The sequence below is a fragment of the Puma concolor genome, chromosome C1, assembly GCF_028749965.1.
Source record: "Puma concolor isolate L17-30 chromosome C1, mPumCon1.1.hap2, whole genome shotgun sequence".
In the NCBI taxonomy this organism is placed as follows: domain Eukaryota; kingdom Metazoa; phylum Chordata; class Mammalia; order Carnivora; family Felidae; genus Puma; species Puma concolor.
The window spans coordinates 187,924,669-188,168,461 of NC_141674.1; the positions used below are offsets into that span (position 1 = coordinate 187,924,669).

General features: G+C 40.6%; 1 protein-coding gene, 1 long non-coding RNA gene and 1 pseudogene across 8 annotated transcripts; all 3 read left to right on the top strand.

Moving 5' to 3' along the window:
- Positions 1 to 27,913: 27,913 nt before the first annotated feature.
- LOC147578620 (uncharacterized) lies at positions 27,914 to 62,087 on the top strand. 4 transcript variants are annotated; one of them, XR_015255430.1, is made up of 8 exons: positions 27,914 to 29,250; positions 30,965 to 31,089; positions 39,830 to 39,958; positions 49,330 to 49,393; positions 51,034 to 51,138; positions 52,185 to 52,352; positions 53,987 to 54,326; positions 60,085 to 62,087. It is a non-coding gene; the product is annotated as an uncharacterized LOC147578620 (long non-coding RNA). The 4 variants fall into 4 exon arrangements; XR_015255427.1 differs by having other exon boundaries at positions 51,034 to 52,352; XR_015255428.1 differs by lacking the exon at positions 49,330 to 49,393 and having other exon boundaries at positions 50,904 to 52,352.
- Positions 62,088 to 77,258: 15,171 nt separating this feature from the next.
- Positions 77,259 to 159,313, top strand: LOC112866654 (aldehyde oxidase 4-like; annotated as a pseudogene).
- Positions 159,314 to 160,737: 1,424 nt separating this feature from the next.
- On the top strand, positions 160,738 to 242,060 carry AOX1 (aldehyde oxidase 1). Of its 4 annotated transcripts, XM_086719236.1 has the most exons (34): positions 160,739 to 160,851; positions 162,123 to 162,231; positions 163,815 to 163,941; positions 167,179 to 167,240; positions 169,630 to 169,719; positions 172,070 to 172,150; positions 174,285 to 174,429; positions 178,888 to 178,980; positions 182,901 to 183,052; positions 185,038 to 185,131; positions 187,137 to 187,246; positions 188,862 to 189,046; positions 189,717 to 189,891; positions 191,417 to 191,509; positions 192,643 to 192,812; positions 193,417 to 193,531; positions 195,097 to 195,219; positions 197,217 to 197,313; positions 197,786 to 197,910; positions 198,815 to 198,948; positions 201,166 to 201,253; positions 204,131 to 204,217; positions 204,446 to 204,637; positions 207,258 to 207,485; positions 211,603 to 211,698; positions 215,963 to 216,091; positions 217,812 to 217,886; positions 218,639 to 218,691; positions 220,607 to 220,721; positions 224,266 to 224,331; positions 224,444 to 224,632; positions 227,996 to 228,163; positions 239,077 to 239,152; positions 241,711 to 242,060. In XM_086719236.1, the coding sequence occupies exons 1-33, from the start codon at positions 160,814 to 160,816 to the stop codon at positions 239,128 to 239,130; spliced, it is 3,858 nt and encodes a 1,285-aa protein (XP_086575362.1). In that variant the 5' UTR covers positions 160,739 to 160,813; the 3' UTR covers positions 239,131 to 239,152; positions 241,711 to 242,060. The 4 variants fall into 4 exon arrangements, 3 of the variants coding, with proteins under 3 accessions (XP_086575364.1, XP_086575362.1, XP_086575363.1); XM_086719237.1 differs by lacking the exon at positions 224,266 to 224,331; XR_015255433.1 differs by lacking the exons at positions 227,996 to 228,163; positions 239,077 to 239,152; positions 241,711 to 242,060 and having other exon boundaries at positions 160,738 to 160,851; positions 218,643 to 218,691; positions 224,444 to 224,516.
- Positions 242,061 to 243,793: the final 1,733 nt, after the last annotated feature.

The window sequence follows — 243,793 nt, forward strand, 5'->3', positions numbered from 1 at the left end:
CACTCCAGAACTGTATCCTGAATGTCTTCTGAGGACACTAGTTCAATCTAGAAAAACTACCAGGATTTTGTATATGGTTTTTTGGAGGGAGAGGGGCTCCTAGTTATGAACAAGGGAGACACACCAAGGGCAGAGATGTGGCCTTTGGGTTGAAATATTGTGCGTTTCCTTCTACCTAGGCAATTACTGCTGCTGACCTGAACACAGACCCATTGTGGAAAGTGGGGAAGGTTTTAGTCCTGGGAGTGTGAACAACTGATAGCTGCCGGGCTAGTACTTCTATGTTAAATAGCAAAGCATCACACCCATTACATGAAATTGGTCTTCAAGGAAGCACAATATTGTGCATTAGACTCAGAGGTTTACCATTTTGCCCATCGCAGTGAGGGTAACTAGATGTTTTTCTCAGAAATAGAGACAAGTACCACCTTAATGGCTTCTTTGAAAGTGAAGGTTATAAAATAGCATATTCTAACTGAAAACGGATTAGACCATCTTCCTAATATCTAGCTTGGTGATGAGGAGAAGCAGAGAAGAGTCTATTTCTCACACTGCCATTTCAGCAGAACATTTTATGGAATCACAGCCAAAGTAAAACATTTTTGTGAAATAAATACCTGTCTTCTCTGAATCCAGTTCCATCTTTGATTAGTACTAATGGCCTATGAGGAAGAGAGGACAAACCGTTTTCATCTTTCATGTTGTGTGGAATCGGTAGCCACTAAGCATATGTAACATCCATAGAGCATTAGCGTCAGACCCTCCTCTGCCCACTCCCTACACGCACACCCCAAAAAACCTATGGTAAGTAGCTAGTAAAGACTATATGGAATTATTAATTTAAAAAATACATTTTTCCTTCAAAAATATACCTCATAAGCTGCAGAAGTTATATAGCCAGAGATGTTTGGATTCCAAAATTGTTGAAAAAAAAAATAAAAAGGATGTGGAAAAGTGAGAACAAATTCAGATGATGCCCAAGGGTCCATGCAAGGAAATATCTAAAGAAAAGACCAAGGAATGGAGACTAGAGAACTATGTAAACAAAATTGACATGAATAATCCATGTAAAACATTCGCTACAGTACACAACAGCTATAAATATTAGTATTACTATTTACCTGAGCTGGGGAAGCAAGACAGATTGCAGTAATATGTGTTTATTTATTTGTTCATTCATTTTTCAAGTCATTTATTCATTCATTATTTGTTTGAAATTATGTGTCCTAGAATTTAGGTACCTTACATTGTCACCTGCATTTCAGTTTCACTTTCTTCATGAATTTAAAGATTACTTGAATCAACTTACTTAGCTAGAACTCTGTAGTCAGATAAGCAAAGAGGAAAGACCTGTGCCAGATTCCAAGGCAGAAATAGATTCAACAGAAGGAAGAACCCCTCAGGGTAACAAGCCCCTGGGGTCAGTGGCAGCCTGGAGGGCTACTGTTCTAACTCAGGAGGCTCCAGGGCCTTTCAGTCTTCTCTTGGGAACCCTGCTCCCCATGTCTGTCTCTGAAAGGGTTGTTTTGAGCATTACATGCCTTAATGAATGGGAAGCACTGTGCTGTGGTAGACAACCAGGAAATTATAGTTGTTATTAACAATTACAGGTAATGCAAAGTTAGGTTTTATTAGCATGAACTTCATTATCAGAATGCACTGCTTCAAATTCTATTCTTTAGCTATATAATTTGATAAATTATTTGACCTTCCTAAGCCTCTGTTTCCTTATCTGTAAAAGATTATGATCATGAGGATTAAATTATATCATGTCTGTAAAGTGCAATACATGAGACTAGCACATACTGAGTGCTAAATATAACGTCTACTACAATTAATACAGCTACTATTACCACTGCTACTACTATCATCATCATTATTATTATCATTATTAACACCTCTTTTGGGGGGCACCTGGGGGGCTCAGTCAGTTGAGCATCTGACTTTGGTTTCAGTTCAGGTCGTGGCCTCCTGGTCGTGGGATCAAGTCCCATGTTGGGTTCTGCCCTGAATGTAGAGCCTGCTTAGCATTCTCTCTCTCCCTCTCACCCTGCCTCTCCCTGCCTTTCCCTGCCTTCTCAAAATAAATAAATAAACTTTTTTTTAATACTTCTTTTGGTATTTAACAACTCTAGGATTCCTGCTTTGCCATCCTTGTTTTCTTCAATAGAGTTATATTGCTGTCAAATGAATGGGGGAGGGAAATGTTGTTTGGGTCAAGAAGAAAAGAAACCCGAGAACAAAGCTAGTGTGTCTTTCCTTCTGTCTCCTTTAATCTGCAGCTTCCCATATTTGGTATATCGGGATGAACCTGACCAACAGGGCTTGGGATGCTGGTGGGACCTCGTGAAAAGCACATGTTCTTCTCCCAGGGCTTCTACCCCTTCCCTTCCGTTGGCCCTCAACCACCACAAACCCATCTTCCTGGGAGGAAGGAATCCTGGTGTCCCCAACTTTAGGAAGACAGGACCTCACTCAAGTCCCAGCCCTGAAACTTTCCAATTTGGATTTAACTTCCTCCATGGTATAATTGGGATAACACTTTGAGGAAGCTGTTGGGAAGACTAGATGATACACATAAATGAGGTACATAAAGTCCCAAACACAGTGGCAAGCACATAACAGTTGCATAATAAATGCCAGTTTTTTCCTAATAGCTGATGTTCAGAATTGTTCTTAGAACCAATCTTGGAAGAGGTTTATTATATACTAGAGTTTTTGTCACAATGTTATTTATAATAGTAAAAATTAGAAATAACTTAAATGTTCAACAATAGGGGATAATTTCATTTTTTTAATGTTTATTTATTTTTTTAATGCTTATTTATTTTCATGAATTTTAATTTATTTTTTAATTTATATCCAAGTTAGTTAGCATATAGTGCAACAGTGATTTCAGGAGTCGATTCCTTAATGCCCCTTACCCATTTAGCCCATCCCCCCTCCCCCAACCCCTCCTGTAACCCTCTGTTTATTCTCCATATTTATGAGTCTCTTCTGTTTTGTCCCCCTCCCTGTTTCTATATTATTTTTGCTTTCCTTCCCTTATGTTCATCTGTTTTGTATCTTAAATTCCACCTATGGGTGAAGTCATATGATATTTGTCTTTCTGTGACTAATTTCGCTTAGCATAATACCCTCTAGTTCCATCCACATAGTCGCAAATGGCAAGATTTCGTTCTTTTTGATTGCCGAGGGATACTCCATTGTGTGTGTATATATATCTATATATATATACAGATATATATCTAGATATATATATCTATATATATATACAGATATATATATAGATATATATATCTGTATATATATCTGTATATATATACACACACACCACATCTTCTTTATCCATTCATCCACCGATGGACATTTGGGCTTTCCATACTTTGGCTATTGTTGATAGTGCTGCTATAAACATGGGGGTGCATGTGCCCCTTCAGAACAGCACACCTATATCCCTTGGATAAATACCCAGGAGTGCAATTGCTGGGTCGTAGCTGGTAGTTCTATTTTTAATTTCTTGAGGAAACTCCATACTGTTTTCTAGAGTGGCTGCACCAGTTTGCATTCCCACCAGCAGTGTAAAAGAGATCCTCTTTCTCCGCATCCTCGCCAATGTCTGTTGTTGCCTGACTTGTTAATGTTGGCCATTCTGACAGGTGTGAGGTGGTATATTATTGTGGTTTTGATTTGTATTGCCCTGATGATGAGTGATGTTGAGCATTTTTTCGTGTGTCGGTTGGCCATCTGGACGTCTTCTTTGGAGAAGGGTCTGTTCATGTCTTTTGCCCATTTCTTCACTGGATTATTTATTTTTTGGGTGTTGAGTTTGAGTTCTTTATAGATTTTGGATACTCACACTTTATCTGATATGTCATTTGCAAATATCTTCCCCCATTCCATCAGTTGCCTTTTAGTTTTGCCGATTGTTTCCTTCACTGTGCAGAAGCTTTTTATTTTGATGAGGTCCCAATAGTTCATTTATTTATTTATTTTTATTTAAATGTTTTTATTTATTTTTGAGAGAGAGCATGAGTGAAGGAGGGGCAGAGAGAGAGGGTAATACAATCTGAAGCAGGCCCCAGGCTCTGAGCTGTCAACACAAAGCCTGAGGCAGGACTCGAACTCACAAGCCATGAGATCATGACCTGTGCTGAAGTCAGACACTTAACTCACTGAGCCACTGAGGCGCCCCAGCAATAGGGGATCATTTAAATAAAACATCGCATACCCACACGATTGGAACTTAAGCTATCTTAAAAAATCTTTTTTGTGTAATATTGAATTTGAAAATAAGAATGATATAAGTACAAAAAATTTTAACTGAGCACTCTGACACCAAATTTGTAAGGAGAAAATTGTTTATATATACAATATATACACAGTGAGAATAAAAATGGAAGGAAATATGTATAACATTAATAGTTCTCTTTGTATGGTTGCATTTTGAAGTTATTTTCTAGATTTTACAGCAACTGTACATGATTTTTTATATGAATGTGCATTAATTTTATAACCGCACATACAAAAAAAAAATTTTAACGAAACCAAATTCCTATGGACTAGAAACACATTCCCTCTAAAAACCAAGTTCCTTAGTTTCTGGCATAGATTGGAAAAGGGAGAGGAAAAATTTAAAGATTGGCATGACTGCTTACCTGGTGACCACCAAATATCACTGCCGGGCTGTCAGGAAAGAGCAGACCTGCCCCTAGCATTTGCAAGACCTAAAGCAAGAGTTCTAACAGGAGATGCCCAGTTCTCTTCTCTTCCTGCCCAGCTCTGTCCTGCACTAATGCCATCACAGACTGGATACCCAGCTCACATGTCCAAGTCCCATCCACCCCCCAAACAGACACCTCTTGGCCACCACATAGGCTTAGGGGTAAGTTCCTAGTTGCACATCTACCCTGTCTGGGAGGAGGGACCAGACCAGAGGCCAACATGGGCTCTGGAGGTGGGTTTGGGGCCTTTGAGGTAGTGTGTCCCCACAGCTTGTGGCTAGAAGATGAGTACTGGCTGAGAGTAGAATGTCCCTTTGATCCCGAGGACTCCTAGTCCCTTGAGGAAGGGGTGTGGCAAAAGAGGGACAGAGTTGGAACCCAAAGCAGAATTCCAGTGACCTGAGGCCTAAGGACAAAGTTGGGAATGGACTCCTGGAAGCCACATTTGATGTTTCTGACATGATTAGAAATATAAATAAGAATGAACTCCAGATAGCAGTTTGTATGCCTAAAAGATAACGTTACAGAAAATCTAATAAAGTGCTTAATTTAACCATTACTCATTCTTCAGCTGTAATTTTCCCTCCATCACCTTCCCGCATAGTGTCAACTAATCATGTTTAGTTCCTGTTAGAATGTAGACTTCTCAGTAGTGAACTTCCCTGGAGCTCCACCAGCCTGCAGACGGAGCTGCGTTCCGCGATTCCCCAGGCCAGCTCTGTTTTAGAAAGCCATTTCCCTATTCCAACTGAGCTCTGCTTTCCTGTAATTTCCATATACAGGATGATATTGGGCAAATCTGTGTCCTCTGTGTTTCTCCCAGACGCAGCCAGCTCTCTTCCCCACTTCCCTTCTGTACTCATCCTCCTGCCTCTTGTCTCCCTTCCAGCTAAATTCTTCTCATGTACTTTCTTCACTTAATGTCTCATCCATTCCTGAGATTCCAGGGAACATCTCCATAAATGATTCCCAAATCCTTTTCTACCTCTGCTCTCTCCACCATTCCCTCACATCCCTAATCCTGAGCTCATAGTAACCAGTTTCTCCCCTTACTCCTATACCTACATGAATGGTACCACCCTTTTTTGTTTTTTCTCCCCCATAACCAAGGTGTCAGATTTTTGCAGGCACTGGTCCTCAAGCTCACCGTTTGCTTTTCCTCTGTACTTGCACTGCCTTGGTCCAGACTGTCTTCATCTGCACTGAGATTATTACAAATTCTATACTTGGTCACCTTCCTCCCAGCACTTCCCCATACAACCCATCTCATGTCAGGGTTCCCAAACTTCCCAGGATTACTTAGGAAGCTTTTAAAAAATGTGATTGCCTATTATGTTTTACTGGATTGGAACCTTGTGTGGTATGGGCCCATCAGTAGCTCGGAATTTTTATGAGGCTTCCCTGGTGACAAATACAAAGTCTGCAGGTCTCCTGTTGGGAACCACTGCATATCATGGTCAAATTAATCTTCCAGAAATATTGGCTCAGAAATGCTGAGTGGCTCCCACTAGCCCCAAATACTATCGCAAATCTGAATCCTGCCTTTTAAAACTTTCTGTAGCCTGCTCTGACCTGCCTCATACACCATCTCCTTCTAATCCCTTGCCTGTAGTCAAGGCCATCTACTTGATTTCTTCCTAACACCTTGTGAACAGCCTCCCAGCCTCTGGTCTGAATTCCCTCCTAGCCCCTCTTCCAGGAAGCCTCTACTTGTCTTCACTTGCTCCCTGAGTGCCCAGGGAGTGTGCTGTTTGCACCACCCTTCTGACACTTGGCTTCTGCTGCCCCTAATTGCAGTTCAATGTTGTCCAGCTGGGCCCAGAGCTGGGCAGGAGCAGGTATTTAGCAGCTTCCAGTTTCTTCCCTCCCCACCCCCTACCACTGCCCATCTCAGCCAGAGTAAAATTAAGGAGCTAATCTGTCTCACATAACCTTGTGCTCCTATCACCCAGTCCAGGGCCTTTCAAACAGGGCAAGTGCATAAAGTTAACTTTTAACTTTGTTTTTTACCAAGAGACTAAAACATTAATTGTTTTTTCTTAAGGCTTATACCAAATTGTATAAAAAAGGATTTCAGCTCTCGCACCCAATCCAGAAATGTATATTTCCACCTCAGCTAACAGTATGTTCTTTTTCTCCTGATTTATTTCTCTTTTTATGCTTTCAGTGAGGGAATAAACAGTCCCATCGGCTCATCCCCAGTTGATACTTTCCAGCATCTTTTACTCCGATATCTTAACCTGAATGTCAAAAGGAAAATGTGAAACACCTCCCAGGCAAAACACACTCATCCTTATAACCTGTTTCTTTAGTGTTCACCCATTGAAAATAAATCCAGGGCAAAAAAGGATTTAAAATCTGTCATAGCAGATCTTACTTACTTGAAATGTTAATTGACTTAATATTATTTTGTCCCCATGGTCACCTTTGCACTGACACTCTCAGGGACCTGTGAAAGGCATTTTTTTTTCTCCCAGGACCCACCCCTGGGTGAACCCACCTTGTTCCTGACCTCTCAATCTGGTAGAACTTTCCCTCTGTGACCAAAGCAGGAAAGTCACAGAGTCTGTTCTGGTACACCAAACACCTTTATTAAAAATCCAAGGGAAGTTCAGGGTACAAACCATAGGCAGGTGAGGGTAGTTACTACCTCCATATCTCACCTGAGAGCTTGGCAGAGTTTTGAAGCATCTAACTGCCTCCTTTTATTTTATTTTATTTTATTTTATTTTATTTATTTTATTTTATTATTTTTACTTGTTTCTCCAGGCATCCTTGGACCTACTTGTAATTGTTTCACAAACTTCTTTTGAGAGCCTCCCAAATGTCAGCACTAAGCTAGACACTTGGGAACAGAAATGACACACTGCCTGTCCCTCGGGAGCTCACAGTCAAATGGAGGAGTCAGGTGTGCCAGTAACCATTAACAAGGGAGCATGAAGAAGGTTCATATGACCTATGAACCAGGTTCTGGGAGTAGAGCAGAGAGCAAGAGGTGGGATAGGGAGAGAAGAGAGAGACTTCTCCAAAGAGCCAAACTTGAGCTCAAACTTGAATTGTAAATAGAAGTTATCTGGAGGTGAGAAGGGGGAATGAATGGGACACAAACAGGGAATTCTAGGTAAAATAAAAATCACACACATTGTCTTGTGGCTTTGCAGAGCTCAGAAACTTCAGGAAAAACAAGCAATTCCAAATGACTAGGGCATGGCATGTTGGAGAGTCCACTGTAACCCCATCCCTACCCTATAAGGTGAGGCTGGGAAGGGAAGAGGAGGCCAGATCCTGATAGGCTTATAATATTGACCTAAAAATATGATGTGTTTGTACATGTAATGAAGAGCCATTACAGGATATTTACAGTTTTGAAAGATCACCCTGGCTGTTGTATGGAGAAGATTGGATTATAAGTGTGAATGCAGGGTGACAGGTGGGTATTGCTGCAGCTCAGGAGAGGGACAGTGGTATCTTGGATTAGGGTACTGGTGGTGGAGATGGAGAGAGGGGACAAATGGGAGAGATAATTAAGAGGCAAAATCAAAAGGGATATTGGTGGTGGATTGGATGTAAGTGGGTGAGAGAGGAGGGGGGAGGGTCAGGAGTGACTTGTAGGCTTTCAGTCTACGCAACAAGTTGCTAAGTTAGGGCCACCAGAGTAGAAGCACCTTTGGACAGACCAGGAATTTGGATTTTCACATCCTTTTACTAAATCCAAAGAGAAGTAATGAGTAGGTAGTTGGGAGCTCAGAGGAGAGGTCAGGATGGAGTGTTTACATTTGCAAGTCATTTGGGCTCAAAGCCCATATGATGAGCTCAGAGCTGGAAAGAGGCCCTGGATCTAAGTTCTCAGGGGATTCCAACAGCTAATGAATAGATGGAAAGATGAGTGGACTCGAGAGTAAGAACAGGAGGCCAGAGGGGGCATACAAATCAGAAGACAGAAATTCCAGAAGCATTGGAAGTGTCCATTTTGAGAAGGAGAGAGTGGTCAGATGCAACAAGTATTGTTGAGAGATCAAGTAGGATAAGAACAGAAGACGGGCAAAGACAACACTGTTCACCTTCACGAAAGCAGGAAGGAGCATGTCGCAGGAAGGGTGGGAAGGAAAGAACTGGAGCCAGGGAGGCAAGAGTGCTTTACAAAACTGGCTGAGGGAGAGACAATAGCACAGTAGCTGGAAGGGAACTGGGATGGAAGAGTTTGAGTTTTGCCTTTTTTTATTAACGGAAGAAGATGTTGATGGGAAGAGTGTAGGTAAAAGGGAGACACTGAATACTTCAGAGATGGAAGGGGTCAGGCCAAAGCATTGAGTGAGAAGTGTCTTTTCTATTCCTTCCAGAAAACTTTCACTGAAACATTCCTGCCAAGTTTGGGGAAGAGGCCTCCAGTGCCCCCTGGAATTTTGCTTTTTCCCATAGGGTATTTTTTTGCCCAATGCTGATTGCCTATCTACTCAGTAGACTGAGCTCGAGTCAGGTCTGGGAGGGATGTGTGATGTTCACCATGTGTCACCAGCCTGGCACAGTGACTCTCAAGTGTTTGGTCTCAGGGCTGCTTATACCCTTAAAAATTATTGAGGACCAGGGGTGCCTGGGTGGCGCAGTCGGTTAAGCGTCCGACTTCAGCCAGGTCACGATCTCGCGGTCCGTGAGTTTGAGCCCCGCGTCGGGCTCTGGGCTGATGGCTCAGAGCCTGGAGCCTGTTTCCGATTCTGTGTCTCCCTCTCTCTCTGCCCCTCCCCTGTTCATGCTCTGTCTCTCTCTGTCCCAAAAATAAATAAACGTTGAAAAAAAAAAAATTTAAAAAAAAAAAAAATTATTGAGGACCCAAAAGAGCTTTTGTTTATGTGAGTTATATCTATTGACATTTGGAGTATTTGAAATTAAAGCTGGGAAATGTTTTAAACATTTATTTATTTATTTATTTATTTATTTATTTATTTATGACACAATTAAACCCATTGTACATTAGCATAATAACATATTCATGAAAAATAACTATATTTTTCCAAAGAAAAACCATTGAGAAGAATGGCATTATTTCACAACTTTGACATATCTCTCTAATGCTGGCTCAGAAGAAGCCAGCTTGATTTACATATCTGTGTCTATATTCTGCTAGTCATGATACTGTACAAGGTCCAGGCTTTGGAAAGCTCCACTGTACATTTATGAGAGAATGAGAAAGAAGAAGGCAAATAACATTTTTCATTATGAAATGGTTTTGACCTTGAGACCCCTGAAAGGGTTTCAGGGACTCTCAGGGATCCTTGGACTATACTCTGAGAACCACTGATCTGACCTGTTGAGAGGACCATATGAATTATTTCATTAACCAGAGCTTTGAATACATTCCCAGGGATTTCCATCTCTCTGTCATGCTTTCCAACAAAATACATAGCTCAGGGCAACAATTATAGAATCCTTATGATAAAGAACTTCTCATTTAGCCAATCTGCCTTTAATTATTGTTCCCATTTTCATCCCTTTAGTCAGTTAACAGCTTCTACCATGATTTTTGTTCAATATTGAAATTATTTGGTGTGAAATGATTTATAAAAACATAGAAATTTCACCAAAGGTCTGTCCTTTTGATGGTTCCCACAATGAACAAACTAGTTTTATATAAAATATTTTTATGAGGGTATTATCAAATTTAATTTCAAAAAAATTAATTCAACTCCCTTGAGAAATGGTTCCCTTGTTTATTATTAATCAGCAGAAATTGTTTAAACCATACTTCTTCCAGGTGCATGGAACCATTTCAGTTTCAGAGGACTGGGCAGGGAGCCTGATGTTTTTAGGTTCATGGTCCTATTCACATTAACCTTCCCCTTTGGGCCTCATTGTTACTTTCTTCTATAAAACTAGACCAGTGGTTCTAATACTCATGTGAAGGAGCAATTGGAAGTCAAGGGCTTTTCCTCGAATACCATATTCTTTGCTGAACACCATAAAATAGTGGCAAATTTAGACTGAGTGGAATAGGAACAGTTTTAGACTTAAAAAATATGTATTATATGATCCCTTACTGGATCAAATCAGGGGGCACAGAAGTCCATTAAAAAGAAAAGAAGAGAGGGGCACCTGGGTGGCTCAGTCAGTTGAGTGTCTGACTTCGGCTCAGGTCATGATTCTCACAGTTGGTGAGTTTGAGCCCCACATTGGGCTCGCTGCTGTCATGCAGAGTCCACTTCAGATCCTCTGTCCCCCTCTCTCTGTCCCTCCCCTACTTGTGCTCTCTCAAAAATAAATAAAACATTTGTAAAAAAAGAAAAGGGGAAAGAAAAGAAAAAAGTCATGCAATTAATCATGGTCAACTATTTGCAAATTATCCTCATAAATATTTATTTTCTATTTGTTTATTCCAACTTACTGTCAACCTTCATTTGCAATGCTGTGGCTTTTAGAGTAATAGATGGGAAGAAAACTTTAAAGAAATTCTGTCCATCAACTACCTATGCTAATTGAATAAAGTCCAATTTTAAACCATAGCTTTGAAAGCCCTCAATTTTGCATGGGAAACAACAAACCTTCCTCATGAAAGGAAGGTTCCTATTGGCTTTAAAAAGCCTAACATCCTATGCTTTTACTGTAATTCTGGTGTTCAACAAACAGACTATGAGAACCAAAAGAGCTTCTAGTCAAATTCCTACTTATAGGTAAAGCAAAGCCAGACCTAGAGAGATTCTGGGGTTTTCCTAAATTCACCTAGCTAATAGGCAGCCAGGTGGACTTCGATCCCAGGTTTCTTGCTTACTGGTGTACTCAGTATTTTTCCACTTTATAAGCTTGCCTGATAATAAATAGCACATACACTCCAGTGCACATATAGTTCATTGTCTCTTGGTATTCTATCATCATTTGTAACTTAGCCAACAATTATTTCTTCGGTTGAGAAGTTGACATTAGAAATCTCATCTCTGGCACATAAGATTCTTATTTGTTTATAAGTTAAGATTTAATTAAAATTCACTTAGTTCTTTTTAAGCTAGAAGAGATGGAAAAATATGCAAAGCAGTGAATTTAATTATGAAATGAAATGATTAGTCCACTGTTCTATAAGTGTCTGTCTTCTTTTTGTTATCCATTATACGTGCGATTCATTCTTGTTTGGTTTGTGAGCTATAATGAAGTCTATGTGTTTGTCGTTGAGATCAGCAGTAAGTCTGCATTTATCTATTGTAGTGGATGACAGAAGATCTCAAAAAGAAATTTCTAATTGTCCATGGGGAGAAGACTGCTCACATCACTGTTGGAACCCTAAATGACCTTCTGAGAATGAAGTACCCCAAAGCTCCTCGTGTGATGGGGAACACCTCCCTTAGTGGGCAGCAAAGAAGCCTAAGTTCCCACTTCTTATATTGAAAATCAAAGTTAGTTAGAAATCAAAGTTAGAAATCAAAGATTTCTTCCATAGGAACTCATAGAATTATGTTAAGAAGATGTGAGTTGTAGCAATTCTGTAAAGAAGATGTGAGTTGTAGCATCTAGTCACAAACAAAAATACCTACCTGGTGAGTCAAACCTACCATTTTGCCCAAGGGATAGCCAACTTGTTATATACTAATATCTCTGGCTCCTCAAAAGCAATTTGGCCTCTCATTCCTACTCTGGCATGCAGTCGGATTTTTCTGAGGTTAAAATTTCCATTCTTGAAAGCATCAATAAATAGTTAAATAGTTCTCTCAGGATCTAGAGTGAAGAAATCTGCAGATGGGTTTACTGCTTAAGTCAGACTCCACTCAAATATGGAGGAGATTGCTGAGGAGAAAAGGCTTCAATTGTCACAGTTTTATTTCACTTTGCTTATTAGGTCTAGGCACTTCTAGGTCATAGTGTTGTTTGCAACAGAAAATCTAGCTGGCTTCTTTTCCACTCATGATAATTCCACTCATGATGGTTCTTCTACCTTTTTAAGGCCTGATATGAAGTTTAAAGAAGTTTTCCATCCAATTATTATCTCTCTTGCCAGGATTTTGGGATAGTTTGCAGTGACTAATACAAAAGAAGGTATGTTCCGTTTATTAGAACAAAGTCCTTATGTTGCAGATGTTTCTGCTACAGAAAGTTAAGGCTATTTGACATTAACCAAATCACAGGATCGTGCCAATGGAGGAAATCATATTTTGTCCTGTAATGCTGAGCCACATCTGATCTTTTAAAAAGAGTATCTCCTAGATTCAGGAAATCCTGGTAGAGAGTGTACATCCTCTCTTGAGACTCCCATTTTCTGATCATAGCTGGAGCTCCACAAATGTTTGTTGATTCATCCAGAAACTCAGTCAGCTGTCTCTAACCACCTCCATTATTCAGGGAGTCCTTCCCCTGCTGGTTCCCTCCAGCAGCAGATGAGAGCAGCCACCACGTCCTCTGTTGAATTGCCTGCAGCATTTTCACCAGGTGTTTCTTGTTTTCCCTCCTCCCACTCAGCAGAACCAATTTCAGTGACTGTCCCAAAGGTATCCAACAAGGAGAGGCATGTATTTTTTTGATATTCACAATTTAGGGCTCAGTTCTCTAGGTCAGTATTCTTCTGTGAAAAGTACAGGTGGAATAAAATCATGTTGAAACACTCATTTGTTTATTAATGTCACAGTTATTAAGCATTTACCCTGTGCAAGGAACTGGGTTATATGCTGGTAAATCAAGCCTACTGAAAAAGACATGGTTTCTTCCATAGGAACTCATAAAATGATGTTAAGATAGACATTTTAAAACATAATTGTAGAGTGAAATAATAAGTGTGATATTTGACCTTTATATTTTCCTTTATGATTAATGGAATCTTCCCCCACAATCTAAGGGATGCTTTCCAAATTGTACTGTTTGGGATTAACCCGGTTATCGCAATTTTTAATTTTAGTTATGGAGAAGTTGGAGATTTTTAAGGAAGAAAAAGACAAAAATACCCATTTCAAATGCTGCATACATTAATTTTAAAGCTAGATATAAAGTTATAAGCACTAAGTAAAATAAATAACTTGTGTACTTATCCCCTTCTTGACACTTTCTCCTGTATTTTCTATTAACAAGTTGGTTTGACATTATGAGGAAAAATAGGGTTTTTTTAAATGTTGCTTTCTATCTTATAGAAATGTACGGATTAGATATGTACAATAAGAGCATGGGTGATACTAGTGAAACTTCTATATGCCATTTTATGCCATTTTCTAATATGCCATTTTCTGTCACTGTTAGAGCCTTTGGATAACTGGAAAATTGTAGTTCACATACACACACAACCCCATCTGTTAGTGTTACTGATTGACCTATGATTTCAATACTGCAGAGTCACTTCATGGTTCTCTGGCTTTTAATCTAAGAGATTTATTTTCTCAATTTTTATTTACTTTGCCTTTTAAGTTGGATCATGTGTAGTAAACATCCTTCAAAGCCTAAATAAATATCTGTTTTATAATCTCAAAGAGCAGAGAGACTTCTATATGCAAGCATTCAAGTCAAATCATAGTCATGTTAAAACAAGTCACGTTTATGTCCTGAGTTTACAGCACAATATAAAAAGCCATAGAAACCAGGACATGTGGATAGTTAATCATCTTTCTAGATGAATCTTGAGCTAGGATACTTGTTCTCAGTTAGCTGGTTTGGTAAGCAAAACAGAACCATTTTGAAAAACTTCTGCCCCCAAATGAATTCATCAGTCACATCTATTTATGCATATGAAAATTAAATTATCTTTAATCAAATGGTCTTTGCTCCCAGAAATACTAAAAGGAGACCTTATTTAAAATGAGAGCTGCAAAGTTTAGTTCAGCTTCTTTTTACAAGAGCTTTTGCTTTCTGTCCAACTTCCCAAAATTAAAGCATGAGCTCCCTCTGCTGAGTGAATTAACATATGTCAGTGAAACATATGTAACATTTATAACATCTCTAACATTTGTGCATTGCCTATTATGACATTATGATCTTAGAGATGAAAACAATTATGGATTATAAAAAATTTTTCTTCTTTCAAAACTGATGACTCTGGGGACGCCTGGGTGACTCAGTCAGTTAAGCATCAGACTCTTGGTTTCGGCTGGGGTCATGATCTTGTGGTACATGGGTTCAAGCCCTACGTTGGGCTCTGTGCAGGGCCTCCTTGGGATTCTCTCTGTCCCTCTCTCTGTCTGCCCCTCCACTGCTCAGGTGCTCTCTCTCTCTCTCTCTCTCTCAAAATAAATAAATAAACTTAAAAAAAAACCAACAACCTCATGACTCTGATATGGGGTAGAATGGAAAGGTAGAGAAAAGTAATTTATGAAGTAGAGATTCATTAACTTAGATTTTTTCCCAAATGCTGACCCATGCAGGGCATGGCAACGCTTTGTAACCACCATTAATCTAGTTACCAGGAAGTGTATGCAAGACCCTATTCTCACACCTATTAACATGGCTTTGGTTCTTCATAGCACTTGTGATATCTGAAATTACATTACTTATTTATTCATTGATCTGATTATGACTGTCTTCCCCTACTAGAAAATTAACTTCCTGATAGAAGAGACTGTCGCTCTCAGCCCCCAGAACAGTGCCTCACACACAGTTGGTCTACAGAAATACTTGTTTAATGAATGGAAGGAAGAATGAAAGCAAACAGGCAGGTCTGTAATTACTTATTGTCACTTAGGATTATGATTCAAATACAGAACAATGCAGTGTTAATCATATGGAAATGGACACAAATTTAGTAGGAAATGAAAGAAGGGAGAAAATTAAAGAAGGTGTGGTAAAAGAGGTATGGAATTCAAACCCAACTTTAAAGATGGGGAGGGTTCAATCAAGTTAGACAAGGAAACAAGCATTTTGCTAGGTACTGGGGATATAATAGTTTATTAAAAAAAAAGAAAAAAAAAAAAAAAAAAGACCTGGACCTTGCCCTCATGAAGCCTACAGTCTGACAGTGAAGATGGATGTCAAACAAATATTCGCTCAAATAAATGGTGGGGGGGGGGGGGGTCAGTTAGGGAAGACTTTTCCTAGTGGTGATCAAAGGATAAATGGGAGCAACCAGGTAAAGAGGGTGGGTGTAGCGTGTGCCAAGGGCCAGAGACAGAAAAGAGTACTGTTGCTGGAGAGTGCGAGGAGAAGGAGACCGAACTCCCAGCCTGGGGAGGGGGCACTGTCTTCGTCCCAGGAGCAAGAAGTGGTTCTAATGTTTTCCTTAATTTCTCAGGGATTCTAAGTTATTTTTACTCTTTTTACTATTTTCTGTATTTATGAGATGGGCTGTTACAAGTATGTGTTACTTTAATAATTAGAAATAATGCAGTATTTATGAAAAAGAAAGGGAGTACTGTATGCCCACCATAGCCTTCTTTTCCTGCTTGCCTTATGCTTTTCCAGGCTTACAGAATTAATGAAGGTAATCTCACTTTAAGGCTGACCCCAGGTGCTGGCCTGAGCCTGACCAGATGCAGGGCATCCTGGGACATGCCACCCTAATGTTCCCAGTCACAGAGACACAAACATAAATCATCTGAGGATCCTAGCTCAGGAACACAGCAGTATGTTCTCTTCACCTACCACCTGGGTGTGGGCACTTCAGTGAGAATATCTTATCATTTAATATTTGTACTGTTTCCTGCCATATCCATCTGTGTTTTTCACATGGCTGAATCAGATAGATTCCTTAATTTCAGACCTTTATTGTGTAAGCCACATAAATGACCAGGTTTTGGCTGAGGTAGGAGGTACTGCCTCCCTGGTTCCCCTACCCATGACCCACATTTGTCTGCTAAGGATCTCTCCTGTCCGGAAAGGTCTGTATTTAACAGTGCCCAAAGGGGTTCTTCATCTTGTTGTCTTATAAAGACAACTAATGGTTTCATTGACAGCAACTGACCTGGTAACAGAGGCAAAGGAGTACAACACAATTCATTCAGCATTTTAGGGTAATTTTATATTATAACAACTACGATGTATAACAATAACTATGAAATAGCAACTATAACATAACATACTGCACATAACTTTAAGCTATAACACATGGCAGAGTTATCCTTGTTAACTCCAGATCTCTCTGTATGAAAGAACTGTTGTGGCGGGTGGGGGGCAGGGAGTGCCTGGGTGGCTCAGTGGGTTAAGCATCCGACCTTGGCTCAGGTCATGATCTCGAGGTTCGTGAGTTCAAGCCCTGTGTTGGGCTCTGTTCTGACAGCTCAGAGCCTGGAGATTCTGTGTCTCCCTCTCTCTCTGCTCCTCCCCCACTCATGTTCTGTCTCTCAAAAATAAGCAAACATTTTTTTTAAATTAAATGGTTAAAAAAAGAAAGAAAGAATTAAGAATTGTTGGGTTGTGTCTGCAGCCCAGGCTAAATCCTCTTCTGGGAGAACTGTGGCCTCGTATTTCTGCTGGCATCCCCTGAATCAGGTGATGTTCACATTCTGGCTGCCTGAGTTACAGCGCCTGCATCTCTCTGCAAAAGCCTTTAATTGGGGAGGGTAACCTCAGTCCTTATATCTGCAATCCATTGTTCAAAGTGAATTCCTTAGAGATGGAACCCCTCATCAGCAGCCTTCCCGGGGGACAGCCTCCCACCCCAGATGGGAAGGCTATGACTGTGTACCCCACAGGCCATCTCTCCTCCACCCCCACTCACATCTGACTCTGTTACCTGTCAGCTCTGAACTACCTGCATCTGTACTGCAGCCATGGGAGGGATTTTACAGTGCCTGGCTGGGAAGGTAGAAATTCTTCTTGTCCTGCATATGTCATTGCCTCAGGGATGCTGCCTGGTCCCCAGTTTCAGTCATGCACTGATTCAGCTCCTGCATTACCCCACACCTCACCATCTCCCCATGTCTCCATCCCAACCCTATCTTAATAAGTTCAGGCTGTTAGAACACCACAGACTGGAGCTTATAAACAACAGAAATGTATTTCTCACAGTTCTGGAGGCTGGAAGTCCAAGATCATGGTGCTGGCATGTCACAGTCTGGTGAAGGCCCTCTTCCTGGTTCATGGCTGATGCCTTCTCACTGTGTCCTCAGATGATGGAAGGGACTAGAGCTCTCTCTGGATTAGTGTCTCTCTTATAAACTGCTAATCTTATTCATGAGGGTTCCATCCTTGTGGCCTAATCACCTCCCAAAGGCTCCACTTCCTAATACCATCATCTTTGGGGGTTAGTATTTCAACATATTAATGGGAGGGGGGGCAAACGTTTTAGTCTCTAGGAGCTCCCCACCCCACTACCTACACACCCTACTCTCCCTACATACCCGCTGCCAACTACAAACACCTTACTCTGCTTATTTATTGTCTGTTTATGCAAGTTACACATGCATCATTTCAGAATGAATTCTTCATATATAAATCATAATCTGAGTCCCTCCAACTCAGAAATTAGAAGTGGGTGGTGTTGAAGTGATTTTCATTATTTGTCTTCATAGTTTCTGTCGTGTAAATAAGTTTTCATGATTCCTGTAAAACATTTTTAGGATTTGCAAGGAAATCTCTCATGCTGGCATTTTTTATTCTAATTACCCACAGTGAAAAGAAATGTTATTCTCTGTTTAATTCAGCATGCACAGTAAAAGCCCCAAGGTTGTTGATTAATCTTTCTTTTGGTCCTTAGGAAGTCCCTATTATGAGCAGACGTTTAACTTATAATGCCAACCCATTTTGGGTATAGGTAACTGCATCCTCAGTGTGGTTTCAAAAGGCCAGCTGCCAAACCCCCTTATAAGTGCTGATGGCAGTTTTATAAATATATTAAACACTGAACTGTGGGATAATATGAAGCCTCATTTATGTCCCTGGATACAGAACTAGCTTTTCTTTTGCTATGGATAGAACTGAAAGCCCATATATCATGTGGATAGTGAACAGAAATGAGACACTTTAGGTAATCAGGAAGTACCAGTGAAGCATCTCAACTTGTCTTTCTTCTTCTCTATTCATTATCAAGAGAGAAAACATTTACAATTGAAATAAGTTTGTGATTAGTGTTATATAGCAAGACTATGATATAATGGAGCATAGTTTTATTTTAGCGGCAGATTGATTTTAATCTTTTTGACTTTCTGTCCTGCATTTCTATGTTTAGGTTCCTAAGAGCGCATTTACCTTTTTTTAAAGTTTATAGGTTGGAAAATTTTATGGAAAATTTTTAATTATAGTGGAATCCCCAGAAAAAGATTCATGAGGATTACAAGACATCTTTCATGGTATCAAGAGCCAATTGGATATGAAATATCTAATTTTATACTACTGAGCTTGTCAGATAAATTAATTGGAAAGGAAAGTTCCAACAGGACCAGCCTGGGAAAGTGGCCCCTCTGAGGTGAAACTGCAGACAAAACAGAACACTTTTTGGTTTACAGACTACATAGGAAAAATCTGTCTCTTTCTCACTTGACTTTTGACTAAAAAGTATATTAGCCAGTCTGACTCCTGCCTCATCCATTAGGCTGGCTCCTGAATGTCTTTTACCTCTAACCACTCAAACTCACCTTCAAAGGATAAAGATTTGTCACCATAGGGACCACAAGTGCCGCAAGCACATCTCCCAATAGAGTTCCCAAAATGTCCGAGAAGGCCAGCACTATCGAGATAAATGTGTAATCTCTCCTAAGGAGACTGCTCCAAAGGAAATAACATTTATTTGCATGTCTGTGTTCCCAGATTTGGGTTGTAAATACTCACATGACTTTGTGGCCATCTTTCATGTACTAATGTCACTGTTGTCATTTGTGTTTCATTTGTTGATGTCGCTGTTCTCATGAGTAATATACCCGTGTTTCCCAGTGTCCCTCCTGAGATATTTCCTCTCTTTAAGCTTCTACTCTTGCTTTTCACACAACATACCCATCTGTGTTTATTGTAATATTTACCCACTGATTCAGGCTGTTCTAGCTTATACATCACTGTATAGAACTGGAGAAGTTGTGCTCTGTTAGCCCAGGCAGAAGACTGTTTTCCCAAAGCAGGATTCCAGGGATTCTGGATGTAAACATATCATGAGAGAGTCATGATATTATGTGTGGCTATTTTTCAATTTGAAAAATACTTTAAAATTTTAGAAAGCATTTTTATAACAAGAATACCACTAGATCTAATAAATTATAAAGTCATTTCAGTAGTATATGGTATCTTGAAATGAAATGTTTTTTTCTTCCATGAAGAGAAGGTATGCCAGCAAATTCCTTCAAATTATCATTTTCTTGATGGAGAAACAACTGAAGCCTTAAGCCAGACAAGTCCTAGTTTCTGTTTCCATTCCTGTCTCTAAAAAGGTACAAGATTATCAAGTTTATGATGTCCACTTTTATCTATTTTAATTGCTTTATTTTTATCTTGAATTAAATTTAATATAACAAAAATGGAATTTTCAGCAAATATTTTATATGTGCCTCGGTGCAAACAATAATAATAGATTAAATATTAATCTGCTTCATTAGAGAGCTTCAAGACATTACATTTTCTTTTCTTCAAACACTCTGCTAATCTAGGATCACTGAAATCACAAATCATGTCGTTGTAAGAGACTAATTAGCTAATTGTATAGGTGAGGCATTGAGGTGCAAAGAAATTTAATTATTTCAGTGAAATTTCACAGTGAGAGGGAGGCAGAACCAAAACTCTTGTATAATAAAAATACTGCAACTTAATAGCATAATCTTTTTTTCATTATTTTTTTTTAGTGCTTATTCATTTTTAAGAGACACAGGGAGGGGGAGAGAGCATGCAAGCAAGCTTAAATAGGGGAGGGGCAGAGAGAGAGGGAGACAGAGAATCTGAAGCAGGCTCCAGGCTCCAAGCTGTCAGCACAGAGCCCAATGAGGGGTTCGAACTCACGAACTGTGAGATCACGACCTGAGCAGAAGTCGGACACTCAACCGACTGAGCCACCCAGGCACCTCTGAATAGCATATTCTTAAATTTTTTAAATAAAATGTTTAGGGTTAGCAGGAGCACACCAACAGGGAGCAGCAGAGACCTCTTCTGCCTGCTGGTATTTTATTCCCAGTTTAGGAATGTAGCTTTTTCTGACAAGGTTTCAAACGTGACAAAGCCTACCAAGGAGGCAGATTTGTTATGATTTCTTGTTGTCTACTAGTGGTGGATGGCAAAGTGGTATCTCTGGGGCCTTCTCTTCATATTTTATTGTAATTAAATATGTGCATCCTATGTTGCTGGAATCTTGCTGTCCCACCCCTCAGAGCCCAATGGATGACAGGGCCTCTGTTCCTAGGTTATTACTGAGTTGTGCAGCTGTCTTTTCAGGAAGCTGGCATTTAAATCACCAGCACTCAAATCTGGATTTTCCACTGAGAATCCTTTCTAATAGTCAATAAATTAGGCAAAGTAGAGCAATGAAAGTAGGAAACTGCCAGGAATTCTCATTTGCATTTCCAAGCAAACACCAGCAACCATAGTCAGGTTGGCTCCATGGCTTCAAGGTTGGAAATGGGGAGCAGTTGGGAGGGGAAGATGAAAGACAAAATCTGAGTGCAAGTACAAAAGACTAGGCTGAACCAGTTCCCTTCCCTTCCTATAAGGTGCACTGGGGTCAGTGCAGGCTCCCTCTTCAGGCTCTTTTCCATGCTTCTGTCCCTTTCCTCCTATAGTCCTCTCTGCCCTCCCCTGGGTCTCTCATTTGAGACCTTCCTGTACTTCCCAGAAAAAACTTTGTTTCCACAAATAAAGGGCCAGTGCCTATTCAGGCACTTGTCTTCAGCTCCCACTAAAGAAGTCAGTCCTACACCCAGTTCAGCTATGGAAATAGGTTTCATCAACGTTAACCTACACTTATCCAGCAACACAGATTAGTTTTCAGAGACATCTTTTCCTTTATGTCCCCTGGAGTCTGAATTCAACCTGCCAGCTTCAAAGACACTTTTTAAAAGTCTTGGGGAGGTAGGCCCTTCATTGGGTATAGGGGCAGGGAAAGCATGCGCTGAGAAATTAATATAGAATGTGCATGTACACATATACACATACATATTTGCACTTTCTTTTTTTTATTTTTTTTTTTTAAATTTTTTTTTCAACGTTTATTTATTTTTTGGGGGACAGAGAGAGACAGAGCATGAACGGGGGAGGGGCAGAGAGAGAGGGAGACACAGAATTGGAAACAGGCTCCAGGCTCCGAGCCATCAGCCCAGAGCCTGACGCGGGGCTCGAACTCACGGACCGCGAGATCGTGACCTGGCTGAAGTCGGATGCTTAACCAACTGCGCCACCCAGGCGCCCCTGCACTTTCTTAATATAAAAGTAAAATGTGTCCTTTAATAGATTGACATACATAAAAACAATATACAGGAGAAAATTTAAATCTGAAACTTAACCACCCATATACAGCCATTGTCAAACTATCTTTAAAATACTAAAAATTTGATTCTCATACAAATCTAAAGCACGTGTCAAAGACTTCTCTAACTCATTAATGAGGGAAGCAGCAGGGTGATAAACTGAATGGAAGTGAATTTGAGAGGTTGAGGGTACAGACACTGAAGAAACAATGACAGAAAATTGCTGGTTTAGATGAAGAACTGGTTGATATCTTACAGAGAATACAACTGTAAGCTTTGAGAGCAAAACTGATTTGATTTGCTGCTGGAAAAAATCCTATTATCATGTTACCTCACAGAGTCTAGGTTTTGCTATTTCAATAGTAAATAATAACTTAAAGGAATGTCCTAAAAGGGAATCAGATAATCAATGGGTGTGTCTGCTAGACTGTTATACCATATGACGTGGAAAAGATATATAGTCATTTTTTTTTTGCCTTTTTTCCAAGTTTTGGGCAGTTTTTCTTAATACGCAATTGTTATTTTAATAAATTTCCTTCCATTCTTAAGATTTTTCGAGTGCATATAAAAAAATAAAACACATATTTATACAAAGTGAGGGTTAGCTTGTATATATAATCATATATATTTCTTCTTTCACTTAATAATGTATCAAACATTTTTCATGTCACTAAATATTTTTCAAAAACAAAATTTTGAAATGATTTTTTTCTTTGCTCAAATTTATGTGCCATCATTTCTTTAACACCCCATTGTTGAGAACATATAATATTTTAGTTAATATTTTAGTACATAAATCTTTTTTTTTTTTTAATTTTTTTTTTTCAACGTTCATCCATTCTTGGGACAGAGAGAGACAGAGCATGAACAGGGGAGGGGCAGAGAGAGGGAGACATAGAATCGGAAACAGGCTCCAGGCTCTGAGCCATCAGCCCAGAGCCCGACGCGGGGCTCGAACTCACGGACCGCGAGATCGTGACCTGGCTGAAGCCGGATGCTTAACCGACTGCGCCACCCAGGCGCCCCAGTACATAAATCTTTATATACATTTCCAATTGATTCATGGAGTTTCTTTCTACTTTTTAGGCCCTCAATACTTGAGAAATAGCCTTTAGAAAGATTGTTTAATTTACACTCTCAGCAACTGGATATGATTACACTCATTCCATCACATCCTTACCAGCATTGGGTATTATGTACTTCTAAACTTTGACAGTTTAGAGAAAATGATATCTTATTTTGATTAGCATTACTTTATTAGTGCAGTTATACCTTTTTTCAGATGTTTATTGGCCCTCTATAGCTCTGTTATATTTTTATGCCAATGAAATTTCATAAAAATGATCACTAAAGATAGGCTTAAAGAACAAGAATACAACAAAGGGAAGCTGGAAGCCTGAGGGCAATGTAGGGGAAAGGATATTGCAGCTGACCCCTGTGGCTGGAAGCAGGACTTACGGCTGTATGTGTACATATGACATATGGTCATTTGCACGTGACCCTCAGAAGCCCAGGCTAAACCACACTGTATACCCACTATCAGGGAAGGGAAGATAGAGCATTGGTCAGATTTGTTTCCCAGATCAAAGAGCCTGGGTCTCCCACTGGCATCAGCTAATCTGCTGTAGCTGGGCTGGTTGTAGGTCCATGTAGATTTACCAGATGGTGGAAAAGAACCTGTTATTTGGAGAACTGCCTGGTGCTCATCCCCAGGGTCACTGAAAGACATTGGCAAGGAGTATTCACTGTGTAACTCTAGTTACACAGAATCACAAATTTTAAGAACTGACATTTTTGTAAGATCTTCTTTTTTTTTAATGTTTATTATTTCTTTTTTGAGAGAGAGAGAGACAGAGCTACAGCTGCCAAAGAGCAGAGAGGGAGGGAGACACAGAATCTGAAGCAGGCTCCAGGCTCCAACTTGTCAGCACAGAACCTGATGTGGGGCTCGAACCCACAAACTGTGAGATCATGCAGGAATCAAACCCACAAACCATGAGATCATGACCTGAGCCGAAGTTGGACGCTTAACCAACTGAGCCACCCAGGTGCCTTCTTTAAGATCTTCTGTTCCATTATTACAGGTTGTCCCATTTGCCTGAATGGGACTTTATCCTCACTTGCAAATTCAGAGTCCCAGGTCAATAGAAAATTTTTTTTTTTTTTTTAGCTGAAAAGCGTGGATCTAAGCTTACACCTTCGTTCTATAGAATGAGCACAAACAAAAACCCCAGCCCAAAATTACCTATAGCAGAGCTGGGACTAGAATTCATGTCTCCCAGTTTCCCATCTGACCCTCATTTGATCAGCACTGCCTCCCTGCCTGAGGGTAGACATTACCCAGTCTGGCTACACATTTCCCAAAGTTTTAAGATAATAGTAACCAGAGCACATGGACTCCAACCAGCCAATCTTGGAAAATTTTAAAAGTGGTGTCTCACTAACATTGGTTTTATAAAACATACATGTTTTCTCAGAAAACAGCTTCCTGTATGCTAGCTGTCACAGAATCAGTCTTCATTCATGGTCCAGCCCCTTTCCTGCCTCCTTTACACCTACCCTCCTTAGCTTTACATATATTGACAATGAGGAAGAAGAAAAATCCAGTTCAAGCTAAATAGACTCACTTGGAAAGTCCTGCATCACAAAGGGAAAGATCTACATTTTTCTTACCAGATGTTTCTATCTCATAAACCAGTTGGGGTCAAGTTGCTTTATTTTTTAAACATAGTGTGTAGATGCCCAGTGACATCCCGAAGACCCAGTTGGACACTTCATGATGCATCAGTCACGTGTTAAACATGGCATGGGAAAGGCTGTATTTTGTAATGACATGCCTGCCTTGACGAAAGAACTTTTCCTGGCCGTGGTAACCAGCACCAGACCACATGCTGAAATCATGTTAATAAATTAAGGGCAGAGTTGGAAAGCCATTAATACCTAGCAGGTACTTAAAGGCCTAGTTATCTATTAACAATCTTCTCAACTTAATACACTGAAGTATTTCACAAAAAAAGCAACCCCAACATTTAGCTTAGTAAAAGAAAATTAAAAAAAAATTTTTTACATTCATTTTTGAGAGACAGAGACAGAGCACAAGTGGGGGAGGGGCAGAGAGTGAGGGAGACGCAGAATCCAAAGCAGGCTCCAGGCTCTGAGCTGTCCGCACAGAACCCGACTCGGGGCTCAAACCCACAAACTGCGAGATCATGACCTGAGCTGAAGTTGGACACTTAACCGACTGAGCCACCCAGGTGCCCCAGTAAAAGAAAATTTAAAAAGAAGAAAGAAAACTGGGTTTGGGAATGGATAAAAATGCAACCCCTTTCCAGGATAGAAAGCTGGTATCTGAAGCACCAGCTGTTTTTATCTCAGAATGTAAAGGGTGAAAACAACTTCCTCAGCTCATGAGATCCCAAAGAGCTATAATTCTCTCTCCTGTTTTTCTGAATGTCCAGCTTCCAAAGAGCCTGAGTTCCTAAAAGTGCCACTGATTGAATATCGGTTTAGGAAACCTCAGGGATACGCCTCCAGTAGAGGGTGAGAATAACAAATGCTCTCCTGAGGATGCTTTTTTTTGTCTTCCTCTGTATCCATCAAAGCCAATGGTTTCCACTTCCCTTTATGGACTTGCCTGGTGGTGCTTCTGTGAGTTAGGGTGGGTTCTTGGGATTCCACATAGAAGGGGGCCACATCATGCCGTGTAACACTTGGCACCTTTAGAGTTTTGTTTCCTTCTCAGTCCCATGGATGCCCCTGAGGCCCTGGCATTGCCTGGTCCATGTGAAAACTGCTCAGGATGTTCCCAGTAACAGTGGCGGCAAAGAAGAAAGACTATACAGTCCTTCAGCACAGGACGAGGTAGGACGATGATAGTGTCTGAGATTCTCACAGCATTGTAATAATACTGGCAGCTGCTGTTCCCTAGTACTATTTTCCAGGTGCCTTTATACACATGACCACATGTAGTCCTCCTAACAATCTTAGATTATTTATTTGTACTAAGCAGCTAATTTCAGAAAAAATTTAAGGCAGCTAAGAACCCTCTTAAGTTGATACAGATGTCTCCATTTTAAGATGAAGACACTGAGACTTAGAGAGTTCTAGTAAATTGCCAGAGGCCATATAGTTAGTTGTGACAGAGCCAATGTTCAAACCCAGCCCCAGGGTCTCTCCCACAAGTAACCCCACACACATCATCCCAGGGCATGTTGTCCCTGGCCCAGGAGACCTTGCTGATGTACATTTTTGTTACTTTCTGGCATGTTACTTGGCCTGTTTTTTTTTTTTTTTTCTGCAGGTGATTTGTGCGGAGTCAGAATGTCTGTATTGTGGCTGCTGATTCATATGCTTATGCCTGGCAGGTCACAAACAAAGCGAAGATTGTGTACCAAGATGTGGACCCTGTGATTATGGGCATTCAGCCAGAATTCAATCAGTCTTTGGTCATTTAACTGTGATTCTTTCCAGAAAGTTCCAAAGCATATTGTTACCGCGGCACTTGTGAAACCTCTTTATCTTGTGTGGCATTTCCCAGCTGCTGCAGAGATATAACACAGACCAGAAAGCATATTTTCTCCTAAAAATTTCATTCTGCCTTTCTTTCTCTTACTGCTACCTGGAAATGTGTCCTCTCAGCCCACAACAGATCCATAACTGTGCCTGCTGCCCGTAAGTATTCCTGGAATGTTTCTGGTTTTCCTAAAGGGAAACCACTAAGGAATGCCCCAGATTCCAAATTTGACATTCAAACCTTGGAAAGTTCAAATCCTTGTCCTTTAACATTTTTAAATTTGAACTTTATTTCTCTCAGCTCCTGTCCCATATTCCACCTACCCTAGTCTCTGCCTCTGTTAAGTTTTCTCTCACTGCATATAGAGAGCCAGCTTACCACTGAATTGGAGAACTGTCCGCTTTTTTTCTGGGCTCTTCTGTACTTTTCGCCAGGTTCCAAGGTGAAGCTGCACGTTCCTTTTGTGCATTTCTGATAGAGCCTCTAAAGAGGGAAATAGTCATAGGCCAATGTTTGTATTACATTGGCCAGGGTAGGAACCCTGCTAGACATCCTTGGCCCCTTTACCTAAGAACAGAAACTGAAGATTTGTTTACAAATGAATACCACAGAATCACATCTCACTTGGTGTCAGCTTCCAAGTGAAAATCAAAAATGATCAAAATTAACCATAACATCGTAACATACTGCACCACTACGCCAAGATAAACAAAGATAAAAAGGATTAAATTTTAAATATCAGAGACAAAATCCAAAGAGTAAAAGAGGAAATCATGGGAGAATTCCTTGACAGTATTTCTAACTATGATTCATACTCTAAATTCCATAAAAGATTAATAAATTCAATTACATACAATAACACACTTCTGCATAAAGAAAAATATAAGCAAAGTTCAAAGACAAGCACCAATTGGAAAAATATTTTCAAACCACAACACAGACAAGATAATTTCCTAAATATTTAATGTTTTCCCAGAAATCATGAAGAAAAAGCCAATACAGGGCTGCCTGTGTGGCTCAGTCAGTTAAGCGTCAAATTTTGGCTCAGGTCATGATCTCACGAGTTTGAGATCATGAGTCCAAGCCCTGAGTTGGGCTCTGTGCTGACAGCTTCGAGCCTGGAGCCTGCTTCAGATTCTGTGTCTCCCTCTCTCTCTGTCCCTCCCCTGCTCATGCTCCATCTCTCTCTCTCTTTCAAAAATAAATAAACATTAAAAATTTTTTAAAAAGAAAAAGAGCCAATACAAAAGTGGACAAAGGATGCAAGCAGACAGATCACAGGAATAAAATATAAATGGCCCTTTTGTATATGAAGAGATGCTAGGTTTTACTACAAACAGAAGAAATTCAAATTAAAAGCTACAATGAAATGAATACCATTTTAACCTATCAGATTGGCAAAAATAGTTTGACAACATATCCAGTTGCAAGCTACGGGAAAAAAAACAGGTAGTCTCTTACTTTGCTGATGGAAATGTAGACTGGAACAATCTAAGGAAGGAAATTTAGCAATATTTATTAAAATTCCAAATGCTTATGCCCCTTGACCCAGCAGCCCCATTGTGGGAATTTATCCTGCAGCATAGCTTGAACACATTCAAAATAATATATTTTCAAGGTTGTTAATTGCAGCATTGTTTGTAATAGCGTATAATATTAGAAATAATTCATGTCCATCCATCTATAGAGTGAAATTTTGTGTAGTTGTATATATTAAAAAAAAAAGGAATGAAGACATTCTCTATATGCAGATATAGAAAGATCTCCAATTTGTACTGGTAAGTGAAAGGAAAATGCAGAAAAATGTTTGTACAAAGGAGGGTCACAGAAATATTCATATTTGATTATATTTGCATATAAAAACTCTGGAAGAACACACAACCTAACAATGGCAGTCACCTTTGATAGTGGTAGGTAGAAACTAGACGGAGGGACAGGGATAGAAGCAAGATTCTTTATCAAATACATTTTTTTGTTTCCTTATTAAATCATTTGAATGTGTTTTCTACTTTTGAAAAATAAAAATTTTTAAAAACATTGCAAAATACCTTAAATTGTCCATAAAGTACAGAACATGAGGTTTCATACATATGATCCTATTCCATAATGTTTATGCAGACTAAGGTTTGAGAACAACTTGACTAAAATAAGGAACAAAGTTTAAGTTGCTATGGAGGTGTTAAGTATTGAAATCATTCTCCTTTAACATGCCTGCCAAACTCCTGGCTGGGAGTGGGTGAGAATTCTAAAAAGCACCTGCTTGCCTGGAGGGATTAGACTAATCTAATACTAAGCCTCCAGAACAAACCTGTTTGTTGTGAGAATTAAAGGAAATGAAGGAGTTCCCATTTCAATGCAGGTTGAAGTTTATGGGTAAGTTAAATATGCAGATGATGGGACTCCATGATATGGTTGGTGGTGATATTTTCTAAACTGTGCCAGGCCAGGGTACATGATCTGAAAAGTGAAGCTGTACCCATTGAGACACTAGGAGGTCCTGTCTAACATCTGTGCTGTCCTAGGGAATTCTAGGAGTGATGGTTAACATCATGTATGGTTTTCAGAGTGAGGGATGTGGAGGTGACCAAAGTCAGAAATCTTGAATTACACTACATTGGTAATGCCTTTTATTTATCTCCCAAGATGCAGTACAACACAAATAACTCATTGGGCCTACAAAAAAAGGAAAAAAAAAACTGAGAAGAAAGAAACATTGAGAATGCATTCCAATCCACTTATCACATCATTGAAGGTGAATTAAGTACTTTTTCATCATGAGAGTTTTTAATATACTGATACAATTTTAATCAATAATGCTGATTCTGTAGAACTTGGGTGCAATCAACTCATCTTAACTCTTCTCGTGGAAATTAGTAAAGGGATGGACCATCCAGAACCTCAGACTCTGAGAGGAGGGGGAGGTTTTATGAAGGACCTTGATTATTTGGCCAAAAATGGTTCCATAGACTATGGAACACATTTGAGATTTTGAATAGGAGGATGATGGGATCAAAACATCCCTTTCCTGAATCTGACAATGCATTTGGAGCCAAGAGGGAAGAGAGTGTCCATGGTAAACAAGTTGAAGTTCATTATAGTATGCCAAGTGAGAGATAATGGCTGGTGCACTGGAGTGAAGAGAAGAATATAGGGACAAACCACTGATTAGGTGTGAAGAACAAAGGAGGATCAAAGAAAACCTTGAAATCAGAGATTGGTTGACTGGGGCAAAGGTGGTATCATTAATGGTGTGGGAGACATCATGATCTGTTTGGAACTAAGTGGAAGATGAGGGTTCAAAGGGCTGGCAGGGCATTCAAGGGGCATTGTCCACAGGCAGCTAGAAGGGAATTCTGGTGCTTTGAGAGATGCTGAAGCTGGAGTTGTGGGTTTGGGAGAAGCCATGGTAGTGAATTAAGTCACCAAAGAAGAGAATACTATCTGAAAATCCAGTTTTAAAGTACTTTTAAATAAGAAGACAAGTACTTTAAGACCAAAATCTGAAGTAAAGGAAGTAGGGAGAAAAGCAATTGGTACTATGATTGAGTAATGAAAATTATAGCCACCAAACACATGACAGAAGCAGGAGGGAGAACAGAAAGAGTCAGGAGAGATGGCCTGAAGATAGAATCTTTAGCAGCACCTTCAGTTGGAGTTATTATTAATTCCCAAACTTCTGTCACCTAGAGAACTAAAACTTATGAACCTAGTAATTTCAGGATGCCAATCCTGGACATTCAGGGGTGTGAATTCAAGAGCTGCCCATATATATTTTTTGATACCAGGTAGATTTAAATTTTACATTGATGGCGGGGTTGGGGGAGCAGAATCACTAAATGCATCACCAAGTCTTTGCAATTGCCCTGATACTTTTCTGCACCATTTCCAGCTTCTGGAACACAAACTTTATTTTCTAATACCTATGATTAATTATATATTTCTGAAGTTTTTACTTCCTACTTGGGTGAAATTTTTTTATTTTTTTTATAATTTTTATCCTCCACTCCTTCTCCCTTCCCCCCAACTTCCCCTCACATACAACCGTATATTCTTCATAGCTGAGGTCCCTATGGGTTTTAGGGATGCCTCTTTCAGTGGGTGCTGAATTGAGGTGGGGGATTTAATCTTTTTAGTAACTAAGTGAACAGTGTGCAACTGGCTGGGTGTCAGTGCTGAAATACAGGTCTCATTGTGCTGTGTGACGTCATCTCTGCCCCCAGGCAGTTTCACTGTGGGAGACTTTCTAATTACCCGTAACTCCTCAAGTTCTTGTGTATAATAATAGCTGCCTGCGAAAACTTTGCCAAATTGTAATGAGACTTTGAAATCAAGATGGGGGAACCCAATGTTATCCCCATGAACTGGAATATTTATGTTTAGTAAAATGCACTAACATTCTGTTTAGAATATATTTAAATTAAGGATCTCTAAAAACAAGAGCTTCATCTGCTTGCTGTGTTTAACAGGGAAAGTGCACTTTGGAGGACAGGAACATTTTTACATGGAAACTCAAAGTGAAAGTGAAGTGGCAAAGGCAGAGGATTAAAACATGGACCTATATGTGTCATGCCAGGATGCAGCATTTACACAGGTGGGTTTCCTTTCCAGCCATGATTTTGGGGTCATAGTTGATACATTTCTAAATGCGGTGTTGTCATTTTCTTGATTTATAGCTGTAGAACCCAGGTATAAGATATAACGTGTAGTAGACATTGAAAATCAGGATAGAGGCAAAGCCCAGCCCCAAATTGTACCAGTCTCCTCTAGTCCCCCGAATAGTACTCCTCCCCTTCTTATCAGATGATGGCTGCCTCCTTCATCTCCATCATCATCATCACCATCATCATCACCATCATCATCACCATCATCACCATCATCGAGGCCCATTTCCCTTCCTCACCCTCACCACACGCACAGTCTCAGGGAGTAAGGGATCCTCCCGCTTTTGGGGGACCAACACTTACACCAGCACCTTTGGTTCCACTCACTGTCTACAATTACCCCTTCTATATTCTTTAACTTGCATCCCTACTGCCTTGTTCTGGTCAGTCCATAAACTCAAGTCTGTCCTATCCTTACAGGTGACCTTCTCTTGATCCTGCTTCCTCTTTTAGCTATTGCTTCTGTCTCCTTACTTTCTGAGACAAACTTTTATATCAATTGCCTACCTTTTCTACTTCCTGGCTTCCCATTTATGCCTCAACATACTGCTTCTGCCAAGGCCACCAGTGGCTTAATAGTTCTCCAATCAAAGAGACACTTTTCTGTCCTTTCTACCTTCTGCACTAATGCCATCTACATTGTAGGTCATTTGATCCTTGCAAATGGATATCTCTCCGATATCTCCTTATGTCTCTTTGCTCTTTCTTTGATTCTTCTCTGGGCTCCTCCATTTCTACCTGGTCCTATTATTCTTTTGGGATCCCAGATCTCTTTGAGAGTTTAGGAGTATGGACCTTTCTCCCAGAGAAACAGGACATAAGCTGCACTACCAGCTACAACAAACAACCCCCAAATCTTCACGGATTAGCACAATCGTGGTTGATTTCTTGATTGGACAAAGTCTGATGTGGATGTTCTCCTAGGCACGTCTCCTCCAAGTGTGACTCAGGGATCCACTTCCTTTTATGTGACTCCACCATCTTGGCTTCTTCAGCTTCCAGCTGCACAGATGGGAGGTCAGGGCAAATGAAAGATACATATGATCCTTCCCCCATTCCATTGGTCAGAACTTGGTAACACAATGTCACTTAGAAGCAGGAGAAGCTAAGAAATGTGGTTAGCTACATGCTGAGAAAGGAAGAGAATTGGATATTGGTGAACACTGGGGGTCTCCCAGACTCCTTGAACCTTAAATTAAGAATCTGATAAGATGCTGATAGAAATGTATGAAAACTCATACTACAGCAGGAAAAAAAGCTACAGAGGAGTTTGACAAGCAGAGTTATTGGAAGAAGAAAGGAATGGCCATTATCCCTATGAAATACTTAGTTAGATATCCAAAGACATTTTATTATCAGGTAATTTTCAGAAATGCTTCTAAGTCTGAAAACAATTTGTTAAGGCCTTATAATAAAAGATCTTTTGGTACTAATTTTTAGAAAACTATTGATCAACTCCCAAGGTTTTTGTACTGGTTTGGCAGATTTGTTTCTATTTGCTATAGTGGCTACAGTGCTATTGGTTAATGAACAATTACTAACAACAAGGGAGATCTGCAAGGAAAACTGATACTAAAACCACCAAAATTCTAATGTACAGATAATTTTGAAGACTACCTTAAGTCACAGTCCCACTTAATATCTGTTGTCATGGCTCTTTGTAACCCTTAAGTATTACTTCTGGAAGGCTTATATAACCTACAATACCTGCTTTGCACCACCTGCTCTTGGTTTTTACCTGGTTGCAGTCACACAATGGTAAAACTGTTGCTTTCCCTTTAGGGCTCCTCATTACAGGCTATAGGCTAACTCATCTCTCTGCATAGCACAAGGCATAAATGTCTGAATGGATGGATGGATGGATGAACAGATGGATAGATGATGGATGGGTGAATAGATTATTACATAAATGAGAAGGTGAAACAACTTTTGTGGGTATTAGGTCTTCCTTTCTAATGTCTTTGAAATTGCTTTACTAGTTCTAGAAAAATAAGATCCATGTTATGGTCTTTCCTACAAAGGCATAGTGGAATCACTGGAAAATTACAGAGAAGATACCACCATTCCTGCTAGAGATTTGTGCCATTGAAATCAAGCAGGGGTGCCTAGAAAGCACAGTCAAGTTAAGTTAAGTGTCTGGCTCTTGATTTCCTCATGTCATCATCTCACAGTTTGTGAGTTTGAGCCCCAAAAGCTTGCTTGGGATTCTCTCTCTCTCATTCTCTCTCTCTAAAAATAAGTAGATAGATAGATGATAGATAGATAGATAGATAGATAGATAAGAAATCAGTCAAGAAATCAAGCAAACACAGATTCCTGAAAGACAATGTTAATGAGTGGGATTTTAGAACAATTTTTAACTGAGTTTTGTGGGATTGCACTAGTTATTGGGGAAGAAAGTTGAAAATATATAAACACTGCTACATGGAATATACACAGACTCCTTGCCAAAGAGATGAGACTCCACAAGATACCTCTCTTGCTTCTAGCAACCACTTTCCCACAGATGACCCTGGGAAAGGAAACAACTCCAGTATTTTAAATTGCCCTAAACTGGGTCATGTGTCTACTTCAGCAATTTAATTTACTACTAGATGATTTGGAAACATAATTCATACTTTGTAAACAGAGATTTCTTTGAAAAGTTTAATTAACCACACCCAAAATTGTGATTGTAACCATTAAGTTTAGGAAAGACCATGACTAGCTTAGTTTTTTCCCCCATATTTATTTACATGTCCAGTGTTGCCTGTCATCTTCCCTCTAGTTACACCTGTCTCTCAGTACTTTTGTATCTACCCCTCACAAAATTTACCTGACTAGGATCTACTTGCTCAAGACATTCTCCCTTCTGCACTTGAGAGATACTAACCTGAAATTATAAACTAATGAATTGCACCCATCTGGTAAAATCTGTATTTTAATGAGAGATTTCTAGAATGGTGCCTAAATCTCCATGTTTCCCCAGATTAGGAAACTGTGACAACACTCAGAGCCCCCATCTAACACATGCTTAGACAACGGGATGCCAAGCATCCAAGCATCCTTTATATATACTGACTACATAGACTACATAGAAAGAAGTATACCTTCTTTCAAAGAAAAGTTGTTAAAATGTGTATTTTAGTGGCCAATGTTTTTTTCTTTTTTTTTAAGTTTATTTATTTTGAAAGAGAGAAAAAAAAGTGTGAACCAGGGAGGGGCAGAGGGAGAAAAAGAGAGAGAGACAGAGAATCCTAAAGAGGCTCTGTGCTCTCAGCGCAGAGCATGATGTGGGGCTCAATCCCACAAACTCTGAGATCATGACCTGAGCCAAAGTCAAGAGTCAGAAGCTCAGTGCTCAACCAACTGAGCCCCCCAGGAACCCTGGCCAGTGTTTTTTTTCTGAATGAAAATAGCTTCATTACTTTTCTTGTATAAGTAATATGCTTATTGTTATTGTAAAAATGTTCAATGATATATTAATATCCTTTTCTACACTTCTTCATATATATGTATATGTCTGTATAACTTTACATATTAGAGTTCATTTTGCACATGCTTTATGTAGTCATAGGCACATTTTAAAAAGTTTTGTCCTTTTTTGTTTTGCTTTGTTTTGGTAGTATAAGGGAATATTGCCTCTCCCCATACACACACACCTGCAGGTAACCAGTGTTAATAGTCTGACATACATCCTTCCATTTCTCTCTCCGTGTTTGTATAATCACAAGTAAACATTCATCTACATAAATGGAGTCATGGCATACATTATCTTAATGTCTTTATATGAGAATAATCCCTCATCCACTAGTTCCTACCGTTCTTCCTCACCCAGTGATTAAGTAAATTGAAACAAACTTAGTATCAAACTGAGTGGAAAAGTAGTTGGAAGGGAACTGTAATGCGTGGGGGTAGGGCTGCTGTGGTAAGGCCTCTCTGCCTCCCTTGGAATCCATGTAATACATTCCCTCTCAAGTCACCTCTGTTATCTGCTCTTGTTATCTGCTCTCCATCAAGAAAGATGAAACCTAGAGCCAGTCCACTCTGCACACCTTTACCTGACGCCTGCAGTGAGACTGATGATGTGATGGAGGCAATGGGCTGCAGCAGGGGGTTTGCTACGGGAGGTCTGAGTTTGCGCCCTGGTTCTGTGTGTTTAATGGCTGTGTGACCCTGACAAGTCTCCAGTTCTTATCTCAGTTTCCTCATCTGCAAAATGAAAATACTATAGTAAATCTCACAGGATTGTCAGGAGGATTAAATGAGATAAAACATGTGAAAGCATTACTAAGTGTGTTAGATAGTGTGGGAAATATAAAGGAAGTGTAAATATTACCCATGTTGGTGAGATTAACACAAAGGGAATTGTTTCAGTCCTGGAGCAGCTGACTGCTGAAGGGTAGGACCATATATCCTCATGACCAAGGTCAGTAACTCCCCTGGATAAGAAATGTGTGCCCACGCACACACTGCATCAGCTTTGTCCCATTGGTGGGGTGCCACCCTCCCATCCATGAAAAACTGGATCTCATGGGAGCAGTGCAGATTCAAAATGTTACCTGTCAGAAGTGAGGTCCTTTTTATGGTTACCTTTCAGGAAAGCCCTTTCCAGGCCCCTACACTCAAGGGCATTCCTAGGGGCAAACAATGACTACCATGACTTAAAGGCTCAAGCAAAAAAGCAGAGAGTAGTTCTGGTGAGGATATGGCTGAATGTGTACCATTCTAGTTACAAAAAGAACTATAAACATTCTACTACATGTATCCTTGGTCCTATTGCTTTCACTGCTAAGAGTTAATAGCTTCATTGAGATATAATTCACATACCATAAAATTCACCCTTTTATTTTTTTTTAATGTTTATTTATTTATTTATTTTGAGAGAGGGGGAGAACATGTGTGTGAGCCAGGGAGGGGCAGATGGAGAGGGAGAGAGAGAACCCCAAACAGGCTCTGCACTGTCAGTGCAGAGCCCAACACAGGGATCCATCCCACAAACCATGGGATGATGACCTGAGCTGAAATCAAGCATCAGACACTTAACTGACTGAGCCACCCATGTGCCCCAAAATTCATCCATTTAATAAAGCCTACAATTCAGTAGTTTATAGTATATTCATAGAGTCTGCAACCATCACCACAGTCTAATTTTAAAACACTTTTATCACCCCAAAAAGAAACCCTGAGTCGCCTGTCACTGTTAGAAATATAGGACATATTCACATATTTGCAAAAAATTTTTGCCAAGATTTATGTGCAAAGATGTTCATTGCAGGGAGATATTCATACAAGAGTTCAAGAAAAAAAACCAACAACAAAGTAAGCCTTATTTGGGACTTCTTAAATAAATTATGGTGCATCTATATATAATGAACTACTAGTCAGATAATAAAACAAATGACATAGACCTATATATGTTTGATGAGGGAGCTTAAGGCAGGCTGACACCCCTCCAACCACTGCCCCCCCTCAGGTGGGATATGTGTGACATTCCTCAGGCACTCCTGGCTGCCTAAGAACAAAGAAAAGGGAAAAACAAATGGTTAACTGATAGAAATCACAGTCCTGAAGGACAGGAGTCTCCATCAGTTTATAAATGTCTTAGTAAATTACAAGAAAAAGGCAATCTTATCAACAGCCTTATCTCAGTTTCCTGGAGCCCCAACATTACCCTTCCCACCATAGTGAGGTGGGGAACAAAGGCAAGAAGGAAATGGTAGGTAAAATTAAATTTCCTTATAACCTGCAGCCCATTGACAAATACTTGCTATAGGCAGAGTAAAACCTTCCTCCAGGAACTCCTTATTGTCTAAATGTTAATGCCTTACTAGAAGGAAAAACAACCTTAGCTTGACAATAGCTAGGCCTCCAGTATCTGGTGAGTCTTCTTTAGCATATGAAAGTCCTTTTGGAAACCTCCCTTTAGCCTTTACCTCCCCCAACTCCCAGGTGTATAATCAGTCACTCTTCACAACCCTAGTGAAGTTCTTTCTGCCCATGGGTCTTGTCCCCTTGCTTTGGTAAAATCACCTTTTCGCACCAAAGATTCCTCAAGAATTCTTTCTTGTCCATTGGCTCTGGACCCCAACCACCACTCAAAAACCACATCATGTTGATATGGAAAATTATCCAAGACTTGTATTTATAATGTTGTACCTTTTAAAACATTATTTCCAAATATTTATAACATATTCATGAAAGTAAATTCTAGAAGAAATTACAAGGAACTGATGTCAGTGGTTACCTTTAGGAGGAGGAGCAGGACTGATGAGTAGGCAGGAAAGCTTTCACTCTTCATATTATGCCTTGTTTGATTCTTCTATGTACATGTACATGTTCATAATCCCTTCTATGGAAACTTGAGGCCAGATGTAGTTTGGAATTCTACATTTTTCTGATTTAAAAAAATAATTTAAGTTTTACTTATTAGAGAGAGAGAGAGAGAGCACACACAAGCAGGGCGGGGCAGAGAGGAGAGACAGAATCCTAAGCAGGCTCCACACCATTCGCATAGAGCCCCATGTGGGGGGCTTGAACTCACGTGAGATCATGACCTGCGCCAAGAGCAAGAGTTGGACACTTAATTGTGCCACCCAGGCGCCCCTTCTGATCTTAAAATATCATATCTGTATTACACATACTACATAAAATGTTCAGTGGAGTCTAAGGCAACATACCCAATTTAAGCATGTTAACATTTCCTCAGTGAAATGTATGATTATTCACACTAAGTGGAATTTTTAAAAGACTATGACTCTCATCATTGCATGATATTGAGGCAGATTTGTCACCAAATTGGTTTTCAGGGTTTTTTGGCATTCAGACTTGCAGTTAAGGGACTGTGGACTTATATTAACAGATTTGATGTTTCTTATAATCACAGGGTGTGTGTGAGTGATGAGATGATGGACCATTTTTGTCTTTACATGTTGCTGTATTTTATTCCTTACTTCTCTTCATGATTTTTACTCCCCAGAAGCAGTTGAGAGTAGTGTGCTCAGAGGAATATGGAGAACGAACTCACTAGGACTGAATGTCAATCCCTAAATGACAACTAAAGGCAGAGAGTCTGTAATCCAACAAAGGACAATAAGGTCTAAATTCTACTGGTTGTTAACAGTTTGGGTCAATTTGTTATTGCTTCACAAGTAAGTGAAGCAAGGTGAAGAGCTCTCCTTGTTGAAATCAGTGGCATACTAGAAGAGACTCAGAAAGGACAACAATGCCCAGCAGGCATTCAAACTAGTCAGCTGCTATGGAAAATGGCAAGAGGACTGTGAGATATCTCATGACTGAATTCTAACTATAAGGTATACATTTAGGCTTTTACTTTCAGTTTTCATAGAATGGCACCTTTGCTGTTCACAGGCGGCACACATCTTTGAATGAAACCGTTGGTCCTGTACCTAATAGCATGAAATTGTAGCTGTATTTCAGGGTCTTTGAGTAACTGTATTTGTTAGTGCCTCACTGTCCAAGAATCCTGTACAGATGGCAGGAAGAACAGATTTCTCATTTTTATTTCTAGGTTGCTGTGTGGTTCACATCTACACAGATGGGTCTGTATTGGTTGCTTGTGGTAGAGTTGAATTGGGACAAGGTGTTAACACCAAAATGATAGAGGTGAGAAAGGGAGTTTCACTTTTTGCCATTGGCCAAAATTAGACTTTATAAAATATTACTAGATGCTGTAATACCAGTTCCAGTATTTTACTGCATTTGGGCTTTGTGATCCAGTGACCAGAATTGCCCACAAGTGTCACTAGGAGCTCATTCTGAATTACCGGGAAATGAGCCAGCTGGGACTTGGGAAGGGGGCTTCACCTGCCTTCTCTCTCACCAAAACTCCACTTCCCCAGGAACCAGTGGCTTCTTTCCCTCTGGCAGAAGGTCTGTAACTTCTCATGGACTCCTAAGTCCAAATGCTGGGCTGCCAATATGCTCAGACCACTCCTGTACCTAAATAGCACCCCAAATTCAGACCTCCTGGTGCTAGCCAACCTGTTCATTTCTCCAACTACAAGTCTACTTCTTTATGATCACCCTCCAAAAGGAGACACATGGTAGAGTGAGGGTCCTTCCTCTAGATTGTGGACTCATGTTGCATATCCAGCAGGCCTCTCCATGGGTCATGAAGGGATGGGAAATCTGTGTTTTCTCTCTGTAAGATTCCCCTTTCCACAACAAAGCCTATTTTAAACCCACGCCATGTGGCATTGTGCAATTTGTCCTGACCCATGGCACTTGAGAGGTTTGGGATATAGAGAAACATTTCTCATTTTAAAACTTTAAAACTCTTGGGGTGCCTGGGTGGCTCAGTCAGTTAAGTGTCTGACTTCGGCTCAAGTCATGATCTCCTAGTTTGTGGGTTTGAGCCCCACGTCAGGCTCTGTGCTGACAGTTCAGAGCCTGGAGCCTGCCTCAGATTCTGTGTCTCCCTCACTCTCTGCCCCTCCCTCACTTGCACTCTGTGTCTCTCTGTCTCTCAGAAATGAATAAACGCTAAAAAAATTTTTTTTAACTTTAAAACTTTATAAAAAATGTTGGTTTCAAAATGTCTATTTGAACCATAGATTATAAATCTCCTTATTACTTTTTAAAAGAGGGGAAAACGCTTTTCTAATAGGTTTAAATTATTGTCCCAGTTTTACTTTGGACTAGCACATTCTGTCTTGTTTTCCTGTGCAGGTGGCCAGCCATGAATTAAAGATACCAGTATCTTCCATATACCTTGGAACGATGAATACCATGACAGTGCCCAGCACAATTCCCATGGCAGCCTCTACTAGTGCAGATGCCAATGGAAAAGCTGTGCAGGTGAGGATTTTACTGATTCCCAGCCTTAAGTGTCAAACCCTTTTCCAGAGGAGCCTTATGCTCCATTCTAGAAAATTTCTCCTGATGCTTTTCCCCATGAGCACTAGGGTCACAGATGACAACCCTGAGGCATGGAGAGTATAAGTCATTTGGATGCTGAGAAGAAGCAGAGCTGTTCAGTCCCAGAGGTATCTGACTCCAGAACCCACATCTCTTCACACCACACTGCCTTGCTCTGTACCTGACTTGGGGTAGTTCTTGTGCTTGCTGCTCTGGTTTTCATGACCTTGTTAAGTATTCAGCAAATTTTAAAAGAAACCTTAACATAAGGCAAATAAAAGCATAACTGTTGAACAGGACAAATAGGGCTCACATTCTGTCTGGCTTACCTCAGCCCTCTCCCTCACCCCCTGGGTGGCCCCTTAAGCCCCACCTCGGTCCCTCTTCTACAGGGAATCCCAGTCTAGTCTTACATTCTTCCTTGCTTCCTTCCCTCAACTCTCAGTTATTCTGCATCATCACTTCTTGTTTCTTCTTCACCTCCTCCCTTGTTGCAGAACCCCTTCTTCCTTCTAACACAGACCCTTCAACAGTCTTACAACACTGCCCCCTTTTGTCCCCCTCTGAGAGTTTTTTTCATCAATCATCCCTATCTTTGAATCTTTCTTCTTGTTCATTACTTCTTCATACAAATGAAGAATATGAAGAACTTGCCCTGATCTATTAAAAACAAACAACTGGCTTCTGCCCTCAAAGCCCCAGTCATTGATGAACAAATAAGCTCATTTTCCCTTGGGAGCTTCAGCTGCAAGCCCTGATGTATATAATGTTGGGAGTTACATGGGAATACATTCAGAAATTCCTTTGCATAAAGTGGAGGTAAGAAGGAGAGTTTTTCCATAAAATAGAGCTTAGTACCTACCAAGGGGATTCCAGAGTTTGGACAGCTCCTCTGTGGACAGTGCCCCAAGCTTTTTCTCATTAACCTGAAGAAGGAAGAGTCAGAGGTCAAGAGGAAGGAGAGAGAATGCGTACTTAGCAGCCTCCTCCCTGGAGAGGAGACCCAGTGCTACCTCTCACCTCTCCAGCCTCCCTTCGAGAACAGCACCAACCTTCTCACTCCTCTACCCCATGGACAGAAAAGCACCCCACATGGGGGCAAGAGAGCATCTTAGGTTGAACTTGCCCCTAGGAAAGGCCTTCTCATTGAAATGTCCTTACAATGAAAGCAGTAAACCAATAAAATATCTTTAGCCCTTGGCCTATTTTTGGTAGCAACACTCCTGTCTTTTAGAGGGAAATGGGGACAGGGAGAATTCTGGTTTTCCCTTAGCCTATAGAACATGCATCCCCTCTTTGAACCTTTAGCCATCTTTACTGCAGTTTTCTTGGGCCGGCTTCCCCCCCAAGTAATTACATAATGCCTCCATGAGGATCTTGGAGCCTGAAAGATCCCACCCACTCTTGGACCACATGATGTGGTAGCCAACCTGCACTGCTAAAAAATCTCAAAACAAGACTCCAAGAACTTGTTTCATAGTCAGCTTGTCTGAATTATATCCTGAGCTGTTTTTAGGATTGTGGAATGTCTTCATAGCAAAATAACAGTGGAGGCCGTTCACCTTCTCTGAAAGGACAGATGAACTAGCAGATGACGGTCAATGGATTCCTTTAACCTTGTTAAGCACCTAGACCAGCAGCAAGTAGAAGGAATGTCTTCCACCCCCTCCAATATGAGAGAGACTGTATCTTATAATACCTACACACACAGGGAAGAATTTTCTACATCATCATCTCTACAATCTCTCAACCAAGAAGCAAGCTAAGTTCACAGTAATAAAACTTTTACTGAGGACCTTCCTTCCTGAAGCTACCCTCACCAGTGAGAGGGCAACCCCAACCTTCCAAAAGTGAAATCTATACCTGAAGGAAGCAAAGCCAGGGCACCCCTGCTAGCCAGGTTCAGGATGCTAAAGCAGAAAGCCGGTATTGTATTCTTATCACCCCTGCTTCTAATTTTTCCCCAACCCCATATGATGCACAGAGGGATCCCCTGCACTTCCTCAGCCCATCCAGTGTGCAGCCACAGATCCCCTACCTTGAGCCAAACTCAGAGACATCATTGTATGTGGAGCTTGGCCCATTCTACAGTAGTAATATAACCCTTTCTGTGGGTGGATAATTTGATGTGTCACCTCATCCAATTTTCTAGGGCCCCCACTCCACTCCTTCCTGTCAGGCCAGGTATACTCCCAATTTCTCAGGAAATTTTATTCATTTTTTTCCTACTAAAGGCAGCTAAAAATTGTATGCAGTCATCTAAATGTCACATATGGGGATTGAGACCTGGGATCCCATTTTAATATAAGGGGCTTCCAGTCCCTGGAGAATCTGATCTTCCATTTGATTTTTCCATAGTTTTAAAGACTGACATTCCATTTGATAGGTTGATTTATTTTGTGTCTCTGATCAAATCAAATCTATGACTGACCCCCAGATCCACATCATCACCCCATTTTTACTGACAAAAAGTGTAGAGTTCACTACACTCTACTTCCTAGACAAAGATAGAGATTGTTTCTTTCCTTTGCCCTCTCCTTTCCCTTGGGTAAAATTTCTCAGGTAAGCTTCTGAGTAGAGTGCCTATTAGAGGATTATAAAGTTAATAGACTAGTAACAACCACCATTTTTTTTTGAGAGAGAGAGAGAGAGGGAGAGAATTCCAAGCAGGCTCTACACTCAGCTCAGAGCCTGATGTGGGGCTCCATCTCACAAACTGTGAGATCATGACCTGAACAGAAATCAAGAGTCAGACACTCAACAAACTGAGTCACCCAGGTATAAAAAAAAATATCAAAATGCTATACAAATAGTAAAGGAAGTGATGTGTTTCTTATATATCTGTGTGTGCACATATTGCATAAGTGAGTGTACTGGTAAAAAATAAAATGTGTATCTTACATTGAATTAGGGCCAAAAAAGTGTGAGGAAACACTGCCATGCAGTGTCCACATCCTGTATCCAGGTCAAGTGCAATCCCAGTACGTTTATCTCACATAGAACATAGTGTGATACATATCCTTCTTCTTCAGCCCTAACAAACATCATGAACTTAAATCCATTCCAGAACAAGTTTCAGAAGGAGTAATCATTTCATGTGCATGGTTTCATAAAAGGACAGGCTACTCAGAAATTTGGGTTTGTGTTGCCACTTAAGTTTTTTCTTCTTTTAAACAGACTTCCTTAAAATAAAAATTTTAATGTCTTGATGTATTTTGCCAAAACATATTTTCATATCATCAAAATAATCTGTTTCAGAAAATGCATAGTTCTATGTGGACTGGATCACAGGGGTTCTAGATAAAATTCTATGAACTTCTGTAAACATGTGACAAGGCAGGACTGCCACTGGAACTATTCAGGCCTGTGAAGGTGACCCATGGTTCTTGCACTCTACTTCCTCCAGGGAACTTACAAGAGGAACAACTAGGTACCTATTCCAGATCCTAGAAATAGAGTGTTTTTAAGTTTTAAAGACTGCCATTCCATTTGATAGGAACCTCCTTTCCAATCATTGTGACCTTTTGAAATATTCACGGGGAAAATGTCATAATGATGGATCACAATTTCTTTCAGTTGTTTCCTTTTTTTGTTTGTTTGTTTTTTGTTTTCTGAGGTGTGCATTTTTCAACCAAAACATGTATAGGTTACAAGAAACCTCCTAATCCAGTACAGTATACACCACTGTCTCCTACTTTCCTCTCTCCCTATGCACCCAACCCCATACCCATCCAGGCCATAGGACAGAGGAGAATGAGGAGGACCTCACTGGACAGCTGAGATTATCAACCTGTCATCTATCCTTTCCTTCCCTTTTGCCCTGGGAGGTATCTGTATCTTTTTCCTGAGCATTCTTCACCCCCTGGGACTCTTCATTCTTATGTGTAGATGGACTGGGCTTCACAACCTGTCTTAGATGTTGGACTTCTCACCTGGTGCAGCACTAAATTATATAGTTGCTACATGCCAACCAGGAGAAAGGGGGAAGCCCTTGAAATGAATAAAGAAGCTCTGTGTAATAGAGACAGGTGGATACCTGTAATATCACTCAGAGCAGAGTGGCCAAAAAATGAGACTAGAGAAATCCCCATGTAGCCTAGAGAAATCCCCATGTAGGAAAAGCCAGGCACATCAGCAAATATGACCACTCTTCAGAGGAAATAGTATTTACATATGTAAAGAAAAGTAGGTCTATGGAAGGAGTGAGTCATGACCAACTATACCAAATGGGTCTCAGAGAGGAAAGACTAGGTAGTGTAAATGCAGCTTTGTTCAAGGAGAGCAGTGCTAAATCACATAGTACATGTGGCTTAAGGTTCGGGAATGCAACTGTTTTGGGTCCAGTCGCAGCTCCATTGCTTTCTAGCCTTGGGTAGTCAGTTACCTAACTGCTCTGAGTCCCAGTTTCCTTATCTGAAATGAGGATAATGGCAGTTTCTGCCCCACAGAATCACAAGGACCGAAGGATGAAACCCATGTAAAAGGCTTGGTGGTGCCTGCACATGGTCAACCGATAGTAGTGTTAGCTGCTAATGCTACTTATGTTCTTGTTATCACTAATAAGCAAGCTCTTCCTAGACAGGTGCTTACTCATTCATTTATTCATTCAATAAATATTTACATCAAGCACCTGTTGTATGGTATTTGGGCCATAAACCTGATCCACACGGCCCGTCAGGTTTCTCTATGGCTAGAGTGAAATATCACTGCTATACTTCTGACTAATTCTAAGCCCACCAAGGACACTTTTGATCACAGTTTGACTTCTCCTGTAAATTTGCCTGCAGGAAGAATTCACTGGCCCAACAGTCTGGTTTCCCCTTGTAAATTAATGTAGTAGCATTATAAAGCAGTTTCTGAGGGAGTGTAAGCAGTCTTCTGGGGGCCCAATCAACTCTAGAGGTCTGATCCAGTTAGGCGTCTGGTGGGTTAAAGAACAAATCTCAGGCTACAATGAATGCCCCCTCCAGGGCCCTGTTCTACCCTATGTCTCTTCACCTTGTGAAGCCTCCCAGCCCTGGAAACTGCCCAGTGGGCTAGTATCTGCTTGCTCTCATATGCAGATAGTTGAGGCATGGGGCTGCAAGGCTTGAGCCTGAACCCTGAGGACTTCCACCACATGTACCCATCTGACTATATGCAGGACACTTGGGAATGCAGGGACCTCATTTACCAGGGTTGTGGACAGAATTCAACAGAATATATATGGAGAGGCACTGGTGGCATCATGCAGAAGGCAGGTGTTAAGAATTACAATAGGATCCCTCCCACCTACCTGCAACACTCTGGCTTGCCCTGTGTGTGCATGGGTTGCAGGAGGTGGTGGTGAGCCTGTGTACCTGCAGCTGCAAAGAAGACTTGACTGCTGTTGAGGACAGGCCTGCCCCATGGTCATTGGGGACCTGATTGAGCCAGTGTAGGTAGAGTAATAAGCCACCTGTTAATGTCATTTGAAAGCCCTTGGAGGCTTTCCTGAGCCAAAATAAATTCCCCACCTGCCTGCCAATTCCCAAAATTAGTCACTAACTGCTCGAAGGATGTCTTAGGTGTATTATGTGAGTTAAGGCATGATTGATCTCTTAGGCAATAGATTAGCTACAGAGTACCTGAGTGAGGAGAAGGTTATGTAATTCACAGTAAAAATCCTTTGATGAGTTCCCTTGCACTGATAATAAAACACATAATTCTTAACATGGTTTGCATGTTCTGTCCTGCCAATCTTTCCCAAGGCTTCTTGTGCCATGATTACCACACTCAGGCCACACAGCCTTCTTCAGACCCATCGTCTCCTTCCCTCAAGAGCTTTGCACCTGCCACCTGCATAAGTCAGGATTCTCCAGAAAACCAGAATCAGCAGGGTACATATATGGATGTATGTGTATGTATGTGAAAATATATAATATATATTATGTAATATATATTTCATATATATTATATAATCATTTATAATATATGTTCACACATATATAATTCACACATAATATACATACATCCATGTACAAACATACATATATACACACACATGCACATATACATACATATACTTATATACACACACATAAAGATATTTATTTTAAAGAATTGGCTCACATAATTGTGGGGGCTGACAAGTCCAAAATCGGTAGGGCAGGCCAGCAGCCTAGAAAGTCAGGTAGGATTTCTGTGGTACAGTTTTGCAGCAGAATAGTTCCTTCTTCTCTGGGAAACCTCAGTTTTTGCTCTTAAGGCTCTCAACTGATTTTGAGGCTCATCCACATTATCAGAGGTAATCTCCTTTACTTAAAGTCGACTGATTGTAGATGTTAATCACGTCTGCAAAATACCTTCACAGACTATGTTTGACCAAACTACTGGGTAACATAACCTAGGCAAGCTGATGCACAAATATAACCATTATACTGCCTCTGTGCTGGGATTTCCCCTCCCACCCCCTCCCCTCTTCCCTGACTGATGCCTTCTCACATCTTAGATGCCAGTGTAAATATCGCTTCCTCAGGAAGCCAGCTCTGTCCCCTCACCTTATGTAGGTATCATGGTTGTTCTTTCCTTTTTCCTTGTTGCCCTGCCCCAGTTCTAAGCACACTTTGTGTCTGCTTATTTCCTCACTGTATCTCTCTATCCTAGATCTAAGCTCTGTCAGGGCAGGACCATGGAGGGTCTGGCCACCACAGCAGGGCTGCTGTAGCCCATAGATCATCTTTGGGTACATTAGTAAAAGGCTCCCTTCCTCTAGGTGGATATGTTCCTCACAGGTCAGTCTGGGGAGCTGGATTTCACCCCACTGCCTGGAAGCCCTTGTTCAGGAGTCAACCTGTACAGCCAGGCAGAATGGGAGACAGTGCTCTCAATAGAGAACAGGACAAATGAGTGTCCCTGATACAGGGACAGGGTCCTGGTTATGGGATACTTAGATAGATTTCATCTTGAGAAGAAGATTGTAAAGAGGTGAGGAATTTGGGGATGAGGAAGCAGGATGGGGGGTAGGGACCCGGGCAGTGGGAATGCCTTAGTCACCATGATAGGGGGTGGACAGAGAGGAAAAGCCTACAGGGTGAGAGATAGATGTCAAAGAAAAACACCCCTTACCAGGAAAAGGACAGGGTGGGGGCATCAGCAGCAATTGGCAATCGGAAAGGACCTAGAAACATATACTATCAAAATTAGAATAGGCCCCAGGGGACATCTAATGCAGAGACTTTCAATGGCAGGCTCCACATACCAATGGGATACATCAAATCTCCAGGAAGGAGCTTGTATATTTTGAAAAAGCATTGACTCATTATTATAGTACTCTAAGTTTATACTTTGGGAAAAGCTTTTTAAAGTCTTTTATTTTCTAAATTTGAAGTACAGAAGATAAATCTCTGGCATGGGCCAGACTAGAAGTATAATCAAAAAGCAAGATGTTCCTAAACCCTCCTTATCTTTTAACAGTTCAGATCCTGCTGTGGATAATCCCTAAAACTTTGGCCAGCTTCGCCAACCCCACCCACACTGTCTCCTGGGGCATTTGCACTCCAGGCCTGACAGTCTCTTGCCATTTGATGAGCTGGGCCAGCTTCTGAATTACTGCCTGGGCCTACACTCCTCCAGAACAGAGCTCCTTCAGGGCCCAGAGAATTCTTACAAGTAGAAACCAATCTCTGCAGCAGAACTCAAAGCTGCCTTGGAACTGGTCATGAGGGACAGTTGAAAACACCATCATCTTAAAAAAAAAGAATGAGCCCAGGCAGGCAGTGATTTAGAAGAGGCCAGAGACTGTCAGCCAGGACTTATACGTGTTGAATTAATGGTGTATTTATTCAACAAACAGTCGCTAAGCTCCTGCATGGATTAGTCACGGGGCCAGGCAGGAGCAGTGAACAAGAGCTCCCACTCAGTGCCTTCGCAGTGGTCTGCCAAGGGAGAGGGACCCCTTCAGATGCTTTTCTAAATCAGGTCAGTGCCCACCCCCCATGGGCTGGGTGTGTTTATTAAAAATTCTCTCCTTAAATTTTGTCTTCCCTGCACTCAGGGCCTAGGGGAGTCAGAAGTGTTTCTGGGGTTTTCTGTGTTCTTCATGAAAACAGACGCTATGACTGCAAGCTCACAGGGAGAGGGGCTTGGCCCCAACTTTGACAATAGTCTAGCCACACCAGTGCCAATTCAAATGGCCTGTGTGGATCCGTTTGCAGAGCTGGTATAGGGTCCCTCCTTGTCTTGTTAATTCTCTGCAATTCCTTCAGAGCTGCCTAATGTACATAGGGGCAGGAAACATCTATGTCAGTTTAAAAGTAAATTCACAAGTTCAATAGAACACCTTCATTCAGAAAACGAAAGTTATCCATGTGAATGTTCAAATAGGAAGAAAAAAAGCTTTCTGTATTTATCAAAAGGAAGTATGGATTTTATTTATTTTTTTAATGTTTATTTTTAGAAAGAGAGTACACAAGCGTGAGCTGGGGAGGGACAGAGAGAGGGGGAGACAGAGGATTCAAAGCAGGGTCCCTGCTGAGAGCTGTAAGGGGATGGTGCTCAACCCATGAACAGGAACAAGACCTGAGCTGAAGTCTAAGTAGGAGGCTTAACTGAGCCACCCAGGCGCCCCAGGAAATGTGCATTTTAAAGGTCTGAGAAATGGTGCCTCCCATCCAGGCCTTGATCTTTTGAGCTGTTCACAACCTTCAGCCACAGTCCTCCACTTACCCCAATATTGTGCTGCACAATATTATTACTTCCTAAGAGTGGCAAGACCTGAGAAAGGTTGGGAAGCCCCACCTATGGCTCAGGACGAGCACTGTTCAATACCATAGATAGATATGAGCTACAGGTCACTACTGAGCCCTTGAAATGAGGCTAGTCATTAATATAAAAAGGGAGGCGGACAAAACATAACAGACTCTTAAATACAGAGAACAAACAGAGGGTTACTAGAGGGATTGTGGAAGTGGGGATGGGCTAAACAGTAAGGGGCATTAAGGAATCTACTCCTGAAATCATTGTTGCACTATATGCTAACTAACTTGGATGTAAATTTTAAAAAATAATAAATTAAAAATACAAAAATAAATACATAAAAGAGGCTAGTCCAAACTTAAATGTGCTATTAAGTGCAGAATACACATTGCATTTTGAAGATATGTTACCAAAAAAAAATGTGAAATACTTCATTTATAATTTTATATTGATCAGATGTTGAAATGATAATATTGACTATATTGAGTTAAGTAAAATATTATTAAAATTAATTTCACCTGTTTCAGTTTTCTTAGTGTTGCTACTAGAACATTTTTAATTATATATGTGCCCTCCATCTGTGGCTTACATTACAGTTCTATTGGACAGCCCTGCTCTGGACAATCCTACTGCATCTTGACCTGAGAAGAAAAGATAAGAGTCAGGCTTGCTGGCAGTTAGTTAGTGGCTGTAGGAGGCCAGGAAAGGAGATCCACACTTTGGTTGCTTAAAAAAAGAGAAGAGAAGAGGGGAGAAGGGAGGGGAAGGGAGAAAAAATAGCAAAGGAAGCAATGTCTCCATTGGTTTGGGCTGCTATAACCAAGTACCAGAGGAGACTGGGTAAGCTTAAACAACAGACATTTATTTCGCACAGTTCTAGAGGGCTGAAAACCCCAAGATCAAGGTGCCAGCAGATCTTCTGTCAGGTGAAGGCTGCCTCCTGGTTCATGGAGAGCTGTCTTCATGCTGTCTTCACATGGTGGAAGGGGTGAGGGAGCACTCTGGGTTCTCTTTTTTTTTTTTTTTTTTTAATTTTTTTTTCAACATTTTTTATTTACTTTTGGGACAGAGAGAGACAGAGCATGAATGGGGGAGGGGCAGAGAGAGAGGGAGACACAGAATCGGAAACAGGCTCCAGGCTCTGAGCCATCAGCCCAGAGCCCGACGCGGGGCTCGAACTCACAGACCGCGAGATCGTGACCTAGCTAAAGTCGGACGCCCAACCGACTGCGCCACCCAGGCGCCCCTGGGTTCTCTTTTATAAAAAAGCACAAATCCCATTTGTGTGGGCTCCACCCTCATGGACTATTGAGGGCCCCACCTTCCAATACTATTACCTTAAGATTTAGGATCTCAACATATAAATTTGGGGGAGACACATTCAGTCTCTATAACAGTCTCTAAACCTCATTCATCCCTCAATCCCTCAAGTTGCCCCCCCTCCCTGAATCCTCCTAATGACTCAGCCAGACTGACTGGCCCACATCTGCCTCCCTGTTATATTTGTGTTCTGAACAACACCATTTAATAGTTTGGTTCAGCTCCACAAACATAGTCTATGTGCCCAATCCATGTGAAGTGCTGTGCTGGGGCAAGAGAGAACCATCCAAAGGACGTAAGTCCTGGCCCCAAGGAGGCCACTATCTGGTGGAAAAACAGAAACAGGCAATGGCCATACAATCTTCCCAGTGCCAGGGACTACATACTGAGGGAGCACCAAGGACTGAGAGATGTTTGCTCACTCAGAGTGTTTCTAATTCTCTCTTGTCCCCAGCTAGGTTACAAGCTTTAGAACCAGCAGCATGTCTTATTTCTTCTTCCTCCATCACCGAGCTTCAATACTCAGAAATGCTGACTGAATGGAAAAGGTTTGAGTGACATGGTAGCTTTAAAATCAGATGACTGGATTCAAATCCCAGCTCTGCCAGTTAAGCCAGCTGTTAAGTTGGGCAAGTTTTTGACCTATCTATGCCTTAGATTCCGCATTTATCAGACAGAGAAAGTAGGGTACCTACCTAATAGAGCCCCTATATTAAGTGAGCTTAACTGTAAAAGTGTTTAACACAGGGCAGGGGCACATGTTGACAACAAAATGAATGTTAACAATGGTTATTATCATGACCATGATGATTACTGGCCAGCCAGTCCTTATGTCTTCTGATTCTTCTAGTCTACACCACCATCATGGAGAAGTGAGCAGGGGAAGATGTTTGAATGAGTCACGGTGGCAGAAAAAGCTGCCCGAAGTTTGGCAGGATGTTATAAACACTAACCAACCCATTATTCCAATTTAGTGTCAGCAGAAACCCTTTAGCTACTAGGCGTGCTCAAACCTGACCTGGTTCAACAATGATCCATCTTAAGATGCAGGTGAAAAAACTTCATACAGTTCTTGATGCATAAAGGTATGTGGCAATCAATCAGTAATTGTATTGCAGTAGTTTTTGTGATTTAAACTGCTAAACTCATACTTCAAGATCTAAGGCAAAAGAGGGGAGCAGAAAGCAGGCTGAGATGTATAAAGCATTCATGTAATTATTGAACAAAGTTTTAGGGAGCAACTAAAAGTTGTGGCCAGGCATTTAAGAAATGGTGAAATTAAGTCACAGATCCCACCTTGTGAAGCTTATAATTGAATTGAATTATATATGGTCTTATGAAAGCAACACAAGTTAAAAAGATGCAGCCCAGATGTAGTCCTGTAGAAGATGAGGAGAAGATGACATCCCAGTTAATGGTAAGATCTAAACAAAGGGGCACAAAAGAAAAGCAATTCCAGGTGGATGAAAATGCAGAAGCTAAGGATGGAGGTCAGAAGAGATCCAGATATTTATCAGAACATATATAATTTTGTTTGGCTGGAGGTAGACAAGGGGAGAAATCTGGATAGAAAACTGGAAAACTAGTCTGGATCAGATCATAGATACTCTTAAATATAAGTTAACAAGTTCAAGTTTTATTCTGTCCACAGTGAAGACTTCTGATGGTTTTTGTCAAAGAAATTACATAATCAGGGAGATTTACTCTGGTGGAAGGTATAGCATGAATTAACATGAGAGATAACAGTTGGAAAGCTACTGATGGGGTCCAGAGCAGGCTGCCCCAAAATGTGCCACTCTGACCCTTCTCTGTACACCTCAAAGCAGGAAATAAATTTTTCTTATGAAGGGTGCACTTTCTACACCTGGAGAGTAGAAGGCATCTTTATCACCAGAGAGAGAGAATTCAGGACTGAGAAAACTGTATAAACAAACCTTGTTACTTCTTCATTAATTTGCTACCCCAAGTCCAAACTTTTGTCTTGTTAACTCTTCATAAATTTCTTCTAAAAGGTATAAAAAGCTGCTGACTTTGGTCACTTCTTTGAATCCAATATTTCTATGAGCTCCCATACATGCAAAATTAAAATCTTTTTCTCCTGTTAATCTGTCTTGTTTAATTATTTGACCAGCCAAAGAACCTAGCAGGAAAAAAAGGGAAGTTTTCCTCCCCTACACTGCTGTAATAGTCCAGAGGTGACAAAGGCTTGAGCACCCACAGTGCTGGCAGGAATAGAAAGAGATTCAAGCAACAGCCCCTGCCCTCTGACAGGACGGGGTGGACACGGCAGAAGTCAAAGGTAAGTCTAAGTTTGTACTCAGGTGACTGGGGGAAAGTGGTAACCTTACCAGAAACAGCAACACAGGAGGAGGAGCCTGCTTTCAAAGGAAAGGTGAATTTGATTTTAGATTTATAGCCTGGTTGTCAGCCAAGGGATTTACCCAACAGACAGTTAATTCAGGATTGGCAAGAGGTCTGGGCTGCAGACAGATTTAGGAGTCATGCGTGTAATTAGTAATCAGAGCCATGAGACTGGATAAAACTCACCAGAGTGTGAAACTGCAGAGAGGGAATTAAAAGGAAAATGTAGAAGGGGAGGAGAGAGATGGAAAGAGAAGAAAATAAGAAGGAAGGAGAAAGGAAGGAATGAGTCAAGGACAGCTCAGGGAAGGAGTAGGGGCTGAGGGTAGGAGTAGGGGCAGGAAGCACTAACCACCTTGAAACTAAGGGTGGAGTGATGCGGCTCTGTGCACACAGTCATAGCAGGAGCACCCCCTCAGACACAGCCCAGCTTGCCAGAAGGAAGCGGTTACCATTAGCAAGATTCTAAAGGCCCTGAGAAGTCCCTTACTTTATGCCCCCCCACCCCACTCCCATACACACCTACTTTAAAACCCTTTCCTCTATTGGCCTGAAACCACACAATCATATTAACCCTGGCTTGGATGAAGACGCTCCAAAGCCTCTTGTTAATGTGCCCCCAAATCTAGGGGTGCTCAGTGGCCGGATGGAGCCTGGAGCCCTCTTGGCTCTCGCTGTCCCTTGCTCTTACCACACCCGTAAGGCTACCACAATGGCAACTGGCCATTCTGACCCAGGTTCTCCTGGTGCCCAAACACCCCACCTCACCCATCAGTCGGAGCCCGCCAAGGCGGGGTGCCTAGTGCCCAGGCGGGATCAATGCGTGCCCAGAAACATTTCTGCTCAGTTCAACTGACACTTGTCGCTGCCACGAGGATCCACGAACAGTCTGCTCTTTCGGAGAAAGTCCAAGGGAATGCAGTCCGTCCCTCCCACCACACCAGCTTGGGGAGGAGGATCCTTGAGGCTAGGACACCGACCCCATGTGGGGAGGGGAGGCAATCAAGCATGTGGAGGCCCATGTGCACCCACATGCACAGGTGCCCTACGCAGAAACCATGGCTGTTGGGCACACACGGCCAGCGCCATTGACCTGACCGGGTGGCGCCGCCTCCCCTACTTGCTATGCCAGCTCTGGGCCAAGCAGTGGCCCGCTCTCAGGGACCAGACTGGGTGGTGGTGAGGCCCAGTGGCGGCCACTCCTCGGAGCTGCCCCCAGGACATCCTTGTGAAGAGCACCCCTGACCTGTCTTTGAGGTCTGTCACCGCAAGGAGAAAAGGGTGGCATTTATCCTTGTGCAAAGAGAGTTTAAGTTAAATATGTTCAGGCCATTCGGACTGTTTTCTGCAGTACATTCAGTATCTCTTGGGAAGCATCTTGGTAGGAAACAGAAACTGAAAATTGTACATGACAGGAGCCAAGGAATACATTGCATAAAGAAAAGTGCCTCAAATAGCTTCAGATGTTTCTTGAACCCCTTTGTTGAACTTTCAGAAACTCAGAGTAAATATTATGCAATTCATTTGTGTTTTAATGATGCAAATGCCAACGAATGTATATTCTGCTTTCAGGAAATGGATTTTTCTTCATCTAGTGCCTGCTCAATACAGGTAAAAGGAGTTTAATTGAAACAGATACCCGGTTTCCCAAGTGTAGGAAAGGTGTATCTCCTTCCTTGAGACTGAGCAAGGAGAAAACCTTGGCAGTGTTCATTTGAGGATCTTCTCACCAGCAGCCTGGCCTCCCTGAGAATACTGGACAAAGTATTTCACTATTGCAGAAGGGCTGTCCTAATTTCCGGTGTATTCGTTTGGTATGCTCTGTACAGAACAAGGTGGTGGGCTGGACCTAGGAAATCAATAAAGAAGAACCTGGAAGGAATAGCCTGAAGAGCTGGAGCTGCCCAGGAAGGTGAGTACAGCTGGTGTGTGCTGGTTGAGCTAATTTGTCACTTAAATGGTGAGTTTTGTTGTTGCTCAGGACTTTGAATGAACCACGTGACAGATCTGTATGCTTTACCACCTTCAAGGGCCAGTTTCCAGATTACATTCACCCTCTTCCCATACCAACAGGTATTGAACTTAGATAACAAAATTCTGATCTTTGTATAGAAAGATCACCAGAAAAGAAACCTCAAATGATTGCCACCTACAAAATGTGAAATGCAGAGAGTATCATCAGCTGGAAGTTTGCAAATTTGTTACGCCTGTTTTGTTTACATGTAATGACCCCACTGAACTAAGCTAAGGTGAATAACAGTGAAAAAGGCCGTCTCTGATTGACTTTTCTTATCATGCCCCTTTGTATGTATAAAGGTATAAAGGGAAGATTTAAAACCCAGAAAATGTCTATTAAAACTGTACTATGGAGACATCATCTTATGCTTTTGGTTTCTAATGAGCAGACAAGTACTGAAAATTTTCAGAAAATTCTATTCTGTGCAATAAATACAAATTTACTTTTTAGATAAATTTTGACCCTACCAAATATTAGTGAATTCCAATTGTCCATCTTGTAAATCTTCCCTTATTTAGATAAAAGATTGGTAAAGGAAGAATTTGATAGTCCAAATATAAATTGTTTTACTTGTGTGTTTAGCTTTTTGCTCCTATTTTCATACTGAATCCTTCAGTTTCCATATCCCTCCAGTGACTACTTGCTTTTTAAGACTACGTACGTTTTTGGTTCTTTGGAAACTAAAAAGATGAGCTTTTTTTTAAACTTAAAATAACATTATGCTAATTTGACTTTGCTTTTACTCTATTTTACTTCTTATGGGAAAAAAACTAACTGAAATTTTAAATTTGCAAACAAGCTCACATGAGAAAAGGAAAAATCACAAGATTTTATGAGGCTTTTCCTTTGTTTTATATACTATTTTTGAAACAGGCTCTACACATTTTTTAATAATCATCATGGGTAAATAGGATGTGCCTACAGAGTATTCTCTGCCCTTGGTGATTTTTTCCTTTGTTTCAATTTTGATAAAAGTCTACTCTTACTTAAACTCAATAATTTTTGTTTCTGAAGTGGTTGCAGTTTGCTCATGCTAATAAGAACCTCATATAACTTGATACTAATGTCAAAAGATATAAAATAAAAGATCAGGGTTGCCTGGGTGGCTCAGCTGGTTGAGCATCTGATGTGGTTCCAGCTCAGATTATGATCCCAGAGTTTGGGGTTGGCCTCCAAGCTGAGCATGGAGCCTGCTTAAATTACTCTCTCTCTCTCTCTGTCCCTCTGCCCCTCTCCCTCCTGCTCATGCTCTATCTAAAATAAAAAACTAAAGGGCACCTGAGTGGCTCAGTCAGTTAAGCATCTGCTTTTGACTCAGGTCATGATCTCATAGTTCATGGGTTTGAGCCCCCCATCGGGCTCTGTGCTGACAGCTCAGAGCCTGGAGCCTGCTTCAGATTCTCTCTCTCTGCCCCTTCCCCACTTGTGCTCTGTCTCTCTCTGTCTCTCAAAAATAAATAAATATTGAAAAAAATTTTTTTAATAAAAAATTAAATAGAAGATAAAACAGAAGAGAATTTTTAAATAAGTACATTTGTCATTATTTGAACATATTGATTCCCTAAGTTTACTGCTATATAATTTCTTTTTAGCTAGAGTAGGTATTGTGTACATTTAATCTCTGCTTTATAGTATGTCAAAGAATTAGGAATCCTTTTAATTTTTCCACAAAAATGATGAATCTGTTTTTAAAGAAAGAAAATAAGCTTATAGAAGTTAAATAATTTTTTAGAAATAGATGAAATGTTTAAAAGAAGAAATTCTACTGCTAATTAATTACAGTGAGTTGTTTTAAAAGTTTTTACTGCTTTTAAATCATATTCCTTGTCTTCTGAATGTTTTGCATAAATTTGGGGCTCAAGAACAAAAGTTGATTTTCTGAATGACTTAAACACTAGGCAGGTCATTAGTATAAACATCTCTACCTCAAATGTATAAAAAATTGGGGCAACTCTTAAATATTCGTATTTCATATTTGCAAAATTTTTCATATTTACACATTTTTAAAATATCGTGCAATCTCTAGTTAAATGTATTAGCAGTTATGTTCCCGGGGTTTCAACAAAAAACATGGTATTTAATTCAATAAAATCAATATAGAATTTTTTCAATTGTAGGTGGTACTTCCATGATGATTTTATAAAGAAAATGAAAGCCTACATCATAACATTTCTTTTCTTAGGAAAAATGGGAGAAGGGAAAGAGTTTGTTATTTGCTTGCTATTTGTAGAGTTTCTTACTTAAGATGCTATGGCTAAAATAATTCTATTGAGCGTTTAACAATTAGTCTGTCTTAAATACTGGAGTAATCAATGATAATCCATTGTGACTAAAAAGCAAATACTTGTTTATTTTAATATACAAGTTGACAGTTTGATGGACTTTCTAAGGCTATAAGTTATCAAAGAATCATGAATTCAGTCAGTAAAATGTTAGATAAAGCAGTCACCTCCTAAGATGATTTTTGGAGATGAATGTGAAGAAACTATGGAAATAATTACATAAAACCTGTGGAAATGTTTGCCATCATTAGTTTCAACACACTAATGTTTAGCCTCATTCTGTTCATTGAATTTTTTTCCCTACGTGTGTGCCAATGAAGATTGGTTTGTATTTACTACTAAAATAGATACACTATGTTAAGGTGAGAATGGCCAAATAATTGGAGCCCGTATACTTATAGGTTAAGTTCAAAAGGCATTAATACATAATATTTTTAGTATCCAAAGCATATTCAAAAACTGTCTAGTATGGAGTATTCTAACATAAATGTTCAAATACCAAACTATAAAATATAAAACTTCTTTTTATCCAATTTTTATATATACAAATAAGCTGATTTTACAATGGTGTTGCCATGTACCCATTCAACTCAATAAGTCCTTTTTAAATTCCCCCTCGTTCCCTTTCACCTTTGTCTTTTGGGGTGCTCTTTCTTCTACATCCATCATTTTCAACAATGGGGTAGGTCTTATGGGTTATAGGAAGGGTGAAAAGGGTGACAGGCTAAGCAAGAGTTTGAAATTAGGGAGACAGTTTACATACTATACAGGTTGTCAGGAGTTTTTGTTGCAACTATAACAAGGAAAACAACAACAAATATAATAATTACCAATATTTGCATGTCACTTCCTGTTTACAGAGCATTTTCATATGCTCTACTTACCTGAAGCCTCAGAGCAACCTTACAAGTTTGCTTTGAGGTACTTAATAAGATCTTGCTTTGTTGTTTTTACTGAATCATTATATGCAACTGTCAGTTTCTTGAGGGCACGAACTGTGTCTTGTATGTTTTGAACATACACACACATTTAAACCCCTCAGAAATAAACATTCTTAAACTGACTACTGAAATTGTTAACAAATTTCAAGTGGAAGATTTGCTGGATTTGATGATAAAAGGGCTATTAAGACTGTAAGGAGACCAAGGACACCATCAAAGAGGACCGTAAGGAAAGCAGTGGCCAAGGGTCCAAAGTAAGCAGGTTGAACAGGGAAAGAAGACTCTAGGAATTCCCCTTGTCAGGGTTAATCCTGGGCCAGAGCAGCACTTCACATCCTGTATATAGAAATCCTTTTTTTTTTTTTTTTTTTTTTTAATTTGAGAGAAAGAGAGAGAATGCAGGGGAGGGGCAGAGAGGGAGAGAGACAGAGATTGAATCTTAAGCAGCCTCTACACTCAGCCCAAAGCCTGACATGGGGCTTGATCCCACAACCCTGAGATCATTATCTGAGCTGAAATCAGGAGTCCAGCACTCAACCACTGAGCCAACCAGGTGTCCCAAATTCTTCATTATTTTTAATGGCTAAATTGTTCTCCGTGGTATCTAGATATCATAGACAGCTATTTTTTCCATTGAAGTGCCTTTGTCCTAAATTTTTAATAGTACAAGCAATGCAAATTTATAAGCATAAAGTTGAACATAATGGTTATATCCAGTTTTTTTTTTTAACTTTTTATTTTTAAGAGAGAGCATGAGAAGGGGAGGAGGGCAGAAGGAGAGAGAATCTCAAGTAGGCTCCATGGTCAGCACAGAGCCGAGCATGGGGCTCAATCCCATGACCCTGGGATCATGACCTGAGCTGAAATCAAGAGTTGGACACTCAACTGACTGAGCGACCCAGGCACCCCATATAATAGCTATGTCCTCGTTCTTATTCCTAATTTTGTTTATTTGAATTTTCTCTTTTTTTTAAACAGACTTATTAGCTAGTGAAATTGTTAGATTTTCAAAAAAAAGTTTTAGTTTTATCTACTCTCTCTTTTTCTAAATTTTTTTCTGCTTTTGTTATTTTTATATACCTATGTTTACTTTCTCTTGACTTATTTTTCTTTTTCTATTTTCTTGAGTTGAAAATTTAGTTCTTTTATTTTTATTCACTCTAGGTTAAAAATAAAAACATTTGATGTTATGAAATTTCCCCCTTAATGTAGTCTTAGTTGCATCTCATAGATCTACAACCTTTTCATTGCCATTTGTTATTATAAGTCTATATTTTCTGTTTTTATTCCTTCTTTGAACCTAAATGTTTAGAATTTAAAATTTATCTGTGGCTAGATGTCTTTTATCTTTTATCATTAATTTCCATTTTGATAGCATTGTAATTAAAAAATGGTGGTTTAAAGGGAAAATAAGTAGAAAAGAAATTAGGAACAAACTTGGGGTGGGGGGAAGATAAGCGTGAGACATAGCATTAATGAGCAGAGGAGAATAAAACAAAGCATAAATAAGAAGAGGAAGTATAAAAGGGCCCAAGACAAAGCAGAGGACTGAGTGTGAGAGTTACTGGCATGGCAGTAGGTTTGGATTGTTGAATAGGGTACATGATGCAAGATAGTGTTAGGAGACCAGGAAGATATCGGGAGGGAGTATATGGGAAGAGATGCCCAGGAAAGACAGTCCGCCAAGAAAATCCAACTGCTCCTTGGTTGTGATGGTGCATGGAAGCCCAGCGAGAAATGTCTTACCTGTTGCATTCTGATGGTTTAAGTGTTAGGATAATAACCATTTTCCAGCATCATCCCTTGATCTCTGAGCTTCTTGCGTGAATTTAATTATTTCTGTATTTTCTGTTAAAATGGAGGAATGGACTTCAACACAGAAAATGAGCCAGGAACCCAAACTGAGGATCCCATCCTGCTTGTGTTATTTTCTTCATTTGAGTCATTTTTGAGTTCCTATTATGACCACTACTGTGCCATATGATAAACACAAAAGTTCATCAGCTTCTAAACATCTGCCTTGTTTTTAGCCCATGTGTGTATACCACTTCTTTTTGCTGAACAGAAAGCAGCTGTTCCCGTTTGAGAGTGACTGACCGAGGTAGCAATTACTTCCAAGCCAGAAGAAAATTCCATATTCTCACTATCTACCTACAGTACCACAGTCACCAGGGAAGCAGGAGAGGAAATGGGTTCCCTGAGCCACTCCCTAATTATTTCTTTTGTTGAGGGGTTTCATTAATGAAGCTACCCAGAAATGTCATAGCCTTCACAAGTCCCTAGGGAGGCCCGATATTTAGTAGTGATCTGTAAATGAGGATTATAATAGTTCTTGCCTCATTAATTTGGTCTGAGGATTAAATGTGCTAATACTTCAACAGTGCCTAACACATATTCAGCACTCAATAAAAACTCTTATTGTTATTCCAGAATGCAGGTGCCCTCACCACTGCAGTCATGGAGTGCGGTCCTGCAGAGAGAATGAAGCTACCAAAGAGAACACAGATACAGGATGCTCAAATTAAACAAAACCACAGCATCAAGAAATCTTTTTCATTAGAAAGTTAAAGAGACATCCAGAAAGCTGCAAAGCAAATTGGAGAGATGCCAAGACTTCAGTAGAAATCACTGATAGAGATTTCATACATAATGACTTTTCTTTGAGCAAGTGCAAAAGCAAAAAGCAAAAGAACTGTGGTGAACACTGTGAGCCGTTAAGTATAGTAGGATGTATGGTAGGACTCATAGCAGGACAAAAACAACATAGGTCATACAGAAGAGGGTCTGGAAAAAATACAGATTATTCTCAGCCACACTGCATAGGCTTATCATTAGAAGGAAGAACAAGAAATCAATAGCAGACCCACTCTAAAATCTTAACTATAAAGATCTCATTATAGTATGGATTTAGTCATTCATTAAAAAAAAAATCTTTATAATGTCATAACTGAACAAGGCGTGGTGCTAGACATTGGAGACATATAGTTAACAAGACAAATATAGACCCTGCCCACATAGAGTTTATGATCCAATGGAAGAGTTGACATTAAGTAAACACACAAATGTCATCTCAATCTTTGATAAGTGCTCCAAAGGAATACAAAGTGGTCAGTGAAGATATTGAGGGCTTTTAGATTTGAGGGTCAGACAGCTTTCTGAGAGAGCAACAGTAATGACATTCCTTAAAGGATAAGGAGGCATTACTGGGGAAAGAACAGCAGCTGATGGTGCTGGGGAATAGCACACTTGAAGGCTCTGGGGTGGAAAATGAGGGGTGTGGTCCAAGAGCTGGGATGTCTTTGCAAGGAGCATCGTCAGTGGGATGGAGAGTCTACATGGGGCAAGGCCAGACCCCCAGACTGTGTGGGCCATATTAGCATCTTGGTTTTTTCCCCCCAAATACAGGGCAAGTCACTGAAGGGCTTTAGGCACACACAATTGACATTGATGTATTTATGTTTATGTTTTAATGGGTCAATCCAGTTGCATTGTGGAACACAAGTTTGAGGGACTTGAATGGAAAAGGGAAGTCCATTTGGGAAGTGTTTGACCTGGTCATTAGAGTAAAGGCTGTGGTGGGCACAACCAAATATAAAGAGTCCTGTATCAGGCCCTAGAAGTCTCATATCTCTCTAGGTGCTCTGTATGCTACAAAGTGGCCCCCAAATCATAGGAGTCCATATGAAGTAGAAATCCTCAAGCAGTAAAACTTTTATTTGGATTAAATTTAGCCAAATGAAAAGATGTCAAGAATAACAGAAGTTTGTGAAAAGAATGGGTTTGTGAAAAGAATGAGTTTGACCCACTGAAATAAGCAGCTGGGAATGTGAGCTGTGAAATGATTGTGCTGATGTGCTGGCATTTGAAGAGTTTGCCTGGATGCAAGACAATTGAGCAATAGAGGAGTTAGATGAAGATCAAATTACTGTACAGATTTTATTAAAAGCAAAGTTGGAGATTTGGCTTAGGTCTATTGGCAAGCAGAGTTGCAAATGTTTCAGCCCTGAATTTAGCCATTCCCAATAGATTGTAGTAGGCTGTGTGATCGCAGGAGGCAATACAGGATGGAGCCTGTTTTGAGGGTTTTTGTTTTTATTGGTTCCTTCCTCTGTAAATATTGAAAATTGTATTTTACAATGGTACTGGAACAAACATACAACCCAACCTCATTTATATTCATTTTTTTCTTCTGATTTTAAAAGAAAAACATTTTCATGGACCCCTAAACTGGGAGGGATATGCCAGCAGCCCACCAGATGTCAGAATTCAGGAATTGCAGGTAGATGGGTCCTGAGATAGAGGAGGGGGACTTAACCTGGGAAGTGCCAATAACAGATAGTGTCACTCTCACAGGGTCCACCCAATGGAACCTGACTCTTTGTCCCTCCAACAAAGTATACTAGGATCCAAATAAATGTTCTGGTTCTGGGTGACTGGATTTGCATACTGACAGATTTCCTGATCCCATGGATCTGAGTACCAAGCAGCACTAAGAAATGCAGTCTGGTAACCAAAAGTAACGTTAATATGTCTCCCAAACTTTGTGTCTCTTGAAGAATGTTAATTGAAATCTGTGACTTGGGGAGTGGCTTCTGGGAAGATGGCGGCATAGGAGGATGCTGAGCTCACCGCGTCCTGCGGATCACTTAGATTCCACCCATACCTGCCTAAATAACCCAGAAAACCGCCAGAAGCCTAGCAGAACGGATTCTCCAGAGCCAAGTGGAGACAAGAGGCCCACAGAAGAGGGTAGGAAGGGCAGAGAGGCGGTGCGCACTACAGGGACTGGCGGGAGGGAGCGGGGGCGGAGGGGCAGCCCACAGGCAAAGCAGAGCCTCTGAGTCTGGCTTGCAAAAGCGGAGGGGCCGGATGGAGTGTGTTTGGACAGCAAGCGGGACTTAACACCTGGAAGGTTATAAGTTAACAGCTCTGCTCGAGAGCGGGAGGGCTGGAGGACAATGGGAGGGAGAGTTGTTGAGCCCCGGATGACAGAGCGCAGCTTGGCGGCGAACAAAGGTGCTCGCCAGCGCCATCTCCCTCGCCCATCCCCCAGCCAAAATCCCAAAGGGAACCGGTTCCTGCCAGGGAACTGGCTTGCACCGCACAAACACCGAACGCTGTACTTCTGCTGGGTCTGACTCCCTCCCGGTGCCACAGGGCCCCTCCTGAAGCGGATTACCGAAGGATAAGCGAGCTGAGCCTGCCCCTCCCGCCCCTGTGCACCTTGCCGATCCACCCAGCTAATACGCCAGATCCCCAGCACCACAAGCCTGGCAATGTGCAAGTAGCCCAGACAGGCCACACCACCCCACAGTGAATCCCACCTCTCGGAGAGGGAAAGAGAAAGTACATACCAGTCTGACTGTGGTCCCAGCGGTGCGCTGGGGGCAGACATCAGGTCTGACTGTGGCCCCGCCCACCAACGCAAGTTATTAAAGACCGCACAGGGGAAGTGCCCCGCAGTCCCGCACCACTCCAGGGACTATCCAAAATGACGAAACTGAAGAATTCCCCTCAAAAAAACCTCCAGGAAATAATGACAGCTAATGAACTGATCAAAAATGATTTAAACAATATAAGAGAAAGCAAACTTAGAATAATAGTCATAAAATTAATTGCTGGGCTTGAAAACAGTATAGAGAACAGCAGAGAATCTATTGCTACAGAGATCAAGGGACTAAGAAACAGCCAGGAGGAGCTAAAAAATGCTATTAACGAGCTGCAAAATAAAATGGAGACGACCACAGCTCAGATTGAAGAGGCAGAGGAGAGAATAGGTGAACTAGAAAATAAAGTTACGGAAAAAGAAGAAGCTGAGAAAAAGAGAGATTAAAAAATCCAGGAGTATGAGGGGAAAATTAGAGAACTAAGTGATGCACTAAAGAGAAATAATCTACGCATAATTGGTATTCCAGAGGAGGAAGAGAGAGGGAAAGATGCTGAAGGTGTACTTGAAGAAATAATAGCTGAGAACTTCCCTGATCTGGGGAAGGAAAAAGGCATTGAAAGCCAAGAGGCACAGAGAACTCCCTTCAGACATAACTTGAACTGATCTTCTGCACGACATATCATAGTGAAACTGGCAAAATACAAGGATAAAGAGAAAATTCTGAAAGCAGCTAGGGATAAACGTGCTCTAACATATAAAGGGAGACTGATAAGACTCGTGACGGATCTCTACTGAAACTTGGCAGGCCAGAAAGGAATGGCAGGAAATCTTCAATGTGATGACCAGAAAAAAATATGCAGCCGAGAATCCTTTATCCAGCAAGTCTTTCATTTAGAATAGAAGGAGAGATAAAGGTCTTCCCAAACAAACAAAAACTGAAGGAATTCGTCACCACTAAACCAGCCCTACAAGAGATCCTAAGGGGGATCCTGTGAGACAAAGTACCAGAGACATCGCTACAAGCATGAAACCTACAGATATCACAATGACTCTAAACCCATATCTTTCTATAATAACACTGACCATAAATGGACTAAATGCGCCAACCAGAAGACATAGGGTATCAGAATGGATAAAAAAACAAGACCCATGTATTTTATGTCTACAAGAGACTCATTTTAGACCTGAGGACACCTTCAGATTGAGAGTGAGGGGATGGAGAACTATTTATCATGCTACTGGAAGTCAAAAGAAAGCTGGAGTAGCCATACTTATGTCAGACAAACTAGACTTTAAATTGAAGGCTGTAACAAGAGATGAAGAAGGGCATTATATAATAATTACAAGGTCTATCCATCAAGAAGAGCTAACAATTATAAATGTCTATGTGCCGAATACGGGAGCCCCCAAATATATGAAATCTGTGACTTATCACAACACTTCTAGAAAGCCTATTTCCTCCTAATTCTCGCAAGCCCTGCAACTGGTCTCACTCCAAAACCCACCAAATTCTTGCCCTAGTTGGGCTTGTCTATTTTCCCCCAACTCTGCCTTCCTTTTGTTTCCTTTCCACCACTACCCAGCTTGTCCTTAACAAAGGAAAGCACAGAGATCAGTGGGGAGGATGAATGCCCCTCCCTAGGAGAGGTAGAGAGAGAGAAGGAAGGAGTGCTGAAGACAACACCTACTTCATCAGTCTTTGCCCTGTCACAACTGCAAAAGCTAAAAGCCTTAAAAAAGACCCATTCTGTTACAACAACAGTATGGAATGTACCAATGGAAATGCCCTTTGAGGAGACCAGCTGTCTGCAGACATGCAGGAGAGGTGGTAAGGATCGAGGTAGGTGAGGTACCAGGAGAGAGAGGCCTGCTCTGTTTTTCAGGTCTGACACCCCACGGAGAATTGCTGCAAGAACCTTTTTTTTTTTTTTTTTTTTTTTTACTGGAAGAAGAGAAGAGCAATGTTATCCAGCCCTCCATATGAAAGTTTGTTTCATCCCCTGGAGTAGGTAACTACATGGCAGAAGAATGCTATGGAATTCTGGGCTAGCCACTTGGTGGCAGAACTGAGGGCTCCATTTTATAGATGAACTAGAATTCAAAAACAAAATCAAGAACATAATGTAAATTCTAGACAAAAGTTCTAGGAATGTTGAAAGAAAGCAGTACCTTTTAGACAATTCTGTCCCAAGGAGCCTTTTTTTCTGTCTGGGTGTTTGATTTGTTACTGGTGCTTTTTGACTAGAAAGGGTGATTTTATGATGAGCTCTTCACACCTTCCAGGCAGCTGAGCTCTGAACATGGCCTTCATTTCTGGGAGGATGAGACTTCCCACCCAGACAATGAGACGTCCATAGTTTTACGTCTTTGAGCAAATAAGTCCAAGCCTACTGATAATGCAAGAGCTCAAGAACTATTACTCCCAGGTATAATTGTCCGTTTTCAGTTGGTAGGAGTGACTGCATCACTGGATTGTTACCAGCTTATGTTCCTGTGGCTCTGGAACAATCTGTGTGCTGTTAAATCTCTAACATCTGGTGTTCTATATATACATATTTCTACTCAACAGAGAGAGATTGCAGCTCCATCTGCTTGAAAAAGTCAAAATAGCCTTGACCTGGAATTGCCAGCACACCTCAGGAGAGTCATACTAGATCTTCCTACCAAGCATGTCCCATGAGTGATAAAACTAAGCCAAACCAGCTGATGGATGGCTAAGAGGCACCCAGAGTCAGGCCTTACAGTTTTTGAAAACTTGATGGATAAAAGCTAGGGGAAATTGCACTGACATGTAAAAGCTGCAGTTGACTCTATTTCATGTTCAGTGGAAACTTTATTACTCTGTTAGGGTAAAATATTCTAGCATTCCAGGGAAACAGGATTATTCTCTATCTCACCGGAGGTTGAGGAAACAAGGTAGGAACTTGATAGGGCACAGACTCAGATGTACAAAACATGTGACTGTATCTTTCTCCAGGTGTTTCAGATCCCTCATTTGTAAAATGGAAATTTTATTCCCACCTTAAAGATTATCATGAAGATTAAAAGTGCTAATACAAGGAAGCATTTTCCTTGACATATTCATGAGTACCCAGTAAGGTTGGCTATTCTACAAATGTAAAATATATATATAGATATATAGAAGAAATCTTTTGCATTTATATACACAAATAATGAAGCAGCAGAAAGAAAAACAAGGAATCAATCCCATTTACAATTGCACCAAAAACCATAAGATACCTAGGAATAAACCTAACCAAAGAGGTGAAAAATTTGTACTCTGAAAACTATAGAACACTTACGAAAGAAATCAAAGAAGACCCAAAGAAATGGGAAAAACATTCCATGCTCATGGACTGGAAAAGCAAATGTTGTTAACATGTCTATACTAAAAGCAATTACACATTTAATGCAATCCCCATCAAAATACCACTAGCATTTTTCACAGAGCTAGAACAATTCTAAAATTTGTATGGAACCACAAAAGACCCGAATAGCCAAAGTAATGTTGAAAAAGAAAAGCAAAGCAGGAGGCATCACAATTCCAGACTGCAAGATGTGTTATAAAGCTATAATCATCAAGACAGTATGGTACTGGCACAAAAACAGACACATAGACTAATGGAACAGAATGAAAAACCCAGAAATAGACCCACAATATGGTTAACTAATCTTTGATGAAGCAGGAAACAATATCCAGTGGGGGAAAAAAACCAGTCTCTTCAACAAATGGTGTTGGGAAAACTGTACTTTCTTACACCATACACAAAAATAAATTCAAACTAGATGAGAGACCTAAGTGTGAGACATGAAACCATCAAAATCCTAGAAGTAAAACAGGCAGCAAGCTCTTTTTCTTTGGCTGTAGCAACTTCTAACTAGACATGTTGGCAGAGGCAAGGGAAACAAAAGCAAAAATGAACTATTGGGACATCAAGATATAACCCTGCACAACAAAGGTAACAAACTAAAAGGCAACCTATGGAATGGGAGAGGATATTTTCAAATGACATATCTGATAAAGGGTTAGTATCCAAAATCTATAAAGAACTTATCAAACTCAACACCCAAAAAAACAATCCAGTGAAGAAATGGGCAGAAGACATGACCAGATATGTCTCCAAAGAAGACATACAAATGGCTAACAGACACATGAAAAAATGTTCAACATCACTCATCATCAGGGAAATACAATCAAAACCAGTGAGATACCACCTCACACCTGTCAGAATGGCCAAAATTAACAACTTAGGAAACAACAGATATTGGTGAGGATGTAGAGAAAGGGGAACAATTTTGCACTGCTGGTGGGAATGCAAACTGGTGCAGCCACTCTGGAAAACAGTGTGGAGGTTTCTCAAAAAATTAAAAATAGAACTACTCTATGACTAGCAGTTGCACTACTAGATATTTATCCAAAGGATATATGAATGCTGATTCGAAGGGGCACATATACCCCAATGTTTATAGCAGCACTATCAATAGTAGTCAATTTATGGAAAGAGACCAAATGTCCATTGAATGGGTAAAGAATATGTGGTGTGTGTGTGTGTGTGTGTGTGTGTGTGTGTGTGTGTGATGGAATATCACTCAGCCATCAAAGAGAATGAAATCTTGCCATTTGCAATGACATGGATGGAACTAGAGCATATTATGCTAAGTGAAATCAGAGAAAGACAAATGCTGTATGATTTCACTCATATGTGGAATTTAAGAAACAAAACAGATGAACATAGGAGAAAGGAAGGAAAAATAAAACAAGATAAAAACAGAGAGGGAGGCAAACCATAAGAGACTCTTAAATACAGAGAACAAACTGAGGGTTGCTGGAGGAGAAGTGGGGGGTGGGCTAAATGGGTGATGGGTATTAAGGAGGGCACTTGTTGTGATGAGCCCTGGGTGTTATATGTAAGTGATGAACTACTAAATTCTACTCCTGAAGCCAATACTACACTGTATATTAACTAACTTGAATTTAATTAAAAACTTGGAAGAAAAAAGAAGTAGAGATACAGATACAGACTTAAATTCTATCTCAAGCTCCATTCCACCTGGCAGCAGAAACTCAGCCCCACTCAATTATAAGAACCCGATAGTACAAACTTCCTGTAGTAGATTCTGGACATGAGGAGAGGACACTTGCCTTTGGCATCCCTGTCCATAGCATCACCTGTCTTTGTTCCTGATGTCTCTGCCAAGAGTTTCAAGTGCCTGTTTTGAGCCCAGACTGGATTCTTTTTGCATTCTTGCCATAAGGACCCACTCTGAAGGCCAGGAGTGTGGAACACCCTAACTTACACCTGAAGAATAGGGAGAGGAATGGCCAGGGGGAAGCACATTAGCCAATATTTCCAAATATTATCTTGCCACAAGAGGTGACTTTTTTTCTGATACTTTACAGTTCCGCAGAGATTGTGCTTGCATCATCTATGAGCTGATGACTTTTAAATTGGCTTGTTCATTCTGGACTTCTCTATCCTCTGGATTCCTGTATCCAACTAACATGTGTACTTGGAAGTTAAATTTAAGCAACCCAAGAGAGAACTCTTGACTGCTTTGCCCCTATCCCCCATTTTACATTCCCAGTCTTCCTGTATCAGCAGGAACCCAGGACTTCTACTGAGTCCTCTCTTCCCCTGCTTCCTATCACCCCCATCTAACCTATCAACTGATCCAGTTGGTTCTACCTCCAAAATTCATACCAATCTGTCCCCTTCTCTCCATCTCTGATGCTACCACCCTACACCCTATTTGAAGTTCCCATCAACATCTAATGGGGAGCAGAGAAATGGCTTCAGAATTGGTCTCCATGCTACCATATTACCAGCAATAACTCATTCTCTATACAGTGAAATAATACAAATCACATCATATTACATCTTCACTTAAAACTGTCTTGTGGCATCCCTTCCCACCTAGAAACCTACAAACCCCTTGGCCTGGCCCTTGCCATCTCTCTGACCTTCATGTATTCCATCTTCCTCCTGCAGTCCACACTCAGCTACACTGGCCTTCTTTTAACATTCCAACCTCAGTTCTTTCGGGGGCCACTGGAGACTCTTCTCCCCTGCTGTCTCTTAGTGGGCTTGCATTTAGGACTCAGGTCAAATGCACTCCGGCACTGACTACCCAAAACTAAACTATTCTCTTAAGTCACTTTGTGTTGCCTTGCCCTGTTTATAACATTGCTCACCATTTCCTGAGATTACTTTGTTTCTCTAGTTTATTATACAACACATTAGAAATACATGTCATTTTATCTAATACTTCAAGATCCCCAGAGAACTCTATCTGTCTCTCTCTGTCTCTGTCTCTCTCTCGTGTGTGTATGTACACATACACACGCGCGCACACACACACACACACACACACACACACACACACTCCCCTAAACTCCATGAGAAGAGTGATCTTGTCAGGCACACAAATATTTTTGGATGAATGATCTTATTTGATAGTCATATTCCTGTCACTCATTCCCATGCAATAAGAAGAAAACTACTTGTAAATCTCTGAAACATAATATGCAATTTCAAACTTCCTTGACTTTACACAAATGATGGTTCCCTCTGCTAAACATGTCCTTTCTTTGTTATTCTAGTAAACTCCTGTTGGTCCTTCAAACTGCTATTTGGATAAGGAGCACTCAGAGAAGATGAGAATATCCACTGTGGAGGCAGCAAGGCAGGGGAATGCATAGCCATACTGCTCAGTTGGTAAGGTCAGACTTGGAGCTTAAAGGAAGGCTGGATTGGAGTCCCTGAGGTGAAATTCTGCCCCAGAAATGGAGTCCTCCTTCTCCTCAAGATAAAAAGCATAGAAGGCAATTTTGAATATCCAACAACCTGCTCAACATCTCCATTTTCATGTTCTTTAGGCTTTCCAAACTTAACCTGTCCAAATAGAACTTAAGATGGAAAAAATAGTCCCATCCACCTGCTGAACCCAAGAGCTGCAGAGACATCCTTGACTCAGCCCCTCCCAACATGTCACATCCAATCCTTCAGTAAATCTGACCCCTTTTTACCCATCTTCCCACTGTCACCCTCCTCCAGGCCTCATCATCTCTTTAGTGCCACTAACTTCCAGTTATCTCTCTTCTCCCACACTTGCTCCCACCTTTCATTCTCTGCAAAGCAGACAAAGCAATCTTTTAAAAATTTAAATAAGGGGGCGCCTGGGTGGCACAGTCGGTTGAGCGTCCGACTTCAGCCAGGTCACGATCTCGCGGTCCGTGAGTTCGAGCCCCGCGTCAGGCTCTGGGCTGATGGCTCAGAGCCTGGAGCCTGTTTCCGATTCTGTGTCTCCCTGTCTCTCTGCCCCTCCCCCGTTCATGCTCTGTCTCTCTCTGTCCCAAAAATAAATAAACGTTGAAAAAAAAAAATTAAAAAAAATAAAAATAAAAATTTAAATAAGATCCTGTCACCCCCTTCTCAAAACCCTCCAATGGCTTCCCATCATATTTAGAAGACCCAGCATAACTCTAACTATACCTATAATGCCTCCCTACATTCTCTGGAGTGCCTACTCCTCCAGCCTCTTTTCCTACCACGTTTCCATCTGGACCACAGGAAGGACGTTGGAGACACAGTCTCTGGAGCAACTCTGCCACCTATTTGCTTGCATGATACTGGGAAAGTTGCTTAATATCTCTGTTGCTTCAGTTCCTTTGTCTCTAAAGCAAAGATGATAATATTTACCAAGCTTTTGAAGTATTAAAGGAGCCTGAGAACAGATTCTGGTGCATGGCAAGCCTGTGTACATGTTTGTAGTTTTAGGTAGTTTGATGTCATGAATGCTTAAATTTGAAGAAACAAGTTGATTACAAAAAAATATTAACGAAAGAGAATATATTTGCATATTGTTATAAATGAGTTTTAAAGACAGGGTTTTTTAATGTTTATTTTTGAGAGAGAGACAGAGACAGACCGCGAGCAAGGGAAGGTCAGAGAGAGAGGGAGACACAGAATTGGAAGCAGGCTCCAGGCTCTGAGCTGTCAGCACAGAGCCCGACATAGGGCTTGAACTCACAAGCCTTCGAGCTGTGAGATCATGACCTGAGCCGAAGTCAGCCGCTTAACTGACTGAGCCACCCAGGGGCCCCAAGACACATTTCTATGAAGTTACATGCATGGGAAAATCTTCCCTTTGCTCTTTAACATAGGAAAAACCTAAGAAAAATTAAAGTCTTAGGAGGGTTTTTTAATGTTTACTTATTTTGAGAGACACCTGGGTGGCTCAGTCAGTTGGGCATCTGACTTTGGCTTGGGTCATGATCTCATGGTTGGTGAGTTTGAGCCCCACATCGGCCTCTGTGCTGACTGCTCACAGCCTGGGACCTGCTTCAGATTCTGTGTCTCCCTCTCTTCCTGCCCCTACCCCCGTTCATGCTCTCTCTCTCTCTGTCTCTCTCAAAAATAAATAAACGTTTAAAACAATTTTTTTTTAATGTTTACTTGTTTTGAGAAAGAGCATGTTCACAAGCAGGGGAGGGGCAGATAGAGAGGGAGAGAGAGAATCCCAAGCAGTCTCTGTGCTATCAGTGCAGAGTCCAGCATGGGGCTCATTCCCATGAACTGTGAGATCATGACCTGAGCCAAAATCAAGACTTGGATGCTTAACCAACTGAGCCACCCAGGCACCCCAAGTCTTATGAGTTTTAATAGCCTTGTATTGATCAATGGTTAGGTACTATTGGTTAGATAACAGCCTGTTTAAAACTCACCTTTTATCTGTCAGTCCCTGGCTTTAAACAAATTCCCCTGGAGAAAGCAGTGAGACTCCAAAAGGGACAGGCAAAGACACTGACTTGACTCTTAAGAAAGGAGGAGACAGGGTGCTGCCAAGAGCCATTCACAGTCCCTGTGGGCAGGCTGGCAGAGAGCCCTGGTTGGTGCTCCTGGTCTGGCAGTGTGGCTATAAATCATTCCATGTCAGTCTATGCTGCAGGGTGGGCTTTCCCAAGACTGATAGACACTCAGATTTTTGCTCTAACATATCTGCTCTTTGTAGGGGTGGGGGAGACCTCTATTCTGGTGGAGGCACTTTCCCCCCCCGGTACTATGGCTTCTGTTCCCAATTCTGATGAGCTGATTTTGTGTATGTGTGTGTGAATGGAAGAAAGGTAAGTTTATGAGATGATTAATATGAATTTTTGTATACCAGGGACAAAAGCGAAACTAATCTTTTTCACTACAATGCCATTTGTTATGTCTTTATCCTCTCTCTTCTATCTTTGTCAAGTCATGTTTGGTAGTATGAGCTTGAACACTGATCATTAGTTCAAGGTTTGGTGCAAAGTATTAAAGCATGAGGGCCTTTGCTTTCTTCTGCAATCAGTAAGGAACTCTCATTTTATTTGTTGTAATAAAACAGAAGTCAAATCTGACACAGATATGAAAAATTAAGGTCATTCCCCCTTTATTCAGATATTAGCTTTACTTGAGTTCACCAATGCTATTTTAGTAGAAGGCATATATGACATGGGGGTTGATAATAGCAAAGAATGATTTTGTTTTGTCTTAATCTCCTCAGACTAATCAGTTAACGTAGAGGCTCAAGTATCTCTGCCCAAAAAATGGAGTAAATAGACTACCTTCTCCACTTCGGAAGAGATGTGGCAACTCTGATACTTAGCTTGTGCTAGTTGTTCGAATGAGCAAAATGAATAAATGAAAGGTTCGAGGTGCTTTGGGACAATTAGAGGGAAAAAAACTAGTAAAATATTAAAATAGAAAATTATTTTGGACAGTAACTTGGTGTTAATGTTTTTGCTTCTCAAGCCTCAGTTGTGTTAGATTACTGATGTTCTTCCCTAAAGAAAGAAATACAACTTTAATCAAGACAAAAGTTCTTGGGATTTTTGCCTGTCAAATAGCAGAGAAACATCATTTTTATGAAACCTATGAACTAAACAAAAAGTGAAACAGAAAGAAAAGAAAAAACCTGGGTTTAGCAATAATGCTTACAAGTAGATCAGGATCTTGAATGGCCTGAAGCCAACTGGAACATCAGAAAAACAATTTCTGAGTGACAGTTTGTAGTAAATCAAAAGCTAAAAACTTTTCTGAGTGTGAGGAAAATGGGCTTTTCTGCTTTTCCTTTGTTGGCAAATAAAACCATTTCTTCCTTAATATCACATTAGAATGATTATTCCCTCTCCAGGTCTCCAATCTTTTGAAATCACAGCCAATATTTTGCTGTTTTTACCCTTTTCTGTCTTACAAACTTCTAAGACAAGTTACAGATGGCCAAGGAGGAGGAAATCATAAACTTATTTGAAGAAACTGGTTATTTTTTGTGGTTATCTTTCCTTCCTTTAGACCCAGGGGCATAGAGTTGAGCAAAGTACACTCGTCTGTCCGTGGCACACCATCATCACGGTCTGGACAAGGCTTCTCTTTTGTTTTATATTATTTCATTTTTTTTTCTTCTTATGTCCTACCTTCTCTTTATTTCCTTCCCCCATAAGCATCCACTTTTGTGCATTTTAAATATATATCCTTCCCATCTACTTTCCACATGAATATTTAGAAATACAGATGTATGTTTGAAATATATAGTGTTTGACCTGTGCATTGAAGGGGCGGACCTACGCCGGCCAACCACGCCTCCTCCCCTTGAGTAACAGGACTCTGACCCTTCCGCAGCCAATCAGCCAAGGCCACGACCCTTCCCCAGCCAATCGGCTGAGGCCACAGCCATTCCCTTCCAACTGCCCCTAGACCCCAATAAAACCTTTGTGCTTTTGAAACTCGCTCTCTCTCCCGGGTATCTCACCGCTGTGTCGGTGCAGGTAGGGGATTGAGCTCTAGCTAGCTCGAATAAAGGCTCTTTTGCTTTTGCATCAGACTCGGCTCCCTGGTGGTCTTTGGGGATCACGAATTCTGGGCATAACATGCATGAGTGTGTGTGTGTGTGTATTCTTAACTTACACCAATGGTATTGTGACCTATAAATACCTTTTTATGACTCACCACTGTTCTTAAGATTTATCCATGTTGCTCTTTGAAGACCTGGCTTGTTACTTCTGCATGCTAGTTCTCCCGGGTGTGCACCTCCTTCATTCTGCTTATCCAGTGCCCTAGTGATAGACACGTAGGATGTTTCCAGTTCCCCACTACCCCCAAGAAATGCTTCAGTGAACATCCTACAATGTGTCTCCTCACCAATACTGGCAAAAGAATCTCTAAGTGAGATTGTACCATGGTGATTTCATAGGCCCTGCCAGGTGGCTTTCCAGAATCCTGCACAAGTTACGTTTCCCCACAGTTCATTGCATGACAGGTGCTGTCTCCTTGCCAATAGATGATTTGCCAATCTTTAATGTGCCAAAACTTATTATAATCAGACCTTCTAGGATTTGCTAATCTAATGGGCATGGTGTCTTGGGGGAACTTTCTTGTATCTTTCCAGTTACTGGTTAGGTTTCTCCCCTTTTCATATACTTACTAAAAAGGAATTTATTTCCTGAGTGTCTATAAATTACTGGAGGAAACAGGATGTACCCATACAATTTTGTGAGTGCAGCTATTGGTATGACCAATATTTCTCATATGATTACTGAAATATTTATTTTAAATGTCTGGAGGTAATGTATATTTCAAATATGTCAAAATTGCAGTTGGCAGGCTTTAATTAATTTCCCAGAGTCTAATCTTGCCTTCCTTTTTCTTCATTTGGAACCTGAAGCCATGTCATGATTGAAGGAGACAGCATTAAATCAAGTGTTGTACTCATCAGGCGACTAAAGTACTTGGGGAAAGTTGTCTCAGGTATATGGATGTCTATTTACCTGGAATGTTGTCTCAGGTATATGGATGTCTTTATAGCACAGAATAGTGCCATCTGGCTGTGTCCTCTCCTTATAGTGGAGACAGGAGGAATTTATAGTAGTTCTGGCTTGCACACCATCACTCCCTCCTCCTTTCTTGTTCCCACCTTTGGAAATAATGCTTTGTTTCTGAAATGCCACCATACTTAGCCCCCTCCTCATGCTAAGATTCCGAGTGAAGGGGTGATGAGCTCATCTCTGACTGGGTAAATCTTCTGAGGACTCAGAAAGGGTTTTGGAAATAGCAGGCAGCGTATGAAGAATAATGTGATTTGTTGCCTTTTTCTGGGGTGAGAAAAGTAAAAAACACTTTTAGTGGAATGCTGTCTTCTGTTTCTGGGTTTCTACACTTCCTGGTTAAGTTTCTCTCCCCTTCTTTCTAATCTTGCCTGACTGTACCCAGCAGAATAACTGCCTTGGCCAGGGAGAGCAGACAGTTTTCCTCTCATGTGCCAGCTTTGATCTATTGGCAGTAGCAGCCAGGAGTGTGACATGAGAGGCAGAACCAGATTCATGCTCCCTTCTGCTCTTCCTTCAGATAGTGGCACCTCCACTCCACTAGGAAGCTGGAAGCAAAGTGTGGAGCAGGAGGGGCTCCCTTTATAACACACTCCTCCATGACTCTGTTAAGAAATCTCTGGCTAACTTTTTCTAGGACTTCCTATGACCACGAGTTACCTGAGTCAATTTTGGAACCTTACAGTTGTAAGAAAAAACAATCCAAAATTTATAATTGTCATATATATTGGAAAATTCAGAGACATTGAAATAATGCTCCATAATTTCTTTAAAATTGGATCCAACTGTTAGAAAAGTTTCCTTTGTTATTTTCTTCCCTTGTGAAACCACCATCTGTCAAAAAAAAACATGTCCCCAAAACAATGGATAGAATTGCCATAACATTTCTTTTTTCATTTCATAATGTAGGTCACAGAGAAGACTGCTGGTCCTGAAGTAAATCTGTTCTACCCGAGGAAAGTCCATATCCTTATATTTGACTGTAATCAATCTGGATTGGGTCACAAAAAGTGAACATGCTAATACTTCTGAAGAAAGTCACCCTGTATTTGCTCAAGGTAAATACCCTTCTGTTCGATTTGTAGAATCTAGTTGGAGTTGACAGAATGCATCCAAAAAGAGAGATTTATGCTTTATTTGTTGTTGTTGTTGTTGTTTTTCACCTGAGCAAAACCAAAAGAATCATCCAGTGAAACATGAGTATGCTAACTTTAGAAATAACTTTATGACTTTTTGAGTCCCCTGGTTAGCTGATGACGGTTTTACATTCAGGAGCATTAAAATAAAAACATCCAGTCAGTTCCTAGGGGTGCATGTCACTGACAGGAGTTTCCCATGAGGACTTCATTGATTTGTCACCTACACCTTTTCATAATTCTTATTGGAGAAAACAAGGTTCTATAAACATATTTCAAAAGTCCAACATAGAGCTAATGCACTCTCAGCTCTCTACCTCTGATCTGGACCTGTTTTCACTCCCTACTCCACTAAGACCTTCAATAGACCCGCAATAAATATTCAGAAAGAATTTCTTGGTTTTGGGGACAACCATACAGAGGAAGAACAAGGGAATGATTGTGACAGTGGTTACACAGATCTAGCTATGAGATAAAATTTCATAGAACTGTACATATATGGTGTGCACGCATGTTTAAGTGGTAAAATCTGAATAAGCTCTCTAGTCTCGTTATCAGTGTAGTACCCATGTCAACTTCCTGGATTTGATGTTGTACTATAGCTATGTGGATATCATCTTTGGGTGAAGCTAGGTGACCGGTATTGTCACTGTACCATTTTTGCAACTTCCTAGGAAACTATAAGTATCTCAAAGTAATAAGTTAAAATACATATACTTATTGAACACCTACTAAGAGCCAGGCACTGTGTTAGGCTCTGGGCCTTCAATGGTATATAAGATGATGTTGTTGTCTCCCTCCAGGATCATCACTTCTTTCCCCACTTCTGTCTTTTTGCCTCCCAACATACACATCTAAAAACATTACTATTTCTCCCTGTTAATTCCTTGCCAAACTTATCTAAGAAATTATGTGTACCTGATGCCACATTTTTCCCTCCAGACTCGGTCTCTCACTATTTAACCCCTTGCAGTCTGGTTTCCTAACCTATCATTTTACTACTCTAGCCAGTAATGTCCCCTAATGTCCTATTCCACTCGCTATTCCAGCACCTGGACTTATCACTAAAAAACAAAACAAAACAAAATCAAAACAGGCTAAGTCCTCCCTCACTGGGTCTGCCATCTCCCATCTACCAGCTTCAAAATCTCAGTGTTAGTCAGCACTCCCTGTCACTTCCCTTTTATATCACTTCTAAATCCATCATGCTTTCTCTGGACATCCTAAAATGAAGAAATTCATCTATATTAGGAGCAAGCTGAAAATTCATGCACTCCCAAGTAAGCCTGGCCAGAACCAGCCCTATGCATAATCACCCCCAGCCTCCCATTGGCCCGTCTCCCCAGTGACCCCTCTGTCCATTCCTTTCTGGTGCTTAATATCATAAATAAGTCATTCTAAGTAAATAAGACTCACCTGATATTTCCAGGCTCCAACCTCTGATTATAGAGGCAGCATTTCTGGGATGCAGTCAGGGATTTTATTTTTAACTTTTTCCTCGAGTAGGTAATTTTCATAAATATTTGTGAATGAACAGATTTTCCACCAGAACCAGCACCCCACATGTACACATCAGCACCAGCCTATTTCACTTTTCACAGGATTTCCATGGCCCTTTCCAAAGCCTTGTGCCTAGTTTATATTCATAATTGCATGCTTTTCCTTAAGATGGGTCTCCAATAATATAAAAACTTTATATTCCCACAAGATCCCAGTTTGCTGCTGACTTGGAGCCTGGCTTAGGTATCATTCCCAAGATGGAACACAGTGACACAAAGAACAAAATTTGTTTGTAGGCATCCCTATCTCCCTTCCACATTCTACCCCTAGTGTGCCTGTCCATCAGACACCTGCTCTTGCAAGAATGTTGATTAAAGCCTCACTTCACTGTGCTCCAAGTCTCCACCTCTGTCCTTGTATTGGGTCAGTGGGCTTATTTCTCACAGGGAGGGAAGGAAGAAATGAGGGTTGAGTAGGAGTTTGCTGAGCAAACAGAAGGCTGGAGGTGGGAGGGGAGGGGGGTGAAGCTATTCCAGTCAGCAGTATGAGGTAAGATCAGATGGGTCAGAATGTAGTGCTTTTGAGGAACTAAAAGAAATTTATTCTGGTGGAAATAAAGAGTTGTGAGGGAGTGGGAGAGTGTGGCAAGAGACAGAGGAGAAGTGAGGTCCTTGAGGCAAAGAACCAAGTTTGACCCTAATGTCACATTCCTTTCCTGGCATAGGATGATGGAGTTTGGGGGTGGTAGGGTGGTGGGGCTCAGAGACTACAGCCAGGAAAGAATTCTTGAAGATGTCTTTGGTGCAAAAACATGATTTTATTAAAGCACAGGGACAGGACCTGTGGGCATAAAGAGCTGCACTGGGGTTGTGAAGAGTGACTGCTTATATATTGTGGAGTTTGGGGGAAGGTAAAGTCAAGAGGAAGTTTCTTAAAGGGATTTCCATATGCTAAAGAAGACTTACAGATTACTGGAGGCCTAGCTATTATCAAGCTAAGGTTGTTTTTCCCTCTAGCAAAGCATTATCATTAAAATAGTAGGGAGTTCCTGGAGATTAGGCCACTGACAAGATTGCCCTTTTCTTGTAATATTACTAAAACGTTTGTAAACAGATGGAGACTGTCAGTGTAACCATTTGTTTTCTGTCCTTTTCTTTGCTCTTGGGCAGCCAGGAGTGCCTGAGGAATGTCACACTTATCCCAGGGGCATGTTGTGAGGTATCAGCTTGCCTTATGCTCCCTCACCATGGGAAACAATTACTCACTAATGAAAGACTGGCTCCCCTTGGAAATTCCAGAGTCAACTGTACACTTTGGCTGCTAGTATCTAGTGTCAAGGTAGCTTCTTCTCGATATACTGCAGGGCTGTTTATCTTGAGGACACTTTGGGCTCTTCTGCTTAAAAGGCCCTCAAAATAAACTTCTGATATATTATTGTTTGTATTTGACCTAAGTTGGGTTGCTAGCTTTAGCATATAGAAATATAGTATACCCAGTTAAATTTGAATACATGAAGCATACTTATACTAAAATATCACTTGTTACTTATCTGAGGTTCAGATTTAACTGGGCATCCTACATTATATCTGGCAATCCCACCTAATGATGAGATTCAGAATGAGTCAGCAGAATTGTAAGTAACTGAGTCTGGCACATCTGGTGGGGGTGGAGGAAGGAGGATTCAAACTAGCTATTTGGTGACCAAAGGAGAAAACAGCTGGTTGAATCCATCTTTCACTTTTCACTCAAGGCAATGTTAAAATGTACATCACAGAGCTATCTTAAGGTCTGACAAAGTGAAAACTCAAAAGTAGCCTCTGTCTTTGAGCCAGACAACAACTAGATTCCTTTACTTGGAAACTTCAGGACACCAGAGTCACAGAGAAAGGGTTTCTTGCCTTTTCTGCCCTGTTCGATGCCCTGTTCAATGGCACTTGACTTTGAGTCCCTGCCTAAAGGTGGAAAGCTTGACCTGCTTGTGCAGAAACGACTGGCTCAGACTGGGGACAAAAGAACAGAGGAGGGGGGGGCTCCTCCAGATCTCTGCAGACAATCTCTGAGCTCTTTACTCCAGGGGTGTCCTGACCAGCTATTATCTCTTCATGGGCAGCAATTTCCAAGATGAAATTAGCTTAACTTCTGCCCAAGCCAATTATGACCTCCACCCACAAAATCCTTTTTAAACCTCACTTGAAAAAGGCCCAAAGCAAATTCTAATAGATTCTTATAGAACCTAAAGCAGGAGGTTTACATATACTATTTGTCCCTCTTTATGAAAAAATGCAAACATCTTGTAGGGAAGATGTACACAGTGGTTGCTGATGTTACCAGTTCAGGAACCATGGTTATTAAATTAATATTCCCTATCCAATAAGGAGGTAAAAGCATACATTGCTGAGCAGGGAAAGTTAAGCCTCACAGAAGGATTTTCTAAGTTTTTCTTATGCACCATTTCCCACCAACTCCACAGTGACCCATTGTCCACAACTCTGAATTCAAAAGCTTTTTTTATCCCTCATTTGAACATAAACCCTGATGTCTCATGAGGCTGTTGGTAGTCTTCATGTATCCCACTTAGTGTGAATATCCCTATGGTTCATTGCAGAAATATTAATGTGTTTGATTACAAGGTGCTGCCTTGTAGACCCACTGGGAACGCTACCTTATTACCTTTGTAAAATATGGAAAATTTTGCATCAGAAACGAATCTGGCCTGGAGGGTTGCAGATAAGGCAGTATGAGTCAGTGAGGATTTATTCTCATCTGTAATCAGTGAACTCATTTATATGCCAAAAAAAAAAGGAACAGCTCTCTAAACAAGAAAGACTCAAGAAAACATATTACTTGTTATCAGTATCTGAGGAAGAAGAGCATGAAAAGCAGTGGCCTGGGCCTCTCTATTCCTTGACTCCTCCCTTTCCAGTCTGCCTCATAGGCACCAAGTACAGCTGTTGGGGAGAAGGCTGTGGCACCTGCACTGTCATGGTGTCAAGATACAAGTCCAAGTCCAGGAAGGTCCAGTATCCTTTGTGTTGGGCCAAGCCCTGCCCTGGGCATATCTAGGAAGGACACAGAGCCTCCTACTTTTCCTGTCCACAGGCATTCCCCCTCTCTTCTACCTCCAGGCCTGCTCACCCTGCAACTTCCTAAGCTCCAAATCTTTCCCATTACCTTGTTCCCATCAGAGTATATCTGTCCTGTGTGTCAGTCTCTCAGGGCCATGCTATCTATTTCTATACAAATACTTCTTTGCTTTTAAGCAAGAGATTTCAGAGTGGGGGTCAGGTAAGAATGGCTTAAACACAAAGAAGTGATACATTGTCCTGGTAGAAGATTTAGGTCTTTGACATATACTAAGAGGAGTTATTTGTCTGGAAGGGCTGAATGAGGCCTCAGATTACCTTGGCCTAAAATGTAAATTTGCTCACTATAATTGTTTTTTTTTTTTTTTTTAATTTTTTTTTCAACGTTTTTATTTATTTTTGGGACAGAGAGAGACAGAGCATGAACGGGGGAGGGGCAGAGAGAGAGGGAGACACAGAATCGGAAACAGGCTCCAGGCTCCGAGCCATCAACCCAGAGCCTGACGCGGGGCTCGAACTCACGGACCGCGAGATCGTGACCTGGCTGAAGTCGGACACTTAACCGACTGCGCCACCCAGGCGCCCCTGCTCACTATAATTGAAAGTGGTTCTGAAGCAGGAGTTGTCTGGTGTGATTCCAGGTTTTTGTCTTAAGTCACTGGGTGGTACTGTTCACAAATTAGGGAACATGGGAGAGGAGGAGCAGAGGAAGGGAAAGTAGTAAGTTTAGCTTTGAACACATCATATTGGGGTAATTACAGGATACCCAAGAGGGATTGTCCACAGGCATCTAGATAAAGAGTTCTGTCATTCAGAGAAGAGGTCTCATCTGGAGCTATAACTTACTGGAAGCTGTCAATATAAATATTAAAAATGATAATAAAAATAGCTATCATTTTTCTAATGCTTACTGTATGCCAGGCACCGTTCAAAGTAGGTTACATATATTACCATATTTAGTCTGAAGAACATCTTTGAGATAGGCATTACTATCACTCACATTGAAAAAAAAAGAAATCAAGGCAAAGAAAGTTGAGTAACTGGCTCAAGATCATATGGGCCAGCTGGTGGTGAAGGCAGGTTTTCAGACCCAGGCCATCTGGAACATAGCATACTATGAGAGCTTATAGTATGCTTATAGGTACAGGACACTGTAGAACCACAGACTGGGATATGCACAAAGAAAGACACCCCCACAAAGAAGACCAAGAGGGAGTAATCAGAGTTGAAGGAGGAACATCAAGAGGAGAAAGTTCCAAGAAGACAGAAGCGATCAATAGTATGAGATACCAGGGAGTGGCCCAATGCCATTAGATTGCTTCCGGACCAAGGGCAGCAGAGAGATGGGACTGGAAGATGAGATACAGATGGCACAGGAATGGCTGGAAAGCCAGGAAGTTGTGGACAATTCCTGAAGAAACTTGACTAAGAAGGGAAAGAAAGATGGACCAGTAGCTGGAGAGAGACATTGGGTTTTGTTTTGTTTGTTTTGTTTTGTGTAGCAGAGTAAACACTTGAATTTACTTTTAAATCCAAGGGAATTTAGGGAAATGAGACTCTAGAAAGGAAGAGGTTAGGAGAACTGTTGGTGATGAACCAGGTCCATGGAGAGAGAAGAATAGATGGGAGCCAGAGCACAGGGGAAGAGGAGGAAGGACTCTTGCCCTCCTGGCCAAGAACCCAGGGCAATGACTGAAACTCTGGGTAAGAAGCAGTGGGCTGGGAGTGGAGGGGGCTCATGCCTCTATTTTCCAGATGAGGCATGAGGATAAGGCTGAGGAGAGCAATGAACACTGGAAGAGCAGTTGAGAGAGAAGGGAGAGGGGGATAAGATTAAGAGGAAGTAAACTTAATGGGGGAGGGGGACTTGGAGGACATAAAAAAAAAACAAAAATTTATCTGCTGCACACTCTTGCCCTGTACATCATGCACTCTCCCAGGGTCCCCAACCAGCCAGCTGGCTGGTTTCCAAACACCTTTGATCATTCAAAGGGCTGGTGGAGCCAAGAACAGCACTCTGTCTTTTCTTCCAGAAGAACTGCATGCTTACTGTCTTCCTGGGTGGGAGAATAGAGGAAGCATTCCATGGGAGAGAGACAATTTCCCATGACTTAAAGACAATTTCCCATTCCCACTTAGCCTGAGTGGGAATAAAAAGCTATATTGGACTGAGGTCTGGACCCTATTTCCAACCAGTGAGATGAGAATCTTGTGCTAACCACATCCACTTTGTCATTAATACAGACTCTACTGTAGGAGAGGTGGTCAAGATAAGGGCATAAACTTGTGGCTTCCACATATGGCCGTATATTGAAATCAGCTGACGAGCCTTAAAAAGCGATGAAGTGATCCCACCCACAGATTCTGATTTAATTGGGCTAACATGCAACCAGAGTATCTGTATATTTAAAAGCTTTGCATAGTTGAAAACCAAATGGATTAAACTACCCCATTGTGGTTTATTTATAGTCCACAACATATAATCCACAATATATAATCTTAAAAGTAAAAGATTTCTTCTCCCTAGAATGGGGTGGGGGGAGAGATCTCTTGGAGGTCTTATACAAAACTCTTCATTTTTCTTTCTCCATTTTTCTCTACCATTTTGATGCCAGCCATATGTAAGTTCTTTCCTGGACACTTATAGGAACTTACACTTTGTTTTGTTTTGTTTTGTTATCTAGTGTTCTCTGTATTCTCAGAGAAATATAGTCCCATGACTTTCCTAGACTCCCTGAATTATGTTAGTCACTCCCTATGATTCCAATGTGTTTTCTTTACAAAATGCTATCACAGCCATTATCCAGTTACAGCGTGCCTGGTGCCCATCTGCTCTCTGTATGGGGCTGCTGTCACCACAGTAGAAGGCGTAGGAAACACCAAAACCAGGTTTCATCCCATACAGGTAAGAGCATAATGTGACTGGGTACAGATGTTAGTATAAGCATTCCATGTAGTCTACTGTACTCCAAGTCAGATTTTTTTTTAATTAATTAATTAATTTTATTATTATTTTTTAAGTTTACATCCTAGTTAGTATATAGTGCAACAATGACTTCAGGAGTAGATTCCTTAATGCCCCTTATCCATTTAGCCCATTCCCCCTTCCCACAACCCATCCAACAACCTTCTGTTTGTTCTCTATATTTAAGAGTCTCTTATGTTTTCCCCCTCCCTGTTTTTATATTATTTTTGCTTCCCTTCCCTTATGTTCACCTGTTTCGTATCTTAAAGTCCTCATATGAGTGAAGTCATATGATATTTGACTTTCTCTGACTAATTTCACTTCGCATAATATCCTCTACATCCATCCACATAGCTGCAAATGGCAAGATTTCATTCTTTTTTATTGCTGAGTAATACTCCATTGTATGTATATACCGCATCTTCTTTATCCATTCATCCATTGATGGATATTTGAGCTCCTTCCATATTTTGGCTATTGTCAATAGCACTGCTATAAACATTGGGATGCATGTGGTGCTTCAAAACAGCACACCTGTATCCCTTGGATAGATATCTAGTAGTGCAATTGCTGGGTCATAGCTGGTAGTTCTATTTTTAATTTTTTGAGGAACCTCCATACTATTTTCCAGAGTAGCTGCACCAGTTTGCATTCCCACCAGCAGTGCAAAAGAGATCTTCTTTCTCCGGATCCTTGCCAACATCTCTTTTTGCCTGAGTTGTTAATGTTAGCCATTCTGACTGGTGTGAGGTGGTATCTCATTGTAGTTTTGATTTGTATTTCCCTGATGATGAGTAATGTTGAGCATTTTTTCATGTGTCAGTTGGCCATCTGGATGTCTTCTTTGGAGAAGTGTCTATTCATGTCTTTTGCCCATTTCTTCACTGGATTATTTGTTTTTTGGGTCTTGAGTTTGATAAGTTCTGTATAGATTTTGGATACTAACCCTTTATCTGATATGTCATTTGCAAATATCTTCTCCCATTCTGTCAGTTGCCTTTTAGTTTTGCGGATTGTTTTCTTTGCTGTACAGAAGGTTTTTATTTTGATGAGGTCCCAATAGTTCATTTTTGCTTTTTTCTCCCTTGCCTCTGAAGATGGGTTGAGTAAGAAGTTGCTGCGGCCGAGGTCAAAGAGGTTTTTGCCTGCTTCCTTCTCTAGGATTTTGATGTCTTCCTGTCTTATATTTAGGCCTTTCATCCATTTTGAGTTTATTTTTGTGTGTGATGTAAGAAAGTGGTCCAGGTTCATTTTTCTGCATGTCACTATCCAGTTTTCCCAGCACCATTTGTTGAAGAAACTGTCTTTATTCCATTCCATTGGATATTCTTTCCTGCTTTGGCAAAAATTAGTTGGCCATACATTTGTGGATCCATTTCTCTATTCTGTTACATTGATCTGAGTGTCTCTTCTTGTGCCAGTCCCATTCTGTCTTGATGATTACAGCTTTCTAATACAGCTTAATGTCTGGGATTGTGATGTCCCCAGCTTCAGTTTTCTTTTTCAAGTTTTCTTTGGCTATTTGGGGTCTTTTCTGGTTCCATAGAAATTTTAGGATTGTTTGTTCTAGCCCTGTGAAGAATGCTGGTGTAATTTTGATAGGGATTGCTCTGAATATGTAGATTTCTTTGGGTAGTATCGACATTTTAATAATATTTGTTCTTCCAATCTAGGAGCATGGAATATTTTTCCATTTTTTTGTGTCTTCAATTTCTTTCATAAGCTTTCTATAGTTTTCAGTGTATCAATTTTTCACCTCTTTGGTTAGGATTATTCCTAGGTATTTTATGGTTTTTGGTACAATTATAAATGGGATTGATTCCTTTATTTCTCTTTCTGTTGCTTCATTATTGGTGTGTAGGAATACAACTGATTTCTGTGCATTGATTTTATATCCTGCCACTTTGCTGAATTCATGGATCAGTTCTAGCAGTTTTTTTGGTGAAATCTCTTATGTTTTCAATATAGAGTATCATGTCATCTTCAAAGAGTGAAAGTTGGTCTTCCTCCTGGCCAGTTTGGATGCTTTTTATTCCTTTGTGTTTTCTGATTGCTGAGGCTAAGACTTCCAATACTATGTTAAATAACAGTGGTGAGAGTGGACATCCCTGTCGTGTTCTTGACCTTAGGGAGAAAGCTCTCAGTTTTTCCCCATTGAGGATGATATTAGCATTGGGTCTTTCATATATAGCTTTTATGATCTTGAGGTATGATCCTTCTATCCCCACTTTCTTGAGGGTTTTTATCAAGAAGGGATGCTATATTTTGTCAAATTCTTTCTCTACATCTATTGAGAGGATCATGTGGTTCTCGTCCTGTCTCTTATTGATGTGATGTGTCACATTGATTTTTTTTTTTTTACAGATATTGAACCAGCCCTGCATCCCAGGATTTAAATCCCACTTGGTTGTGGTGAATAATTTCCCTGATGAACATGGATGAAAAAATCTTCAACAAGATACTAGCCAACGGGATCCAACAATACGTAGTCTACTGTACTCCAATTAGGTCACCAACTTTGAAATCTTTTGTGCTTCTAAACTTTCATTTTGTCAGATTCAGTGCTTCATAGCAAAAGGGTCTTTTTAGAGATTGGTATATCAACCAAGATTCCTTCATTGATTTTAATATATCTTAACTTCTCAACCCCATCCTTGCCCTAAATTAAAACAAGAACAGTCCAGTCTGACAAGAAAAGAAAGTGAAATAAGAAAGCAGAAGTTTATAACAGAAATTAGTTGTCCACCACATTTTGAAATTAGTGAACCCTGAGTAAGAGGCAAATTATGTGTATAAATACTTCCCAAATTTTTCTTAAGTAACTGACACCATACTACAATAAAACACAACAAAAATAACAAAGCATTCACTAGAGTTTAGAGGACTTTTTAAAGAAACAAAATGTTATTTTTATATGCTGAATAAGAACTTCTACAGAGATTAAGCTTTGAAAGCAGTGTGTGGAAAGAAAATTATGAATAGCCATAGTTTCCCTTGAAATTCCTTCTGTTAGAAGATTGTGTTTGGAACATGAAGGCTAAGACAATGTGTTACCAGACAATGTGTTACCATTGATGGGCATTGGTGATAGTGTATGTCTTTCAGCCATAAACTTTTTGTTCTTATTCAAATCTTACCCCACACTTGGATCATCACCTTAACAGTTATGGAACTGCAGCTTATCAGATTTCTTTCTCTCAAACCTTGATAGTACAGATGCTAGATTTGTTCAGTAGTGCCCTGGACAGGTCTGTATTGGCTTGTGAGAACCAAATATTCAATTTTGAGGGATTTTGTGAGCTAGTCTTTAAACACAGCCATTATTAAAAATTAAACAGATTTTACATAAATAATATTCTTTTAAAAAGCTAGTAAGTATCAACATTCATAATTTTCTAATGATTTTACTATTATCTATGCTCTTGAGGCTATGTATGTTTATTTATCTACATGGTAGAAATACCACATAGTATGGGGCGCCTGGGTGGCGTAGTCAGTTAAGCGTCCGACTTCAGCCAGGTCACGATCTCGCGGCCCGCGAGTTCGAGCCCCGCGAGTTCGAACCCCGCGTCGGGCTCTGGGCTGATGGCTCGGAGCCTGGAGCCTGTTTCCGATTCTGTGTTTCCCTCTCTCTCTGTCCCTCCCCTGTTCATGCTCTGTCTCTCTCTGTCCCAAAAATAAATAAACGTTGAAAAAATTAAAAAAAAAAAAAAAAAAAGAAATACCACATAGTGGTATGCTCTGTGCATCTCTTCCCAGATCCACATTCAGTGACATCACATTGGAAGCATATCAGCCATGGTGAAAGTATTTTTACTCCTAAAATTAATAGAAGTTATAAGTTAGAGCTTTTTCCCCAGAGATTCAATTGCTAAATTTTACCATCACATTTACAGCCAGGTTATATGCCACAACTGAAACAACTTGCCATCTAGCAATAAATCCAACACACCCATATTTCTCTCTAAAACAGAACAATAGCTGCCCTTTCAGTTGGGCTACTGGTGAAGTATTTGACTTTCATCTAGGGGTTATGCTATTTGAAAAATGTTTATTTAAAAACATTTGAAGCAATTCTGTCTCCCAAAATGAAATAACTATCGAATTTATGAACAAACACAATTTTCTACACGCACACAAAAAGAACATGTTAACAAATGTAGTTTTCTATAACATACCTATCACTTCCAAGATAACTGGTCCCCAGTTCTTAGAAGAAAGCTGTGAAAGCAAACCTCTAAATATTGTAAGAAAGCTGTTTTCCCTTTCAGTAAACAGACCTAGACAGAAATTCAGTTTTATGATGAAAGATGTAGACTAAAACAAAGTAAAAATGCAACTTAAATGCTATGGTAACTGGTATATAAAAATTCTCTAATATTTTCCCTTGTTTCTCAACAACTTCTTCACTCAAAAATTTTTAGTTTCTTATGAAGTACTATTAAAACTCTGGCTTATGGTTGCAGTTATGTTAACCCAACCTGAATGGATGATCTTTGTCCAATGAAATAATCCACACTAGTGAGGAACTGAGAGCTTTTAAAAGCAGAGAGCTTGTGATTTGTCTTTTTTTTTTTTTTTTAATATGCACAGACAGTCTTAGAGAGATGGATTATTTGTTCTCAGATTGTGTCTGTAATTCATATAACAACCATCAGGAGGTGGCATTGTAAAATTTGGCTAAATTGATGAAGTAGATAACCTTATGCTGAGTGTGGATAATTTGGAGATTATATTTTGGTTCACAATCCATTTTTTGAGCTCTTTCTAGAATTGTAAATGCTAGCCACACTGATAACCTGCATGTTTATATTTTAAGGAAAACAATAACATAAAATTCAAAGAAATGCAGTTAGGTATCACATATACCTTCTAAAATGGTCAACTGATATAAATCACCACTTCATTTAATTTTGTCTTTCTCTTCAAGACTAAGGAAAAACATTTTTTTTGTAATTTCCATCCTCTTTCCTCTTAGAATCAGAAGAATTTCTGCAGTGGGTACTATTAGCATTCCTGTGGTGGGCCTTTCCTAGTGCTTGTAGACTTGTCACTGATTATGTGGCCAAGAACAAAAACAAAACAAAAAGTCTCATACTAGTTCTCTCTAGCCTTTAATGTTTGCTTATAGTTTATCAGAGAGAAGTTGTCCTTTGCCTCTTAAATACTTGTATTTCATGCCATGTAGTTATGTTTTAGACATTTCAGCTCCTTTCCTCTAGTCCAAAGAGAGATTCTTAATTTACATACTTCTACATTCTTCTTAGCAAAAGGAAAGATAGATTATGGAGTCTGAATCCATTCTTGATCGTGCAGTTTTTTCCTAAACTATTCTTGTTCTTAAAAAAAAGAAAAAAAAAAAAAAGAGTATACCTGTTAACCAAGTTTCCCCATGACCCACTGGCAGCAAGCTTTTACCCTTCTGGATGTTTAAACTTATCCAATCCACACATTTATATTGCTTCTGAAATTTTTAAACTGTATTTGAACATGATAATTTTCAATTTATTTTTAGTACAAAACTAGCATGTTCTTATTATGAAAAATGCAAAACAAAATTAAAAGACAGGGAAATAAAATTCATTCATATTTCTGTCCCTAAGAAACAACCACAATCAGATACTTCTGTTCCCTTTCAGTCTTTTCTATGCATAGTTTTTGTTTTCTTATTTTAGCCAATACTGTGGCTACTGTATATATGATTTTATATTCTATATACAATTTTAACACTATAACATAATAATTTTTTCATGTTATTAAAACCACTACATAAATATCATTTATACTAGCTGCAAATTTTGAATATACTTCATAATATAATGATTTCCTTACCTTGTCCATCATACTTTGGAAGTGTTGACTGATTAAAACAATCAATACTTATTGAACACTGTGCTGTACTGGAAGGGTTGGTGAACATCTAAAACACTCCTTGCCTTCTTCAGGAACTTAAGATCTAATGAGGGAGGTGAAGCATATACCTAAATGACCCTACTCTAGCATAGTTGGTGATAGGCCTGCAGAAGGATCCAGACAGTGAGTGGTACAGCTCTGGCTGGGGTGTTAGAGCAGACCCCATGGAAAAGGGGGCAGGGGCCCTGACAAATGGACATATTTTCCCTAAGAAAACATGTGAGAGAGAAAATACTATGTAAGAAAAGCTTAACAAAGGGCCACATATGAGATGTTATGGGGTTGCAGTTTACATGAATTTGGGCATGGGTGGGATATAAGGCAGGAAGAGTTGGTTGGAAAAATTATGGAGAGCTTTGTGATATTTCAGGAAGAATATGTAATCATAAGAGTTTTTTGTGATGAATATCTGTGTTCCGAAGAGCCATTTGACTGATTTGGGAAACAAGAATCCAATTACTCATAAAGCTATCTCATTGAAAAAAAAATGAAGCACAAATAAGTAATATTTTTTTTATCATTCCTTAAAATTGATCTCTTCTTTATCAGGTCATTTGTGCCACTGTACCAGATACCACCCAATTGTAGAAAGTAGAAAAACTTTCTGTGTGGTAAGTTAAATTTTAAAAATTTATTTCAGTTGATTTAGTACATGGATGAATGCTTGCATAAAATCATCTACTGCATTCAATTATTTCTAAAATACCCTTATCTTGACCTTTCTAATCAGTGAAAGTTGTTGAATGCCACTGTTGGTATTTTTTAAATAAACCTTTAACATCTATCCTGTTTATAGCCCTAAATTGGCACTTTCCTAAGAAGTAAAGTACATGGTCCATGACTTCAAGAAACGCAAACTCTATTAAAGAAAGAAAATAAAATGTAGACTAAGAAATAATGAAAGAATAATTGAAAGCAAAATATTAAAAGTTCAATATATCCCCTATACCATGTATATCAGTTTTGAAGGAACATGGACTAAAGAAAATTAATGAGTAGGAAGGGGAGACACAAAGGAAACATTGGAGAAGGGGAGTTTTGAGCTAGGTCTTAAAAGAAATGATAGGAATGAATGGGTGAAGAGGGACCAGTAGAAAATTCCATGTAAGAAAATGCATGGAAGTAGGAAAAAGAAAATGTCCAAGATTCAGCTAATAAATTGTTGTGGCTGAAGCATTAGAGACTAAAAATATATCATTCTTGGCTGACGAATTTACAACTAAAGCTGATAACCAATATATAGTCATTGTCTAGGAGTAACATGGGAATAGTATTTCAAAGGGAAAATTCTTGGCACCTGCCAGTAAGAAGGATAAGCGTGGAAAGACATGGTGGGGATGAGGGCATGGACTAGTGCAATCTCCCATATGTGAAGGAATGAGGACCTAGACCAGTTGGGAAGATATGGACCCAGAAAGATGACTTTCAGGAATGGGATTGCCAGAATCATAACCTCCAGACAATAAAGGATATAGTGAGGAAGAAATCCAAGTCACCCTCAAAATTAAGAGATTAAGAAACAAGATTAGATGAAGGGAATTGGAAAAGGTGATTTAGTGTGTGGTATGGGTGGGGGAGGGTATAGTTTTGAGATATATTAAGTTTTCAGAATGTTAAATATCAACAAGGTTTCCATTAAGGTGTTTTCCCATTTTTTATGGCAAAATTAATTTTATATAATTTTGGTTGACCAAAAATAACTCAAAGAACACAAATTAATTCCACATACCAAAAAGTCTTTGGAAAAAAATCTGCTTTTAGGCCAGTAATGAAGATCTGAAAAGCTTTAGAAACTACAGCCATTTGGAATCCTGGGCAAGATACTATTATGTTGAACCATATGCATGACCAGTATTGCACCATTTTGGCCCATAAAAATAGCAACTTCATATCATTTAACCTAATACTACATGATTGTTTTCCTGGAGACAAAGCCTACCTATACAAAAATAGATATTATTATCTCACTCACTTGGATCCCCACATTTAGCCATTTGTCATTCGTTCCTTTATCATGCACAGCATTGTCAGAAAATCCAAATCTCTCCTTAAGTCTGTAGAAAATTACCTTATAGGTAAAAATATCAGCCACCACCTCTGTAGCACTTCCTGTGTGTCAGATACTGTGCATACCTTTTGCATATTTAAATCAAACAAACCTGTTTGATTTAAATGTTTGAGATGGGTTTTATTTTCCTAATTTAACAAATTCAACCTAGTTAGTACCTGTTAAAGCAGGAACTAGAACCAAGGTCTCCTTGACGCCATAGATGAAGTCAAACCATAGGTCTCCAAACCACCCAGACCCTTCGGTTGTGCCTACACATGAATAGGACAAACAGGAATGAAAAGATTAAGTCACAATTGAAGTAAGTGACCGGTGAATTCAGGCCAAAAACACTACTTTTTGTTCTGCATGAAATGTCCTGAAAATTAAGGTAAAATGGTTGGGGACTTGAATCATGCCAATAATTCAGAATATCTTCAACAATACCCAAATAAACTCAGATTTTCAGTTTATTTTTATTTGTGTATAGAAAGTCTTAAATGCAGTTTGCCTTCTCAGGACTTCATTAAAGATACATGCTGTATCACTCTTTATAATAGCCATCTTTTTTTGTTTTTTTTTTTAATTATCACTTTGTTAACTACTCCATTTACCTCACTCCTAGTGGAAGCCTTAGCTGGCTGACTCCACCCGCCTCTGACCTCCTTCATGATCCCCTGGGATTTGGATGACACATTAACAAGACCCTACTTATAGCATGGTTGCACATTCCCTGTAATTTTCTCTAATTGTTCAGTGATGCAATACCTTGTTCTCTGCTCCATCCCATTACAGAGCCCTTGAAGGCAAGGACCTGCTCTGTTACTTCTTCCATAGCTCCTTCCATAGTCCCCCTGCCCTTGGGGACTGTGAGTACTAGGTTGGTGTTTTATGAATTGACCAATGAATTTGTTTTAAATTCTTGCATTACTTCCTAAGGAATTAACTGTTTGTGGAATGAAAGGATCGGGAAAGTGTTGCGTGGATCAAGAAGAGAGATCTTTTTGAAGGGTTAGTATCCAAAATCTATAAAGAACTTATCAAACTCAACACCCAAAAACCACAAATAATACAGTGAAGAAATGGGCAAAAGACATAAACAAGCATTTTTCCAAAGAAGACATCCACATTGCTAACAGACACATGAAAAGATGCTCAACATCACTCAACATCAGGGAAATATAAATCAAAACCACAATGAGATACCATATCACACCTGTCAGGATGGCTAAAATTAACAACTCAGGAAACAGTAGATGTTGGCAAAGATGTGGAACCCTTTTGCACAGCTGGTGGGAATGTAAACTGGTGCGGCCACTCTGGAAAACAGTATAGAGGTTCCTCAAAAAATTAAAAAATAGAACTACCCTATGACCCAGCAATTCCACTACAAGGTATTTATCCAAAGGACACAAAAATGCTGATTTGAAGGGGTACATGCACCCCCGTGTTTATAGCAGCTCTATCAACAGTAGCCAAATTATGGAAAAAGCCCAATGTCCATCAACTGATGAATGAATAAAGAAGATGTGGTGTATATGTGTGTGTGTGTGTGTGTGTGTGTGTGTATGCAATGAAATACTACTCAGCGATCAAAATGAATGAAACCTTGCCATTTGCAACAATATGGATGGAACTAGAGTATATTATGCTAAGTGAAATAAGTCAGAGAAAGATAACATATAATTTCACTTATTGTGGAATTTAAGAAAAAACAGCAGCTGAACATAGGGGAAGGGAAGGAAGAATAAGATAAAAACAGAAAGGGAGGCAAACCATAAGAGACTCTTAAATACAGAGAACACACTGAGGGTTGCTGTAGGGATATTGGATACAGGGCTGGGCTAAATGGGTGATGGGCATTAAGGAGGGCACTCATTGGGAAGAGCACTGGATGTTATATTAAGTGATGAATCACTGGGTTCTACTCTTGAAGCCAATAATATATATATGTTAACTAACTTGAATTTAAATAAATAAATGAAGGGGCGCCTGGGTGGCTCAGTCGGTTAAGCATCAGACTTCGGCTCAGGTCATGATCTCACAGTCCGTGAGTTTGGGCCCTGCATCGGGCTCTGTGCTGACAGCCAGAGCCTGGAGCCTGCTTCAGATTCTGTGTCTCCTTTTCTCTCTCTGCCCCTCCCCTGCTCATGCTCTGTCTCTATCTCAAAAATAAATAAAAATATTAAAAATTTTTTTAATAAATAAATGAAAAGAAGACATCTTTTGTGAATAGACAAGAAAAAGTAAATATCTGGTGTTCCACTTCAGTTGGGATTGACTGAAAAATAGCCACATAAATCCAAATGCATTCATTTTCTGTTCTATAATGTAAAAGAGTGAATTCAAGGAGTAAAGAGTCTTAAAAAGCTTCAAAAGTTAGCAGGCCCACAATTTTCATGAAGCTAATCACCACAGAAGCGTTTTCCTTCAGAAGCATTACAACTCTTTGTGCCTCTATCTGGCTTTACCATCACCACCCCCCCCAACAAGTACTACAAGAGGTGTAAACAGTGGTGCATCTTCATGCTCATGGCAAATAAATATCTGTTAATAATACCTGAGACCCAGCATAGAAGCTTAAAACCTAGTTCCTGATGCCAAAAGAGGGATCCCAGAGGCAGTAAACCTACCCACGAAACCATTACAGCCCTCTGAGGGTGGGAAGAATTCTAGTCAGGGCCACCCTATGGCTCTGGCACCTCCATTTTGTGTCAGAGGTATGGCCCTGACTCTGAAATCTCCTACTTAGAAATTCATGTTCATCTTTCAGTAACTCTGAAGTTCCATTTGTATCTGATTTTGTTTTGTTGAGGTGTACCAACTGTATAATGAAGATGAATTCCATCCCTTGGCTCTATTCCAGGAACCTAGATCCCCTCCTGAACTAATAGTAAGATGCTTTACTTTTGTTGTCCCATAACATGACATGGTATAAGCCTTTTTGCATTACGCTATGGAATGACTGAGTTTCAGACATTAAAAGTTGGAAGTGTGTCCAATGTGATAACCCATTGTTACAAATTTGTTCAGCTCCACCATAAATAGTTTTAAGCGTGGTGCTGCCAGGACCTCCAAGATGCTTTGGTTCACCCCTTAATTTGAAGATCCTGAGCTCAGAGAGTCTAGTAACTTACTCAAGGTCACACAGCTACACCGTGAGATATGTTAAAGATATTTTGTACAATTATACTTATAATGGAATTACATTATTCTTACTATTAGCCTCTGAGATTTCAACTCAGTGGGGAGAAATAGAGAGAAAGAATAATATAAATAGCATGGTTAACTAATCACTCCACTCCATGACTATACTCAGAAGAGAGCATGAAGTAAGGGATATGATTCTACTGGCTTCCTAAAGTGTCACAGTCCCCACTTCCCCCTCAGAGTGTGAGAATTTGGACTCACTATTTAAAGAGTATACACACACACAATGTAAATATGTACGTATATATGAGAGAGTTGTAAAAAAAAAAAAATGTATACTATAGTGAATGACTTAAGAGATTTTTTCAAGGATAATTTTGCCTATAAGCAATTTTTGTCATACCAAAATGCCTAATCCCCAAAGATGAGGCCCCTTTGACTTACTGTTAGGGCAGAACTAGAACAAGAAGCCTGACCCTTTAATCAGACTAAGACATTTTGCCTCCTCTTCAGAAACTCATTTCACAATATAGGTAGAGTTTGTTCCACTCTATAGTTGTTGTTGATAGATACCTATTATGATGTTTTGTTCATTTGCTTTAAAGTTTATTTATTTATTTTAAGAGAGAGAGAGAGCATGTGCAAGCATGTGCACCAGCAGGGGAGAGACAGAGAGAGGGAGAGAGAGAATCCCAGGCAGGCTCTGTGCTGTCAGTGCAGAGCCTGACATGAGGCTTGAACTCATGAACCATGAGATCATGACTTGAGCTGAAATCAAGAGTCAGATGCTGGATGCTTAACCCACTGAGCCACCCAGGTACTCCTAATGATGTTTATTAAATGGTGCCCACATGGATATTAGCAATCTAGGTAGTTTCACACAAGGACACCCTTTCCTGATCACTACAAGTTAGGTCAACCCAGAAAGCTAAAATGACCATCAGGCCCTTTGGGCAACCAGAGCAGTAGATATACTCATGGCATGTAGTTCAGCAGCCTTACTTGAAAACCTGTTGGCTTTGTTTCTCTGCAGAGAATGGCAGAAGATCCAAATAAGACAAGACTGACATTCCAAGGGGAGAGGACTACCTGGATCATTCCTGTGAACCTCAGTGAGCTTCTAGAGCTGAAAGCCAATATCCCTGATGTACTCTTCATCATGGGGAACACTGCAATGGGTGGGTGGTTTTTAAGCAAATTCCTTAGTCTAGATTAGGTAATCCAGACTTCTGTCTCTCTTTTTAAACTCTTCATAAATGCAATGCAGTTCACATTAATTAATACATACCTATGTCCTTTAGAATCTTTTGTTGTTTTCTTTTGCAAATGTGTCATTTGTGTCACAATTTTCACTCTGGATTATCCATAAGCAACATCTGTTAGCCCCCATTGACTTCCTTTTCTAATTGCTTTACATGCTTTTCTCCTTAGGGACCCAGCATTAAATTTAGAGATGAATTCCATCCAGTTTTCATATCTCTACTTAGGCTTCCAGAACTATGTTTTATGCACAGCACAGATGATGGTATGTACCGTCTTTTTCATTGGCTGTTGGTAGGCTATTAATAATTATATGCACTGGGCTAATTTGAGCACTTAAGAGAATATATGACCTCATATATGTGCCCTACTATGTGTCCTCTATGAGCTTTTTCAAACTGAATTATTCAGCTATGTCACTGAATACTGCATTGTCACAGGAGCCATACAGTGGGAAGATGTAGGTTGTTCCACATATAGAGAGAGACTGACTGAATAAGGACACTTAAGAGAGTGGCTGGCCTGTAGGAAAAGTTCTTGCCAGAGTCATAAATTTGCTTAAGGCTCATCCTATACCCACACACATTCACACACACACAAAAATTCTGAGACACAAAATTTGAAAATTTAACTGTAACAACCTTATTTCTCTTCATACTCTTTTCACAGTTTACCAAATGCTTTCACATCTTGTTTCTTTTGATCCTCATGACAGTCCTGGAAGGTGGAAGGCTACCAGGTGGTAGCCTGGGATCTCCGTTCTCAATCAAAGGACTGAAGTAACTTCCCCAACTTTGCACAGCTAACACACAATCAAGTCAGGACTAGATTCCAGGGTTTCTTACTTTTAGTCAAGTTCTCCTTCCCACAATGCACCAAATAAGGCTATCTGAGAAACATATCCAAACTCAGCATTTGAATAGATACAAGTAATGGGAGGTAAAAATTCTACTTTAAAATAAAGTTTTCCTTGGGGCACCTGGGTGGCTCAGTCGGTTAAGCTTCTGACTTCAGCTCAGGTCATGATCTCACTGCTTATGAGTTCAAGCCCCATGTTGGGCTCTGTGCTAACAGCTCTGAGCCTGGAGTCTGCTTCAGATTCTGTCTCCATCTCTCGGCCCCTCCACTGCTCACTCTCTGTCTCTGTCTCTCTCTCTCTCTTTCCCAAATATAAAATAAAACATTAAAAAAATTAAAAAATAAGGTTTTCCTCATTGAGTAAACAGAAAATGAGAAATTGTCTGCTTTCCCCTCTGATCTGCTAATATTAAGTCAGTCTGCCCATTAATTTTCTTTTTTACCTGTTGGAATGTCCATATCAGTTGACTCATAGGGAGAAATGGAGCAAGGGGAGGCTGGGCTGGTACAGAAGAATGTTGGAAGTAAGGTATGGACGCACTTGGTTGGGTGGGGTGGGAGTGAAGGGACTGGGGAGGAGGTAGAGCCCATAACACTATGTCAGTGTTTCTCAATCTTTTCATTATTGCCTCACTAAGGAGCAAGAGGCATTTTCCCTCAATCATCCCTCCATGAATTTTTAACACCGTAGGTAGACCATATATCTGTTTATGTACAGTATATGTATATCAGGGCTTTATCCATCAAAAGAGCAAGATTTTTTTCCACCCTTTTGGGGCTGGTATTACCCTCCTGGAGAATGCATGAACTGGATGACATCCCTGCTCAAAGCATTGCCTGAAAGCACACTTGTAAAAACCTGACCCAAGGTACAGACAGGTGTCTATTCTTATTGCTTTGTTAAGGAAACAGTATGAAAAGATGGCTGTATAAGAAGGGCAAATGGGCAACACAAATGTGTAGGTCACTTTCCACTTAGACTTAATGATCTTTTAAAAGTCTTATAGAATCTGAACTGAAATTTCTATATTTGATCAATTTATTCAGGAAAACACTAATTGCACATTAACAAAGTAATGAATTTCTGATATCTGTCGCTGGTATGTCCTAAAATGTATGGCATATATGACTGTATATATATGACTGATAAAAAGAATTTGGTACTTAATACTTGGGAATAAAGCATATTGCCAAAAATATCTTTATCTTTGGTTTCTCTAAGTTAATATAAAAAGAGAAGATATATTTGAAAGATTGTTTCTGTGCAGCCCATGCATCTTGTTATAGTTCACCTTCAGTTTATATTCCCCTATCTTATTTTCAGGGGTGCAGAATGTGGCCTGGCTCTGTTGAATGATGGCTTACATCTTATTGTTTGGGGGCAGCAAAAGAAGACTAAGACCTACTTTGCTCTCCTGAAGTATCTGAGGACGCTTGCCAGAGCTCAGATTAAGAATATGGCAGAATGCTCTCTAGTGTGATATGAAATAAGCCACAGTTATAGACAGTCATATAGTTCTGTTCTGCTTAGAAAACATTACTCTGAAGGGGAACCCCAAGTCAATGTTGAACAAGTCTGTACAATATGAGTATGAGTGGGTATATGTACTCAAAATGAGAGTCATCACACTGCATTTATGTGTGTGTCCAAAGTGAGAAGCGGCAGGGTGCTGGGTGGCCCAGTCAGTTGAGCATCTGACTCTTGATTTCAACTCAGGTCATGATCCCAGGATTGTGGGATCAAGCCCCCTGTCAGGCTCCACACTCAGATTCTTCCTTTCCAGGGCACCTGGGTAGCTCAGTCGGTTAAGTGTCCAACTCTTTATATTTGGCTCAGGTCATGATCTCATGGTTTGTGAGATGGAGCCCCACATCAGGATCTGCACAGTGCAGAAACTGCTTGGGATTCTCTCTCTCTCTCTCTCTCTCTCTCTCTCTCTCTGCCCCTTCCCCCCTCTCAAATAAATAAAACTTTTTAAAAAATCTCTTTCTCCCTCTGCCCCTCTCTCCTGCTCACATGCTCTCTCTTGGGGGAAAAAGAAGTTAAAGTTCAACCAAGGGGACTGTCCAGCTCTAACAGGCTATGAAATGTTTTAGCCAAGGTATAGTAAACAAGAGCCTACATTTCCAAAATACTCTTTTATGTCTGTTCCTCCTCTTAGACCTTTGCCCCAAGGTCAGTTTCTAAGCATGTGCATCCCATATGTCTATTCTTGGATGTCCCCCAGTTGTCTAGCTTATTGAGGTTTCCTTATTATTTGAGATTTAAGAGTAATTGGTTTGAACCACTGCCCATTCCACACATGATAGGTAGTTCAGTGAGACTTTGGTGCGGGGCATTTCTCCTAATTGTCTCTGGCCCTGTTTCTGTTGATTCTCAAAATTCACTACATATTTTCACCTTCTGCATCTTCTGTCCCTTTTTCTAGACCACACTGTTCCTCTCAACATCACCTTGCCCCCTTAACTCCCTTCAAATGCTCTCATTCAAGGCTATGTCTGAAGGAACTTTATCCACAGTTTGGAGTAACAGAGAAGAATTCTACTACACAGCAGTACAGTAAGCATTTTGAATGGGAATGCTACATAGCCCAGTTCTTTAGTGTTTATTTACTCAGACTCTAGTCCTTACTTTCCCCGATGTTATTGGACACTCATACTAGAGTCAGCTCTCAAAGAAATTTTCTTCTTCACTGCACATGGAAAAGGAACATTTTCTTCAGCAATAAGTTTGAACTGGGGTCAGGGATGGGAATCTTGCACAACATGTTGTCTGACTCTATTTAGCTGCCCTAAAACCATACCAGATCTTTCTTTGAAGCAAAGAAGGGAATTAAAAACTTACACAAGATCCTTGTACACATAATTCCTTGTTTGTCAAATAACTGGCTTTAAAAATGTTATCTTTTTTATTTAGACTTTAGAAGGACATATGGTGAACAGACCTAATTTTTCTGACCTAAATACCATTTTAGCAGAAGGAAATGCTTCCATCCCATCCCAACAATTGATGGGATATCTTGCCTGATATCTAAAGGCAAGAGACAAGTTTTAGGCATTCTATTATATAATTACCACTGTCAGTTAGGTAGCTCCTTTCATAAAGCATGAACCAGGAACCCAAGTGTATCTAACTTAGACTCACCAAATATATAGGCTATAACTGTATTACCTCAAGTGTAAGGATGCAACAGAGATCAATTATCCTGTTTTCAGATGTTCTATATCTTGCAGATCAGATAAGTTACTGCACTAGACAATTTTTCTTAACTATTTGGCCACATTTATGCACAGTCCAAATTGTAGTATCAAAGCATTTTTTTTAAAAAAATGAGATGTCTGTCTGGTTTTAAAGCTTTATGGCACATTTCATTTCAGAGTATTATAAAGTTGGAAATTTTCCTCATAGGGACTTAACTTTCTAAAGAAAATCAAGATTGTGGGGCATGTTACTCATTACTTCTCTCTTTATTCAAAGACAGCTTGAGCTTTGCCAAGAGAGAATTATTTAAACTCAATGAAATAACAATAAATGCATATTATTCATAGAGCTATTGATGTAAGATACCCTCTTTTTTATTACAATCACATTTTTGAAAATACAGTGGCTCGGGGCGCCTGGGTGGCGCAGTCGGTTAAGCGTCCGACTTCAGCCAGGTCACGATCTCGCGGTCCGTGAGTTCGAGCCCCGCGTCAGGCTCTGGGCTGATGGCTCAGAGCCTGGAGCCTGTTTCCGATTCTGTGTCTCCCTCTCTCTCTGCCCCTCCCCCGTTCATGCTCTGTCTCTCTCTGTCCCAAAAATAAATAAACGTTGAAAAAAAAAATTTTTTTTAATAAAAAAAAAAAAGAAAATACAGTGGCTCAAGTAAGACAATATTGTCAACTGTCTAAGAAAAAAAAGCTGTGTAGCAGGCATTCCACTTGTACGCCTGTTCCACCATTGTCCCAGCTGTAGAACTTTGAACAAATCATTTAACCCCTCTGGACCTCTGGACCTGTTTTCCCATTTATGAACCTATGTTGTACTCAGTTGTTTCCAAATAGCTTTAAAGTTCTTCAAAGCCAAAATTGTGAGTAGTTTTGGACCAGATTATCTGGTCCAGTCCTGTCATTCTGCAGATGAGGAACTGGAAGCCCCTACGGTTCTGTGACTTGCCTAAGGTGACCCAGCATGGAAGCTGCAACTAGAAACCAGATCTTCTGGCTTACAGTTTGCACTCTCTCTTTCCCCAGATTTATCACAACTATCCCTTGCTTCATATTCTCCAGTTCGATAAATTCATTCTGATCAAGGTCATTTTCTCTAATAGAAGGAGAACAGCAGATTCCTTTAGACAGCCATTTCCTTGAGAGATCACCTAAAACCAGCCTTAAATCAGAAGAGATTATGTTATCTGTTTCTATTCCCCACTCTACTCAGGTAAAGGCTCCCTGACTCACTGCCCACCCCGAGGGAGCCCAGCTTACCCTGGGAGACTTCTGGGGCTGCTCAGAGGAAGAGGCAAATTCTCAGAGGACCATTTGATTTGCTTTCATATCAGGGCCACATTGTGACTTCTGTAGAAGCTGGCCACACAGATGCCTTCCTACTTTGTGACTCTAATGTTTCACGCTAATAATGAGATTTAACCTAGAATGAGAGATTTAAACCTGGAAAGCACTTGGAAGACCATTTGATCCAGTGGTTTTGAAGCTTTTTTTTTTTTAAGAGTAAAATTCCTTGTTTGCATGAAATTTACATAGAACACCACACTGAAACAGTTAAAAGTGAAGGTATGGTAGTTCATCCTGAGAGGCAGCACACCTCCTGATTTTTCCCTTACCCCTCTCAGCAGCCCCGGAGGCACACAACCTTCTCATTTTAAAGAAAGTTAAGACCCAAACAGTTTAAGTCACATGCCTGAGGCCACATGTAGTGACTCAAATTTTGAAAATAGATAAACATAGACTCTGGAGCCAAACTGCTTAGATTTCAACCCCAATTCTTCCATTCCTGTATGACCTTGTACAAGTTATGTAACCTCTCAGTTTCCTCATTAGTAAATTAGAAATGAGTAGAGTTGTTATGAGGATAATATATTAATACCTATAAAGCACATGGACCAGTACTCACATATACTCAATACTATAGTCAGCAACATCATTCACAGGATCATTTTCATTATAATTAATCATCAGAGTTGTTGCTATACAGCACACAATGGAGATGAACACTATTCTGAGTGTTTTTTTTATTTCCAGTGGCACTTTGTGCCGGGATTCTAGCTGGCCCAACATTAGGAGAATGCCTTTGCCATTGTCAATGCTGTGATGAGTGTGAAGTTTGAAGATGGCATAGGCATGATTAAGGACCTTTAAATGTTCTACGGAAATGTTGGCCCCACCATTGTCTCTGCAAGCCAAATGTGCAAGCAGCTCATTGGGAAGTATGTCACAACACATTTGGAAATGAAATTCAGGCCTTTGTATTTTAATATTTTATGAAAACGGCACTTGGAGAATTTTTTTCTGATTATATATATATTACATAATCATATAAGAAATTTAAGCACTGTGGAAGAATATAAAGAAAATAAAATTCACCCAAAAGCCAACCTTCTTCAAGATACAATTCTTTTATTGCAGTTTCTGTAATAAGATGAACACACAAATTAATCTAAGTAGATAATATATTCAAGTCTTCTTTCTTTCTCCTTCCTTCCTTCCTTCCTTCCTTCCTTCCTTCTTCCCTCTCTCCCCTTCTTTTCTTTTCTTTTTTCTTTTCTTTTCTTTTTTCTTTTCTTTTCTTTTCTTTTCTTTTCTCTTCTCTTCTCTTCTCTTCTCTTCTCTTTTCTTTTCTTTTCTTTTCTTTTCTTTTCTTTTCTTTCAAGTAGCCTCCATGCCCATCGTGGGGCTTAAACTCATAACATTGAGATCAAAAGTCACATGGTCTACTGACTGAGCCAGCCAGGCACCCTTCAAATTTTCATTTTTAATTAACCTGCAGAATAAGTAAATGTTTCCAATACTGTATCCTAAGACATCTTAAAATGTCCCTACACTACATAAAGATGAAATATTCAAAAAGTTTAAAAGGCCTTCTTCATGTCACTCTCATTGTTTCTAGCATTTGGAAAGTAGTTTTTAAAAACTCTTCCAACAAAATTAACTAAAATTTAAAATGAAAAAAGTAGTAAAATTAAAAAAACTTTCTTCTAACTAGTGCTTTTACAGTAATTTTTATCTACCCATTGTATTCATTGTCAACAATGTAATGGAACTTAATGCAATTTTTTCTCAAATACTAAAGTAAATCAATGCTTTAGAAGCATTTATGTAGAAACTTTCATTTGTAAAAAAATTTACACCTGTAATCAATAATTTAGTCATTTACCAGTCATTACCTGTGTAGTGTGTGTGCCAGGCATGGCCTATTTGCTGGAGATACCACAGTAAGACAAGTTTCCAGATCTTGGGAAGCTCTGATTTGAGTACTTTTTTATTCAAGCTATTTGAGGTAAGTCAACATTCCCAGGCCATGAAGTTAAAAATAGTAATAAAGGAGGACTTGGTAAGGAAAATTTCAGAACCACTGCAGCAGATTCTAAAGAAAGCTTGTGAAATATGTGAGGGTATTTTGTTTAGACTTTAAAGATGAATACAGATTTTTCTCCATCTTACCTTGCTCTGTCAGTTTACTCTGTCTTTGCCTCTTCTGTGACATGTTTACATTCTTTCCTACCATGCAATAGGATGACCAAATGCTGAATGATGCTTGCTGACTGGTCCTGGACGAGATTTACATGCCACCAGTAGCTGAGGGTGGCATGATAGAATACAGGTGAACCCTCAGCATCAGCTCACTTTTCAAATTCTACCTCAAAGTGAGGTGAGCACTGAGGAAAATGATAAATGACTTCTCTGGGTCTCTGAGTGCCTTGACATTCTGAGTGTCAGTCTGCATATGAAGGGCTTCCCTGCCCAGTTTCTCTACTGCACCAAGGTTAGCAGATTATCAAGGGTAAAGAGGGTGGAGCTCTCAGTGTGGTGCTTTCCAGCCTCCTTTTCCTTTCCTTCCTTCTCCCTTCTCTCCTGGGCTAAAAAGGGGACAACCTTGCTCTTCCTATAGTTTGTGTGACCATATAGTACACAATATCAAGTTGATCTACAGTAGTGAAAAGCTTTCAGTAATTAAATTATAATCTCTTCCTATTTTAAAGAAAATTTTCTTGGGGCGCCTGGGTGGCGCAGTCGGTTGAGCATCCAACTTCAGCCAGGTCACGATCTCGCGGTCCGTGAGTTCGAGCCCCGCGTCGGGCTCTGGGCTGATGGCTCGGAGCCGGGAGCCTGTTTCCGATTCTGTGTCTCCCTCTCTCTCTGCCCCTCGCCCGTTCATGCTCTGTCTCTCTCTGTCCCAAAAATAAATAAACGTTGAAAAAAAAAAATTTTAAAGAAAATTTTCTTATTAAAACAATACCTTCTTTAATATTTAGAAAATGTGGATTAGCCAAAAAGGAAGAGAAAATCTTTTGTCTATCATTTGTCTATCCATCACCCATAGATAACCATTATTAATATTTTGGTATGCATCTTTCTAAACCCTTCTTTATGAATGTGGGTATGTATATGTCACACATATATATCTGTAGAACTGTTTAGTATAACTTGTTTATTTCACTTAGTAACAAACACCTTTCAGTGTTATTGAATATTCTTCATGACATAATGACATAATGGTTGCATGATGTGTCTATGGATAGGTGTGCCATTATTTGATCTGTACTTTATTTTTGGACATTTAGATTGTTTCTTGTTTTTTAACTTTTTTTTTCTTACCTAGCCTAGTTTAAAATGACCTTCACAGCAGTGTTTCTCAGAATATGGTCCATGACTGTTAGTGTCCCCTTGATAAGTCATGAGCTGACCCAAAAATGGCAGATAAATGATTATGCATTTCTTTTATGGCTAAGTCTGTTAATTCAGCTAGTCTTTTTAAATAATTTTTATTAATTAGCATTTATATTTATAGAATTTACATTTATAATAATTAGCATTGTTATAATATTCTATTATTCTGTGTTACATAATATATTTACAACATACATATGTCATCAATATGTATCTATTATCACTTATAATTTGTTAAATACATGTCTTTTGTTTTACATCTTTATTATCATATGTTCTCTTGCACAGTACACATTATATATTCTATCATTGTAGAAAATTCAAACACAGAGAAGCAAAAATTTTAAAAATCAACTGTAAGCCAGTAGTCCTACCATAAAGACTGTTAACATTTGGAATACATACATATATATTTTTTTCTTCTTTTTACAAGAAAAAGGGGTAATACTATACATAAATATTTATAATCCATATTTTCACTTAATTGTAATGCATGAGCATTTTTTCAATCAAAATATTGTTTTTTAGGCATAGAATTTAGTGATTCATCACTTACATATAACACCCAGTTCATGAGCATTTTTCAGTGTGCATAAATACAAACACACTTCTACAAAACCATTTTTAATGACTATGAACTATTATATCTTACAATGCACATAATTTGTTTAGTCAGTTCCCTCTTATTGGATATTTAGGTTAATTCTAATATCTTTACTATGACAACTAATCTGAAACTGAACGTCCTTGCAAATTAATCTTTTCTCCCTCAATTGCTTCTTTGAGATTCATGCCCAGAACTTTGACCTGGACTTGAAAGCACAGCTCCATTTGGAAAAACAAATTCTTCCTGCCATTTGAGAGGAGAGCTTGTCATAAAGGAAGTCTCCACTTCCTGGAAATAGCATTCACTTTCCTGTGTGTGTAAGTAGATATAGCCATTCTTGAAACAACTGCTGCTAGCCCAGGGAGCTCGAAACACAAGGTTCTTTCCCAGCACATCTGGTGACCAGTATCTGAGAGAATAAATAAGATAACCTATTTCTACATGTGATTTTCTAAGCAAGTGATTCAGATTGTAAAGTTAAATGGGAAATTATCTTCTTTTCAGTATCTCCAGAATTTTCTGATATCCCAGAAACGTTCATGAGTGCTCTAGATTTCCTTGTTATAACACCCCAAGGAATTCGGATGTTCCAGGTCAGCGGGTAGAGTTTTTTGTTTTTTGTTTTTTAAATCTGTCTATGCATTCAATGCATGCATTATACATGTATCTCCCACTTTTCAATAGCTTTTTTTTTTTTTTATTACTTGTAAGGGTAAAGTCTACTAAAGCCAGCCAACATTACCAATTTTAACTCACACACGACTTGCTTGGTTTAGCTTCTATGCTTTTACTCAAGGCTTCACAAGGAATTAGATTCTAAATGTCTCTTCTCCACTATATCAGTTTTGTTGCTTAAAATGTTCTCCTTTTCTTAGTGAATGCCTGTCCTTTCTTCAAAACCCGACTCAACATTCACTGCTTCTAGGACCCTACTTGACACAGCCATCCTAAATCTCCCAGGAACTTGTGTATTTTCTTTGCACCATATTGTGTAAATGTGTATATTTTGTTATGTATAAACTGTTCTTTATTGCTATATGAAGTTAACCATGTTATTTTAATATGTATTTGTCTGTATTCTGATACCCTTGCAAGCTTGTAGAATCTTTAAGGACAAGAACAACATCTTCCTTTTGGGGAGGTGAGGGGGTAGATTGTAACCAGAATATATCTCTTACCACACTGCCCAATGGACATTTATTAACTCTGACTCACAGATATAGGTACCCAATTGCCTATAATTTTTCTTCACTTGTGAGTAAGCCAGATATATCAGACCCAATTTTCAGTGCCTGAGAATGTCTGGAAGTAAAATAACTTGCTTTATTCATTGACAGTGTGTGGATCCCTACCGACCCTCACAAGACCCCATCAACCACCCAGTCATGCACCAGTCAGCCATTACATATGCCAGGGAAGGGGCGCCTGGGTGGCGCAGTCGGTTAAGCGTCCGACTTCAGCCAGGTCACGATCTCGCGGTCCGTGAGTTTGAGCCCCGCGTCAGGCTCTGGGCTGATGGCTCAGAGCCTGGAGCCTGTTTCCGATTCTGTGTCTCCCTCTCTCTCTGCCCCTCCCCCGTTCATGCTCTGTCTCTCTCTGTCCCAAAAATAAATAAACGTTGAAAAAAAAAATTAAAAAAAAAAAAAATGCCAGGGAAGCTGTGTTTAGTGATGACATGTCTCCTGTTGCCCAAGAACTCTTCTTGGCTATAGTCACAAGCAGAAGATCTCACACAAACATCATGTAAGAGAGTGAAAAATATTCCTATGTATTACTGGAATGCATTCACAATTTCACATCACAAATGAGAGGTTATTTAAGTCAACTAAGAATATTTATTTCCTCAGGGCATCTGGGTGGCTCAGTCCATTAAGTGTCCAACTTCGGCTCAGGTCATAATTTCAGTTTGTGAGTTCAAGCCCCACAGTTCGTGAGTTTGAGCCCCACATTGGCTCTGTGCTGACAGCTCAGAGCCTGCAGCCTGCTTCAGATTCTGTCTTCAGATTCTGTGTCTCCCTCTCTCTTTCTCTGCCCTTCCCCCGCTCATGCTCGCTCTCTCTCTCTCTCTCTCTCTTTCACAAAAATAAATAAATGTTTTAAAAAATCTTGAAAAAAAATATTCATTCCCTATTCTGAATGGAAATCAGTCATTTTTTAGCATATTTTTGAAAGAATCTAATGCCAAGAGTCCAAACATCTGCCAAATATTGACACTTTTAAACACAGAATACTGTCCCTTATTTAGTTATGAGATCCATTTTAGTTTTTCCCTGTGTTTGAGGAATCATTTATATTGTACCATGAACTTACCCCTGTAAACTCTATGTGTACTTTCAAATTTTCCCTCCTAGATCAATTGATATTTCAGAAGCCCTGGCACTTCCAGGTATTGTCAATGTGATAACAGCAGAGGATGTTCCAGGAAATAATAAGCATCAGGGAGAAGTTCTCTATGCACCCAATGAGGTGTGAGATTTGTGTGGGGCGTATCATTCAAATGATTCACTGAAAACACCAAAATTATTATTGGTTATGACTCTACATCCATGGATTCATGTTCACATCACAAAAACTGCAGGGAACCAATGATTCCACATCAGTGATTCTCAAATTATCTCTTGAAATGTGAACATAAGATTCTGATCATAAGCTATAAGCCCTCTCAAAGAAGGCTTCTAAAAAAGTTGTGAAAACCATAGAAGCAATATAGAACACAGGACATTAAAAGAACCGACAGAATTTCAGGATGACTGGATTAATATGTGTGATATGGGAATGATGGGGAATACAACTGAAGACAGAAGCCAGATAATCAAGTTCTGCACCCAGTTTTTGAACACCCTAAATCCCACTCATGCCACTGTTTTAAATTTATTCTCATAGGTGGAAAATAGTCTTTCCTTTGGTCATAGGAACCCAGTGGGTAAATGTAAGAATGTGGGAACAGTAATTCCTTTTTAATGATTCTGTGTCTTAGCTAATGGTAACATGTGGCTTTTCTGCAAGTGATTTGCATGAGTCAGATTATCTGCACTGTGGCTGCTGATACCTATGCTCATGCAAGAGAGGCAGCTAAAAAAGTGAAGATGACTTGTGAAGACATAGAACCAAAGATTATCACAAAAGAGGTAGTCGAACCACTTCATGCCTTCTAGAATGACTAGGTCAGTATACTTTTGGCAGAATTCAACTGGTGGAGTCACAAAATAGTATAAATTGGGCTCCATCTATACTTCATTCAGAGTTATTTATGTTTCAAAGCGAAGGCTCAAGAAATCGACACCTCGAAACATAATACTGAAAATTTCCCTGCCTGCATTTCTACTTCCTTCTTGTGACCACTTCTCCCATTCTCTTGACAAGACATGTTCTCATAATATAGATGGGTAACACCAGAGGAATGTCCTTATGACCTCTATGTAAAACTAGTCGGTGGGAAAATCCAGAGCACTGTGAAACTGAGAACAGTCATAACATTTACTGTCCTGTGTCTCCTGCCCACTTCCTACAAGCTCTGGAGATAGAAAACTCAGATTGGTATTCTAACTCCATCTTTTAGTAGCTCTTTCTTTCTTTCTTTCTTTCTTTTTTTTTTTTTTTTTTAGTGGCCTCTTAATAGCAATGAAAGCTTTGGCATGTCACTTAAATTCCTCATACCTCAGCTTTCTCAACTATAAAATGGGAGCCATAAAGCACCTACATAAAAGTCATTAGAAGGTTTAGATGAGAAAATCCAGGTAAAATGCTTAGAACAGCACCTGAGAGATACAGAATGCATGTAGTAAATGTTTGCTATTATTTTTGTTTTAGTTGTTGTTATTAATGAGGGCAGGAACATGTTGCATGGTTCTTTATAGCCCCAGCATTTAGCAAAGCATTAACCCAAGGTCAGTCTTAATAAATGAGTGTGATGGAGAGAGAAGTGAATAGATGGGTACATGAACAATATGAAACCCAGCCATGTAGGATACTTCTTCAGTATCCTCTGATTCTCCTCTGTTCTTCCCAAGAGTTGCCAAATTCAGGTCTTTCCCAGTTATCTTTTCAATGCCTTTAAGTCTGCCCCTTTCTTTCCACTCTGAATTTCACCCCTATCCCACCCTTCAGCCCAGACCTTACCACTGTCAGATTTACTACAATAACCACTTAAGGAGCCTCTTGTACTCCATTTTAAACCTGTCTACCCACCACATTAACTTTTCTACGCCTCAATGTTCATTGGGTCACTTTTCTTATACAATAATGTCCCCTTGGATAAGGGTCTTAGCATAGAACTCAAGGTCTTTCATAGTCCAACCTCAATTCACCTTTGAAGCTCATCCACATGCTCTTGACAGAAAACCTGCTCTCCAGCCAGCCTGGCCTTATTCTCTTTTTGGCCCCTCAGCTTTTTTTCAACCTCAAGCTATTGCTTTCTGAGATGGCCTTGACTTCAAACGATTTCCCCCTCTCTTCTCTAACTGTCCTAATTCCATGCAATTCAGCCTCTAATTTAGGTCACCTACACAAGGCCATTTCTGAGCATTTCCAGTTCCACCAGCCTCCTCCTTGGCCTCTCTCTACTCTTCTTATCTGCACCCCACCATAAAGTTGACACCTTAATACCCACTGCCTCAGGTCATCACTCAGCAGTCTAGAGGGTGGGACCCTCTAGATATGCTTATCTCCCCCTCAGCACTTCCTCCGAGCCCTGAACAAAACTGAGTCACCAATACCTGTAGTCTATTGTAACACAATTTCTGCTGACTCTCTACCTCCTTAGATTGTCTGTCATGGTGTATGAATATCTGAAAGAACAGGAGCATAGCAGTTTGATGGCGTATGAATGGTTTATTAAGATATGAGAAAACAAAACTTTTTATTATTTTGCCCTAGAGCACAATTCATTTTCCCATTGGAAAAAAAAAAATAGAGCAAGGAATTTTAGAGCAAGCCTTTAAATATGTTGATCAAATCATTGATGGTAAGTTGTCTTGGGCCAGAAAAGTGATTCCTCTGAAGTTGAAGACTATTAAGTTAATTATCTGGTTTGAGAAATACTGAAACTCCAAGGCAGAGCTCTCAACCCTAGTGTGATTTTTAAATCAAAATTTTAAATGCACAAATAATAAGTTTACAATTTGATGAAATTTTACGTATAGGTATAAATCTATGTAAACACTACCCACATCAAGATCTAGAACACTTCTGGGGAGCCTGGTTGGCTCAGTTGGAAGAGCATGCAACTCTTGATCTAGAGGTCATCAGTTTGAGCCCCATGTTGGGTGCAGAGATTACTTAAAAATAAAATCTTTAAAAACATATAGAGAGAGCCCAAGGAAAGCAACAGCAGCAGATGGGGAGGAAGCAGCAGGCTTGGAAGACCCCTCTGCCTTCAGTAGGTTTCCACTCTTTGCTAGGGACAACAATTAAGTGAGGTCCCCAAGTGAAACCCAAGTTCAAACCTGGACTGTTTGGAGGAGAAGAGACCAACATGGTGGAGAAGTAGGGAGATCTGAAGTTCCCTCCTCTCTCAAACAAAGCAGTATTGAAGCTAAAGGACTTTCAACTCTAAGAGTCCAGGTGGCAAAGCGACAGAGATACTTGCAAAGACCCACCAGGACAACATGACAGGCCATAGGTGCATGATTGTGAACTGAGAGAAATAAAACAAATGAAGGGGAGGGATCCCCTTCTGTAGAGAGACAAAGGGAAGAGAAAGAAGCTGGGGAAGCATAGGACTATATCTGGATAAAAGAAAAACCACAGACCAGGATGGAGAAAGATTCAATGTCTAACTGCAGGGCTTTCTCCGGACTAGGGCTGGCTGCCCTTTTCACACACCTGGGGAGGAGGGGAGCCAGCCCCAGGCTTGGTAACTAGTTCAGAGGTGCAGTCCGCAGTGGGAGAAAACAATCCCCTCCCTGGAGTGCTATGGGAAGAAAGTATACATCCACTCAAAGGAGTGGCACATCACCAAAACCAAGGTGGACAGTGTGGGAATGTTGAACACATCAGGGTTTAAATCCCAGCGAAGTGCCAGGAAAGCACAGGAGTTGGCAGAGTGGGACAAACCACCTTGTTTGCGGCCATAGCACAGTGAGGATGGCTTGAACAGAGTGATTTGGGACATCTGGTCTGTGGAGGTGAGACTGGGGGGTCGCCATTTTTCTCCCCATCACCAACAAGGTAGGGCTTCAGGGAATGGACTGAGGGCCCACAATGGAGGCAGGACCTACCTACACCAAACCAGGGCCCCTCCACACCTGGTAACTGTGTATATACTGGAGCAGGATTAACACGATGAACCAGACAGCCCCTCCTCCAGACCAGCACTGTTGCTTTGCCTGGTTTAATTCTCGGACAATTCTTATTATATAGATATATTCTTCCTTCCTTTTCTCCTTCTTATCTCTTCCCTCCTCTAGTCTGGTTACTCTGGTTGTTGGTTTGTTTAAGCAGACAGATTTAATCTATTCTCTTGATACATGCTCTACACCTCCTATATATATATTTTTTTTTTCTTTTTTTAATTTACATCCAAGTTAGTTAGCATATAGTGCAACAATGATTTCAGGAGTAGATCCCTTAGTGCCCCTTACACATTTAGCCCATCCCCCCTCCCACACCCACTCCAGTAACCCTCTGTTTGTTCTCCATATTTAAGAGTCTCTTATGTTTTGTCCCCTCTCCCTGTTTTTATATTATTTTTGCTTCCCTTCCCTTGTGTTCATCTGTTCTATGTCTTAAAGTACTCATATGAGTGAAGTCATATGATATTTGTCTTTCTCTGACTACACCTCCTTCTTTATTTTCCTTTCTCTCTCTCTGGCTTAAGCCATATAGTTTCTCTGTCCGGTCAATTTTTTTTTTCTTTTTTCCTGCTCCTGTCATTTCTTCCTTTGCATGGAATAAGGCCTCGTCCATCAGCACCACTTCTACCCTGTTGTTTACTTGTAGTTGGTGTTTCTGATTTTTGTTTTTGGTTTGTGTGTGTGTGTGTGTGTGTTTACTTGTTTTTGTTTTCTGTTTGTTTTTTGTTTGTTTTCCTTTCCAGGGTTACTTCAATGAACAAATCAAAGCACACCTGGTGGAGGGTCCAAAACATGACTAGGAGTAGGGATAAAGTAACAACAGTCACAACAGAGAGCAAGTAACACTCCAAAAAACACCTCATGAAGGGCCAAGGCCTGGGCAGTGTATGACCCCTCTTTAATATAGTAGTGATTGCAGGTACGGGACACATAACAAGCTTTTAAAACATGTAGGGGACAGAAAACTAGCCAAAATGATGAAATGGAAGAATTCTCCTCAAAAGAAATTCCAGGAAGAAATGACAGCTGAAGAATTGATCAAAACAGATATAAACAATATAACTGAATAACAATTTAGAATAATAGTCATAAGATTAATGGCTGGGCTTGAAAAAAAAAAAGCATAGAAGACAGCAGAGAATCTATTGCTACAGAGATCAAGGAACTAAAAAATAGTCATAATGAATTTAAAAATGCTATAAATGAGGTGCAAAATAAACTAGAGGTGGTGACAGCAAGGACTGAAGAGGCAGAAGGGAGATTAAGTGAAATAGAAGATAAAATTATGGGAAAAGATGAAGCTGAGAAAAAGATAAAAAATTCTGAACCACAAGGGGAGAATTAGAGAAATAAGTGAGTCAAAGAAATAGAACAATATCCATATCATAGGAGTTCCAGAAGAAGAAGAGAGAAAGAAAGAGGCTGAAGGTATACTTGAAAAAATCATAGCTGAGAACTTCCCCAATCTGGGGAAGGAAACAAACATTGAAATCCAGGAGGCACAGAGAACTCCCTTCAGATATAACTTGAATCAATCTTCTGCATGACATAGTGAAACTGGCAAAATACAAAGATAAAGAGAGAATTCTGAAAGCAGCTAGGGATAAACGGGCCTTAACCTAAAAGTGTAGACACATAAGGGTAGTAGCAGACATATCTAATGAAACCTGGCAGGCCAGAAAGGAGTGGCAGGAAATTTTCAATGTGATGAATAGAAAAAATATGCAGCCAAGAATTCTTTATCCAGCAAGCCTGTCATTCAGAATAGAAGAAGATAAAGGTTTTCCCAGACAAACAAAAACTGAAGAAATTCATCACCACTAAACCAGCCCTATAAGAGATCCTAAGGGGGACTCTGGGGAATGTTGCAAAGACCACAAAGTATCAGAGACATCACTACAAACATGAAAGCTACAGATAATACAATGACTCTAAATCCATATCTTTCACTAATAACACTGAATGTAAATGGACTGAATGCTCCAATCAAAAGACATAGAGTATCAGAATGGATTAAAACAACAACAACAACAAAAACAAAACAAGACCCATCTATTTGCTGTCTACAAGAGACCCATTTTAGACCTGAGGACACCTTCACATTGAAAGTGAGGGGTTGGAGAACCATCATGCTACTGGAAGTCAAAAGAAAGCTGGAGTATCCATACTTATATCAGACAAACTAGATTTTAATTTTTTTAATGTTTATTTATTATTGAGAGACACAGAGTGTGAGCAGGGGAGGGGTAGAGAGAGGGGGGAAACACAGAATCTGAAGTAGGCTCCAGGCTCTGAGCTATCAGCACAGAGCCTGACAATGGCTCGAACTCACAAACTGCAAGATCATGACCTGAGCCGAAGTCGGTTGCCCAACTGACTGAGCCACCCAGGCACCCCCAGACAAACTAGATTTTAAGCTAAAGGCTATAACAAGAGATGAAGAAGGGCATTATATCATAATTACGGGGTCTATCCATCAAGGAGAGCTAACAATTATAAATGTTTATGCACTGAATTCGGAAGCACCCAAATATATAAATCACAAACATAAGCAATCTTATTGGTAAGAATGTGGTAATTGCAGAAGACTTTAATATTCCACTTAAAGGAATGGACAGATCATCTAGACAGTAAATCAATAAAGAAACAATGGCCCTGAATGATACACTGGACCAGATGGACTTGACAGATATATTTAGAACTTTTCATCCTAAAGCAGCAGGATACACATTCTTCTCAAGTGCACATGGAACATTCTCCAAGATAGATCACATACCGGGTCACAAAACAGCCCACAATAAATATAAAAGAATTGATATCATACCATGCACACTTTAGGATCACAATGCTATGAACCTTGAAATCAACCACAGGAAAAAGTTTGGAAAACCTTCAAACACATGGAGGTTAAAGAACATCCTACTAAAGAATAGACGAGTCAATCAGGCAATTAAAGAAGAAATTTAAAAATATATGGAAACAAATGAAAATGAAAAAACAACAATCCAAACCCTTTGGGATGCAGCAAAGTCAGCCCTAAGAGGTAAATACATTGCAATCCAGGCCTATCTCAAGAAACAAGAAAAATCCCAAATACAAAATCTAAAAGCACACCTAAAGGAACTAGAAGCAGAACAACAAAGAAACCCCAAAGCCAGCAGAAGAAGAGAAATAATAAATATCAGAGCAGAAATAAACAATATAGAATCCAAAAAAACAGTAGAACAGATTAATGAAACTACGAGTTGGTTTTTTGAAAAAAAAAAAACAAAATTGATAAACTCCTAGCCAGACTTCTCAAAAAGAAAAGAGAGAGGACCCAAATATATAAAATCATGAATGAAAATGGATTTATCACAACCAATCCCCCAGAAATACAAGCAATTATCAGAGAATACTATGAAAAATTATATGCCAGCAAACTGGACAACCTGGAAGAAATGGACAAATTCCTAGACACCCACACACTACCAAAACTCAAATGGGAAGAAATAGAAAATTTGAACACACCCATAATTAGTGAAGAATTCAATCAGTTATCAAAAATCTCCCAAAAAATAAGAGTACTGGGCCACATGGCTTCCCTGGGGAATTCTACCAGACATTTAAAGTGGAATTAATACATATCCTTCTCAAGGTATTCAAAAAAATAGAAACAGAAGGAAAACTTCCATACTCATTCTATGAAACCAGCATTACCTTGATTCCCAAACCAGATGTAGACCCCACAAAAAGAATATATAAAAAGAATCATTCACCATGATCAAGTGGGATTCATTCCTGGGCTGCAGGGCTGGTTCAATATTTGCAAATCAATCAATGTGATACACCACATTAATAAAAGAAAGGATAAGAACCATATGCTCCTGTCAATAGATGCAGAAAAAGCATTTGACAAAATTCAGCATCCTTTCTTAATAAAAACATATTTAGAACACTTCCAGCACCCCCAGAAAGCTTCCTCTTGCTCCTTCTCAGTCAGTAACCCTTCCAAAGTTTTACCTCTTCTGAACCTCATATTAATGAAATCTTATAATATAACTTTCTTTGTGCCTACTTCTTTTATTCAACATTGAGTGTGGAAAATTCACCCATGTTGTTGCACAGATCGGTAGTAGTTCTTCTTCATTGTACAGGAGTATTCCATTATATAAATATTCCACAATTTATTTATCCATTCTACTACTGATGCACTACTGAGCTATTTTCAACTTGAGTATGTTATTAATAAAATTTCTATAATTTATACATATCTTTTTGTGAACATAAGCACTCATTTCCAATGAAATATACCCAGGAGTAGAAATGCCAAATAATAGTGTTTTTATATGTTTACCTTTAGTAGTTAATGCCAAATATTGAAAAAAAAATATTCCAGTTATACTCTTATTAGCAATTATGAGAATTGCATTGTTCTGTTGTTATCAGTCTTTTTAGTTTTATCTAATCTGATGAAGTAGTATCTCATTGTGGATTCAATTAAATTTCTTTCATGACTTGATACTGAACCCTTCTCATATGTGTATTGACCATTTTTATATTCTCTTTTATGAGATATTTGTTCAAGCCTTTTGCCTGTTTTTTTAATTAACTAAAAGTGATCATTAAATTAATATTATAATTATATTGCTGTAGTTATATATAATTATTTTTAATGTAATTACTAATATAATAAGTAATTGATTTACTTACAAATTAATAGAAAGTTTCTATGTTTTTGGTGTAAGTTCTTTGTTGATTAGAAGTATCATACATATCTTCTCCCAGCCTGTGGATTGCATGTTCACTGTCTTCACAATTCTTTTTCATCAACAAAAGTTCTTGATTTTAATGAAGTACAATTTATCAGTCTTTTCTTAATGGTTAATGCTGTTGTGCCCATGAAGAAATTCTTGCCTATCCAAAGGTTATGAAGATATTTTTCTGTTTTGTCCTAGAAGCTTGATAAAATGCTTTAGCCTTGATGTTTAGGTCTCTGATCCATCTCAAATTAATTTTTCTATATGGCATGATGCAGGGGTCAAGTTTCAATTTTGTTCAAGTGTATATCCAATTGACCTAACACCATCTATTAAAACTATTTTTTCCTTTATTGAATTGCAGTGCAGCTTTTATTATTTTCCATGTGTCTACATATGTGTTGTTCTATTTCTGAACTGATATTCCATTCATCTGTTTATCTGTATTTGTAATAGACCTCACTGTCTTACTTGCTATAACTCTATAGTAAGTCTTGAAATATGAGAGTATAATGTCATTTTCCTACTTCTTTCTCAATATGACCTTAGCTGTTTTAGGTTCTTTGCATTTCCATATACATTTATCAGTTCATCAATTTTTACTAAAAATAACTTGCTGGGATTTTGACTTGTATTGCATTGAAACAAAATCAACTTGAGAGACTCAAAATCTTAACAGTATTACATTTAAATCCATGAATATGATAGATACCACCTTTTACTCAGATTTACTTTAATTTCTCTCAGTAACTTTGCAGTTTTTATGTAGAGATCTTGCACATCCTTTCTAATATTTATACCTAGTATTTGGTGTTTTACAATGCTGTTTTAAATGATATTTTTATTTAATTTTCTACTTGCTTGTGTCTAATACATAAAAACACAATTAGCTTTTATATACTGACCTTATATCTAAGAACTTTACTAAATGCACTTACTGTTTTAATAGTCTTATAGATTCTCTTCAATTTTCTGTACACACAAACATATCATGACAGTTTTATTTACCTTTTCCAATCTTGATACTATAATTTATTTCTTTGTTTGTCTGCTTTGACTTACTACACTGGCAAAGACCTAGTTAGTATATATATTTTTTAAATACCAATACCAAAATCCCATCTCAGACCAATGAAATCAGAACTGGAGTACAGGATGAGAGCATCAGTATTTATCTAAACATTCCCCAGATGACTCTAATGTGTAACCAGGGTTGAGAAGCACAGTTGGAAGATGGCGGCGTAGGAGGACGCTGGGCTCACCGCGCGTCCTGCTGATCACTTAGATTCCACCTATACCTGCCTAAAAAACCCAGAAAACCGCCAGAGGATTAGCAGAACGGAGTCGCCGGAGCCAAGCGCAGACGAGAGGCCCATGGAAGAGGGTAGGAAGGGCGGCGAGGCGGTGCGCGCTCCACGGACTGGCGGGAGGGAGCCGGGGCGGAGGGGCGGCTCGCCGGCCAAGCAGAGCCCCCGAGTCTGGCTTGCAAAAAGCGGAGGGGCCTGACGGACTGTGTTCCTACAGCAAGCGCGACTTAGCGTCTGGGAGGTCATAAGTGAACAGCTCTGCTCAGAAAGCGGGAAGGCTGGAGGACAAAGGGAAGGAGAGCTGCTGAGCCCCCGGACGACAGAGCTCAGTTTGGTGGGGAACAAAGGCGCTCGCCAGCGCCATCTCCCCCGCCCATCCCCCAGCCAAAATCCCAAAGAGAACCAGTTCCTGCCAGGGAACTTGCTCGCTCCGCGCAAACACCCAACTCTGCGCTTCTGCGGAGCCAAACCTCCGGCAGCGGATCTGACTCCCTCCTGCTGCCACAGGGCCCCTCCTGAAGTGGATCACCTAAGGAGAAGCAAGCTAAGCCTGCCCCTCCTGCCCCTGTGCACCTTGCCTACCCACCCCAGCTAAGACGCCAGATCCCCAGCATCACAAGCCTGGCAGTGTGCAAGTAGCCCAGACAGGCCACCCCACCCCACAGTGAATCCCGCCCCTAGGAGAGGGGAAGAGAAGGCACGTACCAGTCTGACTGTGGCCCCAGCGGTGGGCTGGGGGCAGACATCAGGTCTGACTGCGGCTCCACCCACCAACTCCAGTTATACACCACAGCACAGGGGAAGTGCCCTGCAGGTCCTCACCACGCCAGGGACTATCCAAAATGACCAATCGGAAGAATTCCCCTCAGAAAAATCTCCAGGAAATAACAACAGCTAATGAGCTGATCAAAAAGGATTTAAATAATATAACAGAAAGTGAATTTAGAATAATAGTCATAAAATTAATCGCTGGGCTTGAAAACAGTATAGCTGACAGCAGAGAATCTCTTGCTACAGAGATCAAGGGACTAAGGAACAGTCACGAGGAGCTGAAAAACGCTTTAAACGAAATGCATAACAAAATGGAAACCACCACTGCTCGGATTGAAGAGGCAGAGGAGGGGCGCCTGGGTGGCGCAGTCGGTTAAGCGTCCGACTTCAGCCAGGTCACGATCTCGCGGTCCGGGAGTTCGAGCCCCGCGTCGGGCTCTGGGCTGATGGCTCGGAGCCTGGAGCCTGTTTCCGATTCTGTGTCTCCCTCTCTCTCTGCCCCTCCCCCGTTCATGCTCTGTCTCTCTCTGTCCCAAAAAAAATAAACGTTGGAAAAAAAAAAAAATTTGAAGAGGCAGAGGAGTGAATAGGTGAACTAGAAGATAAAGTTATGGAAAAAGAGGAAGCTGAGAAAAAGAGAGATAAAAAAATCCAGGAGTATGAGCGGAAAATTAGAGAACTAAGTGATACACTAAAAAGAAATAATCTACGCATAATTGGTATCCCAGAGGAGGAAGAGAGAGGGAAAGGTGCTGAAGGGGTACTTGAAGAAATAATAGCTGAGAACTTCCCTGAAGTGGGGAAGGAAAAAGGCATTGAAATCCAAGAGGCACAGAGAACTCCCTTCAGACGTAACTTGAATCGATCTTCTGCACGACATATCATAGTGAAACTGGCAAAATACAAGGATAAAGAGAAAATTCTGAAAGCAGCAAGGGGTAAACGTGCCCTCACATATAAAGGGAGACCTATAAGACTCGTGACTGATCTCTCTTTTGAAACTTGGCAGGCCAGAAAGAATTGGCACGAGATTTTCAGTGTGCTAGACAGAAAAAATATGCAGCCGAGAATCCTTTATCCAGCAAGTCTGTCATTTAGAATAGAAGGAGAGATAAAGGTCTTCCCAAACAAACAAAAACTGAAGGAATTTGTCACCACTAAACCAGCCCTACAAGAGATCCTAAGGGGGACCCTGTGAGACAAAGTACCAGAGACATCACTACAAGCATAAAACATACAGACATCACAATGACTCTAAACCCGTATCTTTCTATAATAACACTGAATGTAAATGGACTAAATGCGCCAACCAAAAGACATAGGGTATCAGAATGGATAAAAAAACAAGACCCATCTATTTGCTGTCTACAAGAGACTCATTTTAGACCTGAGGACACCTTTAGATTGAGAGTGAGGGGATGGAGAACTATTTATCATGCTACTGGAAGCCAAAAGAAAGCTGGAGTAGCCATCCTTATATCAGACAAACTAGACTTTAAATTAAAGGCTGTAACAAGAGATGAAGAAGGACATTATATAATAGTGACAGGGTCTATCCATCAGGAAGAGCTAACAATTATAAATGTCTATGCGCCGAATACCGGAGCGCCCAAATATATAAAACAATTACTCATAAACATAAGCAACCTTATTGAGAAGAATGTGGTAATTGCAGGGGACTTTAACACCCCACTTACAGAAATGGATAGATCATCTAGACACACGGTCAATAAAGAAACAAGGGCCCTGAATGAGACATTGGATCAGATGGACTTGACAGATATATTTAGAACTCTGCATCCCAAAGCAACAGAATATACTTTCTTCTCGAGTGCACATGGAACATTCTCCAAGATAGATCATATACTGGGTCACAAAACAGCCCTTCATAAGTTTACAAGAATTGAAATCATACCATGCATACTTTCAGACCACAATGCTATGAAGCTTGAAATCAACCACAGAAAAACGTCTGGAAAACCTCCAAAAGCATGGAGGTTAAAGAACACCCTACTAACGAATGAGTGGGTCAACCAGGCAATTAGAGAAGAAATTAAAAAATATATGGAAACAAACAAAAATGAAAATACAACAATCCAAACGCTTTGGGACGCAGCAAAGGCAGTCCTGAGAGGAAAATACATTGCAATCCAGGCCTATCTCAAGAAACAAGAAAAATCCCAAATACAAAATCTAACAGCACACCTAAAGGAAATAGAAGCAGAACAGCAAAGGCAGCCTAAACCCAGCAGAAGAAGAGAAATAATAAAGATCAGAGCAGAAATAAACAATATAGAATCTAAAAAAACTGTAGAGCAGATCAACGAAACCAAGAGTTGGTTTTTTGAAAAAATAAACAAAATTGACAAACCTCTAGCCAGGCTTCTCAAAAAGAAAAGGGAGATGACCCAAATAGATAAAATCATGAATGAAAATGGAATTATTACAACCAATCCCTCAGAGATACAAACAATTATCAGGGAATACTATGAAAAATTATATGCCAACAAATTGGACAACCTGGAAGAAATGGACAAATTCCTGAACACCCACACTCTTCCAAAACTCAATCAGGAGGAAATAGAAAGCTTGAACAGACCCATAACCAGCGAAGAAATTGAATCGGTTATCAAAAATCTCCCAACAAATAAGAGTCCAGGACCAGATGGCTTCCCAGGGGAGTTCTACCAGACGTTTAAAGCAGAGATAATACCTATCCTTCTCAAGCTATTCCAAGAAATAGAAAGGGAAGGAAAACTTCCAGACTCATTCTATGAAGCCAGTATTACTTTGATTCCTAAACCAGACAGAGACCCAGTAAAAAAAGAGAACTACAGGCCAATATCCCTGATGAATATGGATGCCAAAATTCTCAATAAGATACTAGCAAATCGAATTCAACGGCATATAAAAGGAATTATTCACCATGATCAAGTGGGATTCATTCCTGGGATGCAGGGCTGGTTCAACATTCGCAAATCAATCAACGTGATACATCACATTAACAAAAAAAAAGAGAAGAACCATATGATCCTGTCAATCGATGCAGAAAAGGCCTTTGACAAAATCCAGCACCCTTTCTTAATAAAAACCCTTGAGAAAGTCGGGATAGAAGGAACATACTTAAACATCATAAAAGCCATTTATGAAAAGCCCACAGCTAACATCATCCTCAACGGGGAAAAACTGAGAGCTTTTTCCCTGAGATCAGGAACACGACAGGGATGCCCACTCTCACCGCTGTTGTTTAACATAGTGCTGGAAGTTCTAGCATCAGCAATCAGACAACAAAAGGAAATCAAAGGCATCAAAATTGGCAAAGATGAAGTCAAGCTTTCGCTTTTTGCAGATGACGTGATATTATACATGGAAAATCCGATAGACTCCACCAAAAGTCTGCTAGAACTGATACATGAATTCAGCAAAGTTGCAGGATACAAAATCAATGTACAGAAATCAGTTGCATTCTTATACACTAACAATGAAGCAACAGAAAGACAAGTAAAGAAACTGATCCCATTCACAATTGCACCAAGAAGCATAAAATACCTAGGAATAAATCTAACCAAAGATGTAAAGGATCTGTATGCTGAAAACTATAGAAAGTTTATGAAGATAATTGAAGAAGATTTAAAGAAATGGAAAGACATTCCCTGCTCATGGATTGGAAGAATAAATATTGTCAAAATGTCAATACTACCCAAAGCTATCTACACATTCAATGCAATCCCAATCAAAATTGCACCAGCATTCTTCTCGAAACTAGAACAAGCAATCCTAAAATTCATATGGAACCATAAAAGGCCCCGAATAGCCAAAGTAATTTTGAAGAAGAAGACCAAAGCAGGAGGCATCACAATCCCAGACTTTAGCCTCTACTACAAAGCTGTCATCATCAAGACAGCATGGTATTGGCAGAAAAACAGACACATAGACCAATGGAATAGAATAGAAACCCCAGAACTCGACCCACAAACGTATGGCCAACTCATCTTTGACAAAGCAGGAAAGAACATCCAATGGAAAAAAGACAGTCTCTTTAACAAATGGTGCTGGGAGAACTGGACAGCAACATGCAGAAGGTTGAAACTAGACCACTTTCTCACACCATTCACAAAAATAAACTCCAAATGGATAAAGGACCTGAATGTGAGACAGGAAACCATCAAAACCTTAGAGGAGAAAGCAGGAAAAGACCTCTCTGACCTCAGCCGTAGCAATCTCTTACTCGACACATCCCCAAAGGCAAGGGAATTAAAAGCAAAAGTGAATTACTGGGACCTTATGAAGATCAAAAGCTTCTGCACAGCAAAGGAAACAACCAACAAAACTAAAAGGCAACCAACGGAATGGGAAAAGATATTTGCAAATGACATATCGGACAAAGGGCTAGTATCCAAAATCTATAAAGAGCTCACCAAACTCCACACCCGAAAAGCAAATAACCCAGTGAAGAAATGGGCAGAAAACATGAATAGACACTTCTCTAAAGAAGACATTGGGATGGCCAACAGGCACATGAAAAGATGTTCAGCGTCGCTCCTTATCAGGGAAATACAAATCAAAACCACACTCAGGTATCACCTCACGCCAGTCAGAGTGGCCAAAATGAACAAATCAGGAGACTATAGATGCTGGAGAGGATGTGGAGAAACGGGAACCCTCTTGCACTGTTGGTGGGAATGCAAATTGGTGCAGCCGCTCTGGAAAGCAGTGTGGAGGTTCCTCAGAAAATTAAAAATAGACCTACCCTATGACCCAGCAATAGCACTGTTAGGAATTTATCCAAGGGACACAGGAGTACTGATGCATAGGGGTACTTGTACCCCAATGTTCATAGCAGCACTCTCAACAATAGCCAAATGATGGAAAGAGCCTAAATGTCCATCAACTGATGAATGGATAAAGAAATTGTGGTTTATATACACTATGGAATACTACGTGGCAATGAGAAAAAATGAAATATGGCCTTTTGTAGCAACGTGGATGGAACTGGAGAGTGTGATGCTAAGTGAAATAAGCCATACAGAGAAAGACAGATACCATATGGTTTCACTCTTATGTGGATCCTGAGAAACTTAACAGGAACCCATGCGGGAGGGGAAGGAAAAAAAAAAAAAAAAAGAGGTTAGAGTGGGAGAGAGCCAAAGCATAAGAGACTGTTGAGAACTGAGAGCAAACTGAGGGTTGATGGGGGGTGGGAGGGAGGAGAGGGTGGGTGATGGGTATTGAGGAGGGCACCTTTTGGGATGAGCACTGGGTGTTGTATGGAAACCAATTTGACAATAAATTTCATATATAAAAAAAAAAAAAAAAAAAAAAAAAAAAGAAGCACAGTTATTTCCTAAGAGAATTACTATTTACCATTGGTCTTAGGTAAAAGAAAATAGTAATTTTCACAGAACCTAGTACCCTCTTCTAAATAACTAGAATGGAGAGTTCTATAAGCTTTTAGTCTTTTGCTAAAATCTGAAAGAGTGCTTTTTTTTTTTTTTTTGACCATTTTGCATGACTCACATTTTGTTGCCCCAAGAAATAATTTCAAGAAATCATTTGACTCCTGGCAAAAATAACTCTTCACTTATTTTAACAGCACAGGAATCTTTTGGCTAATTTTTGTTGTTGTTGCTATTCTTAATTGAATTACAGTTGACATACACTGGCTAGTTTTAAAGTGAAAATACTGAAGTATTTAGTACTTTATTTCATTTTAAAGTAAAAATGCCTTCCAAGTATTTAAACTAGGGCCAAATGCCTCTTCTGGTATAACCTACAAAATGGTAAGGATAAGGATGTACTGGGCAAGTCAAAGTATCAGCTAAACCAGCAAGAGCTGGATGGTTTTAGGGAAAGAAACAACCTCAACTTTGCCTTTTCTTTTTTCAGTTTATTTATTTATTATTTTTTTTCAACGTTTATTTATTTTTTTTGGGACAGAGAGAGACAGAGCATGAATGGGGGAGGGGCAGAGAGAGAGGGAGACACAGAATCGGAAACAGGCTCCAGACTCCGAGCCATCAGCCCAGAGCCCGATGCGGGGCTCGAACTCACGGACCGTGAGATCGTGACCTGGCTGAAGTCGGACGCTTAACCGACCGCGCCACCCAGGCGCCCCTATTTATTTATTTTGAGAGAGACAGTGAGAGGCAGGAGGGGGCAGAGAGAGAGAGAGAAAGAAAGAGAGTCCCAATTGGGCTCTGCACTGTCAGCACTGAGCCTGACTCAGGCCTCAAACCCATGAAGTGCGAGACCATGACCTGAGCCTGAAACCCATGACTCAGGCTTCAAACCCATGACCTGCAAGACTGACTGAGCCACCCAGGCGCCCCCTCAGCTTTGCCATTTTAAATCTTTGTGTCCTTTTACAACTACTCATCTTCTTTGATTCAATAATTCTAATATCACCTAACTGAGGTACTTATTATTATTAACCCACCTCCACCCTGATTTTACAGAGGAGGAAATGACAGTTTAATACCTTGGCCAAAGTCACCGAACAAAGAGATGACAGTGCCTGGATATGTGGCCAGGTTTGTCTGTATGCTCAAGTCCAGCACATCATGGATCTCACCATCCCACTTGACAGATGAGGAAACTGAGGCCAAGAGAGAGGAAGGGAAAGACCCAGGGTCATACAGCTGTTTGTGCACAATGAAGATTAATTAGAAAAAAGTAGTTTAAGGGCACCAGAGTGGTTCAGCTGCTTAAGCATCTGACTCTTGATATCTGCTCAGGTCATAATCTCATGGTCATGAGATTGAGCCCCGGGTCAGGCTTGGCCATGCTGAGCATGGAACCTGCTTGGGATTCTCTCTCTCTTCCTTTCTCTCTCTGCCTCTCCCTCTCTCCAAAAATAAATAAATAAACATTAAAAAAAATAAAGAAAAAAGTGATTTAACCAAATGATACAAAGTTCAGCTCTCCACAAACTAAAGCAACTTGCTCCCCATAAACCAAATATCACTGAGAGCCCCCAGTCTGGGACTTTCAACTGAACATTGTCCTGTGTTTATGCCTTACAGGTGAGGTCCACATAGAAGGGCAGGAAAATTTTTACATGGAAATGCAAACTATCTTGGCTATCCCAAAAGAAGAAGGTAAAGAAATGGCGTTACAGCTTGGAACCCAGTTTTCAAGCCATGTGCAAGTAACCGGATATTTTTGGAAAATGAGACTCCAGATGACGGTAGGCTGTGAGGCCCTGACAACCAGGCACTCTGCTCTAGAGGACTTTTGATTCCTTCCACTTCTATGCCTCCGATGCTCTGTGTATTTGATATTAGCTGCAGTCCAGAATGAAGAAAAATGGGGCAATATTTCCCTGAAAGGGAAAATATTTTGCTACCTTCCAAAATTTAGGGCAAGATTTATCTTACCCTTATAACAATTGATGGTGAAAAACCTAATCTCAGGGAGGTCAAAGCCTTAGTATTATATTTAAATCTCCCTTTGTAGTTCATTTGTGTTGCTTCTTTGTCTGAATATTTTCATGTATTAGTGATGCACCAGTAAAGCGATTGCATTTCTTGTGCAGTAGCAGATGATTTCCAATCCTAGTCCAGTGGTTGAGATATAAGGCATGGCTGCACCTAGGCAAGTAAAGGATTCTCTGAAATTCCCCTCTTCTGAAATGTGGAGTTGTTGGGCCTATAATTGTGCCTGGCACAGGAGGATATTTAAATATTTATACTGGGAGGAGGAGTAATGAAGAGCATCACTGAGGGGGAAAGCTGATGGCTTCCTGGTGGAGCAGAGTGAGTTGGTGCTTTGGGGTCCTAAAGGGATGGATAGACTCAATGCGAGGAGGAAGCTGCTATTCAAGGCAAAATGAAAGGCTGAGAGGACTGATGTTGACCTGGGATGTGACTGGGGCCTCTGTGGTTACAAGTTTTAAACTGGAACAGCATAGGAGTGAGGAGTTATGGCTTTGCCCCTAAAAAGCCATGTGATCTCCCACAAGCTGCCAAGCACCAATATCTTTTTCTATAAATTGAAGGAGATGATAAAGATCACCTCTGAAGTCTCTTTTGACAGAGTATGTAGCTCTGGGCTCCAAATGGATAACATGTATGTCCCAGGTCACCATTGCTGCCTACCAACAATACCTTCTAAGGTATGATTAGTCAACTTCATGAGGCATTTCCCAGGGGTAACTGGGGCACAGGACAGTCACAGCTCACAGCCCAGAACCTGGGTCAGTATCAAAAGCAGTCCCAATAAAGGATTTGTATAAACAGAGAAGGTCTAAGAATGACTAACAAGCACATGAAAAGATGCCCACAGCCTTAGTCACCAGAGAAATGCAAATCAAAACTATAGTGAGATACAACTTCACATGCACTAGAATGAGTATAAATCATAAGACAGTAATAACTATTGATAAAGATGTGGAGAAAATGAAATCTTCATACATTGCTGGTGGGCAAGAAAAATGGCACAGCCATTTTTGGAAAATACCATGGCAGTCTCTAAGGATGTTAAAGATAGTGGCTACATAACCCAACAATTCCATAACTAGGTATCTACCCAAGAGAATTAAAGGCATGTGTCCACACAAAAATTTATACACGAATAGCCAAAAGTAGAAACAACCCAAATGTTCATCAATTGATGAATGGGTAAGCAAAATATGGTATATCTCTACTTTGGAATATTATGCAGCCATAAAAAAGAATGGAGTACTATTCCATGCTACAACATGAATGAATCTTGACAACATTATGCCAAGTTAAAGAAGCCAGACCACAAAAGACCACATATTGTAAGATTACATTTATATGAAATGTTCCAAACAGGCAAATCTATGGAGACAAAAAGTAGATTAGTAGTTGTCTAATACTAGGGGACTGGAGGAAGATAAGGAGTCACTGCTTGGTAGATCCAGGTTTCTTTGAGGATGCTTAAAATGTTCTAAAATTAGATTTTGGTGATGGTTGCACAAATTTGTAAATATAACTGAGTTTCTTTGACTAGGCAGAGGGCTAGATAATGGTACATGGGTGAGGAAATAAACTATTAAATTGTACTTATGTGGCTTTGGGGACTCAACCTCTTGCAGGAATTTGTGGCTGCAGCATTAAACGTTCCAAGGAGTAGAATCACCTGCCACATGGAAAGAACTGGAGGAGTGTTTGGAGTAACCAAGCCTGCTCTGCTAGTGATGAGGGAGCATAAGGCAAGGGTTATGTGTGACATTCCTCAGGCACTCCTGGCTGCCTAAGAACAAAGGAAAGGAGAAAACAAATGGTTAACTGATAGAGATCACAATCATGCAGGACATGAGTCTCCATCAGTTTACAAATGTCTTAGTAGATTACAAGAAAAAGGCTATCTTATCAATAGCCTAATCTCCAGAAACCTATAGACTCAGTTTCCTGGAGCCCCAACATTACCCTCCCCTCCATAGTGATGTGGGAAACAAAGATAAGAAGGAAATGGGGGCACTTAGGTGGCTGAGTCAGTTAAGCATCCAACTTCAGTTCAGGTCATGATCTCGTGATCTGTGGGTTCAAGCCCAGCATCAGGCTTTGTGCTGACAGCTCAAAGCCTGGAGCCTGTTCGGATTCTGTGTCTCCCTTTCTCTTTGCCCCTCCCACACTTGTGCTCTGTCTCTCACTCTCTCAAAAGTAAATAAAAATTAAAAATTAAAAAAATAAATTTTTGATGTTTTATTTACTTTTGAGAGAGACAGAGACAGAATGCGAGTGGGTTAGGGGCAGAAAGAGAGAGAGATACAGAATCTGAAGTAGGCTCCAGGCTCCACGCTGTCAGCACATAGCCCGACGCAGGGCTCAAACTCACGAGCTGTGAGATCATGACCTGAGCTGAAGTTGGTCGCTCAACTGACTGAGCCACCCAGGCCCCCCTAAAAAAACTTTTTTTTAAGTTAAGAAGGAAATGGTAGATAAAATTAAATTTTCTTATAACCTGCAGCCCATTTATAAATACTTTAGGCAAATACAGAGCAGAACATTTCTCCAGAACTCCCTACTGTCTTAATGTTAATGCCTTACCAGAGGGAAAATAACTTTAGCTTGACAATAGCAAGGCCTCCAGTATCTTCTGAGTCCTCTTTAGCATATGAAAGTCCTTCTGGAGGCCTCTCTTTTGCCTTTACCTCCCATAACTCCATAGTATATAGCCAATCACTCTTCACAACCCCAGTCCTGTCCCCATGCTTTAATAAAATCACCTTTTTGCATCAAAGATGTCTAAAAAATCACTTCTTGGCCATCAGCTCCAGACCCCACCACTCCAAAACCCCATCACTAGGAGCTGTCAGTGCCATGGTCCACCAACAAGTAAGAGTCACCATAACAGCTGTGACTGTCAGCAGTCCTGGCTGTGCCAATGCCATCATGTCCTTCTAGTCCTATACCACAGCTTGCTTTTGTCCCACTGGTCATAGACTCTCATCTCCAAAGGGTATGTTTAGCATGTGGTGAAGAACGCTGGACCTGAGCCAGAAGATCTGTGTTCAAGCCCTGCTCTTGAACTGCCACTCACTCACAAGGTCACCTTGACAAGCCCCCTCAGTTTCCTCACCCACAAATTGGTGAAAGTAATCTACCGGTCTTACAAGATTTTTGTGTAAAATAGATGTAATCACTATAAGTTTTGACTCAGATGTAACATATATTACTTTTTCATTGACTTTAATTCTTTAAAATGTTTATTTATTTATTTATTTTAACGTTTTATTTATTTTTGAGACAGAGAGAGACAGAGCATGAACGGGGGAGGGTCAGAGAGAAGGAGACACAGAATCTGAAACAGGCTCCAGGCTCTGAGCTGTCAGCACAGAGCCCGATGCGGGGCTCAAACTCACGGACCATGAGATCATGACCTGAGCCAAAGTCAGCCGCTTAACCGACTGAGCCACCCAGGCGCCCCAAAATGTTTATGTTTTAAATCATTAAATCATTTAAATCATTTAAATCATTTAAATCATTAAAATAAATCAAGCTGAAATTATCTGAGTAGAGGGAGCATCAAAACCCTAACCTTACAGGGAACATGTTTTGTCATGAAATACACTAGGGTCTGCTGCTCCTGGGAATGTTCACTTAGCCTCTGCATCATGCAGATGGAATAAACAGACACAGGAATAGCCATGACTTTTGTGAACCTTGTAACTACCAAACTTCACTAAATATTCAAGACAAACTTAACTTGTCCCAGGCTACCACTACAGAAAGAAAAACTGTGAACACCTTAATTCATTGGCACTTTGCAACAATAGAAAATGTTGCCTTATAATTATAAGTTTGCAGGCACTGGGAGTATCCCCTCAGAAGCCAGAGGTGCCCTCAATGGGCATTCTATGAACAAGGAGCCTGAATGCAAAGGAGGCTGAGTTCAACAAATCATTGGTTCTCAACCTTTCCAGCCTCACATCCTCCTATGGTGTTTTAATGCCCCTTTTAATATCCCAAAGTAAAGTTCATAATAATATAACCTGCTTATACACATAACTGCAAAATAATCACACAATGCCTTAATGTTGTGTAAAAAAATTAAAAGAAAGTAACTTATAATGAAATAATGTATAATTTGGATATATAAATTCTTAGATATGACTAAACCAGAATAATAATAGTAGGCATGGGGTGTTTTAGTTGTTGTTGTGAATTTTAATGTCCCCATAAACTTTTAAATTGTTGTTTAAAGCATGTGACTACCCCCATTGAAAACCACTAAGCCTGATTATCTCAAGCCCCCTTCCCCCATCTCTTTGCTTCTACAATTTATGAAGCATCCCGCATATTAACAGAGTCATTTCCCCTAGGGCTGGCCACCCAATTGGTCTTTTCTAGAGTGTAATGATGACATGCTGATAACTGGTGGCCACCACCCATTTCTCAGAAAATACAAAGTGAGTGAGATCAAAACTTTTAGGAAATGCCTAAAACATTGTTCCGTGATAACCAACCAACAGTAAAGACAATTACCAAATTCCACACCGCTTGCAAGGAGTATTTGGATGCTGTCTAAAACTGATCAAGACTTTCTGCTGGAATCCTAGTCAAATGGGGCATCAGCTTCCATGTCCCTCCAAGTAACTGTCACATCAAATCATGTTCATAAGTTAGGTAGACTGACAACTGTGATCAGATGTGTTTGTTTAGAAGCATGGTTGTATTGAGAAGGTGATTTTACTGATATCACTTTGCAGACTGGATTCATCAACAATGGTGTGATCAAAGCTGCTGATGTGAGTATTAACAGCGGATGCACTCTTTATGAATCTGAGTCAGTAAGAAATATGCCTTTTCCATAGGTTACCAGTTGAGCTGTATGTGCCATACTTTATTCATATGAATATTTATCATATAAAGTAGATAAATTCTGTGAAGAATTCTAGTTAGAGATAAAATCTGGTTAAGTGGTTTTGAATATTTGATAGATGAGAAGTTTTGTTTTGCTTTAATTCAGGTAACAAAGTTCATTGTGATGAAATCTGAAAATTCATATTATATTCATAATTTTCGGTGCCAGGGTAGGCCTTGCAAAACAAATTTGCCATCCAACACTGCCTTCGAGGATTTGGCTTCCCCAAGGCTCAGTGATAGTGGTAGCTTACATAACTGCTGTGGCTTCTCAGCATAACTTACCACCTGAAGGGGTAGTAAGTCAGAACCCCCTAACAAAACTTTGACATCACTGGTTCAAATATATCTTGAGTATTGACATATAGCATTATATTGGCTTCTAAACAGATTCAAAGAAATAAAGTACACTGTGTATCAGCTTTTGATATTAACAAGTCAACCACAAAATGTAATGGACTTAAAACAACAGAAAGCATTTCCTCTGGTTCTGAAGGTCAGCTGGGTAGCTCTTCTGGGCCAGCTCCACTGCAGCTTTATGGTCTAAGACAGCTTTACCTACATGTCTGGTGATCACTGGGCTGATTAGCCTAGGAGAGATCTCAACTGGGAAGGATCATGTCAACTTCAGAGTTTCATCCTCCAGGAGACTAACCCAGAATAGTTCTTATGGTAGTAGTTACAGAGTTCCCAAGAGTGGCAAGAATGTGGCCAGCCCTAATGCACAATCCCTTTTCAAGTGTTTGCCTATGTTAATACGTATTGTCCCTTTGGCCCAAGCAAGTCATATGGCCAATCCCAGAGTCAGGGTGAAACCACCTAAAGGCATGAATACAGAGAATGGAATGATTGCCATTTATGCAAACATTCTACCACAGTTCAAGATTTTGTGGAGCTAATTTGAACTTGAAATGTTGTGTGTGAGTAGAATAATTTTGAGTCAAAATTTTGTCTCACCACTAACAAAACTTGTGACAGGGCTCATAATAGTTGGTACCTGCTATTTCTCAGAATTATGGTGAAGTTAATTGAGATATGGAACATATGAAGTGTTCACCAGTAGTTTCTACTGTTAGTGTAATTATTGTTATAATTGTTATGTTTATACATGTATACTTGCACTTGCATATTTACAGCCATTTTTTAGAAAAACTTTCTTCATATCAGGTGTATAACAAAAATGTATGCTTTGTAATAGACTAAGCATATACCCTTAAAATCCATGTTATTGTCTCTCAGGTTAAAGAAATGAACATGTATAAAAGGATTAGCAAAACAATTTATAAGCAGACATTTAATCCAGAGCCCTCGTGAAGATGTTGGAAAGAATGTCTGGAGAAATCTTCATCCTATGGTAGGGAACGCACTGTGAAGGAATTTAACAAAAAGAACTCCTGGAAGAAGAGGAAGCTTGCCATGGTCCCCAGAAAATTTACCACTGGGTCCCTGTGGCCGACTACAGTCAGGTGAGGTTGGGAGAGGTGTCTTCTTCTCACCAGAAACAGTTTTCCACATGACTGACTGTCTGAAAATGGCAACTGTATGCAACTGGGGATGGTCCCCTGTGGGGAGAAAGAAGAAACTGGGGAGGTTTCCTAAAGCAGGAAACAAAGTGGATTTAGGCAAGCATTGGGGACCACAGGTATCAGGGTAAATCTGGTGCAACACACTACCAGGGACTCGAAAATGATGAGCAGATAAAGTCCAGCTCAAGGGGTCTGACCTAGAGCAGAGCCCTAGACATGAGTATTGGGGTTTGAGGTCTAATTTCAAATCCATGAGAGAATTGGGGGAAATAAGAGGATCTCTTTCTGTCCTTCCTAAATTCTTAGTGGCAGCAGTGGGGTCATTTGAAGAAACACAAGAGAACAGACAGACCTGCCCCATTCACACAGGAATTTGAAGTTACTATATTAAAGCTCAGTGACTGCTGTGCCTTCTCTTTAGTTTCATCTTTAACAGTTTTTCATAGAGTTCTGTTTCTGATTCTTCTATTTTTTTGCTTCCATCCCCATCGATCTCTGAAATGTCCCCTTAACCAACCCATGCCAAGGAAGGAAGATGGGAGGCCTCCTTCATGGTGTGAATGAGGTGTGGCCAAGCTGTCTCTTACCTAGTTATCTTCTGTACACACTCTCCCTTGGGGTCCACTAACAAGGCAAAAAGCAAAATGAGAGGGAGAGAGGAGAAGGCCAGGAGGCGAAGGCTGCACTTCTGGGAGTAGGTGCTGTTTCCCCCAAGTAGCGTTTCTCAAGTCAGAATAATATGCAGACCCCCTTTAAAGGAAAAAAATTTTTGTAGATTCTCAATGACCACTTAAATTATTTATTTTAATATTTTTTATCTGTGTATAAACTCAAAGCAAGGAATAAACTTCTTATAGCTCTTAGGCCCTTATGAAATACAAACAACATTGGAAATTACCTAAAAATAGTATCATAAATGCCAGTAAGAAAATAGTAATGTTAACTTAATGTAGTAGATGATGTTTCTTCTTTAAAACTACATCCTCACTCATAAAATGATGGTAGTTCTGGCTGCTGCTGCACAAGGCATTTTGAAGTCTTTATCCCAAATGCCTCTGTATGGTGTGATGACTCACTGTCCCACCTCTTATCATCTCTAATATACCCCATTATTAAAGTAGTCCTACTTGGTGCTTATACAGTCATCACCATAAAATCTAACATGGGCTCTGAAAGCATGTGGCAATACTCACTGGTATCTGGTTATCCATTACTCTTGTTAAATTACCATAAGGTGAAAATAGAAAGTTTAAAAGTTCTTGGAGAGAATTTGACAGTTCTGAGAATACAGTTGCAGACTCAGGAAATAGCATAGGTAAATTAGTTGATATTTTCTATGCTTCGTAGCAGGGACACAGGCATCAACACAGGGGGTAGAGGTCCCAAGGAAGCCCATGCAGGATGCTGGGCCATGTGCACCAGCATATGAGAGGGATTTCTGTAAAGAAAAATTACAGTGACTTGCAGAACCACCCAATACAGCAACATAGTCCAGCCTCCTCCCTCCTATGGCTAGTCCCTAGACTATGGATTCTTCCACTAGAGCAGCCAGCCCCAGAGAAAGACAACAGCTGTTAGTTTGAAGGAGCCAGCCTGGCATAGGTGTGGAGAACACTGGACTCAAGCTAAGAGTTATGGGTTCCAGTCTTGACTCTATTACAAACTAGGCATGTGAGTCTGGCCATTCTCCTCCTCCCTAGGCTTCTATTGCCCCATGTGCAAAGTGAAGAATTTTGACTAAATCAATGCATCCCAAATCTGACCAAGCACCAAAATCACCTGGGAGCTTAAAAAATGGATACTTAGGCCCTTCCTCCAATCTTCTACTGAGTTGGAATTTCCAGAATGGGACCCATACTTTTTCCCTACCCTGATCCTGAGGGTCAGCAGCATTTGGAAACCATTAAAACATCTCAATATCTTCCAACTCCTCTAGTATCCAAGACAATTTGTGCCTGGAAATTACTTATACAGGTTCTATTTGCTCTAAAATTAATTTTCATGTCCTACAAGGGAAGAATAATAGACTATTGTGCAAGTTGGGTCTTTGCAGAGGCCTAAATCAATTACACAAGGCCTCCAGTATGCAGGAGACTGGTTGGAGGGGAGATGAGCCACCATTCATACATCAACATTTATGGTTTTTAAGTGTGGGAGTTATTGAAAGGGGTTGTCTGTTGCCACCTATAATGGCTTTCTTTTCCAGTATGAACAGTGATACATTGGGTCAATAAAGCAAAACTGTTAATCTGGCAACCTCAGCTAAACTCTCAGCAACATTTGGCCATATCAGTTTCCAAACCGGTGCAGTTATTTCCCCCAGGCTGCCACTCTAATCCACATCTGTTTTGATGACTCTGTCCTGGTGACTCATGGTGGCTGTGAAATGGGACAAGGCCATCATACCAAAATGATTCAGGTAAGATTAGTGCCCATCCTCTCCACTATAGAAAAGTGTAGCACCTTACCGTCAGCCTAGCAACTGTGTTCTTTGTTGAGCAGGAGAAATACCATCATTCTAAATGCACAGATCAATTATAAGACTCATCTTAATTTCAGCAATGCGGAACTGCAAAGCGAAGGACTGGGTGTTAGAATTGAGGAAATATGTGATATATTCTTTCTGCATACAAAAGGTCTTCTGAAAAATGTGATGCCAGTTTTCAAAGAAAGAATACTTTCCAGCTTTATGGCACCTGCTCAAAGGAATGCTATGTTAATTCAGATCTTCAGTTCGAAATATATGTGTTTAATAGGATGAGAGATTATGTTTGTAGAATTTACATTCTACTTAAGAATTCCACATGACTGGCCTCCATGTACTAATTCAAAGAAATATTTCTAATACTGTTTAAAGAGTAAGAGATTATTTGCAGTAGGAAATTTCCCCTTCTTTTTTTCTTTTAAATAAGAATTTGTTGAATATTGAATCAAAAATGTGGGAGCCATTGGTGGGGTGGCAGGGAGTGGAGAGACAAAGCTTGTCTCCCAAATGAGAAATAGGGAGAAAATACTTTCTTTAAAAAAAATGTTATTTAATAGTGTGCTCAGAATTGGGAAATTACAAAAATCCACAGGGCCTTCTTTGAACATATACTGCTTCTTTACAACAAAATCCTTATGCCTGCAAAACGTCCCACAAAAGAAACATAGTCTGCTAAATTGTCTGTAAGTCACAAGAAGATGAAAGTGAAACAGTAAGATCAGGACCTCAACCTTGCCTGCGTGTGTCATACTAAGCAAGATGTCCCAGAGTGACCGTAGTGCCACATGGTTCCTATGAAAGTGGTATAAAAGTACAAAAAGATTCTTTGGTTGGCCACATGTCCCTGAAAAGCAGCATATCTTTTACAGTGCCATTTAAAATCTTCAAACTCATAACCTGCATATAAAACCCAAGATGCTGTCTTAAATGCTTGTCCCAATAGGATACTCAGGTTTTATATTCAGTTCAAAAAGGAATTAAAGGTTTTTAATGGGGAGGGGGGGACTTAAAACCAATGAAATAAACAATACTTTTCTTCTACCTCTGGCAGGTGGCTGGTCAAGAACTAGACATCCCCCAGTCACAGATACATCTGTCTGAAGCAAGCACCAGCATGGTGCCCAATCCTATCTTCACAGTGATGTCGACCTTGTCCCCACCCTTCTTTTATGGAAGATGAAACTGAGTCCAAGAGAAGTCATGTGGCTGGTTCCAGATCACTTAGCTAATTACCTACAGAGCCAAGACTCCAAGTCCAGTTTTCTTAGGCTCCCATTTGGTGCTTTTTCTGATGTCCTGGCTGTTTTTCATAATTAATGTTCGGCTGTACCTTCAGCAACCTCCTTTTGTCTTAGGTGAGAGTGTCCCTCCCTGCTCTCACACCAGCACACCAGAGAAGTACAGAGTAATCCCATCACTAATAGGACATCCTAATTCCAGGTAGGGCTTGGCCTGTCTTTTAACCTCTCTAAGGATCAGTTTCCTCTCTGCAAAACTTCACCCAAATACCACCCATCTCATAGAATCATTGGATGGCTTACAAAGATCATGCAACAAAGCCGCCACCACCACCTCTCTCCTCCCCACCCTCCAATGTCCAGAAAACCACTGATTAACCATTAGTCACCCACAAAGACAAACACCTAGATGAAAAGAGAAAATTTCAGCCTGTTGAATATGCCCATATATCATGTGAACCATGGATTCCCAAAGTATGTTCCTTGGAACAGTGATCCCATGACGTTCTCAGTGGGGGAAAAAAAGGATTCTATAGCCAAGAAGTTTGGAAAATATTACATACTACATCCCACTTGTAGAGGCTTATGATGCATATTGGCATAATAAAGGCTCTGACAAGCCCCACAGTAAAGAAACCTCTTTAACTTTGTTTCACTGTTTTTGCCAAGCTTACTTAACCATGAAAACATTTTAATTAATAAAACCCCTCTTAATATACTATAGAATTAGCACCCAAGAGAAACACTCTGGGAAGTTCTAATTTGGTTAAAACATGTAGGTGACTGAGTCTATATTTCATCTTTTATCCAGATTCTAGTTATCTTGCAGGCCCAGGTGCCAGAGAGACACCCAACACATGATGAGGCATAATCTCAAGCACTGATAAAGCAGGGACACACACACACACACACACACACACACACACACAAAGAGGAAACAACATATTTTTAGAAATATTCTGATATTTTATAATGAAGAATCATCATAAGAAAAGTCGTAAATTTGTGTGACCTCTTTTATTGATCCCACAGTGACTTAAACATTTACTGAGGACCTGTCATATTGCTAGGTCCTGCTACAAACACTTAGGGAATAGCAGTGAGTGAAACACAGAGAGCTTGACCTCATAGCAGACAATGAATAAGTGCTTGAGCCTGGCCCTGAATGCAGCAAGGAAAGAAGCCATGAAGGTATTTGTAGGCAGAAAGATCTTACTGTGCTCGAGAAGCCACAACAGGTCAGGGGAACTGGAGCAGAGAAAGCAGAAGGGAGCAAAGTAGAAGAGGTAAGAAAAATAGCAGAGGGGTGAGGTTGGGGTATAAATGTTTATTGTTGAAGCTGGATAAGGGGAGCTAGTACACTATTCTCTGTACTTTTATGTATTTTGAAATGTTCTATAATGCAAAAAAAAAAAAAAAGCTGGAAAAATTTGTATCTGGCATTTAGAGCTTTAATAGAGGAAGGTGACCCTACCAAGGAATATAAGGTGAGAGAATTCTCCATACAAAGAAAGGAGTTCAGGAGGTCACAAAAGAATGAAACTGTTCTCTGCAATATCTCACTCTCTTAAATAGGGGACACTTATCTTAGGAGACTATCAGACTGCTGACTGTAAAGTTATGCGTAGGAGTATGAGGTCAGGACACAATAAGGAGACAAATACCTGATATTTGAGCAGGCAGAAACCCTGTAACTTTGGTTTGCCTTGGATGTGGCCCTCTTTTAGAAGGCACCCATTTGTAATAAGGTCAGTGATTGAAAGATGAATGAACCAGAAAGATAGATTTATGAAAACAAGGATCTCCTTAACACATGAGAAGTCAGAAACCATTTCCCAAAGAGTGGATAATAGAAAAGAAGGAACAGAAACTAAGAGGGAACATGAGAGGTGTTCTGAGGCTAAGATGAATAAGTAAGGGCAGACATGAACAGATTTGTATTTGAAGTAAGGGTGGAAGCCAACTTGGGGCCCACTGATATCGGGGTCAGCAGGTATAATCTCAAGGGCCCGAGATTTCACCTCAATCCTCCTTATTTTCATTTCACTAGTAATGTTTAAAAATTTTTTAAAGTACATTTTACATCATCAGAATGACCACTTTATAAGTGGGGTATTGCCATGAGATCTCTTTGCCCACATTTGGGACCAAGAACTATCTTTTGTGTCACGGCAACAAGAAAAGGGCAGAGGGGCACCTGGGTGGCTCAGTTAGGCGTCTGACTTTGGCTTGGGTCATGATCTCGCGGTTCATGGGTTCCAGCCCCGCCCCGGGGTCTGTGCTGATGGCTCAGAGCCTGGAGCCTAGTTCAGATTCTGTGTTTCCCTCTCTCTCTGCCTCTTCCCTGCTCACGTTCTGTCTGTCTCTCTCTCTCCCAAAAATAAAAAAACATTAAAAAATTAAAAAAAAAAAAGAGCAGAGATGGGCTTCATAGGTAATTGGTGTTTTTTTCTTGCCCAGTGAAGAGCAGATGATGGCAAGGTATAAAGCATAGATGAAAATTTAGTGGCATTTTAAAGAAGAAGGATGGACAGGAAATTGATCTGTTGACTGGCACACAGTAGGCACACTTAACTTCAACATATGTGGGCTAGAGCAATAAAGGCCTTTTCCACATTCCAAGCAGCATTTAGCTTCAGAGAAACAACATCATCAACCAACTAAATTAATGTTGTTATTTGAATTTTATTGGTATAAAGATTGGTTTGTCTGCTTCATCATTTTATTTTTGCTTTGGAGGTATAAAAGAGCTATAACTCTAAGGAGACGCTACCTAGCTTTATGTTAGCATATATTAAAACAACATTATAATAAAAATAATTGACATCAACACTGTGAGATCCACAGGCATATTTGTTTCCTCAAAGGGGTTCCATACATTACTCAACTTTAAGAAACCCTGCCTAGAGGATTGGGAAGCAGGTTCACAAAACTGAGAGACTACATTAGAATTGATTTAAATATTTAACATTTTGCTGTTTCCTGTGCCTTCTTTTTCTGATGTCATTTCAAATATTTACTTTTAGAATGCCTGCCAAATTCTTATGGCCCGTCTTTAGCCAATCGTCAGGAAAAAACCTGCAGGAAGATGGGAGGAGTGAGTGAATGTTCTCTTTATTATCCTTGCCAGGAAAAGACAGATACATGCAGATGGGTGATGGCCCTCAGTGCATGGGCTGATCAGTGGTGCCCATTCAAGAAACAAAGCATTTATTAACATTTACTTCTGCCTTTCCAAAGAGCAAAACCAATGTCTGTATTCATGGAAACTTGAGTTTATTTCAGAACATGATAACAGCAGGGGCTGTAAAGTAAAACACAACTTAGGGTTGCTGTCCCTGATCTGTCACTACTAGCTTTAGTAGACAAGTTTCCCCTACAATGCCTCAGGACCTTGGTTTTCTCCCCAGAGCAGCAGAGATAATAGCAGTCCTACTATGAAAGGATTACTCTATTTTAGGGGCACCTAGGTGGCTCAGTTAGTTAAGCATCCAGCTTCAGCTCAGGTCATGATCTTATGGTTCATGGGTTTGAGTCCCGTGTTGGGCTGTGTGCTGACAGCTCAGAGCCTGGAGCCTGCTTCAGATTCTGTGTCTCCGTCTTTCTCTGCCCCTCCCCTGCTCATGCTCCCTCTCTCTCTCTCCCTCTCCAAAAATAAATAAAAATATTTTTTAAAGGATTACTCTACTTTTAATAATAATTATTATTATTTTTACAATTAGTATTATTATTTCCAGCCCTACTCAGGTTACTCCAGTAGGAAAGCTGACACAATATACTGAGACACCCAGCCAAATAATTTGGGGGAGAAAAAGCAGAGTAAAAGTACATACATCTATATGCACACACACATACACATATAAACATATGTGTGTATATATACTTATCTGTGTAGATACTTATGTAAAAAGTACATGAATGTGGTCTAGCCCCCTCCTTAATTTAAAAAGCTAAAAAGGGTTTTAAAATAACAAACTTTATACTGTGAAACCTAAAAAAATAGAGGGCCTCAGAGCACAGCTAGCAGCTGCCCTTAAGCATCTCTCTTGAAAAGCATGACCTGTGGGTTATAAAAGGCATAAGTGAATGTGGGTAGGAAGCTTGTTCTAAACAAGAGGAGGCAAGCCCAGCATTCAAGGTATTTTTCATTATTTTCCCTAAGCTTGTATTTCTTCATAACTAATCATGTCTTCCAGATTGCAAAAGCCTTAGAAGAATCCATCAATCTCTTGACTACTGGATATTTCAAGTAAAAGACATTTTTACTTTGGTTTAGATTACACCTGGGCAGAGATGGTGCTCACTCATAAACCTGAACAGATGCCCAGAGAGCACAGGAGCTCTGCTATGCCCACTGTTAACCTTAGTCATGGGTCATGGCAGGGAGGCCCGGGGACTCCTTGGGGCCACAGCTGTTTGCTGACCAGGAGGGACGCCATAGCTATCTACACACACTCTGACCAGTTCCAGTAACCATGTGCTGGAGGGGAGGGGTCATACACTGATGGACCTTCACCCTGTGTCTGCGGTGCTACTCTTAGAACTCTGGTCACACATCCCCCTTGCCAAAGAAGGGAAGGGAGGCCTTCAACCATGGGGTAAGTGCTCTGTCATCTCCAGGCCCCACAGTCCAGGGGGCAATGAGACCACTCATGGGGAAAGGGTCTTTTCTTTTCACTGCTGATTTCTCTTCTCAGAGGCTACCACACAGATATGGACTGGGAGAAGGAGGAAGGTGATGCCTATCCACATTCTGTTTATGGAGCATCCTGTTCTGAAGTTGAAGCCGACTGTCTGACTGGGGTTCATAAGGTAAAGAGCAACATTTGTGTTCACCATCTGGATAGTGTAAACACAAACGTTGACATGTTTTCTATGTGTACATAATAATCAACTTGATCCTCCCAGTGGAAGAACTAGGAACACATATAAAATTTTAGTAAAGATCTATTTTAAATAAATAATACTTTTCCATTATATATTGTCTCTTGGAATAGCTCCTTAGGACTGACATTGACATGGATGCTGCTTTCAGCATAAACCCAGCCCTGGGCATTGGACAGGTGTGTGATACCAAGACCACCCCATGACCATAGGAACTTCTGGTCAGTTCCATTCAGAATATTATTTCCAAGAATCCTCCAAATATTATTTATACCAGGTGCAAGTATTCTACAATGTAGATTATATAACATACACACACAAATAGATAAAATATTGGAAGAAAATTTAAAAAAAAGTTAACAATCATTGTCTTTGTATGGCAGGAGTATGTGTGACTTCTCCTTTATAACTCTCTGTGCCTTCTAATTTTTCTTCATGAATATTAATATGTTCATACTTAGGAAACACTATATAAGTACATAAAGTTACATTAGTATTCATATTAATATTAAATTTATACAGACTGTGCAATTTAGGGAAATATAAAAGAAAAAGAAATGCTTAAGCACAATTTTTTTGCTTCCTGTTGAATTTAACTCCGATTTTGATTGCATAAATAATAAAATTAATGCACCCAAAGTCTTTTTTTTAATGTTTCTTTATTTTTGAGACAAAGAGACAGAGCATGAGCTGGGGAGGGGCAAAGAGAGAGATGGAGACACAGAATCCTAAGCAGGCTCCAGGCTCCAAGCTGTCAACACAGAGCCTGACGTGGGGCTCAAGCTCATGGTCCATGAGATCATGACCCGAGCCAAAGCCAGGTGCTTAACAGACTAAGCCACCCAGGCTCCCCACTGCACCCAAGTCTTTTTAAACTTTGAGTTAAAACCTTTCCAGCTACTAATGGAGCTTTGTTTTTTTCTAGCCTTGCTACTGAAAGTGGGGCCAGTGGACCAGCCACATCAGCCCACCCTAGACCTGCCAACTGCCCCAAGGTGAGGCAAGGCAGCCAGCCCACAATGTTCATCCGAGCAGCATGCTGGAGAGGTTGAGCAGCTTGGTGTCGCGCTTGGCAGACACATGGTGCTTTCATCTGCCAACAGCTTCCCAGCATCCTAAGTCCTGAGAGATTTGTTTACCTGGATTGGCCATTGGGCTTTATAAGGTCTAATAGTTTTACTGATCCCTCTGTGCTTCTCAAAATGTGGTCCTCAGACCCTGCAATAGAAGTACTGATAAGTGTTTATGGGAAACATTGCTGTGCAGGAATTAAGCCCAGGCTTATACTTGTTCCATCCTAACTGGCTGAGACAGAATCTGCACATTTAACCTACACCTGAAATTCATCTGAAGCCTTTAAAGTTTGAGACCCTCGCATGGCTCATCCAGTTGTCGCCTCCCCTTCCCTTTCTTCTACCTCCTCCCAGCTCATTCTTGCCTCTTTATTGTTTAAGCAAAGGCAGAAAGGGAGATGTCATGACAGAAAAACCCTACATTTGTCCCATTGGAAAAGGAAAGAAAACTAGAAGTGTGTTAGACTGCATCTCCTGGACTTTGATATTTTCCTTTAGGGACAAACATTTGGAAAAATCCAAATACAGTTTTTAAATTTGTGTGCCTTATTCCTTAATTTTACATTTCAATAAAATGCAAACAGTAACTCTCCTTCAATTTTTTAACCTCCAGGCAGACACCCCTTAGAGCATAACAGTTTGTAAATAGAACTCAAAATAGCTTTTAATAAAAAATATTTAATTTGATAAAAGTTTTTTTCATCACATCTTGTTTAATATTTATCTACTCTTCATAGTATTTTATAAAGAGAAGAATCCATATATTATAACTTAATAGTGTTCCATTTTTCTAGTTCATGTTCCTTTAATGTTAGCTAATTCTCATCTAATTCAACAGACATTTATTAAGAATCTATGTACCAGGCCACGTTGCTAATAACAGAATACAAGAAGGTCAAGGCCTCGAATGTTTATAAATGTGAGAGAGAGCAAGAGGAGAGAGGTGAACAAGGAAAATGCCCTCTGAGAGCCACCATGATGGGAGAATGTGTTCAAGACTCAGTGAGCCTCAAGGAAGTGCTTCCTAAATCCAACCAGGAAGTGGTAGGAGGATCCACACGCTCCAAATAGGCAGGAACTTGGAGGATGAAAAGCAGTTCTCCAGGAAGACAAGCTGAGGTAAGGAGCAGTGAAGAGAGTCAGGAGAAACTGCATTTACAAAGACTTGGAGCTCTGGAGGCGCCTGGGTGGCCCAGTCAGTTAAGCATCTGACTTCAGCTCAAGTCATAATCTCACGGTTTGTGAACCCAAGGTCCATGTTGGACTCTGTGCTGACAGCTCAGAGCCTGGAGCCTGCTTTGGATTCTGTGTCTCTCTGCCCCTCCCCTGCTCATGCTCTGTCTCTCACTCTGTCTCTCAAAAATAAATAAACATTAAAAACAAAAACAAAAAAACAAAACAAAGACTTGGCGATCTGAGTGAAATCTAGTGGGCTTGATAATTACCTGGAACTTGACAAGTGTTGGGTACCTGGAGTGTGGGGCACCTGGGCAAGAACTAAGGATGAGGCCAGGCAGGATGGCAAACACCAGACCCTGAAGAACCCTTCATAAAATCCACACTAGGCTGTCAAGAATGACTCACTATGGTTTGGAGCTCCATTTTCAGTCACATTGAAATATATATTCAATCAGTATCATATACTTATAAACTGTGAAATTTTTGCCTATAGATTGAAAGAGAATTTATCCAAGCCATGAGATTATATACCATAGAAGAACTGAAATATTTCCCAGAAGGTGTGCTTTATTCTCAGAGTCCAGATGACTACAAAATCCCTACTGTCACTGATATACCAGAAGAGCTCTGTGTCACTTTGGTGCACTTCCGAAATCCCACCGTCATTTAACCAACCAAGGTAAGAAATCAAGACCTCTATGTGAGTTTGTAGAGCTACCATAACAAAGTACCACACACTGGGTGACTTTAACAACAGAGATATATTTTCTCAGTTCTGGAAACTAGAAGTCTGAAATCAAGGTTTGATTTCTTCTCAGGCCTCTCTTAGGCTTGCAGACAGCCAGCTCACTGTGCCCTCCCATGGTCATCCCCTCTGTGTGCATATGTCTGATGTCTCTCTCTGTGTGTCCTAATTTCCTTTCCTTATAAAGACACTAGTGATATTGGATTTGGGCACACCTTAAAGACCCCTATTTAAAGACGTTATCTCCAAATATGGTCACATTCATAGGTACTAGGGGTTAGGACTTGAGGATATGAATTTTGAGAGAGCACAGTTCAGTCTATAACAACCTACTCTTTCAAGAAATAATGAAACAGCTCCCTTAATTTGCTTATTCCTTTGAATTGAAAAGGAGAAGGGAAAAGAAAAGCCAATTCATGGCAGAGTGGTGCTCAGTCTTGAGATCATGAAACGAATGTAATCAAACAAGAAAGGTCAAGGAAGAACCAAGCATCATGGGTCATTAGGCTAAGGGCCACCACAAGATAAAACTGAAATTGTCGGCAAATTTCACCCACCCAGAACTTTCTTTTCTTCACCCTTCTCACATGTCCTCCAGACTCAATTTTTCTTGTTTATCTGCGTCTTTCCACACTCTCCCCGAATCAGAATAGGCTTTCAAACAAGTGTCTCACTATTTGCTCTGAGCTATTAATAGCTGCTAATACAAGAGGTATTGACTCTACATTCCCTGGACCATATGGGCTTCAACTGACCCATAAAGACCTATGGTGAGAGCTCTTGAACGCAAGTGCACAAAAAACACAACTTCCCCAACTTAAGTTCTGTTTTGAGCCCACATCTGGCCAGAAAGATGGCAGATGAACCTTAGGTTTTCTAGGAAATTGCCTCTCTTTTTTGAATGTAGGTCAAGATTGGGAGAAAGGCAAGAGTTCCTGTCTGAAGGGCCTCTATCTATTCTTCTGTACTGGGAGAATCTCTAAAGACCATCCTAACATAGGGTGCAATTCTGCCTTTTAGAGTGTAGCCACCTCCCTGCCAGTTTGCTCCAAATAGGACACAAGACCTTTCTGCTCTCACCCCCTCCTCCTTACTTATACCAGCAATCCCTTTCCCTCCACATTTGCTTCAGAGTAAAAAACCAAAGCCTGAGATAAGCTTTATCTGCTTGGAACCCTTTGTCTCATCTCTCACTAAGGGCCTGGACACAAACCATAGACCACACTACTTTGAAGAAAGAAAGAAAAAAAAATAAGTACAAAGAAGCGTTGGTGAATCATTCAAAATATAATGTTACTACATGGTTAATTCAGAAACATCTAACACACACCAAGGAAGTTAGCACACATGCGGACTTCAACAGTTCACGCTTGAGGCAAGCACTTCAGTCTTTCAGGCTTAGCCATAAAGATTGTGGTTGTTTTACTTGGGTTTTGAGTTAAACATAAATGGTCTGGAGCCCAAGTTGGAATATTCTAGAGGGCACCAAGGGCTTTGGTCAGGACATTACCTGGGCAGAGGAACAGAGGTTTTAGCTGTCCCACTATCCTGATGTCCTGGGATATTTTCATGAGCTACTTTGAGGAGGACCCCATACACAAATCAGCGTGAGGGGAATTCAGTTCTGGCAACTTAGACATACTCTACTCTGAGGATTATAAAGCCAGAAGAGGTGAATTGAGAGATGGAGAAAGAGAGAGAGTGTGTGTGTGTGGGGGGGGGGGGGGGGGGGCGGGGGGTGTACACAAATTAGTCCTAGGAGAATCAGACATTTCTGACAGCCTTTTGCCCTCCTTTCAGGGTTTGGGTGAGGCTGGAATGTTTTGGAACCCTCTGTGTTGTTGACCATGTATGAATGCAGTCACTGCTGCCCATAAAGAAAGGGGGCTGACCAAGACCTTCACCCTGAGTGACCCAGCAACTCCTGAGTTGGTTAGGATAACTTGTGTGGATCAATTTACTGACATGGTAAGGGTGGTGAGGAGAGGTCCCTGTTGTAATCACCACTTTCACGGACTTCCAGGTTCTTAGTATGGATTTGGTAAACATGACAAAAGCACAGGGCAGGTTCATGTTTTCCAACAAAAATTCTCACTCTGTCTTCACTTGCTACTACCTATATGCTCCAAAGCAACTGCAGAGTGAGTGAACCTCTTCAAATGATGGCTTGTTTTAGACCTCAAAGAAAATCAGACTCAATTGAGCCAGTGCTAGTAGCAAATGGACATGGTAGCTTATTTCTTGAAACATTTTATCAAAAAGAAGTTGATACGGTATTTTAATTACCTTAATAACCAAATTAGGTTAAATGGATATCTGATCTGGTCAGTTATTCAGAAAGTATTTGTTAAGCAAACTAATAAAAATAATTTAACTTAAAATATCAAGTCACTTGGCACTCTTTGATATGCCTTGTAATGACACACTAATGACACAGTTTCATTTTCCATCTGTTGAAATATGTCTAGAACTATCCTCAGGGACTATTCCTATATGGAAATGCTTACTGCAACCCTAAATGGGGCTCTAGTATAAAATTAGATTGCAATTACAGGGCTTCTGAATAAGACATATCTTATCCCAAACATAAGAAGTTTATAAGGATAAAAAGATTTATGTCTCAAGGATTGAAAGAAACAAGAAAACTATATAATTTTGATAATAAAATGGACATCAACTTGTTCTTTTTTTAAAAGTTTATTTATTTATCTTGAAAGAGAGAGAGAGAGAAAGCAGGAGAGGGAAAGAGAGAGAAAAAGAAAATGCCCATCAGGCCCCACACCCAGTGCAGAGCCTGGCATGGGGCTTGATCTCACAATCATAAGATCATGACCTGAGCAGAAATCAAGAATCAGATATTCAACTGACTGAGCCACCCAGGTGCCCATGACTTGTTCTTTAAAAAAAAAAAAAAAAAAAAAAAAAAAAAAAAAAAACAATTCTTCTTCTTCTGTGGTGCCTGGATGGCTCAGTCAGTTGAGCATCTGACTTTGGCTCAGGTCGTGATCTCATGGTTCATGAGTTTGAGCCCTGCATTGGGCTCTCTGCTGCCAGTGCAGACCTCTGTCCCCCCTCTTCCTCTGCCCCTCTCCCAACTGTGCATACGCTCTCTCTCTCTCTCTCTCTCTCTGTCTCAAAAATAAATTAAAAAAAGAAACCTTAAATTTTTTTCTTCTGAATTACAAGTTTTTTATATAACAGTATTTTATTAATTATCTTCCTTCTTTTGATCTTTTTTAGATTCCTAAAGATGATCCTTCAACATTTATACCTTAGTCTATCCATGTGTCTTAATCCTATGTTGTTCTTAGAAAATGAAAGAATACATGATTGACCTTAAAATTTTCAAACCAGAGCAAAATGTAGGTTGGCACCCAATTGTCAAGGATAATTTTAGTATCTTTCGGTTATTCTCTGTGGTTTAGGTCACTGCGTTATTATGTTTTAGGATGCAAATTTGTACCAAAAATATAAGGAAGCTTAGAATCAAAAATTCTTCTTTTCATTTGGATTATACTGAAGATCTACAGCATCGTGATTTTAAAACATGGTAGGGTTCTCATTACCATGGAACAACTGAAGAAAATGCTCATGCTTTGTTCTTCAGAAATCTGCTGACTCCTAAAATCATCCACCCCAAAACTCTCAGGATTGGATCCCCAAAGCCAAAGGTTTGGCTGTAACAACTAGCTTGCCTGAAAAATACATGGTTTATAACATTTGCCAATCTCCATGGTGTAAGTATGCCCACCTTGGCCAACTCCAAGCCACCAACGATGAGGTCTCTGAACATGGGATTGGAAGAGATGTCTGTAATTGGCTCTTGTGATCTCCAGCACTGCAAGCCTTACCACAATCTTCAGGTTCCTGCCACTCCCATATGGCCTGTTTAGATGAGGCTTAGGGATATAAACCATCCAAAGCCTCCAGGTGGTCCTCATCTGCCATGAGCCATGCTAGTGGTATAGTGTCTTCTTCTGGAAAATGATACGGAGTAAAACGGTGATCTCAAATCACCTTGATTTGGTTTGGTGTCTAATAGATGAAATCAGCACCACATTCCTTTTGCCATTTCAGAGGAACACGAAAATACTGGGTTTTTTTCAGTTATTTCTTCGCTACTTTACATTGCATTTTCCTAAGGAAATTCAGGGTTATGCCAGAGAAGGTGTTCAGTCCCTATGAGGTTTGAAACACAAATAAACTAAATCACTTGTGATCTGTGTGCTAGATGGTAAACTCTGTGTTTATTAATAGTAATTTTGTGCTGGAAGAATTAGCGTGCATGACTGTTTATGTGTGTTGAGACCAGATTGGAAGAAGAGAAGGCTGGCAGTGGAAAGAAAAAGCCTCTTTCCAAAGAAAAGTCTCTCAGTCAGTGTCTCTTTTTTTTTTTTTTTTTTTTTTTTTTTGTGTGTGTGTGTGTGTGTGTGTTCAGTTTATTTATTTGAAAGGTTTTTTGTACCCTTTAGTCTTTCAAAAACAGGATTTGAGATGGCTTACAGAAATATGTACATTATTACAATAGACACTGATTAGTAACTATTACAAAGTTGAAATGAATGGAATACATGATACAACTAAAAATAGAATTAGAAGTACCAAAATATTCTAATATAATAACCTAATGATAGTCTATAAGTGCAATTCTCAAGATTCTTAAAGAAACAAGAATATCAAAACCAACTTCATATCCATATCCAGTGGCTAATACTATACCAACTATTAACAAGCTGCACAAGTTTTATTTCTGAGACTGAATTTTCTCATGATGTTTGTACACCATCTTAGAATTGCATTCATTCATTAAAAGCAGCAGCCCAGTCTAACAGCTAGTTCTCACAAAGCAGTTTGAAAGGACAGTTCAGTAAATGCTTTTGCACATTAAGAAAGGCCTCATTAAATCAATAAACAAGACATTAAAACTCTAAAAATAATAACAGATAAAGAATATGAATCATTAGTTTTTATGTTAAGGACAATAGATGTTTTTTTTTTGTTTTTTTTAATTTTATTTTATTTTATTTTTTATTTATAAATGAAATTTATTGTCAAATTGGTTTCCATACAACACCCAGTGCTCATCCCAAAAGGTGCCCTCCTCAGTACCCATCACCCACCCTCTCCTCCCTCCCACCCCCCATCAACCCTTAGTTTGTTCTCAGTTCTCAACAGTCTCTTATGCTTTGGCTCTCTCCCACTCTAACCTCTTTTTTTTTTTTGTTCCCCTCCCCCATGGGTTTCTCTTAAGTTTCTCAGGATCCACATAAGAGTGAAACCATATGGTATCTGTCTTTCTCTGTATGGCTTATTTCACTTAGCATCACACTCTCCAGTTCCATCCACGTTGCTACAAAAGGCCATATTTCATTTTTTCTCATTGCCACGTAGTACTCCATTGTGTATATAAACCACAATTTCTTTATCCATTCATCAGTTGATGGACATTTAGGCTCTTTCCATAATTTGGCTATTGTTGAGAGTGCTGCTATGAACATTGGGGTACAAGTGCCCCTATGCATCAGTACTCCTGTGTCCCTTGGATAAATTCCTAACAGTGCTATTGCTGGGTCATAGGGTAGGTCTATTTTTAATTTTCTGAGGAACCTCCACACTGCTTTCCAGAGCGGCTGCACCAATTTGCATTCCCACCAACAGTGCAAGAGGGTTCCCGTTTCTCCACATCCTCTCCAGCATCTATAGTCTCCTGATTTGTTCATTTTGGCCACTCTGACTGGCGTGAGGTGATATCTGAGTGTGGTTTTGATTTGTATTTCCCTGATAAGGAGCGACGCTGAACATCTTTTCATGTGCCTGTTGGCCATCCGGATGTCTTCTTTAGAGAAGTGTCTATTCATGTTTTCTGCCCATTTCTTCACTGGGTTATTTGTTTTTCGGGTGTGGAGTTTGGTGAGCTCTTTATAGATTTTGGATACTAGCCCTTTGTCCGATATGTCATTTGCAAATATCTTTTCCCATTCCGTTGGTTGCCTTTTAGTTTTGTTGGTTGTTTCCTTTGCTGTGCAGAAGCTTTTGATCTTCATAAGGTCCCAGTAATTCACTTTTGCTTTTAATTCCCTTGCCTTTGGGGATGTGTCGAGTAAGAGATTGCTACAGCTGAGGTCAGAGAGGTCTTTTCCTGCTTTCTCCTCTAAGGTTTTGATGGTTTCCTGTCTCACATTCAGGTCCTTTATCCATTTTGAGTTTATTTTTGTGAATGGTGTGAGAAAGTGGTCTAGTTTCAACCTTCTGCATGTTGCTGTCCAGTTCTCCCAGCACCATTTGTTAAAGAGACTGTCTTTTTTCCATTGGATGTTCTTTCCTGCTTTGTCAAAGATGAGTTGGCCATACGTTTGTGGGTCTAGTTCTGGGGTTTCTATTCTATTCCATTGGTCTATGTGTCTGTTTTTGTGCCACAGTGTCTCTTATTCTAAGAGAAGTCTGTGTGTACACATATATTTTTAAATGTCTGAATTTACCCAATAATCTAGTTTGCCTAGAACCCAACCCACACAGACTCATTGTGCCAGACATAAGAGCAAAAATAGGGTTACTGGTATATTTTTCCATCAGTAAAATAGGAGGACACATTTGTCACAGATGCAAATTAATTTTAAAAGTATTACATTTCATAGATTGTGTGGGCAAAGCCTCTGAAAACACTTGGGTAAGCCTCTGACTCTTGATTTCGACTCAGGTCGTGATCTCATGGTCTGTGAGATGGAGTCCCGTGTCAAGCTCTGTGCTGACAGCGTGGAGCCTGCGTGGGATTCTCTCTCTGCTCTTCCCCTTCTTGCGTGCATGTGCATTCTCTCTCTCACACTCAAAATAAAATAAACTTAAAAAAAAAAGAAATTGAATTTTTATAAAATAAGTCTGATCATTTAAGTAGCACTTAATTAACTTGAAGAATTGGGGTTGGGGAGAAAGTATTTACAAAAATAGCACATTTTATAGGATAGCAGTTTCAAACATAGGATTAATATTGTAATGTCCTTAAAATTTGACAGTTTTTAGTATCTATCATAAAACTTAATCCATGTTATTAATTTACATAAATATCTTAAAATTTAATTATTGACTATCTAATTTTAAAGTGTTATCACAGTGAGAGTTACACAGAACTGTAAAGTATGATCTTTTTAACCAGTGGTCCATAAATGGTGAAGTGCCCTTTCAGTGATAAAAGCACATAATAATTATTATCTTTGGGCAAAACTGCAATTTCTTGTTACTTAGAAACCTACCGGGGCTATTGCTTAATTGTGGGTTCAATAAAAGATTGTCAGAAGAGAAATACCGTGTGGCAGGTATACACTCCCTGTGCTCCACCTTGCTCCTTTTGACCCATGGGGCCAAGGATGTCTTACTTCTTCTGGAACAAAAGCTTATGACAGAACAGTCTCGTGCCAGATTACAAAAACACTGGGCAAATGGAGCTGAGTGAATAGTAGTAGGGAGGGACTTGATTTCTGTTCAGTGTCTTGAACCTGAAGACAATCACATATGCTCAAGTGTTAGAAATGGAAGAGGTCAAAAAGAGGGCTGGGACAGGAGGGCTGGGATATCTATGTTGTTTCTTTTTCTTTTTTTAAGTTTTATTTATTTATTTTGAAAGAGAGAGAGGAGAGTGAGAATCCCAAGCAGGCTCTATGCTGACAGAGCAAAATCCTAAGTGGACTCATGAACTGTGAGATAATGACCTGAACCAAAATCAAGAGTTGAATGCTTACCTGACTGAGCCAGCTATATGCCATGTTGTTTCTTTTAAGAAAAAGTCTTTAAATCCTCTGCACAATGGTGTAAAATGGCCAAATTCCTCACACTATCAGAACACGTGGAACCACAGGATGAGTTTTCTGGAAGCAGATGTTGAGACAGAGTATGGGGAGCAGGATGTTTTCAGGGATCGACACCTGGCACAGGAAGGCTGAAGAAGCAGAATTGGGCAGAAGGAGAAGTCGAGCAAGACCCCCAAGGCATCAGGAACCCAGCAGGAGCCTTGGAGCAAGCACTATCTCCACCAACTGGTCCCACTTAGGCTGTAAGAGACAGGCCTGTGTACCCCCACTGTACCCCATGGCACTCAGTCACTGCAGGGCTGCCTCCATCCCCCCAACCCCCTGCAAGACCTTGAGGAAAGAGGCTCTCTGCCCCTGAGGCAGACCCTGAGGGAGTTCCCTTCTTTTGCTAGATAGGATGCTGCCCCATTCATAGAGTGTTGCATAAAGCCAATTAGATCTTTACATTTACTGGGTTGAATTTTTATTTTTTAACAGTATCATGTGTCATATACTTAATATAAAGTATCTTAAACATAAACATAATATAAAGTATACTTAAAGTGTCTTAAACTTCCTTTTCATTATTTTTGCTGGTTTGTTCAGGGACAATCAGCTGGTTCTTTTTTTTAATGTTTATTTATTTATTTTTGAGAAAGAGAGACAGAGAGGCCAGGGGAGGGGCAGAGAGAGAGGGAGACACAGAAACCTAAGCAGGCTTTGAGATGTCAGCACAGAGCCCCAGGCAGGGCTCAAACACACAGACTGTGAGATCATGACCTGAACCAAAGTTGGACGTTCAACCCACTGAACCACCCAAGCACCCCTCCATTTCTTCTCTTAATTTTGAAGTTCTACTTTACCATGAGTTTACTTTTCCATTTACTCACTTTCATAAACAGACACATATTTCTCTACCACTATTTGAAAACAAGATACCAAATATTTCCCCCATGAAAAATTACTCTCCTGGCCTCCTGCTCCAACTGTCCCCATATTACCACCCTTTGCCCTAGTGAAATGACTTCAGTGGCTTCTACTTTCCCCTCTCCCCAGCAACCCCCCAACCCTTAAGCTGTTGAGGCTGTTGTGTATTTTAGTTTACACCATTAATTGAATTTCTTTCACTATATGACTCTTTCTAGCATTTATATTACACTTCCCTAAAAGCCTGCCCTATGCTCTTAGATTTCCTCTCCTCTTTACCCTTCTTATCTGAGCTACTTTACTGTTTGATCCTTTTCCTCAGATAGGGTGGTCTTTATCCAGGCAGGAAGAGGGTATTTTGCTCCACTTACATGGTCCCCATTGCCCTTCTTCCCTCTCAGAAACCTGAAGCTGTGAGTCTCCTGTCTTCTCTGTGGCAGCCAGAAGTTTGATGCCAGGAAGCAGGTGCTCACCAGAAACAGAATTTTCAGGTGCCTTGATCTAGAGATGGGAGCTGGGAGAGGGGGGGAAAGGACCTCGTAGTCAAAACAGTTGAGAATAGAGGGTCTGGAATATAGATGTTTAATGACCAAGCCAGGAGTCCTGAAAGTGCCCCATTATCAGTCTGCTTGACTGTGTTCTACCTTTGGGTTTTAAAGAGCTCACCACAGAAGGCAGTGCCCTAGGGACACTGAAGCCATGGCCAGTACTTTTCCATTTACATCTGTGACCAGGATTTGTTGCATTTTTTTTCCCCCAGAAATAGGTTTGTTTGGATTGTTGGGGAGGGTGGTGTCACTGAGAATATTAATTCTTCCATTGGGTAACAGGGATTTTTTGATGTAACTCTTAAGTGTATTTTTATAACAAACCTCAAGCACATGAGTCAGTATATGTCAGGTTTCTTTCACTTACCAGAATAATCCATTTAAACGTGAAGACATTTAGCCTTCCCTTTTCATTAAAGGAAAACAAGAAGGAAAAAAACTGTGGTGGCTTTTTTCCCTTTGTCTTGAATAAGATCTGAGGCTCAGAAAACCTTGGCAAAGACTTCATGCTACCTTCATACTGTGGGCAACCTTTTGTTCACTCTGCAGTGAGTCATTTTTCTGATGAGCTCCCCAGAGCCCTTGGGCTTTCTGAGAGAAAACCAGAGGACATCAGGCCTCACCCCCAGCCCTCTGGGCTAAGCAGTAACCTTTTTGTTTAATTTGTTTACGCTTTATAAGATTTCATTCAAACAAAAGTTTCCCTGGCTGAAACAAGTTTGAAAAATACCTCTCTGAAGCCATTCAAGGTCAGATTTCAGTTTCCCAGCAATTAATGTATTTGGTTCTATAATCCAAATTACTTTTATATCTTCTGAATCTAATACCATAATCATACTTTAGTACTCTAAAACTGTTCCTCTATGTTAAACACTTGTATTTTATGTTGATTCTGAAGGATTTATTCCTCTAAGTATTTTGAAACCCCATGATCCTTGCTTTTCATTGACAGAGTCCGTGCTCCTGTAAATGGGAATTGCGAATTCTCGGTGTTCACTAATTTCCCTCTTTTAGGGGCAGAGTGAGGTGGTGAATGGACTGTGGATCCTGAAAAACAATCCCTTCCCTTAAACGGAAAGGCCTCAGTCTCTACTTTTTCTCTCCCCAGGCTGCCTCTCCTCCATTCCCAGCTCTCACAGAATCAGCTCCTCCTCATCTGTCAGGACTAGATGTCCCCTCCTCAGGCCTTCCTTTATCCCCCTCCCCAAATCAAAGCTAATTCCCATGTTTCTTGCTTCTCACAATGATAAATATTTAGTGATATGTCAGTACCTACTGAGTGAGTGAATGAATGGATTACTAATGCCTCCCTCCTTCACTAAAAAGTCAAGCATACATTAGCCCCTGCAATAAACAAGTTGTCATTCATGCTGAGCACTGTGGGGGATACAACCAGCTATTCTAAGAGCTTACTACCTAATTGGAAAAGTGAGATATAAACATTGAATAGACAACCAACTATTAGTGGCAGTTAAGAGATTAGTTTCCTGGTTCCTGGTGTATTAAGTGAAAGGCAAATAAGCAGTTGGTTGGATCTGAGTTGCTTTTGGAATTAACAGAAAGAAGAGAAAGGATTTCAAATCTATTTTTTGATGGTAGATAAAGATGGAGAGAGGGAGGGCAATCTCAACAGGATAGGAATAGGGTTGCTATGATTGCAGACATGGAAGAGCCTTCTTCAGCCACTTAACAAATACATACTGGGCATTTACTCTATGGCAATTTACTCATTCTAGGCCTGAGGATACAGTGGTGCATTGAAAGTAATGTTTGTAACCTCATGAAGATGAAGTTCTAGTGGGGAAAGCAAATAGAAAGGTGAACAAGTATCCATATCCGGTAGTAACAAGTGCAATGGAGAGAATGAATCAGCGGGGTAGAAAAGAGAGTGCCAGAGGTGCTCCTGCAGACTGAGTGATCAGGGAAGAGCTCAAACCCAAATAACAAGAAGGCATCAGCTATGCCAATGTCTAAGAGAAGAGAGGTTGAGGCTGAATGAATAACACGCTCCAAGGTCTTAGGACAGGAAAGACTTCCACACACTCAAGAAGCAGGGAAAGGCCAATGCACCAGGGATTACAAACAAGGGAGAAAGGGGATGAAGATGCACTTGGGGAGGTGAGCAGGTCCGGTCCTGTCCCATGGGGCCTCCGTGGAAAGCATATGGGGTTTTGCTAAGTGCTGTGGGAGGCCATAACCACCTTTGGAAGGTTTTGAGTAGAGCAATGCCACGTTTAAGCAGAAGAAGGATGATGAGAGGAGTAGTTTGGCTGGAGCATGAGACTTTTTTGAAGAGTAAAAGAGTCTCAGTTCAGAAACAAAGACAGACTATGAAGGGCTTTGCACCGTGGGCTAAGGAGTTAGGACCTTATGTTCCAGGTCTCAGACAGCTACTGAGGGTATTTTTAGCAGGAGTGACATGATCAAAAAGACTGATCTGAAGGTCATACCTAATTCACAGCATGATCCCCAACATCTCTTCTCATGACCCTGTTGTGGGTTTATTCAACAGCTTTTTAACACATGTGAAACACCTGCATACGCACCCAAACATGTGTGGAGACACTCATCTCCACAGGTGTAGGAAGACAGATATGCCTGGAACCTTGGCATTAGAATTGTAAAGAAGGGCAACTGGGTGGCTCAGTTGGTTAAGCATCCAACTCCAACTCAGGTCATGATCTCATGGTTCATGGGTTTGAGCCCCACATCGGGCTCTGTGCTGACAGCTGAGAGCCTGGAGTCTGCTTTGGATTCTGCGTCTCCCTCTCTCTCTGCCTCTCTCCCACTTGTACTTGCTCTCTCTCTCTCTCTCTCTGACTCTCTCTCAAAAATAAATAAATAAGCTTAAAAAAAAAAGAAGAAGAATTGTAAACAAAATTGGAAACTTCCAACTCCATTTGATTAGGAGTGTTTCTGGACTAACTCTGTGGTGGACAGGATCATGAAGCCACATGTGAACCGAGTGGGAAAGAGGATCTTCCTCAGTTAACCAAGTCAAGAGGATGCTAGGTCTTTGCCATCTCTGGCCTGAGCCCTGTCACAAGGTAAGGTCATCTTAACACAAAGAGTTGACTCTAACAATGGTGTGCCAAGCCTCCATGCACTTGTGAAGGAAGCTTTGGGGAGCAGGGAGGTCTTGCCTCCTCTCTTGAAACCAGTCCACTTGAGCAGCTACCTGCTTTACCCATATGTGAGGCCAAGTCTGGGCATTACATTACCTGAAAGAACAAGAACTGCTTGATTTTATCCCCTAATATCTAACTGGAGATGTTCAGAAAGATCAAAAATGATATTTTTCTTTTTATTAAAGAATCTATCTATACACTTAAGGTTACTTAAGCCAGAAGATCCTGGTTTTGGTTTGTGCTTTGCCACTTGAGTTTCTATGTGATCCTGAGCTACTGATCTCACATATCTGGGTCTCATTTTATTCACCTGCAAAGTGATTGCCTTGACTATGTCACCCTTTTCCAGTGAAGCAATCCTGTGGATGGGGAGGAAGTAAGGAGAGTATAGAGGAGCTGGGTGGTTGTGGCACCTCACACCTCCACTTTAGGACACAGAGTAGACTTATCCATATGATTTCCTATGAGGACACTTCTGAGCTCAAATAAGAAAAAAGTTGGAAAAGTGCAAGCTCTCAGAAAGCCCACTTGTAGCTCTCTTTGAGAAGAAGGAAATCTGTCCAGAATATATTCCCGGGGCTGAGACAGTGTGCAGAGTAGGTTTAAGTTTGGATGGTTGCTTATGGTCTTCACACTACAGCCCTCCAACTTACAAGAAAGCAAGAAGAGGGGTGGGTTGTGCATGGAGTGAGCTTCGAAGCCAGGATTGGTGGGAAGCAGAATAAGAGAGGCTGGGCCACACAGGTGCCCTAGACTTAAAAGGCCACAAAGCAAGGGAGTCTCCACCCCCTGCCCTGCTCTCTGGGGCTCTGAGCTGCCTGCTCTTGCACGGAGAGGGATTTCTGTTGCTTAGTGCTATATTTTCATTTCTCTGGCGCCAAAGAACATCTGCATCTAGAGTTATAAGGTGAAACTTATTTACAGGTGCAATGTCTTGCCCACCGAAATCAGATGACTTGGTTTTCTTTGTGAATGGGAGGAAGGTAAGTGTTGGGTGATACTACTGTGGCTTGCAGAGACTACTAGCTTGAGGGGAATTCTTGTCCAGTCAGGGACAAGAAGCCAGGGGTGAAGAACCCATACTAATTTGGCCTCTTCCCCACTCAGCCAAGACTCGGCTTCTGAGAATATGGGGAGGTGGTAAAGCGTTAGGGTTAATCACATATGCCTTGGCATCAAGCAGTCTTGTTCCAATCCAGCTCTTGCATTTACTGTATGTCTTTATGCAAGTTACTTCACCTCCCTGAGCCTCAGACTACCTAGCTCTAGAATCTACTTCCTAAAAAGATTAAAAGAGAAATGCTCCTTTTATTGACTAGGAACCCCCTTTTCCCTTAAAAAGCACTTAGCACTGGGCCTGATATACTGGAAGCACTGTATCTAGTAACATATCTTGATCCTCAAACTCAGGATGACCAGAAATAGAGCTTCCTTTGTTTTTATCAACTTAATTTTTCTGTTGAGACTCCATTAATCAGAATTAGTCGAAATGTAATTGCAGTCAATTTTCAATCCATCCCCTCTTTCCCAGGTTGTAACTAAGTTCTAGGGGGAACATATGTGACAAGAAGAGGGGCTCTTCCAGTGTCACTTTCTCTTAGCATCCTCTCTTTGGTTCTCACCACTAGTCCACACAGGCCACTGGCTGACCCTCAGTGCCCTCTGCCAGGCCCACCCTGCTCATGAGCCTCAGTCTCTCCCTCAAAGGAACCAGTATGTAGTTCCCAAGGCATATGGCTTCTTTGGCATCTTTCCAACTCCTGTAAGGCCCCTTGGCTACCCGATCCCACAAACCTAACTGGGATTTTTCCATGTCCACCCTCCCACCCCAAGAAAGGAAATAGAACAGAGAGCATCTAAGTTCTCATCATGTCCCTTGTAACTCTGTCTCCTGTCTCCAGTCTCCACAGCCAGCAGCCACCATACATTCTTCCAAACCTGCTTTCCAGAGCTGAGTCCTAACTCATTTGTTCCACTGGCCTAGACTTTGGAGGCTTCTTCCTCTATTTTCTGTTCCAAGCCCCTTCTGAGTCACGAGCCCAGAGTTATTCTTTGGAATCTACAGAAACTCATATTTTTCTTCTGGGGAGAAAGGAAGAACCTAATATGAATAGCTCACTGTTTCTTCCTTTCCTCTGGTGCAACAGAATGGCTAAGGTGTTTGCAGGAAACTCAAAGGTAAAGTCAAAGGAAATATTACAAAATGAGGAAATGGGAAAGAAGCACCAGAGATGATCCCTCCAGGCTTCTGAGTGATAATCCCCCACTTGTCAAGGAAAGGGAGGGAGGAATTCTAGTGCTCCACCAGAGGCACCCTGGGTCCTGAGCTTGGACAACAAGTCTCACCATCAGCCTCTCTGCCTGAAGGGACTAGCACACTCAGAGATCCCTTGAGGATGACAGCAACTCTCCCCACCTCCCCTTTCTGCTTCCAACTCTTGAGATCCCTCATGTTATCAAATGTAGTCCCTGCTGGAGGTGTTTCAGAGGTGCCAGATGAGAAACCCTTCCTATCCAGACTTCTTCCTTCTAGGACCCTTCATTGTAAACACACACACACACACACACACACACACACACACACACACCATCCAAGTCTCTCCCCAATTTAAAATATTCCAAGAGTAAAAAAGACTGAGTTGGGAATTCCACAAAAACAAATGGTGGAGCAAAACATGAAGAATACAGCTCCCAGGGGTGGCTTACCCAGGGGTGGCTCCCCACTCTAATCACATATAAAAACATTGTTGTGCCACTTTCTTGGTGAGTCTCCAGCTCTGTAATGTATGTGAAATTCGTTTGCCTTTACAACAACAAAACAAAAACAAAAACAAAAAGGCAATGAAAGTATTATGCCCTGGTCCCTAAATCATTAGCAGACCATTGCAGACATTCCACTGGGTCACCAGTTTGATCCCCATAATAATCTCTTTTCTATTTCCAATGCAGGTGATAGAGAGGAATGCGGACCCAGAAGTCACTCTGCTGAACTTTCTACGAAAGAACTGGACCCTTTTGATCAAAGTCTGGGCAGTGTCTATGTTTGCCTTAAAACTCTAGGCCTGCTGTGATTGTGAAAACTAATCTACCCTCTCCATCCCCAGTCAGCCCCACTGGCCCTTCTCTCTTTGCTTTTGGCAATGGTTTTAAGGATATTAAGTTAATTGGGCTATTTGGAGAGGATGAAGTTTCCCCAGAGCTTCTTATATCTTGATTTAATAGCAATGAAATGGAAGCTAAGCTCTTTACTTCAGCACTGATTATTCCTTTAAGGGCTTTCCAAATTCCCAGGAGGGTGGTTATATAATAGAGGTTTGTGTTGCATGTACCATGCCCCGGAGGGAAACCACATTCTCCAGATTCAGGAAGAGCATGTGTCATAGGAAAGGATTGCCTTTCCCTATATCCATTTTCTTATGGCAGATGTTCCCTACCATTTTATATTCTGAAATTTAGATCTTCATAATGACAACCATTTTCATTGGTAGGTCTAATATATCTCTCAGAGAAACCAAAAAGTAAATAAAGAAATGGAAGATATTATAAATTGGTGGAGTCAACCCATGGACAAGTTTTGTTTAAAAGCCCACATGGTTTTTAATTAGTTGTCGATGTTTGAAAATGAGGAAATCTCATATTTTAGAAAATCAACATTTCTCAGTTTCTCATGAAAAATGAGCAAATAGTCATTCGTGTGTGGGTAGCAATCTAGCCGACTGGAGTAGGAACTGTCTAGAAAGGGGCACAAGCTCTCCAGTTACACTCCAGCTTATTCCACTCATTGACATGTCCTCTCTGATAAACATCTGAGGTTATGACTTAATTTAGGTGAACAAGCCCTATGGCTTAAAAAAAAAAAAAAAAAAGTCAGTGATTCTGAAATCTTTGTAGCCAGTCTAGTGAATTATATCCAATCTCATAAACTGGATGGAAATGGACCACAATTAGGGAGAAGGATGACTAAATAGAGAGGCACAGAGACTGAGCCTGGATTTGAGCTTGGACTCAGAACAAGGGAAAGCAGAGGGACACTCCAGGTGGGATCTGAAGGTAAGGATGGGAGTTTTCTTCAAAGGCTCACTCATTTGTTTTCAAATGCAATACAAATGGACAAAACTAGCAATTCATTGAACTGCTAAAAATAAGATCTTCTCTTCCAGTTACATGATTGGAACCCAGAATACCTATAATGAAATAGGACTTTTCAAAGGAATTTTACAGCCATCATCCTACAAGATGTATATGATAAGCCTATGAATATAAAGTAACTATTACTTTTCCCTCTTTGCAAGTGAGAAAATGGGCAGGGAAAGGTTAATATGTTCAGTATCACACAGCTAATAAGATCTAGAGTGGCCTGAGAGCTGGAGGCAGGCGAATGACTTCTCAGACCTGTCCTTCACCCCCCAAAGACCTCCCTCACTAGCAACACCTGAGGGAGGTGGCTATAATGGGGGTAACATATCCATGTGGCATCTTTTCCTTGACCACCCCCTTCTAGTACGCCTCACAGGAACCAAGTATGCCTGTGGAAGAGGAGGCTGCGGTGCCTGTACTGTGATGGTGTCCAAGCATGACCCAGTGTCTGCGAAGATAAGGTATCCTACCCAGAAGCTCAGAGGCCAGAAGTGGCCTTTGTTTCTTTGCCAGGCTTGTATTCTCATCCCAGAGCAGAAGATCCCTAAGATCTTGTGATTCTAACCCTTTCTAGATCCTCAACCCCTCTGAAAATCTGATAAAAGCTCTGAGCCCCCTACTCAGAAGGTACATAAACTAATTATATTTTGCACACACTTTCAGGAAGATTACAGACATCCTAAGGCCCATCTATGCATCCCAGGTTAAGAAACCCCAATTTAGGCAAATCATTCATTTTACAGATGAAGAAACTGAAGCTTAAAGAGATGAAATGACTTGTTCAAAGTCATACAAGGTTGTAGATCAAGGACTTGAACCCACATTTTCTGGCTCTGAAGATAATGCCTCTTCTGCTGGGCTGGACCAACCCTGCAGAGCAGAGACCTGGCTCATGGTTGCATCCTTTAATTAAGAGCTGGATTCCAGGATTTGGGCTGCTCCCAGATCCACTAGCCCCAAAAAATCAAGAAATGGTCTCAGAACACACTCCATTCCACTGTTGAATGACCTTATCCAAAGAGTTTTAAATTAACAAGCAAAAGAAAAAAAAAATCTCAAATGTAGACATAAAAGACATAAGTATGCCTTTAATTTGTTATGGGGTCAATAGCCTAATGAATACTAGTTGAGGTCCAATTATACTCCTGGTAACTTAAATCCACTCCCATTGTGTCCAGGGCCAAGTAAATCTGTTCTGGACTTAGAAAGTTTTTCTGAGGAGCACCTGGGTGGCTTAGTCAGTTGAGTGTCTGACTCTTGATTTTGGTTCAGGTTACGATTTCATGGTTATGGGATCGAGCCCCAAGTCAAGCTCCTAGATGAGCATGGAACCTGCTTGGGATTCCCTCTCTCTCTTTCTCTCTCTGCTTTTCCCTATCTCTCTCTCTCTCTCTCTCTCTCTCTTTCTCTCTCCTTCCCTCTCTCCCTCTCTCTCTTTCAAAATAAATAAATGTTAAAAAGTTTTTTTTAATTTTTCTGAAGTTCAGAATGCCCAAGTTCCCTCTAAGAATCCCCAATTCTTACAGATAGTACAGGGTCAGCAGAGAGGATTCTAAACTCATCCTCCCTGTCTCCCCTTCAGTTCCCCATCCCTGAGGCTGAATGATAGGCTTGGTTTTTTGTTTTGTTTTCTTTTGTTTTTTTTTTTTTTTTTTTTTGATGTCCTTCTTGCTTCCCAAAAGGGAAGAACTGTGTTACACTCCTTGATTTTCCTTTTATTCCTCATATGAAGACACTTCTCCATTACTGCATGTCTGGTGCCCATCTGCTCTCTGTATGGGGCTGCTGTCACCACTGTAGAAGGTATTGGAAGTATCAACACCAGGCTTCACCCTGTGCAGGTAAGATCACGTTGTAATTTTCTCATTCTTAACTTTTTCTTTTTAACCAACACGGTGTTGACTGTGCTGCCTGGAGCTTCTAGGTTGTGATCAGGTAAGTAGAAGCTTTGGATGCATATTGATCAAGATAATAACATCTAAGTGATTTAAAGAAAGCTGGAAATCCATCCACATTTTATTAGATGATAATCTTTTTTCTTACTTTTTCCACTTGAATGATAAGCAGGATTATCAAAACATTGATTAATAATTATGTGACTATAGGCTGGAATAAATATTGTACAAAAGATATTATTCATAGGCTAAAATGTCAGAGGCAAACAAGATAAAACTCGGGATTATTCCCTGTGGCATAGGAGGTCTTAGGAGTAAAATTAGAACCAAGGCTGACTATACCAGACCACAAACACAATCATTTTTTTAAGTTTGTTTATTTATTTTGAGAGAGAGTAAGAGCACATAGGGGAGGGACAGAAAGAGAGGGAGAGAGAGAATCCCAAGCAGACTTGTGTCCCAATCCTGACAGGGGCTTGATCCAAATGAACCATGAGATCATGACCTGAGCTGAAATCAAGAGTTGAACACTTAACCAACTGAGACACCCAGGTGCCCCTCTCCAAATTTTACTTGAAGCTGGGACACAGAGGCTGGTTTTAAGAGAACTGTCACATGCATTGGCAGAAAACACACTGACTCCTCTGTCATTGTCACAAAGAATGGAGACAAAGAATTGGAAAATCATAGGTCCAGATCCACCAATACTACAAGTCCTTCCAGGCAGGAGGAGCCCAGAGGGTCTCTGGGTTTCAAAACATGAGAATCAATTCCAGGAAAGGTCAACAAAGGCAAAGGACCCAGCAGAATTTACTAGACTATCTAGGGAGATCAGAGAGGATTACACTCTGAAATCTAGATCAGGGCTTCCCAAATTTTAATGTGTAAAGAATCATCTGGGAACTTGTTAAAAATACAGATTCTGAGTCAGGAAGTTTGGAGCAGAGGCCTGAGGTTTTGCACTTCCTGCAAGCTCCCAGGTGGAACAAACACCACTGGTCCATAGGCTACACTTTAAATAGCAAGCATCTAGGACACAGACCAAAACCTTGGATCTTTGAAAGTAGAACTCCTTTTGAGCCAACACAAAAGAACTTAAAGAAGTAAAGTGAGGTCAACAGTAAATAGTCTCCAAAGTAATCAAAAAGAGGCAGCTCCATGGTCAGAATTAAGCTGGGCAAAATGTAGAGGTGTTCAAGAAAATTGTTTTTGAAACTTAAACATACTTTCCTTGTAATTACTGATTTCTGGAGAATTCTCACTCTAAGAATGGAAGCTGCCCACTGCTAATTCCCAGTTAGAAGTATCTGAGCATCTGAGCTTGAGAGATGATTGTGATGATAGAATATGGCTTCCGAGTCACTTCCACCAGAGCAGCATAGGAAAGGGGACGCTGGCCATCTCTGGGCAAGAGGAAGAGTGCACTGCTTAGGGACTGGGTTTGACCGTGATAAGAGAGGTACCAGGTGTGGACCTCGGTGAGGGGTGCTGACAGCAGAAAGCCTGTGACCATGCATGTGTCCTTCTAGGAGAGGATCGCCAGGAGCCATGGCACCCAGTGCGGATTCTGCACCCCTGGGATGGTGATGTCCATGTACACACTGCTTAGGAACCACCTACAGCCTTCAGAGGAGCAGCTCATGGAAGCCCTGGGGGGTAGGTCTGACATGGAAAAAACCCACCACCTGCCTCAGGCCAGGTGGGAAACATGCCCCAGGCTCTTCCAGCCCTCTCACAAGTCATCCCAGCCCTGCTCAGGGAATCCCCTGGTTGTTTCTAAAGTATCTACAACTCACCCAAGAGCAGGGAAGAATGGCAGAGCACTTGTTGGAGAGGTCTGCATGGAACACACTGTGTGTGGATCACACACCCATATTGACACCTCAGTTCTCTATCCAATGACTTATTTGTCTGCCTTCATTAGGGCTGCCAAAACAAAGTACCACCAACTAGGTGCATTAAAACAACAGGAATTTATTCTTTCAAAGTTCTAGAGGCTACAAGTCTGAAAACAAGGTGTCAGCAGGATTGTGCTCCCTCTGAAAGCTCTAGGGGAAGGTTTTTCCTTGCCTCTTCTTTGCTTCTGGTGTTTGACAGCCATCCTGGTATTCCTTGACTTACAGATGCATCACAGTCTAGTCCCTGCCTCTGTCTTCTCATGGCCTTCTCCTCTGTGTGTCTGTGTCCAAATTTTCTTTTATAATGACCCCTGTCACTAGATTAGGACCCATCCTTTATATATATATATATGAAATTTATTGTCAAATTGGTTTCCATACAACACCCAGTGCTTATCCCAACAGGTGCCCTCCTCAACGCCCATCACCCACTTTCCCCTCCCTCCCACCCCCCATCAACCCTCATTTTATTCTCAGTTTTTAAGAGTCTCATGGTTTGCCTCCTTCCCTCTCTGTAACTTTTTCCCTCTCCCCCTCCCCCATGGTCTTCTGTTAAGTTTCTCAGGATCCACTAAGAGTGAAAACATATGGTATCTGTCTTTCTCTGTATGACTTATTTCACTTAGCATAACACTCTCCAGTTCCATCCATGTTGCTACAAATGGCCAGATTTCATTCTTTCTCATTGCCAAGCAGTATTCCATTGTATATATAAACCACAATTTCTTTATCCATTCGTCAGTTGATGGACACTTAGGCTCTTTCCATAAATTGGCTCTATGCATCAGCACTCCTGTATCACTTGGGTAAATTCCTAGCAGTGCTATTGCTAAGTCATAGGGTAGATCTATTTTAAATTTTTTGAGGAACTTCCATGCTGTTTTCCAGAGCGGCTGCACCAGTTTGCATTCCCACCAACAGTGCAAGAGGGTTCCCGTTTCTCCACATCCTTTCCAGCATCTATAGTCTCCTGATTTGTTCATTTTAGCCACTCTGACTGGCATGAGGTGGTATCTGAGTGTGGTTTTGATTTGTATTTCCCTGATGAGGAGTGACGTTGAACATCTTTTCATGTGCCTGTTGGCCATCCGGATGTCTTCTTTACAGAAGCGTCTATTCATGTTTTCTGCCCATTTATTCCCTGGATTATTTGTTTTTTGGGTGTGGAGTTTGGTGAGTTCTTTATAGATTTTGGATACTAGCCCTTTGTCCGATATGTCATTTGCAAATATGTTTTCCCATTCTATTGGTTGCCTTTTAGTTTTGTTGATTGTTTCCTTTGCAATGCAGAAGTTTTTTTATCTTGATGCAGTCCCAATAGTTCATTTTTGCTTTTAAATCCCTTGCCTTTGGAGATGTGTCAAGTAAGAAATTACTGCAGCTGAGGTCAGAGAGGTTTTTTCCTGCTTTCTCCTCTAGGGTTTTGATGTTTTCCTGTCTCACATTCAGATCCTTTATCCATTTTGAGTTTATTTTTGTGAATAGTGCAAGAAAGTGGTCTAGTTTCATTCTTCTGCATGTTGCTGTCTAGTTCCCCCAGCACTATTTGTTGAAGAGACTGTCTTTTTTCCTTTGAATATTCTTTCCTGTTTTGTCAAAGATTAGTTAGCCATACTTTTGTGGGTCCAATTCTGGAGTCTCTATTCCATTCCATTGGTTTATGTGTCTGTTTTGTGCCAATACCATGCTGTCTTGATGATTACAGCTTTGTAGTAGAGGCTAAAGTCTGGGATTGTGATGCCTCCCGCTTTGGTCTTCTTCAATATTACTTTGGCTATTCGGGGTCTTTTGTGGTTCCATACAAATTTTAGGAGTGCTTGTTCTAGCTTCAAGAAGAATGCTGGTGCAATTTTGATTGGGATTGCATTGAATGTGTAGATTGCTTTGGGTAGTATTGACATTTTAACAATATTTATTCTTCCAATCCATGAGTACAGAATATTTTTCTGTTTCTTTGTATATTCTTCAACTTCCTTCATAAGCTTTCTATAGTTTTCAGCATACAGGTCTTTTACATCTTTGGTTAGGTTTATTCCTAGGTATTTTATGATTCTTGGTGCAATTGTGAATGGGATCAGTTTCTTTATTTGTCTTTCTGTTGCTTTGTTATTAGTGTATAAGAATGCAACCAATTTCTGTACATTAATTTTGTATCCTGCGACTTTGCTGAATTCATGTATCAGTTCTAGCAGACTTTTGGTGGAGTCTATTGGGTTTTCCATGTGTAATGTAATGTCATCTGCAAAAAGTGAAAGCTTGACTTCATCTTTACCAATTTTGATGGGTTAGAGCGCATCCTAATCCAGTATGACCTCAATTTAACTTGAGTATATCTGCAGAGGTCCTATTTCCAAATAAGGTCACATTCACATGTTCCAGATGTTAGAAATTCAACATATCTTTTTGGGGGGACACATCAACCCATAATAGAGCCCTTCACATATTGAAAGGATGCTTTAGAATTTGCAATGCATTTAAGTTACTAAAGAAAAGTACATATTGATCAATAAGCATCATTTTCAGGTGTCAACAATTCCCTAAACAAGTCACCTGTTAAATGTATAGATTCTTAGATTGATACCTGAAGGGGAAGCACAGACACACTCCCTAATCTGCCATTTGCTGGCAGTTGCTTCCTTTACTCTTCCTTTACTCTTTTTGTCCCATTATAGAAAATCATATAGTACATTAGAAATGGCCTACATTTTCTTGTTTTAGGATCCCCTGTATCTTACACAGATACATGTTGAATGAATGAATAAACTAATAGATGGACGCAAGTGAGCTCACCAGACAGACGATCATCTTTAGGGCAGAGAATAAAACTAGAATTGAAGTAGTGGGAAGGTTCATATTCTAAGAAGAGAAAAAGGATTGAATAGTCTGGCAGATATTTAAACACTCTAAAAAAAAAAAAACCCTAAGTCAGTTTTAATTTTCAAATGAAAACAGTTAAAATAAAGCCTACTGATAAGCATGCTTCTTCTCTGATTAGGTAATCTATGCCGCTGTACTGGGTATCGGCCAATTCTCGCAAGTGGAAGGACCTTCTGTGTGGTGAGTAGGTGACATCCTACAGAGCAAGAATGACAGGGAGAGCTGGTCAAGCCTGGGAATACAGGGGTTGAGTTGTTTAGATCATCTAAACAGACTATAAGGGAGACCAAGTGAGTTTGTTCCAACTGATTCACAAGAATTTTAGCTATTTGTTAAGGACAGGGTGAAAGTTATACCACATTTGATGTTCCACAACCCACCACAGAGGGAGGTCAGGTGATCTAACCAGGCATCCAGATATCTTCTACGAATAGTTAAACAAGGCATCAGGCAGGACATATAGGAGGGCTCCAGCAAACCCAAAGAGACAAGCAAAGGTATGAAATTTGCTTTGGGGAGACAAGGTTAGTTCCAAGAGTCCAGATTGGCTAGGAAAGTGTGAGCAAGTAAAGAAGCCGAATATGTAGAGTAGAATCCAAAATTCACCTCAAGTGCAAGAGCACAGGAAGTTTCCTTTACAAAAGATACTTCACTGAGTATCAAGATCAAATAAGAAATCATGGGCAAAGCATGTAGCAAAGTCATGGGGGGGCACTTAGTTGCTACTGTTATTGAGGATGCTGTTGAGGCAGGATGGAATTGGGCAGTACTGCCCTTATACCCAAGCAAGAGGGATTCCACATTTGGGAGGGCCCCTTGCTGGTCCTCCTCCAGCCATTCTCAGGAAGCAATGGAGCCAAGGGGACTTGTTCAGTTGGACCCTTCACACCCTTTTCTAGACCATGCTCCAGATATGGTCTCGACCCCATTCCTCGGCCTGACACCAGTCTCTTCCTGAACCCATCTTCCTAGAGCAGATCATAACAGCCAGCACATACACCCCTAGGTCAAAGGGTAGCCAACAACTGGTTGTTTCTGGAGGGTGTGGACAGAGCTGGGGCATTCAGGCCAGGATGCTCACACAGGTGTTTGAGTCCCCTCAGTACAGAAGGGTGGGAAAAGGAGGGCAGTAGGCCAAGGCCAGAGTGTCCATTTATACTCTTGCACTAGATCCACAAATAGTAGGGGTGGGCCTAGAAGTGGACCAGCAGGCTTGTCCCTTTTCCCAGAGCCAGGCAGGTCCCCGGTATGTGCATGTCCCAGACTTTTTTATTTCTTTAATTTAATTTATTTTTTTAATTTACATCCAAATTAGTAAACATGTCCCAGACTTATAATGCCACATGGGGGAGCCAAAGCTGAAGAGCTGAGAAATAAATGAATGCTTACAAACCCATCAAACTGCTGGTGTAAGTGAAACACTTGTGAAATATGAATAAAGGAAGTTAAAGGAAACTGCTCTCCCTCTGGAGTATGGATGTTATTCACTTTCCCAGGCATAGACTCTGGGGATAAAGGCAAAAATGTGGTTGGACACCCACCCTGTAGCCAACTGGCTACAGGGTGTTTAATGGGTGAAAGAAACTGGGCCCCAGTGGGAATACCCAAGACTCCTCTCTACCAGGCCAAGAGAAGACTGACTATTTCTGTTGTCATTGATTCATGGCCCATTGTGGGCACTCTCAGAGCTCTAAGAGAGGAAGCTCTGGTTACTGGGCCCAGCTGGTTTTGCTTCTTAGAGTTAGGAAGATGGTGGCAGCCTGAGGCATTTGGGGGAGAGAACTGGGATATCTGGAAGAAAGTATTTTCCTAGATACTGAGGAAAAATTATTTAAGGTAGAAGACACAAGAGGTAAGTTTGGAGGAAACGGGAAATGAAGGAACCAGTAAATGGAAACCTGCTTTAAAGTAAAGTCAGCAATTGTCCATTCATTCCCAGTCAGTCCCATGCAGATCCCAAAGGTATGGAAGACCTAATTCCAAAATAGTTTTTTTTTTTCATATTTTTTTCTTTTCTTTTTCTTTTGTTTTAAACGTTCTTATATAAATGATAACACTCAGTATTGTTGAATCGTATATATACTAGAGAATGGATAAATCATCATTGCCCCAAAAGGCATCATATCAATTAATTCTACTACTAGGAATTCACCTATAAAAAAAATTCAGAGATGTATACATAGCTGTCCATGTAATGAACAGAAATGTTCATTATGTTATTTACAGTTATACAATGTAGGAAAAAATCTAAGTGTATAACACTTTGCTGTATAATGATACAGCAAAAGATTCACAACACAAATGAATAAATAAACATATAAATGGGGGTGCCTGGGTGGCTTAGTCAGTTGAGCATCTGATTCTTGATTTCAGCTCAGGTCATGATCCCAGGGTTGTGGTATCAAGCCCCAAGTTAGGCTCCGCACTGAACATAGCGCCTGCTTAAGATCCTCTCTCTCCCTCCCTCTGCCCCTCCCCCTGCCTCAAATTAAAAATAATAATAATAATAATAATAATAATAATAGTAATAATAAAAAGTTTTTCATCTCAAGGCATTTCACTGTCCTAGGAGTCAACTGACTGTCAAAAGAAAAGAACAGGAAAATGCTGCTTGGATCTGGGAGGAAATGATTCTTCCTCACTCAGCAGGGAAAGTGACGTGAGTCTCTGTCTGTTGTGTCCTCTCTGGGAGTATTGCTAAATATTGGCCTAGTGTTACTGTGCTTGTGAGTTTTGATGGTCATTCTCTGTATCACGTTCAAATCTCCAAAGCACATGCACTAATCAATCACTTTTCATTTGGGAACCCAGTAATGAGGTGATTGAAAATCAGGCTCTGATTTTGCCCTTCAGTCTCTGAAAGAATCAAACAATAAAACATAAACCTACTCAGACAAGAGCAAACAGACCTGCCCCAACTATGATAAGTCCCATCCTTGGGTGGAAAAGGGTTTTTGTGACTGACCTGACTCAAGCAGAGCTGTCCTCTATCACTGTGTCCCCCTTTGTAGAGAGAGGGCACTGCAACCTCAGCAGGAGAGCCTGTCCAAAGTCACATGGTGAGTTCATGATTAGCACAGCTGGGAAGTCCAGCCTGAAATACTGCAGTCTCTGGCTTTGCTCTCTGAGAGATACTAGTTTTCAGAAGACCCTGCTAAGTTCTTACAGGAATTACTTACAGAAGTTAGAATAAGGATAAAATAGAGTCTGCTCCCTGTAGACAAGGAAATATGAGAGAACAGAGTTATCCTTAGATGAAACTGAGCCCATCATCCCCCTGCTGTACCTATTTCTATCCTGCACACCTACCTAGTTCCCATTCTTGACCTCCCACTGCCACCTCATTTTGGTCTGAAGAAGATGTGCAATGGAATAGAGGGTTTTTGCCAAAGAAGGCCGGCTGTACCCCCCACAACCACTTCACAGAGGACCAGTGCACCTCAGAGAGCTCAATACATTTTAAAGTCTGATTCTCGATTTTGTGGCCCAGGAAGTCAATCTGGGCAATGATTGGGCTCTGGGGACCACCTGATTTACTTTAACCAAACTCGAAGAACATGATATTTAAACTGGAGTGTGCCCTAATATACATTTACAGAAACGCAATCCTAAAATGGATCTTATGGTCACTGAGCCGCATGCTTTTTCCTTTTGGGAAAACACACACAGAAAGCACATTATAATGAGGTTGCTTGGTGAGCATGGATGCAGAGCAATTGGATAATCTTAAGGGTAATATCACAGAATATCCCTCTCTTCCACCAGGGTAGACCAGATGGATGGCAGATGTCTGTCCCATGACTCTCCCTTCTCTTAAATCTATGTTAATATCTTCCATTACTAAGTCCTGGCCTAACACCTGGTTAGAGAAACTTTAATTCCTCAGATCTGATTCATTATGTTTGTGATTCAAAATGTTTTACATTTTCATTCTCACACACTATCTTATTTCTAGGTTTTAGAGATGTATCACATTATTGCCCCCTCTTCAGGAATGTTTTCTAGGAATAAGTGTTTCCAAAGCTAAAGCAGATCTCTTCCAGACAACATTAGAGTTTGGGTAACTTTTCACTGTGCTTTAGGTATCCTTATTGGTAAAAATGGAAATGATAGTTTACTTTATTTCTAAAATTGTTGCAAGGACTAAACAAATTATTAAAATACATAAAAGCGCTTGGAATGTAACACCCTGTAAATGTTACCTATTATTATTAAAATTAGTGGGGGCAGTGTTTATGCCTAGGCATGTATGTCTAGAGTCATTTTTATTTAAACTTCAGGACTTCTCAGAACCTTTAGCATTTTGAATCCTGACTTGACAGGTGACAGAACAATGGCTGGGGCACAGTGGAGATGAGGTCCCAAACTTATTAACCTCTGATAGTTTCTTATAGATTGCCTTGGTGTTTCACAGGGTACTCTTTAAACTACTTCAGAGAATACTCTTTGCCTTAGTATCATATCAGTGGTAGAGTATTTTTCTTACAATAAGATTTTATTTAAAACATTTATTTGGTTTGGGGCACCTGGCCGGCTCAGTTGCTATAGCATGCAACTCTTGATCTCAGGGTTGTGAGTTCAAACTCCACATTGAGTGTAGAGATTATTTAAAAATAAAAATCTTTTTTTTAAATGTTTATTTTTGAGAGAGAGAGACAGAACATGAGCAGGGGAGGGGCAGAGAGAGAGGTGGAGACACAGAATCTGAAACAGGCTCCAGGCTCCAAGCTCTCAACAGAGTCCAACGCAGGGCTTGAACCCACAAACCACGAGATCATGACCTGAGCTGAAGTCCAATGCTCAACCAACTGAGCCACCCAGGTGCCCCTAAAAATAAAAATCTTTAAAAAAAAAAAACACTTTTATTTGGTTTGAACTATTTCCCATTACTCCTGCATTAGGAGAGTAGGAAAGTTATTACTATGTTCATTTTGCCTAATTATTGTAAAGAATTACAACAGTTTCCAGTTTAGCTGTGCTGACAAGGCCATCTTCTGCCCTTTATACAGATTTGCACAGACTTATTTGTGGAAGAGGAGTTCCAGCCCTTGGACCCTACCCAGGAGCTCATATTTCCCCCAGAACTCTTGGTAAGATGAGTTGAGTGCTTTATGTGTTTGTATAAATGTCACTGGTTATAAACTCAGTTTTATAAAACCACCCTTTCCTTCCTATGAAGTTGTCAAACTGTGGAAATATTTGATCACATCAAGAAGCCTGTCCTCACCCAGCTCACCAACCCTCCCTAGCTAATGCCCTTGACACGCTCACTGAAGCCTCAGCAAAGTCTCTCTTTTTTTTTTTAATGATTCCATCATTATTGTCATCGTTGTCATCTGCAATGTTCTTGTTGACTCTTCCAAGCCATCCAGCTTTACTCAGCTTCTAACTTGGTCTTCCAGCCACTCCAGTACATTGAATCCAAGGAGCACTTCCAGCCCTCCCTATGCCTTACCTTTCCTTCTATCAGCATCTCTCTTTCCTCTCTGGCATCCAGTGGTCCCATTCTATAAAATACTTATTTCTGAAGGGGTTCTGAAAGAGGTGTCCATTCATTCATTCATTCATTCATTCAACAAACTTCAATCATCCAGCAACATGCCAGGTACTGTTCTAGGTACTGAATCGACAGACAGCAAGGAATAAAACTAACACAAAAACCTACCTTCAAGCAGTTGTAATCTGGTAGGAGAGGCAGATAATAAGCAAGATAATAGAAAGAGATACAGTGTGTTAGCCAGTGAGAAGTGTTAAGAAGGGAAAAGATAAAGCAGAAAAGGGGGATAGGATACGGGCCAGAGAAGATTTCTCCGAAAAAGTTTCAAAACTTTGAAAAAAGTTCTAACAGAAGTGAGGGAGCAGCCTCAGTGACATGTGGGGGAAAAGCAGTCTGGGCAGTGCAGACACCAAGTGAAAGGTGCCAAGTTTAGGAGAACACCTGCTACAGTCAAGGGAGAGAGCAGGGTCCAGCCTGGCTGAAGCACAGTGAATGAGATCAGAAAGGCACTGGGAAGCAAACCATGAGGACTTAGGCTACTTGGCTTTTACCCTATGAGAAATGAGAAATGATTAGGGAGGTTGGACAGGGGAGGGGCAAGTTCCTATTAATGTTGTAATGGGATCTGGGATCGTTCTGGCTGCTGGGATGGGAATAGCCTGCTGAGAAGCACAAGAAGGAGCAGTAAGTGGGGGAGGGATGGAGGGAGAAAAAGAGAATCCCAAGCCAACTCCACGCTCCGCACAGAGCCCAATGGAGGGCCCCATCCCACAACTGTGAGATCACAACCTGAGCCAAAATCAAAGTGCCCCTCAGAAAAACAAAATAAAAAAGGACAAGATAAATGATAAAAAACAAAAAACAAAAAACCTCAGGGCCTGTGGGCAGTTCAGTCAGTTAAGCATCAGACTCTTGATTTAGGCTCAGGTCATGGTCCCAGGGTCATGAGATATCGAGCCCCGTGCCAGGCTCTGGGCTGACAACTCGAGCTTAGTCAAAGTGCTAATGCTATCCTGAGAGATGGAGGCCTGCATGTAGGTGGTGAGAAGAGAGTCAATTCTGGATATAGCTTGAAGGAGAGCCAATGAGATTTGCTGCTGACTGTGATATGGTGTGTGGGAGAGAGACAGACTGTCTCTGGGGAGAGACTGACTCTGACACTTTGGGCAGCTGGAAAGGTGAGTGGCCATTTACAGAGAAGGGGAACAGCTCAGGAAGAACAGGGCATTTTTTTGGTGGGGGTTCCTTTTTGGGAGCTTCAAAAAGAAGGAGATATGAGGAGCTCATTTTGGGAAGTGTTAAATCTGAGATGCCTATTAGACATCTGAGAGGAGACATCAAGTTCTCATTCAGATATATGAGTTTGGATTTCAGAGTAAGAGTCCGGGCTGAAAATACTAATTTAGGAGCATTAGTACAATTATGATTTTTAAGGCCATGATACTAAATTATGTTCAATTAATCTATACTGAATTGTCATTGATAGGTGCCAGCTTATGTTGTCACCTGCCTACAAAGAGCTATATATCAAAAGTCTTAAGTTAAAGGAGTAAATATCTATTTATGGAAGTTCAGGCATTAGTCAGTGTGTGTAGTGAGTATCTTCTTAGTCAAGTGGACTTCAGGACTCCTGAAATCTCTCTGGAGGAATATACCTCCACTTGGATCTCACATAAGCCAGGATGGCAGGTGTGCGCATGTACATCCACATTTTCATTTGCACCTAGAGAATGGCAAAGAACCCAGAAAAACAAACCCTGACCTTCCATGGAGAGAGGGTTACCTGGATCTCCCCTGGCACCCTCAAGGATCTCCTGGAGCTGAAAGCAAAACATCCTGAGGCCCCTCTCATCTTGGGCAACACTTCACTGGGTGAGTGATTACAGCATTTTTCCTCTCACCGCCAAGCTGGTCCTCCTGTCCCCTACTTTGCTCTCAGTCTATAAAAACTACTTTTTAAGGATAAAAGCCTCAACCTTTATAATAAAAATAATATAATAGTATATTATAAAACATATATAATATACCATTGTATATCATATGATATGATTATCTAATTATATAATTTTGTACCATGGGAGTATGCAGCATGACCCCCTGAGGTATGGGGAAAAAATATTAGAGGGTATTTTGGGTTTTTTGTTTTTGTTTTTCTTTTGAGAGAGAGAGAGTGCATGAGCCGGGGAGAGGGGCAGAGGAAGAGAGGGAGAATCTTAAGCAGGCTCCATGCTTAGTGTGGAGCCCAATGTGGGGCTCCATCCCATGACCCTGGGATCATGACCCCAGGTGAAATCAAGAGTCAGACTCAATTGACTGAGCCACCCAGGCACCCTGAGGGTTTTTTTCTTTTTTATCATTTAGTTTATCTTGTCCTTTTTTATTTTGTTTTTGTTAAATAGTGAGTAGATATAATGGAAGTCTGTAAAATATGCATGGGTACATTAACAGTGCACACCCACTTACCAGCTACACCCAGTTTAAGAATGAGCACTTTACCCAGAACTTTGAAGGCCCAGGACCCCTCCCAAACCGCATCCCCTTCCCTTCCCTTCCTCTCAGAAGCACTCATTAGTCTGAATGTGGTAGTGGTCAGTCACTTTCTTGTATTTACAATTTTACCACATATATTTGAGACTTTAAGCAATATGTCATTTAACTTAGCATATTTTTGAACTTCACATAGAGTGACATAGTGTCATTCTTCAATTTGCTTTGTTTGTTCAACATTCTTGGCCTGAGATACACTCATAGTGTTGCAGGTAACTGCTAGACTCCATTGTGTAACTACATATAATTTGCTCCTCCATTCTACTATTGAAGGACATGGAGCGATTTCCAAGTTTTGCCTATTATTAATATTCTTTTTTTATTATTAAGTTTTTTATTTTAATTCTAGTATGGTCAATATACAGTGTTATATTAGTTTCAGGTGTGCAATATAGTGATTCAGCAATTCTATACATTATTCAGTGCTCATCATGAGAAGTGTACTCTTTAATCCCTTTCACTTATTTCACCTCCCCCCGCCCCCCAGCCACCTCCCCTTTGGTAACCATCAGTTTGTTCTCTATAGTTAAGAGTCTGTTTCTTGGTTTGTCTCTCTCTTTTTTTCCTTTGCTCATTTGTTGTTTTTTTTTCTTAAATTCCACATATGAATGAAATCTTATGGTATTTGTCTTTCTCTGACAAACTTATTTCGTTTAGTATAATGCTGTCTAGCTACCTCCATGTCATTGAAAATGGCAAGATTTCATTCTTTTTGATAGCTGAGTAATATTCCAGAGAGACAGAGTGTGTGTGTGTGTGTGTGTGTGCACGTGTGCGCGTCTCTGTGTGTGTGTCTGTGTGTCACGTCTTCTTTATCCATTCATCAATCGGTGGACACTTGGGCTGTTTCTGTAATTTGGCTATTGTAGATAATGCTGCAATAAACATAGGGGTGCATGTATCCCTTTGAATTAGTGTATTTGGGAGGTAAATTTCCAGTGGTGTGATTCCTGGATCATAGGAAAATTCTATTTTTAACTTTTTGAGGATGCTGCATACTGTTTTCTACAGTGGCTGCACCAGTTTTCATTCCCATCAGCAGTGCACAAGAGTTCCTTTTTCTACACATCCTCACCAATACTTGCTATTTCTTGTGTTGTTAATTTTAGCCATTCTGACAGGTGTGAGGTGGTATCTCGCTGTAGTTTTAATTTACATTTCCTTGATGATGAGTTATGCTGAACATCTTTTTGTGTGTCTGTTGGCAATCTATGTGTCTTATTTGGAGAAATGTCTGTTCATGTCTTCTGCCCACTTTTAATTGGATTATTTGGTTTTGGGCTATACAGTTGCATAAGTTCTTTATTTTGGATAGTAACAATTTATCGGATATGTCATTTGCAAATATCTTCTCCCATTCAGTAGGTTGCCTTTTAGTTTTCTTGATTGTTTCTTTTGTGTGAAGAAGACTTTATTTTGATGTAGTCCCAATAGCTTATTTTGGCTTTTATTTCCCTTGCCTCATGAGACATCTAGAAAAATGTTGCTACAGTCAATGTCAGAGACATTACTGCCTGTGCCCTCTTCAAGGATTTTATGGTTTCAGGTCTCACATTTAGGTCTTTAATCCATATTGAGTTTGGTTTTATGTATGGTATAAGAAAGTGGTCCAATTTCATTCTTTTCCATGTAGCTTTCCAGTTTTTCCAACACCGTTTGCTGAAGAAACTGTCTTTTTCCCATTGGATAGTCTTTCCTCCTTTGTTGAAGATTAATTGACTAAACACTTGTGGGTTTATTTCTGGTTTTCTATTCTGTTCCATTGACCTATATGTCTATTTTTATGCCAGTACCATATTGTTTTGATTATTACAGTTTTGTAATATAACTTGGAGTCTAGAATTGTGATACCTCCAGATTTGCTTTTCTTCATGAAAATTGTTTTGGCTATTTTTGGGTCTTTGGTGGTTCCATACAAATTTTAGGATTGTTTGTTCCAGTTCTGTGAAAAATGGTGTTGGTATTTTGGTTTTTGGCTATTGAGTTGTATAAGTTCTTTATTTGAGATACTAACACTTTTGATGGAGATTGCATTCAATCTGTAGATTGCTTTGGGTAATGTAGAGATTTTAGCAATATTTGTTCTTCCAACCCATGAACATGGAATATCTTTCCATTTTTCTATGTTATCTTGAATTTCTTTCATTAAAATTTTATAGTTTTCAAAGTACAGGTCTTTCATCTCTTTGGTTAAGTTTATCCCTAGATATTTTATTGTTTTTGATGCAATTGTAAATGGGATTTTCTTAATTTCACTTTCTGCTGCTTGATTATTAGTACATAGGAATGCAACAGATTTCTGTACATTGATTTTATATACTACAACTTTACTGAATTCATTTATCCATTCTATGATTTGGGGGTGGGGATTAGTTTTTAGGATTTCCTGTATATAGTATAACATCATCTGCAAATAATGAAAGCTTTACTTCTTCCTTACTAATTTGGATGCATTTTATTTCTTTTTGTTGTCTAATTGCTATGGTTATGACTTCCAGTACTATGTTAAATAAAAGAAGTAAATGTGGACATCCCTGTCTTATTCCTGACCTTAGGGAAAAGTTTTCAGTTTTTCTCCATTGAGTATGATATTAGCTATGGGTTTTTCATATAAAGCCTTTATTATATTGTGGTATGTTCCCTCCAACCCTACTTTGTCAAGAGTTTTTATTATGAATGGATGTTGTACTTTGTCAAATGTTTTTTCTGCATCTATTGAAATGATCCTATGGTTTTTATTTTTTCTCTTATTGATGTGATGTATCAGGTTTATTGATTTGCAAATATTGAATCACCTTGCATCCCAGGAATAAATCCCACTTGATTGTGGTGAATTATTTTTTAAATGTACTATTTTTTAAATAAACTATTCAGTTTGCTAGTATGTTGTTGAGGATTATTGCATCTATGTTCATCAGTGATGTTGGCCTGTAGTTCTTTTTCTCAGTAGTGTCTTTATCTGGTTTGCTATCAGGGTGATACTGGCCTCACAGAACGAATTTGGAAGTTTTCCTTCTTCTTCTATTTTTTAAAATAGTTTGAGAAGAATAAGTATTAAATGTTTGGTAGGGATGCCTGGGTGGTTCAGTCAGTTGAGCATCTGACTCTTGATTTCAGCTCAAGTCATGATCCCAGAATGATAGGATCAAGCCCTGCATCAGGCTCTGTGCTGAGCACGAAACCTGCTTAAAATTCTCTCCCTCTGTCCCTCTCCCCTGCTCATGCATTTTCCCTCTCTCTCTCTCTCTCTTTCTTTAAAAAGAAAAAAAACTAACTTAAAAAAATTTTTGGTAGAATTCACCCATAAGGCCATCTGGCCCTAGACTTTTGTTTATTGGGAGTTTTTTTATTACTGATTCAATTTCATTGCTGGTAATCAGTGTGTTCAAATTTTCTATTTCTTCCTGCTTCAGTTTTAGTAGATTATATGTTTCTTATGGTGAATATTCATATATGTTATATGTTTCTTATGATGAATATTCTTATATATGTCTCCTGGTGTCAATGTGCAAAAGCTTTCTAAGAACCTCCCATCCATTTTATTTTCTGGTTTTATAAACATATAATGAATGTATAAATAAGTAAATACATGTACTGGGAGAACATCCCTATAAATTTACTTTGCAGGAAATATGGCCATTGCTTTCATATTTATACACATTTATTACCAATTAAAAATGGTATCTGAATATTTTTATGAGAAACTTTCAGTACCAAAAAAAAAGGCATATTCTCTTTCCTAAATCTGTCTAATACATATATATTTATTTATTTACTTTTCAGGACCTGCAATGAAATCTCAAGGACGTGTTCACCCAATTCTCCTCTCTCCTGCTAGGATTTCTGAGCTCAGTATGGTATTTAAAACAAGTGATGGTGAGTTCCTGATGTTCTTAGTAAAGCATTAGTGAACCAATCCCTGCACTAAACTTACACTTACCAAGTAGTCTGAAACCTCCTCATACATTTGTCTTGTCTGGCCTATTTCTAGCTCTTCATCATTTTTCTGATGTGATATAATATCCCATCCATAAAACCTTGCCATCAAAAGCTTTGCAGAATATGAGGTATTCAGATGATATTATTCAAGACCTTCTAGTCACATGCAGGATTCTTGCCTATAAAATGTTATGTGACCAAAAGACAATAAATTTGCAGTGTAATTTTGATGGGAAGACAGTGAGAGAACTAGTGCCATCCATCGGTTGAACAGTCAATTCCTAGGAGGGAGGATGCTTGCAGGGGAAAGTGGGAGAAATATCATCAGGCACTCAAATGCTACTTGTTTCATATGGACAATGGCAAGAGGTAAAATGAGACAAAGACCTGCCCAGGTAAACACCTCTAGTCACTTACAACATCCTTCAGGGCCCACTACCTGCCAATACTACTACATCAGGCAAGGTGGTACTCACAAAGTAGTAAGAAAGCATGCAGGACTCTGCCTTCTTTTACAAGGAACCTTATTTCACTCCTCTCCTCATCCCCCAGACCTCCTAGCATGTAAGTACATGCATATAAGTGCTCAATTCAATGACTGACAAATGAAGAGTGGGAAAAAAATGAATGAATGGGTGGGCCAGGAACTTGAGTTTGGGATGCAGTGGTAGTAATGACTTTCTTAACTTAGACAACAAGGAGTTAGAACTGAAAGTTTGAGTCAAGACTTACTGGCCATTGTGTGCTTGTGGGCATCACTGGTAAGCAGGGCAGGGGACCTACCTTGGGTGTATCACTGCCATCTAGGAGTCCTGCCTTCCTGGCTTCTAACCATCATCAGCCAAACTTAGACTGTGCTGCAGACCAGCAAGCATGCCCTTCCCTGACCTCACCCCACCCATTTGCAAGGGGAGGGACCCTTCCTGGTTTTGCCTAGCACTGCAGCCTCACAGCTTCAGGTTTGGGACAGTTCAAGTAGCACACCTAAATGTCACTCAGAAAATGAGGGGAATGTGCTTAGACTCACTCAAAATCTTGGTGAAGGCAGAAGGGAAAGAAGAGGGAGAGCAGCATGGGTGGGTTGGGAGCAGAGGTGACCAGTACAAACAGAAGGTTAAGACAGGAAAAGCCTTCCCTGACCTTCACCCCCGGCATCATTTAACCCACCACTTTCAAACTTCTCTGTCCACAACCCTGTCCTCAAAAAAATCTGAAATAGAGTAAGTAAATGAAAATAAGATGCTCTGTTTGAAGGAAAGGGGAGACTTCTCACCATCCCTCTGTCTCCGGACCCCTGTGTCTATGCCTGAGAGACCCCTTCAGAGCACAATTCATATCCCTCAGTGTAACCGCAGTCCCTCATCTCAGGAATTCCTCATGAGGAAGCCAAGATGCAAAAGGAAAGTAAACTTGCCCAAGGTCCCTGAACTGGCTGGTGGCCAGGTCACCAAGCCACATATCTCCCATTTCCAATTCAGAACCCTTTCCGTTAGCACCCTTCCTCATCCTCCAGGCCCACCCCAGGGCCTGTCCAATTGGTTGTTCAAATGGACTGCTCAGTTTGGATCTGCAAACAAAGTAGAGCCAGATTCTGAAATCTGAGGAAACAGTATGCCTTCCTCAAGCCCTCTTAAAATTAAAGTGTGAGTACCCTCTAGTGGCAGAATGTTCCTTCAGGAATATTTCTCTGGATTCTTGAACTTTTCCTAAGGCCCAGAAGAATGCAGGACACTGGTGAGGGAAGGGTACATTGGAGCCAGGTGTGTGTGTGTGTGTGTGTGTGTGTGTGTGTGTGTGTGTGTGTTCCCCCCTCCCAGAACCCCCTCCCACAGGAGTTAAATCTCTGTGACAGCTTATGTTTGTTTAAATTTTGCATGCTAATCCATATCACATACATGTTTGACTTAGTGTACATTTTTTTCCCTCAAAATCTTTAGTATATTAAATGCTCCAGAAAATCCCTGCATCTTTATCCCATAGACCCATGAACTCTGAAAAGCATGAAGTTAAAACAAAACCCACATTCTCAGAATCAAAGTTAAAGCTCTTTCCAACTACTGGAATATAAGCTAGGTGTTATGACCAAAGATGTAGTAAAATACGAATAGTACAGTAAATACAATTTTCTCAGTGCAGCTATGCCATGGCTCGCCCAAAGCCAGGGGGTAACGTGAGCAGTGGAATCAGAGCAGAGCAGACAGCTAGACTTTTACTCTCCCCTGGGGCTGAACTGTCCTATTTTATCTACATCAAATAAAAGATGGTTGTGCTGGTCTGTATGATGCTTCTGACCTTTAAATAAATAAATAAATAAATAAATAAATAAAGTCTTCTTGTTTTTGACTTCTTCCCTACTAATAAGGCTCTGGGTCTATTAGGTAGGAGGAATTGTATGACAGGAATCAAGCTTGGTCTTCTCAGTGCTCCTGTGAGCAAAAGTATGGCCAGGATTTTTGCAGAAGTTAAAGACCAACCTCCGGTGGACCCTGTGGTGAGAGGAAGCAGCAGACCATCGCTGATGGGTCTGGGATGGGCTGCTATGTTGCAGAGTGCCTTTTATGAAACACTGGGCCGCAATAGGGTAAGGACTCTAGGTTGAGACATTCCAGGAAGGAGTAGCAGTTTAGTTACCTTCAGGCAAGATTTGCTTAGTATAAGGATAATAAAGAACAGAGAGTAGTTTCCCTAATCACTTAGGTTGGCTGTGATTATTGAAGTCACAGGTATGTTATGTGTTATGTGGGTATGTTAGCAAAGGTGGGGGAAGTATTGTGCCAAGTACATTTTTAATATTGATAAAAGATAAAGCTATATGGGAGGGTAAAATATTCTCAAAGATTAATCTACAAGAGAAAACTCAAAGCATAGCCTGTGACATTATGAAAACAGACTAACTGCAATTAGAACCCAGCCCTGGAAGTGATGTCCAATCAGACTGTATGTGAGAGCAACTCATTCTACAAACCTGAGGAAGTAAAGGATTAATTTCAGAAGGCCAACTAAGTGATCTCCTGATGACTTGGGTGATTGCTTCACTTCAAAGATTGATCTGAACTTTTTTCATACCTATTGTGGGGAAACCCCAAAGCTGGTGCTAGTATCCTGCCTATACTCACAAGTATGCCTGCAACACCTGTTAATTTTTAATTACTTCCTTTTTCAGGTGGCACATAGCATTGCCCCAATCCTTCTGGATGCTTTCCCATCGCTTCTGCTTTTCTGGCCCCTCCCTGGGGACTCCCAATGTCCTGAGACCCAATAATACCCAAAATAATACTTGGGGAAGCTCTTCCCAGAGGCTATGTTCATTCTGATTACCTGGTGCCCCTCCTGTGAAAGATTTTGAGTCTCAAGGATACCTATAGAGGTGGAAATCAGCAGTCAAAGCATTATTAATTATAGACAATGATCTGGGCAATTGAAAGACCTTTGCAATTATTTTAATGCCGTCAGATTTATTCCCCTTAATCACAAAACAGCTTTGCATAGCTTCACTGTGGTTAGTTAGGAGGGGGGTCAAGGAAAGCTCTAGTAGAGTCTGCCACCTGCTACTTGTCACTGTCATTCCTTCTCTCTAGCCTCTCTTTCCTTGCATTTGTCCAAAGGAGAGTATAGACCAGCCCAGGACTCCTAATCCTGGCTGCACAGAATTACTGGGGAGACTTTGAAAGAGCCCCATCCAGAGATTCTGATTTAATTGATCTGGGAGTAGAGTATTGGTGCTGTTTTAAGTTCCCAGTGATTCTCTGTACAGCCAGTGTGGAGAGCCAATGTACCAACTGTACACTAAGGCCCAGCACCAGGATTATAATTCAGTTGCTTCTCCAATGTCACCTAAAAAAACTTTTCTTTTCTAGGACTGACAATAGGTGCTGGCTGCAGTCTGGCCCAAGTGAAGGACATTTTGGCTGAGCAAGTTTCCGAGCTCCCAGAGGAGAAAACTCAGACATACCGAGCCCTCCTAAAGCACCTGAAGAGTCTGGCAGGACAGCAGATCCGGAATATGGCAGTATGTCCTCTGGGCAAATCATTGGGCACACTGCACCTATTTCTTTTCTTTTTTTTTTTTTAAGTTTATTTATTTTGAGAGAGAGAGAGAGGAAGGGCAGAGAGGGAGAGAGATAATCCCAAGCAGGCTCTGTGCTATTAGTGCAGAGCCCGATGTGGGGCTTGAACTCACAAACCACGAGATCATGGCCTGAGCCGAGAACAAGAGTTGGACATTTAACCAACTGAGCCACCCAGGTGTCCCTACACCTATTTCTTAAGCTCACTGAAATGTTGAAATAAGCACTGGCAGAATCATTATGCAAAAAGGTCTCAGCAGATTGAAACAACAGGCACAATAAATAAATGTTTAATATTTAACAAACATTATTAAAAATATATTTAAAAAACGACTCTAAATCAAGTTCAGTAGAATAGCCAAGTGACAATGTAGGTAGGAGAAAAGGAGATCACAGTTTTGCTCATTTCATGATAAGAATGTCAAAGAAACTAATTTAGTTTTAGGCTGTGTTAACAGAAGTATAATACCTAAAATAAAGAGGGTAGCTTTCTCTACTCCATACTGTTCAGACCACAGCTAGAGAATAATGTACAGATCTGGGAGGCACACTTTGAAGTCTGGCTGGTTTTGACCTTAGAAGAAAGCAAAAGAGACATAGGTTTTCAAAATATGCATGCTCCCTCTTCTACATACCCCAAATGGTGTGTTAGAGATCCTTGGCATATGAGGAATCAGGGGAAGAGACAGTTACGTGAAAAAGCTCTTCAAATGATTCCAAAATGTTCTCTCTTCCTGTTAAGAACTCTGACACCTTGCAGCCTGGCAAGGAGATCATGGCAGGAGAGTAAGGGCTTGGAAACCACATCAGAAAGAGGAATGGTGGGGGTTGGGGCAGTCAGAGAGACCATGAGAGCTGCCTTCAAATATTTTTTTAAGTTTATTCAAAGGCAGAGAGAGAGGGAGAGAGAGAATCCCAAGTAGGCTCCTCTCTGTCAGTATGGAGCCTAATGCAGGGCTCAAACTCACAAACCATGAGATCATGACCTGAGCTGAAATCAAGAGTCTGATGCTTAACTGACTAAACCACCCAGACCCCCTGCCTTCAAATACTTATAGACTCATGAAGACAGGTGTGATTTATTTGATATAACCACAAAGGGTAGAGGTAGAAGTATGACTGATAGGGGAAAGTCCAGGGAGACCGAATTCAGCTCAGTGGAAACAAGAACTTTAAAATCAAGCTGTTGATAGAGAATCGGGGATTCCCTGTCTTCACCCATGTTCCAGCCCAGCCCTCAGCAACCAAGATGGTCACTGTAGATTCCATCACTATGTGGGGAGGAGAGTATTAGGTTGAATGGCCATTTTCCTCCCAAGTTCTGAGATGTTATAGGCTCAACCAGATCTAAGAAGGGGCAACTGTCTCTCAGATGCCCAGAACCCAAACACACCTGTATGAAGTCTGGCCATTTCAGGGGCAGAGTTAGATGTGGCTGAGGTCCTATGTACCCAAGGCAGGACGGCATCTTTGTAGCTGATACCACAGCCATCTGTGCTGTGGCCAAGGCTGAGTAGGGGGTGGTTCAGAGTGGGCCATGGAGACCCACTGTTTAGGTTGGAATCCCAGTCCTGCCCCTTCCTAGCTGGGACACCATGGTCAAATTTCATCATTTCTCTATGCTGAGTATCTTCAGCTGAAAAATGGAGACAATGGCATCAGTCTCACTGGGTTAAAAAAAAGTAAGTAAATGTGTGTAAAGAAGTAGAACATACCAAATGCTGTGTGAGTGTTTGTTACTATCAGTTCCTGTCCCATCCAAAGTAGTGAGTGAGAGGTTCCTTCCAGACTGTCTGAATGGAGTCTCTCTACCAACAGGACCAAGATCCCTTGTGACACTTTCACTACAATAGGACCTTAAGCAGGTGCCTGTGGGGCCTAGGATCTGAGGAATAGAATGACCAAGGCAATAACTCTTTCTTTTTAGTCCTTAGGGGGACATGTTATAAGCCGACATTGCTATTCGGATCTGAATCCAATTTTGGTTGTGGGCAATGCTACCCTCAATCTGATATCAGAAGGTAAGCTACCCCAGAACATTCTAGATTGCACCTAAGATTTTTTGTCTTTCTTTTTAAGGAATTGGTATAAGTCAGAGCGCTGATCTCTGGCTCTTAATCCACCATGGGAAGCTCAGGCTCCTAGAGGAAGGCGCACTGATACAAGGGAGTGGCTAGTGCTTCCTTCTGGCACCACTGCCCATGTACACACAACATTCACCCCACCATAGCCGTGTGACAGCCAGGGGTGGTGTGCAGAGGCTGAGGTGAAGGCTGTCTGCTGTCTGAGGACTGTTGTCTACTCTCCTTCATTCTTATTCCCCTCAGTTGCTGTGTAAGAAGCCACAAGTCTGGGGAAGACACACAACAAACACCATGGGCCCTCTAGGGACAGAAGGAAGACAATGATGAATTTTACATGCTGGCTGAAAGGATCATTCCCTGGGGCTGCTCCATGCAACACTACCCTTGTCTTCCTGGAAACACTCAGCTCTCTCCCTGCCTCCACTGCTCCAAGAATGCTGACGTACCCCTTTACTGGGCACTAACTGTATGCCAAGCTGTATTGGACATCTTATACACAGCATGACGAGTCCAACCAACCACCCAGCTGTCACTTGTAGAGACAGGCACAGGATGGGAACCATCATCTGCATCAGGCTCCCTCTCCAAGGCCTCTGGCTCTCCCTCCCATCACTTCTCCTGGTCCTTCACCCATAACCCATCAAATATACACTCCTTCTGTCCCTCCCACTTGGCCAGCCAGTCATTTACCCCTCCTATGGGTGGACCGGACCCAGGCACTAGGGTGCAGGGAAGAAATCACAATCTGCTCCCCACATGAACTTCAGGGGTGTATCCAACCAGGAATTATATCACAGGCAATGTAACCCTCCCAAGGGGTTTGTTGGCCATAATACGATCCCATCCCTAACTGGTGGGAAGTGCTGGGAGAGCCTTTGTGCAGAGGAAAAGCTCGCACACCCTTATTCAGCTTTGCATGGGGCCTGCCCAGGAGGGAGGAGAGGAAAGGCCTCACCCTGGCCTGGCCTGGCCTGGTCAGCCATTTTCCTGAGTCCTCCCCGCCTGTGGTTGAATGTGACCCCAACCTGACCCCCAAACACCAGAAAAGAAGAAGCCAAAAATCTGGGGCATCAGGATAGCAAGGATATCCTGGCCTGCATGCAGGGCCTTCTACTACATTAGCAGTAGTGTTCTTCTACTGGAGGTTGGTGGTTACCTTTGGCTTAAGGTCTGTGCTTTTCCAGCTCTGCCAAAGCCACCTCCACCCTGAGCACAATGTTTCTCCGGTGCTGGTAGATGAGCTCACTGACCTAGCAGCAGGGCAGGCCAGCAAAGGTCAGCAGGAGCTCCATCTGGGGTTCTCCTGCTTCCTTCTCAACTACCCCTACGTTCCAATCAACATTTTGCCTCTTTTGCCACGAACAGAATCCATCTCAGATTCGCTGGGCTGTAGTTTGATCTCCTCATGGCACCTGCTGCGGAGCCGCAAACCACTTTTTAAAACCAGAGGGCCCTGCTCTGACCACTAAATTATAACACTGGGCCAAACGGAGGGTTTGTGAATTGCTCACTTTGTTTGAAAGATGTAGGTCTCCAGTTTAGATGCCAACAGCAGCAGCAAGAACAAAAAGAAATGCAATGACTTGAGCTCTGTTAATAGTGGAAATAAACTCTGTCTCCACTGAAGCCATGCCCTTACCTTGATCACAGTAGTGAATGAGTTAGATTTAGTTAACCAGCTTCTGCCTAAAGATGAAAATGGTGCCGGCCTGACAGGCCTTGGAGGTGGCAGGAGACCCTGTTCACATAGCACGTATGCAGAGACGAGTAAATGTCAAGAGGCCCTGCTAGTCCTGTCTGTGCAGGGGAGTGGGGGAGCCCTGGACTGCATCACTCTGTGCAGAGGGAGGTGACCTTTCCTCCTTGCTGCTGACATTTAAGGGTACAGAATAATCCGGCATTCCTCACTGCAACCATGCAGAAATGTCATTTTCTTCGACAGAAGGTACACGGCAGATCCCTCTAAATGACCATTTTCTTGCTGGGTTGGCAAGTGCAGACCTTAAGCCAGAGGAAATTTTGGAATCTGTGTACCTCCCGCACTCTCAAAAGGTAAGAATTCTGCTGGTTGCTTTTAAGAGTTTGTTTTTCCCTTTTCATGACAGAGAGCAGTCATCTTCAGAAATCTGAAAACAGATGGAAGGAAAATGACTGCCCTGAAAATCTGTTTCCTGTCCACTGTGGACTGGCCTAGCACCAAGGCCCTCAGACACCCTCGGGCAAGCAGCTCCGGGCTGTGATTTGGGGTTGTTGTTTCAGCTGTGGGGTGGGGCCTGCTGAGGGCATGTGGTTGTGCTTCCACACCCCTTTATGTCTACAGATCGACTCTGGGAGGCAGAAATTAAAGCTCTCTGGCTGTGGACAAGCTTCTCCGCCTGACCCACAAAGAGGTGGAAGCTGGAACAGGGTCTCCCCGCTTCCCACTCTAGCTAATGCCAACAGCTCACAGGAACAAGAGGACCTCCAGATGTTTGCTAACACAGGATGTCTGGGATTGATGTGGCCACCCAGCTGGCTTTTGAATGGGGCCTCTGTCTTCACTCAATGCTCCGTGTCTCTCCCCAAAACCATACCCGAATCCAAGAGGATGGTCTCCCCAGAAAGAGGCAATTCAACACACACACACACACACACACACACACACACACATACACACACACACGCACACAATGGTGAAAAGCCAGGAGTTAGCTTAGTTATGTGGGAGGTCTCATGTTAAGTCATGTTTTCAGCGTGTATGATCTTCATTTATTTTTCCTTTGAAATGGAAACTTTGAAATGTGTTCTAATCCAAAGTGCATCGGGGAAGGCCCAAGACGGAAAAGCAGGCAGGCACAAACACAGCACCCTTGGTGGACGCACAGATGGAAACACACTTGAGGCATAGGCCTTCGCCATTAACCTCATGTTGCAACATCAGCAGGTCACGGTGCCAAAGACCCCAGTGGGGCAGCCATTACCCTCCCGACTCTCATTCCTGATACAAGATTCCCTAGTGCACTGTCAAAGTTCTATTCAACTCTTTTATGACCTTTGCAAAGTGGAAAAACAGTCATTTCTACAAACCAAAAATGTAGTGGGTCTCTTTCGCACTTCAAGCAAATCACATTTAAAAGCACCTGTGTTGGGGTGCCTGGGTGGCTCCGTTAAAGCTTCCAACTTCAGCTCAGGTCAAGATCTCACAGTTTGTGAGTTCGAGCCCTGCATCAGGCTCTGTGCTGACAGCTCAGAGGCTGGCGCCTGCTTCAGATTCTGTCTCCCTCTCTCTCTGCCCCTCCCCAACTAGTGCTCTGTCTCTGTCTCTCAAAAATAAATGAATGTTAAAAATGCCTGTGCTGGGAGGGTTCCTGCATCCTCATGAGGACAGAGGTATCTGAAGGCTAGAGGCAAGAGCACCTAGAAATAAGAGCACCTGGAAATGATCCAGGTATCCTGGCCTCAGGAAAAGTGCACAGTGATCCCTGTTCCTTAAGGGCATTGGACACTGGGGATAGATTCCATTCTCACTATGAATGAGAAGCCAGCCAACTTGTCCTCTAATTGTGCCAAGTATCTTTTGTGCCCCATTAGATGGAATCTAAGTGATTAATTAGTGGCACCAAGAAGCAGGAACCATGCTCTCACTTTTGACATGTCAAGTAACCCCAAGTGGTTCTTGTGTCCACAGTGGGAATTTGTGTCAGCCTTCCGACAGGCTCAGTGCCAGCAAAATGCCTTGGCCGATGTGAGTGCTGGCATGCGAGTCATTCTTGAAGAAGCCACAGACACCATCAAGGAGCTGAGCCTCTCCTATGGAGGGGTTGGGGAAGCCACAATTGGTGCACATAAATCCTGCCAGCAGCTCATAGGGAGGTAAGCGATGAACCCTGCACCCCAAAGGTGAAACTTGACATCAAAAACAAAGAACAAGTAGAAGTTTGGCTCTGGCAAGGGTTGTTAATGCCCTGGGAAGATGTGAACTCCTATATATAGAATCACTGCTTGTTCTTTCTGCAATTTTGCTTATAAAGCAAACCTCACTTGACTTTGACTAATTAGGGGCTGCTCCTTGGGGAAAGGCCACTACAACAATGACCCATGACTGTGCTCTGCCCCAGTTCTCATGTGCACATCAGCACTCCTACAGACCCACACCAGGCAGGGTCCAAGTGTACCTAGTGCCGCTGCTGTGCGGGGACCTTTTGTTTCTTCCTCAGTAGAGGGCGGTCCGGTTCATAATGGAATTGGCCCTCATGATCTGTTTGTGTAATGGTTCCAGCATGTTCTGGCCCTTGAACATGCTTGGTTCATGTTGCAATGAAACAGGGCCCATCCTCACCCTGCCATGACCCTCAGGCCACTTGGTGCAGCTTCCCAGGCCTAGATTTTCCTAAAGGGCTTGGTTAGATGATTTCTGAGTTCCCTTCCAACTCATAAAAGGAGACTCCAGGTTCTCTAAATTGTTATTATCCAGTAGCTGGCACATGCCGTGTGATCGAGACTGCCCTTTGACTTGTCCCTTTCCCACCTCCAACCCCAACAGGCCCTGGAATGAGCCAATGCTGGAGGAAGCTTGCAGGCTGCTTCTGGAAGAGGTCTCCCTCCCAGGCTGGGCTCCAGGGGGAAGAGTGGAATTCAAGAGGACTTTGGTGGTCAGCTTCTTCTTCAAATTCTACCTAGAAGTTCTGCAGGAACTGAAGAAGCTTGTAAAAGTGTCTGTAAGTGTTCTGGCTTTTATGTGCCCCTTGCAGCCATAGCTCCCAGCTTTTCCACTACTTTTGCAAACTGTCTTGTGGGCAGCCTGTGCATGACCTGTCACCTGTTCTGAGTCAGGCCTTGTCAGTTCCCAGCCCTCCTTCCTTCAGGGATTCAGCCCTGAAGGGCTACCACATGAGGCTCAGGATGCCACACTGTCTTCAGTTCACAGATGTTCACTACATGCCCTGAGCAATGAAACGTTACAGTGCCCCTGCCTCCAGTGTGCCATTTCTTTTTCTTTTAAAATCAGCTTTACTGGGGGCACCTGGGTGACTCAGTGGGTTAAGCATCTGACTCTTGATTTTGGCTCAGGTCATGATCTCACAGTTTGTGAGATCAAGTCCCACATTGGGCTCTGTGCTGAAGGTGCAGAGCTTGCTTGGGATTCTCTGTCTCCCCCTTCTTTGCCCCTTCCCCTGCTTGTACTCTCTCTCTCTTTCTCTCAATCCCTCTCAAAATAAATAAACAATTTAAAAAATAATAAAATCAACTTTACTGAAATATAATTACATGTAATAAAATGCACCTATTTATACTCAATGAGTTTTAACAGATGTGTAAACCCATGTAGCCACCACCTCAAACAAGGTATAAAGCATTTTCATCACCCCAAAAAGTACCTTTTGGCCTCCCACCCCTGCCCCCAGGCAACCACTCATCTGCTTCATGGCAGATTAGGTTTGCCTATTCTAAAATTTAATATTCAACATAAAATGTAAAATAAAATTTTATTTTTCAAAACATACTAAAATTTTATTTGTATGCAAATATTTAAGTGGCTTCTTTCTAGATTTTTTTTTTTTTTTTTGTATACTTCTGGAATAAGTTAAGCAAGGCAAAACATTCTCTTTCTCTCACTCTCTATTTCCTTCCCAGACCAGGATTATAACCCTCGCCCTACCTTGTACCCCCTGTTTCAAACCACACCCTACCCCAACACTCCTCAAGTCACCTCAAGTGTTCAATTTTCATTACGCGGACGTAGACCCTGACCAACCACATTCACCAGGGTAATAATCACTGCCATTTAATTTCGGAATCAAGACATTTGGTATGTTTCAGACACCCAGAGAGCCTTCTCAATTTTACTGATGAACTGCTGAGTTGCTGAGAAAAACAAGCAGGATGTGGGCTCTTTTGTGTACAGTGAACTCCAGCTCATTCTGGGATGGCGTCTCTGTCCCCCAGTGTTCCAGCTTGTCCTGCCTTTACCCAGCTCACTGACAGGCCTCTCCCTCCTCTGGGTGGCTAGGGGATCAGATTCAAACCAGTCCATCCAGTTCCTCAGTATGTGGAAAGGGAGGGAGGGCAAGACACCTTCATAAAAAAGGAGACCCCGGGGAGATGATGTAGATTTTGGTCTTCCAGGATACCCTGGCCTTGCAGTTTCTTGGATACCTCAACCAAGTCATTTTCACACAAGCCAAAGCCCAGTTTAATCATAGACTAATTGGTTTATCTTTATTGTTTTGAATGGTCTTTCAGGACAGTCATCATTATCCTGAAATTTCAGACCGATTCCTAAGTGCTCTAGAAGATTTCCCTGTCACAGGACCCCGGGGAATCCAAAGGTACCAGGTCAGTGAGTATAATGTAACAGGAACGTAGAAACTAAGAGATAAGCTATAGTTATGTGAACAAAGCAAGCACTTCAGAGTTGTGATTCATAGTTCTGACTTTCTAGTTTAGGCTGGCACATTGCCCTTTGTTTAGGCCAAGTCAGGGAGACGCTGGATCTAAGATCGGGCCTGAGCTACCATGACACACACTCAAGGCTGAACCAACCTGGAATGGTTTGACCATCTGACTAATCATTGATAGTATCCTGGAATGCATGTTCTTTGGGCATTTGTTTGAAGAGCACCCAAGCCAGGTATGGGGGAAGGACTGAATAAGAGGGTAGCAAGATTCAGCCTCCAGCCCTGGTTGCAAATATCTCATCTACAGTCAGCAAAACAAGGACCTTGCCAGTACCTGAACCCACCCTTCTTGAAGGACAATTTAGAAAGTATCTATTATTTTCTGTTAGCACAAAGCCCCTCTCCCACCCCATCTCCACACATACCACACACACACACACACACACACACACACCACAGAGCTTCCCTGAAAAGAATTCCAAAATAAACACTTTCTCCAACTTCTTATCCTCCCAGTGATGTTTTTGAGCCACTTACAGGGGCAACCAAGGCACTGTGGTCTAGATCTGGGTGGACTCCATTGCCATTTGCTCCCCTCCCCTCTCCCCTGCCCCAGGCACTACTCAAGTTGACACTCAAGCTTTTAGCTTAGATTTTGGTTCCCCACCCTCTGGAATTATATCACTTTAGACTTCATCATCTTGATCACTTTCTATGTAAACAGTTTGGTCATGGAAAAGGTAAGAAAGCTGGACAAGGAGAACCTCTGAATTCCAGAACAAAGCAGTACAGGGGCACAACTTGGGAAAAGAAAATGCCAAAAGGAGAGGCTAGGATGCCCTTTCACCTACTTCACAGTTCTGCCAAAAAGTTGGCATTGCTACATAACTGACAGGACAATTCCCCAGTCTAGTGACATCATTGAATTTTTGCACTTATCATCTGACCCACTCCAGTGTTTGTGGTCTCAGGGTGACTGATTTCTCAATCCTGAATCAAGAGTGTTGGTAATCATCCAGGCCACTTGTGAAGATTTGAATTGTCCAGGGCAATTCTTGTCTCCCTCTGCAGAGTGTGGATTCTCACCAGTCCCTCCAAGATCCAGTTGGACGCCCCATCATGCACCTGTCAGGTCTTAAACATGCTACAGGTGAAGCCATATTTTGTGATGACATCCCTATGGTGGATAGAGAACTTTTCATGGTTTTGGTGACCAGTACAAAAGCCCATGCAAAAATCATGTAAGTAAATGGAAAGCTTTCAAAAAAAACTTTTAAAAGCACACCTGTGGATTCCCTCTGAGGAATGTACCTGTTATGCCATGTCCTAAACCCAAAGAACCTAAAATTGAAAGAAGAAAGAAAAGGGCACCATCCCCAGCAGGAGGAAGAGAGGGTATCTGGAAATGACCATTATGAAAGAGAGAACAAAAATAGTTATGGGCTCCTTGCTTCTCTTCTAACCTCATTACACCTCATCTCCCTGCTGTAGCCTCAGTCATGGCTCAAAGGAGTAATTCTGAGTAGGGCTGATACTCAGCTGTTGATAAAACCCTGAAATACTGCATTTCTGAAGGGCTAATGCCTACTGTCCTAAGCTTCCTAAGAATTTCCCTTGCCACAGCCACACAGCCCCTCCCCCAGGTCCTCTCCTATAGTTAAAGTGTTACCCCTGACCCAGCAGGCAGCCTTCTGGACCATATGGCAGGTTAGCTTTTATTGGTCAGGACCTATGCTGGACAGTTGTTATATATTTTTTATTTTCAACCATGTTCTATCCTTTCCTCAGGTCTGGGGCCCTCAAAGCTTGCTGATTTCTACTTCTTAAATATTTCTCTTTTTTCAGATCAATTGATTTGTCTGAGGCCCTTGAACTACCTGGGGTGGTTGATGTGATAACAGCTGAGGACATTCCAGGCACCAATGGTGCCGAGGATGACAAATTGTTGGCTGTAGATGAGGTACAGAGCATGCTTTCTCAGATGACTTTGTGCAGATAATCACAAAGTTACCACCTCCAGCTGGTTTTCAATCCCACCCCCCACATTGCGGGACGGACAGAAGTGCCGGTTCTTACAGCTTCTCTCTACACCTAAAATCTTTATTCAGACAGACTTAAATCTTCTGGAGTCAGGAAATTACACAGTAAAAGGGAAATAATAAACATACAGAAAAACAAGTTCTAGTTTTCCCACTGTGTGCTCTTGAGTCAATTTACCCTCGTCTAAAGAATAAATGTAGGAACTGCCTGTATCAGGATAGAATATGCTAGAAAGACCTAAAAAGGAGAGTGCAAAAAATACAGCCACTCCCTGCTTTCTGTATTAAACTCTCTCCTTTCCTAAACCAACCCCATGCAGACACACCCCCACCCCACCCCTCACTTACTTTTACACATTCCATTTGTAATAAAGTTGCTTTTCCCACCTTTGACATTTTAATTCAATTCTACAAACATTCACTGAATACTTGCTTTTGGAGCCAGGCTAATTTGGTTCATGTTCCATCTCTACCACTCACTAGCCATGTGCCTTTGGGTATCATTACCTGGAAAATGGGAACAATCACTGCACCAATCCCATGGTGTTGTGGGATCTAAAAGAGTTAATGCACGTAAATTGCTTACAACGGTGTTTGGCACATGAAGGCTCTCAGTAGGTGTTAGCTATTATTGTCACTTCTCAATGAGTCACACAGACTGTTTCTCCTCCAGCCATGAAATGGCTCACTGTTCTTTTGGTTGAACTCCAGATGAAGAGGTCAGTTGTTATTTAAGAGCTATATCATCTGCTCAGGCTGCCATCACAAAATACCACAACCTGGGCCACTTTTAAAAAAGCAGAAATTCATTTTCTCACAATTCTGGTGGCCTATCACCCAAGATCAAGGTTTTGGTTTCTCCTGAGGCCTCTCTTCCTGGTTTGCAGGTAGCTGTCTCCTCACTGTGTCCTCTCATGACTTTTGTCTGAGGATGAGCCTCCCTGGTATCTCTTCCTCTTCTTATAAGGACACAGTCATATTGGATTAGAGCTCCACCCTTATGACCTCATTTAATCTTAATTACCCCACTGAAGGCCCTATCTCCAAATACAGTCACACTGGACATTAAGGCTTCAACATTTGAATTTGGGAAGAAGGAGGGAACACAGTGCAGCTCATAACAGGGATGATATTGTACAAGAAACACTTTCCTTATCTTTAAACTCTAAAATGATAAATGATACCATAAATATGATACATGTGAACCAAGCTTGACAGAGGACACAGCACATTCAGGTCACAACCAATCTCACATCCACTCTGGAGCTTACATTCATTGAGTAAAATGGCCAATGGAATCATCTGTATTCTTTAAATTATTTTTTAAATTAAAACATTTTAAGCCAAGCACATATAGTTGAATGTGACCTCCAATGTGGCCTTATTGACAAACAATAATAACAAAGATACCAGCCACTGATAAGGGTGAAGTAAGACTATTCCTACTGATATTTTTCTACCTGCTTCATGCATGTACTTTCCGCAGGTGCTTTGCGTGGGCCAGATCATCTGTGCTGTGGTTGCAGAGACAGATGTACAGGCAAAGAGAGCAATTGAAAAGATACAGATCACCTACAAAGATCTGGAGCCCATAATCTTCACCATCAATGTAAGCAGTGCTGGCTGGTTTCTTTCCTGTAAAGTTGTAGAATCAAAAACACCCTTGTAAATTTCTTAATGCAACACTAATTCTAATTTTTTCTTGCCACTGGCTTGCCCTGGAAAGATCAGCTTCCTCTGGAAGATATTATTTGTATGAATTTAAATTAGCTTTGGCTCTAAGAAATGACAGGGGTGGGGTGGGGTGGAGAAACAAACGAAGAATTGAAGTTTCTTTCTCTTTCACATTCACAAAGTCTAGAAAAGATCAGTCCAGGGCTTATGTAGGGTTCTATGTGTCAGGGATCTTGGATCCTTCTATCTAGTCACTGCTTCAAGCATGGTTTCTACCCTCTAGGTCACACTTTGCTCCACAATGGCTGCTGAAGCTTTGGCTATTAAGTTCGCATTCCAGACAGCAAAGAGAATGAGGTGATGAAGAAGGGCATATCCCATCCCTTTAAGGACACTTCCCATAATCTCACTGGTTAGCACCTAGTCAGATACCACACCTCAAGGGGAGCTGGGAAATGTAGACTTTATCCCAAGTGACTACATGACCACTAAAAATTGGGGAAGAAAGAGGATGAGAATGGATATTGAGAACAATCATGTTGTCAAGGTGGGCCTCCAAAACGGTGGGACTTTCATGATGGAATTCCACAGAAATTTCAACTCTTACTTTTGGGTCTAGCTGAACGAATGCAAATGCTATTACCAAAGCAGAAAGAATGAAGTTAGAATAGAAAATTCAGATGTGGAGTGGGATTTTCAGGTTCTAACTCAATGAAGGGCAAGTTCAGAGTAACTGAGTTGCAAAAAGCTTTCTTATTTGTGCACTTGTAATAGAAAATAAATTTTTTTCAAAGGCCCCAGTGAACCATTTGACATTTTTTAAATGTGCCTAAAAGGCACAACTTGCTCAATAGTCAAAGTGTTAAAAAGGTCATGTTTCTTGATCTTTCTAAACCAAATCAATTCTGTTCCAAATTCCCATTTTGCCAAGTTTGCAAGAAGTCCAGACCATTTTTCTTGGCTCAGTATCCCTCCTAGGGTTGTACTAGGATCCTAACATCAGTTTTTGAGATTTCAATCCTAATCCCATTTCCTCAAGGGGGAAATAGTACCCAGAAGAAAAACCAGGAAATATCCTGGGATTCAGAATGGTTAGAGATCTGCAGTTCTCTCAGAATAGGACTGTCCAGAGTCAGCTAAAAATTTCTTTTGTGAATAGAGTATATAACAAAATAGTTATACATACCAATATTTGTTTACCCATCCATTCATTCATTTATTTTTTTTTTTAATTTTTTTTTCAACGTTTATTTATTTTTGGGACAGAGAGAGACAGAGCATGAACGGGGGAGGGGCAGAGAGAGAGGGAGACACAGAATCGGAAACAGGCTCCAGGCTCCGAGCCATCAGCCCAGAGCCCGACGCGGGGCTCGAACTCCCGGACCGCGAGATCGTGACCTGGCTGAAGTCGGACGCTTAACCGACTGCGCCACCCAGGCGCCCCTCATTCATTTATTTAAATGACTGTAGGTATGAGAGGCTGTAAGGGTAGTGGCTAAAACTACAGTTTCTAGAACCAAACTGCTAGGTTTGAATCCTGGCTGCATCACTTAGGTAAATTCACTAACCTCTTTAAGCCATGGTTTCTCCATCTGTAAAATGGGGATAATACTAATAATCACCTGTTCCCTGGAAATCCACACTGAAAATGAGAAATGAGTATTTATCATCATGGGCCATCATAGCATCCCCAGATCTCAATTCTTAACATTTCTCTACTCCTTGTTGGTTTTCCCTGCACTTTAGAAGACATCCTTCAGACACCCATCTTGTCTCTGCCATGAGCCCACTACTCCAGTACTCCCTTGCTTGATGACTCCCTTCATGTGTCCCAGTAGATGGCTATTTTGGGGAGTTTACTGGCCTTTGACTAAGAAACAAAATGTCAATGGAAGAAAAGAAAATTTTAATTGGGTTATTCCTATCATTTAGGATGCCATAAAGCACAACTCATTCCTATGCCCTGAAAAAAAACTTGAACAAGGAAACATTGAGGAGGCATTTGAAAAAGTCGATCAAATTGTTGAAGGTAAGCAATTCAGGATATTTAATAGAATCTTTGCATGATTCTGTTCCAAAGCAGACACTGAGAGCATGTGATTTCCTAAGAAAGGGCATCCTCTAAAGACTCAGCACTTTGCCAAATTTCTCTTATATCTCTTCCTCTCAAATTGTGAGTGTGGGTGTGGGGGTATTATGTGTGTTGCCTTTAGAGGTGGGGGGCAGGGAGCAACAGAATAAATAGAAGAAAAATCCTTAGCACTTTGGTTAGTTAAGGACGGAGGAATGGAGCCAGACCCTTCCAACTTGTTATACAAAACTATGGTATCTGAAACAGATTGCCTTTAGTTGCCACAGAACAAATTCCTGATCCATCAATTCCTTGGTCAGGACAAATCCAGACTGGTCAGTCCACATCTTACTTGCTTTGGAATTCCTCAACATGGTAGTTTCCAATCAACACACACTCTCAGGAATTTCCCTTTGCTTGCACTTAACAGGAGAGGTCCATGTTGGAGGCCAGGAACATTTCTACATGGAAACACAAAGAGTGATTGTTATTCCAAAGGCAGAGGACAAAGAACTGGACATTTATGTATCAACACAGGATCCAGCCCACGTGCAGGTGAGGTCCAGGATCGCCCTTACGTTTCCAACTTCCTAATTTCGTCATGGCACTCAATCCCCATAGGCTCACAGTTGGTAGTCATTTTTCCTGTAGAAACTTGATGTCCAAATATTGGACATCAGTGGAACAGCTAAGATACCAGAATTCTTTTATTTTTTTTTTCTGGTCTTGTCAAGTAAGTATAAGAACAGCTGAGGTGAAGGGGATTCAGAGCACACTTATCCTGGTGACCACTGAGTAATGTATAGAATTGTTGAAACACTATATTCTACGCCCGAAACTAACATAACACTGTGTTAACTATATTGGAATGAAAATTAAATAAAATTAATAAAATTAAACTTAAAAAAGAAAAAGAACAACCACAGTCCCTTCAGATTTAAAGAATACATTCATTTGCAGCATGCCTAAATGAGCTCTGTGATTGGATAACACTAAATTATATCTGCACTTGCTTTTTCTCTAAATAATCATTACAGATAGCCTTTGGAGTAAACACATCACTTTACAGTACATTTTCATTATCCCAGTCTCAAAGTGCTCTAGGTTTTAGCTGCAAACATCTTCTTTACTAACTTGTCAGGAGTTTGCTGATTTTCACTTTGTTGGAACATACATCTAGGCATTTGGCTAGGATTCCAGCTCTGACAGGAATCTAGGACTCTGACAGTTTCCTTTCTGGAAAATACTATTTTTCTGCTAGAAAGGCTGTCATGTAAGATTGATGATGTTTATGAACTCAACAGAGCTCTCTGCAACACAGATTTACATTATCTTAGTTTGGGTTTTGTTTTTGTTTTTGTGTTCTGACAGTAGGTGTGGATGAATATTGCTGTGATGTTTCAGTCAACAAAAGCCTTCTTTGCCATTTCTTGTAAAACTTTTTCATTATCTTTCACAGAAAACAGTGTCCTCTACTTTAAATATCCCCATCAACAGGATCACCTGTCATGTCAAGCGGGTGGGTGGAGGTTTTGGCGGAAAAGTAGGAAGACCAGCTGTATTTGGGGCTATTGCTGCTGTGGGTGCTATCAAGTAAGTGCACTTGGGGATACAAGAGGGTGTAAAACGTACAGAGCTAAGGGCAAATCCATGGACTGAGAGTGACTTGACTGCTGTCATAACTACCTGAGTGTCCTTGGGCAACTCAGGCTCCTGTCTCTTTTTCTTTATAATTATAGATATAATACTCACCTTCCTAGATTGATTGGAAAAGTCAAATGCACCTAGGACTTGAAACAGGCTATAAAAAAGAAAAGTGATATTATTTGTTAAACAGCTCCAAGGCTGAGGCTGCCCTGTCCCTGAGCTTCAGGAAAGGTGACCTATTTAGGGGTGGGGCAAGTCTCCTGCCTAAGTGGAATGCCAAGGGGGAGGCTCCTCCCCCACTTTCCCTTCCTACTCTAGCTGCAGTCAGGGTGGCATGAGGAAAGAAAGACTCCCACCCTCTGCCTCTCTGCACCTGGAAGGGCTGGCTAGTCAATGTTTGCTTAATGATAGATGATATCCTCAAAGAGAGTTCCCAGGCTAACTCAACCAGAAGGCTTGCTCCTTTGCTGTTCATGTTGTTCAAGTTGCTGGCTTTTCTGTTTCTTGTTCATTTTCTATGGCTGTTTCTTGGTAGTTACAAAGTATTGTCAGAGCCCCAATCAGCCTGCAAAGTTCAAAGGTCCTGCTTCCTTTGACAAATTCTGTGTAGTTCAAAGCTAGGTCCTAAAGCACTCAGATGTGTGTCTCATTCTGCAACGAGAGACAGGAAATCACAAGATCTGAATCCCATCTCCACTTCTTTCCATAATGAACGTCTCTATTCACACCCACCAAGTACCCAGAAGGGTTCATCGGTTCATCATACTCCCAACAAGCTTTGTGCCTTTAAGATTTCTCAAGCATTACTGCACAGTAGAATCATCTGGTGAGCATTTAAGTCCCAGTGCCTAGGCTGTCCCATCCAATTCGGGCATCAGTATAGTTTAAAACTAACCCAGTAGTTCCACTGTGCAGCCAAGTGGGGCAACCAGTGCCTTAAGCTACAACCCCACCTTAGCACACATCTGGCATGCATTAAGTAGTCCCCAGAGTAGCATTCCCAGACTGGTGATAATAAGAGTCTCCTAGGGATGCCTGAATGGCTCAGTCAGTTGAACGTCCTGGGCTCGTGATCTCGTGGTTTGTGAGTTCAAGTCCAGCCTGCAGCTTGCTGCTGTCAGAACAGAGCCTACTTCGGATCCTCTGTCCCCCCCTCTCTCTGCCTCTCTCTCTCAAATAATAATAATAATAATAATAATAATAATAATAATAAATGCCTCCTATGCTTGTAGAAATTCCTGCCTCCCCACCTCAGACCCACTGAATCAGAAGCACCAGAGAGTAGACACAGAAACTTTACATTTAACTGATGCTCCAGGTAGTCGTCACCATTAAAAAAAAAAAAAAAAAAAACAAACAAACAGGAAACCTTGTGCCAGAATTGTAGTTTTCAACGTGTACCTGAAAGTACATCATAAGAATTACTGAGAAAAATGCCAATTCTGGGTCCCCTCCCTACATGTACTGAATGAGAGTCCTAGTGCTAAGGTTCAGGAATCTGCATTTTTGTCAGCATGCCAGACTGTTCTTCTACACTCCGAAGTATGGGAACTACTGCCCTGGAGATACAGAAAGGCTGAAGCTCCTAGCTACCCAAGGGCCCAACTTGTCCAGCATAATAGCATTCCTGGGTGAAAATGAAAATGCTAACCCAGCATCCTAAAGACAAGTACTTGGCCTTGTTTTTACAGTTGTGTTAAGTATGCATTTATCTATTCACATTCTTTCAACTTTGTAACTCATGGTGGAGATATGCAAAGTGGCTGGATCTGGGTGAGCATGAAATCTGAAGCCTTAAGAACACAAGTTAACTGGCATGTGACATTAATCACTTTAGCTAGATCTCCAACTATTGAGTTATAGGCTACAGAAACAGTAGTTGTTTAGTCATATATTAATTCAGACCAGTGCCTAGCTTATTGTATGCACTCAGGGAATATATATGGGATGGATGGATGGTTAAATGAATGGCTGGATAAATGGGTGGGAGAATGCATGCAGGATGGATGGGCAGAAAGGTAGATAGATGGAAGGTTGGGTAGATAATTAAGTGAGGGGTTGAATAAATAGGTGGGTGGGTGCTAGATGGGTAGATGGATGAATAGGGGAATGGATGAATGGGTGGGTGGAATGGGTAGAGAATCTAAGATTTGTTTTCTTTAGAACTGGTCGTCCCATTCGTCTTGTTCTTGATCGTGAAGATGATATGTTAATAACTGGGGGAAGACACCCATTATTTGGAAAATATAAAGTGAGTATTAAACTTGAAACTATTAAAATACCTCATTTTAAGAAACTCTTAAATACAGAGAACAAACTGAGGGTTGCTGGAGGGGTTTTGGGTAAGGGGATGGGCTAAATGGACAAGGGGCATTAAGGAGGACACTTATTGGGATGAACACTGATTGTTATATGTAAGTGATGAATCACTAAATTCTATTCCTGAAATCATTATTACAATATATGTTAACTTTGATGTAAATTATAAATAAAATAATAAGAAGAAAAAGATTTTAAAAATACCTCATTTTATTTTGGTGGTTTTTATCATTTTCTATTATTTTGATTTTGCTAAATTCTAAAAACAAACAATAATCTTATCTAAAATATTAAATGAAAAAAATAATAAAAATAAATAAAATAAAATATTAAATGAGTGGGACACCTGGGTGGCTCAGTAGGTTAAGCATCTGACTCTAGGTTTCAACTCAGGTCATGATCTCATGGTTCGTGAGATAGAGTCCCACATCAGGCTCTGCTACTTGGGATTCTCTCTCTCCCTTTCTCCCTCGCTCTCTACCCCTCTCCTGCTCACACGCTCTCTCTCTCGCTCTCTCTCAAACATTTGAATTCTCACAAATTTTATGAGGAACTTTTAATACATCTAGTGTAGACTGGATGATAAAAATACAATTTCAAATGATAAAAACATTAATGAAGGAATAAGATTTTTGTTAGTGGTTCCCCAAAGACAAAAAATGAAAGAAGCTACAAACATTTGTTATACCAAAACTTCTTGACTATTAAAATATTTTGCATTTGAAATGTTTGGAGACAATTTTACCATTTTAACTACATAATCATTTTTACAAGTGTTTCGGCCAAATTGTTATGAAAGTGTTACAAAAGTTCCTTGCAAATGGGAAAAAAAGTATCCATTAACAATGAAATAATTTTAAATTGTTTCAAACCAGGCTCATTGCATTTTATACAACTATGGCATACATACCATTAAAAACACTGCTGACATTTGAGGTGCCTGGGTGGCTCAAGTGGTTGAGCATTGGACTCTTGATTTTGGCTCAGGTCATGATCCCAGGGTTGCTAGATCAAGCTCCATGTAGTGCTCCACACTGAGCATGGAGCCTGCTTAAGATTCTCTCTCTCTGTCCCTCTGCCCCTTTCTTGCTCTCTCTCTCTCTCTCAAAAAATAAAAATAATAAAATAATTTAAAAAATTCTGTTAACATCTAGTTGACAACAATAGTACTTTTCAAATCTGTGACTGAGTTTTTAGGATAGTTCTAATGTAATGTTTCTATTCAAATGTGTTCTATCTGGGAATTATTTATAGTGTATGTATAGCTAGATTTTCTACCTGAGGTTGTCATTGCCTTAGATTACTAAATTATTATATTTCCTGGATTATAAATCCATACCACAGCACCATTTAATTTCTTCCATTGGCATTAGTAATTTTTATAATTAGAGAGAAAAGGAACACAGTTGGCCATTAAAATTTTTATTTGCCTTCAAATGCAAAGAAATGAATATTCACAACTGTTGTTATCTTCTAGTACCAAGAACAATGTAGAGCCACATTCTGGGACTGAGGCAGTTTGTGTTGTTATGGTGGTTGTTGAGTTCTTTGGTTTTGGCCCATTATAAATCAGGCTTTATTTATGTTACAGTTGTGAGACTGTTTTAGTACTAGTACTTATTTAGAAGGTTCTAGATGTTGAATATTTTGGTAATTATGGTAATATAAAATATGACTAAAATGAGGAAAATATACTTTGGAAAATCCAACTTTTATTTTTAGAGAAATATAATTTTACTTTCAATGTAGTAATATATGTGTGTGTGATGTGTGTGTATGTAGATGGATGGAAGGATGGATGGATGGATGGATGGATAGATAGAGATCCTCATTCAAACCTAGCTAACACAGTTTTGCTCAGTTTTTCAGAGCTATTTATAAATTAGCATAATAGATGTTTATGTGTGAATAAGTTCTTCCAAAATTCTTAAAAATTTTAAACAGTTTAATAGTCTAAGAGCTATTCTGCTTAGCAATTGTTTCTTCATGAAAAGTAAAAGGTAAACTTCAGCCTAGCATTTGTCAAAATTACCATGAATTCTGAATTTGTGGATTTTCCTGCATGTGCTCAGGTTTGTTATCCAGTATTTCCATAGGTGATAGTAACCAAAAAGCTGTGCCCATTTTCAGAAAGGCAAAGGGACCAGGGCTAATCCTTTTCTGGTAGAACTACCACAGTCTTTTCAGTCTGTGCTGTGCAGACCAACTGGTCTAGGTGGGTGGGAAGAGAATGACAACTTCAGAAAAATACAGAGTGCTTCTTTGAGTCCCAAAAAGAACAGCATGACTAGTTCACATTTGTTACATCCTTAACCAATCACAAAGCACTTCCTCAGCTCCCTAAAATGGGAGCAGCCATTCTCCTATCCATTCCCCAGCATCTGCTTCTGAGATGCACTGTGATTCATTCCCACGCACTCTGGAATTACAGAAACTTTTCCACAAGGGGGAGAAACCGCAGACTAAATTCGAAGGAAAACTAGTAAAAAGTGAAGGAGAATCTGCCAGAAATAAGGAAGAAGAGGGTGGCAATTATATACCAGGAGGCAAGCAAGGACTTTGGAATTCCACACTGACTGCAAAGCCGGGAAATCACATGTTGAAAGGAAAGGCTCAGCAAAATCCAGATCAAAGGAGGTCTTTATCAGCCAAGCACTGAAAATCAAGGGGATAGCCAGGTGTGGCACACCACCAAGCAAACAGGAGCAGAGTCTGTCTTCAATCCCACCCAGTAGTGGAGCTGGGCTGTGACTTGAACTTGGCATGTTAATTTTAAACAGATCATAAAATGTCCATCATCTGGTGACAGGTGGGATTCATGAACAATGGGCGAATCAAAGCTCTAGACATTGAGTGTTTCATTAATGGAGGATGCACACTGGATGACTCTGAGCAGGTATGTGCATCAGAAACTATCCCTAATCATGAATAGAACGCACCATCCCTAATCATGAATAGAACGCAGAATTTCTAGGTGAGTCTTTATGGAGCATGTTTCTTCAACTACTTATCAAGTTCCACAAGCAGTTAGACTGTACTTGATTTTACAAAAAAAAAACAATGCCTGATATATATATATATATATATATATATATATATATATTAATATCTCCTTTTACTTTAGGTAACAGAATTTCTTATATTAAAGCTGGAAAATGCATATAAAATCCACAACCTTAGATTCCGGGGCCGGGCATGCATGACAAATTTACCATCCAATACGGCCTTTCGCGGATTTGGCTTCCCACAAGGAACCCTGATAACAGAATCTTGCATCACAGCTGTGGCAGCCAAATGTGGCCTTCTGCCAGAAGAGGTAAGGTTGTAATCAAGGTCATAACCAAGGTTAGTGAAGAATCAGATGAGGTAGGGAACCATAAGAAAAACCATAGAAGAACCACTCAAATTAGTCCTGGTTCAGAATTCAATATAAATTAAGTGCTACCTGAAGGAAATGACTCCACTATCTTCCTACCTCCTTACGCAAAAAGCTTTCTGGTTCTTTCTTTTTTCTAATTTGTACAAAAATAATTACTTTTTGTTTTTAAAGTTTATTTTATTTATTTTGAGGGAGAGGGAGAGAGAGAATCCCAAGCAGACTCTGCACTGTCAACATGAGCCCAACCCGGGGCCCAAAAAGTGGGGGCACCTAGGGGCGCCTGGATGGCTCAGTCGTTAAACATCTGACTTAAGCACAGGTCATGATCTCGTGGTTTGTGGGTCCAAGCCCCGCGTCGGGCTCTGTGCTGACAGCTCAGAGCCTGGAGCCTGCTTCGGATTCTGTGTCTCCCTCTCTCTCTGACCCATCCCCCACTCATGCACTGTGTCTCTCTCTCTCAAAAATAAATAAACATTAAAAAGATTTTTTTTTTTAAATGGGGGCACCTGGGTGGCACAGTTGGTTGAGCATCTGACTCTTGATCTTGGCTCAGGTCATAATCTCATGGTTCGTGAATTCTAGCCCTACATTAGGCTCTGTGCTGATGGTGCCGAGCCTGCTTGGGATTCTGTCTCTCCCTCTCCCTCTCTCCCTGCCCCTCCCCTGCTTATGTTCTCTCTCTCTCAAAATAAGTAAATAAAATTTAAAAACTAAAAAAAAAACTTTTAAAAAAGAATAAAGTAAATAAGTAAAGTAAAAAGTGAATGTCCCCTTCTTCATTCCATCATCCCTATTAGTCAAGGACAACCATTGTTAATGGTTCTATGTTTATTGTTCCAGCCCTCTGTATTCATACACACATACATAAACAAACATAAATATTTATATATAATATATATGTACATAGACAGTTATTTACCAAAATGAGACTATGATAAACATATTATTCTGCACCTTACTTTTCCTGCTTGACAGTAGGCCATGACCATCTTCCTGTGTCAGCAGAATGAACCACTTCATTCTTTTTCATAACTGAATAGTATTATGTAACGTGGACTTACCGTGATTTATTTAGGCACCCCACTATTGATATACATTTATGTTGTCACCCATTTTTGGCTATTGAAATGATGTTGCGAGAAACATCTTGGTACACACGTACCAAAATATAGATGTATTTTTGCTCCATTGTATATATCTTTAGGATAAATTTATTGAAAACTTTTAAGAGATACACTGCCAAAAGAATGCCCTCTAAAAATATTATTTTGTACAGTATCCTAGAAGGTGCACAGTATATACAGGATGCTAAGCCAGAGAGAGGCAGCCACTGGCAATTGAGATAATTATTAATAACACTTTTTTGCCCCTCACACATTTCAAGTAGACCCCAGCCTACATTTTATGCTTCTTTTTCATTTCCCCAATATAGTCCATCTGCTCCAGAAAGCACTCTCTATATAATGCCCTTTGAACCCCTTTGCCACTAAGTTCAACAGAGAGGACGACTGGGTTTGTGATTATCAGGGTACTTCTACACACAAGAGAACACCTACATATTGTACAAGGAAGACAATAGTTATCCTCAGAGAAGTCACATAAAGTGTTCTATGGGTACAAAGGAGGAAGACATCACTTTGGCTTGAGGGGAGGAGAGTCAGGAAGAACTTTCCAGAGAAGATGACACTTAAGATAGGCCTTAAAGAATAATAGGCACAGATAATGGGAAGGTAATCCAGGCAAATGCAACAACTTGAACAAGGAAAGGCAACCTCTTTGTGGTTCAGTTTCCTTATCTATACAATGAGGACAATATGACTCACTACATAGATTTCTGCAAGAATCAAATGAGTTAGCACTTCATTTTCATAAACTGGATAGTATTTGTTTTCGTAAACTGAATAGTATTTGTTTTCATAAACTGGATAGTATTATTCTAATGTTACCATTGATAATAATAATTCTTTTATTGTTACTAGAGTAAAATGCGGATAATGAAAATTTCCTGAGCGTATCTCAGTAGGCTTCTTTCCTTGTCAAGTCTTGCAGGCTTCTAGGACATAGGACACACCCATATCCAAATACATTTTTAAAAAGATTTGACCACAACTTCCAAAGTCAATCAGAAGGCTTAGAGAAGATCTGATATTTGTTATTAGCTGCAATGCAATTTCCTCTCTATCAGAACAAATCTTCAGTTATGACAATAAATCCTTGCTTTTATATACAATCTACCAACTCTTCTTCATCCTCTGAACATTGTAGGAAAAAAAGGAATATCTGCTTTTTTTCAGCCCCTCCTTCCTAGTGCCCTTCAGGGGCCAATTACTACCCCTAACCTCAGGTAGGGAGAAGCCCTGACTGGTACGTTAGAGAAGAGATGAGAAATAACCCCCATTAGTTTTGCAAAACCACATGCTGTTCAAAGAAACAAGATACACCCTGTCTTCTCCCCACCAAAGTTTGTTCTTTTTAATGGGGAAGCTTTTCAAGTATCTATTTTGCTGTCAGTTTCTATCTTACCATAACTATTGACTCAGCTTCTCACCCATTTCAGATTAGGGAGAAAAACATGTACAAAACAATTGATAAAACCATCTACAAACAAGCATTCAGCCCCGAGACCCTGATAAGATGTTGGAATGAGTGTCTGGACAAGTCTTCCTTTCATAGCAGAAGAATACAAGTGGAAGAGTTTAACAAGAAGAATTATTGGAAAAAGAAAGGCATTGCAATTATCCCCATGAAGTTTTCAGTCGGCTTTGCTGCAACAAGCTATCATCAGGTAAAGCTTTTATATGTGGAAAATAACCCTCATGTCAGATGCACTGCTACCCCAATCAGCTCTTGGTGATTTTGGGAGAGTGTCATATGTCCCAGGCACTGAGCCCCTCCCTCCCTCAGCACCTGGGAGAAATGTACAGAACTCTCCTGAGCAGCCCCCTCTCTGCAAGCACATTCAACACAGTGCAGTAGAAAAATGTCTCAGTGGCAGAAAATGGCATCAGCAAGCCTGAGAACTGCCCCAGCATAACTGCCAAGACACAGCAGTGACCATGACCATCATCACCTCACCCAACCCTGAATCATCCCTATTCTAAAGGGAACAAGAGCCCACAAGGCCCATTGTGTTGAGCTTTCTGAGCCCAAGGTTATGGCTTAGGCAGGAAGGAGGCCTCTCCTGGTCTGTGCCCCCAGATATCTCAGTTCTCCTCAATACCCCCAAGTCTAGGCAGAGAAGTCACTGCATGTTGCCCTGACCAGCTGGCTGTTTTGAGCCACTTCTCCCAGGAATATGTGTCATTTCTGATGGGGAAATAGGGAAGTGTGGTCCAAAAATCCTTCCAGGTAGATTTGCAAAAGGAAGAGGCAGGTCATTCAGAGGCCCTCTCCAGAAGGTGAGGAGGAAAGGTGGCAAATAGATGAGACCATTAAATAACACAAGACTGGTACAGACAAGTCTTCCCAGCAATCCCAATGGGTCAAATGTGGGAAAGCTGTCTAGAAAACTGGGAAATGTTGCCTCCCATTATTTTCCACCAGAAGCAGAGACTCTGCAACTGAAGAGATCTTATATGCATTAGATCTAAATCTAAATCTAAAAATGCACTAGATCTCCCTTGTGTGTATATCACTGAAAGCATGTTTCCATTTACATCCAACTACTAGCAGCCAATAGACACACACACACATGCACACACCACAAAAGCTGCCCTGTCCAAGGAAATCCTTCTTAGGGAATAAAGAAGTTGCCCCCAAACCCTAATTAACTGGAGTCAGGTGGACCTGAGAAATCCTTGCCCTGCCACTTACTAGCTGAGTGATATCAAGCAAATTATTTAACCTCTTTGAGCCTCAGCTTCCTTAATTATATAATGAGAATAATAATCCTTTCTCTTAGGATTGATAAGGATTCAAAATCTAATAAATATAAAGCACTTGGCAGGGTTTCTGAAACACTGTGTAGTTATTCTAGGCAGCCCACGCCTCTCCCTCAGGAGATCTCAGGCACACCTCTCAGGACTGGGGCTCCTCCAGCAGGTAGGATGAGACTCCCTGGCCTCCTGAGTCACAGACCTGTTCAGGTCCAGCATGCCCATTCTCTACAGAGGTGCAGGAAGGTTAACTGTCACACTTACAAGCTGGGACTGACTTAACAGCTGGAGCGTAAGAGATTCTAGATATCTGCCTGTGTGATTTTTTTCTCTGACACCAAATGTTGTGTTTTTTCTGCATCAATTCTCCAACACCAACTGAGCATGCAACAATTCAATTCGATTCTGACACTAACTACCCAGAGTTAGCACAGACCCCACAGATCAAGGGCTAAGTCCCATAAGACTGCCTCCACTTAAGACACCAGTAAAAGTGGGGTGCCCAAGCTACTCACACTTCTGCCTAGGCAACTACAAAATCAGGGGTTTTCCACTCCCCACCTCCCATAGGTTTGATAATTTGCTAGAACAACCACAAAATTCAGGAAAGCATTTTACTTACAATTATTACCAATTTGTTACAAAAGATACCATCCAAGAACAGCCACATGGAAGAGATGCATAAAGCAAGGTGTGGGAGAAGAGGTGTGGGCCTTTTATGCCCTCTCACTCCAGCTTGTGGATGTGTTCACCAACCCAGAAGCTCCCCAAACCCCATTGTTTGTGAGTTTTATGAAGATTTCATTACATAGGCATAATTGATTAAATCATTGGCCATTGTGATTGAACTCAATCTCTAGTCCCTCCCCCCTCCCTGAAGGTAGGGGTGGGGGCTGAAGGCTGGAACCCTCTAACCACATGTTTGGTTTTTCTGGCAACAATTCTCACCACCACCACCACCACCACCCCCACCCCACCCCCCGCCAAGCTGTCTAGGTTTCCCCAGAGAATCATCTGAACAGCAAACATAAAATAATAAATTCCCACGGTTTTAGGACCTCTGTGTCAAAAATCAGAGACAAAGACCACATGTTTATTTTTTATTATAAAACACCTCCCCGCACCTCTATGGCTGCCCCTCATCTATAACACAGTCTACTCTCCACCATCAGTCATGGGAGCCAACTTCTCATCTTGCCACACACACAACAAATCCTTAAACCAAGCAATGATTTTAAAGCTCTGTTTGAAAGGTCTCTAGTTTCTTCAGAGTTCCAAATTGATGCACCCAAGAATCACCAGGCTAGGAGTTGAAATGTATTATTTCAGGGCAGCTGATGACTCACAAAGTTGGAACACCTACTCTCCAAAACTAGGCATTGGGAGCATTATCAAGAGGGAATCAAAAGGCCCACGGTGATAAATATTATTATTAGCATCTATAAGCCTGGGTGCCCCAAAGCTCCTCCAAGCTATTCTGGGCCTCCAGGCATCTCCAGACAGAACAAAGTCCTAATTCCTCCCCCCTTTTCCTCCTCCTCCTCCTGAAATGAAACATTTCCATTTGTCCAATTCAACAAACATTTATTTAGTGCCTCTGTGATTCAGACTTGCTCTAAGTTCTCTATAAGACACACACTTGAATGAGACCAGGTGCCCTTCCACCATGAGACTCACACAGAAGAGCTTGTCACACCCCTGTATTCATTTCCTATGGCTGCCTCAAGAAAGTACCACAAACTGTGTGGCTTACAACAACACTTTTATGCTCTCACAGTTCTGGAGGCTTGGAGTTCAAAATCAAGGTGTCAGGAGGGCAATGCTCCGTCAGAAATCTCCAGAGGAAAACTCTTCTTTGCCTCCTCCAGCTTATGGTGGCTCCTGGTGTTCCTCGGCTTGTGGCCACATCACTCTAATCTCTGCCTCCATCTTCATGAGGCCTTCTTTGCTGTGTGTCTTCACACAGCCTTATATAAGGACACTAGTCATTGAATTTAGAGCCCACCCTAATCCACTATAACCTCATCTTAACTGATTATATCTGCAAAACTATATTTCAAATAAGGTTACATTCTGAAGTTCCAGGTGGACAGGAATTTGCAGGAGACATTAATCAACCCAGTTCACCCTGTAAGAGGAAGTGCAGAGAAGCATGTAACTGATCCTTCCAAGATGGGAATGAGAAGCATGTGGGGAAACTTTAACAGAACCGAGACTATAGGTGTGGATCTGAAGGCTGGGGAGTGGGCCAGGAAGTAAGAACAGCATAAGCATGAGCACAGGTCAGGAGGGAGCAGCGGTAAGCCAAAGCAGGAAAAGATGACAATGGAATTGGGAAAGTACAAGAGACCAAATCCTGAAAGGCCTCATGTTGTAATAAAGAGCTAGGCTTTCCCTTACAGACAATGGGGAATTTTTGCCCAACTTGCCCAGTGATGAACCTTTCTTCCCTTCATGATTCCATTCAGTTGTCTCTTTAGGGAAATCCTTCCCCAAGCTTCTCAAAAGCAGTTGGATCTGTCCTCCCAGGTCCCCAGAGCCCCTTATGCCATGCCCATTATCTCACAAATCATTCTGCATTATAATGACCCGCTTTCCAACCTGTCCCCCCATTACAGTGTGAGCTACTACACTGTTGAGGAAGAACCACATCTTGCCCATCTGTGTACATCCAGAGCTGAGCACAGGTTGGCACATAACACGTGTCAGGTACCTAACAAATGTTTAATTAGTTAGCTGAGTGGTCAGCCAGAGATTTTAATCAGGGAATCAACTTTCAAATAGTTGGAACCAATACTCATAACTCCTGGGTATCCAAAGGGGCTCCTATTAAAACAAGTTTCCTAAATAGGAACGTTCTTTACAGGTGACTTTTGCACAAAACAGAACTAAGCTTCAGAATCCCACCAGGAAAGCCTGCCTCTATGACCCTCCTCACTCTGTGAGACTGGTATTTCACCACTCATTTTTTAATATTGAACCTCACTAAACTTGCACTGAGCTGTGCCTTCTGGGTTGTTTTACTAGGCAGCTGCACTTGTTCATATCTACACAGATGGGTCTGTATTGGTCACACATGGAGGCAACGAACTGGGACAAGGTATTCACACCAAAATGCTGCAGGTAAGATCAATAAAATTAAGTCCTTAATCTCTCTCTTTTTAAAATTGTTTTTATACTTACTACTTTGTTTTTACATTTTTATTTAAATTGCAGTTAGAGGGGTGCCTGGGTGGCTCAGTTGGTTAAGCATCTGACTTCAGCTCAGGTCATGATCTCACCGTTTGTGAGTTCAAGCCCCACGGTGGGCTCTGCGCTGACAGCTCAGAGCCTGGAGCCTGCTTCAGATTCTGTGTGTCCCCTCTCTCTCTCTCTCTCTTTCTCTCTCTCTCTCTCTGCCCCTCCCCTGCTCTCACTCTATCTCTCTGTCTCAAAAATAAATATTAAAAAATTTTTAATTGTAGTTAACATAGTGTAGTATTATTTTCAGAAGTAGAATTTACTGATTCATCACTCACGTTATAACACCCATGCTCAACATGACAGGTCTGTAATTCCCCCCCTTAATATCCATCACCCATTTAGCCCACCCCCACTCTCCCCACTCCACTGACCCTCAGTTTCTTCTCTATCATAAAGAATTCTTATAGTTTGTTTCCTTTTCTCCCTCTTTTTTTCCCATTCCCATACAATCATCTGTTTTGTTTCTTAAATTCCAAATATGAGTGAAATCATATAGTAAGTATTTGCCTTTCTCTGGCAGACTTATTTTACTTAGCATAATACATTATATATATATATATATATATATATATATATACACACACACACACACACACACACACACACACACACACACCACATCTCATTTATCCATTCATCAGTCAATGGACATTTGGGCTCTTTCCATAGTTTAGCTATTGTTGATAATACTGCTATAAACATTGGGGTGCATGCACCCCTTCAAATCTGTATTTTCATATCCTTTGGATAAATACCTAGTAGTGTAATTGCTGGATCACAAGGTAGTTCTATTTTTAACTGTTTGAGGAATCTCCATACTGTTTTCCAGAGTGGCTGCACCAGATCGCATTCCCACCAACAGTGCAAGAGGGATCTGCATTCTCACCAACACTTGTTGTTTCTTGTGTTGTTAATTTTAGCCATCTGCCAGGTGTGAGGTGTTATCTCATCATGGTTTTGATTTGTGTTTCCCTGATGATGACTGATGTTGAGTATCTTTTCATGTGCCTGTTAGCCATCTGGATGTCTTCTTTGGTAAATGTCTATTCATGTCTTCATAGGATTATTTGTTTTTTGGGGGGTGTTGAGTTTGATAAGTTTTTATAAATTTTGGATACTAACCCTTTATCAGATATGTCAATTGCAAATATCTTCTCACATTCTGTAGGCTTTTAGTTTTGTGATTGTTTCCTTTGCTGTGCAGAAGCTTTTAATCTTGATGAAGTCCCAATAGTTCATTTTTGCTTTTGTTTCCCTTGCCTCTGGAGACATGTCTAGTAAGAAGTTGCTATGGCCGAGGTCAGAGAGGTTGCTGCCTATGTTCTCCTCTAGGATTTTGATGGTTTCCTGTCTCACATTTAGGTCTTTCATCCACTTTGAATTTATTTTTGTATATGGTGTAAGAAAGTGGTCCATTTTCATTCTTCTTCATGTTGCTGTCCGGTTTCCCAACACTATTTGTTGAATAGACTATCTTTTTTTCCATTGGATATTCTTTCCTGCTATGGCAAAGATTAGTTGACCATACAGCTGTAGGTCCATTTCTGGGTTTTCTTTTCTGTTCCATTGATCTATGTGTCTGTTTTTGTCTCGGTACCATACTGCCTTGATGACTACAGCTTTGTAATACAGTTTAAAGTCTGGAATTGTGATTGCTCCAGCCTTGCTTTTCTCTTTCAGGATTGCTTTAGTTATTTGGGGCCTTTTGTAATTTCATACACATTTTAAGATTGTTTTTTCTAGCTCTCTGAAAATTTCTGGTGGTCTTTTGATAGGAATTGCCTTAAATGTGTAGATTGCTTTGGGTAGTTTAGACATTTTAACAATGTTCTTCCAGTCCATGAGCATGGAATGTTCTTCCATTTCTTTGTGTCTTCCTCACTTTCTTTCATAAGTATTCTATAGTTTTCAGAGTACAGATCTTTTACCTCTTTGGTTAGGTTTATTCTTAGGTATCTTATTGGTTTTGGTGCAGTTGTAAACAGGATTGATTCCTTGATTTCTTTTTCTACTGCTTTATTATTGGTGTTTAGAAATGCAACAGATTTCTGTACATTAGTTTTATATCCTGTGACTTTGCTGAATTCATGTATTAGTTCTAGCAGTTTTTTGGAGGAGCCTTTTGGGCTTTCCACATAGAGTATCGTGTTGTCTACAAATAGTGAAAGTCAGTTGTTAATCTCTCTATACATTGTTGACATGAATGACATGTGGCACTAATTTTAAGATATATGATGGCCCCTGTATTCAAGCCCTAAGATCTTGACTATTTGGTTGAAAAGCTTCGTACATATCAAATAGAATGTCTGAGGTGACAGAAATTCCATGCATGTACAAATAGACCTGGAGCTTGGCCAGGCTTTATGGGTGGGGATTGTTGTTAGTGAAAACATCACTAATGGGCCCCTGGAACACTGTGGTTGTTGTGCCATGCAGGCTTACTAGAGTAGGAATTTCTATTTTGAGGCCAGTATGTATGATTTTTAAAGTTTGGACGACAATATTAGGTTGCTAATACACTATTGGACAAGTAAGGACAAGTATTTCATCAACTGCCATCATGCAGTTGAGAAAAAAAAGAGAAATCAAGAGAAAAAAAGAATAATTCTTTAAATTAAATAAATAAATTGACAAACTTGTTAGATTATTATGTACACATCCACAGCTTTTGACTATCCAGCCCCTTAGCTCCTTTGGAATACAGGACCTACATATATTCCTAAAGGCCTCCTCAATTCTGGTACCTTTTAGCCCCATCTCCCTCTTTTCCCCAACTGCACAGATATGGGTACACATGCCAGGTCTGGCTAGTCATGGTGCCTGAATCCACTGGCTGCAAGGGTGGGTCCAGGAGGAAGGCATAAGACCGAGATCCTTTCCTGGGACTGATGTGTAGGTCCTGGTAGAAAAGAACTATCATTCTCTTGTGGTTGTTTAGTTCCTATGTTATAAGCCAGGGGTTGTCAGAGGCAATTTTCCTGTGCCATAGAGGAAGCATGTCTCTCTTGGAAATAACATAGCCATCATAGAAAGAAAAACAAATGTGTAAGGCAGCAAGAGGACCCTGATGAAACCATAAAGACTTAGATACAGATATACATGACACTGGCTCTGTCCTTCCCACTTATAGGATGCAATAAATTCCCTTTGGCTCTTCATCACCAACAAACAATAAAATTGTCCTTTTCTTTTTTATCATATTGCCTCTTTCTGGGGAAACTCACTTTTACAACAGCATTAATCTGTAGATTGGCACTTGAGGACAAGTACATAACTGCAGACATCTGAAGAAAGTGGTTTTGTAAAAATTAAAAGAGCACAAAAAACAAAACAATGCTTTTTCTCTTTTTCATTTATTGTGATTAAATGCCTTTCTTTCCACATGTGTCTGCTAGAGGAACTGAAAGAAAAAGAACAGAAAACAGTGAACAGCAAATACTAGAGGAGTATGGCAGGAGGGAGCAAATAGAAGACAAGGGGGGAATCCAAAGCTAAAGTGGGGATGAGGGCTAGAGAGAAGACAGGCCCTCAGGGGCCTTTCAAATTCATCTGATGCTGATATCAACAGATTTAAGACCAACCTTTGAACCAGTCAATCCAATCTCTCTCTTCCTGTCACTGCAGCCATGTAAAACGAAAAAAAATAATAATAATAAAGTAAAATAAAAATAATTAATATCTAAGTGTAAGTATAAAGATGTTAAGGAAATACTTAACATCTAAACACTAATTTTGGATGGAAGAACCACTACATAATATTGCCAAGAAAACATTTTAAAAATCAGCATGAGGCAGGGCACCTCGGTGGCCCAGTCAATGGAGCATCTGACTCTTGATTTCAGCTCAGGTCATGATCCCAGGGTTATGGGATGAAGCCCTGTGTCAGGCTCCAGGCTGAGCACAGAGCCTGCTTAAGATTCTCTCTCTCTCTCCCTCTGACCCTATCCCCCACTCACTCTCTCTCTAAAATTAAATAAATAAATAACCAGCATAAGGCTCTACTAAAAAGTGGTTTTAACTTTTATTTTAGGTTTTCAAGCATATCATGGATGTAATAAGAATGGTAGTATTTTTTCATTTAAAACATGACTAAAATCTTCATAAAAGACTTTGCTGGACATGAAAATATTTCTTTTGCTCATAGGTGGCCAGCCGTGAATTAAAACTACCCATGTCTTATATGCACATCTCTGAAACAAGTACAGCCACGGTACCGAATACAATTGCTACAGCAGCTTCCATTGGTTCGGACGTCAATGGCAAAGCCGTGCAGGTGCTTCCTGCTGTCTGTCTTTCCCTTCAGCACTTTTTCCATATTGCTGGTTTTCTTAGCTGGATACAGACATGAGCAGTTGGGTTCAGAGAAGTCATCTGTGTCACTAAACATAGGCTTAGGATAGCCAAAATATCAGGAGAGGGTGCCAGTTAGAGTAGGCTAAACTGAGGTGACAAATAGACACATAATACAGTGAGTCAAACACAACAAAAGTCCCTTTTTTTTTTTTACATACCTACCAGTCCAGAGAGAGAGCTTGGTCATTAGAGTACTCTGAGGTTAATGGCTGTTCTTCCACCTTCAACATGTGGCTTTCAAGGTTGCCCTGAGCATCATCATCAGGGAAAAAGCATGGAGATCAGACCTCGAAGTGATGCAAGTCACTGCCACTGATCATCCACTAGCAGAACCAGGCTCAGGCCACATCTAACTGCAGGGGAGGTTGGGGAAATGTGGAGTAGTGAATCACCACATGCCCAGCTACTATGGAAGAAGGGGAGAATAGATGTTGGTGAACAAGCAGTCTCTGTCCCTGGTAGACACAGAAAGAAGAAATCTGGGTATACCATGCAACTCAGCACTGGGCACGTTTCCTCTGATACAAACAAGTTCTTGCAGGCAGGTAAGCAGGCAGAACCCGAGCCAAGTAGATATGGTTCAATTAAAGTGTCTACATGAGTGGAATTCTACCACAGCACTCATGCTTATCCTTTATACTTGTTTTCTAACTGATTGGGTTTTTTTTCACTACTTCAGAATAGATTATGACTTCACTATTCCTTAATTAAGATATCTGATTGCATGTACTTTTGAAGTAATATCTATTTGTCATGTTTCTGTTATAAACGTTCCACTTTTTCCATTGGGATGTTGTGGGGAGGCATATTTTCAGAACACTGCACTTATGCTACCAAGAGGCATCACTTTCAAATCCATCTTATCTTTGTGGGGATACTTGTTAGGGGCTAAAATCCAGAGGCTCTTTCCCTCAGAACAAATGTGTGGGAAACTTCAAATTCATGAGACCCAATTTTGGATAGGATCAAACACAAGATAAGAATCACTCAGCATGTACAGGAGTTGTCAACCCAAACTAAGATTAATCCATCTTCTAGAGTTTTAGGTTTAGTTAAGGATCAGAAACTTTGCAGATCTAGATTATTATAAAGACAAATTTAGTTATTTTCTCACTTCACACCCAAAGCCAAGGCCTTCACTGCAGTAGTTTGATGGTGGATGGATGAACATATGGAAAGATGGACAGAGAGTTGAATAATATTTCAGATCCAGAGGGATATTGGCATGTTATTGGTGCAGATAGGAAAGCACAGAGTAGAATGAAAATAAGATGTTTTGTTCCTTTTATTTTAATGGCTGGAAAATACAAAAGAAGATGTAAGTCAAAAATGTAGAAAAAGAGAAGGAATTAAGAACACAAAACAAATATTCTTAGAAAGAGGACCTGAAAGTAGAAATTCAGCTGAGCCCATATTTTCACAGGAAGTGAACCAGGGAAGTTTTTTAAAAACCTGCAATAACTGATACCCTCCTCAAGGTCAGAGACTGTGTTGTTATTGTCTCTGTGTTCCCAATGTATCAGTATCAAGCGCTCCATAAACACTCACTGACCTAATCAATTATCGATTACTATTCTTCCACACAAATCCTAACCATTGGGCTCTTCTCTAATGAGAATGCACTTCTTTACCCTTTCAAGAATGCATGTCAGATCCTTCTGAAACGCCTTGAGCCCATCATTAAGAAAAATCCAGGAGGTACATGGGAGGACTGGGTAAGTGTTCCACTCTGTTTGTTACTACAAATGAGAAAGCAGTCCTAACCAGTGCTGAGAGCATCGTGGCAGTGTACAACTGCACCACACAGAGTTTTTCTGGGCGTGGATTTCTGCAAAAGGGCAGGATCGCAAAAGGTTGAGACAGCTGCTCCATGCTGTATACCAGGTATGTGTGAGAGAGCACACAGGGAACAGCATCACTGAGGGGAGGAATGGAAATACATGAAGAATACCCAGCAGGCCTTACCCACTCTGCTTAAATAAGAAAAGGAAAAGACCAAGCCTTCCTAAGCCACCAAAAAAAGAAAAAGGTGTTTTAAATGGGAAGGAAGAAAACTAAAAGGCCTAATTGCTATTAAACATGTCTCAAAGGAAATGACTCACCTAATCCAACTTTACAACATCCTTTCTCTTATCTCATCGGAACACTTATCCCACACTTACACGCACACTTAACTAAAGTTCTAACATTTAGAACTTTATCCCAAAATACTTTGGGAACTAAGCCCCTACATCATGGATGTGTGGCAGGATTCTGCCTTATTTAGTTCAGACATTTCAACTCAATCAGAAGGAAATTGTTAATGTACCAGCTAAGGGGGAAAAAAAATATTACAATGTGTTCCTTTACTGGTAACAAAACACCAGCAACAATTACCAGATGTCAATTTTGATATAGGGAATACCTTCATTTTCACCTATCAGATGATGTATTTATTTTATTCTGACTAAATATGCCCATTCTTCAGATAGAAGCTGCTTTTGAACAAAGAATCAGTCTTTCAGCCACTGGATACTTCAGGTAAAAATTACAATAATGTCTGGACTTAGCTGAGAAAATATAAGGTAACTCAATTGTTCTGGGCCTTAGTTCCCTTATTTGTAAAGTAAGTTTTTATTATGTGATCATTGAGGTCCCTTCTCAGTCTAAAACTGATTTTATGTAAGCCTTTGAACTATATCCAAAGAAATATTAAATAATAAAAATACCCTTATTGGGTAAAAAACATTTTTTAGGGGCACCTGGGTGGCTCAGTTGGTTGAGTGTCTGACTTTGGCTCAGGTCATGATCTGGTGGTCTATGAGTTCGAACCCTGCATCAGGCTCTGTGCTGACAGCTGCGAGCCTGGACCCTGCTTTGGATTCTGTCTCCCTCTCTCTCTACCCCTCCCCCACTTGCGCTCTTGTGTGTGTGTGCTCTCTCTCTTCCTCTCAAAAATAAATAAATATCTAAAAATTTTTTTTTAATTTTTTAACAAGACTTAGAACATCTAATCATTATTTACTATTCACTGTTGGATAGTAAAAAAATATCATTGGAAATAACTTCCAACTCAATTTTATAAACCGTCCCTCCTTTACCATAAAAGCTTTCTGTTTGAAGCTCCTCTCTTTGTACAGTGTCTGTCAGTGGAAGGCCCTCAGTCAATTCATGTTAATTGAGTGAAACACAAAGAGGAGAACTGATGGTCAAATTCAGGAAGTGTATGACAGCAGTTTTACAATGTAGTGAAACAAACCACCAAACTAAACACACACATGCACAGAGACAGAGAACAGTCAAGAAATTTCTCATGAAAAAGGAAGGAAGGAGGCAGGTAATAGCCCAGCCCAGTGCCCTGCACATGAGTTCTAAATTTCTGAGTTCCGTTACCCAAGAAGAGAGCAAGTCAGCCATCTAGCTGGGTACATCTTCCATTGTACATTAATGCATTGAATCACATGCCCTTTTTTACCAGCTCTGAATTACCATCAATTCCCCAGTGAGTTTGGTTACCATAGTCTAGAGGGTTCCTTTGGGAATGCTGATAAAATCAGTTGAGGTTCTCAATCCACAGAGCTAAAAGCTCAAACTCTACACTGTGAATACAGACACACTGGGAGGTCGGACCAAAACAGCCTGTTGGATTCTTTCTTTTTGGCTTCTTAACTGAAACACAAAGGGTATCCTTTTTAAATGGAGGCACGTGACAGTGCTGCTATAATTAGCTAGGTTGCAAATACAAGTAGCAGTTTAAATGAGTTTAAAAAGCAGTTGAGTGGTACCTGGGTGGTTCAGCCAGTTAAGTGTCCGACTCTTGATTTTGGCTCAGATCGTGATCTCACAGTTTCTGGGATCAAGCCCTGTGTTGGGCTCTGTGCTGACAGCACAGAACCTGCTTGGAATTCTCTCTCTGCCCCTTCCCTGCTTGTGCTCTCTCTCTTTCTCTCAAAATAAATAAATAAACTTAAAAAAAAAAACCTTAAAAAGCAGTTGAAGTATCAGTAAGATGAAATGCTATCATAAAACTTTAATAACTTTTTTGTTTTGGTTTGGTTTTTTGTTTTGTTTTCATTTGGAAAGTACTTTAAATTCGTAGAAGAGTTGCAAATATAGTAGAAGGAATACTATATATCCTTTCTATCCAGAAGTACCTACTGTAATTTGTCACATTTGCTTTATCATTTCCCCCCTCCCTCTTTCTCTTTGTATATTGTTATTTCTGATCCATTTGAGAGCAAGTTGCATCACTATGACCCTTTGCGTCTAAATACTTGAGTGTAGACTCTGCACATTCTTTCTCCACTGCTGTGGCCCCTCTGGTTCCTTCTCGTCAGACATGCAGTCATTGAGCTGGACACTTTAAAACTTAAATAACTTTTAAAATGAGTCAACATTGTTTGCAACCTCACTGCTATCACCGCCCCAAGCTGGTGGGCTTTATTTCTTCCATCAGGGGATACAAGGCCGACATGGACTGGGAGAAGGGAGAAGGAGACCCTTTTCCATACTATGTCTATGGAGCAGCCTGTTCTGAGGTTGAAATTGACTGCCTGACAGGCGCTCACAAGGTAAACCAAATATAACTTTCCTCTTGGCAAATTAAACCAACAACAACAACAACAAAATTATGTTGCACATTAAATAGCCCAATTTCATTATGTACTACTTGTACAATAAGAACAGTATTTTTTTTTTCAATTCCTTGGGAATATCTAGAGATCCAGGCTTATTCTGAATTTTCACTTAAAAAGAAGTAGTCAAAAGGAATTGCTCCTAACAGTGGTTGGTAGTTGCCAGAGGTGGGGGGTGGGGGTGGGGGGATGAAGAGAGAAAAGGGGGTCAAAAGGCACAAACTTCCAGTTATAAAAGAATTAAGTCATGGGGGATAAGTACAAAATGGTAACTATAGTTAATAATACTGTATTGCATATTTGAAAGTTGCTTAGAGACTAGATCTTCAAAGTCCTCATCACAAGAAAATAAAATTTAACTATGTATGGTGGTAGAAGTTAACTAGACTTATTGTGATGGTCATTTTGATATATATACAAATATCAAATCATATTGTATACCTGAAACTAATATAATGTTGTATGTCAATTATACCTCAATAAAAAATTAATTTAATTAAAAAAAATTTTAAAGCAGTAGTCAAAAACAGAATTGTTCATGACAGCCTCAAGTGCATTGTTTTTTATTCCATTTCATACAACAAAGTTGCTTTTCAAAGTTTTTCTAAAAAAACTGGAGGTAAGATTCTGTTCCTAAAGGTCAATTTATCTAATCTGAAGGAATAGGTAATTTAATAAATTGCCTTCAGTAAATATTTGAGAGCAGATAGCACTGTGATGTTTCTCTAAAGTCAGTTATCCCAAAGGTACTACTGTCCCTAACAAAAAAGATTGGGGGGGCTGGGGAGATGAGGTCTGAAAATAATTGTTGTGCTTGCTACTTAATTGAGCGTCCTTCTGGAATCAGGGAGTCACATGTAATCAAAAGTTAACAACTTCCACCATAAAAGGTAAACCTATGAATATACTCCAGGTATCATTCTCGGAATAGAGAGATTACAGAAACCTTAAAGAGAATATAGTATATCCAAAGTATGGAAATTGTTAGGAAATCTACAGAATGGACCAATGACACATCTAAATTCCATACACAGATTATTCCAACATCATCTTGAACCATTTTACCTGAAACTAGAAATGGTCAGTTTATGTAAAATAAGAAGGAAATTGGAAATATTGACTTGCAAATCTTATCAAAATGCCTTTTATTGCCCCATTGCTGGTAAATTTGTCCATCACTTAGATTTTATATAAATTATACAGAAAAGACGGTAAATGAAGGGATGTCTGGAGAGCACTTGCCCTCACATTCCACTCAGGTTCCTCCTTAGGATACATTATGTCCCCATTTTCATTCTAGATCATTGTGAGGAAGTAAACTCATGAAATCAGGATCATAGATTGCTTATATAATTATTTTAAAAGTATATTTCCTAATGTCTTTCACATAATGGCACACATAGATAATGATAATATTTGCCAGCACACTTTTGCAAACAAGGAAACCATGGTGGCAGGTGACCAACCTGAAAATCCTGGCCCAGACCCCTGCAAAAGTCCAAGTGTCAGTGTCTTGACATACCTGTAACCCATTCAAGACTCCATACTCAGAGAAAAGCTGTTTTTAGAAATCAACTAGTTTAGAAATCAACCAGATTTGTTGCTAGCAAATAAAAATATAGGATGCCTGATTAAACAACAAATAAATTTCTGGTACAAATATGTTCAATGCAGAGTTGGGGACATACCTATTTTATCTGGAAATTCTATCAGAGGGCTTTGGTATAAATCCCTAAAGAAAGAAATCTCATGGGGGTCTTCCAGAATTTATGGAACCAGAACAGTGAAAATTTGGTTGTCCCTATGGCTTCCTTATTACTGGTTAAGGTCCAGTCATTTTGGTATTACTTCAATCCCTTAAAATAGCTTATTCCTTGAAGAGGCAAAATTTCTTTTAATTAAAGGGAAATCAGAGAAATTAAATGACAGGCCTACTGCTGCCAGTTATTTGTGGTTGCTGAATCCAAACACCTGCCAGTCACAGGCCCACCCTGAGGTGTGTCCAACGTCCTGCCCTAGCTGTTGAGAATGAACATAGGAGGTTGTCTGAGAGGTCAACATTTGAGTCAAAAGAGAGCTGCTGATCCAAAAAGCTAGATAGAAGGTAGCCCAGCTAGTGTGCCTCCACAGAGAATGATGATATTGTCAGAACAAGCATGGGATGTGAGGGCAGAAGGAAAGCCCAAAGGTATTCCTGGATAGACCACAGGCACCTAGGGGTTTTCTGTGGCTGGCTCCTTAACAACCTATCTACACATGCTTGTTCCAAAACATAAGGGCCAAATCATTGTGATGTTTCTCATCCAATTCTCATCCGTTCTTATCCAACGAAGTAGATAAGCAAAGTCAAAGATATTCTCAACATTTTCCCATAATATGGTCCAATATCTTTCAAATCTCTAATTTCAAACATGCCACTATGGCTACATGATTTCTTCAGTAAAATGGCAATCATCTACATCAGGGCACCTGGGTGGCTCAATCAGTTAAGCATCTGACTCTTGATTTCAGCTCAGGTCATCATCTCACTGTGAGTTCAAGCCCTGGGTTGGGCTCTGCACTGATCACATGGAGTCTTCTTGGGATTCTGTCTCCCCCTCTCTCTCTGTCTCTCAAAAATAAACTTTAAAAAAAAACTATCTACATCAAATCATCATGAGGACTAGATGAGCTCATGAATTGTATAAGGACAACAAATCCAGGGGCGCCTGGGTGGATCAGTCGGTTGAGCGTCCGACTTCAGCTCAGATTATGATCTTGCGGTCTGTGAGTTAGAGCCCCGCATCAGGCTCTGTGCTGACAGCTCAGAGCCTGGAGCCTATTTCAGATTCTGTGTCTCCCTCTCTCTCTGCCCCTCCCCCACTCATTCTCTGTCTCTCTCTGTGTCAAAAATAAATAAACATTAAAAAAAAAAAAAAAGAACAAATCCAGGTTTAGAATCAGAAGAACAACCAGGCTCAATTATTTACTAAGTGACACTCAAAGGCACTAACATACCATGGACTTTGGAGTCACTTAAGAGAGGTCAAAATCAGGGGTGCCTGGGTGGCTCAGTCGGTTAAGCGTCCAACTTCAGCTCAGGTCATGATCTCACAGTCCGTGAGTTCGAGCCCTTTGTCAGGCTCTGTGCTGACCACTCAGAGCCTGGAGCCTGCTTGGGATTCTGTGTCTCCCTCTCTCTCTGCCCCTCCCCTGCTCATGCTCTGTCTCTCTCAGTCTCAAAAATAAATAAAAACATTTAAAAAAATTAAAGAAAGAAGTTTGACATAAAAAAAAGAGAAGTCAAAATAGAAAGATCTTCTGGGGTCATTGCCAGTCGTAGCACTAAAATTGAAGAATTTGGCAGATTTCTTACCACCTCTAATATTAATGAGGTTCAGTGCAGTGTTAATTAACCAATAGGAGTTCTGGATACCATTTAAATAAACCTTCATGTAATATTTTTAAGTTGTTGTGATGAGGTAATTTTAATTTTTGGCAGAAAATCAGAACGGACATCATCATGGATGCATGTTGCAGCCTAAATCCTGCCATTGATATTGGGCAGGTAGGTACTGGCCCACTTAGATAGCTGCCACTTCCTGAAAGCCACTGTGGGATAGGTAAAGGCCTTCTAAGAAACATACAGTATCACAGAGCTTGACATTTTCCCCTTTCAGGTTGAAGGTTCCTTTATTCAGGGAATGGGCCTTTATACCACTGAAGAGCTAAAATATTCCCCAGAAGGTGTTCTGTACTCTCGAGGCCCAGATGAATATAAAATTCCAACCATCACTGACGTCCCAGAGGAGTTCAATGTCTCCTTGTTGCCATCATCACAAACCCCATTAACCATCTATTCATCCAAGGTAAGCACCCAAACCTACTACTATGCAATGCAGGTAGCATGGTAAATGAAGCAGGTGGAAAAAATAAAGAATACATGTCAACCTGTATCAGAACCAAATCATAATAGACTGTTAGAATTTGGAGGTGAATCACCTAGAGAAAAGTGAGATTCAGAGAGGATAAATGATCTCTGTCCAATGGCCATCCTCGGCTAGAGATTTTATTTATTAATATCCTCTTTCACTGGAAACTCTAAATTTCCAGGTGAAAAGCTCTGATTTGATGGAATATTTTCACTTAAGAAACTTAAGACTACTCAAGCAACAACAGATGTTGGCGAGGATACAGAGAAAGAGGATCTCTTTTGCATTGTTGGTGGGAATTCAAGGTGGTGCAGCCACTCTGGAAAACAGTATGAAGGTTCCTCAAAAAACTAAAAATAGAACTACCCTATGACCGAGCAATTGCACTAGTAGGCATTTATCCAAGGGATACAGGTGTGCTATTTTGAAGGGACACATGCACCCCCATGTTTACAGCAGCAGTATCAACAATAGCCTAAGTATGGAAAGAGCCCAAATGTCCATCGATGGATGAATGGATAAAGAAAATGTGGTGTGGTGTGTATATATATATATATATATATATATATATATATATATACACACAGTGGAGTATTACTCGGCAATCAAAAAGAATGAAATCTTGCCATTTGCAACTACATGATTGGAAATGGAGGTATTATGCTAAGTGAAATTAGTCAGAGAAAGACAAAAATCATATGACTTCACTCATATGAGGACTTTAAGAGACAAAACAGATGAGCATAAGGGAAGGGAAACAAAAATAATATAAAAACAGGGAGGAGGACAAAACAGAAGAGACTCAAAAATATGGAGAACAAACTGAGGGTTACAGGAGGGGTTGTGGGAGGGGGGGGATGGGCTAAATGGGTAAGGGGCACTAGGGAATCTACTCTTGAAATCATTGTTGTACTATATGCTAACTAATTTGGATGTAAATTTTTAAAAAAATAAAAAATAAAACAACTTAAAATTAAAAAGAAAAGCAACCTCAACTGAAAAAAAAAAAAAAAAGAAAAGAAAAGAAACTTAACTAAAATCTTAGGAAGCATGGCAGCATGGGAAGAATCCTGGACTGAGGTCTCAGTGGAGCTGAGTTTTCACCCCAGCCTCACCAGCTCCCTATGATGGTAGACAAATCACTCCCCTCTTGGGAGCTCAGGGTCCTCATCCATACGCAGAAATGGATATAGGACAGTAGTTTCAAATGGTCCCCAGGATACATTTGACAATGTCTGGAGATGGACCAGCATCTGGAGGGAGGAGATGTCACTGCTCTGGGTAGAGAGGCCAGAGATGCCGCTAAACAGCCTTCAATGTACAAGACAGCCCCCACAACAAAGAATTATCTAGCCCAAAATGTCAATAGTGTCAGGAACCAAAGACACGAACCCTTAGTAACTGCTAAAGTTGTGGAACTGCAAATCAAAATAAAGGTCAGCATTTATTTGCACTGCTGTATGCAGATTACATGAAAATCATCTCAGAGTTGAAATTTCCTTTAGGTTTGAGATGTATTGTCAAGGGGCGCCTGGGTGGCGCAGTCGGTTAAGCGTCCGACTTCAGCCAGGTCACGATCTTGCAGTCCGTGAGTTCGAGCCCCGCGTCGGGCTCTGGGTGGATGGCTCAGAGCCTGGAGCCTGTTTCCGATTCTGTGTCTCCCTCTCTCTCTGCCCCTCCCCCGTTCATGCTCTGTCTCTCTCTGTCCCAAAAATAAATAAAAACGTTGAAAAAAAAAAAAAAAGAAAGAGATGTATTGTCAAAATTTTCTTTCAGGGTGTCTGGGTGGCTCAGTCTATTGAGCTACTGACTTCGGCTCAGGTCATGATCTAACAGTTCAGTTTGTGGGTTCGAGCCCTCCACTGGGCTCTATGTTAACAGCTCAGAGCCTAGAGCCTGGTTTGGATTCTGTGTCTCCCTCTCTCTGACCCTCCCCAACTCACACTCTGTCTCTCTCTCTCTTTCTCTTTCTCAAAAATAAACATTAAAAAAAATTTTTTTTTAATTTTCTTTCAAGTCTTTCAGGAAACTTCTTACTAGGGGTGACAAATTGATATAAGAGAAAACGAGTCCACATATATCTGCTGGAATTTTATCATTTCCAAACTGGAGCCCACTTTCATCCCAGGAACTTCCTCTAGTGTGTGATGATGACACTTGGGTGGGGGGGTGCATGTTTGAAACGAAGGGCAATCAGCAGCACCCTTGGATTCTCATCAGGCTGGAAATCACTCAAAGAGGAAAAGGCAAAAGGAAGCTCAGAGCCCACAGAGAGCAGCTTTCAGATCCTAAGAGCAATAGGACAGGCAGGATGCTTGAGTCCTGTGGTTGTGGCCAGCCACTCTTACACAGACCCTCAGGAAAATCAGGGGTTTACAGGGGCCCTATGGAAGGTGCTGTGTAATAACAGGGACCTACCAAGTACCGCTGGGTGCTTTTGCACTTGCTGAACTTCACAGCACCCTGTAAGGTAGATACCATTGCCTGAATTTCACCAATAAAGAAACAGAGGCTGGAGAGAGAATCTCACCCATAAAAACAGAGGGAGTAAGGGCCAGGATTCAAACTTAATATCTAGGGCTGCAGACTGGAGGGCCACTGACTGAATCTATGCTGCAGATGTGTTTTCTGTGACCTACAGTGCTTTTAAGTATCAGGGAATTGTACATTAAAATAAGAACATCTAAATTCTCTTGAAAAATTGGATGATCTGGTAATTTTGGCTACATTCTTAGAAGGCATAAATTAGCTAGAACTGAAAAACAGCTGCCCCTTGAGACAGGACCTGGGGGTATCTCTACTTCACCATGATTCCCGCTTTTCCTTACTGTCCTTCAACTACTCACAGTACCCCCTTTATATTACCTGACTATTCCTTGTGGATGATAGGCTTTCAACCCTTTATCTGGTACCAAAGTCTATACTCATAGAGTACCCTACCCTCCCTGATTCTGCAGACATAATGAGGCATTTTTTCTCTCTGCTCATGACATTGGCTATTTATTGTGCTTCCCTAAATAGGGTAACCCCCCCTTTCCTGTAGACACATTCCTTTCCTATAGAACAAATATTCAACCTAGACAGTATTACAGATATGGGAAGCTCAGGTGATACTGGGATTTTTAAGAGTATTCAAGTTTCATTCAGTCAATAAATCAGTGAACAAACATTTATTGAGAATTATTGTGAGTGAGACACTTGCTCAGAGTTGGGGACACAATGGAGAATAAAGATCTGGGCCCTGAAATATAGTTTGTAATCTACTATAGAAGGTTCTAAAACAAATGTGCTTTCTTGCAGGGCCTGGGGGAGTCCGGGATGTTCTTGGGGTCATCTGTGTTCTTTGCCATCACTGATGCTGTGGCTGCAGCATGCAAAGAAAGAGACATAGTCGAGGACTTCATAGTGAAGAGTCCAGCAACCCCGGAACAAGTTCGAATGGCCTGTGCAGATCGGTTCACAGAGATGGTAAGGAATTATTGTTTACTTTCCTAAAAGGTGATTTTTCTATCTCTTGCTTCTTAGACCAGTAAGGTAAAAATTCATAACCTAATCTGATCAAATTATAAGGTCAAATTATAAAATATAAGATGATAGGGGCACCTCGGGTGGCTCAGTAGGTTGGGCATCCCACTTCGTCTCAGGTCATGATCTCACTGCTCATGAGTTCGAGCCCCATGTCGGGCTCTATGCTGACACCTCAGAGCCTGAAGCCTGCTTCAGATTCTGTCTCTGTCTCTCTGCCCTACCCCTATTCGTGCTCTGTCTCTCTCTCAAATATAAATAAAAAACATTTAAAATTTTTTTAATAAAATATAAGATGATAAAAAGAAATCACACAAATACCTTTTGTATATGTAGCAATTTAAAAATTTTAAAAAGCACATCCCTATCTGTTATTTAATTTGATTTTCTCAGCAATCCTGAAGTAGAGTAATTTATCATGCTTTGGAAACTAATAGCTGGGCACCAGATGGCTCAGTTGGTTAAGCATCAGACTCTTGATTTTGGCTTAGGTCATAATCTCATGCTTCATGGGATTGAGCCCCACATCAGGCTCTGCACTGACAGCATGGAGCCTTCTTGGGATTCTCTCTCTCCCTCTCTCTCTGCTTCTTCCCTGCTCTCTCTCTGTCTCAAAAATAAAATAAATATAAGAAAAGAATTATTAAAAAAAGAAAACAAAACAAAAACTAATAGCTAAATATTAAACAACTAATGATTTCATCAAGCTGTTATATTTCCTCCCTCTATCCTATCTAATCTATCCTACTCTTCAAGAAAACTAAACATAAAAATAAGCCATGTGTCATGTAGCTATATTTGATAACACACTCTCCATGCTCCCTATACAAACACAGGGTACACAGTCTAGCTTTCATTTAGAAATAACATGATCTTGGAGCATCTGAGTGCCAACTGAGTGGCTCAGTTGGTTAAGCATCTAACTCTTGATTTCAGCTCAGGTCATGATATCACAGTTTGTGAGATCAAGTCCCACATCCATGCTGGCAGCACAGAGCCTACTTGAGATTCTCTCTCTCTCTCTCTCTCTCTCTCTCTCTCAATAAATAAATAAATAAACACTAAAAGAAAATGAAAAGAAATAACAGCGGCTGCTTTTCCACTTCATTCCATTTTATAACAATGCCACCCAGCCCAGGAGAGGGAAGACTGGGGAGCTACCTGCTAGATGCAGCCTGCTGCAAGGCCAGCCTGCTGAATGTTGCAGCTACACAACCCCAGTGAGGTCACTGAGTCCACCTTGCCCATCTCCTCATATCATCCTAATATAAATAGTAATAGTAGTTGGCATTGATTGGGCACCATACTAAATATTTCACATTAGTGAAATATCTCATTAGTCAAACTCTATCAGGTAATTAGTATTATTTTTTTCATTTTACTATTGAGGAAACTGAGGTATGGTCATTTGCCCAAGGTCAAGATTCAAACCCAGACTGTCTTGCTCCAGCATAATATATTGCTTCTTAGAGAGAAAAGAACTGATTCTCTACCTCTTAAAAGAAATTTGTATTTTTTCATATCTATATTAAAGGAAGCCCAAGGGCACCTGGGTGGCTCAGTCAGTTGGGCGTCGGACTTTGGCTCAGGTCATGATCTCGCGGTTCCTGAGTTTGAGCCCCACATTGGGCTCTGTGCTGACAGCTCAGGGCTTAGAGCCTGCTTCCAATTCTGTGTCTCCACCTCTCTCTGCCCCTCCCCCGCTCACACTGTCTCTGTCTCCCTTAAAATAAATAAATAAATAAAACTTAAAAAAAAAAAAACTTTCTCCATTCTCACCTCCAGACCCCCTCCCTTCAGCTGTACACCAACAGAAAAAGAATAACCAAAAGCCAGCCTTGAGTGGGGCCTCCCAAGGGAAGCAGAGAGGAGGAAGTCCTGACTCTTGGTGTAACAAAGAGGACCAGAAACACATAAAATATAGATTCATCTGCTACTTCCGGTCACAGGAAATGGCAATACTCCTCTATCTGTATTGTACCACAAAGCAGGTACCAGACATTGTTCTGGGTGCTGGGAATTCAGAAGTGAATGAAACAGAGGGCAGTCTCTACATTTGTGGAGCTTACTTGCTAGAGACCCTAAGTCCACCTCACATCTCTCCAGCCTAGGTCAAAGCAGCTTCATTGCTGACTTCACAGTACCCAGTGCAGCCAAAAATTTGTGTTGTGACAAATATGATCATGTCACTCTAGCATATACACAGGTAAAAAGGTTCCCATTGCTCTTAGGATAAAGATATAACTTTTTAACTTGCCCCGCCAAGCCTACAAACCTGCAAATTCCCCTATGGCTGGCCTCACCCACTTCTCCAGTTATGCATGGCACCCTACCCTGCCTTCTCTCTCCACACTTGCCATCTTCTGTCTGTTCCTCATATCAAGGACAGAGGCTTCCACCAAGCTCTCTCCTCTGCTTGAAACCATCTTCTTCCTTTTCCTCACCTGGCTAATCCCTACTTACCTTTCATATTTTAATCAAATTCAAGAAATTAATTCAATACTTTCCTTTTTGCATATTTTGAGGTACCAGGAGTATACTGGTGAATGAGATTCACTGGTATCTGCTCTCAAGTTGTTTATGGTGTAGCAGGGGAGGAAGACAAACAACTACTGTGAATTATAAGTACTTAGCTGACTCTGGATGATGCCTGTTCATCAATAGAACAAAACTTTACTAATTTAGCCTTAACCTTTTCTTAAAGTCAAAGAGGTCAAATTTGGCCCCAGCTCTGATCATTCATCATGCAATCATTCATTCATTTTTCCATGCACCAGACACTGCTGGGGAACTAAAGAAACAGTGAGCCAGTCAATCTCTGCCCACATGGAGCTCACATTCACACAATACAATCTCAGGTGGTGAGAAATACTCTGAAGCAAAATAGAAAAATAGGGGGCTATAATGTGATGGAAAGATTATTTTAGATTATTTTTGATGGTCTATTGGAGAAATTTTCTCTAGGACATTGACCTTTGAGCTGAGGAAGGAGCAAGCATAAAGCTGGTAATGGTATGTTCCAGACAGAGAATAGTTAGTGCAAAGGCCCTGTGGCAGTTTCATTAGATTCAAAGTAAAATGGGACCAAGTAGCCCTCAAAAATGGCCTTACCGGGGCGCCTGGGTGGCTCAGTCGGTTAAGCGGCCGACTTCGGCTCAAGTCATGATCTCGCGGTCCGTGAGCTCGAGCCCCGCGTCGGGCTCTGTGCTGACCACTCAGAGCCTGGAGCCTGTTTCATATTCTGTGTCTCCCTCTCTTTCTGATCCTCCCCCATTCATGCTCTGTCTCTCTCTGTCTCAAAAATAAATAAACGTTAAAAAAATTTAAAAAAAAAAAAATGGCCTTACCTTGGGGGCGCCTGGGTGGCTCAGTCAGTTAAGTGTACAACTCTTGATTTTGGCTCAGGTCATGATTCCACAGGCTCTGTGAAGGGCTCCTGAGAAGGAGCCCTGCATCAGGCTCTGTGCTGACAGTGTGGAGATTGCTTGGGATTTTCTCTCCTGTTCTCTCTTCCCCACCCCCACTTGCGCTTGTGTTCTTTCCCTCTCTCTCTCAAAATAAATAAACATAAAAAAATTTTTTTTAATGGCCTTACCTTGTAAGTCTCTGATATTCGTAGAAAAAAACTTTAACAGGCTGTTTGTTGTTCTTTCTGGCATAGAGATAACAAATAAAAACTTGTGGCCATACCACTTATCTTCACATCAGGAGGGTGAAACCTGAATGATCTTTGTTCCAGCTTCCCTGGCATCTAGCTTCTATCACAATCCAAGTCTCCATCTTCAGTTCTTTAGAAATTATGATTTATTCACACAATAAGCCTCCTAAAGTTCTCATAGCCTGGCTCCTCACACAGACCAGTCTCTTTAAAGCATCTTGAAACAAATCTGAGCCTGTATCAGATTTACCTTGAAACAAACTACAACATGCTATTTTAACTGAAATACAGTCAATCCTTGAACCACATAGGTTTGAACTGTGCAGATTCACTTATACCCAGATTTATTACAGTACAGCATGGTAAATGTATTTTCTCTTCCTTAAGATATTTTTTTTTTAAGTAGGCTTCCATGCCCAGTGTGGAGCCCATTGCGGGGCTCAAACTCACGACCCTAGATCAAGACCTGAGCTGAGATCAAGAGTCCAACACTTAACCAACTGAGCCACACAGGTGTCCCCTTAAGATTTTCTTACAACATTTTCTCTTCTTTATCTTACTTTATAATAAGAATATAGTATATGATACATATGTGCTAATCAGCTATGTTACAATAACATAGTTCATTTCAGTAAACAGTAGGCTAGTAGTACTTAAGTTTTTGGGAGTCAAAATTATAAGTGGATTTTCAATTTCACGGAGGGTTGCCACCCCTACCCCCATGTTGTTCAAGGATCAACTGCATAGGGGCGCCTGGGTGGTTCAATCAGTTAAGCATTCCACTTCTGCTCAGGTCATGATCTCACAGTCCACTGAGTTTGAGCCCCACATCGGGCTCTGTGCTGACAGCTCAGAGCATGGAGCCTGCTTCGGATTCTGTGTTTCCCTCTCTTCTCTCCCCTACTCATGCTTTGTCTCTCTCTCTCTCTCTCTCTCTCTCTTAAAATAAACATTAAAAAAAATTTTTAAAGGGTGAGCTGTATATAATGATTCACACTGGCATATAACACTGTACTATGCAAAAAAACAAAAACAAACATTTTTTGAGAAACAGATAATTAACACCCTTAGTATTTGGCCTTTGAATACTGTTGTCAAAACACAATTTGCTCTGACAAGTCGGAAGGTGAGAGGTTCAGAATTTCTCTGTACTAGAACATGCACTGGAGAGTCTAAAACCTCCTCTTTTAATAACCTCCTTATAACCATAAGGTAAATAACAGCCTGCCTATAACTATTTCTTAAACAGAAATGATGGTCAAACCCTCAGTACTTTTCCTTTGGAATTAAATAAAATAACGCATGTAAAAATATTATGTAAATATAAGTCACTCTGTAAATATTAAAGTGAAGTTTCCACCAAATACCCATAACTATTAATCACTTTCTTCAAAATATGCCTCTCCCAAAGGGCTTAAAAAGATTTCCACATTAAATCGAGTTGACCTGCTAAGGACAGCAAAAAACAACTCTTAAGACTACAGTCTCAGGGCGCCTGGGTGGCTCAGTCAGTTGAGTGTCCAATTCATGGTTTCAGCTCAGGTCATGATCTCATGGTTCATGGGATTGAGCCCCAAGTCTGGCTCTGCGCTGGTGGTGGGGAGCCAGCTTGGGATTCTCTCTCTCCCTCTCTCTCTGCCCCTTCCAGCTTTTGTGAGTGCACTCTGTCTCAAAATAAATAAATAAACTTAAAAAAAAAAAAAAAAAAAGACTAGCAGCCTCATTTTTGCAGATCATTAGTTTCAAGCTGCAACAAAAAGCAGGCAAAAAAATTCTATTTGAACAATCGTTTACTATATCAAAGGTTGTTTACATCTGTGTCTTTGGTTACTTTGATCAGAGCTGTTGATTGTGGTTTTTACCCATGTGCCCTTTCTTAGGTGGTTAACACTTGGTTACAACGGTGTTGCTGGTGGTAGTTTCTGCTCTGAGCCCAGCAGAGCAGCCTGGCTCGGCCATACATACCCAAAAATGTCATCTCTATGTATCTCTTTCTTGGTGATGGGAGAAAGGAAAATGTATTTCTTGGAAATGTGTTTTATACAGTCATTTAAAATTCCACAAGGGAAAAAAAAGGAAACTTCTTTTAAAGATACACAGAAAATACCTACATTTTCAAATTAGAACTTTTCCTTAGAAACAGTGATTTCACCTAAAAAAAAAAAATCTTTAGGATTCAGAGACATGAAGAGTTCCACAGTCTTAAAAATTAGAAAAATACTGCCTTGGTGGGGCACCTGGGTGGCTCAGTTGATTAAGCATCCAACTTCGGCCCAGGTCATGATCTCACATTTCGTGAGTTTGCCCATCAGGCTCTATGCTGATAGCTTGGAGCCTGGAGTCTGCTTTGGATTCTGTGTCTCCCTCTCTTTCTGCCCTTTCCCGCTTGCTCTCTCTCTCTCTCTCTCTCTCTCTCTCTCTCTCAAAACTAAATAAACATTTAAAAAAAGAAAGAAAGAAAGAAAAATACTTCCTTGGAGAATTTGACAGTAGGGCAAATACAAACACCTTGTTATCACTCACAGCAAAAAGTATTTATTAAAGTAACTACAAGGGGCACCTGGGTGGCTCAGTCAGTTAAGGGTCTGACTTCAGCTCAGGTCATGATCTCACGGTTTGTGGGTTTGAGCCCCACATCAGGCTGTGCGCTAACAGCTCAGAGCCTGGAGCCTGCTTCAGATTCTGTGTCTCCCTCTCTGTCTCTCTCTGCCACTCCCCTGCTTGTGCTCACTGTCTCTCTCTCAAAAATAAACATATATATATGTATGTATATATATATACACATATATATACATATATGTACATATACATATGTACATATGTATATATATACATATATATATACATACATATATATACATATATATATATATATATATATATATATATATGTATATAAAGTAACTACAAAAACATGGTGTGTGGGGGGCTGACCTAGCAGGAGGCCACATAAAGCAAATAAGCAGATTCAGTTTCCATCTCCTGGAAGCTAAAATCAGACCTTCAGCTTAGAAACAAGTTTGCAAACAGGTTTCAGTTCACCCGGCATTTGGAAGGGGCAGCTTCATAATGCTGACTCACAAGGAACACTTGCAGCCACCACAAGTGGTTGTGTCATGTGCTGGGCTGAGGCCTGGCTCTAGAGTATCTCCTTGAGAAGCAGTCCTTTCATTCTAGACCAGCGCCCAATTCCAGTGGCGACACCCATCCATGTTCTGTATGGTTGGCAGGTGTCCAGTTTCTGAAGGACTTTACCTTCCCTGCCGTGCAGACCCTAATGCAGCCTCCTCCCACCTACTCTCTTCCCTCCGCATTGCCACTGCCTTGCCACCCCCATGTTCCATTTTGCCTTCCTGCTTCGTTCACAGTTCTGGATGCCCAGACTCAGAGTTGGCAGCATTTTAATGGCACTTTTAAGTGCCACCTGTTAGTTCAGTAAAGGGAGCTGTCCCTGCCAGATGAAGGAGAGACACGTGAACGTTTCCTGTGCCGTGAAGCAGCCAGGTTTACCTACACTAGCGTGGGTTGGTTGGACCCCAAACACTAGTCCTCAACCCCACACCCTGTGCACTGCTTTGCATTTCTCTGAGCAGAGGGAGAGGTACTGGCAGTCCTACAAGATTGCATTCTGTTTCTTTATAGTTTTGGAACCTACCCCAATAACACGTAGAAACATGCATTCTGCACCCAGTTCTGCTGGAAGCTAAGCCACAGATCCTTGGCAAGGCCTTAAAAGCCACACACACACACACCTCAGTCCCACGGATTCTGAGATGGAGCACAGACACAAACTGCACGACTCAGGAAGTGACTCAGAGTGAAGTCTCCCATGGTGCCTTTGTCAGAATGCTGTCTATCATTCTGTCCCTGTGAGACACACAAACACACACACATACATACATGTACATGCACACACACACTCAGACAGGCACATGCTCTTTCATTCTTCATCACATTCTTCACCTCCCTGCCTCTCACACTGTCTTGGAAGAGGTTTCACCAGCACTTAATAGGCTGTGAAACTGGTTCCATGTTGAGCATGCTTGCCCCAGGGTGCAGGGACTGAATCTGTTCCCTGCAACGTTTGGTGACACTTCACAGAGTGGCCTTTCTTACTATGAAGGGGGATTACCTGACACGGTTACTGAATGTATGTTTTTGTACCTAAAAACCCTCCTACCTGGTCTCTGGAAGGTTACTCCTTTAGTTGAGAGAAGCAGGGGAAGGGAAGAGGTAGGGACAGCACCTAAAAAGGAACAGAGCAAAGCTGTTGAAAAGAGGGAATAACCAACGCAGAATGTGAAACAGGAAAAAAAGCAGCCACTTAACTAGCAACAGAAAGGAGTCACGATGTACCCTTTTAGCTTAGTGGTTAAGACATAGGCCCTGGAGTCAGAAGGATGTGGGTTAGAAGGCCAGCTCTACTTTTGATGATTTATTTAACTTCTCTGATCACTTGGTTTCCTTATCTATAAAATTGGGGGACAGGTATGTGAAGAGAATAATTTAGAATTACCTTCCAGGTTGTTGTAAGGATTGATTAAGATAACACATGGGGGGGTGCAAGGGTGGCTGAGTTGGTTACGTGTCTGACTCTTGATTTCAGCTCAGGTCATGATCTTCCAGTTGTGAGATGGAGCCCCAAGTTGGGGTCTGCGCTGGGTGTGGAGGCTGCTTAAGATTCTCTCTCTCCCTCCTCCCTCTCTCTGTCCCCCCCTTCACTCATGTGCTCTCTGTCTCTCTCTCTCAAAAAAAAAAAAAAAAAAAAAGATAACACATGAAAAGCATTTTGCAGTTGTCACACATAGTAAGTGGTCAATGCACACATTGATGGTGAGGATGATGATGGTGATGATAATGAAGAAGACTGAGTTAAAAGTCCACAAGACCACATTCAGATTCAATGATTCACTAGATGCACTCACAGAATTCAGGAAAGCTGGTATACTCATGGTTATGGTTTATTATGGTGAAAAGATAGAGGTTAACATCAGCAAAGGAAAAAGGAACATAGGGCAGAGTCCAGGAGAGACCAGGCACAAGCTTCCAGTTGTCTTCTCCCAGCGGAGTCACATAGACAACACCTAATTCTCCAGCAATGATGTATGAGAAGATACACAAGGTTTTTCCAACCAAAGAAGCTTACCTGAGCCTTGGTGTCAAGGGTTTTTATTAGAGATCAGTCGTGTAGGCGTAAGTTATCTGCATACTGATCTTAGTTACTCAGTGTCCAGCTCTTCCAGAGGTCAAATGATACCACATGACACAAGGCCCCAGGTAAACAAAGACATCTTATCAGGTGGGATTGCTAGGGCTTTGGTGTTACCTCCCAGGAGCTGGTCAGGAGCTAAAACTTTCTTTGAAATATGCAGGGTTTGGACTACCCAGGCCTGCTGACTTAATCCTTTACTGAACAATGATGATGATGAATTCCTGAACTGATGGCAAATATCTATTGTTACTAGACCTTGGACCAAAGAAATTGGGTCAGATAGATCTCAGAAGCAGAGACTTAATGAAAAGCAGAATCAGTCTTGATACTCATAGTGAAAATTGCCTTAATTATAGCTATAGAGAACCAACAGGGAGAAATAGAATAGAGAAGGAAAAGGATGAGGGCACCAAGCAAAAGAGAAGATAAAGGGAAGATCACCAAAAGCCAGGGAAGAGCAGCTTAAGTCCCATACCTGGGACCTTTGAAATAAAAAAAAGAAGAAGAAGAAGAAGAAGAAGAAGAAGAAGAAGAAGAAGAAGAAGAAGAAGAAGAAGAAGAAGGAAGGAGGTTAAGTCCTCACTCCAGGACCTAGGGAGTTGGTGAGACTCAAGAAGGCTGGGAATAACTACTGATCTGTGTTCCAAAGCAGAAGGGCACCCCAGAAGCCCAGGTCTGGTGAAAAGAATTGGAAGCAGGTTCTGGAAGAGACTAAAAATTCCATTCCCTTTAGCAGAGGAGCTGACCTGAAATCACCTCAGACCAGACTGAGGCGCTTTGTCCGATGTCTTGCCCTGCCCAGGTGCAACAGGCTGATTCTAAACAAGATAGCCACGCAACTCCCTGAGCCCCAGTTAAGTAAAGAATGCAGGGAGGCCCTTTGAGAACAGCAAACCTAGCCCGCCATTTACATTTCAATACAGATTAAGAACAAACAGAACAGAATTTGTAAGGATAACAGGTTACAGAGTTGAGGGTTTTTGTTCATTTTTGTTCTTTGTCTTCTTTTTGTATTTTTGTGAAAGAAATATTAGAAGAAAAGCTTTTTGGAATCTTCATAACTCTTCATTATTTATGGGAAGTTTGTTTTTTCTTTTAACACCTTTGTAATAAAAGTCAACTCTTCAAACAAAAACAGGACAACAGCAGAGGGAAGGAATATCTGCTTTCTGCCAGAGCTAAGGGAGTGAATTCCCAGCAGAGGAGACAGGAACTGAGGACCACAAGGAGGAAGATAAACAGGTCAAACTCTTGGGGGCTTGTAGCCGAGGATAGTAGAATGAGCCTGGGAGTTAATTAGCAAGGGCACTGAATCACACAAATCATTTGGCTAAAGGTGTAGACAGGGCTGTTCTCAAATCACTGCAGAGGAAACCAAGTCTGTAGGCTCCAGTGCAAGTAACTCAGCCTGCCCACTGTTCCCTTCCCACTGTCTTCCCCCAAACATTTTCACAAGATTTGGAATTCTCTTTGGGATTCACATCTGGGAAGCAAAGAAAATAGGTAACATCAAAGTGCCCTCTTAAAACAACATTTAAGGGGCGCCTGGGTGGCGCAGTCGGTTAAGCGTCCGACTTCAGCCAGGTCACGATCTCGCGGTCCGGGAGTTTGAGCCCCGTGTCAGGCTCTGGGCTGATGGCTCAGAGCCTGGAGCCTGTTTCCGATTCTGTGTCTCCCTCTCTCTCTGCCCCTCCCCCGTTCATGCTCTGTCTCTCTCTGTCCCAAAAATAAATAAACGTTGAAAGAAAAAAAAAAATTTAAAAAAAAAAAACAACATTTAAGTGTAGCAGAGATCACAACACCAAATCCCTGTCTCTTCAGAGTTATCACTTGAAAGGAATGGTACCGTCCCATTCCTCAGGAAAGTCCTGCCTCCTTCTGTCAGAAAATTTTTCAAAACCTAAGGATTTTCAAAACTTTGTTTTTCTCATGAAATATTGCAATGGCATTATGAACATTAAGTATCTAATTTGGTTTCTTTCTTAGATCCCAAGAGATGACCCTAAGACATTTAAACCCTGGTCTATCCCTATAGCCTAACACTGCTGTCATTTCCTAAAAGGTAAGATCATTAAGCTGAAATATAATTACTCAGAAAAAAAGGAAAAAAAAAAAAAAAAGATGAGCCAGTCCAGTAGCTTTTCCAACTGTGTTCTATGGAAATTTAGGATTGCACAAATGTATAAATCTAGTTTCATTTTTAAGCTTTATTCAACATTTTAATTTTTTAACATTAAACAATACATGGCTTTGGATGCTGACAAGGAAATTCAGGGTATTTTACCCAAGAAAAACATAGTACCAGCTTTTGTTTTCATTTTATTCATTTATCTTTTTAAAGATTTTATTTTTGAGTAATCTCTATACACAGCATGGGGTTGAACTCACGACCCCAAGAACAAGAGTCGCATGCTCCACTGACTGAGCCAGGCACCTGCACCAGTTTTTCTTTTCATTTTAAAATAAAATTTAAAACAAGAACGTTGTGGATTAAGATATTTTAAAGATCCTACTCCCTAATTCTTTTGAGAATCATATCTTGAGTACAAAGCACTACATTAAAATCTATTGCTTCCTGCATTTATAATTAACTAGTGCTATTTAAAAGAAGTATCTGGGGGCACCTGGGTGGCTCAGTCGGTTAAGGGTCTGACTCTTGATTTCAGCTCAGGTCATGATCTCATCATTCATGAGATTGAGCCCTGTGTCAGGCTCTGTGCTGGCAGTGTGGAGCCTGCTTGGGATTCTCTCTCTTCATTTCTCTCTGCCCCTCCCCTGCTCACTCTCTCTCTCTCTAAATAAATAAATAAACATTTTAAAAACTAAAAATAAAATAAAATAAAAGAGGTATCTAGCTGCATTTGTTGTGTTTAACTGCTACAGTTTTGTACTGCAGCTTAACACAAAACTCAGAGCACTGAAGACTTTGGAGGGTGGCCACCAAAAGTGCCTGGGAAATATCTGCTGACAAAAAGAAATTTTCATTGTTGGAAAACTAAACTGCTTTTCTGCACACTTACTGGGCAACATTAGAAAAAATGAAAGCAGAAGAGAACTACGTCATAGATTCAGAGAAAAAACATTTTCATCAAACTCTAATTTTCCAATTAAATGTCTAAAACAACCCATGCGTATTAACAGATATATGTTTAATTCCATTGTTACTTGTCACATAAGAACTTGCATGGATAGTTTTGCTAAATCAGACTAAATAATTGATGATATTTTTGTTTCTCCTTTCACAATAACAAAAATCAAAACAGCTAATGTTTTAAACTATATTTTAAATTATTATAAAATAGTAATGAAAGCACATATACCCATGTATAGAAGGCAGAATGTCTATCTAGTTCTTTATTCTCTCTCTCTCTACCTCTCTCTTTTCAAGTGTTAAAATTCAATGTGGACATGATGGCAAATTCACTCTAATCCCTATATAAAACAAGGTTTATAAAGTACTCAGCATCATGCCTGACACCGTACTCACTAAAGGAAAGCTACACATACACACTCAGATGTGCTAAATGCCAAATTTTATGGTTTTTAAAAAAAAAAAAATTTTAACGTTTATTTATTTTTGAGAGAGAGAGAGAGAGACAGAGCAGGGGAGTTGGCAGAGAGAGAGGGAGATGCGGAATCCAAAGCAGGCTCCAGGCTCTGAGCTGCAGCACAGAGCCCAATGCGGGGCTCCAACTCACAGTTTGTGAGATCATGACCTGAGCTGAAGTCGGACGTCCAACCGACTTAGCCACCCGGGCGCCCCAGCTAAATGCCAAATTTTAACAAATTGGAGACCGCCAATGAATGAACTGGATTGTCAAGTTTTTGTACAAATTTCAAAATAAAGACCATTCTCACAGTTCTAGAAAAATTTAAAAAACAAAAATCAAAACCAAACCATAAAAATCTCTTTTGCTACTTTGCCACTTACAACTATTTGTGTGTCAGAATTATCTCCATGCTGTGCAATTAAAATAAAATGCAGGGGCACCTGGGTGATTATAGGTTAAGTGTCTGACTCTTGGTTTTGGCCCAGTCATGATCTCATGGGTTCATGGGTTCGGGACCCCCATGGGGCTCTGCACTGACAGCATGGAGCCTACTTGGGATTCTCTCTCTGTGTCTCTCTGCCCTTCCCCTGCTCATGTGCTCGCACACACTCTCTCTCACACTCTCTCAAAATAAATAAATAAACTTAAAAAATAATAAAATGCAGATATAAATTGCATTCTGAGTCTTTAACTGTCAATCTTTACCTGCCATTTCAGGTTTTTGCATTCTTCAAAGTAGCATTATCGTTTTCACATATTTGCTATATAAGCAAGTGTTAAACATTGACATTCAATTTATACCACACTAAAATCATATATGGGTGGGTGTTTTCCCATAACATTTTCAACCTTTGCTAAAAATGTGTGAAAACCTTTGAGCTCATCCAGCTTCTTATAAATGAAGACATGGAGGACAAGGAAGAATAAGTAACTACCTAAACATACTTATTCATATCCGTAAAGCTTACCAATCCAAGTTTTCAACTACTTATTGTTTTCCTTGCATGCAAAAGCTGGGGGATTTGCACACTTTTATAATTACTCTCCTTTCTTTTTTTTTTTTTTCCAGGTGTTTCAGTTTTTCACAAGTGAAAAGATGGTTTGTTAATCCAAACTGATACACTGTTGTGGAAGAAAAGACAAATTTTAGAAACATTATTCAAGCCTGATTAGGCTAACAAGATAAATCATTATTTGCTTAGACATTTTAGCCTAGAGGTCACCAGATAAGCATTGCAATATCCACAGTAGCCAAGTTTAAGTTTGATTTGTTTGTGAAGACATCACGTAAATATTGCTCTAAAAGCAAATTTTTTTCTTTGTGTATGCCTCCAATCTAACTGGACTGACTAGTAATACAGGTTGTGATCCTAGAGTGGAAGACTTCTCAGTAAATAAACATGTGATTACTTTCCTCAAGGATGTGTTTGATTGGGTGGCCACAGGTAGGGACACCACAAGAGATCTACAATTTTGTTTTGTTCTTACTGTGGATTAGCTATGTGTCCATGTCTGGGCATTGGACAACAAAGGAGTTGTATTTTCCTCATGTAGATCAGCTATTCAACTGGTTAACATTCTTTTGGAATTTGGAGATAAAGGGCAATGTAAAAACATTTTCAATGTATCATAAAACCCTTTAATTTTTTTGTTTATAAAAAACACCCAATCTAGTATCAGTTTCAGAAATACTTCACTGCTCAACTTCCCATATTCTGAAGTAGGTAAACACGGAGCACAAGTTTAATTGTAATCACCCCGATGTTGTACTTTAGAATGCAGGATCCACCAAATTCCATTAATCTGAGTTTTGGAGGCCTTCAGAGGAGGAGAAACCGGAATATGAACTGGGCCTTATTTGACCAGAAAGTCTCTGTCAGCCAGAACTCATGTGATAAAGCTCTCCAAGCCATTGTCTACAGTGACTCCTGAAGTGACTGAGGTGAGGCTGGCTGAGAGTGCTGGGTGGCTTGGGAGTGAAGGCCAAGATCAGGATTGTCGTACAGCCTGCAGGAGGCTGTAGGTCACTGGAGGCAGTGAGTAAATCTGCTTGCAGGGACTGAGACACAACACAGCTGTCCACAGGCCTGTCCACAGGCCTCTATGCTGACTTTGGAGATTCCACTAGGCCACAGGAGCCTAAGGGAGGAAGTGGGACTGGAGCACAAAGAGAAAGGAGACAAGAACAGAAGGGTCATGGGCAGGAAAAAAAATTATGCAAGATTTTTGTGAGCAGAAGAGCTGGGGAACTTAGTGGGAGTAGCCAGGGCAAAGTGATTCAAAAGTTATTGAAAATAATAAGAAATGAGGGGCACCTGGGTGGCTAAGTCAGTTAAGAATCTGACTTCAGCTCAGGTCATGATCTCATGGCTTGTGAGTTCAAGCCCCACATCAGGCTCTGTGCTGACAGCTCAGAGCCTGGAGCCTGCTTCAGATTCTGTGTCTCCCTCTCTCTCTGCCCCTCCCTCACTCACACGCTATCTCTTGCTCTCTCTCAAAAATAAATAAACATTTAAAAAAAATTTTTAAAGAAGAAAGTAATAAGAAATGATAAATTTGTTTTATCATCTCTATCATTTTAAACAATGGTAAATATAATTCATATTTTGTAAAATTTGCTCTGTCAGGACTACGGATGGTTACTAGGTATTTATTTTCTATTTGCCACAGTTGAGAACTATGAAGGAATAAACATAAAGGGGTCTGCAGAAAAGTTATTTATGTGAGTTGATGCACTAAAATCTTAATTGCATGGATATCAATCAAATACTTTTTCAAAAAGGCATAGTTGAAACCACATACTTGAAATCAGTTCTTTGGGCTCAGTAAGTGTTGTTAAAGGATACTAAAGGTTTTAAATTAGTAATACATTCAAAAATATAAAAAGGTATACAGTACAAGGACTAACTCTCATACCATCCCCATCCAGCCAATTCTCACACAAGCACAAAATGTAACCACTTTTATTAGCTACTATTTTTTCCTTCAGGAATAGAAGGTCCCAGAATGCCCAGCCACTCTTGTCAAGATTAAAGTTACTCTCAGCTGGTTCCACACAGGGATGGGACATAATGACCAAACGTCAGGATCGTAGGGGAAGTCTAAGGTGTCAGGACAAGCACCTGGTTTCTACCTGGATTACACTGCTGGAC

Excerpts from the sequence above, each read along its gene's own strand:
- AOX1 (XM_086719236.1), top strand. The coding sequence starts at position 160,814 with ATGGTGTCCAAGCATGACCCAGTGTCTGCGAAGATAAG. Across the intron at positions 187,247-188,861 it reads ACCTCCCGCACTCTCAAAAG|TGGGAATTTGTGTCAGCCTT; the intron begins GTAAGAATTCTG and ends TTGTGTCCACAG. Across the intron at positions 217,887-218,638 it reads GAGGTACATGGGAGGACTGG|ATAGAAGCTGCTTTTGAACA; the intron begins GTAAGTGTTCCA and ends CCCATTCTTCAG.